The 215,106-nt window shown below is 47.1% G+C and overlaps 2 protein-coding genes across 12 annotated transcripts; one reads left to right on the top strand and one right to left on the bottom strand.

Annotated features, from left to right (window-relative positions):
• Window positions 1-7,186: 7,186 nt before the first annotated feature.
• Window positions 7,187-46,465, top strand: TTLL11 (tubulin tyrosine ligase like 11). 4 transcript variants are annotated; one of them, XM_041483983.1, is made up of 10 exons: window positions 7,226-7,585; window positions 12,832-12,928; window positions 14,296-14,429; window positions 19,407-19,982; window positions 20,537-20,632; window positions 21,151-21,269; window positions 35,835-36,062; window positions 38,077-38,192; window positions 39,963-40,281; window positions 40,384-43,075. In XM_041483983.1, exons 1-9 carry the CDS (start codon window positions 7,226-7,228, stop codon window positions 40,268-40,270), a joined length of 2,034 nt encoding a protein of 677 aa, XP_041339917.1. In that variant the 3' UTR covers window positions 40,271-40,281; window positions 40,384-43,075. The 4 variants fall into 4 exon arrangements, with proteins under 4 accessions (XP_041339920.1, XP_041339917.1, XP_041339918.1 ...); XM_041483986.1 differs by having other exon boundaries at window positions 7,187-7,585; window positions 39,963-43,075; XM_041483984.1 differs by lacking the exons at window positions 39,963-40,281; window positions 40,384-43,075 and adding an exon at window positions 46,416-46,465.
• A 3,558-nt stretch (window positions 46,466-50,023) lies between these two features.
• LOC121362488 (DAB2 interacting protein) lies at window positions 50,024-200,822 on the bottom strand. 8 transcript variants are annotated; one of them, XM_041484045.1, is made up of 16 exons: window positions 200,805-200,822; window positions 160,490-160,593; window positions 143,161-143,279; window positions 86,678-86,831; window positions 81,463-81,561; window positions 78,755-79,309; window positions 70,880-71,024; window positions 68,476-68,620; window positions 65,284-65,520; window positions 63,614-63,815; window positions 63,277-63,455; window positions 60,869-61,742; window positions 58,553-58,705; window positions 55,485-55,687; window positions 54,818-54,905; window positions 50,024-53,402 (listed from the first exon to the last, which is right to left on the bottom strand). In XM_041484045.1, exons 2-16 carry the CDS (start codon window positions 160,556-160,558, stop codon window positions 53,235-53,237), a joined length of 3,390 nt encoding a protein of 1,129 aa, XP_041339979.1. In that variant the 5' UTR covers window positions 160,559-160,593; window positions 200,805-200,822; the 3' UTR covers window positions 50,024-53,234. The 8 variants fall into 8 exon arrangements, with proteins under 8 accessions (XP_041339979.1, XP_041339977.1, XP_041339974.1 ...); XM_041484043.1 differs by lacking the exon at window positions 200,805-200,822 and adding an exon at window positions 175,690-176,102 and having other exon boundaries at window positions 60,869-61,676; XM_041484040.1 differs by lacking the exon at window positions 200,805-200,822 and adding an exon at window positions 175,690-176,101.
• Between the last annotated feature and the right edge of the window lie 14,284 nt (window positions 200,823-215,106).

The raw sequence follows: 215,106 nt of genomic DNA, 5'->3' as shown, positions 1-215,106 counted from the left end.
TGAGACGTGCACAGCTGTGATGGCAAGGCTCAAGGTTTGTCTTCTGACTCTTATTACAGCCACACTCCATTTACAGGGATGGTCAGAAATGTGAATTGTGTAGAATCCAAAGGGTGGAGGGTTACATGTGCACCAGTGGATCTCATCTGGGTTCCCCCAAATTAATTTTTGATTCTTAAAAGTAACTCCCAGCCATGTGTTTGAATGTTTTTGGACACCACCTTTTATGTGGCTTTTGCATTACCAAGAAAGAAAAGTTTGACCACGGACAGACAGTGCACAGTTCCCAGTATCCATCTCAGGAGCATGATCACCCTGAGCTTCTTGGCATTTCTGAGTACTTGTAAGTCAGTGGGAGATGGGCAAGAGCCAAGAATCCAGAAACTTATAATTAAGAGAGGGAGAAAAAGCCCAAGGAATTAATATTGGTTCACAGACTATGACCCTACATGCTCAAGTATTTTGAGGTATTAGCAGCTCTTTCTGGGGAGGGTTCTGTGGTCAGCCTTCTGTCTTTGTGAAGTTTTTCTGTTTCCAGACAGATATCTTTTCTTCCAATCTATAGCACTGCATTGCCTTCTCATTTAAATATTCACAAGTTTATGCTAATCCCACTTTTATACAGCATAACTCAATATGGGTTTTGTCAGTTGGTTTCTGTCCAAGATGCTCCTCTAGATACACATCTCGCCTGCAGATGCATCGGTTCCGTTCTTTGTTGGTGATTTTTTTTTGTGTGGTCTGTGCTAATGTTTAGTGTGTACTTAGAACATTTCATGGCACTTTTCTTGTACGTATCTTGACCAAAAAAATATCTGTTGACCGGAGTGAATAACCTTGGTTTTGTGTGCAAATGTCCTTGGACTGATTGAGCAACATTCAGGTCTTTGGTTCTCCTAAGCCCAAGGAGGAGGAGATGCCACCCAGTCAGGCTATGCTCATGCTTCCTTTGATGCTAACGCCAGCAAAGCTCAACTCATATGGGGAAAAACCTAACACAGCCACTGGTGAGTCTCTGCATTGATTCTGCAATACTGCATTTCAGCTGAGGCATGCAGGAACCTGCCATCGTGCTGAGCTGCTCAAAGCTTCTCCTCATTACCCTCCCATTGCCACAAGAGCATTCCTATGTACGTGGGAGCATATGGACTTCACTTGGGATAGTTAAATTTTTAAATCTGATAGAAAGAACAGGTTGAAATAACGAGAATGGTCTTTTTAATTCCATTCTGGTGCTTTCCAGTATCCCGCAGATTATAAAATCCTTTGGGTAGGAGGAAAGAAATATCTCATGGGAATCCTGAGAAAAAGAAAGCAACTGTTATTTAATAAAGCTTGCAGTGCCAGTTTCTGTTAGATCACAATTGAATGGAGGTGTTTAATACTCCCTGTTCATGAACTTCTGTGAACTTTTCATAGGGCTTAAATCTCCTGAGGTTAATGGTTTGGATCTGTGTTCGAGAATTGAGTTTGAAGGCTGCTAAACTTAAAAAGTCATTAATTTTCTAGTTTGTTTGTTGGGCAAAGAAAATTCTTTGACTCCACTGGAAGCAAGAAAGCTGTATGCCTTTTCTTCTGGACAATGAAACTGGGCAAATATGTGGAATGAAGCATTTACACAGGACATCGTCACGGATTTAGTATAAACAAACCCTGAGTAGCATTGAACAGTGGGCCAAACCTCATGGTGGGTGTCTGCATCACATGGAGGTACTGAGAGAGTTATTCCTTTGATGTGCAAAGCACTCACAGAAAGTCCTGATTCTCTGAACACAGTAGGAGTGAAGCCCCAAGACAGCTTCTTGGCTCGGAGCTGCAAGTGTTTTTGCAGGGACCAGGTTTGTATCAGCTCGCTTTCTCGGGCACAGGCTCCCAAGATTTCCTTCTCTTTTTTTCTCTCACATGGGTGCACATTCCTGCCTGCCCCAGACTCTGCATGGAAGTCCCTCTTCTTACATAGCTTCATCTTTTGAAGAGACCCTGAACGTGGTGTAAATGGGGGGTGGGTGTTACATGCAGGGTGTGCTTTAATCGGCTCCTTGGTTGGTTTGTAGGGAAGGGAGCTTTGCTCCTGTCTGATCCTGTCAGATTTTTCCAAACCCACCTTCATAGATAAAGGAGGAGACCTGGTCTTGACACCATGGAATTTTCCTCCTTTCTGCTAACCCTTATTTCTGCACAGCAGAGTTGCGGAGATTTTGAATGACAAATAAGATGTGACATAGGAAGAGCAACCAGACAGACATCCAGTAAAGGCAGACAAAACTTCTTTTACAGGAGAGCACTTCCATATCACACACAAGAGCTGTGAGGTCTGTGCCTGCTTGCTGTCTTAGGAGATCTGGGTTTGTCGTGCCACTTTATCAACATTATTAATATGTACTTCTGCTGGTGCAATTTTTAGAGCAAAGCCTCCAGTGCACTAACGCACCAGGAGACTTCCTAGAAATGCTGCTGTGGGATGAAATGTGGGGGCAAGAACAGATAAACCAGCTGCTGTTGACTAAGTTGTGTGATGTTACTCCCTGATGCATTGGGGATTTCAGGAATACCGAGAAAACTCCTAAACAAAATCTTTGAGTCTCCTGAGCTGCCCCATGGAGGGAAATCAGAGATGGCATGTGGAACTCATGGTTTCAGCCCCCTCAGCGAGTGTCCTACGTGTCCTCCGCGAGCGCAGGGGCTGCTTGGTGAGATGGTTGCACCAGATTTGTGTTGCTCACAAGAAACAGAAGCTCGATGTCTCGGCGGTTCAGCTCCGCAGTGCGGCCAGGCAATCTGCCCGTCAGGGCTGCAAGCCTCCTTCATGCATGGCCAGCTCCAAAGGCTGTGCAGCAGGACTTGGCAACAAAAAATGTCATCTACAATTATGCATATTTTCATCATCTTCTATCATGCAAATCCCCCCACCCCAAATATGCAGCAAATGTTTTGTTTGCGTATGTAGGTCAACCACAAATCTGCTGTGGTCAAACATAAACATGGGCAGCACGGAGTGATGTATATGGATTTAAATCCAGGCTGAAGCATAAGCCCACCACGGACGTTTTCCAAGTGGGGTCTGTTTGCTAGATTTGTTTTCTTCTGACTTTTCATTTTATAGAGCATTGCTTTCTCATGGATTTGTGAAAGAACAACTGACAGGAGATACCATCGTTGCAAGAGGAACTATTAACTTCAGACACAGATGGATAGTTCTTCATGAGTAACTTTTTTTTTTCTTTTAACAATAGCTTAAGGAATGTGTTCTTTTTCAAAAGGGTACACTGAAGTATTTCTGCAAATTTGCATTTGGCAGGAGGCCAGTTTTATATGATATTTTAAAAAGATGGTATGTTCTTTTTGCAAATTACATGCTACTTTGTTTTTCTTATCTTGGCTGTCTTTAAAAAAGAAAAGTATAGAAAAAAAGTTACTGCCCTTATGATCCTACATAAAAGCTAAAAATGTTGATCCCAACTTGGAAACAAAAATGCTTACTAGAAGAAGGGAAATATATTAGTAGAGAAAAATGTTACTAAGTAAAATGATAACCTCATAAGCTTGACATGTTCACATGCCCAACTCATGAATTCCACGTGCCACAGGTTGGCAGCACAGCCCCCGGTGTGAGCTGTGGGATCAGCATGGTGTCATGATGGAAAACTGTTCAGTTTGCTGCATCTGTAAAACTGCTTTATTCCTGGACTCCTCTTGGACCTGGCACTTACCTGTGCACACCCAGACATCAGGTAAGTGATGGTTTTGGGTAAATGAGAGTGAAGATGTTAGTCTGAGAGATGAGTAAAATGCTGTACAATCAAACAGGATCCTTCCCCACTCCCATTAAATTAGGCCAGTACCTCTGCTGTCTTTGATATCCTGAATTTAATTAATGAGAGCATAGGGACATTACAGTTCTCCTGGATGGAATCCACATTCTAGTTCACTTATTATCAGAAGATAGTAACAATCTGTTCTTATCAACAGCTCCCTCTGAGCATGGGTCTGAGGAAACAGCCTTGTGTTTAAGAGCACCTCGTAACCAAACTTCCCCTCTCCTCACAGGGGACAGATGATCTCAAGTTTCTCATTTCTCTCCTGCTGCTAGACCCAGCTTGCTGTATTCAGCAGGAGTCTCCTTCTGCATTGCCCTGTGCCTCAGTGCTGCCCAAGCCATGCTTTGCTGCCCACCTTGCTGAACCTGAATGCCACGTGCAGCCTGACCCCACTGCAGCCCAACTCTGTTTATCCCAACAGGAAACGAGGGTTTTATCCACACAGCACAGGCAAACCAGGTGTGGGATCTATTACAGCTTCTCTGTAGAGGAACAACTAGTCTGTTATTAGCCTGTAAGAAATGTGGATATATGATAATTAGATATAAAAATATCTCCCCTTTGCAATCATTTTGTTTGGTATTTCCCATGCTCCAATGTCTCTTAATGCTTTGGCCCATCTTAACTCTATCCCTGGCTTTCTTTCAGCACTGCTGACATTGGTGAGGATAAATTTCTGTGTTAAAAATATTCATCTGGGAGTCTGGCAGTAAAATAAGAGAGAGGCAGAGTCAGGTCACCACTTTAAATCACACTCCACCACCTCTGAATTGCTTTTCTTACAACTGAATTTTTATGCCAAAGTTGAACATAAACAAAATATTAATTTTTCTTTCCGATTTGTACCTGCCCAGGGAAGAGGTTTGGAATGAGATCATCTTGAAGGTCCCTCCCAGCCCAAACCTTTCTGTGATCTGGTGGTGAAGCCAAGGATGTGCCTTCAGTGATGGACATGGAAAAGACACCACCCAGACAGCTCATCCTGCCAACATTACCAACCCCTCTGAGCTCCTGCTGGAACATGGAAATGCTCCCAAGTTTTTAATTAAACACTGTCACAGCTATAAAAAAAGAATGTACATCTTTTAATAGCAACATGAGAGTACCCAAGAGCGAGCTACCTGACCTCAGCCCTCCTGGTCACTTCACATTGCAAGACATCACTCTATTTAATTAATTAATTAGTTTCTTCACTGCCTGCAAGGGTAAATGATGGAAGACTGGTGAGACACTGAAAAAACAATCTTGACACGACCTTGTTATTTTATCTCGCAGCTAACTGGCGGTGCCAACTTTTTCTGCATTTATTTAAATTTTCCTGTAGTTTAAACAAATTCTGCTGATATCCCGTTTCAGGCCTGCTCCAGATCACGGCTCTGGTGATCGCTCCCTCACACAGAACCCTGATTATTGCTGTTTTTTCCCCGAATCCCGGCGCTCGGATTTCCCGGGGCGCAGCGCCACCGCCTGCCCGCAGCCCGCGCTCCCCCGCTCCCACAGCCCGGGCTCTGCTCCAGCAGCGCTCCGCTGACACCTTCTCCATTCCATCGCCTCATTGCTGCATCCCGAGGGATTAATGTAGCGTTCTGCAATTAGTAATTAATCAGACAGTTCTGGAATGGTTTGGGTGGGAAGCGGCGTTAAAGATTACATAGTTCCAACCCCCTGCTCTAGGCAGGGAACCTTCCAGCTTGCTCAGGTTGATCACGGAGCTGCTGTTAAGGTTATTCATTCCATTACTGACAGTGCAAAAGCCGTTTTCGTATTTTCCTTCTGTGCCTAAGCGAGTTCAAACTCCGCAGATGGGCTCTCTCAGCACCGATGCAGCTGAACCCGAACGGTCCATGGGAACATCCTTTGTGAGAGGCAGCGCTTTGTAACGGCGGCCAGAGCCCCGTCTCACACGAGAACCTTTCGGGCGCACGGTGAGGAGCGGGCCGAGTGCCGGGGCCACCCGGGCGGTTCGGTGGCGAAGGGCACGGCGGGCACAGCGCCCGTCCCACAGCCCGGCCTGAGGCGGCGCCTCGCCCGCTTCCAACATGGCGGCCCCGCCCGCCCCGGAGGCCATTTCGGACTGCGCGGGGCGGGGCCTGTGCCCGGTCCCAAAATGGCGGGGGCGGCGTCAGCGCCTCACGGCGGCGGGGCGGAGCCAGCGGGTCACCGGCCGCGCCGCTGCTATGGCAACGGGCGGGGAGCGGGGGCGGGATGGAACCGGCGGGGATGGAGCCGGCCGGGCTGGGGACAGGGACAGAGGGGATAGAACCGGCGGGGACAGGGACGGGGACAGAGGGGATACAACCGGCGGGGATGGGGACGGAGACAATAGAGCCGGCCGGGCTGGGGACAGGGACAGAGGGGATAGAACCGGTGGGGGCAGAACTGACGGGGACAGAGGGGACACAACCGGCGGGGATGGGGACGGAGGGGCCGGAACGGGCGGGGATGGGGACGGAGGCAATAGAGCCGGCTGGGCTGGAACCGGCCGGGCTGGGGACGGCGGGGACGGGGACAGAGGGGATAGAACGGGCGGGGACGGGGACAGAAGGAATAGAGCCGGCCGGGCTGGAACCGGCCGGGTTTGGGATAGCGGAAATGGAGCCGGCCGGGCTGGAACCGGTGGAGATGGAGGCGGCCCGCGAGGCGGAGGAGCCCCCGGGGTCCCCGGCCCTGCCCGCTGAGGCCCCGCGGGGCTGCCCGCCCGTCTCGGGGGAAGGGGCGCTGCCCGGCCGGGAACGGGAACGGGAACGGGCGCAGGAGCGGGGCCGGCGCGGGGCCGGCGCGCAGGGCTCGGCCGGGCGGGCGGTGCGGGGCAGGGCCCGGCCCGGCCTGAGGCGGCGCCTCGCCCGCTTCCAACATGGCGGCCCCGCCCGCCCCGGAGGCCATTTCGGACTGCGCGGGGCGGGGCCTGTGCCCGGTCCCAAAATGGCGGGGGCGGCGTCAGCGCCTCACGGCGGCGGGGCGGAGCCAGCGGGTCACCGGCCGCGCCGCTGCTATGGCAACGGGCGGGGAGCGGGGGCGGGATGGAACCGGCGGGGATGGAGCCGGCCGGGCTGGGGACAGGGACAGAGGGGATAGAACCGGCGGGGACAGGGACGGGGACAGAGGGGATACAACCGGCGGGGATGGGGACGGAGACAATAGAGCCGGCCGGGCTGGGGACAGGGACAGAGGGGATAGAACCGGTGGGGGCAGAACTGACGGGGACAGAGGGGACACAACCGGCGGGGATGGGGACGGAGGGGCCGGAACGGGCGGGGATGGGGACGGAGGCAATAGAGCCGGCTGGGCTGGAACCGGCCGGGCTGGGGACGGCGGGGACGGGGACAGAGGGGATAGAACGGGCGGGGATGGGGACAGAAGGAATAGAGCCGGCCGGGCTGGAACCGGCCGGGTTTGGGATAGCGGAAATGGAGCCGGCCGGGCTGGAACCGGTGGAGATGGAGGCGGCCCGCGAGGCGGAGGAGCCCCCGGGGTCCCCGGCCCTGCCCGCTGAGGCCCCGCGGGGCTGCCCGCCCGTCTCGGGGGAAGGGGCGCTGCCCGGCCGGGAACGGGAACGGGAACGGGAACGGGCGCAGGAGCGGGGCCGGCGCGGGGCCGGCGCGCAGGGCTCGGCCGGGAGGGCGGTGCGGGGCAGGGCCCGGCGGACCCCGGGCCGCCGCAGCGGGGTCGAGAGCGCCCGGCGGCCCGGGGTCACGGTGGACAGCTCCAAGGCCAAGACCTCCCTGGAGGCCCTGAAAATCAGCCTGCGGCAGCTCCGCTGGAAGGAGGTGAGCGCTCGCCGGCGGGACCCTGCGGGGCCGCGTCCCCATCCCTGCCCCTGCTCCGGCCTAGCGCCGGTCCTGCCCACACTCCGCTCCCTTGTCTCGGCCTGCCCCCGGCAAAGCCTTCCTCCATTCTCCTCCTCCTCCTCCTCCCGTGCCTTCTGAGGGCCGCTGCAGCCGGGGGTCTCCCGGCTGTGCCCCCCGACCCTCGGGCTATTTCTAACCAGACGCCGGGTCCGGAGCTGGTTTGATTCATGGTCACCATTGCCACGGCCAGTTACGCAAGCCAGAACAGGGGTAATCGGGTATTGCTCTTCCGAGGTTAAACTGATCGGGGAAAGGGCAAGAAAGAAACCTGCTCCCACGGGGAGGCGTTTGACGTCTTGTGCAGATTTGCATTTCTTCCCTCCCACCTTCCCTCAGGGACCTGGGCCTGGCCGGGGCAACCCTCATGTCCCGGGCGTGTGGGAGAGCGCGATGTGTGAATGCAGCGGTATTAAACCAGCTCATAACACACACATAACGGGCTTTAGCCTGCTAATTTACTTTATGTAGAGCAGCTATAGCTATTTTTTTTTTTTTCTCCTGCTGCTCGTGTGTTTTCTCATTGCTTTGTGAGGATTTCTGTGACTGCCAGGATGTGCTGAACTGGAATCAGGACAGTAGGAGAGCTGGCACAGAACTGATGCTTTGCAAGTCCTTATTTAAATCCTGGAGAGATTATATCTTACTATAGATGGTAAATTGTTCTCCAACTGTAAAGATTTTCTTTACCTAATGGCTTTATAAATGGCTTTGTAGAAGTTGAGATGGCTTCTAGGAGCTTTGTGAGGAACTTGTGTAAGAAAAAGGGTATTTGTAATCCATTTGTGGGAGGGAAGTTGGAGGGAAAAGAAAAGGAGGAATAACACCTGAGGATGAGCTGTTTCTCACGTGCAGAGCTAGGACAGAGCTGTTTGATCTCTGACCTGCACCTACTCCACTTTACAAAGCTGCCTTTGGGATTCCCACTTACAAGATGATATTTTTGTGCACCTGATGCCTATTAAGCAAAATCTGTACAGACTTGGGGTAGGCAGTATATTCTGTGCTGTTCCTAACCTCAGAGTTAAATACTGCAAATTTATTTTCTGGAGGACTGAGTGGCAGTAAATGTTGTCTGTGTTTATTCATAATGTCCTGCATACCTAATCCTGCAAGGACATGTATCCTCCGTGTCAGGAAGAGTAGTGCTTTCTCCTTCTCTGACTTAATAAAATTCCGTTTCAGTATTTTTGTTATTTAAATCCAGTGGCAGGATTTCAAAACCGCTTTGCACCAGCGCCCCAGTTCTCAACTCCTGCTTGTACAGCAAAATAGTAACAACATACCAGAGCCCTGGAATTCTAACCTGCTACATTTACCTCTCTTAGCCCTCAGTGCACCTGTGGGGTGTCTGTCAGCGGCCTTGCTCCATGTTTTATGCAGTGACATGCACAGCAGGGGCACTTCACACTTCATTTCTTTGTTTTTAGGGTTAAGTTTTATGTTCTGAGGGCGGGGAGCCATTCCAGAGAGGGTTTCTGGATCACTAATATCAGTTAGCCTTGCAGATTGTGCTGGGAATGAGCCACACTTACTGGTAATTTTGTCTTTATAGTTTCCTGAGACTTCACTGTTTTGCATTTGTCTTACACTTGATAGCCTTTCCTACTAATTGACTTGTTTCACAAGCTCTTGTTCCTCTCATGAATCTCTGTGCTGCATTAATCAGCTTTTTCCTTCCTGCTTTGCATCTCCCAACAGCAATTGCTGCTGCCTTGACTTCATCTCTCTTTGTTCCCTGTCTCCCTCGATATCCTCTCTCCTCCATCTCTTTCTTGGGTCAATATTTTTCATTTAGTTTGTTGCTTCCTCCTCTGGCCACTTTGTCTCTTAATAAAGAAGGGGCCTAATACAGAATTTTGTGATGCTTGACTGCATCACAAAATCTGGGTGGCTGATAACTCGTTCCCTGTAAACAAGTCACTGTCAAGTATTGCTGTGTATCTTCAGCTTATAAATAGGTTAATAAAAGCTGGTCAAGATTTGAAGAGAAAAATTAACAAAATTGAGAAGATAAATCCAAGGAAAACTCTTTATTCAAGCCACATGTAATTCTGAAAGCTCTCCCTTTCAGACGTTTAGAGAAATAGCAGTAAAATCCTTTTTCAGGCCACTGTCAGGGATGGCCAGAGCCTTGGAGCTGCTTGCACTGTTACAGCAGGACCAGCAGAGGGAACACGGGTGTTGCTTCCAGCGTCCATGAAAATAATGCAAAGTCCTGCAAGTAGTACAGAAATGCATGTATTTTAAATACTGATGTGTCAGGGACTGCTGTTCTACTGTTATCCCTTGTGTAATACTTTTGATCCTTTTCCCTCTCTACTTCTTTTACGTTTTCCTATTCTTGCTCTTGTTTAATTTCTGCTGTTTGCTGCTGGATGTGTTGGCTGGAATATTTTGTTGGGAGGAGACAGTATAATGTGCTTTTTCAAGTAGGCACCTTTTGATCCATAACTTTTTCTTACACTGTCGCATATCCATTTTTAATTATTTTATTATTCATTAGTGAACTGACATACAGTAAATGTCATTATAAGATGCACAAAAAAGGGAAGAATAAACATTGGTAATATTGACATGTTCTGTGGCGCTGATATGTGGGGAAGAGGTGAAGGAGTGCAAGACAGCAAACTGACCATTGAGATTCTATTCTCAGAAGCAAAAGACAGAAAAAAAACCTAATTTTTTTTTTTCAGCTGTGGGAATTTTGAGTAAGTGAAACACTCAGGTTTGGTAGGGCAGTGTGGGTGGACCTTTCAGGAAACATTGCAGAGTTCCCCTGCGTGTGCCAGCTCTGTGCTAGGCTGAACCATCCGATGCAGCGTGTCAGATTCTTCAAATGAACATGATATGCCACATGAAATAATGGGCACAAATTGAGCTTGCATCTCGAGTTTATTCATCTCTTAATAAATTATTTCTTCAGCAAGCTTTCTATTACCAGGAAAATGGAAGAAGCAGATGTCCCAGGCATCAAATATCCCAGCGTCGAGCGTTTCATTTGTCTCGCTGTTCCGGAGCTGCGTAGGGAGAGTTTCAGGTTTTATGCTGGGAAAAGCTGAGTGGAAGACGAGTCATTTAACTTGTCATTAAACATGATGGAACAGACTGATGTGACCTGTGAGACAATTTAAATTATTGGCTTCTAATCCAAAGGTGGAAATGACCTGTCAGGCAGATTTGACTGTGATGGATTATTAATCATGTCAAAGCTGTGGAAACAACTCTATTCTCTTTATGGCTGCTTGTTTATTCTTTTCTGACAAATGTTGCCCAAATCTGACTAAAAAAGATTTAAAAGATTTTAAAAAAAGGATGGCTCCAGCCACCTTTCTGTTTCAGCCACTGTCCCACACCAGGAGTTGGCAGTGTGGTACAAAGGCCCCTCCCAGCACTGTAAGATTAATTAATATCTGCCTGGCACTGCCAGAGGCACCAAATAATCAAACTTGTTGGCTCCTCTCCAAACACCACTCTTACGTAAAGTGTAGTGCAGAGGTTACAGACTCCAGCCCAGCTCATTCAGGAGGTGAGTTTGATCCCATTGTTGGATAAATCCAGATAATCTTGATTTCTCAGGAGCAGGGCCCTTGCTGTGCTGTCCCAAATTTCCAACAAGGGGTGCAGTGCTTCCATCTTCCTGTCCAGAGCTGCTCACTCCTCATCTGTTGTGAAATTATTTCTGTGCAGTGTTTGTAGAGAGCTTTTATATCCTCTGTAGTTGAAAGGTGTTATATAAATGCAAATTTTGTTCCTTTCATTTCAATTTCTTTTAATAAATAAATAAATTGTTCAGGTTTTAGTGGGAAGGGCACTCTGAGACTGAATGCTGCATCTGTATTCTGGATATACCTGTGGAGAGAGGTTAAGGCCACTGATTGTCTTTCAGAGCCCAACAGAATTAATTTTCACTTGTACAAAACCAGATTTTGCAGGCTGAATAATAATGAAATAAGTGCAGAATCCACTGGCTCTTGTTAAATTGGGTTTCTCATCCCTGCAAGTAAGGAAACAGAAAGGATGCATTGCTCAATTAGCATTTTAAATTAATTTTTCAAGGCTATTTACTGAGGAAACTGAAATTTTAATTAAAGTAGCAAATAAAGTAATGCACTCAAAAGGTTTATGCAATTTTTTTTCTGTCATGCTCAAAGAAAAATGATCCATTGCATAAAGAAATGTTTTAAAAAAAGAAAAATTACATATCAAGTAAAGAACAAGAAGTTTCTGCAAAATACTGTGGTTCTTCAATAAGTAAATGGCACTGGGTGATGAGGGTGGTAGATATTTAATGCAAATGTGTCCTAAAATGCTAAATATAGCAGATTTATTTGAAAAAGATGTAGCCTAGTAATAGAAGCTATTCCTGTGACTGTGTTCCATATGGTAGTTAAATGGCATCTTCATGGAGCTGCAGATAAAATGGGGTTTTTTGGATTGATAAATGGGGCCGTGTCAAAGAGAATAAGCGTGAAAAAGAGCACCTTCCTTACACAAAACTAATTGGGTTTTTTATAAACCACTTCACTACTATTAGAAACTTGCTCTCAGTAATTGGCAGTGCTGCTTCTGAGCTCTTCAGACTGCTTAAAAAAGGTGATCTTTTGGATAATAGAAAACAAACTGCTGTTTTCCAATTTACAGTGAAGTCTTGCATGAATGGGTAGAGAACCTGGAACACTTAATATTGTTGAAATAATCACCTTAGTTCTTGACAGTGGGAATATATATGCTCAACAAATGATTAATTGAATTGCAAGCTTTTATTTTAATTACAGGCTATTAGTACCAGAAAGGAATTAATACTCTAGAAATTAATACTTATAACTGGATATATATCAATGAATAATACACTTATTGCACTTAAATATCCTGCTTTGAATGTCCACTTTATAACTTGACTGTGGTTGATCAGAAGCTCAGGGGTTCTCAGTACAGCCATGCCTCAGTCATTTGGGTTTTTAGAAACCTCTCTTGCTTTGTTCACTTTAAAGTCTTTGAGCTGATCCAAATATTCTCAGTTTTGCAACCAATATACAGAGCTTGCTTTCTTTTGACAGTCAGAAGACTGTTCTTGAGTGGTTGATGCTTAAGATGAGTGTTGAAACCAGACAGGAATGAGGAGGTATTCCCAGATTGCTCCAAGCTTTGTCCGCTCTCTTTGGCAGTTTCCGTTTGGCCGCCGCTTGCCGTGTGACATCTATTGGCACGGGGTGTCATTCCATGATAACAACATCTTCTCAGGGCAAGTCAACAAGTTTCCAGGTACTTCACTTCTCTTTCTAGTTTAAACAAACGCTTTAAAAACAGGGTTACTGCACCTAGTTCTGTGTTTTGGTGGCTTTTAATGTGAATTATCTGCCTAATCAGCTGATAGTATATTTGGCATATTACTGGGTTTGGTGAGGGGGTGAGGATATCACAGTGGGTGTCTTGAACAATTTCTGAACTGAAATTTGTTTTGGAGAGAAAGTGGTTTTGTTGAGAAGAATACTTCATACACGTGAAGTTAGGAAAAAGAAGAGTGTTAGGCTATAATTTAAGTGAAGTGTACAATTACTGACTGTTATCTGGCACTGATAACAGTTCTGTATCTTTGGATTTGGTTTTGATTCTAAGTGGAAAAAATCTGTTTTGTTTCATACTCTGGCTTATCTCAGAAGCTCAAAGCAGAATTCCTTAAATGGATTTTTTAATATTGAAGAGTTCATGTCAGTCCTCATCTTATGATGACTCTTCTATTTTTTTAAGCTCCTTTTTTTTCTCATTTAATCCCTGTTGAGATCTCTCTAAATAAGAGCTAAGAGCTTAGGTATTGACTTATCTAAGCCCTTTACTTCAGATTTATGGCTGCTGTTAGTGTGCTGTGAGCATAAGAACCTCAGCTATTGAACTCCAGCTTTATTTACCCTGACTTTCTCCTGCCTGAGGGAAGTTCCCACTCAGGTGTAGGATGGTGTTGTTTTCTGATGGTTTAAATCAGTGCTAGGTGAATGTTACCTGTCTTTATTTTGGCTTCTGTCTGGTGAACAAGTGGCTGCACAGGAATCAAACCAGAGCCCTTCAGAACTAGACCTGATTTCCAGGAATGTTGTGCTAATTTGATGTAGAGTTTTCCATAAAAATATCTTTTTAGCCATGTTCCCAATGGACGTAAGACTTCAGCAAATGTTTGTTTGGCTGTTCACAAAATAACCTGTTCTTTGTGATGCAAATACTTAAATAACTGCAAAGTAAACCAAAGTGGCTGATTACATTTAACTTACATTTGTACCTATTCCTGGAATGATAGGTTAGAAAAATAATTTTGGGTTATGGCAAAGGCACTAGTAAGTATTTGACTAAAGATGTCTTATATTCTGAGCTATATTTTTGAGAATTATTTTTTTTCTAACATTGTACAGAAACACATGCAATAGTAAATATGGCAGGGCAATGGCACAATTATTGTGTCAGGTTTTAAATCTCAAAAGATGTTAAGCTTTACTGACAGCAATGACCAGAGCACCTTCCCAGCAGAGTGAGTAATGATACTCTGAAATGATTCATTTACTGTTAGGAGGAGGCTTCATTGTGGGGTTTTTGTAACTTTGTTCTCTTCCCAGGTTTTTGTAACTTTGTTCTCTTGCCAGGCATGACGGAGACGGTTCGGAAGATCACCCTGAGTCGGGCCATGAGGACCATGCGAGATCTGTTTCCTCTGGAATACAACTTCTACCCTCGATCCTGGATTCTGCCAGAAGAACTGCCTCTCTTTGTGGCTGAGGTACATAACTTTGACTCTAGAATACTGTAACTTGTTGGATATCGTATCCATGTTATTCTGTAGTCTTCTATACCTGCCAGATTATTTAAAATCACACCTGGGGACCGTGCATGACATCTTTTCCAGTTTGCCTGGGTTCAGTCGTGGTCTGGATGTCTGGATGTTAGCTTTGTTTGTTATGTTCTGGAATAAACTTCAAATCTCTTGCTCTGCTGTGCCAGGAGAGGTGTCTGGAAATTGAACCTGGTAGAAGCATCAGCCCTTTCCCTGCATGTTCTGCTGGCTTAAGGAGGTTCCAGTACAGTGTGGGTTGTGTGGTGCTTCACCAGATTCATTGTCACTGAAATAATTTTAGTCCACTTGGCCTGTTGTAACCCAAACCCTTTGAAGAGCATTTTGCTTTGTTCATTGTTAAATACTCTCACATCATCTCATGTCAAATTGCTGTTTTGTTTAAATATTCAGAATGTAATAAAATGCCAGTATTTTTCAGGATTTTTTTTTTAAAGAGTGATGCTGTGTGGAGAAAAGAGCTTTAACAGCCTCTTGCACGTTGCACTGGGTGCAACTTTTTAGCTAACTACCATATCCATAATCCAATCAAATTAATTAACATATTTTAATAGCTACTCTTCAAGTGGGCTGGGTCACTGCCATGGCACTGCTGTAAGACCAGCCTGTAAAAGGAGCATAAACGACCCAAGAGTTTAGCAAGGCCAGGCAGATGAGTACACAGACCTGGAGGCAGAGCATGGGGAAGATGCAGTGAGGGCTGGGATGAGCCAGCAGGGGAGGTGTTGGACAGGGAGGGTGCAGTGGGGCTGGGATGAGCCAGCAGGGGAGGTGTTGGACAGGGAGGGTGCAGTGGGGCTGGGATGAGCCAGCGAGGGGAGGTGTTGGACAGGGAGGGTGCACTGGGGACAGGGATGAGCCAGCAGGGGAGGTGTTGGACAGGGAGGGTGCACTGGGGACAGGGATGAGCCTTTGGGAGCACGGGCCGGGCTGCAGGTGACACGCTCAGCTGTGAGCTGGCACCAGGTGGCACTGCGAGTTAACGCTGCTCTGCTCCGCTCCCTGCGCTGCAAACGCTGCCGCTCGTGTTCCAAGAGGAACAGATGTCCACTAACACACTCCTAGGAGTTTCCTTTGCATATGTTCTTCCATCTGTGTTGGAGAAAAGCATAGTTCTTGTTATCAAACATTATATTTTATGTTGTAAGAGTTTATGTTCTACTTAACACAAGTTTGGAGTGTAACCCCTCCAGAACGAGAAAAAATACAACCCAAAACATTCCAAACCCCCCTGTGAACCATAAAAGGTTCAGAGCACTTTTCACTTGCAGTTTGGTGAGCTCTCAGCAGGAGTTCTCCAGTCTTTTCTGTTGTTTATTTGCTCATATGTGGTTTTGTTTGCTTTGCAACCCTCATGCTGCCAAAACTGTCAGCTCTCTGAGCCTGCATTTCAGCTTGTTCACAACAGACAAGTGGGGAGAGCTTGGGTGGTTCCTGCATGTCAGTCGTGTCCCTGGAGGAGCTGGAACACTCTGGAACATGTTAATTATCAAAAGTCAAATTGTATCAGTGCAGGTGTAGGTTAGACACCAGAAGATGGTTTGGTGCTGTTTGTAGTGTAGGATTTTTGATTTCTCATCCAGCAAAGGGCTGGATGAGAAATGAACACCTGTGAGATTTTGCCTGTAACAGAAATGATTATTGAAAGAAGAAACTCCATGAGAATTTAAATCTTGCTGCCTCTCTGATGCACTACAACATTTCAAAACAATTTATCTCTCAAATATCCTTATTGTGCCTCACTTCTGTAGTCATGAGGGTGAACTTTTTCATACAGATCTATCAATAATGAAATCTAATGCTGTCAGCTCTCCCCTATACTTAGATTCAGGTAAAAAACACTGTGCTTTGAAAGCCAGTAATTGAGAAAACTGCACTGGAGTTGTGGTGGATGAGCTTCATACTGGAAATACCAACAAAAAGGTAGATCCCTTAGTGTCATTTGTATTGAATGAGATGGTGATAGGTGTTTTCATCAAGGGCTTAAAAGTTCATTTTACTAAATAAATATCTAGTTAGCTATTCTCAATACTCACCAATTTCTTATTTTCTAAAATGTTTTGTACTAACATGTGACTAGAACAAAAGATGGATTACAGATAAGCAGATCTCTCAGGTGCTGCAGTTATTGTTCCTTCACTAGCAGGGAAGAATCTGTTGGAATGGGTGTGCTAAGGACTTCCTTCTAACATGAAATCCCAATTTCTGAAGAGTAACTAGCTGGGGATTCAAACCAGGACTGTGATTGTTCTCATACTTCCTCCTTTGTGTTGTCTGTGAGGATGATGAATAGGCCAGTATGATTAATTTTTAATAAGAATCTAATTTGGATGGTCTAATTTCCAGCACAGCATATTTTTGGTGGTTTAATCAAGTTTTCAGCTTTTGGATACCTCTTAGGCATAGGCATGAATATTCCAGTCTTTGTGCTGTCAGATCTTATAGCACATTATATGCATTTTTTTCCAGAATACTATATTCATTCAGCCTGTGTTTCCTCATGAAAGCCAAACCTACAGATTTTCACCAACGCTTCTCTTGTTGTTAACTGTAAATGGTTAACATGTTTTTTAAAGATAATTTCCTTCTGTCAAGCAAAGGACACAGAAATATCTCATTTCATATAAACTCATTTTCCTACATGACTGAATTTTCTAAGTCTGGACAAGCCCCCTCATAATGAGAATTTGAAAGCATATAGTTGAGGGGATTGTGGAGAATTTGAAGACGACTGTTGGGAATTTCCTTGAAGATCAAGAAACCATCTGTTTCTTCAAGACAGTAAATCTGCTGAAAAACAGACTGAGACTGACTCTGGATTACTATTCCCCCTTTCCCCACCAGCCTAGCTTTATCTGCCATGTGTAGGTTTTGATGGACTAGAAAGCCTGAATAATATCCATGCCTTTTAGTCCATTTAAAAAATGGAATAGAATATGATGGAGAAAATAATTTGCTTTCTATTTTAAGAGAAGAGAGATCTCAGAAACCAGTGATTGTTAGAGTGCAATATTTTAAAAGGCAGGTTCTTTTTCATCTTCAGCAATAGTCCCTGGAAAGCATCATCTCTTTTGGAAAGCATCATCTCTTTTGGAAAGCATCATCTCTTTTGGAAAGGTGCTGCTGGAGCAGAGCAGATGCAGCCTGAGGGATGAGCAGCAGATGTGGGACTGGGGAGCAGATTCTTCCTCCTGGTGCCACAGAGGTTCTTCACTGTTTTCTGCTCTAGGAGGGCACAGCTGGCACTTGGTGTGTTCAGCAGGAGTCACAGAGGGTGTGTTTGGTCACGGAGGGTTCAGACTAACCAGGTGTCTCTGTGGTGCTGACTTTAACAACAGTGAACCAGAGAACCCCTCTGCTCTGCAGGGTAATGACAGGGTAATGTCACATCAGGGGAAGATTATTCTATAGTGGTAAAAAGACTAGGACATAAATCCTGCTTTCCTTCTTTGCTCATCTAGGCCTGCTGATCTACTTGGACCTATTTATCCACATGCCATTTATGTAAGCCTGACTTCCACTGAGGCGTTTTATCCCTCTGAGTGACCTATTTTGCAGAAGGATCTTTCACTGAGTCAGTGTGACACCTGTCCGTGAGAAAAATCCTGGTCTGGATAATGGATCTTGAATTTCTGCTGCAGCTGGTAGGAAGGCTTTTAGCAGTGTGAGTCTGAGTGAAATAAATAACTGGGTGGGGTGGAGCCAGAAGTCCTTGAGGCCTTGGGAATGTCACTGCTGACAGAGCTGGGCCTCTCCTGGGGGTCAGCAGCCTGATGTTACAGCAGAGGTTGCTGCTCTCACAATGATCTGACCATGCTCAGCCTTTTCCTGTGGGCAGATTTTTTTCTCTTTCGTTCTCCAGGGCTGATGGTGGCAACTGATTTGTTCTTTCTTTGTTAGCTTTTGTCCTCAGGCTTCTAAAAGTCAATCTCCAGTTGTTGCTGGTGAGCCCCAGGGTAAAACCAGATCTCTGTCTGGGCTCAGCATGTGCCTGGCTGCAGGGAGAGGGAGAGCAGCTTCAGGTGGGGCCCTGAAATGTGGGAGTGCAAGAAAGGAGTGGTCAGTGCTGGGACATCCCTCTGTTTTGAGAGGAAGAGGTTTTGAGTGGTTTATTATCCTGAATCCCATGGGTAGCTGATAAACCTGCTAGCCTGCATCCTGCATTTCTTCAGCTGCTTTCTTTGTTAGGGCTCCCCTTTCTTTCTCAATTTCATTTCTGAATGAGGCACCCCCATCTGCACAGTTCTGACTTTTGCTGTACAAGTAATAAATAAATCAGAATTTATTTAGGTAATGGGAAATATGCATGTAACATGAAAGCTCTGATGTTCAGCAGATGTGTTAGTGACATAGTTATACCTGTGCTTGGTTCAGCATTCCCCAGTTTTATTAACACTGACTATCTGATGGTGGAAAAAGGTATTGTTAGTGACAAATTTTTACTTCAGTTTTCCATCTTCTGGTAGTGTTTGCATTCATACCTCAATAAATAAGGCACCTTTCCTTAAGTTAGTGATTGTCAGTAGTTGTTCAAAATGCAGCATGAAAGTTTAACTTTGCAGTTTCATATACATTAGTGACTACTAAAATGGATCTCATGAGATATACCCCATTTCCTTCTGTAAATTGGAACAGAACATTAAAAAGAAATTCCTGAAATTATTTATACAGTGGCTTGTTAAATAAAATGACTTTTTATCTGTGTTAGTAATTCCCTACTCATGCTTTTTTGTTTCTCCTTGTGCTTGTCAGCACTGTTCATCTTCTGCCTTTTTTGCATGGTGTTTACTACTCTGGTGATGTATTAATGCTATTTTTATTTATTTTTGTTGACTGGCTTTCACAGGACCAGCCCTTCTTCCCTTCCCCAGTTAGTGCTTCTCACTGTCATGCTTTTCCTTCTAGGTTCGTATGATGAAAGACAGCAATCCATCCTGGAAGCCCACTTTTATTGTAAAGCCTGATGGAGGCTGCCAGGGGGATGGAATCTACCTCATCAAAGACCCAAGTGACATCAGGCTGACAGGGAGCATCCAGAGCCGGCCAGCTGTGGTGCAGGAGTACATCTGCAAACCTCTGCTCGTGGACAAACTGAAGTTTGATATTCGCCTCTATGTCCTGCTGAAATCCTTAGAGCCCTTAGAGATTTACATAGCCAAAGATGGACTTTCTAGATTTTGTACAGAGCCCTATCAAGAGCCCACTCTCAAAAATTTGCACCAGGTTTTTATGCACTTAACCAACTATTCACTAAATATCCATAGTGGGAATTTCATCCATTCTGACAGTGCAAACACTGGCAGCAAGAGGACTTTTTCAAGCATTCTGTGCAGACTGTCTTCCAGAGGAGCTGATGTCAAAAAGCTCTGGTCAGATATAATTTCATTGGTGATTAAAACAATTATTGCACTGACACCAGAACTGAAAGTTTACTATCAGTCTGACATACCAGCAGGAAAACCTGGGCCAACTTGCTTCCAGGTAAGTTGGAATCTCTGCCAGGAATGCAGTTATTTTTATGCATAGATTTGTTTTCTGGGTGTTTAATGCCTTTTCTGAAAGGTTTCTCTAGTTAGGGTGCTGCTCACTGGTGGGAGCTCAGAGCTCCCACCCAAGTCAAACCTCAGTCTCCTGACCTGGGTTCCTGCCAGCCCTAAGCAGATACAGAGAATTTTCAATGGGTGTAGTTTGTTAGTGACAGCTTTCACTCCAGATTCCATCTTCTACACGTTAGAAGTGAAGCTTTGCAGGTTCCTAACACCGTTTTGATCCTGGCAATTTCAAGACCCCCTTGTCACGGGTGCCACGATTCCGTGGCAGATGCAGTGTTCAGGGATGGGGGTGGTGTGAAAGGAGCCATTGGAATGGGAGACAAGTGGCTTCTGGAGTTCTTCAGCGCTGTGGAAAGTTTCTCAGTTACTTCTTTTCAGCCCCCCAAGTGTTTATTCCTCCTCAGTGTTGCCATATGGACACACACTGCATTCTGTAGAACACCCTGAGTAGAACTGAAGTAACATATTGCTTGTTATGCACAGATTTTAGGGTTTGACATTCTCCTGATGAAAGACTTGAAGCCCGTGTTACTGGAAGTAAATGCAAACCCCAGCATGAGAATAGAACATGAGCAAGAGGTAAGAGTTCTCAATGTGAGATTGGAATGAAATTGCTTAGGTTGGGTTTTCTGGGCTTTTTTCCTTGTTTGAAAGATGAAAGCTGTCTGCTAATATGAAACCTCCAAGGTTCTCTGTAATTTTCTGCTTTGAAATCATTGCTAATCTTATACATAGGAAATATGACTTATTGGAATTGTGAAAGCTCTCCATCATCTCTGTCATAAATTCATTTATTCATCATCTCCTGCAGTCGTTAATTGTGTTTAGGGGATTGTTAATAATCTTTTTCATGTTTGTATACATAATATAAATGATAACATCAGCAACGATCTTTTTTATAATATTTCAGTTTGCTAGAGGAATTTGTTGTAGCATCATACTGAAAATGTGCAAGTATTTGTGCATCCTTGAAGAAGTATTCTATAATCCATCATCATGTATTTAAAATATAGATGAAGTGCATGAAGTTTGAGCAAATGTGGAATAAATCACCCTTAGTTCTGTAGTGAATAATCATATCCCTCTGTGATGTAAAGCTTTCTCCTGGAGTATTTGAAAATGTCCCAAGCCCCGTTGATGAAAAAGTGAAAGTTGCTGTCATCAGAGACACTCTGCGGCTGATGGACCCTCAGAAAAAGAAGAGGAAAGATACTCAGTAAGTCTGCTGATTTTCCCTGATTTTCATCAGTACCTTGTAATAGAAAAATGAGATTTTTTTTTTTCCCTGAGAAGGTCCACAAGCTGATAGTAAATCAGGACATACCAGCTTCCCTGGAATATTTTACTCTTAACTGGTGCAAACAGTTTAGTAACTCAGATTTATTTATTTATGCTTCTCCTTGAGGTCTCTTTTTTTTATTCAAAACAGTAATGAGACATAAATTTGTGTATTAATTTGCTCGAAAGTCACAAATTACTCTGAATAAATTGCCCCATTGGAGCTGAAAAGTATGAATACTGTATTTAAAAATTGCTTCCTTAATCTGTGATAATAAACAGAGTTAAATCTGTGATCTAGAAATGAGAAGAACTGCCTGCAGCAGCTTGCACAGGAATGCCTGTGGTGGGATCAGGCTGAGAGAAATCACATCTTTTTTTTTGATGAAACACTTCATTCTGAGCAGTTCTTGAAGACATGAAAGGGTGGGGTTTTTTTCTCTTTTACTTTTTCCCTAGAAATTCTTGCTCATAGGTCTGCCTCCATGCTGAAGTACCCATTTTGCTCTTCTCTTGGCACTTAGTGGTAACCTGAAATGTTACTCACATTCTGTAATGATTCCAAGTGCAAATTTGCTGTCCTTTTGTAGACAGAGGCCCATGAACAAGACATGACTGATGATTCCAACAAGTTCTGTATTACTGCAATATTATTCTGAGATCAAACTCTTCCTTCAGAGGCAGAGCCACACAGAGAAGTTGCTGTGGTCAGAGTACAGAACGTTTTGCAAAGCAATTTATACTCTGTGTTGCCTGTACTTAACCTCTACCCTTAAAGATTACTTCAGTGCATGGAGCTGAAAAAGATCATTTTTTAACCTGTAATTATGTAACTAGTCGTGGTGGTTTTTCTGCTGAAGTTATGTCAGGCATTCATTAACTTCATATTAGATATGGAAAAAAGGCAAATGATAATTACAAATAAATTGCTAGAGGATGCCAGTGTGTGGGGAAGGCTCATTCAGCTGAGGATTCTTCTCTGATACATTTAGAGTGCTAAATAATTTCTAACAGGATTAGTTGGTGATGAGATAAACCACTGGCTCCTCACAGCAGGAATTCATCAGTGGTTCAGCTTTTCTTCCAGGGTAATCTGGTTAACAGAGCATCTTGGAGATGAATATTTGTGTGTGCACCATAAGTCAGCCTGCCCAGGGCAGTGCCCTGGGACCTGCTGGGGAGGATGTGCAGGAGCTCGTGTGGCAGCTGCCCATCCTTCCCCTGCCTCCAAGTGCTTTTTATTGAACTGGGGACAGTGTGTGGAACTTCTTGACCAAAACTTGGCCTATTGACAGAAAAAAAAATCTGAAAGAATTGCTGTTCTGACAGCTAACCAGCAGCAAGCCTCATAGACTCAAATTTGGATGCTAATTAAGTAAGGGGCATTAATCTCAGTAAGGTTTTAGCAATATATGTAACATAGAGTTTGAGCACACAGGGGAAATACTGAGAAGTCTGAGCTGCATCTCAGGTAAATATTCTGCTGTGGAGAATTTGATTTCCTTCTAATTATCTCCCAGATTAAAATAAATGAGGCATCTAAATGAAAGTGAGTTTTAGAAGTCATCCTGAAGTACTTCATTATCAGGAAGGATTAATAGCTCAGAATTTTTTTGAGTTTAATTTTCCCTCATCTTCCTGGTGTTTTGATATTATTTTCCTCCTTTCTATCATGTGATGTATAATATTGGAAAAAAAGTTAAGCTGAATAAGATCAGTTTATCATTCCATACATATCTCTTAATTTTTCACAACTCCAGTCTTTACATGCAGGGATTGCTAATAACTATCTTGGCACTGCAAGCAATTAGTGATTGAAAATCTGCATTGATACATGTTCAAATCAGAGTAATTAAATATACATAGTGGCTTTCCTTCCACAGCAGAAGTGGCCTTTTCCTAGTTTTAAGTCACTTACTGTGGAACTCAAGTTTTGCTCGTCATTAAGAAATGAAAACATTTAATAAAATCTCATGGCAGGTACTGATGTTTGCTCTGTCTGTGTGGCAGTGCTGTCCTCATGGATTTTGAGGCTTGAGCAGATGATGGCAAACATCCAGGCCATTGACATGCTGGAGCTAACCCAGTGATTTGTGTGACTGAAACTTGTCTGAAGCTTGTGTAGTAATTATTAAACTTGCTCTGGATTCACTCCTTACAACAGAGGTGCTGTTCACAGCCTGCTGAAGGTGGGAGAAGGCTTCAGCTAAAGGAAATTTGCACAATTAAGTGAATGGTCTAATGACACCGAACAACATGTAAAGTAAATCAACATTACTTATGTAAACAGCAGTTTAATTAAGATAATCACTGATGCAAATCATTGTGTATGTTGTGCCTCCAACAGAAAATCCATTTCTAAAGGCTTTGCAAACTTCTATTTTTCTGTGCCTAATTTGGAATCTTGATAGTAGTAAAACGGTTTTCGTTTCACTGTTTGTTTAATTATTAGCAATTTATTCTTCCTCAAATAGCATTAAATTGGAGGAGCAAAAAGGAGTCTCAGTCTCATGTAAATGCTGTGTGTTCTCCACTGGATGTCAGATGTTTGGAGGTATAAAGGCAAGCTGGCAGGATCATTGGAGCAGGAGTGCTCAGCATGTTGCAGGAAGAACATTTATATCATCCCAAAAGTGCTAATGACCTGCTTTCCTGTCCTGTCAAAAATATTTATGTCCTGGTTTATTAGTGCTAATTAATCCAGCAATAAGGACTCCTTTGTATTTCGGTTGCTGTTGTTTACTCTGTGTCCTAGTGTGATCTCTTGCATTTCCATGCCTAGTTTCTCACATATTTCAAGACAGAAAAGAGCCATTTTATTCTTTTGATAAAGGAATCATAGCACTATGGCACGCGTGTCATTAGAAATATGAGTTGCTCATGGAATAAAATCTGCTTTTTCCCTGCTAGAGATGATGAAGATGCAGCCCCCTAAGTAATATAATGACTTTTATTCAGCTCTGAAATAGCCATTGACAGAAGAAAGAATTGAAACACTTTGGAAATGAAATGTAATTTAATTTATGGCTGTTACAAAAACAATCCATTCCTTGTGCCCTCCAAACGGAATGCTTTTGGTTTATTACCTATCACACCCATTGCTAGTTTATCTTTTCTTGGGTGCTGTTCTCAGTACATGCCACTGCAGTGCTTTTTTCCATTTGAAACCAGCCTTGAAATTTATTTGTGATGTTCTGATTTTTTTTTTCCCTTTCTTTTTAAAAGATGTCAGGTACAATTCTCTTCTCTGGGTCCTGTGGCTCTAGCAAATGTCAAATATGATCAACTAATTTCCTGAGCAGGAAGAACCCCAATGTGGTTGCTCTCAAATTTTTGCAAGATCAGCATGCAAACATTGGCTAATGTCACTCTGTTCTGTGAGCACCCTGTAAATATTAATGTCTGTCAGACTGACTTTTTTATTTTATTCTTTTGGTGTTGGGAAGAAATTCAGTCAAAACAAGGTTTTGTAGAACTTGCTGCACAAAAGATCTTCCTCTTTTCTTGCACAAAACAGGGTGGTTCATTTTTTCCACTGTGTTGATTACACAACTTTAGCTCTTGAAATGGTTCCTTTCCATGATAGAGGAAAAAGTGAATAGTTTCTATGAGGAGAATGGGATCTGTATTTAATGAAAACATGAATTAATTTCTGGTCATTCTTTTGTATGTTCCAAAGATATTTTCCAAATCCTAATGCTGTTTTTAATTTCTTGATGTTGAGGAGAAATTTTGTACTTTCTTAAGGAAAGTCAGGAAATAACCTGTTCAGATGTATTCCATTTATTTTCCAGATATTTTTCTTCAGTTTCATAACCTCCCCTGATGTTAGAGTCATGTTTAATGGAAAAATGAAAATACACTTGCAGAGATGTCTCGAGAGTATGATTAGCCTAGATTTTGTTGGTGATAAAGTCATTCTTGCCATTTATTACTGTGTTTATCTCACTATCCGCATTGTAAGGTTATGATTGCGTGACAGGGGTGGTTGAAGAGGGTCAGAAACTCAGTGCACAGACATGTGGAGAGGCTGGATGGGGGATGCTGCTGCTGCAGCTATCACTGATCAGAAAATAATGACTGTTCTCCAGGCTGGCTGTAATGGATCTTCGTTTCCGCTGCTGTGAGCAACTGTATTATGTTCCTCAGGGATTCATTACTCAGGGTTGTCAGTGCCTTTTGCATTATATGGAGTGAGTTTAGTGCCTATCAAAATAAGCATGTAATAAACCCAGCTATGGAAATATCAGTGTTTGGGTTTCCATTTGCTAATTGACTTTATGGGCTGACTGCCAGAGCTTTTGGTTGATTCCTGCGTCCCTCTGCCTGCAAGTCTGCTCAGGTTTGCAGCTATTCAAATGCCTCTCAAGCACCACCTCTTCACTCCAAGCCTTCTTTCTGCCTGAGACTGTATAAACTCATATATGTGTGGCTTTCTTGAGATTGATCTTGCTCCTCTGGTTCATTTTGGAGGCTGACACAATTCTTTTCTCCATCAGTCAAAATGACCCAGCGTTCATATTCAGGCTCATTCTGCCCAAGCCCTTTGGAAGCACATTGAATTAGCCCCTTTCTCTTTCCTACAGGGCTTTCTGGTTCAGTCCTTCATCAGGCAATCTGCCAGCTCCACTATCAATTCCTGTCTGTTACATTAGCCTGGGCAGCTTTTGATGAGTTAGACATGTGAGGGAGACTTTTAAATGTGATGTTTGTCAATGTTCCTTCAGTTCAGATTACTGAAATGTTAACTTGGTTTTTCTGTAGTTGAGAGTATTTATTTCTGCTGCTATTTCTCATCCTGCTCCAGAGGAACTTGCCTCAATGACTCCCTTCAGTTTTGTGAAGCAGATGTTGTGGTATCTTGATCCTTGCTCTCTGTTCTTGCTTTTCCAATTATTTACCTGTTACATCGTTAAGAGCATTTAACCTTTCTCCTATTGATTAGGACAGGTCCTGTTGGAAATTCTATGAACTACAGTGTGAGATGTCCCTCCATAAAGGAAAGGATCTGGTAGTGCTTGACTGACAGAATAGTTCTGCACTGGTTTTAAGAGCCATTTATGTTGTGCTACAACAACAAAAAATACACTACTGGGTGCAGAACATTGGCAAATAATTTGAATGTGCTGTGGCAGGAGTCCCAGCACAGAAAAGATAATTAAATCTGATGATAGATCTTTTAATTTCTAAGTGGTTATAATCTGAAACATTATCTGAAATGTTTTAATTTACTAAAAAAGGGGTAATAAGGGGTAATAATATTTCTTTAAAAATAGCTAAAACCCCATCCCTTGCATAGATACAGATTAATTTATGATTATTCCTATTTTAGCCTTCACCACTGCAAAAAGTGCTGTTATTCCCAGTGCAGTTTTGCAAGCAGGTCTGTGTTTGCTCACACACTGTATTCCAAGCACTCACATCTTGGCTGGACAGGCTGTACTTTAACTTGCACATAAAGAGTGAATTCAGTCTTCTCCTGAATCTCTTGCAATGACCCCGTATTGAGGGACAGCTGGAAGTGCTTACAATGTACTCAGCAAGTGAGTGGATGACAGGCCCAGCTCATTTGGAAATTTTAATGGACAAGAACTGATATGGGCTGCAGGACTTGAAAAGGTTTCATTTTCAGCACTGTGGAATTAATTGGCCCAAGCCCGTGGTGTGCTTTAGCAGTAATTGGTGTGTGCAGTGCCCCTGGCTCTGGGGTGAGCCCAGCTCTGGGTCTGTGCTATCAAACTGGGACTGGAGACTACTTTGGCCAATTAGACTTGAATCACAGTGTTTTGAGATGCAGCTAATCTAATTAGTTTTTTATTGACATCTCTTTCCTTTCTTTTTTCTCTCTCATGAGCAGTAGAGGAAGGAATGGAGATAAACTAAAGAATGTGACCTGTCACAAGTGTCTCCATAAAACCTGAACTTTCCCAGCATTTGAATGTATCAAAACATGCTCTAGTAATTACATCTCTTAAATATTCACACCATATTACATTTTAAGTTGATCATTAAGAAGGTTTTTTTTTTTTTTTTTTTGCTTTTTCCTGTCTTACAATTGATTCCTTTTTTTTTTTGTTTTGTTTTTTTTTTTTTTTTTTTTTTTCTTTTTCCTGTCTTACAATGATTCTAACATAAAAAGAAAGCCTTTGTGATAAAATACAGAGAAAAGGAAAACTATGTCACTTTCCTGGAGTTTTTGTAGTGCAGCCACAGGAGCTGCTGTCATCTCCACAGTTTGCCCAAAAAGAAGGGAGGTCAGGAGTGAAGGGATGCTGCTTCATCTCCTTCCACATGGCATCAAAATGAACATGGAGGCAGCAGGTCTAAATACATCTTTGGATTCAGTAATTTGATTAGAGATTGTCAGTGAGTGCTGATGGTAGGAGAGCCTGGTTTCAGGCAGGTTGAGATGCAGTTTGTGTCCCTCAGCACTGTCCCAGCAGCTCTGGCTGGGGCTCAGCTCTGCTGTCAGAGCCTCCTTCCCAAAGTGCCACGTGGATCTTGGAGCTCCTCTGCTGTCTGCTCCTGCTTTGGCTGAATTCTAACAAAGTAAGCTGCTTTGTGTTGCTTTGCTTTGTTTTTTAAACCATGAAGTCAGCAGGACTTCAAAGCATCCCTGGGAGCTGTGTTGCATGCAGATGTTTGCTGTATCTGGGCAGCTTCAGCTGGAACCAGTGAAAATTCAGGTTAAATATGGCCAGAAATGTGCTCGAGTTACATTGGATAGGATATAAAACAATAGCAATTCTGACCTTATTCATCAACTACTGAAGTGTTTACTTAAGTGTTTGGTGGAGTCAGCCTTCTGCTGGAAGGGACCTTAGAGATCATCTTGTTCCACCCCTATAATTTCCTCTTTAGTTTTCAATACAAGAAAGCTGTTGTAGTTTGAAGTTAAAACCACTTTTTTCCCCTCTCTTAAAGCTAAAGGCAACATCTGTGTGTGCCTTCCCTGTCCAGGGTGGGAGTGGTTCACTGAATTTCTGTGTTCATACAGGGAAGGGCATTAATAGGTTTGTGTGCAAAGTGTTTTTTCCTGACACTTCAATATGTTAATCATTTGAGCTGAGTTTCTGCTATCAGCAAAATCATCTTCACCTCTAGGTAGCCTGTAGCTTGCTAACATAATCTAGTTTTTGGGTGGTATCTTACTGCAGGAGCAGTGATTCAGCTGCACTCTCGACTGTAGAGTTTTTTCCTGGCTTTTGTATATGCACAATTTCCATTACTAATCTTCAGTTAAATGCTTCTTGAATGAAATTTGATTTTCAGAATATTAGCTTAATTGCCTTGTCTAAAATGAAAGATATATGTGTATTTAATTTGACGTTTTTTTCCTTTTCACCTTCTTGAGTGTTTGTGCTGCACAGAAGCAACTCTGCCTTTAAATCAATTTTCCCAGTTGCTCTGTAATGTAAACTCCAATAACTTCTAATTTTCTGTAATCTCTCTTATACTGAATTGCTTCCCACCAGATAGTTTTCATAGCATAAGTGTACAGGTATATACCACAAACAGAAATTGTAGTTACACAGTGTGTATTTATGTCTGTATGTACAGCAGGGCTACATGTATATGGTATAAAAATATCTTATTTCTTACCTTCTCCTTGACATCTTTCCAATCTCTGTCTTATGTGTAACTAAAACTACAACCAGCTGTGAGAGTTTTGTATTGAATATCTGGGGGAGCCTTGGATGCTTTGTCCTGGTCTCCAGTTCCTCATGTGGCTCCTGAGTCGTGGCATGTACCTTGTGTTCTCTCAGGAACAGCACAACCCATGAACAAATTGATTTCAAAACATCAGATTTCATGCAGCCTGGAAGATGTTAGAACCAATTGATCAGCCAAGGGCAGGCTGAGGTGCATCAGGTCCTAGGAAAGGAACAAATCACTGCTTGGAGTGGGGCTCCTGGGCCCCATCACAGACTTGGAGCAGGTAACTGAATGGAATAATGAATGTGCACACACAGATTATATCCCTGAACACCACTGCAAAGTCCTTACATGCAGGTGCCTTGTAAGAATTAGAATTTAACATAACATGGATATAAATGACAGCTGAAATATCTATCTTTTTTCCTTTGACAGTACTGTGATTTCTTGGGATGAAGTTGAAAATTTTGTCTTTTTCTGGCAAGGTGTTTACATTTCAAGTATTTTTCTTCCTGTTATAATTATGTGATAAATGCAAGCATTTATTTTTGCTAACATTTGGTTTTAAATAGACATGGAATGAGAAATGAAGGAAAAATGGAGACTATTTCCCAGATTTTTTTTTTTTTTTGCAGGAGGTTTATTATTCTCATTAGCTTCAGGCTGTCAGAAAGTTACATGTCTCAGGCATGAATATTGGATCATAAACATATCTGAGAACTGTTTGCTTATTGCCCTGTTCATACTCAATGGTGAGGGAGTGCAAAGCAGGTTTTTAAGGCACAGCAATATTAAGTGCTTGGATTTTGGTTTGACTTAAGCAGAGGCATTGAGCAGAAAAATAACATTTTCCCTCTTACAGATATCCTTCAGGTGTCAGTTCTGCAGGATCCTACATCAATCACAAGCAGCTTAAGGCTTCCAAAACATAGTCACAGACAGATGTTGAGCCTGTCTGGGGATTAGAAATATCCTCTTCCATTAAGTATAAATTAACTTAATCACCAGGTATGAAAGATAAGCAGCATAAACATCATTCCCTGAAGCTTTCATTAAAATTAAAATTCTATTTAAAACTAGGCTTGTACTTTCTATGACTTGATCCCCCTTCAAAGAGATTATATCTGCTGTAAATTTTTACAGTGACAGAGTGACAGAAATTAATGTATTGGGGGCAGTGATGTTCTCTATAATTTAACTTCTGCTGCAAGTCATCTTTCAGCAAGAGAGATGATTGGCTTATTTTTAAGTAATAATTGGTCTCTAGTCTCTGAAACACTGAGAAAGCAATAAAACTGCCTAGCACCCAGTAGCCACAAAATGAAAGCATGAAATCACATGACTTAATAGCAGTGTAATCATCAGCAGTGTTATTTTGTGTATGAGAATTCACCTGCTTTAATAGGAGGATTAAGGCTGATATAATGCAATTGCAGTGCTGCTTTCTGCTCCCTTGGATGACAGGGTAAAGCTTCTTTTCTGTCCCAGCATAAGCACAACTGCTTTCTAAGAATAATTTCCACATGGGAAGAAATATCCTGGGTTTTTTTTTTTTTTCTGTTCTAATGTAAGACACTTGGTGGTCTAATTTCAGTGTATTCCCAGGCTTTACAGCTGGTTTGCCTTTGCACTATCCTGCATTATTATTTTTCAGGCACACTTTTTTAAAGAAACAAAAGAAACTCTGGAAAAATAATGAGGCACATAAGTACCTTGAAAGCAAATAGTGAACACAAATAAATCTACTAGGAATAATAACAGCTGCCTCCACAGAAAATAAAGTATTGGGGACTATATTTAATGATCTTTGTTCTGTAATAATTTTTGCTACAGTGGAACAAAGTCTTTGGATGCAGGATTTGCATTGCTTATCCATTATTTCATTACAGTAATGCCATATTTTCTGCTGCACTCATAGCTGACAGGTAATAACATAAGCATTCACTGCTTGTGTTACATTAAGAGTAATAAATCTGTAGTGAATATAGAATGATACAACCATTATTCTTAAGAGGAGAAAGTTGGAAGTAAAGAATCTCAATTAATAATTAGGAAATAACTGGGTTTTTCCCAGCACCTGAGACTCCTCAGATGCATTTCTCCTTTAATTATTTAAACTATGAATTAGGGAGGGCTACAGAGATCAAACCACAGCTCTAGACTTCTCTGCATATGAAATGAAAATGTCAGTAATGTTCTGATCCCTGGCTTTGTGTCCCTGGTGTGGAGCAGAGCAGGATCCCTGCCAACTTTCTACATCTTGGAAACGCTCATTAACACTGCGTGAAGGCAGCAAACTTTCCAGTCTTCTGTTTTCTGCCAAAAGCTATTTAATCTTTAATGAGAAGTGTTTATTTTTATAATAAATCCATCAGTCTGAAGAGGCAGTGAACCATCCTTCTCGGGAAGGGGGCTGATGGCTGTGGCAAACAAACAGCACTCCAGGGACAGAGCAGAGAGCGGGGAGCTCAGAGCTGCTGGGATGGCTGCTGCCAGGCTGCAGGGCCTTGGCCTTCCCTTTTCCAACACTCTCATCAATTATTTTGGTTTTCTTAAGCCAGTGGCAAAGCTATGGAGTACATTTTACCCATGGATTCACCTCAAATGTGTTTGCAAACTCTCTGCAACAAGCATCGTGCTCTGTGCCTTTAACCCTTCTAGGTGTCAGGCCTGGAAGCTGCAGGTGAAGTTTAAAATCTAAGAGAGGCAATTTACCCAATTTATTTATTTAACTGAGATACAGATTTGGTTTTTTTTTCTCTCAGAGAGAGATGGAAATTCTGCTTTCAGCATTTTCTGCTTCCCAGAGACAGGACAGCTGCTGTGTTTTCAAAATGTATTTGGTGTGATCAGAAGTTTGTTGTCTGCCAACACCGTGGTGATTATCAATCCTTATGTTTGATTGATTCTGCTCTTTGAAATATGGACTCTTTACTGGGGTTGCTCTGCCTGCCTCGAAGCATTCTCAAAGTGTTGAATAAACTCTATGTAAGAGCCATAATTTTTCCAATATAATGTCAAAAATCTCTTACTCTGTGGGTTTAACATTCTTTTAATTCTTCTATCTTCGTGCAACTATATTATTATCTTGAAAGGTGGAAATTCTTGTGCTATTGATGTTTCTGTACTTTGCCAGAGGGTGAAGAGGAGATGAATATTCATTTTCTTCAAATGACACTCAGAGTGGCCAGAACAAAACAAAAACTGATTGCTCACACATGCAGGCAAACCATGAAACTGCTTGCTATGACATCCTGGGAGTGCTGGAAGTGTGTTAATAAAATAATGGGATCAGTTCATAAGAGCAAATTCATGAATGGTTGATAATGCAGAGACAGTGCTCTGGCTTGGCCTTAGTTTCCAAAATGATTTATTTCTGTGAATGAGCACATGAATATATTTCCTTCCTACATGCTCCAGGTACAAACACTTACCTGTTCTTTGGGAGGTCCATATTCTGTGGTGATAAATGGGTGGATAGATAGATTTGTAATGCAAAATATTCTCTGCTTTTAACTATGTTAACATAGTCCTTGCTTGGAGAATAGAGGCTCAGCTGAGGGAATAATTATAGCTTCAGAATCCAGAACATAGTATTTTCTTTTATTAGGTAAGCAGTTGTAAGCTGATACTGAAATTGCTTAATTTATACTTCTAGCAATGCCCTAGATGTAAAATACATCAAGTAAGCATTCTTAGAAATATTAATATTGTGATTCTTACCCCATTTTACTCTGAAATTGACAGGTAAATTTTATATACAAGTGTACAAAATGCTGCAAATTTTGAAGCCTTTAATTAGTAGTTGCAAATTTGTTTGTCCCTTAGCAACTTGTATTTGCATAAAGATTAAGGCTGGTCAGAAAGAAAGGAATAAAACATAGATGGAGGAAATATTAATAAATTAGTAATCATGTATAAAAGATAAGTAGTCTTAGATATCATTTCCATAAGCTTTATTAAAATTTAATTTTTTTTTAAAGCTGCACCACAGTTGATCATTTCTAAAGTGTGATCTTTCATAAGCTGCAGAATTAGAGAAACTAATGTATTGAGGTCAGACATTAGTATGTAAATTGAAGCTTTGCTTTTTTTCTGTGTGGCAACAGAAGCATTACCTTATATTTGACCTTTCATTCATTTGCCTGACTCAGCTGTGTCAGTCAAAACAATTAATTCTAACGAGCAGCTTTAAAGCGTGGGGCTCAGCTCTCTTCTCCTCCCCTGGCCTGTTGGAAATCCCATGGGACAGGAGCAAATGGAGGGAACCTGGGCAGGGTTCTGGAGATGGGGAGCTCCTGGTCCCTTCCCCACTGCAGTGAGTCCATGAGGTTTGCTGTGCCTGCCCCTTCCCTGGAGAGTTCCAGGAGCAGCCTGGGACAGGGAGAGGTGTCCCTGCCCATGGATGGACCTGGATGGGCTTTAAGGCTCCTTCCAACTCAAACTATTCCATGACTCTGTGAGATTTCCAAAATGAGTGCTTCTGTGTTTTCCAGCTGACTGCTGAGCTAAAGGTAGACAGGGAGATGAAAATCCCCCTCACATTTTGTGCTGGACTCAGAGCTGTATCTCTGCTCTTTGTAGCTCCTTCCTCCTGCTCTCTTGACATCATCTCTCCTCTCTGATTGTGGTTTTTTTCCCTTCTTTCCTTCTGCTGTGCCCTGAGGAAGCTCTGACCCTGTTTTTGGCTGGGTGACCCCCAGGGAGTTGAGCCCCTCGCGGTGTGGCGCTGGCAGATGGCAGCCAAACGCCGGAGAGCACGAAATGGGGCACTGCAAGGGGTGCACTTTGTGTGAGTGCTGAGGAAAAACGGGCTGTGCACCCTTTTCCTTGGAAAATATGCAACCCCAGTAAAATTCTGTATTTATAGGCACTGCACTTGGCTGTATGGACCTACACAGGTAGTTTGTCTTAATTAGTCACGTTGAGACCACACCGGCGTGGGGGCACACAGGTGTGTGAATAATACAGAAAATAAACTTTTATTGAGGTAGTGTCTGTGGTAGCATGGAGAATTGTACCCTGAATATAGGCAGTGTAAATCAGGGAAGGTAAGTGTGCAGAATAAGCAGGTTTGTGGATCAATTCATAGTGCAGACACAGGCAAGCCCTTGTGCAGGTTTGCTTTGGAAAGTCTGAGTTTTATTAGAAGTGCAAAATATATCTTTCACTCTAATTCAAATTGTATGATCATATTAATTGGGCTCTAGTGTTTTAAAAAAGGAAAAGTAAGGAAATCTTGTGGGGGAAGCTAAAGAATGAAAACAAGTCATTAAACTTAATAAAAGTCCTAACCTGCAAAAGCAAACTAAGAAGTGTGTTCCCTTTTTTTTTTTTTCCTTTTTTACTGAATAGCAGTACAACATTTGGCAATAAAGACTAGATTAAGTTTTCTTGTCCCGATTTAAATATTTTACAGACTTTCCCAATGTATAAGTGGAAAGGAATGAGACGTGGTAGCATACAAAAAACCGCTTGTTTTAATTTTAAAATACTTTCCAATAAGAAATATGGATTTAAGAGCTCTCTCCAAACTTCAGTAAAAGTTTGAAATGGGATGCTGGTTCTGAGCTTTATGCATGACCTCAAAGACAGCTGTGGGCTTTTCTCTGTAGAAAGGAGGGGAAGCAGGAAATTCTAGGTGGTAGTTTAGAGCCTCTGCTTTATTGCAATCAAGAATATTTTTTCTTTGACCAAAATACAATTTTTTTAATGCCCTAAACCAAAGCAAAGATATTTTTGTAATTTGGCTGTGTCCATTCCCCCTCAGCCAGGGAGACAGAGTCTTCTGTGGCTCCCAGCAGTGTTTGGTGTGGGTGTTCTCTCTGTGCCATTTCTCATTGCTGTGGAGGATGGAGGTTGAAAAATGAAGAGCTGAAAAAAACCTCCTTTAAAGTACTTCATCAGAAATTCCAGGGCCTGCTGTTCAGCAGGGAAGAGGTGTGTTTGGGGAGGAGCTGCAGGTTTGCAGAGGAGGAGATGCTGTTCCCAAGCCCTGTTTCAGGGAGCTGGGTGGATGGACAAGGCTCCAGCCACGCTCTGAGAGTGCTGGGCAGAATTCAGGGCTCTGAAGCTGATCCCTTTGATAGTCTCTTTAGTTTTGCTATAAAAAATGAAATGTCCTCAACTCTGCTTCTGCCTTTTAAAGCAAAGCTTTATATTTTTTTAACTAAAAACATTAATGATGAATGAATAATATACAGTCCAAAACACTGTTGAATTTAGAATGACAAAGGGTTTGGGGCTTCCAGGCATCATTAAAATGAGAGTTGTGTTACAAACAGCACAACCTCCTCTCTGCTGAGTACAAGGTTTCACATTTGGTCAAGGTCTGGTTCAACTGGCTGAAGATTTGAATTTTTAGATTAATAACCAGACCTTTTAAGATTAAAAATAGAAACCTGTGTGCTTGTTGTTTGTTGGCTGTACGTACTCTTGCTCTTTTGGCAGGTGTTCAACAGCAGTGACACCCCCATCCCATCTTACATGAGAAAGAACAAAACTAATAACTAAACTTTACTTAACTAATGACAAAAATAACATTATTTTTCTACTTTGCTATCTGCAGCAAAGAGGAACATTATCAAAGCACTACCTAAGGTTGTTATTTATTTTTAAAGGCTTTTCAGGCTTTTATAAAAACAGCGATCACATTTATAGACATTCAACCTCTTGCAGCAACAGTCTTAGAAGGCCGGGTGCTTTGCAAACCGCAGTGCCACCCCATCAGCAGCGGCTTGGTGCCCACGAGCACCCCGCTCTGTGGGAGATGTCCCCGTGGCAGGGGCTGCGTGGGATGAGCTCTGAGCTCCCTCCGAGCTGACCCCTGTGTGGTTCTGTGCTGCAGGTGCCAGGGCGCGGAGCAGGCGCCGGGAGCGAGCGAGGAGCCGCCGGACGCTGCCCCCAGCCCCGAGGCTGCGCTGCCCTCGCTGTGCCTCAAGCAGGTGTTCCCCAAGTACGCCAGGCACTTCAGCTACCTGCGCCTCGTGGACAGGGTGGCCGCCCTGTTCATCCGCTTCCTGGGCGTCAAAGGGACAACCAAGCTGGGCCCCACGGGATTCCGCACCTTCATCAGGTCAGTGCGTAAAGGCTGGCCCTGTTAGAGGCACAGCCTCAGCTTGCAGGCTTTGTGATCCTTCCAACGTGGAGCCAGTGCCCGTTCTGTTCTAAAATAGATTTTCATCAATCCAGGCTCCTGAAATACCTGACCTACGAGTGTGTGTCTGGCAGGAAGTTGGGTCTTTATTTGACAGCAGATCAGTGATACTTTGGCAGATACAATTTGCCGTCTTCGTCAACATGTCACGTTCCCAGTAAATGGTAGAAATATCATTGTGAGGAAGTGACAACTCAAATTGGGTCACTTGATGTGATTCTGTCGGCTGTGGGGACACTGCTGGCTGCCCCAGGCTGCAGGAAGGATTCCCAAATGCCAGCTCCTGATGCACCGTGCAGGGAGGATTTGCATTGTGAAATTGCACCTTGCAATGTCAAGGAACTCAATTTATTTTTTCACATACTTTTTCTTTAGGAGGGTTTTTTCATTGTTTTTATGGCTATATCTGTTCTAGTCATGGTACAAATACCTCATTTTCTGTCTTTCATTGACTATGACAAAAGAAATGAGCAGCAGCAGCAGATGTACTCTTAAAACACAGATCCTGTTTCTATGCAGATGCATTTAGCATTCAGGAATGAATATAAAACAACTTGGTTTATACAAATGATGATATATAGAAAATGTCTGAAGGCATCTGCTCTATCCACAGACCAGCACAGGATTGCATCCAGTTCTGTATTTTTTGTAGTTTTATCCAGCCTTATTTTGGCACTTGTCAGAGGAATACAGAATACATGCCAACATTTTCTTTTAAGAATATTCAGATAAATTGCCATAGCTCAATGAAATAGCATTTGCAGTTTCTTAATGCATGTTAAATTAAACTTTTTAATACTGGCAGATATTTTTGTTTATTTTCTCCCAGAGCATCTATGCCAGCTATAAGGCCCTTTTTTGAAGAGCTGTCATTGCTGTTCATTTCAGAAGGAAGGTCAGGTTTCTGTGTGTTGTATCACTTTTCAGGAAAAAAATGGTACACGAGTGGGATTTTTTGTGTGTGGGCAGGTGCTTGCAAAGACTGTCCACCCAAATTCTGGCTCATCAAAATCTGTTCTCCTTTTATGTTTTATTCATTCTAAAAAAGTGGCTAGAAGGGAAACTGACTATCTCTAGTCCTTGCTTGGATGCTGCCTGGGAGGTTTTGGGCTATCTAGGCAAGGCCTTACTTTATTTTAAGGGAGCTCTGTTGAGGTTACACTAAAGAGTGAGATTTGCTTCAATTGTCTGAGTTTGGGGTAGGGTTTTCTTGGGTTTTTTTGTTTCTTTTCTGGCAAGAAATTTTGGCCAGCTCTTTGGCATGGGCAGTGGTGGCAGCCAGGCTGCCAGACATCTGGAAATCCTGGACACAGAGCTGTTCCCAGGGCTGGTGAGCACCACACTGCACACTCAGACACACACAGTCCCAGCTCCACACCCCGAGCTGCATCCAGAGCTGCATCCAGAGCTGCAACCAGAGCTGCTCTCCATGCAGGGCTCCATTCCACGAGGGGACATCCTGCTGGTGTTGAGGCATGGAGGAGCAAGGCTGTGCCTGAAAGCTTCCTCCAGCCCTTTCCAAACAGGATCAGTCAGACAAATAAAAGGGAATTTCTCTGTGCAAACCCTGCCTTGTGCAGATAGTCTGTGCAGATTTGTGGTGGGTTTTGCAGTGTTCCAATTAATTCCATCTCTTACAGCCTCAGAGTACTGGCAATGCCCTGGGAGAAAGCTCTGTGTTGTTACAGGTCCTATTTTTAATTGAAATATTCCTGGTTTGGGCCTGTTCCATTCAGATAGGAGCACTTAATGAATGCTGGTTTGTTTGCTCTCTGCTGTGTGTGTTTTATTAGACTGAGCACGTTACAATGAGTCTGTACACATGATGACATGGGTAAACTCTTCTCCTGCAAGTTGCCCTTGCAGAATTTCTCCTAACTTGGGAGTTTGGATGTAATGAGAATCTCATCTTTATTTTGTTTCTTTTTAACAGAAACTGCAAACTGAGTAACAGCAATTTTTCAATGGCTGCTGTAGATATCCTATATATTGATATCACAAGGAGGTGGAACAGCATGGGCATTGACCACAAGGAATCAGGTAACCCAGGTTTGTATTCAAAAACTATTAAATCGGACTTTTGGGGTTATTTTTTTTCAATTGTAGTTGCTCAGGTACACCTCAAACATTGATAGAAATGGGAAGAAGCCATGTACACCTGAGGCAGGCATATACACAACCAATTCTCCTGGTTAGTGCTGTGGCACTTACCCTTCAGGGCAGTATTACTTTAGGTATGTAAGGGTCACCTCAGTTTCACAGCTGTATAAAATCTGAGTATTTGCATTTAGCATTTCAGGGCGGGTATAAATCACTTACGTGGTTGGCTGGTAAGGCAAGCTGTCCACCTGCTTCTGTTGGCTTTATGTTTAGCCCACTCCCAGCTGTAACCAAGACAAGCATGATTCTGTTGTTCTAGAACAGCTTCTAACTTTTTTCCTAATATGCTGCACATGAGTGTCACTTCTGGGGAGAAAGTGTGTGTGTTACCAGAGGTGCTTTCCCTGCCTGCAGCTCACCGTGACTGATAAAATAATTTACTGAGCTGGCAGCTGCTGCTTTCAGATAACTCAACAATTCCTTTGCAAGCTGTTCTACAGCCAAGATCGTAAACGACCCCAGCTGCAGCCTTGGTTGAGAGAAATTATACCTCAGAATGTAATTGTCATATTTTGAAAAGGTGCCTTTCCTACAGCATCAATAAGCCAACACAGTTAAAAACCCCAAACCTTTCAATATCTCATCCTAAAATAATCTTCTTAAGTGTATGTTCAGACTGGGAGAGCTTGTGGCATTCTGCACAACCAATTGGGGTCTGGCTTCTTAATTAAGAATTTGAGTAGGTATTACATCAAGGTTTTAAATACAATAATTAGTGTTAATACTCATCTCCTCTTCCCCTTGGCTCTGGTAATGTGCTATTAGCGAGATGTGATCGAACAGCAGCTGAAGAGTCTCCCCTGCAGCATGGGGCTTCTGCAGGGGACTTCTGTGTGGGAAGGGGTAGAGCAGTTGCATTATAGCAGAGACATTTTTTGGCACTGCACTCTTCAGCTGTTTGTTTTTCATTCAGTTGAAACAACTATTGTGGAGTTGCTGGGTATGACTGAAAAAATGGCCTCTTCACCTTCAAAAGGGTTTGCACCTGGTACAGGCTGTGTATGAGGGAAGTAGTGCTTCAAACAAACTCATATCTTGCTAAGGTGATACTTGGTAATGGGGTTACCTTCATAGTGCTACAGGCTGAAATAACACACTGGTGTGAACTTTTGGGTCAGATCTGTCTCTAAAAGACTCCATTCAGCTGCCGACATAAGCTTGTTTTTCTCTCCAGCTGGATTGTTTTCCTTGATGCTCAGTATGTTACCGTTGTCTCATTTGGTTTCAACTTAATAATTTTGGCAGCAAAAATCAAGGCTAATACTACATCAATGTAATGGTGTCATATCCCAAAATGGGTTCTTGCTGTACCACTTTGCCTCTGGATTGCAGGCTGAGGTCTGCAAAGCCAGAAGCTGTCACAGTGATAGAGAACGTCACCCATCTGTAACCCAGCCTGGGCTTACCCTGCCCTGAAACACCCAATGAGTGTGACACAAATAAACCTTGGCTTTTGCTCTTTGAAGGACAATTTCTTTGCTTTCTGAGCATTCCAGATTGCTGCCATTTAAATGAAAATATGTGAACTAGCACAATTGTGCGTGTTCACACCCATCACACACACATTTGGCCCTGCTGCCACAACAAACAAGAGACAGCGTTATCCCTAAGGAATGCAGGCTGCTAGAAATGCCTCCTGTGAGCACCTTTTCCTTGCAGGAATGTGTCTGCAAGCCTTTGTGGAAGCTTTCTTCTGCCTGGCCCAGAAGAAGTACAAGGCGCTGCCGCTGCACAAGCAGGTGCTGTCGCTGATCGAGCTCTGCGAGTGCCGCCTGGCTGCCCTGCACGGGAAGCGCCTGGTGTGGGGCTGCGGGCTCGCCGAGCCCCGCGGGACCCTGCGGGCCACGGGGACCGCGCCCGGCCCCGGCTGCACCGGCCCTGCCCGGCCCCACGGCCACCAAGTGCTCAGACTGCAGAAACCATCGCAGCTGAGGGCGCTGATGTGCCGGGACAGAACGGGGAGTTAATCCCCGGCCAGGTACGTGTACTGCTGGAGGAGGGACCGGCGTTGGAATCCCTTCATTTCAGAGTGACAGCTATTTATTTCAGCTGGATTTTTTTATTTATGCTTTTCAAAAAGTCTACTGCAACTTCCCGTTTTCAAATAATGACTCTGGCAATGGCTATTTCTTCACCTCTTTGTGGGATTTACCGTGCACATCCCGTGACAAACTGCATTCATCCTGAGTGTGTGAAAAGAAGAACCAAACCACAGGGGATGATAACCAGCATCATGGCATTGACTGAGGCACACTCGTGTCAAAGGAATTACATTGCTTTGTGTGCACAGGACGTGTCACAGCAACCAAGGAAGGAACTGCAGCCACAAATACCAGACTGGAGAACTGAAATCTGAAATTACACTTGTGGTCAGACTTCAGGCCTTGACTCTCTTCTTTCCATGGCTTGGACTGTAGGTGTTGGAATCAATACAGATTTGGTCAATATCTGTGTACTTATTTTTTAAAGTCAGTCTTAAAGCACTGAAATAATATTTTGGCTTCTACTTCTTTATACATGTCTTTGCCATGACAAGTACTGTTAGTTTTTTAAAGAAGAACTAAAACTGTTTATCCTTTTGCTTCCACAGAACCAATAAGCTCACACTTATTCACAGAAAAAAGATTTACTTTCTTAAGTCGAATTTGGTGAATCAAGTGGTGGTTTTGTCTTCAGGGATTCAGCACTGCTTCTGCAGAAAGCTGTACAGTGTAAAGGCCTAAGAGGTCATCTAAATTCCAGTGGAACCAACCCTGTCACTGACTTTAGCCTAAACTAACCATATTCTAGGTTTGCTTATTTTTTGTCTTTTGCATGCTTGTTACCCTCTTGGGACCTGCAGTAACATCTAGAGCAGATCATCTTTGTGTCTTTGCTCATATTCTTCATTTTTCCCTTAAATTACAGTGTAACTCTGTACAAATTAGATCTAAGGATGTTGTGTCAGAACTGCTGGAGTTGTACAGAGTGGTTTTATTATCCAGGAAATGAACCATGACTTCCATGATCACACACTTCTTGTGGGGACTAGCAGGACATGAGACTGGCTGGAAGCACAGGACAGTTCAACTTGGAACTTCAGGGGTGTGGAGTGAAATTCTTTGTGGTCTCCCATTTATTACAATAATGAATGGCTACATCTGAGCTTGATTTTCCTCCTTTGTTCTACTCTTTAATGTTAATGACTTTGCTTATGTTTTAGTGTCCTCCATGCTATCAGAAGTGGCAAAGCTGTAAGATGGGCACTGAGCTTTGGGCTGGAGAACATTCCTTGAGCTCCATGTCAAAATGTTCCAGTGGCTGGTGCCCCTGAAACGTGCTGTGTCACTGAGGGGGAGTCCACCTGTTCCAAGTCAGGGACTAAATGCACACATGGTGCATCAAGTGAGTTTCCACTTCAGGGAATGTTTGTAGAGTTTTTTTTCCTGATTTCAGTTTTAAGCAGCATGTGTTTTTCCCAAGTGGCAATAGCAGCATGGCAATGCAATGCAGGAGTCAGGCTGAGCCCACACAAAACTAGTCCCCAGCATGTGTTAATCTCAGATGTGGGCATCCCTTCTCCTTATCTTTTTCTGTAACACAAATAAAATAGTACTAGATGATCTTTTTTAGTTCAACGGCCAGACTTTGAAATTTTATGTATTGTACATAAGAGGACAATTGTAGACTAACTAATGCCACTGCCCTCAGCCTTGTTCAAATGTCATAAAGATTATTGCAGTATGAAGATAAAATGCAGAACTCCAAAGTCTGGCACCTGTCAGAACAAATGAAGCTGAAAGGGTCATTTTTTTCACACTTTCATTGTAATATATTTGAAGACATTCACAGGTTGAAAAATGGTTACTTCTCCTTTTGTGACATCTGACATTTGTCTTGCGATTGGCAGTGTGTTACTGGAAAATAGCTTACAGTTCCTCTCATCTCATGATTGATGTCCTGTAAAGACAGAGTTACAGAGGAGTCAGATTTGAAATGCAACGACTGCGAATGCCTTTCCCTGCACCTTTGAAGTACTACGATGTGTGGCCTGAAATATCCCGGTTTTGCAATTGTATAACTTACCCTGATATCAGTGGAATAAATTAACTATTGTATATTGAACACTGATAAGATCTCTCTCTCTATGGGAGACCTTTATACTCTCTGGATCTAATAGAGGTTTTTATAGCTCATGCATCCACAGGCTGATGCTGCATGCTCTATTCATCTCCCACTTCAAATATGAAAGGTCCCTTGTAGAATAGTCAAAATATTCAATTATCTGCCTCTAGTAATCCACTGTTCATGTATTTATATAATTGGAAAATTGAATGCTATATTATTCTCGGGGAGGGGGGGGGGGGCGGGGGAATAAACCAGGAATGTACTTTAGAGATTTAATGGCAGTCACATTTCTCTTCCCTCCTGTCTAATTCAATTTCCTCTGAATATTATTTAGCATCCAATTGCATAGAGCCTTTAAGTTACCAGTCTGTGCCCATGCAAATGACCAGAGACACTTTATCCAGGATATGAATGCTAATGCACTGATAATCTGTTAATCCTGAGGTACCTCTCGAGCTAAAGAAACAATACAGGAAAGGCGTTGGATTTTTAACAGCACTTTTGTATATATTCTCTTCAGAGAATACCACAGCACTGCACTCATGGTTCTATTTATGACATAAATGATATGAATATTGTATACCAGTGAAATCTTTCTTGTTATCAGACACACCGGGTCTGGTGTTCCTTTCTGAGTAGAAATCAGAATAAAACAACATCTAACAAAAATCTGAGGCGAGTCCAGAATTTTAACCCTTTTCCCTGCAGGCTTGTGTGCAGCCTGAATGTGCCCAGACTTGCTCAGTGATTCCTTGTTGCATTTGTGTTTTTTCTCTGTATCGGGCTGTTGCAGGTAAGGCACCAAAAACCTGCCCCGGGCTCTGGGCACTGCTTGTCCTGCCCCACACGCGCCGTCCCTGCGGAAAGTTCTGGAGCGCTGGACAGGCCCCACAGCGATCCACCGCCTGCCGCACACCTTAAAGGGAAGGGCAGGGCAGGTGCTGGCTCATTACAGAGTTTATGACCAGCTGGGAGACTCCAGCCCACCTGCACCCGGCTGGTGCCCTCAGCGCGGGCAGGGTGTCCTGGTTACGGGCTGAGCCCTCAGCGCCCTCAGGAGGGCTCGGCCGCCGCCCCGGGAACGGTGACGGTGACGGCGTGTGGAGCCCCGGCCATGAGGAGGGACCTCTTCCCGCTCCGGACCGAGCCTGGCGGGGCAGGTACACCCTTCCTTGTCCTGGGTGTTCGGTCAGGCGGGGATTTGGGGTGACTGGGCCGTGGCTCCTGCACTACTTTACCTGGGAATCCCCCGAGGCGGTGCTGGGCTTGTTGGAAAATGAGAGCAGGCCCGCCCCGCCCCGCCGTTCTGCAGGGAGGGGATGGCGTCCGGTGCCTGGGATGCCCTTCGGTTTCAGGGAGCAGAACCGTGGGGCTACTCCTCGGTCAGATCCTCCCGATGGAGCTCCATGGGCATCCCGGAGAGCCCTGCCCAGGAAAATGTCCCCGAGAGGATCCCGGGCGCGGGCAGAGCCCGGCGTTTCCAGAACCTTCCTGGCGACAGAGCCGTGAGGGCGGGAAGGGGCCGTGAGGGAAGGGGCGGCCGGGGTCGCGGGGCCCCGCGGGTTTTTGGGGCACACCCGGGGTGAAGTGAGGCGTTTCCATAGCAATGTCCAGGGTTTCCCCTCATTGCGCCGGTCTGAGCCCTGTCAGTGGCCCGTGGTGATGAGTGTCAAGGAGCTGGTACATGCTGCGCTTTGTGCTTTGTTCCACCTCCCGTCTCTGTCGTCGTGGAGGTTGATTGGAATCTTCTGTGTGGGGCACTCTCATCACACTCTGTGCCACGGGTAAGGACACCTTCCTCTATCCCAGGTTTCTCCAAGCCCCGTCCAGCCTGGCCTTGGACATTTCCAGGGATTCAGGGGCAGCCACAGCTTCTGTGGGCACCCTATGGCAGGGCCTGCCCACCCTCCCAGGGAGGGATTTCCTCTGCTTTCTCAGAGGTTCTCCTGCCCCTGCAGACACCTGGCTGTGCCTCACAGAGGTCCTGCAGCTCCTTGTTGCCCACCTGAGCAAGAACAAACTGCTCCAAGCAGAAGCTGAGCACTTGATTTTCTTAGGTACTGACTCTGCTCATGGAGCTGCCCCTCCTTTGGCCACACTGACAGGCACTGCTGCCACACCTCAGCCTGAGAGCACGCTGGCTCTGTCCCTTTGCCCGCTGCAGATGTCCTGGCTGGATGAGAGATGGTGTTTGCTCCAAATTCCTGCTGAAATAGCAGTGAGGTGTCTACATCTGCCCAGCTATGCTCGACTTGTCTCGCTCTGCCCTCTGGTTGTTCCTCCATAAGGGGAAATTGATAAAGTATTTATTTTTCTCTGGCTGTTTCCATCTGTACTGCCTTGAGAGCATCCTCCGGCTCGCTTGGTTTGTTCAGCAGGATGAGGTCCCAAGCTCCCGCTATCCCTTCCCCAACCGCACGCAGCCCAGCTCGTGCTTTTCTCTCCGATTATTTCTGCCTTACTTACCTTCACTTCACCTTAAGCACACACACACACAAAATCATCAGCGCTACCCAGATAAATCCATCTGGTCTCTGTCTCAGCCTCATTTAACCTCCCATTGAAGAGATGGTATCACATGGTATTCAGCTGGAACCTATTACCTTGCATGCCCAAGCATATCACATTGAATTACCCTGGCCCACAGGCCTGCGGTGTTTGCTAATAGCTAATGGCTGCTTTTAACTTAGAGGTGATTTATTCGAGCGCGTTTCTGTTCGCAGTGCAGCGAGGGGGGTGTGCCAGTGTGTTAAGCAGCGCTCAGCGAGGGAGCTCCGCACCTCCGCCTGCTGCTGGCGCTTCCCGGTATTCCCGTTCCTCACCGCTGTCCCAGATGCAGCAAGTGTCAGGGGGCGGGAGTGAGTGCTCCTGGCTGCGCGGGACGGCACAGTGCCTGCCTGTTGTCACCAACCTGATGTGGCACATCCGTGTGCTCAGGAGTGGCCCGGGAAGGGGGCAGCGTCCCCACATCGTGTCCCCTGCCCTCTGCCTCAATTGCCTCTGTGGGAGAGGAATGGTTTTTTGCAGTTCTGATGGCAGAATTAAGTTCACTTGTGTCATTGCTGAATTTACTGCAGGTGTAGTGTGAAAGTGGTATGAAATTGCAGTAAAAGACAAAATTGAAAGCCTGTTGTGGTGATGTGATGCAATTTTCCCTCTTCCTTTGCCTCATCAGTGGAAATACAAAAGCCCTTCTGCAGGTCAGGTTCAGATACATTGGTGAACGAGCAGGAGGAAGGGAGAATGCGAGTGTTGGAGGCAAACCAGCTCCCTGATTTGTGGTTTGCTGAGTCTTCAGCCTCATGTTTGTCCTCCCATCAGCCCAGGTCCCCCAGCACCCAGCTCTCCTCACTCGGGGTGAGGAGGGACTGTGGCTTTCAGGGGGAAGAATAGTTAGTGACTGTAATAAATCAAAGTCAATCAACTTGGGAGCTGTGTTGTTCAGGCTTCACTGCTTGATGATGTAGCACAAAAATCAAATGGTTGAGGTTATTCAATTATGGCTCATACCACCAATGGGGAAATCTGATCATGTACGGGGCCTGCATCAATATAATTTATGTGTTGAGGGGCTGTGCTGGCTGTCAGGTTGGAAATGGCAGGAATCCTACACGCGTCCAAGTCCTTCTCTCTCTTCCTTTCACTTAATAACCAAGTAACATGATCCACTGTCTGTCTAAGATCAATAACAGCACAGGGCGCATTGTGACAAGCTGGGAAACATTTTTCCTGAGTGTCTCAGGACACTGCAGGTGCTGAGGTGATGGTGGGGAAGGTGGTGCTGCCTGGCACGGGACACAAACTCTCTCCATCCTGGCCTGGCTGTGGGCGGCACTGCCGGCCCTTTCTGCAGGATGTGGACGAGTGTGGGCAGTCAATAGACATGGATAAAATAAAGTTGTGAACAGCAGCAGGAGCTAAAATAGCAACATCAATAGCAGTTTCCAGATAATGATCTAATTAGCACAAACAACAAGTTTCCACTAATGACTCTTGTTCTTCCAGCTCCTTCCTTTCTGCTCTCCTGTTGTTATTGACTCTCCGGCAGGGAGCGGCTGTGCTCCTGTCTCTGGGGCCGAGGCTTTGGAGGTTTGTTTACTGCCTGGCTTTGAATTACTTCTCCAGAGGATGTTTGCTCAGGAGCCTGGGCTGCCTTGGCGTGGGATGGCTGCGTGAGAAGGTGGTGGGGGCAGAAGGAAAATCAGCTGTTTGGCTTTTGGGAGGCCCTGGGAAAGTTGTGCGCCTACTGCATGTCCCTGTTGTAAAAATAAGGATGCTGACATTCACCCACTGCAATGGAGTGGGAGCTGACTGCTTGTGAAGGGCTTGGGAAGCTGGGAGGGAAAGACGCTTGTCAGGAGCAGATTAGAGATTGTTATTGGAGGAGCCAACAAAGCTGTTCCTGTCCCTTCCCTCCCTAGGTATGAGCCTCATCTCTGCACCTCCCTGCCTTCCTCCCACTGAAAAAACCAACAGGCTCTTCTGTGCTCTTCCAGCCCCAGCTTGGCAAGTGTTGGCTTAATGCTGTCACTTCCTCAGTGGCCACTGTTCTGGCTGCTGCTTCGTCCTCAATGTGATGGGTAGGATTCTTGCATTTTGAAGATGCCCAGTTCTGACATCTGCCAGTTGCTGCTGGGCTTTGTTGGGACAGTGGAGTGGGATCACGGCTGCACCACCTCAGCCTTGCCTGAGGTGCTGACTGGGCTGTGCTGGAGAAGGTGCTGCCTGGCACCAGGAGCAGCTCACGGGCCAGTGACTCTCACTTACTGAACTCAGAACAAACCCTGTACTTGTAAGGGTGCAATTACTGGAACATCATTATTGCTGATGAGTCTTGTGCTAAAATGACTCTCCAGATTAAAAACCTCAAGCAAACACATCTGCGCTCCCCAGCCTCCCAGCCCCGTATTCCCGTGGCTGTTCTGGCTGCTGATCTGCAATTCCGAGTCTCGCTCCTCCCAGCCCTGCCCGTCTGCCAGGGCCCGCTGGGAGCGGCTGCAGCCGGGCTGCGGAGCCGCAGATGCTGAGAGCTGTCAAGAGCACAGAGACGTTCTGGGTGTTTTCGGCTCAGAATTCAGCTCTGCTCTAATGAAGCCCAACAGCCGCTAAGGAGGTTTTATTCAAGTCAAGGTGGTTTTGACTAATCCCTCCTTGCAGCGTTTTCAGAGGTGCTGTGTGTTTCCAGGGCTGCATTTTTCTCTCAGCCTTCAAAATCAACAGTGTTGAGGGGGATGGCAGAGCCCTGAGAGGATTTTGGCCTGGGTGGGTTTTGGCTTCCCTCCCTGGGCAGGGGTTGGTTCCTGACAGGAACAGGAGGAGCGTTGACCCGGCCCGGTGCCCAGCCCAGCTCCAGCACTGCTGAGCACAGGAATAGCCACAGGTGCTCTCCACATCCCGGCTCATTTCGATGCAGCCAGCGTGTCTTCCACCTCTCCCGGAGGAGCTAATTATGATTATGTTAATGAGGCAGAGGTGCTGATGCAGCCCAGGGTTTTAATGACTTTCCTCCAAGTTTTCTTTTACTGGAGGCAGAAAGGTGGTTTGTAAGGAGGACTGGTGTGGACAGGAGCAGGCCTGGCTGTCAGGTCCCCCAAGCAAGCAAAGGGAAAGTGATGGAGCCAGGTCAAAAATTCTACTGGGAGCAAATTTCAATGATCTCTCTGGGGAGGCAGATAAGACAGGTTTGTGTGTGCATGTGACATGTGCCAGGATGCTCTAAAAGCTGGAAATGACTGAGTAGAGGTGCTGGAGCACTTATGTAAAATATCTAAATAAATCTTTAATATTTCTAATTGCAAATGTACATAAATTGCACAGCCACATCATTTCTTTGAACACCAACAACTTTCTCTGTACATTATTACATAGTTTAAAAGGAGCTGAAGGAGATTCAGCAAACACTTCCACTTTGCATTTTTGTTTTTTAAACATACTTACAAAAAAAGATTTTTCTTTATAAGAGGATATAAAACATAGCAACTGCTTATCAGGAACAAGTATCAGCCTAAGCAGATATACAGAGAGAGGTATATCTTAAGACACAGTGATGTATGATAAAGGAATATGTGAACATGGAGGCTGCACTCTGGGGTACTGGTAGCTGATGCAGAGCCACATGGCATTTACAGCAATGTCACAGCTCAGGTGATCTGTGAAAGTCAATGCTTGAATGTGACACCCTTTTCAGAAGCATGGCTGTTTCTGGATGTTGTGCAACGCCCTCAGGATTGGATTTGGTTTGGAAAGCCCACGAGCTGCGTGCTCTCATGCTGCTGTTGTCCTCCTGCTCCCCCACGGGGCAGAAGGAAAAGGCAGCAGTGTGTCTGTGTGGGGTCAGAGCAGGGCGGGTGCCACTGTCTGAGCAGGGACTGTCCCTTCCTGTGGCCACTGCAGGGAGCTCCTGGTGGCCATGAGGCCGTGGCTCTGCCCCACACCAGGTCCCAGTCCTGGCCAGCCTGGAGGCCTGGATTGCTTTGAACGCAAACCTTTGGGAGGAAGTGACCCCAGCAGTCACTGCAGGTGGGAAGGACGGAGCGTCCAATTAGGAACGGTGTCACAGGTGTTCCCTTTGGACTTTTGCTTTGTACTGTCCAGGCAAAGCTGTGTGAAGGACAGGGCAGGGACCCTGGTGGAGCTGCTGGGCCCACTGGTCACAGGCTGCTCAGAAAGGCCTCGCCCCAGGGCTGCTCCCCCTGCCCTGGGATTGCTGGGGGCAATGAGCCCCTCGGAGATCAGACCCCTGGGCCACAGCCTGTGCCTGCCTTGGCTGAACACATCAATGCATCTGCCATCTGTGACTGGAAATCCTCTCCTTGTCCATCACAGAACAGACCTCAGCACATTTTCTATTGCATCTGGGTATGGACATTAGGAACAGGAAAAAGCTTATGAGCTATCTGAACTTAGGGAATGATTGATTCCTTGCTGATTGCTTTCCTAGGAGAGCCTGTGACACCTCACTGAGGTCCAGCAAGTCCCTTTGCCCTTTAGGAGTATTCATAGTAGCAGAACTTGTATCCTGCAAATTGCAGCAACCTCTGGGACTGGCTCCCAGACCAGAGGGTTCCACGTGTTCTCACAGTGCAATCAGTGCTTTACAGCTGCAAAAGCAGAAAACAAAACCAACCAGACTCAAATGACAATGCAAAGTGACACCAGACTCTTTGGATGGCGGCAGGATTTGCTTAAACTGGTGCAAAAGGGGCTGGTGACTACACTGTAGTATTAGTTGGCATGGGGAAGGACTGGGGTCCCTCCCATCTTTTGGCACTGAAGCCATAATCCCTGTCCAAAATGATGATACTTACAGTCTGCAGAGACCTTGGGATACTGGTCAGTCTCTCATCCCCCTTCACACAAAACTGCTCATTTTTTCAGGAGCGTTCACTACAGTTTAACAAAACCCCAAATCAAAACTCTAAAAACAGAATCTTTGAGGTGGGCCCACCACAAATCTGGATCCATGGCCTTGCTCCCTTCCCTCAGATCCCCAAGGGAGGAGGCTGGAATCAGAACATGGGTCTGGATGCGGATTTGGCAGCCCGAGCCCACCTCTCCAACACAGCAGTGAGATACAGCCAAATCCCGACCGAATAAGCAGCACCAGAAGTAAGTTACTATATACAACTGTTAGTGAGATAGATACGGTACAGTAAACACTGAGAACATTTACAAAAAAATATTAAGACTTGTATTAAGATAAAAATTGGAGTGTTTTTGCTTTGTTTACACTTTGACGAGTTTGCACTAGAACAGCCTCTTACTGTAGAAAGCGCAAGAACCAGGAAGGAAATGGAGCCGATCACAAAACCTTGGGGACAGTGGTGGTTTGCTCTGGTGCTGCAGCACCTCTCGGGATCCAGGTATTGCTATGCCAGCCACCAGCTCCGAGGCCATGGCAGGGAACACGCGGGGCTCCTGCACTCACACACACACACGCACACACACAGAGAAATGTACAGCTTATAAATAACAGAAACACAAACTGAAGGAACAGAACTGAGCCTGGGCCTGAACACCTGCCCCCAAACCTTTTTAGGGGAGAGTCATGGTTAGGTCCAGTTGTTGACAGTTGCAGGAAAAGGAAACAGGGAAAAACAGGGGGGAATCTCTATGTAACGAGACTTCATCCTGATTTAAATTTCTTTTAGTACTGGCTCGGGAAACTAAGCATCAACTCCAGAAGGTGTTGGCACTGGAACTTTTAAGATTTTAATAACTGGCTGTGGAAGAATTTAAGCATTCCTGCTATTTCAGCAGAACAATGTGTTCAGTATTGCAAGTTTGAGGGTAACCAGGAGTTTGTGACAGATCAGGGTGGGGAGGGAGCAGTGCCTTGGCTTGTGGTTGAGGAGAAGATTAAGATGTACTGTGCTTAGCTTCAGCACTAAACAATTGGCTTGTGGGTGTTTCTTTTTCCAGCTCTTACGGAGAGCACTGACTGCATCCCAAAATTACTTCCATGTATGAATGGAAACGTCGCTGCTGGGGCGCCCGCCCCATGCCCTGTTAGCGTTTCCATTCCTCTATGTCACTTCTGTCTTGAAAAACTCCAGTCTCTCGCAACATAAATACTTAGAATTCAAAACAATCAGCTCTAAACAGGCATCTTAGGGCAAAAGCATTTAAAATAGTCTTTTTTGCAGGGTTCTTATGTATTTGATTCTGAGACAGTGGCAGGTGTAAATCTACGTACCCAACGGTTCACAGTACCCTGTATTTTCCTAACCTGTCTGGGTCTTTCTCCAGTTGTAACCTTGTCAGATTTGTGAGGTTCTTCAAAGCCATCTGTGCTAGTCTCCAAAATTCAAAGGTGACTGTACTTGCCATAAGTACTGAGTTATGACATTGCTCTGAGGAGCTCCGTTTGGGGTCTGCTGTGTGCTGCACCCCTCGGCAGGTGGTGGTGGGGTGTGGAGACCTCAGTGCAACACGTTCGCTCCTCCTGGGCTTGGCCCAGGGCTTCCAGGGACCAGAAAAACGTGTAGGAAAGAGAGCATCTTAAATTTTGCAAATGATTGCATGAGGAAGAATGCTGTTAAGGAGCTTTATGGCTGTGGGGCAGCACGGCAATGCAGAGCTTACTGGCAAAGTGTCCTGCTCAGGCAGCCTGGGAAGTGTGAGGCTGGAGACGGTACCTAAGCAGAGCAGAGCTCAGGGAACGTCCTAGTCCCTTGGGCTGTACATTTACACATGGCAGGAGGAGCTAGGACAGGCGTTGAGCAGTGTGTTAACCTTTAGAGGGAGCATAGGCAGATGTCCTGTACACTGTACACTGTCCGTATCTCAGAGAAACCTCTGGCTCTCGGTACGAGGGACCTGCTCTGAGAGTGGGACTTGCGAAGGGCTAACTGCAAGAACCACACACCCACAAACACACCGTGGCGGCAGGTCAGCGGCACAGCCCCCGTGAAGGGGCGCCCCTCCGCCGAGCACAACGTGTCTGTGCCGAAGCTGCGCGTTTCGGCGCTGGGAAAGTCTAATCCTGGCTTATGCCTGCACAGTGCTCCTGACAAGGGGCCTTTCGGTGGTGGCTGCTGTTCTTGGTGGTTACTCCCTTATGACCATGTTTTACATTCTTCAAGCCGGTTAATTTCCATGCAGTGCTCATTCCCAATTTAAAGAGGACAGTATTCCAGAAAATGGGATCTTTTTTTTTCTAATGCATACTGTGAAAGAAAAGAAATACAATTACCGATCTTCATGGTTCTTCAGGGCTTTTTCTTGTTTCTTTGTCTGTTTTTCTCCCCAGAAATAGTAAAACTCTCAGCACAGAGCATTCCATCCCCACAATGAACCCTTGATCAAGCAGGAAGCTGCCACTCCACGTAGCCCCCTCGCTCCCCCTCTACCACAACACGCACCAGCAAATCCAGCCCCTGTCCCTCAATCACAGCTCAGGGACCAAGCTCAGGCAACATTCACTTTATTCTGTGGCAGGAAGTGTGCGTGGGACAGTGCCTGGGGCTATTGCTTACAAAACTCTTCCCCTTTATTTGTGAGAGAGCAGAAGCTGTCCAGAGGAATCGAGTTGCCATTCACCAGGTGCCAGCTCCTCCCTCCACTCCTGTGCCAGAGCCTTGGCCTTGCTCTGTGCCCCTGGGCTGCCCAGGGACCCCCAGCAGCACCACTCCTGCCCCCCTGCCACCGGGGCTCCCCACACAGCACCCCTTCGGCCACCACACCACCCTGACCTTCCATCTGCACTGTGCTCCCTGGATGGGCGGAGTTAATTAAACACTAATTAGCTGCATAAATGCCCTGTGGATGCTGTAAAAGTCAGCGGCCTCACAAAAGCCCCCAGGAAGGATGCTGGGCTCTGCTGGGGTTCACTTTGGGAGGGCTGTGCTCCGGGGGGAGTCACAGGAGGAGCGGGCCAGGCTTTGCTGCCGCCCCTCGGACGCTACATCCAGCAGCACACTTGAACTGGACTTACTGGGCCCCTGCCTGCTGCAGGCTCTGCCCAGCTCCCTTTATTTCGCTTACTGCAATGACAAGGACGTTACTCCTTGCTGGGAGGGGTGAGGCATATCCTTTGGGCAGTTTAGAAGGAAAAGGTTACTTTTGTTTAAACATTAAACACTGACTCAAATCCAACAGTGACAGCGATTCTCAAATATATGTTATTTCCTTATGCCACTCATCTCACACTCGACATTCCCGTCCCTCAAAGTGCTGGCAGGACATCTCCCAGCAGGGTCAGTCGGCGCCGTCCGCAGTAAGGAGCTGGTGCTCGGGGAGCAGCCGTTCTCTGAAGCCGCGGCTCACGCCTGCTGTGCACGGTCCCTCCGGCCAGGCCTCTCCTGCGGCAGCGCCCTCCGCGCGTTAACAATTACTGCTGTTTCTGAATTCTCCATTCTCTGTAATCTGCAATTTAGTTGGGTTTGTGGGGGAGATCCCATTACGTGTCTGCATGCTGTACCTCTCTTTCAGCTGAGTAAGGGCACTCATTAGCCGTGCGTTGGCAGCATCCAGGGAAGCAATGCGTTTCTCCTGCAAGCAAACGGGCAGAGGGCACGGTCAGTGGAAAGGCACGAGCCCTGTCCCTCTGGGATGTCAGCCCAAGAAGGGACCCAGAGGCCTTTTGCACCAGGACCTTTCTCTTTGGCATGCCTAGGTGAGGGGTTTTTAAGTACTACACAGCACTTTTTGAAACCTGCAGGGCTACAAATATCCCCTGTCTGTGCAATGTGAGCTACATTTATTTTAGGATCCTGATGAAAATGGAGGTAACACAGTTGCTCTAATTATTCAGTTATACACTATACTGTTTGTTCTAACTCAGCTGTTACAAAAGATGGTAGGGTTCAATTTCTAAACTGAAACTCTCCCAAGGTAGTTATTCCTGTCAGTATTTAATTAGTATAAATTAATAGTTTAAATGACTTGTAGCCTCCCAGGCTGTCTTTGATGGCAGCTCTCACCGATTACAGCATTGTAAGGATGGGAGCAAGAGCTTCCATGTTGCAGCCTGATTCTACCACTCCTGTTCTTTGTGACACTGAACAAGTGTCATCTTCCTGTGACTATCACGAGCAGAGGAACAGAACTAGCTCAGGGGCACAGCCTGAGGTGACCAAAAGAGAACAGCAGAGAGCATGCAGGGGCATGGTCAGAATCTCACATGTACCCCACGAGGTGCAAGGGACAGAAGAAGGTCCCAGAGCTCCTGGGAGGCTGCAGGTACCACCACTGACACTTTAGGGACACCCTGGGTCTGCTTGGCTCTGCTGGAGCGTGGAACAGAACAGGATGGATGATTTAGCAGCTTTGAACAAATTCCTCCCCAGAAAATCTGGGTTTTTTTTTACAAAGTTACTATTGTCTCCTTTTTAATTAGTTATACAGTTAATTAATGCTGAGTAGTGATCAATAGGGTTGTTAGGTGTAAGGCCAGAATATCCTACCACTTCTAAGCTACAAGTTGTAGGGAGGCCTGGTTGGTGAGGACATGGTGGTCTCTGTTAGACAAACTAAAAGATTATGGGCTGTATTTTCGTATTATCTTTTCCAGGCACAGTGTTTTGCATCCATCATGTGATGCTCCTCTTCCACTGTAACTGACTGCAGCAACTGAGCTTCCCAATCCTGCAAATCACAACCCAAAGACTGCAAAAACATGTTGTCTTGGCTGTGGGCAGGCTGTGTGTTCCTTGTGCCCAGGTCCTGTTCTGACGATCCAGGCATTACTGGGACATGAAGAAGCACCAAGCAATGCTCCAGGGGATGTGATCCTTTCACTAAGCTGTGGGCACAATCCCTCCCCAAACTGCCACCCCACACCCTCTGTGTCTCGCTCCAAGGCTGCACACAGATGTGACAGTCACTGTGTCCTGCTGCAGCTGGGGACTGTGTGTTGGGCAAACCCACCCTGAAAACTGCAGCAGCCTTTGGCATGGGGCACTCACCTGTGCATCAATAATCTTCTGCTTGGAATCCACAGCAGCCTGCATTTCAGCGTGGTCCTTCTTTAACTCCTCCTCAACTGACATCAGTCTGGGAGCCAAGCACACAAGAAAAATTTACATTGGCTGGGCTCTGCTAAACCCAGGTATTACCCTCACACTCTGCCTCCTCCTACCCACAAACCAAGATTTTTTTCTTGGCTCTTACTCTTCCCTGGAGCTCCTTCTAGCAGAGTGCCCCAAAGCTGAACTGACAGCACAGTGAAGGCTGACCCAGGGGTGAGGGCTGACTGAAAGCACTAAGTGGGCTTGGCTCATGTAGAGGTGAAACTGCTGCACTGAAACAGTCTTGGACAAATGTAAACCACTTTCCACTAGGTGGGAGAAAGGGATTTAGAGTTACAGGTAAGGGACGGTGATGAGATTCATAGCTATATGAACAGAACAAGCCTGCCAGACCCTCCAAGCTCTCCCCTCCTGAAGTTCTGCCCTTGTTAATCAGAAAAACATTAGGGTTTTCCTTGTCCCAGGTAACACTGAGGGGAAAACCCATATGTGAAACCTGCCTGCACCTCCAAGGAACCTTGATTCTCCTGGGTAGGGGTGAGCTCTAATGCCAGCCAGGCTGCCCTGCCTTACTGCCATCCCCAGCACTCCCATCTCCCTGTACCTGCTGATGATGCCCTTCATCTGGATCTCCTTATCCTCCTGCTGCCTCCGGAGCCGCTCCTCGCTCTCCTCCAGCCTGGCCTGGTACTCCAGCACCAGCTTCTGCGTGGTCTCCTCCTGGCATTTGAAGCGAGTCTCGTATTCCTCCAGCTTCTTGTTGGAGATGCGGAGCTTGTCCTGCAGCACCACCAGGTCCTGCTGGTACTGAGCACGCAGGGACAGACACAGGAGGAGAAAACACACGTGGCACGTTACCTCGTAGGGTTTGCCCTTGCCAGGGTTTCCCCCAAACCCCTCACGCCCCTCTCCTCGTATCAGACTATAGCTGCAAACCCGTATCAGACAACCCCGCTCGCCGACACCTCCTCTTCCGTCTTCTCCGCGGCGCCAGGGGCGATGCCGGGTCCGCGGGGCGGGCAGGTCGCTGGCAGGTGCAGAGAGTGGGCTGTTAGCAGAGTCTGGCATTTCACAGGGGAAATGCAGGTTAGAGCAGGCCCATGGCAAAGGCAGCGGGCAGCTTCTCACACTGACAGCGCGGGGCTCGCACAGGCAGGGAGGCTGCAGCCGTGGGATTTGGGTTCATGCAGGAGCTCTTCCGTCTGCAGCAGTAAAGGGGGGGCTTTGGGCAGGCTGGGTGCCAAGCACGAGGGGCAGTGACAAATGCAGGACACTGCTGTCTCAGCACCCTGCATCGAGCCGAGGGCACTGTGCTGGCTGAGCAGGGCACAGAGCTCTCCTGCCTTTTGGGGCTCAGCACTTAACTCAGATCTCAAACCAGGGCTCAGTCCAAGAAGAGCTGCTGCATGAAGCCAAGACCCCACAGCTGTACTGTTCATTTGGGTGAAGCTATAAATCAGCAGCAGAATTACATAAAGCAATTGTAAAAATTAAGAGCTTTTGAACTCGGTAAAACTGGGTTCAGCTATTGCGGTAGCACAGCATTCAGTAAACTTGCTTTGCTAAAGGAAAATCCAGTGAGTGTGTGCACAAGGAAACTGCTTTAATTTCAAAAAATTGTATTTGGACATAGTCTTTTAAAAAAGCATCTCAACTGGAGTAACTTTAGAATAATTAACATGCAGCTGATAATGTGGCAGCCTGCTTTTAAAGTCAGATACAGGAAAAAGGTTTCCATCTGAGTCATGAAGGCTGTTAAAGCTACAAGTGTTATTAATGAACTGAGAGAAGTGCACTCTGTTGTGTCTCGACTTGGCCTTTCCCCTTTGGCCATCATACCTGGGTAGGCACTGCAATGAAGGGCTGGGTCATGTCCCAGGTCTGAGTCCTCCTGGACTTGTGACTCCAGGCCAGCTCTAGGGAGAGGGGAGGGCAGCCAGGCTGCTGCTGGGGACTGGCCAGCACTCCACTCAAAAATAACTGCAAATATTTTTGCAGCACTCCGCTGCAAAAATAACTGCAGCTTCCAAGGATTGAAAACTTAGGAAGCTGATTGTTTCCTGAACTGCAAAAGTACTGGAGCGAGGCGGTTTTCCTTTAGCAAAGCTCTTACTGCAGCACAGGAATGACACGGTTTGCACATGGAACCTGAAGCAATGAGGGAACAAAGCTGCACAGTAGCACTAAAGTCAGACAGCAGGGAGTTGCTTGAACAGCAAAGATTAAATACCTACCCTAGCCTTAAAATAGGAGCAGCGTAAGTGAGCTCAGAGGAGAGCAGGAGAGGCCTCAGAGCCCGAAGGAGTCGCTCCTGTCTCTAGAACACTTGTCTCATTCTCAGTTACCATTCAGGTCTTACAGTGATGGGGAGAGAGGTTATGCTAATGGTGATCTTCAATGTCAGTGACTGATGGGACAGCAGAGTAAGGAAGATGCTGCATGGCAATGAGACAGCCTGGGCTGGGGCTCCCACTGGGCTTGGGGCAGGCACAGGGATGTTGCAGTGCCATCGGGGTTTGGAACCCCACCACTGCCTGCCCAGCACCCAGTCAGGATGGGCTGAACCCACAAAACTGCCCTGATCTTCCTGGGGCAGCTGGGAGCTGCTGCCTTGTACCTCCTGGCTCCTACAACACCTGCCCCTCAGCATTTTCCTTGGGTTTAAGAGGTGACAGTCCCCAAATGATACAGCAGAGCAGAATGAGCACAGGAAGGCTATTGGAACAAAGCCAGAGACACGTCTGTGCTGGGAAACAGGGTGGGGGCTTAGGGAAGGATGATGTCTGCAGTGCTGGTGTGATAGAAGAGAAGCACATTGAGGAAACATCCCAAATGCTATTGATGCTCAAGTGTCACAATCCTGGCAGAGCCAGGCTGCTGAGAAAGAACCTTGCAGAAGCAGCAATCAGCAAAGATGGGATTTTCCCAGATTCTGACTGTTGGATCCTCATTTTTATCCTTCTTTTTCATCCTGGCCAGGTCTACTTTGTCTCTTCTCAGCTTCTCCCACCCTAGACTTGCCCAGGAAGGAGGGGAAGGGAGCAGCCTCTGCTTCAGAGGGCCCAGGGGTGAGACTGAATACTCTGCACATGGCTTCCTGGCAGTTCCCTGACTGGCCAGGCCCTGATGTGTGCAACACTTCCATAAGCTTCTGGAAGTGCCACAAAGTCACCCCAGGCACCAGTGCAGTCTCTGAGACCACAATTTGGACTTAATTTTTAGGTCTGTGAACAGCTTTCTGACAGGGAGGCTGCTTCCTGCTCCATGTCCCTGTTCCAAGGCACGAGGCTGCCTGACTCCACCTCTGTTACAGCTCTTAATCCCCTTTTTAAGCTTTCTTCCCAGCAGCTGGGTGAGTTGGAAAGGGGAGAGTAAGAGGCACTGGCTGGCTGCAGAGTTTGTTTCAGGGCAGCATCAGCACTTGATTCCTGGCTCCTGTCTTTCTCACTTTCTTTCATCAGAAGGTGATTCCAGTCACTGAGTGTGTGAAAGCCTCCCAAACGTTCCCCACAAGTTCCCTGTGAGGCCAAGTAGGACAGGGAGAAACCTGGCCCTTCTCTCCTGGGCAGGGACCTGCACACAGCCCACCTTCTCCCCAGGGTGCTCAGGGAATGACATTCAAGGAAATCCTCTCTCTATTCAGAAACTTGTTTCAATCCAATCAGGTTTTACCTTTTCTGCTTGGCTGAGCTCGTCCTTATTCCTGAGCTTATCCCTGTGCTTGGAATCTGGGTCAATGCTTTCATCTTCTAAAAACTGCATGTTCATATTCAAAAGCCAAGCAGCAGTGCGGTCCAGGGCATTGGGGTTCACAGGAGAAGGGGCCTACAATGAAACAATGATACAACCATGACAAAAGAAAAACCTGTAACACAAATGGTCATGAAGCTGGAGAGAGAGAGTTTCCTTCCATCAGACCCTCTCCCATGCTGCTCAGACAGCAACGAGCCAGGCTGAACTACCAGAGCAGCTGGGGCTGGAGCAGGAACAATTCCTGTTCTGCAGTTGGACATTACTGCTCGAAGTCACGGCCCCGGTGTCTGAGCAGATCCTGTCACCTCACAAGGACACGACCTGTGAAGGTGCTGAGCTGCAGGCGAGCAGAGTGGCTGGATGTGTTTTTTTCACTCCATGAGCAGAGTTCTCTCAAGTCTTCATCTTGTTATGAGCCATCTTTGCTTCCATGGATTCCATAAAGCAAGATCTGAAAACTGAAACTCTCCTTATGACAGAGCAGGTGCCTTCTTGGAGAACAAAAGTTTCTTTTCAGTTGAGGCTACACTAAGGATGATGAAGAAATCTAAATGCTCAGTATCACTTGCAGTGATGTTCCATGGCCAGTGAGCTACAATCACATCTGATGCCTTTCAGTCCTGGCCTGGGCAGTGGCAGTGCCTAAATATTTTCCAACCACATTACAAGGAAGTCACTCTTCAGCTATTTCCCCTCCATCCTGCCTGTTATAAGCTGCAGTAAACAGTGAGATGAACACATGGGATCTGCATGACTTGGTCATTCAAGTTAATGACTTGGGAATTCAAGTTAACAAATTGGAAATGTCAGAAACTTTCTCCTTCATTCCAATCTCTCGATAGAGAAACCCAGTCAGAACAGGAGGCTCGAACAGAATGTCAGAAGGAATGGGGACTGGTTTCATTTCCTCACTGGGGTCGGGGGCTTTCCCATGCCATCTTCCAGTCTGGTCTTCTACCTCCAAAATTTTGAATCAGAAGCATCAGACGGTTCATGAGCATCACTGGCTACAAATCCTCATGCTGCCAACATGCAAATAAAACGTGCAGAGTGAGGGTGGGAGAGGCTTCTGAGACTTCAGGTCTGAAGAGAAACTTCGAGAGGACCACAGGTGTGGGTGGAGGAATCTTCTGCAAAGAGAACCTGGCCAGGGCTTTCCGATGGCCACCTGGAGAATCCTTGTCTTTCAGGAAGAAACCCTGCTGCATCCAGGCCTCTGCTCGTTGCACAGCTCTGTGCCCTCTGTCCCTAACGAGCATTGATTGTGTAACACAAAGGCTGCTGCACAGCGCTGCTAATCCAGCGCTTACGGATCGATACCGGAATCACGGAGCGGCCTCAGATGGGAGCATGAACAACCTCCTGTGAGCAGCACTGACCAGGCTCCACAGCTGCACTGAGGGCTGGAGAAGGGCCTGAGATAACTCAGGCTCTGGGTGCAGTGAGCTCTTGCTGCTTGTGCAGTTTCTGTGTTTGCTTTTCTTTACAATTCTCCTTTTAGACACAGAGGCCTTACGGTGATAATGTTCTGCAGGGCTGGTTTTGAAATGTAGAGTGAATAAATGAGGACTACAAAAACCGTTTTGTCCATGCCAGGACATCCAGAGGGCCTTAGGCCTGTGACCTACTGCCTTCCATTTTACCTCCACGGACAGTGGAATGGAATTCTGCGCAGCCCAGCATGTGGTCTGGGACTGGGATCACTGCAGAGCTCTGCACAGTGGGAATGTCACTCCGGGCTCCTTCCTCCCCACTCCTACGGGAGGGCCTCACAGAGCAAACAGGAATGTCCAGGAATGCCACGGCCCCACTGGGACTGGAGCAGCAGCAGGGAGGCTCTTAGTTACAGGAGATCAGGGTCTGTTCCAAGCCTGGGAGATGGCACGGGGTTGGCTATGGCATGGGATGAGAGCCTGGGCATGGAGAGGCAAAGCAGTGACAAGATGGTAGCGCAGGACAGCGGCATGGCTGCCATTGCCCTCGAGCCTCTGCCACCTACCACCAGTGTGCCACGTGACAGACACCGGGAGTGGACGCTGCTCTGTGTTCCTGTCCCTGAGGGCCCCTGTCTCAGGCCAGAGGTGCCAGAGCCAAGGTACATCCCCACAGGCGATGCCACTATGGGGTTGGCACTGACGTGGCAGCTCAGAGCCACATCCCCTCCCATGGCAGCAATCTCCACGGGTAACCCCACCTGGCCCCTTCAGCGCCAGGGTCTGGACAGCCCGAACTCACCTGTTTGTGCATCGTGCGCTGCTTCATCTCGGGGCTGTCACCCTTGGAGGAGGAGGACTGCTGCCGGAGTCGCGCCCCGCTGCCGGGCCAGTCGGGCGATGAGGACATCATGCTGCCGCTGGAGGGTCGCTGGTACTGCACCGTGTTCAGCAGGGAGGGCGGCGTGCGGCCGCGGGTGACGGGCGGCGGCGGCGGGGGCGGCTGGTCGATGCGCCGCTGCGGCCCCGCGCTGTTCTGCCGCGGCATCGTGGGCTGGCCGCCCTTCTCGGTCAGCGACAGCTGCCGCCGGGCCAGCTCCCCCGGCCGGCGCGAGAAGTCCTCGCCGGCGGCGGGGCCAGCAAAGCCGTGCTTGTTGGCCGTCAGCTCCTCGCTGTTGCTGTGGGAGCTGAGCGAGCTGTGGCACTCGGAGCCGGAGTCGCCCAGGCCGCGGGGGGACAGCGGCAGCCCGGCGGCCATCTGGTACACGGGGTTCTGGAAGGACAGCGGCGCCAGCAGCTGGGGCCGGCCGGGCGCGCTCTCGCCGCTCGGCGTGGTGGGGGTCTGGCCCACCCGGCGCACGGTGGCCATGCCCGTCACGCTGTTCTGCTGAGTCCGTGTGGTCCATACGCCCTGCAACTGCCCCAGCGACGACTGACTGTCATTGAGCGAGTCGGCTGCGCCGGGCGCGTTGGCCCCGCTGTCCAAGAGCCGATTGTCCTGCAAGTCCACCATGGACAAACTCTTGCTGCCATTAGACATCTGCACGTCGGGCTCATTGGCCTCTGAGTAACTGGAGCTTCGGGCAGGCGAGGGCTGGGCCCCAGCAGACCTTGTGACAAAAAACAAGTCCTTGTTTTCAGGGGTTGGAGATGGTAACCGTGTGAAATCTATCAGACTGCGGGGAAGTCAGTGCGTAAGAAGAGGAAAGGAAAACAAAACAAAAAAGAAGAGTTGTGAATGCTGCACCAGAGCAGGAAAACGAAATCACTCAGAAATCAGGGTGGCGCAGCTGTGTGGGACAGGGATGGGGACAGGGACCGGACCCAGCCCTGGCAGGAGCAGGGACAGGGCTGGCTCAGCCAGGGACAGTGTGAGGAGTGGGGAGGGTGCTGTGGAGCCCTGGGCTGGCCTGAGAACGGGCAGGTGAGGGCAGGTGAGTGAGGGCAGTGTGTGCACACAGGGCACTGCACTGTCACCAGGCTCAGGGACACACTCATGGTGGCCGCTCTGCTCTGGGTCAGTGCGTGTCACCCTTCCTGCTCCCAAAGGCTGTATCCATGCCAGTCCCGTGCCCCTGCTCTGTACCTGGGCAGCAAGCTCCTGTGGGCACACTGGCCAGGATTTGGACAGCACAGAACACCATAGGGCTGGGTCCACACCAGGCCTCCCAGGTCAGTGAGCACTCACACAGCAGAGCTTCCACCTGACAGCTGAAGGTTATCCCCCCACTCCTGCTGCAATGCACATTCATACAATATTGATTTCTTGGGGATAGGAAGAAAGAGCTTTGCAGTAGCTTCATGTGAATATTCTGCTGATCAAAGATGGTGCATTGTAAGCAAGTATTGGGAGGGAAGCATATTGTCACAGATCCTCCACAGCATTGGATTTAAATAACTGCACCTCATGCTGGGAGGCACTAGAGATGAAAGCTCTGATTAGAGCAAGTCCAGTGCCATTGCTGCCTTTCATTCCTAATTACACTGTTAAATATTATGCAGTTTCCACTTACAAACTATTTTACTAGCACAGTCTTTCTGTTTGTGGGGGCTCCATTTCATTTTCCACAAACAGAAACATTAGAGGTCTGCAACAGCCTCATCCTCCCCATGAATGAAGCTCCTTACTTAATCAGGCTAAAAAGCAGATAGGTGACTGTGCCTGTGAATCACTGCTCAGCAGTGAAAACTCCCAGTATTATAAAAACTGGACAGAGTAGACTGAAATTCCTTGTGAGGTTTCTACAGCTTGGATAGTTCCAGAACTATCCAGGTTTGGATGTCAGTGCATTCAGCACACACCCTACTTCGTATAAAGATGGGCGAGGCCAATCCTGAACATCTCTCATAGCCCTTAACACCACCACCCATCACCTCGAGGTCAGCACTAGCAGACCCTCAAGTCCTCAAAGGATGAACACTTTGCTTCTGCAGCCACATCTTAACACCTGAGCCCAGAACCACCAGGTTCCTCATTTCCCAGACCACATGCCCAGTTCTGGCTCTCAAAGGGCCCAGGATGGAACCATGGACTGGCACCACCACCCACTGCTCTCTCCAGAGTCAGAGCTGAACCACATCCAGCATCACTTCTGCAATGGGAGAGCCTGGTCAGTGCATCAGGCAACGCCACACTGCGCTGTCCTGCCTGTCCCTGCATGGCTGTTCCGTGTGTCCCTGGTGCGAGGCCAGGCCCCGCTGGTCTCTTACCCAGATAAGTCATTCTCTATGACCATTTTCTGCAGCCCTGCAGAGATGCTGTTGCCAGCACTGGGCGTGGAGGCGGCGTGGTCGGCCGTGACCGACACCTGCACACAGGCCGGGTTACTGAGAGCGGCGTTGACGTCCCGCAGGATCCGGGGCAGAGGCCCCAGTTTGGTGGCAGTGCCCTGGGCAGAAAAGAGAGAAGAATTACCACCACCATCCTGTGCTTTTATATAGAGAACTGTGGGCTTTGCCAATTGCTGCAGAGTCTCTTCAGAGAATCACATGAACAACATTTTCTCATCTCCTGCCCCCAGAGATGTCCCTGTCATCCCCTGGATACCTGCTCCAGCTGGGAAATGACTTCCCAGAGTAGTGAGTGCAATGTGGACAGTTCCCGGCCCAGGTCAATGTAGCCCTCAAAGCCAGCTGTGTTTGAGATGGTTTCGGGATTGGAAATCTCCAGGAGAAATCTCTGCATGTTAGTCCATTCATGTTCCAGGAACTGATTCATAAAGGACATGTATTCCTCTTTGCTGCCAAACCTGTTGAGAGAGCAACACAGGTTTCAGTTAAATCCAGGGAAAAAAACTGCAGTTCACAGAAAGGGCAGGTATAACACAGCTAAGAACCTTCTTCTGACATCTGAACCCTTCCAAGCCTTTGGGACCCCTGGGCTGTGAGCAGGCACCTGGGACACCTCACTGACCATGGAACCAAAATTAACCCCAGCCTGATCCAGCTAAGCCCTCATCAGTGTGGGATCTGCACATCAGGAACAAAGGCGAAAGCAGGAGAAACAAAGGAGTTCTTGGTAACCCAGTGTCTCACTGCTGGGTCAGGACACAGCCTCCAGAAACAGGACCTGTCACTGGAAATCAAGATTCTGTCACAGCAATCACTCTCAGCTGACTGGAGCTCAGTGACAGATGGGGGCAGGAATCCTGCACTCTCCAGCAATGCCAGCACAACTGCTCTGGGATCACCCTGGAGAGCCACCCCTGCAGCTGGGCCAGCCCCATTGTCCCCTCAGGCTGCCTGCCACCTCCTTCTGCCCTCCAAGCTCATCACCCTCAGTATTTTGTCTGATTTAGAGCACAACAGGGAGGGCCTCGTGGTTGGACCGTCCTGGCAGCAGCTGGTGCTGTGCCAGCGGTTCCATGGGACAGGCTCGGCCCAGTGCCATGCACAGGACAGCTTGGCTTGATCACTTCAGCTTGACTAATGTCAGCTTAGTTACAGAGCCTTTCCTGCAAAGTGCCGGAAATATGAAAACCCTTTAGTTAGGGATTGGTCAGGAATACAGAGAATTTCTGTCATCTAGTGTAACACACTTGTACATCTCCTGCCGGTGTCCGCGGGCGCGTCTGTGTGTTGCTGACTGTGAGTGTGAGCACTAAGCCAGTTTCCAGATCTAAGGAGCTTTAGATAGAAACTGTCCATTCATGTTTCAGAAAGCTCATCATTTTGTTATCAGAGCTCAGGATAAGTAGCTCAGAGCTACAGCCAGTGGAAAGATTTTCAGAAATCTCTCGCTTTGTTTCCATCAAACCAATGGGCTTAGTTAGAAATTGAAGGTGTCTCTGTTCTGAGGCCTTCCCAGTTCAGTCAGCTGCATTTTAATAGCAGGGAAGGTCCCAGAGCTCAAAGGAGGGGTGGAACAGTTCCTGAGCTCAGCACATCACTGCTGCTGATCAGGCTCTGGTCCTACATCTGCAGGACATCACAGGACAAAGTCCCCACTGCCACCCCGCTGCTTGTCCATGTGGTCAAAACAGCCTGTTTTCCTGCTCATAAAACACGTCCTGTTTTGGAAACTTCAATGATCTCCCTGACCTGACAGTGAGGGAACAAGTCCCAGAGAGATGTGGGGAAAAAGCCAACAGGAAGCAAACAGGCCCTTTCCAGCGAGGAAAGGAGTGGCCAGCGTGGGACTCTGTGCCGGCGCCGTGGCTCTGCCCACGCACCCCAAGGTTCTGTCCCCTCCCCTGCCCTGCCCACAGCCTGGCTTACTTGGCAAAGTTGGCGAGGTTCTGGGTGACCTTGGCGATGAGGGTCAAAGTGCGCGCGGTGCGGTCATCGGGGTACTCCTGGAGCAGGCTGAACAGGGACGGGGACATGATGGCCGGGCACAGGAACCGCAGGAACAGGGACGCGCTGATCAGGCGCTCGCTGATGTCGGGGCGGCCTCGGTTGCTGCACTCCTGTCTCCACGAGGCAAAAACTTCTTTGAGCTCTCTTGGGAAGACGCTGAAATGACAAGGACAGGCAGTGTCTGTCAGGGTTGGAGTGTCAGGAGTCTCAAACCACCTAGGGGGAAAAGCAAAGCTGCTCTGTAAAGCTGTGAGAGAAGCAGCTTCTATTGGACCTTATGCTGGATGCCAAGACCCCAGAAAACTGGGAAGACTGGGATATGAAACAAACTGCACAGAAGCTCTTCAGCACTCAGTGGCTGTGCCATGGGGTACTCTGAGCTAGAGGAAGCTTAGCCAGCAAGGAGAGCATCTCCTGAAGAATCACCAGCAGCACTGGAATCTCTGGCACAGCTGGAGCTTGCAGGGGGAGCTGTGCAAACTGTAATACTCCTGTTCAAGCACCTGGATCAAATCCCACTGTGCCTAGTACAAACACAGAGCCCCAGCGGAGTTACTCCAGCCTTGTAGCTGCACAGAGCTCAGCCTGCCTTTCCCGGATGCCAGAATCCCCTGGGGGCCAGCAGACGCTCACTGCAGCAGCCCTTATCGCTGGAGAACTGCTGCCTGTTCCTGCTCAGCCCTCCCCAGCTCCCTGCTCCCACCTTATCCTGTTCCCAGCATGTGTTATTTATTCAGCTGGAGACTCCCACCCGGAAGCAGGCTGGCACTGGGCTGGCCACTGGTCCTGGTGTCCCTGGCACACAGATCCCACTGCCCTGGCCAGGAACCACTCTGTCCTTGTGTCACACCTAGAGCTGTTCCCCGGGAGCAGGGGTAGCACAGCACCTGAGAGGGGTCAGGCTCCATTTCAGGCCATCTGACCTTCTGACACAGCGATGACACTCCATGGAAGTGCCTGGAAAATGCTGCCATCCCGTTCAGCTTCTGCTCTGTGCTGCCTTCACACTTTCACCCCTACGAGCTTTATTACTCTGAGCTCTACAGATAACATTAGCCAACGTCTTTGGCTGGATAAATTCTCCTCTGTCTTTGGCTTGATCCACACAATTGGACAAAACCCTTTCACTTCATGGTATTTGCCCAGAAACAGGAGAATCCTTTAAGCAATTTGAGGCTTGAATGATCAGGACAGGTTGTGCAGTGACTGGAGAGCAAACCCCTGAAATGCAGCACCCGCACGTTCCCGTCACAGGCTGGAGCCCGTGGAAGCTGAATTGTGTCACAGCGGATGGAATTTGGATCATTGGCTTTATGTGACAAATGGGCCCATAATTCATTACACAACTTCCCAGTAACGAGCTTCCACATGCTGAAATTCTGCTTACACTGAAACTTTCCAGATGTCCAAATTATGTCATAATTATAACAATTTTCGGTTATTGTGAGCCTCTTTCCTCTCCCTGACTCTCTGCACGGATGAGCACACACACTCCAGTGCTCTATTTAAAGCAGGATCGTTGGTTGTTGGGATACCTTGGCCAATCCCAACACTCATCAGCCCAATTAATTCCCAGGAACCGCTGAGCTCAAAGGACTCAGGGGGAACCACTCAGAGCAGCAGCTCAGCTGCTCCAGCCTTCCTTGGAAAGGCAGGATGACAGGAACAAACTTCCCGTGCATTCCTGACTTTCCCTGGGTCACTTTTCAAGTCTATTTTTAGAGTGACCTTTGAGTGCTACTTTGGGTATTTTTAGGAAGACATTAATTCAAACCATTATGATCCACTGCTGACTAGAAGTGGTGAATCCCTCCTGGGAGAGCAGGTAAACGCCACTCCTGAATCAGAGTTATTAATTGGCCAAGGATAAGGAATAAGACACCTGTAAAGAACCTGCCCTTTGTGTACCTGTGGTAGATAATGGCAGCCTGAGTAAGCCTCTTGCTCCTTGCTCTCCCCCTGAGCAGGATCAGTTCCCTTCCTGGCTTCCAGGAGGGCACACTCATTATCTTGGGAGATTATTTATAATAAGTTTTCTGACCTCAACACAGTGGCTAGGAGAGGAGAGAAAACAAGAAATCCTCATTATCAAAGACCTCCTTCCTCCAATACTATCCCTTGTTGATGCTTTGCAACAACAGTGTTGCTACAAATACATTAATTAAAAACTAAGCCCATATATTAAGCAGGAAGGCTGGAAATCCAGCAGTTAGACAAAAATGCTCCTTCTCTCATGATAAGGACCAAAGACTCTGGGTATGCTAGCAAAAACCAGAAAGAAAATATTTTTATTTCTCCAAGAGAGTCCCAAGACCATCTTTTTCCCCTTTGAGGTCACCTCTGCAGGCAGCAGCTGTCACAGACAGGGACTCTTGGCTCCTTGGCACAACAACCATCTCCTCAGCAGGATCCAGTGCCTCACACCAGCCCTTTTGGGATATTCGGGCCTGTCCCAACCAGTTGCAAGAACCTTTACCCTGAGAACAAACAACTCGGAAATGCCTCCAGCTGCATACCAGGCCTTGGGCCAAGGAGGCAAAGGGCTCCCATCACCCAGCAACCGCCCAGGGCTGCGAGAGAGAGGGGTTAATCCAGAGGAATGTGGGATGCTGAGCCAAGCAGGGAGAACAGCATCCTCCTCCCAGCTCCAGCGCTCTGCAACCAGAGAACATCTGCCCAAACAAAAGCTGCCTGTGCACCTCACAGGTGCCACAGCCTCTGCCTGCTGCAGGATTTCCGAGCTTTGCCGGATGCTCCTGGAGGTGCAGATCTGTCAGTCCCACCCAGACTGACTTGTTCCATGGGTGGAAGACCCAGGACATGCATGTCTGCCTTTTATTCCAGAATTTCATACACATTTGGCATCAAGTACCTCTGAATCAATCACACTTGGTGTTCCTTGCCTCCACTGCCCTGTCCCTGTGCCCCAGTGACCCCAGCACCTCTGAAAACAAGGGTGCCAGAGAATCTGGGAGGGTGCCACATGCCCAGAGCAGATACTCCAAACTCTGGCAGCTCCCCCTCCACGGCTCTGCCAGAGCCACAGACAGGTCCCAGCTCCTGCAGACTCGGCTCTCCAGGAGGAGGCAGTGCCACTCCCGGGACACCCACCAGTAGGAGTTGATGATCTTGCAGAAGGCCAGCTCACAGCACATCTTCAGGTTGCCCTGATGTTCGGGGAGGTCCGAAGATGAACATTTGCTGGGATCCACCTCACAATTTTCATCTGATTCATAAAGTGCCTTGATGAACTCCCCTGTAAAACAGAGTTGGAGATGGGTTTGGAGACAGGTTTGGAGACATGAGAAGTGCAGCCTTCAAGCAGCTCTATTCCTAAGCCCCAGTGCCCGAGCAGCTCCCTGGCACCCCATCCCCCTGGGGGAAGATGAGAGGGACACAAGAGCACGTGGTGGCCCCTGGGGCAGCTCCCAGGCTCTCCATGTCTCCAAGAGGACCCAGGAGAGCCCGGCAGTTCCTTGGGAGCTCATGACACACCCAGCACATTCCATCCTGCTCCCAGCTGCAGCGCTGTCCCTGTGGCTCTGGGATATTGCATCAGGGCTGCACTGCCCAGCACCTCCCTGGCCCCCCTGCACCAGCTCAGAGATGCTCCCTCGGGCTAATCCAGGAGGAAGGATGCTGGCAGGCCCTGTAATTATTGGCAGCATGGCCTGCTACTGCAGCCTGTGCCCTGGTGCTGACAAACCACTGTGATTCACAGGAGAAATAGGTAATTAAAGGAAAGAACAATTTACTTGGCTTATTTTGAGCTGAACACGATATAAATGAAGTTAAAATGCTTCCTTGAGTTTTCCTGTGCTCCTCTTTGCTGCCTGGCTGCTTATTCACAGGAGAAATAGGTAATTAAAGGAAAGAACAATTTACTTGGCTTTTTTTGAGCTGAACATGACATAAATTAAAATATTTCCTTGAGTTTTCCTGTGCTACTCTTTGCTGCCTGGCTGCTCCTCCTCACCCTTGCAGAGGCTCACACTGAGCTGCTCCACCAGCTTCTGCTTGTGCCACCTTTCACCCCAGGATAGCTGGGCACAGGGTTGGGGGGTCAGTCCTTCATCCCAGCAGTGACTGGGGAGATTGGGGACAGTGTGACAGGGATGAGGAGGCAGCATTTAGCTTGGGTGACATTCTGGGAGAACGGTTTGCTTTGGTTTTCTTCTAATTCCAGTTGGTTTGCTCCTAGTTCCCAACTGTCTTGGATTTTCCCATTCTGTTTTTTCCTCACTCCAATCTGCATTCCTTCCCTATTGCCAAAACAAATTTTAATTACATACTGGAGAGCCTCTCCAGTGTATTTTCAGCTCTGCCAGGGAGCTCTGGAGCTGCTCTGCTCGCCTGCAGGTGATGCCTGCTGTTCTTCCCTGGCCCCATCACCTGCTCCATGGTTCCAAGGACAGTGCCATGCTGCCCTGGGGCACCTTGTGACATGCAGGTGATTCATCTCCCTGGGAAAAGGTCACCCAGAATCAAACCAGCACCCCACAGTGAGCAGGAAGCCCAGGCTCCTCCTGCACGAGATGGAACAGGCCTGGCAGCACTGAGCCCCCAAAAGGGAATATTTCAAAATTCTCTGATATTATTAATCTACTGGCTTTTGAGAATTTTTATGAGTAATCTACTTACAGACTTGCCTTCAACCAGAAAGCATTACAAGGCAGAAATAAAGTAATATTTCTTTTGCTATTCTTGTGGGCTCTCTGCCTGAATTTGCTCAATTATTTCCCTTTCCTCAAGGTTTTCATTATTATTATTATTATTATTCTCTTAATAAAGTATTTATGCTTCTCTGCTCCTTGCTAAAATTATACAAATCCACTAGCAGGAACCCAGCATACTGAAAAATTAACACCTCAATAGAAACTCTGCTCATCCTGCCCTGGGATGTGGATCCAATGGAAGCTCACAGAGCTTCCACTGCAGCCTCTCCCCATCCTCGTGCTGTGTTCCCTGCATGCAGCAATTCCTTCCTGACCTGCCCAGAAGCAGAAGCTTCTAATTATTTTCATTTGCATCAAGAGAAGTATTTTTGGAGCCATAAACAGAGGCAGCACTTGGGAAAAAAAAAACCACCAGGAGGGTTCCCAGTGCTGGATGCTCCGGGAGGCAGCGCATCACTGCGACGTGGGAGATCTCATCTGACTCGGGAGCGCTGCAGGACCTGGGCAGCGACTCTGGGGGGGCTGCAAGGGGGAGACTCAATCAGCCCGTGACAGCCAGCACTGAGACAGGAGCCTGGCAGGCAGCAGAATGCCTTCAAACATCACTGGTTATCTCCTCTGAAAGCAGATGAAGGTGCCAGCTCTGTGGTCACCTTCACCTGGCAGCAGGGAGCTGCCCACTGTGGCCATGGCTGTGTCCAGGCTTGGACCTGCTGCCAGGGAAACCCTCCAGCAGGAAGATGCTGAGGGCTCTGATGGCCATCAGGGCTCAGGTGACATCCCCACCATGCAGCTTGGAGAACTTCTCTGGGGGAGAGCTGCCAACGCTCGGTACGTACCTAAGGCATCTTGTAAGTATTTCTGCCCCACCAGCTTCAGGTATTCTTCGATTGCTTTGGTGGCCAATGTGTTCTCCCTGAAAATGAGATGCTCATTCTCACCACAGCGATCAACTTCAGACATCATCAGGTCAGTCAAGAAATCCTGGAAAGCAAAGCCCATGGTGGGTCACCACGCACTGACACTGGTTCCACAGAGCTGCAGCTCCCCAGCCCAGAGAGGTCCCAAGGGACTGGAGGTGCTGCAGGTGATCCTGTGTGAACACACTGCCTCACCACCTGCCCAAACTGCCTCAGAGATGAGGAGAAACAAACCTCTGCAGAGCCTCCTCTTGCACCCCAACAAGGACTCACCCCAGACCCGCAGCTGCCTCTCCATCGGTGCCGCTCTGTGGCTGCTCTCGTGTCAGCCTCACATTCTGTGGGCAAAACCTTTTCTCCCCTGTTAAACACGGCTGTGTTTGGTGTCCAACTGCACTGGCTGCAAACCAGGGCCATGCTCCAATGTCATGAGTTGTGCCCAGTTAATGGCTGAGACACAAGCCTTAAATATGCACTGAGATACTCAAATTTCCCATTTCCTCCCTCTTCATGGAGACAAACAGCACTGACAGTGCCCATTTGGGCACATTCTTGGTCTGATGTGCACACAACCAAATCCATGGGATGTGGTAATCCCTTGTGCTGCAGAGCAATGGAAGGGATGAGCAGGAGCAGGCCCTGACAGCTGCCCCTGCATCAGTCTGGTCTCAACTGCAAATTGCAGAGGAAAACCAGAATTTTAGAGTGAGCTCCAGATCTGCTTCAGCCACAGCAGTCACTGAGCAGGGGTCAGGAGCTCCTGGGCACGCTGCTGATCCGAGTGTGCTGCAGCCAGGCCTGATCCAGGAGGAATGCCAGACACCTGCTAATGCTGATGCATGTTCTCTGGACTGCTAATGGGCAGAGCAGCTCTGCCTGGCTCCTCCTCGCTGCACCAGGTGCTGAGGTGTCACCACTCACCTGAGTGACAATGGAAAGAGGCCACTGGCACTGCACAAATCACCCACGTTAACCCTCTGACTGCCTCCCGTGTAGGAGACAGAGGAATGGTGACACACACATTCATTCACCTCCACAACCAAGGGCACCTTGAACGCCTTTCCATTAAAACAACATCATCTGTTTAGTAATAACCTTCCCTAAGAAATTCTTCATTTCCCCTGAGGGTCACAGCCCATTCCTGGCAGGGGCAGCAGGAGCACCCCAGGCTGCCACACAGGGTCCCAGGTCCTGTCCCTGATGTCCCCAAGCACAGCAGAGCTGCCATGGTCCAGCCTGTTCCAACCCACACTGAGGAGAGGGGACATCAGGTCCTACTCCCTGCCAGTGGCTGGATGGGAGCTTTGCACCAGATGCAACTTGCTGTGTTTCATTTTTCACATGGACATCTCTGCACTAAAAGTTTAATCAAGGTTCAACAAACAGCTTTCCCTGAACCCAGGAGGCCCAAATAATTTAATGCACAAACCCTCCATCACTGTGCCCCTGTCCCAGGCAAAGGCAAACCCTGGGGCAGGCAGGTACATCCCTGTGTAAGAGCACATGAGGAGGGGAGGTGACATCCCTGCAGTACCCAATGACCCACTGCTCCCACCTTTCCACAACACTCTGCGACCAACACACTGCCTTGACCTTCCCCCAAGGCCCTCCAAAAAAGCCAGAGGAGGAGCTCTGGGCTAAAAAAAAAAAAAGCCACTTCCATTATTTCTTTAGCCAGAAGATGCCCTTCCTCAAATCCTGCTACGTCTGCAGCGCTCCGGCAGCTGCAGAGGCAAAAATCCCTCCTGGAAGCAAAGCACGTGCCTCCCTCTGCTATTTTCTCTCATTTTGCCCTTTTTATCAGCCAAGCTGGAATGAAACTTTAAACCCTGCTCAAATCCCGTTAGCTGCTATCTGGGTAACTCTATCACCTTTATCTTCCCGGGGCTCTCCCAGGGTACGTTTCAATTCCAAGCCACCGCTCAGGCTGACACAAGGTGCTGATTCTTAATTAGCAGCCGCTGACCTTGGCTTTGCTTGATTCTCTTTCCTGTCACTTTCCCAACATACTAATTATCTCAGGAACACTGAGTTTTACAGCCTCTCTTAGCCAAGTGTTTGCTTTTCCCCCTCTTGTCAGCTGAGCACTGGCTGCTGAGTTCTGGAAACCCAGGGCCAAGTGGGAGCCAGAGTTAATGTGAATTTGGGTGACTTGGGCTGATCTACAGAATTCACTAGAATATAAAACGAGGCAAGATTCCATGGCAGGACTCAACACAAAGCCAGAGAAGATCCCCTGCAAAGCTCTGCTGCTGTTATTATTCCCTATGGAGCATCTGCAGCTCAGCAGCTGGGAAAAGGAGCCCTTGTCTCTGAAGTGGAAAGGAAAGCTGCTAAAGTCCCAGAGAATTCCATTATGGCACAGCACCCAAAGCTGAGGAGCAACACTGCAGAATCTGGCCTCACAACTGAGCAGGGAAGGAGAGGGGAGCCAGGACACCCAGCAGCATCCCAAGGGTCAGGATCCTCCCTGTCCCTGCAGGTCTGGGCTGCAGAGCCATCCAGCCAGGCTGCAGGACCCGGCCCTGGGATGTGCTGGGGGTCAAAATTCCCCCAGGCAGTGTCCTTGGGCGAGTTCCTCTGCAGGGACTGCTCTGGGCAGCTCCATGAGCCCAGGGAAGGGCGCCTCAGCTGCGGGTCACTTCCCATGACATCCTGCCATCCCTGTCCCTGCCACTGGCCAGACCTTCCCTTCCCTCCAGGGAAAAGCCACATCAGCTCTGGATCACACTTCTGCTATCTCTGCCCTAAGTACTCCAGCAGCCAGCACTCAGAAGACACAAATGGAATGCAAATACTTGTGGAATCCCTCCGGGGGCCTCACTCACCCACATACAAGGTCCTGAATAAAATGCAATAACTAAAGCCAATAAAACTCCCTGTTTCTGAGCAGCAGAGATCAGCAGGGGGTTGTTTTCAGTTAGGGCCCCTGGCAATGGCAGAAAATAAGACGCTTTATTTCATTACATCAGAGTCGAGAGGGGAAGGAAGAGGTCTACAGTCAAAATTAAGGGCTGTGGCAGTGTTCTTCAGGCTTGTTCCCATGTTTATTTTAAGGCTTTTTGCTTCAGACTGGACGGATCTGAACCTGTGCGACCCCAGTCGCTGCACATATGCTGATAAAGAAGAGCAATTCATAAATAAATAAATTCAGAGCATGACAGCACAAGGCTGCACTGGTCTCCACTTTGCACATAAAGCAGCCTGTGCTATTCCAAGGCAGCTCCTCCCAGTGTAGGCAGGAGCTGGCAGCCCCAGCCCCGAGGGGTTCCAAGTGCTGGTCCCTGTGCCTGGGGGTGGCAGCGCCTGGCCCTCCAGCTCCTGAGCCCCGGAGGCAGGAGGATGGAGCCAGCTGGGTGCCTGGCAGGGCTGTGGTGGGAGCAGGAACACTGCCAAGCTGTGGAGCTGACAAGAAACACAAGTCTTGTAGGACGTGTCCTGTCCAAATCCAGGAAGGATTCTGCACTTTGCCAGCCCAGGAAGGTCCTCCCAGCCCAGCCTCCCCGGGATGCGTCCAGAGCTGGAGCACGTGGAGTGCCAGGGAGCTGAGGACACCCATGGCCCTGCAGTCCCCGTGGTGGTCACACACCCTCTGGGCTGGAGCTGATCATTCCTGGTATTGTAACTGACTGATGGGCAGATTGACTCTGAAATAATAAGGTTCTCCAAATCACAAGCCTGATTAATAGGATTGACTTAACCTTAAGAGGATTGAATTGATAAAGGTAATAAGATTATTGCTTATTTCAAAGACTAGCTCAGAGTCCAGCTGGGCCCTTATGCAAAGGTGAAAAACACCAGTGGTGGGTAGGGCTGTAGGACTCAGGTGCAGGAGCACTGGGACACACCCATGGGGAGGGAACTGCGGCACAGGAGGCTGAGGAGTAGGGAAAGGAGAGCAGCAGAGGGGCAGCAGCTGGGTCCTGGACAGATGCTGTGAAACCAAGGACCCCAGCCCCAAGTTCTCGACTCTTCCATCACACAGTTCCTCTGAGGATCTGCTCCAGACACTTCTCTGCCAGGAAACAGAGCGATGTTCCCTCCTTCGAACCCTGGAACTCATCCCATGGCACTTTAGGCCTTTTCTAATTCTCCTTGGGAAAAGGTGGTGAATGGCAATGTGAGGGTTAACTCACAGCAATCCGTGTCCATCACCTTGCTCAGGGAAATATTCAAACCTGAGGGATACAACACTACCACACCGAGTGACCTCTCATGTCCCTGCCTGAGCCCAGCAGTCACTTTTCAGCCCTGTGTGGAGCCTGCAGGTCCCAGAGCCCTGACCCAGCCCTGGCTCTGCCCCTGAACCTGGGGTTCCAGCAGATCCACACGGGGGGAGCAGCTACATCTGCTCAGCAAGGCACATCCTCACAGCACAAACAAACAGGGACACATGTTTATTCCTCACTCCATTCCCAACACCATAAATATTTATTTCCAGTGAGCAGCTGGTTAGTTAGAGCTTTGTCTAATGCTGGGTTTGATCTATCAGTGTTCTGGACAAGAGAAGTTTTTTGTATATTTATGGTCATGAACTGAGCTCTGGGAGCTCTAAGCAGCCCTGAAACAAATCTAAGCATGGGAAATATTCGGAAGCATCAGAAGTCCTTTGGGAAGGATTCAGCCACCTACCCACAACCACATCACAGGGCCACACCAAGCCCTGTAAGGCAGAACTGAGCACTCCTGGTAACTCCAGCCCTGGCACCAGAGCTGCTTTATGACTTTGTGTCTTTTGTCTGTGGGTTGCAAAACATGTGAAAACCATTGGGCATCTCCACATCCTTACAGGGAACAAACATTTCATCAGTGCTCTCACTAGGGAAGTGAAAACAGGTAACAAGGGAAAGACTGAGCTGAGAGGCCACATCTCTGCTTCAACCACCAAAAATCCCTCTTCCAGCCTTTCTTGCCATAAGAGACAGGGGACATCTCCGTGTGCCAGGAGCTGATGGATGTCTGTCAGATTTTCCAGCAGGCTGGGACAGCTCCCCCCCTCCCTGAGTGCCTGCACTCAGAACCTTATCAAAACCCTCTTCCCCTCCCCTCCACCCACTGCCTTGGCAGCTGCTCAGGGCTTTCCAGGCGTGCCCCGTGCACACCAACCCAGCGCTGCAGGGATGAAGTTCTTCCCTTTCCCACACAGACATCAAGAGAAGCACAGACTCCAGAGGGGACTCTACTTTCATGCTCCACTTTTTAACCTACTGTGATACAGCTACAGCCCAGGAAGAAGCAGAGATTTAGGGAAAAAATTAACCTACAGCCCTTGTTCCCCTTCCACCTGCAGCCGCAGGCGCCCTGCCCCCCTGGCAGGAGGGACTGTGGGTTTAGCAGCTCCAGGTACCCACACCTGGCTGGCAGGGTAGGTGGGTACCGAGTGTCCCTTGGTACGGGTGGCTGTGGGTAGGGATGGCCCTGCCTCCCCAGGGACACTGGCACCCGGCCGTGTCTGGCACGTGGCACCTCTCCTGCCCACGACAGCCCCGGCCCCATCCCGGCCTCATCAAGGGATTACCCCGTATTTACAGCAAATCGCTGCAGGAAAACACGGCCCGGAACAGCCCAACAGCAATTAGCTGCTAACGAATCTTCCGAGATAATCTACTGGACACTTGTTTCACAGTCCGATCGTAATTGCTGCTTTAGCTCAGCTCCAGCGGCCAAGAGCCACAAAACGCCCTTCATCAGAGAAATCCATCCGTGGCTGCCGTGGCCACGGCCGCAGGGCAGGGGGGATTTTGAAGGTTCGCTGGGAAGGCTCCTGGTGATGCACAAGGATGAGGAAGTCACCGGTCACCAGGGGACAGAGGCCTGGAGAAGGGGGGGTCCCTGCCCTGCTGTCCCTGTACTCAGGGGTCAGGAGCTGGGGAAGCCACGGGGAGCTCTCCTGAGGGGTACTGGGGTGCACCCATATCCCCCAAGCAGGGCTGAGGGGGTGCTTGCTTCTCTCATTCATTATTTTTCTACCTTTCTGCTGCTTTTCCCTCTCCCTGCTTGTCCAGGCCAGGATGCAGCACCTGGTTCCCATGCTCCAATAACTCCTGTTGCTCTGACAGCTCCCCAAACCCTGCACTAATGCTGATGGCAGATGACAGGCAGCAAAAGCAGAAGCTCCATTTTAGGGGAAAAGTCATCAAGTCTGTTTACTGTTTGCTATGTCCCCTGTGTAAAGCCTCTGGGATCTCAAGCACTGATGCAGACACATGTCTGGAAACACACTTGCTCCCTCTGGAGCCTCTCCAGTACTGAGAGGCAGAGGAAAAAGGCTGGAGCAGTGACAACCACTCTCAGCCATGCCCACACATGATCCATGGTGATTAAGACTGGGATGACACTTGAAGCCTTTTGCACCAGAACCGTGTAAAATATGACAGGGTCTTCCATGGCAATGTTATTCCCACAAAGCTCTGGCATTAGAGCTGCAGGAGCCACAGCGAGGGGCAGCAGAGCTCCTGGTGCCAGCACGAGGCGGGGCTGTGCCCAGGAACCAGGGGCTGACAGCTCTGGAGCCCTGGAACAAGGAGTGAGCAGAGACACCAAGCACAGCTCTTGTGCAGCCACAGCGTTACTCCCCACGGGTCCTGCCCTGCACTCCCGGGATCAGGAGGCTTTAACAGGGCTATTTTCTCTGCTGCTGGAGCAGCAGGCCCCCAGCTCCCAATCCTCTCAGCGAGCTTTGCCTGCCTTGAACTAGATCAGGAAGCCAAGCCACTTCTCTGTCCGACAGATGGTAACTAAACCTAATCCACGAGCCCGGCACGGGCCCCGGCAGCTGCCAAGGAAGCAGAGCCTTGTGACTGCCCCTCAGGTGAGGAGCTCATGTTCCTCAGCACTGCAAAAGCTTTGGACATCTTGCCCTTCCCCAGCTCTCCCCTGCAGAGTGCAGGGAGATGGTCACAGAAAAACAGTGATGCTTTAACTCCTGCAGCCCTGACACGGGCACTGCCCGCTGTGGCTGTGCCAGGCCACCAGGGATGGAGGATGCTCTGCAGCAGGGGTCACTGCCTGCCCTGTGTGCTGGGAACCTCAGCAAGGAAGGGCAGTCCAGCTCTGCCCACCCTCCCTGCTCCCTCATGGATCACAACCAGGAGTAACTCCCCCTCTCTGCCTCCTCCTGGCCTGCAGACCTGGCAGGTCATTCCCATCCAGGAAGGAGGCTCAAGGTGGTCCACAAAGGCTGAACTTCCACCATGTGCAAGTCAGTGGCATCAATCTCCAAGGAGCACTGTCATGGGAGCACCCCTAAACCCCCTTCCAAAAGCAGCAGGACAGAGCCTGAAGACCAAGAGCTGATTCAGAGACATGCATGCCTGGAGGCACTTTGGTCTGGAATTCTGGAGAGGCTGCTCCCTCCTGTTCAGCTGCACTGTGCAGGGCGCTCAGCACAGAGGGAGCAGAGCATGGAACCCAGGAATACCCAGCACACACAGGCTGCACAGCTCAGGCCAGCACTGCTTACATTCCATCCTGGAAAACTGCCTTCTTGCTTACTTTCACAACTGTGCCTGTTTATACAGAAAGAGCCTGGCCCCTGAGCCTCCAGAAGGAGAGAAGTGAAGGAAAGTGGCTCAGTTGGTGTCTCGTGGTCCCACCAACCTCTCTGCTAATTAAGCAACTCGTGCTGTGTGTGCTACCAACTTATTTGCAATCAAAAGAAAAACAGAGCACATTAATGATGGCCCCAAGCCCAACTGACGAGTTTCCCCAACCCAACCCCAGAGTCTGCTCTGACGGTGTCTGGGGGGACACTACACATGGCAGAGGGACACTACAGATGGCAGGGGGTCCTACCTTGGCCTTGCCCGTGCTCTGCAGGATGTGCACCAGCGCCGACGCCATCTCCTCCTTGTTCTTCACGCTCAGCGAGGGCTCCAGCACCGAGCACAGCACCATGTAATTGTTGGTGATGTACTCAGCAAACTCCTTGTACATCTCCATGGGAAGGATGCTCATGCTCTGGTAGCGGGATTTGATGCGGATCATGGGCCCTGGGGACTTGCCCTTGCCAGGGTTGGGGCTCACCACTGGGTACCATTTCTCCACGAACTGCCGGCCCGTCACCGAGCTCACGGGGATGTTCACCTGCCCAATGAAGTTGGTCTTGTCCTTCTTCTTCTTCTTGTCAGTCTCTTTGTATAAGTGCACAGTAATGTTTTTGAGCGATGGGAGGTTATTAAATTCAAAGTGCTCCCCCCAAAAGACATTATCAGTTTTCAATTTACAGGTAGTTCGTGCATAAAGAACGTCATCTAGGCATAATTCACACAAGTACTTTTTCTTAGCTGGCAGGTCCTTGGCTTCAATAATCCATAACTTTAACATATTCTCTACCCTTCTGCTGTTGTCCTGAAAAAAAGATGCAAAGAAAGAAAGGTCAATAAAAAACCCCACAAAGCCAAGAACAACAAAACTGGAGATATGAATTAATTATTTCGGATGTGCTAAATGAGCGGAGGCTTAATTACACTTTATTTTAAGGAAATACTGGCTCTCAAGAATTTGCATAATAACACTACTTATGTTAATTTTCCAAAATATCATCGTGCTCTCCATGTCTGTTGGTGCCAATTAATATAAGGAACAAGGAAGATAAAACCCCTCCAAATCATAAATGTACCATTTCCCATTCCCTGCCAGGAGGGCCTCTGAAGAATCCAAAAGAACCTCACTGGTCCTGAATGGTTTGTGCAAAGCAGAAGCTGTTACAGGTATCTCACAGCCTTCTCTGTTTTCAGTAGAGCTGCTTTACAGCAGCACTGAGTTCATGATCTTTCCTGTAACACAGCAACACAAAGGGTCCTGAATGCAAACCCAGGGATCATCACCTCATCCACGTGGGAATGCCACCACCAATGGCAGGGCAAAATCTGTTTGTAAAACCTCACCATATTTTAGGGCAGAAGTCCAGAGCACCCAAGTTAAACACTGAGGGGAATCATGGGAGAAGGTGTCCCATGGGAGAGTCATGACAATTCAGAGACAGAAATCTGCCTTGGGTATCTTTTAAACAATAACAGAGCCAAGAATACTGTGGGTCTTTCAGAGCTCCCTCGTGATGCTGACCTCATCCTGGAAGAGCATCCAGGGGATTTGCTGCAGGAGTCACTCCAAAGATAAAGCACTGGCAGCTGCACCACTGCTGGGATTCTGCAAACCCTGTTTTGTTTGGAAAGCCCTCACTGAAACAGCAGCCACGGCTTACTCTGCTCAGCCCAGGAGTCTGGGCAGGAACACTTCTGCTGGAAGTCCACAATGGGGTACTGTAGGTTCAGGAAGTACACACAGGAACTGCACAAGAACACTGAATTCCTGACAGAAATATCAAGCTGGATACTGAGAGTTTATTGTCTATGAACTCAAACAAAGATGGAAAGTCAGCCATCAGTTACTGCAGGTTTTGAGATGATGGAAACATTTCCAAATGGATTTCCACTCAACACTGCACCTTGAAGCCATAGTGACACGTCCAGCCCCAGCTTGCACTCCCAGGAGTTCTCTCATGCTAAGTGTGACCACACAAACCTTACACAGCCCTGTCAGGTCAGGATCACCAGGAAAAGCCCTGGGAAAGTACTGGAGCAACCAAACTTCACTAAGGAACAGGCTGCCAGAGGCAGAAGGCCACCTCTCCCCTCCACTGCTCACACTCTGATACTACAGGAGATCTTTTATTCTGACATTTGGCACTGTGCTGGGAACAACAAAATCTGAGACTGAGGGCCCCTTCAGAACCCACCAGGCCTGGACTGAATTAGCGTGCACAGCCAGGAGCTCACAGGATCCCATCATTTGTGTCTTCTCTGACCAGCAGAAGAAAACTTGGTTGAGCTCATCAGCTGTGGAAACCTGCATTAGTCCTGACCAATCTTTGCAGCCAACTCCAGCACAGCAGGGAAGAAGCAGCTGTACATTTTATTTTAGGATGTACTTAGTCTTAGTGGGCCATAAAAATGGATATTGGGTGTCCCTGTGTTCTAGTGAAGAGAAGGATTTGTTCCTGTAAATCCCAGGAGATGACTTTGCACCTCAACTGGCTGGAGAAGGGAAAGCTACATTCCACTGTCACCTCTGAAAATGGAATCTGAGCTCCTCCACCACTAAAGCAGACTCTGTGTCAGGAGCTGACACGTGAACTCTTCAGACTGCTCAGCCTTGTGACTTTGCTGGCAGCTACCTGACATCTGTCCCAAGGCTTTGGGAGGTGACAGTCCTATGGAAGTGGCAAGTACCATCAGTAAAAGCAACACTGAAGATTCATCAGGTCTGATCAATTCTCAGCAAGAGCTGAAGCAGCATGTGCTGAAAAGAGAGGGGAAGGAATAACTGGCACTTTTCTGTAAATATAATTGTGGAAGAAAGCAATATGGAAAGAGGCTGACCCGGAGCTCCACTTACTCACTCCAATGACAACACATCCCCTGCTGCTCCCCTGCACTGGGCTATAAAATGTAATAACGAGGAGCTGAACCAGAGCAGAGGCAATTCCTCACGGGCACTACCTTGTTGGGGTGCACGGCACGCCGCAGGTTCTCCATCCATTTATCTCGCTCTGCTGCCGAACGACACGAGAAGCACTTACTTCCTGATGAAGTCGTCACCTACAGGAAAAGGAACAGGATTATGTCTTGACCAGCACACTGCAGAGTGTGGTTGGGAAGAGAGGGGGGCTTAGGGAAGGTGCCACTGGATTTTATTTTTTTTTTTAAGTAAACAGCTTTACCCAAGCATGAAGCAACAACCCCTAAGGCTGGTGGAAAAACAGGACAACTCTGTATGTCACAGAAATAATCAGAAGCAAACTCCAATTACTTCTCCTCTTCCACACCAGAAAACACTAGATAATGGGCCCCATGCATGTGATGCTTTAAACCACCAAGTTCCACAACCGAGAGAGTGCAAATCCTCAGATGAACTAAAGATAAATTGGAACTCTGAGTGGTTACTTGGCATTCCTCCAGGCTCAGCCCAAAGCCTGCGACAGTAACAACCCATTCCTTGTTTCCAGCAGAACACTGGGCTTAAAAAGCCTGCTTTCCCACCTTCCCCCTTGGTGTCCTGTGGCTGCTGGAGCCCTTGCAGTGAAGATGATGGGGACAGGTCTGCACAGCCCACTCCTGGCTGTGGTACAGCTCGTGCCAGCTCATGGCCCAGCCAGGGCACTCAGAGCCCACAGCACCCATCCCCAGCTGGGGAGAACCAGGGGAGCTTCCCAACCTGGACACAGCTGGAAGTGCTGCTGAGCCCTCCTCTCACCTCTCATGCTCCCAGGTCAAGGGATTTTCTGCAGTATTTTTGTGACTTTCTCTGGCCATTGGGAGAATAGCCAGGGTTTAAGAAACACACTCACAGCAGGGACATTTCCACTCATTGCCCCTTATTCCTCATCACATTCCTGCTATCCCAAGGAAACTCAATCCTGCTGAGCCCATGGAAGCACCACTGTCTGGCAGCCCAGAATGACAGGCACCAAATTTCCTTCCTGTGCCCCCACGTCAAGCTTCCTGGGCATCAAAGCCAACAGCTCCCTGCAGCTGCCCTCACACACAGATATTCCCCAAGCTGCCATCTCCTCCACTCCTCCTGACCACCAGGAACGTGGCTCCAGCTCTCTGCCCTTTGCATATCTTTTGCCCAGTAATATTCACCATGTACAGCTCTGCTGGGAGGCTGAATGGACCTGGCTGGTACTTTAAATAACTCCCCTCTGAGCTTCATTTCCGCCAGTCTCAACCTGCAGAGTTATTTGTGAGTGCTTTATCATCTCCCAGTGTTTGTGTTTACACACTGTGCACTGGGTTATCAGCTTCTGGGAGACACAATCTCCTTTAATTTCATGTATCTCCCAGAAGCCCAACCTGTTCTTACAGCAGAGCTGGCACTTGCTAAGATTTGTCATTAGCAAACCTCAATGATAAGTTGAACACATCCTTTCCTTTGAACACAGACCAGGGCAGAATGAGAAGAGGCCTGTTCTGTCTACACAAAAACGCAAAGAATCTTTCAACTCTTGATATTCCAGAGGCTTTCTCCTTCAGACATTCTCCCAGTCCTTGCACACTTTTATACTCTGCCTGTAAAATACATTCTGCTGAGCACAAGCTCTCCTGTAGCTCCAAGAACAGACTCCATACTAGCAGGCACAGCAGTGTGATCTTTCCAGCATCCTTTCATGCTCCAGAGTATTTCCAGCTTCTTCAAAATCTCCCATGACAAACCCCCCCTGCTTCATCTCCTCTCCACTGCTGCTGATGCTCCTGTTAACCTGCATCCCTGAGCCTTCCCACACGGATTTCTGCTGGCACACAGGATTGTCACTGTGTTTTCTTGCCACAATCAAGTAAACACATGCATTATCATGGCCAAATTCCTTATTCAATTTTAAACCAATTATAAGTTAATCTTTTAAAACCTAAAAAACCTGTAACTGTCATACTGAAGTAAGAGAAGAAGAAAGCATGTGTCAGGTATGAAGTATGTCTTGGTCTGATGGGAGCTGAAGATCACATCTACCACGTGTGACCAAAAATGTAATTTCCCCCAAATTTGCAATCAGATCCCAGCTGTGAGTTCTGACTTAAATATCATATGGCATTAATAAGCTTTATGAGATATTAATTAACTTTATAAAGAGAGTATTCTGATCTCATCAAGATCTTGGATATGCTGGAATACTGTTAATGTACAGGACAAACTCAATTAATAAAACTCATTAATTCCTGAAATGTTACTTTTCCTACTAATTATCCCCAGTCCTTGGATGGACAATCTGTCCAGATAAAATCTTGTCTTTTTAAGACAGTCCTAAGGTAGAGGCTGGCTTCACTTGCAGGCATATGCACGGAGGAACAGGGGATGATAACTGAGCACTGGGGGTGTCACTCCACGCCCAGAGGATTTTCCAAGGCTCACTCAGGGCTCAGCTGCACCCCCGGCCCCGCAGCCGCTCCAGGCGTCCCAAGGGCCACGCGAGCCACGGCCAACGTTTGCACAGCTGGATCAAATTCAGTGCTGCTAAATTTAGCTCCACTAAATTCTCCCTTGCTGAGGCAAGGCCAGGATGAGGCAACAGGCTCAGCTGTATTGGAGCAACCACAGTTTGTCTTTCTCTGAGCTGTGTCCAGGGACTGCTCAGGCACGACTGTGCAAGGGGACAAGGTTTGGCTGCCAAGACCTAAGAGAGCCCCTCAGCCCTAATGGCCCCCAAAAACCAGGGCCAGGAATGGGCTCTGGGAGCCTGGGCTCCGAGCCTCTGGTACTGGCTGAGGTGCCCACTGTATATTTAGCACACGCAGCACGTGCAGTGGCACGGGATGATTTGCTGACTGAGGAGTCTTGCAAGGAGAAAGAAGATGATGCTGAGTAATTAAAAAAAAAAAAAAAATCAATGAAGGAAACAAGTAAATACCGACTGCCAAGTACTCAGCAAGTGAGAAAAAAGCAAGTTTCACAAAACTAAGTAAGCAGAAAAAGCCAAAGGCAGCCTGTGGAAAAGCCCTGCCCTGGTGCTGACTGTGCTCCCTGGCAGAGCTGAGGGGAGCACGGCCGAGCACGTCCTAATGCAGGGTGGTGGGGACAGAAGGGAGGAACAATTCCCTGCACCTTCATCCACCAGCTGCCTCCCAAGGAGCCACTTGGTTGTTTTCCACTGCAGATGGCTTTGGCACCTCTCGCTTTTGTCTCTGTCTGGGTGTGCTGCCAGTTCCTCTCCCAAGCCGCTCTCCTCCATCTGCAGCCGTGTCAGATCCTCCCGGCCTGTTCCCCGAGGCTGCTGGGGGCAGGAGCTGTGTCAGGTGAGCACCGATGGCCCCCGGCCAGCTGGGGATGGGAACAGCTCCCAGGCACTGTCCCTGCCCCGCCACCCCAGTGTGGCAGAAGGTGAAGGATTGAGCAAGGCTGGCACTGCCCAGCAGGAGCTTCACTTCCCAGCTGGAGACACCAGCCCTGCCTGTTCCCAACTCATCTCCCGAGGGAACAGGTCCACAACAGCCTCAGGGGGCAGGGATGAGGCACCACCACCAACTGCAGCACCTTCCCCATCCACTGCACAGACAAGACCTCAGCTCCTGTGATCCTGGCAGGGCCTTCTCACCTGGTACTTCTTGAGAGCTGCTTTTCCAGGACATGCCCTGAGCTCCCTGGGTCCCTCAGTGGTACCTGAGTGCTGTGGGCTGCAGTCAGTGCCTGGCCCCAGCTGGGATCCCAGGAGATCTGTAACCTCATTCCAGTGCTGACCTCACTCCCAGCTTCTAGAGGCTCTCAGAAGACACGAGACCAAGGCACTGACACAAAGTGCCATTTAGCTCTCACCTCGGTCCCTCCTGCTGGAGCTTGTTGGTGAGCAGCCACCAGTGACAAATCAATGTTCCTGTTGTTTCCTGGCATTCTTCCTCTCCTCTGCAGGGTTTGCAGAACAGCAATTAACACGTTCTTTTTTTACAGTGTGACTTCTCTTTATCCAACTCACTTAACCCCAAAATTTTCTTCCTCCTTCCAAGTGCACGGCTTGTATAACTTCCCTCTCACTCAACTTTCTACAAGTTCTGTTCATATCCCTTCCTCTCCTCTTGTGGGCTGAACAGAATTGGTAAACAACTCTTATATTATGGATGTCACATCTATTTTCCATCTAGCTTCATTTTATCTTTCTTGAGTGGAATGTAATAGAGGACACATAATTTACAAAACTGTTCCCCTCCTGACCCATTGCACTTGCTCAATTCCACAAAGAATGAACAGCAAGGCAAAATTTATACTTCAGCCAACTACAGAGTTTGTTTTTGAGGCTAGATTTTTGTAAGACTGTTTTCATGCTACCCATTTATATTCTAAGAAATAGATCTTTTAACTCACTCATTTCAAAATGTGCTGATTTCAGTAAAGAAAAATATCTTTATCTTTCCAGTCTGACTCCTCTTGAACACTGACATGTGTTCTCATCCAGCACTGCCCATCCAAGGACAGCCTGCAGCCCCATCACCCCTACAGCACAATCCAAACACAGCTACACCATTTATCTGCTTCTCTGTGTCCAAGCACAAACAGGTGTTACCTGCTCTTGACAGAAACACAAATATCCACTGCCTTATTACTGTAAGAAAACCATTTCCCAGTTCTGTACCCAGCCACTGCCATAAGCAATAATACTTTGCCATCCACAATTCAGGACAAATGATTCCCAAGATATCCTGTACTGAATTACCCAGCTACAGCCTGGGTTGTACGTGCCCTACTCCCTCCTGCTAGCACAGACCTTACCACATGCCATAACAGATGTCAAAGTAATCTGAAATGCTCACAGATTTTTCTATTTACCCAAACAAGGGAAGCTTCAGTTTTCTAGACAAAGTCCTCCACACTCCCACTGACAGCAGCAGGCTGGCTCTGTGACCACATGTAATGTCTCTGGGAACACTGAGTAGGGATTAGCACTTCCCAATATCTGCATGAACATAAACTGTAGGGGCATAAACAAATTCATGCTCTGCTGATACACAGCCCTAAGCAGTGCAGCACCTGTGCCAGCAGCTCTGCTTTACAAGGAGCTCATTGCTCTGATTGTGTGGATATGATCCTCCTTGGAAAGATGGGAGCAATTTTCTGCCTATGAAATGGTCTCTGTGTAGCAATTCTGAGCAACAATGTTTGGGAACAGCCAGGCCCCAGATGCCAGCCCACACCTGGCTCCCCAGGAACAGCCCTGGGATGGCTCCTTACCTCAAAACAGTAGTCTTGTCCCAGGATGCTACTGTGGACTGGCTTGATGACCACTTCCTCCTCCATACTGAGATCCAGAGCCTCAACAGCACTACTGGGACTGAGCAGGGACTCGTGGGAGCGCGATTCTTTCAGCCTCGGCATTAGATGGGATCTGGAGGAAAAACAGCACGGTGTCAGAGGATGCTCTCCTTCCCAGAGAAACCTGTCAGCAACATCTGCTAGCAACAACTGCACAATATTCCTGGGAATGTTCTGGCATGAAATAACCAAGAGCCCTGAAGAGCAAGGCCTGCTACGCTGTCCCATTTGTAATTCTACTCTAAAGGTTCCGTAGCAGGCAGTATGAGCAGTAAAACAATTTTCCCAACTCCGATGCAGTGAGGAGTCAATTCTTTAGAGGTTTGCACACTGTGCGGTCTCTGAACTGAATCAAACTCTAAACAGCCACCACACCTGCTGAGGGAGACTTCCCAGGTGTGGGGTGCTCCTAAATGAGACTTCCCAGGTGTGGGGTGCTATTAAATGAGACTTCCCAGGTGTGGGGTGCTCCTAAACAAGGCTTCCCAGGTGTGGGGTGCTCCTAAACAAGGCTTCCCAGGTGTGGGGTGCAGCAGTGTGGGTGCATTGGAGGCCAGCTGGCCACAGCACCTGCTGCTGACTCAGCAGCACCACCAGGTCCACAGCACCTGGTGCTGAGCTCTGGTGCTGCCAGAAGCTCACCAGAGCACTCACATCTGGATGTGCACTCTGTCACCAACAACCCTTGGGCTCGTGAGCTCTCTCTGATTGTCACACACACATCCCTGGGATGGGGAGAGTTGGAAAATAAGGCTGTGATAGCCCTATTGATTGATCTAAATGCTCTGGAGTCCCACTGGCAGCATTTAGCAGCGGGGAGCCCACAGACAGTGAGCAGAGCACCATTTTTGAGACAGCCAATACAATCAATGGTGCTGTAACTCTTAAAGCAAAACCAGAGAGCTCAAGGGAAAAAAAAAAAAGAGATAGTTAAGTACTCCCAGGGAAAACACAGCAAACCCATGAAGTGGCAAGGGAAAAAATAACTTGAGTGCAAAGGGAGCAGCTGCCTTCTCTATAGCCTGCACCACGTCAGATGTTCCTAGGGCAGAGCTCCGATCCTGGTAACTCTGACCTTTAAAACCTCTGGCAAGCACTTTGGGGGCTCCCAAAGAGACCAAGAGTCCCTGTCTACAAAGGGGTGTGGCACCTTCTCCAAAGGCATGGAAGGACAGCAAGAAGGGGAGTTTGTGATATTCTCAGTGTGCTCTTTCATGAGTCAAACAACAATGCTCCCAGTATACTCCCAGCTTGCTCTGATGTGTGTGTTGGGTTTTGTTGTTCTCCAGAATGAAGCTGACCAAAACAGAGAGAAATGTCAACAGTGCATGCAAAATTCATCGCTTCCAGTGAATCACACACCAGGCTGGATCCAGAAAACAGCCCAAGGAGATTCTCAGATAAACGGCAGCAGCAGATGAACAGGTGCTTCTCTAGATTTGCCATTAAGATTCAGGCCATGCATGAAGCCCCAGGTGATAACAGAACTGCCTGTGGCTGCTTCCCTGCCTGAGCTGCTCCATGGACAGCTCTGAGCGCTGGGGCCACCTCCTCCCCAGGGCCACCCAGCCTGGGGACACGCTGCCAAGGGCTCCAGGACACCCGAGGTGCTCCCTGCACCTACCAGACACCAGCCAGGACCAGCTGTGGTGACACCAGTAAAACATCTGCACAACAGCCACCAGCACAGGGCTTTCTGAGGGGACACCGTGCAGCCCCCAGTGCTGAAAGCCCTGCTGGGGTTGGCACAGTTCTGTGCTGGATCAGAAGCCCTGAGCTCCCAGCAAGGCTCTCCATGCCATTAGCCATTCTCTCAGCTGCCCACTCACCCCACATCTCTGTGGCGAGTAAATTGATCTTTAGGAACCCAGCACTGCCATTTCCCAGTACTTTGTGGCAATTTTACACTATTTTCAGAGAAAAGGGTCCCTATCCTTTTCCTCTGAATGATACTGTAAATGAACTCTAATACAGGCACACAGATCAAGTTACTTCTGGATGCTGAGTGCAGAACTAATACCCAGCAGCTCAGGAACTGACAGTACAGACTTCTCACCCAGCCCAGATAAGCTCAGAATCAAGGCATTTCTGGTAAATCTTATTTCCATATTTTACAGATGAAATTAGAAAAGGTAAATAACCAAGCTGAGACTTGCATTCTTGTGTACAGAAATATAAATACTGATAAAATAAACCACGACTCAGTACATCACTGAGTTGCATCGCCTCATGCTGGCCTAAGAATTTTTTGTAAAAAATTAAAACAAAACAAGTCTACTTTTCATTTAAAATTACTGCAGCTGGATGGCCCCGGGTGGGAGTGCAGATGTGCTATTTGAAGGATTACCAAGGGGGAGTTTCTCAGGACATACTACGCTCTCACCAGATTCAGAAAATGTGTGTTTATATCCCTCCACACTCTGCCGAATGCCTCTGGGGATCCTAAAATGAAGGGGACTTTTTCAGGGAGGATATTTGTCAGGCCCTTGCCTCAGCAGGATCTGCTCCCACGATGTCTCTCCCTCCCTCCTGGCCGCTCGGATCCAGCCCAGGTCAGCAGCAGACACGTTTCTCACCAGATGCTGCTCTGTGCAGGAGGAGCGCTGCAGGTCTCAAACCAGCCCTAAAAACCCAGCATCTGTCTGTGTACCAAGGGCTAAGTGGGGAGATGTCATTAATTAGAGCTGTTGGAAATCTCAGCAGCAGGGATGAGGATCTCTCTGCCAGAGCATCCCTGGCAGGGCAGGATGAGCAGAGCCCCCCTCCCAGGGCTCTGTCCCATTGCCCTGCCTTCAAAGGGCACATGATCCTTTCACTTTAATCCTTGTCCCAGGGCAGAGAGCACTCGTGTCCCTCGGTGACATGGCACTGTGGCAGGAGCCCATTTGCTGGAAAACATTTGCCAGTCCCTGTTGCTGCTCCACAGACTTCCCCTCACACCAGCAGTACGAGAAAGGCCACAAGCTGCTCTCCTGAGCCTGAGAGCAGCACCCACAGCGACAGTGACACCTGAGTCCCTGCAGACCTGTGCTGGCCATCAGCCCCCCGAACAGGCAAACACACCTGGAACACCATCTGCTGACAGTGAGCACACACTTCCAAGATGACAGAGGTACTTTGCTCACATCCATCCCCTACCCTCCCTGTGAAGATGCTGCTTGTGGGGCTGTCTGATCTCTTGCTCCACTAACTCGCTGTGTACTCCAGGTCCTGTCCTGGTTTACGTCAGCTGATCCAATTCCAATCCTACACCTTTGTTTTAATATGCTGGGAACGGCCAGCTGCCCAGAGCCATCTCACAACAGGAACCCTCTTTCCAAACAGCACATTCAGTTCTTTTTGCCAAGGGCCTTTTTTAAAATCTCTTTTTACTTGCCTAAAGTTCAGTTGAAATGAAGGGGGGAGGAAAAAAATCTCATAAAAGACCACATTAGTTCTAAAGAGAAATAACATTACTGCTACCGGCACTGACCTGGCAAGTCCTGCGGAGCAGCAGCCAGTCTCTGGTTATTAAAGAAAGAGCTCTGCTGCCCGAGAGCAATCAGAGAGAATTGTTGTGCTAAATAATAAAAGTCATAAAACATTACCACGTGAAGGGATGTATCCCTTCTGCCTGTGCCCTCCACAGCCACTTGACTGTCACCAAATCCAACCAGGACCACGCAGACTGCAGGGAAGACTTGCAAAACCAAGGATGGAGAAGCAATCCATCCTCTCCTCACCCAACTCCAGGGCTGGGTTTTGAGCAATGGAGGCAGCAAACAGAGCTGCATGGAGGCAACTCTGTCAGTCCTCATTTCAGAGCCTCACCTGCCTGAAACCACCCGTGTGCTGCTCCTGTGGTTTTATGATGAAAACGTTCCTGATTATTTCTGAGAGAGAAACAAACAGAGAACCTGGTGGGTGGCTGCAAAGGGATGGAGCAGACACAAAACTTAACACTGAAACAAAGAGGGGGAAAATTGAAGAGTCTTTCTTAAATCTCCTACTGTTCTGCTCAGAGAACATGAGCAGATTGGGGAATTCTGAAGGAAGTCCAGGCCCTAAGCTGAAGAAGCCCCACTGGCACCAGCTGCAGAGCTGGCAGCGTGCATACTTCCCCAGTGTCAGAAGGATTTGATCTCCCAAATTACATTTGACTCTGTGACACTTCTCCTGGCCAGGAAAGATTCCCCGTGTGTAGCTTTTGAGGCTGACAGTTCTTTCCTGTGCCAGCTGGGGCAGGTTCTCTAGGGCAGCCCTGACCCCCTCCCCTGCCCTCGCCCGCTGCAGGGTCCTCCATGCCCAGGTGCAGCAGAACAGCCCAGCAGATCCACATGCAGCACAGACAGAATCTAAATCTGTCTCCAGCCCGAGGATTAGGGGTTTGTTATGACTGAGAACAAAGTGCACAACTCCAGTAAATTGATTTGCAGCATCAGATGGGAGAAGGATTGTCGCAGATGGGAGTAAATCACCCAGCACGCTCTGCCAGCTCCGGCCGGGAGCTCTGCCCGGTGCCACTGCCCCTCCTGAGCCTCACTGCTGCCAACTCACCCTGGGACTACACCCTGCAGGGCCCAGACTGCTCCGATTTGCTTCCCACTCTCCTCCACAGCAGCTCTCCCCAGGGCTCAGCAGTGCCTGTGTGACCCCCCCGCCGGGGCCAACTTCCCAGTGACCTCCCACCACTGCTGGGAGTTCTCATCCCTTCCTCCCCTGTGCCTCATCCTGCTTCAATGTAACAAATAAATACAAAAGCGATGTTATGGGAATAACCACCACCAACAGCACACAAGAGAACTCGCAGGCTTCCAGAAGATGAAGAATGTTGTTTTTTTCCCGTAGAAGAGGACGTGGGATGAAGTCTCAGCATGCAGCAGCACACCCTTCTCCATGTTCTGCTGCCCTGAACTTTCTCCTGCCGTTCCCCAAACCCCAACTGCTGATCTCTGCCTGGGAAACTCTGCTCAGCAGACTCAGGATGGGAACCTGGCGTTACAGGTTGCCCTCACTAATGCAACACCTTCCCTGAGCAACACAAAGGACGTGTAATTAAACTTATTAATGCCTGCCCTTGTTTTCAGACTGTTCTCAGTTTCAGCAGGATTAATTACATGCAAAAGGACTCTGTCAGCTCATACCAGATTCCAAACGTTGTTTTTGCCAGAGCAAACCTGAAGGATGATTTTAACCTGTGACATTCACCTGAGCATGGGTATTTGTTTAACAACGGGCCACTGCAAAGTTTGTCAGGGGCAGCCTGCAAGCCCAGCACAGGACATCCAGCAAGGACACCGATGGCATCTGTGACGTGCAAGAGAAGAGGGCATTAGGGGGTAAAGGGCATCAGGAGCAGGATGCAAAAGGTGATCAGAAATACACATTAATTTCAATAATCAAAAATGTTTACAAGGAGCCTCTTTCCCATAAGCATAATGGCATCAACATGACACTTTCAACAGAAATGAACACATCAAAAAAAAACCCTTTTATCACATCAGCCTGACCAGTGCCAGATCTGGGAGAGCCTCTTTCCCATAAGCATAATGGCATCAACATGACACTTTCAAGAGAAATGAACACATCAAAAAAATTCCTTTTATCACATCAGCCTGAACAGTGCCAGATCTGGGGACATCCGATGCAAACACCGCCCCGCCGCGGCCCCATTGGCTGCGCTGTAGCTGGGCAGAGCGCCCCGGGCCCGCCGCCCCCGGAGCGCGGGCTCGCCTTGGGGGGCAGCGGGTGCGTTTCGCTCTCCGCCGCGGCCCGGAGTACCCCCGAGCCGCCCAGCAGCGCCCCGTGCCCCGCGGTCCCCGAGCCGCTCACCCCTCGTCTCATGCCGCCTCTCCCGCCCGTCGCCCTCATTCTGTTGTGATAAACCGGGGTACACGCAGCTCTCCGGGAGCCCGAGTCGTGCGGCGGCTGCCCCGGGCACCGCTGGCCCCGCCGCGTCCCCCGGCCCGGCACCGGGAGGGGAGGGACAGCGCCGCCCGCCCGCCTGTCCCTGCCCTCGGCCGCGCACCGCATTCCTTTCCCGTTTCGGAGAGCCGAGTCACTGACCTTTGCAGCAGCGCGATCCACAGCAGGGAGTAGCGCCTGCAGCAGCAGCCGGCGGCCCCTGCGTGAGCCATGGTCCGCACCCCGCACGGAGCGCGCCCGCATCGGCGCGGACTTCACCGGGGGGCTCCGGGCCGGGCTCCCCGGCCGGGTCCGGGGGCGCGGGGCTCAGGCCCGGGCGACCTCACGGAACGCGGGGCCCGGGGCAGCAGGTGAGCGGCAAAGATGTGAGGCAGCGGAGAGGAGACGGAAAGGCTGCGCGGCATGGTCCCACTGTCCCGACTGCCACCATCCTCAGCCAGCCCACGCCGACACGTTCCCAGAGCCAGACTGCTGCTGTCATCCTGGCGTATTCAAATGCCTCCATTACTCATCAAGAACAAAGTAGGACTATCTAGTAAATGAAAAACCACCACATGGCACTGTCCCCTGCCTCTTACTGATGGCTGCTTCCTCTTCCACTTTTCAAAGGCTACTGTCCACGTCTGCAGCAAAGCACAAATCCAGCAGCTCATGCGAGGCAGCTCCGGATCAGCGGAGAAAGCCGACACCTGGGCTGCAAACGCTGGTCAGCTTTGGAGGGGCAAACGCCAACAGCGATAAACATCCCCCAGGTGACAGGAATACTCGAGGTTCCCCCAGAGCACAGGAGAAGGAAGCAGGTCTCAGAGTGGGAGGTCACAGGAGCAAATCCTGCCCGAGGCAGCAGGCGCAAGTCTCGCCTCCTTCAGGGACACACAAGCCGGATTCCCAGGCAGACCATTCCTCCAGCCAGAGCCACCGTGCACGGAACCGACAAACCAGTCAAAATTCGCAGGTTCTCTGCCTAGTTCCCACACTAACTCTGCACAGCCACCCCTACGCGTCTCCTCCTCAGCCAGAGAGGTGGCCATGACCCTCTCACTGCCAAAGCATCCAGAAAACGTGAAGCAGCATTATTACTGGGCTTGGCTAACAAGGAGCACGGTCACCTAAGGCCAGTGGGGTCCCTTCTTCCTTCCAGAGCAAACTGGTCCCCAGCGTGTGCTGGGGACAATGGCACCAGCTCATCAGCCACGCTGGCAGCAGAACACCCCAGTCTCTGCCTGTCCCACCTTCCCTCCTTAGTGGAGGACATGCAGACCCCCATTCCCTTGAAGTCTGCAAACAGCGCTCTGGATTTAGCACATTTTGCCTCATTTTTGCCTCCCCCATTCCCCCCACCAGCAGTTTGAAGTTTTCTCACCCTTTGCTGGCAGATGCCATGCAGAGAGACAAGCTCGCTGTCCTTGATCTGCTTTTCAGGGCTTCTATAAAGTAGGGCACCAGCATCAACCCAGCGTCAGGTTTTTGATACATTGCTGGAGTAGCCAAAAATAATAACAGGCAGCTTCAGTCAATCTTCTCCTTCTCAAACCTGCAGCAGCAGCAGCACGGGGTCCTTTGTGTGGCAGAGCAAAACGACAGTGCCTGCCAGGCTGCGATGCCAGTCAGCAATCCAGGGCCATTCCCGCCTGCCAGCCAGGCTGCCCCGAGTCCCGCTCGTGGCTCCTCACACGGAGCTCTTGCCTTGTGGGGTCCCCTTCCCCAGAGCCATCCGTGTTTTGCTCTCCGTATTTCCTTCAGCAGCTTATCTCTGCGGCTGCTACGAAATGCTAAGGTCAAGTTACAGTTTTACCAACCCTTTTATCTCCCTGGCAAGGCACGAAAACGCAGAACCTGAACTTTGGAACGAGCCTTCGCACCTGCACTGGGTGGAGAGCGGAGCAGACCCAAGGCAGTGGGAGAGGGAGAATTCAGGTTCTCCCTGCAGCCCAGCACTGGAACAGACTCTGTTGCACATTCAGACACTTTACTGGGACACTCTGGAAGGAAGTTCTGAACCCACCAAACCTGTGGCAGCTCCAGCTGACATAAGGACCCTGCACAGCTCTACCTCTGCTACAGCTTCCACATGACAGCAAAGACCAGCAGGACCCAGTGAAAGAGCTCTGTCTGCTGGGAACTGCCCAGTTGAATTCCCCCTGTCCCAAACCTGAAATTCCAGATGGTTGGTCTGTGCAGGACTGGGAAGTGAGCCAGGCATCAGGGGATGAGGTAACATTTGACCTTGTAGCCTGTGGGACTGTTGTGCTGCACATTGATTCTCCACACTCACCTCAGCAAATGACAGCTGTGTTTTCCCCAAGTGACATGGGGAGTGTCACTGTGCCCCTGTCCCACTGATCACTCTGGGGTTGGGCTGGTGTCTTAAACACACAAACCTGTTGGGACACAGATCTGGAATGCACAGGCCATTCCTTGCTCTCTCCCTCTCTGTGGTCTCTGGACTGAACACCTGTCTGGCTCAGGAGATACAGAAAGAAACTAAAACTCTGCAGACCAGGGCCTTGGGGTCTGCTCTGTCCCTGTCCCCAGGGAGTGCCAGGCAGTGAGGAGCCACATTCCACTGACTCAGTGTTCAAACACTGCTGCAGGGAGCATTTACTGCCACCAAGAAGAACTTGCGCATCGAAGTCTCAGCTCATTTTGTCCAAGCCAGGGTTTATCCAGCTTCCTTCCAGCGAGCTCGTAGCTCACTCCTCGTGTGCACAAGGTGTTGTTTCCCTGCAGCCAGCTGTTCCCTCTGTGCAGCAGGTGATACAGAGGTGCATGGCACAGCCAGAGCTGTGACTGCCCCTGCAGTGCTGGCACTGTCCCCAGGCACTGTGTGTGACCTCCACCCCACCCCTTCTCCACATTTACACCTCCTGTTCCTGACAGGATCCCAGCACCACCCACCCTGCTCACTGCTCAACAAATTGTGAAAGGAAAGCCACTGTGCCCAGTCAGGGCAGCTAAAGAGTATTTTTCCATGGGTTATTAGAGGAAGTTTTCCATTCCCAGTTATTATTTGTATTATTTTTAGTCCCCTTTTCTTGGGTCACATTTTCTCCTCTGGTCCCAGCCAGGCCTGGCTGACTCTGTTTCCTTGGCTGGGCAGAGGAGGATGGTCAGAGCTTTGCCTCCAGCCTTTCCACACTCCAGCCGTGTTTGCCTTTCAGAGCTATTAAACCCAGATATCTCTCACTTTTTATTGACTGTGAAGCCACTGCTTTGTGCTTTATGACCACGCTGTCTATCACTGGGAAACAAACAATTTCCTAAGAACCTCAAGGAGTTAGCAATGGAAGGGATTGTGATTACCCACATCTACTCCAAATTTACAGTTGAATTCAAATAGCCACTGATGTCATAAATGCACTTGTTTTCTGAAGTTTGAACAATCCCATATTCCAGCACAATTAACATGATGATACATGGGTTTGCATGGCTGTTACTGATTGCTTCTCCCCCTGCTGCACTGACCCCCAAAGCTGAGCTGCAGTCATGGGGCAGAGTTGACTCGAGCATCCCTGAAAAATGGGGCACTGTTTCAATAGTGTTTATACTGAAAGAATATTTCACTCTGCCTCCATCCCCCTTTCACAGCACCCAGGCATCTGACTGGCCAATTTCTCTTTCTGCTTATAATTAGCTTCACTTTTCTGCTCTCCTGGATAAGCATTAGGCTTTCCTCTAGGAATGTAATCCCAATCCACAGGAAACCTGTCTTTATTGAGATGCCACTCATCTTTTCTGCAGGTTTTATTTAAAACAGAACATTGTTATTAGCAGCAGATTTTTCTAAACCTTTTTGTGAGGTCCCATTCCTGCAAACATCCAATATCATTCCGTGTGATTAGTCTCGCTTCAGAGACACCACTTAACATTCAACCACAATTTGAGCCAAGGCATTTGCAGGAGTCAAGTTTTGAATTTCAAATCAAAACTACAGAGGGGTACCAGTGGCGAATGACTTTGAGACTGACAAACACAAATAGGTGTTTTAGCATCTAAACTACATTTTCCTGTGATTTGTCCTTCTGTCTAACCATACTGGCCTGTATAATGGCTTCAGTTTAATAGGGAAGAGCTGACTTTGGAGGCTGAATGATGTTCAACAAAATGATGTTCTTAAAAAGCAATATCCAAAGAATGCAAAATTTATAATCAGAATAAAGTTGGGAAAATATTTTTTTGCTGAACTTCCCTTAAAGAAAAAAAAGAAGAAAAGCTCAAAGCATTTTAAAGTTTGTTTGTGGTTTTTTAATCCATAGCTGGCACCAGGATATAAAGCTAATTTCTTCCAATTGCTATTTGCCTTTTAGCCAGATAGGTTTTAGTGTCTTCTAGGGATGGATATAAAGCATATCATTCTCATGGGAGCCTTCTTTTCAAATGGATGAGAGGTTCTTTTTCTATGGCCTTTTCTGGGAATGACCCCTTTGTTTCCCCCAGAGCAGAGTGAGGCACAGCTCTGCACCAAACCCAGGTCAGCCCCAGGGATCTCGCTGGACCATCCTGACTCTCCTGGACCATTCCAGACTCCACGAGCAGGGATTAAACTTGGCAGTACTGGGGTGCACTGCATCACTTCTCCAGCTCATTTTTTTAAGTGCAAGTATCATTATTGCATTCTCCATGCAATGCCAAGGGCTGCTACTTCCAGAGCTGATGTAAAAATTGTTATTAAAACTTACAAACTGTGAAAAACTCTTAAAGAAAGTCCAAATCCTGGCACTGCCCTAAATTAAATTACAGCCAGGAGCTGCCAGGGGTACCTGGATAAGCACAGAGCCAAGCGTGCATGCAGTCCTTATCCACAGCCCACACCTGCTGCTCCCTCCTGGAAGTTTCACTAATGAACACAGTGTACAGCCCAGAGGATTTCAGATAAGGGAAAGGTCAGGGTGAAGACTCAGGAATGAAGAACAGATTGAGCGGGGTTCATAAATGAAAACCCCATTTTAAATCTAAAATTAATTTTTTCAATAAATTAGGGCAAGAGAGCTTTCCTCCAGCTCAGACAATGCAGCTTTCCCTGGATATGGACCACTGGCAGCAGGAGGAAGCACGTGTGCTCAAGAATCAATGCTAATACCCTCAAAAATTAATCTCTGAAAATTGCTTCAATGGAATAGAAACGATTTCATATAAATCTCTGCATAGCAAGAGCTGACAGAACATCACAGTGATACCTGGAGTAGGTACAGACTGAAAAAAAACAGGTTTTGTCTTTTCTCACACAGGGTTGGTGTGGTTGCTCTGCCTTTGTGTGCCTCAGTTTCCCCACTGCAGACACAGGCAGGGGTATCAGGGAGTCTGTGAGAGCTGCTGGGGTCTGCTAAGAGCCAGCTGGGGTTGCCCAGGGTGGAGGTGGCTTCCCCAAGATGGAAACACTGCCCATCCCTCTGGAGATGAGAGTCCTGGCTTGGCTTTGAGCACACAGCCAGCACTGCTCTCCCCAGGGAAGGGAGGCCACGGGAGCTGCTGCACTCGGAATGTGTCTGGGAATGGCAATGTCTGTGCTACCTGCAGGACCAAGGCAGCCACGGTGGCAACAAGCTTTGTAGATGTAAATCAGCCCTCAAAAGAGCAGAGTCTCAGCCTGGCTGAATAATGCATTAATTAAAAGAAGACAATGAGCAGAGTGTCAGCTTTGCTGCTGACAATTCACCCGAGGAGCTGCAGCCCCCACTTGGCTCCAGCTGAGCTTCCAGGGGCTCCTGTTGCTCCTGCCCCGAGCACCCAGCCCACAGCTTGGCACAAATCCTGGGAAAGGGACCCAGAGCCTGGCTGCCAGCAAAAGGAGAAGGAGCTGCAGAGCCATTCCTGTAAATGCCAGGCAGTCAGACCCAGTAAATCATCCTGGCCTGAAACACTTTTTATGTTTTTCATGTGGATGTGGAGAATCCTGAATGAGTTCTCCCCATGAATATCTCCACCCTCATCTTCTAAACAAGGGAGCCAGAGGGGAGCTTGACCTAAAGCTTCCCCCTGTGGAAGGGGATGGAGGCAGAAGCAGGGGCAGGTGCGAGCCCCAGTGAAGGAGCTGTACAGTAGAAGCAACTTTCTTTTCTAGCCACGCTATTTTAAAACAATCTAGTTAGACAGATGCAAAGCACTGACACAGATGCACTGAAACTGGTTTGATCCTTGCCTGAACAGGATTAACTTGCCTCAGTTATTAACCAAATTAAACCAGCTCATCATCGTTGCAAAAATGACTTTATTTTACACTCACAGTTGTGCAGAATTTTTGTAGACAGAACCTGGAAGGATTTTCCTTTGTGACGGGTGTCCAAGGTCACCAGAGAGCTCCCCAGAACCCAGCCCAGTCTCAGTTAACTCCCTGAGATAACCTGTGCCTGTCTCACCTGCAATTTTTGTCCATTCTTAATGTCTAAACCTACATTTTAGGCCATTAGCCTGTACTGATCACAGGAAGAGTTGAAACTACTCAGACACACTAAGAGCCTGAGTTGATGTAAAGTAGATTGAGTTAAAATAAACAGAGTTGCACAGACACTTTCCTTTCTGTTGGGGCTCACTCCTGACTCCCAGTCCAGGCTCTGCCTTTTCCACTCACCACCACTGGCATTGCTTTGCAGTTCCCAACTCTGCAGGGTAAAATCTGCAGGGCAGACCCCAAAAATCCTTATTTTACTTTCTTCTGAGAAAATACAAAATGTTTGGATCTGGTTTAGATTTTGTTCTTGTATTTAATTTCTCAAAACACCAATTTCCACAAATATTTTCTCTTCCTCTGACGGAATATAAAACTATCATCCAAGTGGGAAGAGCCAACAATCCCCTCTGCCCTGCTGCCCATGCTCTGAACTGCTGCTATGCCCCTGCACTAAACCACTTTTTCTCATCCTGACAGATGCTAAGCTTAGGTCAAATCCCTGGGAATACGCGGGGCCAGCGTATGTTCTCATAAACAAAACTGCAATCTGCTCCTGAGCTGATGAGGCTGCCCTGGATTTACACCGTGCCTGGAACCATGCACAGCTCCATGGTGGAGCCTGCACAGAATTTCCAGGTGCTGTGGCCAGCAAGGAAGGCAGAGAGGGGAGCAGGGGGGGCTGGCCTGGGTGGGCACAGCCCGGGAATGTCCCATCCCAGAGGCAGGGAGGAGTGTGGCTCACCTCCCTGCAGTGACAGGGGCTGCTCCTCCTGTCCCTGCCTGGCTCCAGGAGAGGGCCTGGCTGCCTTTATCTTCCATTCCAAACTGAAAGCACCGGGTGAGTTTCCAAAAAGAGCAACTGTGCTCTAAACACAGCGAAAAAGCAAAGTCCATCCTGGTCTGAGCAGCCCCAGCTGCTTCCTGCTCCATCACAAACAGCAGCCCTGAGCCTCTGATGTCACCATCCTGCACCAGCAGCATTAAAGCCTAAAATGGCTCCATAAATCAACTGGAGCTGTTTGAAAAGGACGTTCTGCGTGGCCCTGGATTGTACAGTCCTCTCCAGGACAGGACCCCCAGGCACGCCCTGATGTCCCTGTCACAGGGTGGGAGGCAGAGCAGGATTCACCTGGCAGGACACAGGCACAGCTGAACGCCAGGGATTCAGCTGAAGCTCTGAAACAATTTAGGTGAAAGGGGAGCTCATTTCAGCAAGAGCTGTGCCACCTCCCCAGCCAGGAGCCCAGCCAGGAGCTGTCACTGCCCCACAGAGAGGTGTCCCTGCCCTGGGCTGTACCCCATGCAGAAGAGTGGGGTACCCACACTCTGCCCCAGCCAGAGGCCACGTGGGGCTGCCAGGGGGGAATGGCCCTGGGGACCTCACCCAGTGCCACTCCTGTGGTGCTCCCCAGAAGCAGCAGGTCTGCCCTCCCCTGCCCATTTGGTCTCAAGCCCTGAGGCACAAAGCTGCATTTCCTACTACCAGCCCGGTGTCCCTGCTCTGCCCTGCTGTGTTTGCAGCTCCCTGACTCCATCCCCCAGCCCAGGCCAAGGCTGCCAGCTCCAAACCCACACACACACACAGAGTCACAGCCACACAGGGACTGGCAGTGGGCTCCTGGAGCTGGGCACGTGTGCTGTGATTGATTCTGGAGCTGTGCCTGCCCTGCCAGGGCTGGCTGTCCCCAGGAAAGCATCAGCCTGTCAATTCCAGGGACAGAGCCAGCTCCTGGGAGTGACCCACACGGGCTGGGACCGAGCACTGCACAGCCTCCAGTCCTGTCTCACTCACAGGGCACAGTTCAGACTGCTGGGCTCACAGGTGGCACAGGGACAGGCCTGGCACAGGGCACGCTGCTGAGAGATTAAAACGACTGCCAAGTGAGAAAAATGTTCCATGATTTCTTCACTTCCTTGGACACTTGAAAAAAGCACAAGTGATGAGGATCTGGCTGGCTGATGCGAGGAAAAAGCAGGAATCTTCCCTGGGATGAGGGATGGGTTAAATGCTCTGTGCTCTCCAACCTACAGCTCTTGCAAAACCCAGATGCACCAGCAGCTGCCACACAGAATACAGAGAATTTGGGAAAAGCTGCCAAGTGCCTTGTCTGTTAAGTGCCTACAACACTCACATCCATGTTGCAAATGATGGGACAATAACTTAAGATTTTTTGCTTATGGATTTTTTTTTCCTTAGCATTGTTTTTTTTTTTTTTAAAGTGATTAGAGCTGAAGGAATGTGTTAGCCCAGTCCCTGGACAAAAATCAGTTTCAGTTCTGGGAGCTGCAAGGATGCAGCAAAGGAGTGAATATTATACCCAAATCTGAACATTGTGGCTTAGGAGAAGGCAATAAAAACCTCCCTGCATTAGGCTGATGTGCAATTCCTGAGTGCAGTCTTGGCCTGCCTTTGACATGTGGCTTCCCTTATTCCATCCCTTAAACACTTTATTACTTTATACACTTTAGGAAACAAAACAACTTTTAAATTCCTTTGCCTGTAGAAGTGTGAAAACTCCTTCCTAAATGCAGTGAGATCCCAAGTGGAGCCAGGAAGCCACTTGAGTTGTGCACCATAAACACTTCCACAATGTGAATTAATAAGTCTCTCTGAGGATCGGGAAGTGTGCCACATGCAGCATTTCTGAGTCCACAGCCCTTTTATCTAAGTTGTTTTTTCCTTTATCCTTGTCTCCCTCCATGACAGTTTGGAGATTTTTGGCATCCAAACTGCAGCCTGGCTTGTCAAGCTAAGCATCAACTGAGCCTTTATATGTACGTGAGAAATGAGAATAGAGACAAAAATAGTTATTAACTGTGCTTTTAGAATACTGAACAAGCAAAATGGCTGTGTGCCAGTAAAGGCAGGGTTTGGAGCAGTTCTGATCCACATCTGTTTGACAGCGGCCAGCACTGCCAGCTCCAGCAGAGCTGCTCCTGGGGCTGGATGGCAGATTGTCCTTCTGCACGGTTCTGTCACCTGAGGACGCCGTGTTGGGGCAGTGACCACATCAGCAGGTGGCAAGGGGCAAGCTTGACACTGCAGATTGGTGCTGCTGCACTGCCTGCACCGTGGCAGGAGGGGAGGCTGCTCCTGGAGCACATCAGCGCTCCAGGCGCTGAGATGCTCCGTGCTGCAGACCAGTCATGGTACATGGGGACAGTGGGGAGAGTCCCCTCCCAATCCACCTTGTGACACTGGCAGGGGTCCTCTCAGAGCCCTCAGCATTCCAAGGAAGAGCCAAGCCCATCCCTTGGCTCTCAGAGGGCCGGAGTGCCCTGCAGGGTCCCTGCTTCCAGCACAGTGACGTTCCTTCCCTCAATCACATCCACACAAACTGTTTCTCAGAGATGATCCCAGCTTGCTGCAAACACGAAAACAAGTTTGGAAACACTGGGAACACTGGACTCCATTAAAAAGAAGTGATCCATGCCAAGGCTGAGAGAACAGGAATGTGACCCAGCGGGACAGCCTTGGCTTGCAAATGGCTCGTGGACAAAGCTCGCTCTCTCCCTTGCTTTTCACCACTGCCAAGCAATGCCTCGCTCCCTTTATTCTGGCAAGTGCCTTCAGTAAAATGTACAAGAATTTCTCTCCATGGAGGGAATTTTAGAGGAGAAAATGGAAAACGGTGCTGGGTGACCAGCTGGAGTTCAGCAAGGTGCTGGAACAAAGTCCTGCAAGGCTGTTATGGATGGCAGAACACCCAGCCCAGGACTGCAGGATGCTGCAATACCTGTGCCACACTTGGAATGGAATTTTAATTATAAATAGAAACAATAGACATGGCCCAGATCCTCACTCACTGCCTGGTGTCCTCCCCACACTTTGAAAAAAAGCCACTAAAATCAGAGAAGCTCAGCTCCCCATTACAAGACTGCTAAAAACTCCAGTTCCTTTAGCAATTACTATAAAATACTTTCAGGCAGTTTTTAAAGGCATTAGTGAAATAAAATGAAGAAAATAAATACTGCTGTTAAAGCTATGTTAACCATTCCCCTTATCATCCAGCCACTTTATTTTAATGAGGTTTGCTTTACTTCTGCTATTTGCTTTGTCACACGGTGCAAGTCTCTGAGTATTTCTGGGTGAGATAAATGACTTTGGAGCAGGTGGGGCTGGCAGAGCTGTGGCCTGGTGGATGCCAGCCAGGCTGGGCACGCTGTTGTCACTCATGCCCTGTGTCACAATGGGCAGGCAGAGCCTCTGCTTCCATCCCAGCACAGCTCTGAGGGATGAAGATCAGAGGGCTCGGAGAGAGCCGATGCCACGAGTGGGAACACAGCTACAGGAGCTTTATTTATGGTGATATTAAATATGCAACAATCATTCCCCAACATCAGAGTAATAAACATCACTGCTCCATCTGATCTGGAATCAGCAAGCATGCTTCTCACATTCACAGGGAGAGACAAAATGCTGAATTATTTATGCTTTGACTATGAACAAATATAGAGAAAATAAGTGAGTTCGGTACAATGCAGCAGAGCAGATTCAGGGCAGATTATTGTACATCTTTCAATCAAAACAGACTCTCATTACTCTAAACAATTGTTTCTCCTCCAAAAAAAGTGAGTTAAGGAAGTCTAATTAAGGGATACAGCAATTCCATAGGAAGGCAGGGCTGACTGACTTCCCACCACATGGGAAGATCCATTTGGTAGGAGCAAATGTATTCCCAGCTATGTTCTATGAACTCCTTCTAAACCAAAAGAATTCGATGTGGTCATCAAGTACCAAAGCAGCAAACACAAAATTGGGCCACTCTGCCTCATATTTGCACTTCTCATCATGAGCCATACTGTGCCAGGCTTCTGTGGGAAGCAGAGGAGCTCTCTGGACGCGGAGTGTGTGGCTGTGCTGAGCCTCAGCCCTGCCACAGACGGATTTTAAGTGTCCCAGGAAGCTCTGTCATTAAATGAATGAAAGGAGGATACTCCAGAGCTGCACAGACACCTTCCTACTTTCCATATAAATGCAGGATCAGTGTTACACCTTCAACTGCCCTGAGACCTGCAGCCAGAATTAGCTGATGTTTGCCATGCCCCGCTGACATTTCAAGCTTGGCAGGAATAAAAATCCACAGCGAAAGTGGTGCAACTGCAGGAGGAATGACAAGAATTCTGGGACAGGAATGCCCTCAGAGCCTGATTTTCAGCAGCCACATCAAGCCCTTTGCTACCCACATGTGTGTGCATGTGATAGGGAAGGGGATGAGATGGGAAAGAGGGGATGAGAGCTGTCCTTCAATTTCTCAACAGTTTCTTAACTTAAATCCTTCATTCTGAGCATAAGTACTAAATCAGGCTCAAGGAAGGAAAAACTTAATTAATCAGAGGTTGCCAAGTTCAAAGTGCGCCTGGGGTCAGCTTTATTGCTCTCCTTCACTTTGGAGGTACAGGGTTTATGGATAATCCCTGTCTGCTGCAGAATGACAGCGATGTGGTGCTGAGTATTATTTCCTGGCAGTAACTAAATTTGAAGGTCTCCTTTCCTTCCACTCATCTTTTTAAAGTTTAATATTGTCACTGAGATACAACTGAGGGCCATATATAGCACAAGGGTTTAAAATGCCATGCCCAGCCTGCTGACACCTGGTTCCAGCTCCACTCCCCTCACCAAGGCTTTTGATCCCAGTCAAACTGGGAATTACTGGAGATGAAAAAGGGCTGTGTGGTGCCCTGAGGTAACAGGCCAAGCAAGCCCTCTGTCGTCTGCTTGCTGGGTACCTCCACATCCAGAGCTCTCTGCTCAGTCCAGGGAACTGTATCATCAGAAAAACCACTTGATTATCTCCATAACAAACACTTGATTTTCTCCATGCATGGAATCACTCCAGAATTTAACCAATACCAACAGCCATCCATTACCTGATTAAACACCAGCAGTGACAACACCACCAAAAGCAGAATCAGGTGTTTGTGGAGCACCCCCTTGGCAGAACCAGTCTGCAGAGCTGCCCACACACCCTGCACCACCCCGTGGACTCAGGGATCTGATCCTGCCCTGAACTGGGTGTTCCCTGCCCCCAAGTGCTGGGATGAGCTGCCAGACATTCCCCTTGGTCTGGAACAGCCCCAGTTCCTGTGTGTGGGGCAGGGAGCACAGGGTTCTGTGCCCAGCAGCCCATTCCCCAGCCAGGGAAGGAGGATTCTCCCACAACACACTCAGAACTGGCTTTTTCCTTATTCCCAACCAGCTGGCAGCAGGCTGGGGGAGTTATTTTGTCAGAGCTGGACATGTTTGGTCATGGATCATCATGTTCACTCTGGACAGAGAGCCCTGCTCCATCAGCCCCAGCAGGAGCAGAGGGATGGAGCTGGCTGGTGAGCCCTGGCCAGCCTGGGCAGGTGCAGGAGCTCCCCAAGGGCTCCCTCAGTGCCCTGAGGTGGGATCTGTGCCAGAGACCAGCAACTTCCAGGGAAGCATTTGTTGAGCCTGGGATGGGGAGTTCTACCCCATGCCTAAATAGTAAAGCCAGCATTTAGTTCCTTCATCTCCACACGAAGTATCTCATTTCAATTTAATTTCACAGTTGTAATGGATTTTTCAAAAATATTCAAGAACATATTTACTTTCCAACATCTTATTTCCTTTCACATTTGAAAAAACTTTCTATCTAATCCCTCAAGTCATCCTACAGTCTGAATAATTTCAGGTTTTTAATCAATAGCTGTCAGACTTGTCAAATTACTTTAGGGACCACAAAGCAATTTTTAAACATTCATAAACCCTCGTAGAACAGTTAAGTGCACTGAATTTTAAAAGAAAGAGGAACTGAATAACACTGATCAAATAGGATTATATTCTGGCAAATTATAAATTAGTTTTTTTATGAATCTTCTCACAGCTACTTATCTAGTGTCAGGCTTCTTCTACTGCAGGAAGAAGTGACTGTTCACCTCTAGAGAAAGAAACCTTTTCTCTCCTGTCTCCAAGCCTCCTTAGCAGGAACAGGGTGCAACACCTTTTTTGTTGTCTTTTTTAAAAGCAACATCATTACCCAGCCAGCTCCCCAGGGGTTCTCTCCACCATCCTGCTGCCTGGGCCAGAGATGGCCAAGCTGCTGCTCCGAAGCTCTGCAAATGCATCTTGGCTCCTGGCATCCTTCCCAACACAGTCTTTGCTTCCCAGTGTGCTTCTGGCATGTGCATCTGTCTGACACGTCAGTCTAGAAATGAGGGTCGCCAAAAGTTCTCCATTTATTGGACATCTGTACCAAAGCACAGCTTGAACTTTTTATGGGGCTGATTTTGCACATTGCATTAAGGCAAACTCTGAGGTGACTGTGGGAGCCTGTGCTGCTGTTGCCTGTGCTGTGTTTGCTCTGGGAGGAGAGATCAGGAACATCTGAAGAAGTCAAACATGTTTCTCCAGAAATGACTTTACACACCACAGTCCCACGTCACCACTGCAATGTCTTTCCTAAATTTGAGGGATGTGGCCTGAACAGGGAGGAAGAAAGGGAGCTTCATAGCTACATGAGACTGTTGGAAGTCCTCCAGGAAAAAGTGCAGCTCAGATCAAAGAGGAGCTGAAGGACGGTGAGAAGAAAGGAACGCCTGGCTGGCCACATGCAAACAAACAAGCCAGAACCCTCCATCCTCCTCCTTCCAGCTGAAGTGACTCCTCTGCAGCCTCAGAACCTCCCCAGACACAGCTGCCCTGCTCCTGTCCCCGTGGGAGGCTGTGTCCCCCCCTGGCAGCACCCCTGTTCAGTGGGAAGAGCTGGACACCAGGCTCAGAGCTGAGAGCCCTCTCTGTGGCACTGGATCCACCACGACAGCAGGGACATCCCTGTCCCTTGGCTGCTGAGCCCAGGATGGGCAGGACAGAGCTTTCCTGGGGAAGAGCTGATGCCAGGAGGGATCACTGCTCAGGCAGGGCTGAGGGAGCAGCACACAGGCAGGACATGGGGTGCTGAGTGCTGGGACTTGCACTCTCTGCTGCTGCTTCACGTCCAGTGTGGAGAGAGCCAAGAGCCAGGGCCCAGGCCCCTCTGGAATGCTCTACCTTTTCCTGTGCCTTGTTTCAGCACTGTTTGTCTCTCTGCCCTTTCCCAGTGCTCCTCACACAGATTTGTGGCTGGTCAGCTCTGTCAGCCCTGCTCCCACCCCCTGCATTAAACACACGCCCAGCTCCCTGCATCTGCTGGAGATGTCCTTTGCCAGAGATGTGCAATTTTGTCTGCAAAGCCCCTACATACCAAACAATGGCTCCTTTCAACCTCTACACTGGTTTCTGGTTTCCAGAAAGACTCTTGCTGTTGCCATCTCCATCAGCTCAGCACTGACAGCAGCAGGGGAGCCCCATCCTTCCGTGGTGCAGCTGCTGCCTCCTGCCCAGGCACAACTGCCCTGGAGCTGGAGATCAGCAAACACAGATTTTTGATATCCAGCTGACCTAGTTTTGACAGTGGTTCTGTGTCTAAAGCGTTGCTCTGGGAGCTGAACCTGTCCCAGCTTTGGGAAGCCTCGTTCCTGGAGCCCAGGTGGCCAACATCTGCTCCAGCTGTTTCCTCAGCCTGCAGCCAGGCCTGGGGCTCAGTAACACCCAGGGCCCCGAGGAGCTGGGAAAGGGCACTGCAGGAACTGCTGGGAAGTTCAATCCAGCCAGAAATGTGCCATGTCTGGCTGATTCACAGTTGCTCTTTTTTGTAGTTCAAGTTGAAGACACAAAAATTTTTTCTCAATGAGAAAATCTCGGCAAGTTCTGAGGTTTTTGAGGCTTGCTTTGCTTTTCTTAGCGAGGTGCTTAGTGGGTCTGTCAAGCTTGACATCACAGACATCAAAAATGTGATATTCTCATTCAGTTTTCTCTATATTTAACTTGTTTTCCTGTATTTAGCTGTTGCTGTTTGCCCAGTGAAGCAGAAACCCAAACCTCAGAGCACTGTGATCAACAATTTGATCTCAAGACCTAAAAAACCAGTAAATAATAATAAACCTAAATAAACAGGAGCAGGACATTGAGCAGATGAGTTCAGTAAATGATGGAGCAAACTTCTTCTTTTAACTGAAATGATTAATCCCCCTCAATTACACTTGATAAGGATTCAAGCATGTCATTACTTTGCATTAGTAATAATAATAATAATAATAAAATCCAAGTACCTTTTGTTGTGAGATACCCTGATCAGGGATTTGTTAAAGAACATTTAATTTCAGGGCTATTTCATTAAATGTAAAAATTAAACTGAAGACAAGAGGCTGTGATTTGTGGGGGGAAAATTAACTGGGGAAAAAGAGGCATTTACAGGATCTAAAAAGAGATAAACACCCTAAAAGAAGCACTGAAGAACAAATTGTCATGTTCAGAGAGAGAAACCTGCCTGGAACCCCCCAGGACAAAAAACTGAGACAAGCCAACTGAATAAAATACCACCAGACAAGGGGGGAAAGCTCCAGAATTGGAGTAAGAAAGTTGAAACAATTACTCCAAACATGAATTTTAAGTTGTGGTCAGTGTCCTCAACCTGGTTCCCCATCCTCTGGGTGCATTCCCTTCCCCAGAGGGCAATCCAGAGGCAGCAGGGAGGGGAGGCAGGAGCTGGCCTTGGCACCACACTGGTGTCCCTGTTCCCCCACCACTCCTGGGTCTGCCCTCCTGCAGCTCCTGCAGAATGTTTGTTTTCCAACAGCTCGTCCTGATCTGTGTTTGTGAGGCGTTTCACAAACTCCATCAGTGCCTCAGGGAGCTGTGCCTTGGTCTGCATGGACTGGGAGCTGGGAAAGGCTCAGGAACTGGCTGGAATGGTTCAGATCCTGCATGTGGAGGGGTGGGAGCTGATCCAAGGTGGGTGGGAAGAGAAAAACGATCAAACAGAAAAGCTTGGATCTCTCTGAATACATCGGGTTTCTCTTAAGCCAGGCTGTATCTTCTCTTCCCAGAACATCTCCCTCACACCTGCCAATGCGTTTTTTAACTTTTTAAACAGTTGGTGCCGCTTCCAAAATGTGTCTGCAACACTTCCAAAACTGATAGTTTCCCTAATAAGAAAAATAAATCCCTTCCTGACTGAATGCTGTCATGAATAACCCTTCAGTGTCCTGCTGGCCTCCTGTTATCCCCAAGAGCCACTCAGTGTGTACCTGCCGGCTCGCGGCGCCTCTCGGAGCCCAGCTGTGGGACTGGCACTAAAGGGATCCCACCCAGCTGGGCTGCTGTGGGCACTGGTGCTGATGGACAGAAACACCCCCTGCTTTCAGATCCCTGAGTGCTTTTCACAGCTGAGTAACTCAGGCACCAGCCAGGCCGCAGCTGCGTCGGGAGAGAAAAGGGAAAACGCCGCGCGCCCCCGAAAGTCTCGTGCCTGTCATGGTCTGTGACAGGATGCTCTGAACAGAGATCAACTGCCAACACACACAAATTAATACCTGTTTTTAAACTCCACTGAAATGCTCAGTGCTGCAGGAAGATTTCTAGGCAGAAAAGGGGAGGAAATGTCACATGAAGGGGTAAACCATGAGGACAGTCCTGCTGAGGAGAGCATTCCAGCACGGCCTGCGAGTGGGACTGGGACAGGGCTTGGAACTCCAACACCACGGGAGTTATCCTGTGTTACACCTCATTCCTCTCATCAAAACAACAAACCTGGTTTAGGAATACAATTCCATAGAAATACCAGCAGATCTGGCCTTAATACACAGGTTTCTAATTAACACCAACTTTAGTGTCTGTGTGAGCCAAGAGGTCTCTGGGGTCCTTGATCAGGGAATAATTCTGGCCTGGATTGATGCAGCTGTGCACAGGGGGCTCAGGGCTCCAAGAGTTTGGTTCCAAAGCACTTTTAGGGGATCTTCCCATGGCACAGAGGGCACTCACAGGGCTCCTAGTGATCCACGAGGCTGCCAGGACAGGGTAGGGACTAAAGCATCTTTTCCAACCAGCTCCTGACAAAGCAGAGGAAGAAACAGAGATGGAAAATACCCTGAGGTTGTAAGATTATTTTTTTTTTAAAGTTCCATTGAGAAATTATTCCTGGAATTTGATTTGTTGCCATTCCCATTGGCATCTCTGGGAAATTTTCTTTTTATAAATAAAATATATTTTAAAGTAAAATGTCTTGCTTCTAGGTTTTCTGGTGCAACCCAGTGAAGAAGACTGCCTAATATCTTTGTAGAAAATAAAGCTCAATTATCTAATAGGCCTTAGATCTGTGCTGCAATTGTAGCAACGGGATGGGCGCCCCAAGCAACAGGAACTGTGCAAATATAGAAAGTGAACAAAGCCACAGAGATTCACCATTTCAAACAAAAACTGCTGCAGTCATCCAGTCACTCAGCTCTGCAGCTGTGGGATGGAATATGGTCTGGAGCTGCTGCCTGCTAGAGAGCCCAAAATCAGACAATTCAGAGTGGTTTGGGTTGGAAGGGACATTAAAGCTCAATCAATTCCACCCCCTGCCATGGGCAGGGACACCTTCCACTATCCCAGGGTGCTCCAACCTGGCCTTGGACACTTCCAGAGATCCAGGGGCAGTCACAGCTGCTCTGGGCATCCTGTGCCAGGGCCTGCCCACCCTGCCAGGGAGAAATTTCTGCTGTGTTTCTGCTTTCACTTTGAGCCAATTACTCCTTATCCTGTGACTACACTTCCTGATAGAGAGCCACTCTTTGATGCTAGGAGGACTTATACAAGAGTAATTAGAAAATATTATCTATATGTGTTAGATGCTGCTGTTCCAAGAGCCTTTTCCTGTGTGCTGCTGGGAGGCCTGGCTGGCTTTGTGGCCTTTGGCAAGATTCTTCTCCATCCTTTCACTCCTGTTCCCAGCTCAGCATCCCAGAATAAGCTCCAACATGGGATCCTGCCTCAGCAGGAAGGCAATCTTGTTAACAGAGGGAGAACACAGTTCCTGACCCTTGAAGAGCCCTGAAACTTTGGATTTATTCTTCTTGCTGATGTTGGTTGCTTAGCTACAAATATTCTCAATGCTCATAAAGGCCTCTCTCCATTAGTCCTCACCGCAAGGTTTTAAGTCCAGCCACAGTTTATTTTTCTTGAAACCTAGGTGATGAAATTTCTCCATCTGAGCTGGAGAATGCCCTGCTCCCTGTGCAGAGCCTGACAACTGCTGTTAGCACGAGCAGGAGCAGAGGAGATGTCACCCTCCAGCACCTAAGATGGGCAACAGAGCCTGGCTCTGATGCAAGAGCACGCTTAAAAAAGGAAACAGAAAGGGAAGAAACAAGTAAGAGCCAAGACTGATGAACCAAACAGCCTGCAACTCAACCAGAGCTGCTGGCAGCTCATCCTGTGGAGCTCTTCTGAGGCAATGCCTTGAAATGTGATGGGTCTGCTCAGCATCTGCTCCCAGCAGCCCGAGGCTCCCGGGCTAAACCAGCCGTGGGCAAACCAGGCTGGATGGGATCAGCTGGTACAGGTCTGGCACAACATCCCCAACACATGATGCTGTCCCCACAGAGCTCCCTCTCCCCAGCCCCTGACGTGTGTCCCTCACTGCCTGAGGAGCATGTGGCTGTCACCAACAGCTCTCCCAGTGCTGGAAGGTGGGAGCATTCCTTAACCTGAGGAGCACCAGCTCCATCCCACCCTGCACTGCCTCTGTGTGAGGGACAGGAAAAGGCCATCAACAGGTGACATGAGTCACTGGGAAATGATGGTCTGGTCTCAGGCAGGGAGAAATAAAATTACTGTGGAAACAATCACCTCGCAGAGCTGCTCGGTGGAGAACAAAGGAAGTTGGTCTGGGTAGGAACCTGGGGACAATGGTGGCACCAGCTGTGGGGACAGGGCAGGCAACAGAACTCAAAAGTGGGCTTTTTCCTGCCTGCTGAAATTAGAGAACAATGAGAAAAACCTCTGTGGTAGGAAAGGGAAGCAGCTCAGCGGGAACACACAGCTCTGGCACCCAAGTGCTTCCAGCAGGCCAGCAGCACCCAGCTCCTCCCAGCCCAAACTGGAATTCTGTAATCCCAAAATTACTGGATAGGAAGGAACAGACAAGCACACAGAACTGTGAGTGCTGTCACATTCTGATGACTAAAAGCTGGAACACTTGAACAGTGAAAAGCACCTTTTGGGCTCACAGTGCCTCATGTTTGGTGAGCAGGTAACAGAGGAACACACTGGGAGTCAAGGGTCTCTTTATCAAACTAATTTTTTTTTAACAAACAACCTTGCAATGATGCCAAGAGAGAGCAGAAAGCTCCCAGTCAGCACTGCTCTGCAATCAGCGATTAATTTGTTGCCCGATGCTTTGCTTGCTGCCCATGACAGAGCTCATAAATCCTCATTTTTATTGATGTCCTGGCCGAGGGGGCAAGCTGGAAGGGGCTGGCTTGTGCTGCAGGTGTCCTGGGCAATCACCTTGCAGGATATGACAAACTGCTTAGAGGCTTTTGTGAAGCCTTTTAATCATTTTACCAGTCTAATTCTTGTTTTTATTGTCTTTGCTGTAAATCCATGGCAGCAGCTCAATTTGCATCCTGCTCTTTCCGGGAAATGGAGTGTGAGACCCTCCCACGGCAGCAGGGCAGAGGCTGTCACCTCTCAGTGCCACAGCCCCAGCACAACACAGAGCATCTCCAGTGCCACCAGCAAGGTCCCAGTCAGGCCCAGTGGAACTGGGGCCATTCTCCCCTCCCCACTCCTGGCTGCTGGTGTTACCACAGTGGAGGGGATGACATGAAGAAAAATGGTGCCTGTTTAAAAAAGGACAGAAATTTCCTATATGGTGAAGAGGTGGAAGAAGGAACCAGTGCTGGGGGAAGGGAGACTCTATTGGAAAAAAGTTTTCAGCCATCAATGTCTACTGGACAAGTCTGTAGAAGTATTGAAGTCTGGGTTTTAACAAGTCTTAAAATCTGGGTCTCCAGCACCTAAAATTGCGACTGAACAGAGCAGTGCCTTTACATGTTGGTATCCCAGGTGATACAACTCCAAGTTCTGTGAATGTCTCCTCTCAACACAAGTGACAATTGTATCTTATTAAATCTGTCATCAAATTGCAGGTCTCTGAAACGGTGCAAGTCAAAGAGAAGCAAAGCAGGGGGGTGTTTCTGTACAATACCCAGTGGAGCTGAGGGAGCCTTTTACATAAGAAAGGTGTTATTTCTGCCACTTTGAGCAGAAGGAAACTCAGGGAATTACCGAGTGCTTTCTCATCCCACTCACGATCTTCCCAGCTTCCCCAGTGCACTCCAGGACAGCCTGGTGTGGGCTGGGGCAGCACCAGGCACGGGGCTGCGGCTCAGGGAGGTGGAACTCCATGCACAGGGGTCACTGGAGGGAACAGAAGCTCTCCTGGGGAACTGGGGCTCCCCTTTGTCTCCCATCTCCCTGTGCCAATATTGGCACTCTAAGGCCACAGGAGGCGGCTCAGCCTCACCAGAGGCTCTGTTATCTTGCCAAGCCCCACAGCAGCTCTCTTCTCCTGAGCTCCAGTCCTGCCCAGGGACACTTCCCACTAATTGCTGTGCAGTGGGAAGGAGGGTGGTGCCAGGAGGTGCAAACAGCCTGCAAGGTCACACGTGCTGCTGGCTGGGCCTCTCCAAAGATCATCCAGACCCAGCCCTGCTCCATCAGTGCTCAGAAGACCTGAAGTCATGGCTGGGAATCAAGAGGAAGCAAGGAGAGTCCTATCAGCTTACCTCTGAGCATTAACACAACCATTAATTACCACTTGCTCGTCAAGCTACAGCTTAATGAGGACCAATAGAGATGGGGCCATGACCTTTTCTCCCTCCTGCACACTCCTTTCCTTACACCCATGCTCTGAGCCACGATCCCTGGTCCTGCCTGGGGTAGATGCTCAGTGTCACTGCTGGGACAACTCTTCAGCTGTGACCAGCTCACAAATCTGAATGAGGCTTAAAGCAAGCATTCCCTGCTGTCATTATATTTAGGTGTTCCTAGTGCAGGTATCACAGAATCCCAGAACAGTTTGGGTTTGAAGGGCCCTTAAAGTTCATGTTGTTCCAAACCCTTGTCAGAGGCAGGGAACCTTTCACTAGATCAGGCTGCTCATATTATTATAAATATGCTTTGTTTTTAAGCTTTGCTGGGATTATTATTTGCTGCATTTATTGGCCAATGCATGGCTGTGAGGGCTAAGAGGGATTCCACTGCTGTTTAAGGTACTGCAAGTGATACTGGCCACCCTGCAACTTTTGGGAAAAAGGAGATGGGAGGGAAGAAATGTGTCTGAAGCCTAATGAGGACACAAGCACTTGCCAGATTTTAATTTCAAATACTTTCTTTCTTTTCAACCATATCCTTTTCCGCTGGGCTCTGCAAAGAGCAGAGCTGGACAATCGTACAGGAAGCTGGGAGAGACTAACAATGGAGGAGGAGTGGAGAGGGGAGTGGAACCAGCCTGTCTCCTTGTACTCAAAATGAAACATGATAAAGAAACAAACTGCATAAAGGATGACTAACAAAGACAGCTTTAAAAATCGTTCCAGGGTTAGTCTTCTCAGGTTGACAGCAGGAAAGGACATTCGGTTTCACACATTACGTAAGTTTTAGTCCATCTCCCTTTCAAGTTCTCTGTCTGCTCTTACCACAAATCCAGCCACCCACACCCTCTGAGACCGCCTGCAGACCCCCAGGCACGGCCACTTCTTTCTTTACAATCACACAGATCTTTTACAACGGCTTTGGAAAATCTCTGCATTCTGCCTGGCGCCTCCGCTCCCCATGGATGGGAGGGAATTGCTTGCCCAGTGTCCGTGGGCAATCCACCGAATGAGCAAACCCTTCTCATCAAACCCTGTCACCAGCTGATTCCTGCATGCTCCTCTCTCCCGCGATGCCGGAGGGAGCGCCGGAGGTTCCTTGGCGGCTGATGGAATACAGAGGTTGGCTCCAGGCGCAGCTGCCCCGACCCCCACGGGCTGATTCCACAGGAAACAGCACAAACATCTGCACTGCCGAACTGCCTGACAGACCTCGCAGAGCTCTGCTCCAGCACTCCAGCCTTTGGAAATCCAGTGCTGTAGCCCCAGCAATCCCCACCAGCTGAAACAACGGGCTGGAAAGTCTGTTTGCTCCATATCCGCTCCCTGTCCCTTTCTGAAAATGCAGTATATCAATTCAAACGATTGTAAAGGTCCAGCTTTTCCAGTGTGGATCATCCACTTCTAGAGCAAGCTCCCAAAGGCGCAGGGAACACTGTCATTGCAGTGCCATTGCACTTGGGCAGATCCTGGTGAACCACCGAAGAGAAAGGTAAGCGGAAAACTACCAGGCACTTACCCAAGCCTCCACGGGACAGGGAAATAAGATCAGGACAGAAGAATAAGTTCAGGACAGAAAAGCAGTGCTGAGGTCCCCAGGAAAGTCAGCTGCTCCGGGAGCAGAGCGAGTCCATCCCCCGGCTCCCTCCCTCGGCCGGCTCTGCCCGGTTTGGATCCAGCTGCTCTGGAACCGCTCGCAGACTCCAGGACTGAGAGACTTCCTCTGCAGCTGATAGCGGGGTTATGAAAGTAAACTGACTATTGCCCTTTGTGAGAGGAGGAGGGGGCTGGGAAGCTCAGCCCCTTCCCTTCCTTTGTAATTCAAACCCTTCCTCGAGGCTCAGTGTTTTGGAGGAGAGGCATCTGCTCCAGCCCCGTCCCCGCTGCCGAGGAGCTCACACCGGCCCTGGAGGGGAGCCAGGCTCGCAGACTGCGCTCGGAGTTTACATGACAAAGCAGCTCATTCCTAATTAAACTTCATCCAGCACTTTTCTGTCTCATACATAATTAGCGCAGAACAACAAACACAGAGGTAAGAAGGGAGAGTTTGAGCGCGGGCTGCTCTGTCTGCACCTCTGATTAATTTTAAGATTTCCTCTTTATTTATGTAGTAACTATCTCCCATCACTTCCAAAACATTCTGTATCCACCATCCCTGTTGGGCGCACTTGGCCTGACACCACTGCTAAAGACTGGGCAGGGCTGGGAGGAGGGATGGGAGGATGGATTCGAGCAGGGATGGAGCAGGGATGGGAACAGGGGGGGAGGAGGGATGGAGCAGGGATGGGAGGAGGGATGCTGGCTGTGTCAGAGCAGTGCACATTCCTGAGCCCTCCCTGACACGGCGCTGCTCCCGAAGCCTGTCAGTGCTTCCATAGGCAACTGCACCAGGATGGGGCAGCTCTGATCTTTATTATCTTTATTACTCCCTGAAAGCAGTTAATCTTTAAAGCTCAGACTATAACTGCTGTCAGCTTAGCTCGCAGTCTCCTTCTATTGGTATTTACAAGTTACATTTTAAATTGTAATGAAGTCCAGGCACACGGGAGTTTGTCCACAAACCAGACAGACGGGAGTTAAAGCACATTCTCCTCAAATCTGCCTGAAATCTAAACTTTTATTATTAGCCATCCCCAGTGTGATAATAAACTCTAGTCCCTGACAGCAACATATGGATCTCATCTCCACTGTAGTCCAATATTACAATAATCCATAGTGACCTGCTAAACAGTCTCAATCCAACAGATTTTACTTCACCCTGTCAATGACAAAGTTCTGGTATATGACAGAAATAAAAGAAAAAAATCTGGAATATTTTGTTTCATTTCCCACAACCCCCTAGGACTCCCAAATATGTGTGTCTGTATTGTTCTAAGACACAAGGAGCTTGTTTTTCTTCTAATTACACTGGTTTGAAGTAATTATTCTCATGTATTCTCCATGTACATGAGCATATCAAAATAGGAATTGACCCAGTATCAAATATTCCCTGTTTTAGGAATTATTCCAGCTGCTTGTAACACTGAAGGTCCATGAGAGCCTGGGAGAATATATCCACATGCAGGCTTATCTCTTCATTTCAGACCATTCATCATCCCTTGCCTGGAAGCAACAGTTAATTTCCAACAACTCAGTGTCAAGATGGCAGTTTAAATCCTCTTGAGGATTGCCCCAGGAGAAGATTTTGTCCCAGTTCTTTTGCAGCCACTGTAGAGTCAGCCTCTTTTGATGTCACTCAGTTTTAGAGTGTGATTGAAATAAAGAAAGAGTGAAGATCTGCTGGTGACCATCCCAACCCAAGGAAGGATCAAATCTCCAGAGCCTTCTCTTGGGATTTCAATAGGGACAGAAATTAAGAGTCAGAATGGTTTGGGGTGGAAGGGACCTTAAAAATCACCCATCTCCCTCCCTCCTGCCATGCTCAGGGACACCTCCCACTACCCAGAAAGGAAAAATACAGCCTGCCAGAAAATGCTGCATGTCATGGAGAGGATTTCCTAGGGTTACCATTTTCTCTGGATATAGATTAGCACAACTCTTGCATGAAGTAGGAGATACTTCCAACTTAGAGTGGAGGAGAAGGACCTGAGCCAACACTAACAGACTGGACCTTTCTGAAAAGGCCACATCCCAAGCAGACCTGTCCCCCAGACCTCCCAAACAGCAACACTGATAAAATCCCCAGGAAGAACCTGCAGAGCAGAGTCTTGACATCCCCTTCTCCCCTTTTCTCTTACATTTATTTGGATTCAGCTTTATCTCTTTAAGGACTCTCTCAGCACGTTTTACAGGTGTCAGTGCCCCTTTTACCAAGGACAATCTGCATCGAACATTTTGGAAAGCAATGATTTAAGAAGCTGCAGGCAGCATGGCAGAGTGGCTGACGAGCCATCTCTGGAAATCAGAAGGTGTCTAAAGAGGGTGTTTACAAGCAGAACGCTGCTAAAAGTCTGCCTTGGTTGCAGATAACAAGGCTGAGACAATGACAGATTTCCTTCCCCTGGCAGCCAAGAGCAGCTCCCCGTGATTGCCTCGCCGTGTTTATCCAGGATGCTGGGAGAGAGCAGGCACCAAATATGCAATTAATTGGCAGTTTGCAAGAGCATATTGCCTAAAGATAAACAGAGTGGGTGATCGTGTCGTATGGAAAACGGCTGAGTGCTGCAGATGTAGTGTTGACCCAGTTAAAAAAAAAAAGAAGATTTTTTTGTTCTGTCAGAAAATAAATGTACTGAAATGAATACTTTCTTTCTTTTTGCGTGGTCCCTCCGGCTTTTGAATATTTTGTGTACGTAAGCCATTCCAGGTTCTTTCCTAATCTGGAAGTACATAGTAAATTATGAATTAGCTGAAAAGTTTTCCTGCTGACATCAGAGGAGCAGGAGGGACACTGTGACACTGAGTTAATGGCCTTCACTCTTCACAGAGGGGGTTTTGTGAGCAGGACAAGACACGACTGGATCTAAGTGGGAATCAGGTGATGTGGAAAGGAACAGGTCAGTGGATGTGGAGATCAGGTCCAGAGAGAGGAATGGTTTTTCCCAGAATCACGGAATCACAGAATGGTTTGGGGTGGAAGGGACACCTCCCACTGTCCCAAGCCCTGTCCAACCTGGCCATGGACACTTCCAAGGCCGGGGCAGCCACAGCTTCAGGGAGGATCTGGGCCAGGATCAGGGGCCTGGCAAATGGAGAGTTCTGTGAGTGGGAGCGACAGGCTCCGGTTTCCAAATACAGATATTGTCAGACAAAAAGGCACAAAGATGACATGAAACCCAGAGTCAGGGAAGGAAGAAGATACAGGAGAAGACTGAATGCTACTGAGGAGCTCAGGATAGGATACACACTGTGGAAAATACTCTGAGGCTGGAAAGGGAAGAGGAAAGGCAACCTGAACGTGATGCTGCTCAGGCTGGGAAGAGACAGAAGAAGGGATATCTGTGACACCATCAGGGCAGCAGAACAAAAGCTGTGGATCAAGTGCAAGGCACAAATGCTAAAGAGAGAAGCTCTCACTTTCAGGAGATGGAATTCATTGGGAGGAAAGTCCTGATGTAGAATTTCAGACTGAATGTTCTGCAGTCCCATGCAGCAGTAGCAGGCAATGAAAATCAGTGCCCTCACAGGACAAAAGGACACTCTCCCCTCTCCTTTTTTATATTCAGTGCTATAAAACTCAAGCCCAAAGCACATGACAGATCTCTCACTTCATTTTACTGCAACCACACTGACCTTACCAGCACTGGTCAGATCCAACAGGAAAACAAGTCACAACCTGGCAACTTCTTTGCAGGAATAAAGCACTGAGATTGTATCTGGCCTGACCAACGTGATGACACCAAAAATGCCTTTAGAGGAATTCCTGATCCCATGGGGAGATTGCTCCAGCAGGCTTGGACTTGTTGTGTTGCTGGATTCTCTCACTGTGCCCTGGGCCCAGGCTCTGAACAGAGTGGATGGGATGCACTGCACATTCCACAGGTGAGGACCTTCCTCCTTCCACACTGAGGTGATTCCAGGTGAATTCTTCATGCAGGACTCAGTCCAGATTTCCTTTGCATTCCCCCAAAGGCCAGGCCTCAAGAAGGAACTGGAACACCAACACAGGAGCTTGGTGTTTCAGAAGCATGGCAAAAATTCAGCAGCTTTTTAAAAAATCTTTTGCTTTTAGATCAAAGTTTCTGTATTTGGGTACCTAAAATTAGCTAGCAAAATAAGTGACATTTTATTCAGAGATGCAAAATTTCCATTGATTTTAATGGATTCAGCATCCCAGAAAACTAGGCCACTTATTTATGTACCTACATAAGCATTTGAATCCCTAACTTGAAGGAGCCAAGTTTGTAAATGATGACCTTATGTTTTAAAAATCATGAGACAACTCTGCATGCATCAGTCTGTTATTCCCTTTATTTCTGTCAGCAAGGCTCATTCAGAGGTAGATTTAAGCTGTAAAATGTGCCTTTAAAGTTTCCTGCAATAAGGTCTCCTCTATTTAGCAAAACACTTAGGCACAGCTTAATGTCTTCCTGAAGAGAAGCACTTGAGTGAATCAAGGCTAACAGCTTCCTCACAGTCCTCTTTGAGATGAGGAACGAATCTCTGTCTCCCCACAGAAAATTGCTGATCCTGATGGGAATGGCTCAGCAGCCTTGAAAACTCTTTCTGCCTCATCACTTCACCTAGGAACAGGCCAACATTGCACAGCACTTGGGTCTACACAGCACAGCAAGGTAACAACACTGAAAAAACACTCCACGGGTGCTCCAGGCCAGGCTGATGGGACTTGGAGCAACCTGGGACAGTGGAAGGCGACCCTGCCCAGGCAGGGACTGGGACTGGGTGAACTTTAAGGTTCCTTCCAACCCACAGCATTCTGTGGTTCCAGGATTCTGCAGGGGTGTGAGTTTTGGGGAGGGCCGGGGTGGAGGGAGGGCAAGGGCAGCAAGAAGCAGCCAAACCCCAAGCAGGAGGTGTCCCTGAGGAGGGCAGGTGTAAAGCAGTGAGGCACCATCCCTTTCCTGATGCAAAACCTCAGCCTGTTCCTTACCTTGTAACTCCTCTCTGGTAATCCTGTGCCCCTCAACAAACTGCCACGTGGCTGCTTAAGGAAAGAGTTGTATAATTTATCTCTGATTGTTTCAAACACTTGGCAGGAAACAATAGATAAAAACTGACAGGACCTTCACAGTTAACAATGCAACCTAATGAAGTGAAATACTGCTCAGAGAAATATTGTGACAGGTATCCATGGATTCAAATAAAGGAAAAGATGTGGTGGGGTAGATTGGGCTCTGCAGTCCTTCAGCCCTGACTGTGAAGAGGAGTCACCAGATCTTCCTTCCCTCTGCCTCATTGTGTCAGGCTGGTTTGGTTACACAGCACTGAATGCAAGTTTGTGAAAGCACAGAAGGTAAAGAATTTCCCAGAGAGGAGCTAAAACGAGTTGAGCTCCATTCTGCCACATTTTCACATTCCTGCAGCTGTTTCCAGCAGGAGTTCACCACTGGAATGACACGGTCCATGGGAGAGAAGCAACGGGGGAAAACCCTGAACTTGGGCAAACACAGGAGCAGGAGTGAGCTGCCAGCAGGAGCATTTTGTGCAGGTGCTCACGGGGACAGCGCTGCAGGAGCTGGGCACAGGGGCTCCAGCCCAGCTCACTCCTGAAGGCTCTGACAGGACGTGGAACCTCGGGAGGAAGAGTTACTGGCACTGCACACAGCCACAGGCTCTTTCTATTTTCCTTTATCTTACAAATTGCAGCTCAGAGTCTGAATTATTCAGAGCAGACTCCAGTGACAGTTCCTTGGAGCAGGGGGGACACAGGCACAGATGGTGGCTGCAGTTTTCCCCTGCGCAGGCGTGTCCCGACCCCCAGGGGCTTTGGCTGGACAATTAGCACAATTTGTTAAGCAGGCAGGAGGCAGCGAGGTGGAGCACACGGTGGGGGTGGAACCAGCCCCTCTCCTCGTGCTGTCCTCACAACAGAGGATGCTGAGATGAGCTGCACCCCTGCCCTGGCAGGGGACAGACCCCAGGATGGACTGGGCTGGTTATTTGTGGTGTCACCCACTGGCTGGGCTAAAATGACATTAGATACTCCAAGGTTTAATGACAAAAAGCACTGTCAGGGAGCTGTTCCCTGTTGTGATCTTCCTGTAGGCAAGGTACAATTGTCTCAGTGTGCTGTGAGGAGGCTCTGTGCACAGAGCAGGATCAATAACTTGATGATAAATCTATCTATATCTATATCTACACACTGCTGACTGTGACACAGCCCTGGTCACCCCTCACAACAATGTTTCTGGCTGCTTGGTCCCCTTCCATGCTGCCAGCCTCCTTCTGCCTTGGTCACAATGGAGAGAGACATTAGGCTGCAGCCTTCCCAAAAAATCACAGGCAAACAGAGCATCTGGACTTTGAGGCAAGTTAAACACTGGGAACTAATTTGGTTTCCATGGTGAAGGACTGTGAAGTTTCACTTACCCTAGGAAGAATGGGAGGTTTCCATTTGCTGGCCTCAGGTAAAAGTACAAAGAAAATTACATCTGGATGGGAGTGGAGACAACTGACCAGGAGAAAACTAAGGAGAAAATGAAGGGGGAAATGGTGCAGCTCCAGCAGCACTGCCTGTGTAACACCAGTGTCATGTACCCTGGCCAAATTTTTGTTATTACCTGTCCAACTCTTTTACACAACTCAATAAAGGACACCCTGACCTACGGTGGGAATGTGCTCCAGCAGCTCTGAGGAAACAAACAGGCAAATCCCTGGCAAGGCAGGAGAAGGGAATTGTGATGTGTGGAGGCACACGAGCCCACGCAGGGCTCAGAGCCCAGGGTGACCCCTCTGTCCCAGGGGCAGATCCTCTGCCCCCACGGCCACACTCCCTCTGCACACGGTGAGTTTATCTGCTCTGGACAAACCTAGAGAGGGAACATTTTAAAAAGCATCTGGTCTGCTCTCAGCAGTCCCTCCCAGCACCAGGATGCAGCATTCCCCAATAATTTAAGCTAAAGCTGTTCAAGGGAATGTGAGACGTGCCAGGCTCTGTATTTCTAATGGAAGCTGACACTGCCAGCACTGGAAATCAGATGGGAAGAAGTCCTCAGACAAGGAGACTGATTAAAAAACATAACTGACAATGGCAAATAGCTTAAAGGATTTAAAACCCCCAAAATTAAATCCATCCTCAACCCAAAAATAAAACACACAGAAAATCTTTACTTTTATGCAAGTCAAAGTTAATTTAAAGGCAAGGCAATACTCTAAAGGTCACATGGATCCTTCACGTATCCATACACCTGACAGTCAAGGCTCTGTTTTCGAACTGCACTTGAAATTAATTTAAAATTTACTGATGTTTCTGAACTCATTAAACTAGAACTTCACAGGAGAAGGCAAATAGGGGCAACTGGATCAGATCAAACATCATTTTCTGGGTGGCAAGAGGGAAGAATCTTCCTGCCTGGAGCACTGAAAAGATGCCAGGAAGTCTTTGGAGGAGCTGCCCCTCTGCCCTGCCCCGAGGGACCTGCACCCAGCACCAAAGGCTCTGCAGGTGTGTCTCCACTGCCAGCTCCAGCCCCCACTGCCTCACAATTCCCCACATGGCACAAATATTCCCACCAGGAATGGCACCAGTTTTGCCTTTCAGCGTGTTGCTCTCTCTGGGTTAAGCAGAACTTATGTTCCATTCACAGAAGAAAGTCACTCTCTGTGTGAGAAAACACACAGCAGGCTCGAGTGTGACACTGCTGTTACCACACCCCAGCAAAGATGAAAGAAACAATAATAATAGTAACCAAAAGTTTAAAAACATCTCTATGCATATTTCACTGTGACAGAGATTTGCATGTTCATCTCCAAAACTGGGTGAAAAGAGTCTTAAAATACTGTTTTTGCTATTTTAACTGTAAATACAGGAAGCTTTTTCTGTCTCTACCTACTCAATGACACCATTTCAAGACTTTTTTTTCTACATTTTTGCTACACAGAAAGGGGAAAAATAGAAGTAAGGAAATAAATAAAGTCCTGGCTTTCAACTAGTGAAAACTCAAAGTAGTCAAAGTTATATAATAATCCTATGAAAGTGGGGGAACTTATTAGCATGGAGTGAATCAGAGGAGGTGCTGGAAAAGCTGCACAGGGCAAGTGCCCCTGAGCTGTGGCTGGAGCCAAGGACAGCACTGAGGAGGGAATCTCTCTCAACCACCGTGTTTGAAGGCTGCAAACAACCTGGATGTTCAGTTTGGTGACTCACAGCTTGTGGCAGCCCATGAAGACCTTTGTGTGATTAATCTCTCAGATACAGCCCCAAATTCAAGTTTCAAAGGCCCCTGGCTGCAGCACTGCCGGGTCCCTGGGGAATGAACACCCCAAACGTGCCCCTCCTGCAGCTGCCTGGTGTCACCAGGGGAATGTCCCTCACCAGGAGCAGCAGGGGCTGTTTAAGGCAGGAGCTGGGCAGCTGGGAGGGATCAGGGCTCTGGAGCTCCTGCACTCATTCCCTCCCCTGTACCCAGCCTGAGCGCGGAGCTCGCTGCAGCCACCACGACACAATCCACCAGTGCCGCGTCCTCCGGATGTCATTAATAAATACTAAATGAAACCACTTGGAAAGAGGAAGAAAAAAAATCTATCTCCGATGTTTTGGAGCACACTGAGAAGCCAACAGCAGCTGCAGGCCTGAAAGGAAAATTCTGAGGGGCTCTGGGGAGCAGCAGCTTTGCAGTGTCACACACACAGGTTTGCTGGCACTCCTGCTTCACTAGCAGGCCTTGTTTCACTGGGATGAGGGTGGAACAAATCTGCTTCCCATCAGCTTTCCCATGTTTGGGCTGTGGGAAGTATTATTTCTTAGAGGATGAGGCAGTTTATTGGCCAGGAATATTTCCAGTGCATTTATTTTGTTGTTGTTGTGAATTTGGATTAGAGGCATCTCCTTCCTCCCCCCAATTGCTGGCAGCATGCTGTAAAGATATGATTAATTAAAGTGTGACTATGAATCCACTCAGAGGCTTAGAGTTTTCCTCCTCTTAAGACTAAACAGAGAAAGGGCCACTTTACAAAGTTCAGACCTTGAAGCAGATTTCAAAGTACACTCAGTTTAGCTCAGCAGTTTAGCTCAGCACAACGAGGAGGTTCAACCTTCAATATTTAAAAGCTATGAGCCCTTGGAGAGAAGAGACTTCTGCTTCTGGTCCAATCCCAAATACAGAAATAAATAAATAAGAGATAAATAACCAAGCCCTGCTCAGAAAGGACTCCAGCAGCACGGCAGAAATACCCTGCTCACCTGGGGGACTCCTCTTTAGCCTACGTGACATTTTTACCTTTGTAAGCAGCTCAGCCACGGAACACACACAGTCCTGAGGTTGCAGATTAAAACAACAGTTCTGGCTCTTGCTCTGCAAGAAGCCACTGGAAATCCTGGAAGACCTTCAAAACTGAGCAGTGTAGTACTTGAAAAGGAGACACAGCTTGACTAAATTGAAAAATCTGAATTTCCTAACATGGACTTAAAAGGTGCTACTGAATCTTTAATGACTGCAAGACAGAGCTGGCACAATCTGAGCAGGGCTCAAGGTCTTCTTTTGAAGAAGTCATACTTAAAAAAATATAAAATAAGAAAAACGTCTGCTACATTCTAAGGTCACAAAGGGTCCCATGAAACTCTGCATCTCTCCCAACTCTGACTTCCTAAATGACAGTCACTTGTGAATCCCGAGCACCCACTTCAACCCAGCATAATTAGCTGGGGAAGGAAAACACACCAGCCTGAAAGAGTCCTTCTCTAACAAGAGGTTGTGAGGGGCAGTGTGCTGCAGAAACAGATGGAAAATGGGGCTATTTATTTATTTCAAGAGCACAGAATTCCTATTCATTAAATGTTACTTTTAAGCTGTTTGGCACCCAGTTTTCTGACTGATGGATGGCCCAGAGGGACGGATTGAAAGTGGGAAGCACAGGTTTTGTTGCTCACTGGTATCCATAGGGTCATTTCCAGCCCACTTTTCCAAGCTCTCACACTAATTTCCCACCACCAGTATTATCTTCAACCCCCACAATCAGATTCTCTGCATCACTAATTCTGTTTTAGACAAGAACTCTGGCTCTTCTGTTTCAGACAAGACAAGGCTACAGTGAAGCACCTAAACAGATGAGCTGTTAGGCACAGCTGAAAATTTAGATGGTGCAAGACCAAAAATATAAATTTAAAATTAAATATTTAAAGTGTAGGTGAGGGCAAAAAATAGATAAACTTTTTGAAAGAATAGCCATTATTACAGATTATAAATCTGCATGCTAATTTATGTGGTTACTATTGACATTTTCTTTCTAATTCAGCTTTTAGCCCTTTTCTTGCATGCAGATAAATTCTAGTTAAGAGCATTGTGATGTGCAGAAGGCTTAATCCAACAGAAACCCCCTAATATGCAATTTAAGGATCTCAGGTTCATTAATAGTCCTAGGAGCAGCTTGTTTAACAGATTATTTCATGGGGCTGATTCCATCTGAGACACTGGGGACAGGAATTGCCTTCCCACAGCCACCCTTTGGAATGCCCAGGCTCCTGTGGGGATGGAGCTCCTTTCAAGGGCATTCTCCTCCCTCAGTCCATTTACTGGACAGGTAAAAACTGCAGAATCCTGGAGAGGTCTGTTTCCCAGAAATCCCAGCATGATCTGTCCTCTCTGCAGGCATTTTGGTAAGAAAATGAAATGAATACCCAAACACCCTGCTTCTCATCAACCATCGATTCACCTACTGGCACTTTCAGTAATAAATTAGATCAATGTAATTATTGTGTGAGCACACAGATGTCAAATCACAACCACTATGATCAGATCAGCTGGGTGTTTCCAAGAAAAACAGTATTTATCCATATTTGATAGAGGAGAGAAGGTTCATCTGCCCATCCAGAACTCGAAAGAGACAAGCTTCTCAATGAGGTTTTGACACTGTGTTTCACAAACTAAATCCTGAAAATAATTCACTCTGGGAAACAAATGCATTATTTTTCTACCCAACCACTTCCTCTTCAATACATCCAACTATTAGAAAGGCCAAAAATCCCCCAAACTCTGTAGCTGTCAATGTCCTGGAGCAGGTCAATATTTTGTGGGCACAATGCCCGCCTTTGGTGTTGACATGCAGCAGCTGAGCTGACACAGAGACCCCAAAGGAAAGCACCAAGACCCCCAGAGAACAAACCCAGTCCCCACAACAGGCCCCCAGACATCCTCCCCCTGCTCCCCCATGAACCTCCCTGCTCTCAGATCTGCACTGGGATCCTCTGGAGCCACTGGGAAGCAGAAGAGACCTGTTGGGTGCTTGGCTCCTCCAGCACATCCTCCAGGCAGGGCCAGGGCTGGGCAGCTTTCCCTGCTTCTCCAGGCAGCTCCAACTGACCCGTGGGGGCAGGCAGGTGAATTCCCAGCGCCTGGATGCTGCATCTCCCCACCTTGTCTCCTGTTTACCTGTCAATTATCCACCTGGAATTCTTTCACCTCCCCCTGCTGACACCTCGGATACACACGGTTATGAAATGCACGCTCTGTTATCTGTCAGCGACCCAGATAACAGCCCTGCCTGTGCTCCACGCTCCTGCAGCAGCTCAGGAGCTCATCCTTACCCAGCCAGAGCTGCTCCCCAAGCTCTGACTGCGATGCTGCCAGGGCTGTGCTCGGATCACACATCAGGGCCTCGTCAGACGCCGTCCCGAGGAGCAGCCACCAGGGCCCGAGCCTCCTTTGCTGCCTCCAATTTAGCTTGTTAACCATTCCCAAAAATGAGTATATTTTAATTACTGTTTTCTGAGAATTGGGATTATTTTCCTTCTAAATATATTCGTCTGATTATCTCCAGGATGAAATTCATTTGGTTAATTACCATCTTTTTAATTTGTTTAAGACTGTGTTTCAGTTTCCTGTGCTGTAACACCTCCCTGCCAGCTCTGCCTGCATTTATTCAGTGTCTGACAGATTCCTATCTCAGAGAAAAACAGAAGGTTTCCATAAAAAACATGCAGTGCCCCAAGCCTTGCAGCAGGCTGTGATCCCACCTGAAATCCAGGGGAAGGAGGAGCAGAATTCAAACGTGGGACCCTCTCAGCCTCCAGTTCCACTTCCAATCCACGCACTCAGTCCAAGCCCTCCTGGCAGACACCCCCTCATGTAACATCTCATTTATCAGCCAAACCACAGCAGTTTGTACCTGGATTATTCTACTGTCATCTTATTACTACTCCAAAACAGCAAAAGACAAATTCCAATTTCATTACCAAGATCTTGATTCCAGTCACTGATGCATTTACTGGAAGAACCCAAATGTAATTTTATTTCCAGTTTCCTAGACTGTCCCAATAATAAAAAATAAAATCTTCCATGGGTAATGCAAACGAGACCAATGGAGACATCAGGAGAAATTTCAGATATTCTTAAGCCAGTAGAAAGCCCACCCAAAGGGAAAGGTCATGGCACCTAGTTAAATTATATACATGGGCTTGAACAGCAGGAGCACCAGGAGAGCATCCAAAAGCTTGGGAAAAGATGTTTACATGGAGAACAGTGACTGTCCCAGCTGGGGGCACATGTACCTCCCTCTCCACATGACCTCAGCCATGAGGCTGATTCCCTCCTCAGTTTGCAGGGATTTTGCCCAGCAGCTCGGGAGGCTCTCCCAGGGCTGCCTGGAGTCCCTGCTGTGCCCCAGCACAGCCCCTGGGCTGCCCCAGCCTCAGCTGCACACACGTTTCTTTTCCATGCCAACATATTTCCATCTTACTCAGAAAGCTGTTTGTCCCTTAATAGGGCACATTTTCCAACCAGCTTTGTTGTTCTGCAAATTATGGGCTTTAAAGAATTAATGGTGGAATATAAATCAATTTCGTTCACTGAGAGTGTGTGTTTTATGTGGTAGAGGTTTTCAAAGAAAAGTAATTAGTTGATTTGGCATTTTAATCTTCAGAAAAATAAAGAAGCTATTTTTCTCCTAAGAGGATGTGCTTGAACACATAAACATATGCTGCATTTTCTGAAACTATATTAAGAAATATTATTTATTGGTTAGATGTGGCTGATAACTATTTCTATTGTCTCAGGAAGATTCTTTGTGATAAAGATTTCACTACAGGGACTACATTTCACTTTCCAAAATGCCTGACCAGATGCTTTAAAAAAAAAAAAAGCCAGAGAGGTCCAGTTTGCTTCTGTCCCAGGTATGTCCCTTCCCTAGGGATGTTCTCTCCAGGTGACCCCTCCTCTGTTTTGTGGAGATTCCACGGCCACAGGGCTGACCTCTCCCAGCAGCTCATCCCTCTCAGCTGTACCAGGCACTGTCCATCTGGCCACGTCCATAAGCAGCAGACAGGCACCAGGGAGGCTCAAATCCTGCTCTGGTGCCTCTGTGTGTGTGTGTGAGGAGCAGCTCAGGCAGAGCTGGGCTGATGGAGAGCAGCAGCCCCCTCCCGGGGACTATTGCATAAGAAGCCTCTGCTTTGCAGTTTGTTCTCTCCCTGGCTGCAGCTCGAGTGTCTGAAGCCAAAGGGCTGGTTTTGTTTTGTGCTTTGTGAGAGAATAAGCCTGTCCCACTGGTGAGTGTCATTTGCCCTCTCGATGTCTGTGCCACACAAAAAACGGACTCCACCTTCCTCCCTTAGCTGAATTTCCCACATTAACACCCTGGGTGTGTTCAGCAGATCCAAAGCAAAGCCAGCCAGCCACGCATCTGAGTTTGCTTTCCCCCTGCTCCCCCAGAACAACTCATTTAACAGCAGCACAGCAATTAGAAAATCGATATTCCATTCAGACATGACTGTTTTGGCTGCAGCATCGCTTAAGGAACTTCTCTGGCAGCCTCATCTTTGCCTGGACAAAGGATAAGGCAGGAAGGACATCCGGTGTTGGGAGATCTGATTGATTTAAGATGATTTCTCTTAAAGCCCACACGGTATTTGCAGACTGCTTCAGGTACAGGCAGTGTGGAGATGACATTCTCCTAATAAGCAGCCCCGTGCCAGGAGTGTGCGTATAAATACAGCTGCAGAGAAATGCAAGCTTGCTTTCTTGTTTAATATCACACCACCCACCTGAATAAAACAGAACCTGACACATGTCATAAGGAATTACTGGAAGAATGCAAGGCCCTTAGGCACCAGAGTCCCATTTGTATTCCAGTCGTATTAACCAAAAATAAAATAAATAAGTAACAATCACATCTTTGCCATGAAAGGATTTTCCAGCCATTCAAGCACTTACTATGATGCTGCTACACATTCCCGTGCTGGAAGTGCAAGGGCAGCAAAGGGGAGGGAAAGACACACAAAGCAAAGAGCAGAAATCACAATGGAGAAATTAGTGAGATTTGCTGCTTTGGAGTTCATGCTGGAAGGCTCAGCCTGGCCCAGCCCAGCCCAGCCCAGCCCAGCCCAGCCCAGCCTGCTCCAGCCCCGCTGTCTTCCCCGAATTCTATAATTAGTATCAGTGATTATTCCAGCAGGATTCAGAACCCTGCCCATCTGCAGAGTGCAGGGTGGGAGCAGCCTGCTTTGTTTTCATGTTATTTAAAATAAGAACCGTAATTGCCAATTGTTGTGGTGGAAAACCACTCCCTTATGGAGACAGGCACGATGGAAAGCACTGTGTGGGCTCCACCTTTCCGAGCGCTAGGGAGAGTGGGAAAGCAAAAATTCCCCAAACTCTGAGCAAACCCACCCACCTTCCCCAGAAAAGTGAAAATCAGATATATGGTTACTAAATTAAGGAGCAGGAACTCCTTCTGCAGGGAACACGAGTGCTGAAAGCCATCCAACACAGGCTCCATCCCACATAGCAGTGCCTGGTTTGTTTGCCTGTGTGTGCTGTTGTGTAAGCCATAATTATGCAATCTCACAGTTTAGCACTGAGGACATTCCCAGCTTATTCCAGCTCGGTAGCAGCAGCTCATGGCCATAAATGAAAAAGCCAGACTTTTCCCACAAATTTATTGACATGGAATAATGTGACCTCTTGTAGCATGGAAAAGGGCAAAGATGAGCTCTGGGAAAAGGGGGCACTGCTGGCCAAAATTACCAGCAGTGAACTTCCAGTTAATGCAAAATGAAGCCAGCCATGGCAGGGACACGTGGAACCTTTAAACTGGTTCTGATGAGGTTTCCATAAATTGGATGCCCTGACACAGCAAAGTGGGAGATCTGTGACCTCAGGAGCAGCACAACAGAGAGACACTGCACTGAGAGAAAGCATTTCCCAGTGCACTTTCTGATGGAAATGGTAGATAAAATCCCTGGACAAAACAGCCCATCCTCAGTCATCACCACAAACTGCTGCACTGGATGACTTTTTTTGGGTCATTAGTCACCCAAGTAATTTTTCAACAAAAAAATCAAGATTTCTCAGTTGACTTTTTCAGGCAAAATGAGTCTGATTTTGGAGATTCACAAATAGTTGTAAATAATGGTCAGATGCCAGGAACAGCTGTAATCAGTGTTTCAAACTATTTCATCTCCAGAGGTATCCAATGGGTTTTGAAGATCATTTTATGTTAACAAAATTTTAGAGCTGAACACAGTTAGGAGGAGTCACTTCCTCCAATGTATTGTACTGACACCCAAGTGTTGTTCTTTATGTCCCAAACACCAGGAGCAAAATTCAGATTGAATCCTGTGCTCTTTATGCACTGACATTTATGGAAAGAAAAAGGAAAGGAAAGAAAGAGGAAGGAAAGTGTCCACAGCAGCACTCAGGGCTGAGTGATGCCTTGTCAGCTCATCAGGGATGGGGCAGTGGTTTCACCACATCACAGGAAATCCAAGTGCCAAGATGCAGGTGACAGAGCACAGGAGCTCTGGAGCTCTGACACTGCTCCAGCCCAGGCTCACTGCAGCTCTGAGAATGCCCAAGTAGGGTAAAGGGCTGGGAGACATCAGGGGCTGTGGAATTATCACAGAATCCCAGACTGGGCTGGGTTGGGAGGGACCTGAAAGCCATGGCAGGGACACCTTCCTCTATCCCACGGTGCTCCAAACCCTGTCCAGCCTGGCCTTGGACACTTCCAGGGATCCAGGGGCACCCTGTGCTGGGGTGTCCCCTCCCTTACAGGGAAGGATTCCCTCCCAATATCCCATCTATCCCTGTGCTCTGTCAGCCATTCCCCCTTGTTCTGTCACTTGTAAAAATCCCTCTCTTAAATGTTTAAGGGAACTTGATATTTCCAAAACCTTCAGACTTACAATTGGACTGGTGGAATTATTTAGGTCAAGTCATGCTTTGCATGTTAATTTGAAAAAATAATCAAATCTAACGTGAGTTTCAGAACACCAATGCCAGGACAGCCAGCCCAGAAAATTATTGATGAGCTTTCAGAGAGGACTGAAGCAATTAAGAGTCACTTCTGGTTGTCTGAAAGCAGCTTGGTGACCTGAGTCCAGCTGTGGGGCAGAGAAAGGAAATCCCTGAGCTCTCCTTCAGGGCCACATTCACACACAGGATGTTTTTTTCCCATTTCTAGAAATTGTTATTGGAAAATGTCACTATTCATTGCAGGGGTTCCCAGGATGCAGCAGCTCTCATTACACCTAAGCCCTCTCAGCACAAAGTAGCCACAGATAACCTGGATGTCTTTGCTGCAGCTGCCGTTCCAGAGGCTGCACTCCCATTCCGTGGGGGGATTCCCATCATTATTGGCTCTGGTATTTTATATCTCATTCCTCTGTGCAATGCTGACTCCAGATCCCTTCATGTGAACAAAAGGATGTGTTCCTCTGACACAAGCAGGGATGGAGTCTCAGGGATGGAAAGGGAAAAGCAGGAGCTCATGACGTGCCTGGGCTGAGGGCATGGAGCCCTGGAGCCTCTGGCTCTGGGGGAGCCCTGGAGCCTGTGTCCCAAAGGAAGCTCTGGAGTCTGTGTCCCCATGGGAGCTCTGAGCTCATGACGTGCCTGGGCTGAGGGCATGGAGCCCTGGAGCCTCTGGCTCTGGGGGAGCCCTGGAGCCTGTGTCCCAAAGGAAGCTCTGGAGCCTGTATCCCAAAGGAAACCCTGGAGCCTGTGTCCCTGTGGGAGCCCTGGAGCCTGTGTCCCTGTGGGAGCTCTGGAGCTGTGTCCCAAAGGAAACCCTGGAGCCTGTATCCCCATGGGAGCCCTGGAGCCTCTGTCCCAAAGGAAACCCTGGAGCTGTGTCCCAAAGGAAACCCTGGAGCCTGTGTCCCCATGGGAGCTCTGGAGCTGTGTCCCCGTGGGAGCCCTGGAGCCTGTGTCCAAAAGGAAACCCTGGAGTGTGTCCCCCTGGGAGCTCTGGAGCCTGTGTCCCTATGGGAGCTCTGGAGTCTGTGTCCCCCTGGGAGCTCTGGAGCCTGTGTCCCAAAGGAAACCCTGGAGCCTGTGTCCCAAAGGAAACCCTGGAGCCTGTGTCCCCATGGGAGCCCTGGAGCTGTGTCCCTGCTGCTCACAGATGCCCAGAGCAGACTTGCCAGTGCTTTCAAGGTGTAGAAAAGATGTTTCTTCCAACAACATAATACTGTACATGAGCAAACACACTGAGCAGGGAATGACTGAAAGTGATAAAAACCATGGAGAACAATTCAAGTGGAGTGTCTTTAGCTGGAAAAGACAAGGAGACACAAATAACGCATGGTAGAATCAGGAATGAATTGCCTGTTTCTATTTACTGTCTTTTCTAAAATGGCCAATGAATAGATAAGAAAGATGAAAGATAACAGACTTTATTAGATTAAAAACTCTCAGTGCTATAAATTATGTATCAGACAGTGCCTGTCTGTGGCACTCATTGATAAGAGATGTAATTGAGACCAAAAACTTCACACCACTCAAACAGGATTATTGTTATTTTTTGAGACAATGGAACTTTTTCTGCCATTCAGAAGAGAGAACAAAGCTCCCAAGGCAGGGAATAACAGGGAGCTGGCCCTGGCTCATTGGCCACCCCTTGGACATGCTGGAGTCCCTGTGTTCCTCCCTCCCTGCTGTCAGTGTGTACCTGAGGGTGTGTGGAGGCTCTGCTTTGTGTGAGAGGTTGGGACTGCGATTAATAAAGTCAGGGAGAGCCTCAACATGAGTGACTTTATCTAACAAGGGTGAGACACCCTGAACAGAGAGAGAGCTTCAGATATAAAGGCATCAAGGCAAACTTCTCTCAAGTGTGTGTCAGAGCAAGTACAAGAGGGCCACGATAATGAAAAAAAAGACAAATAATTCTCTGCCCTTTTCTTGCAGGCTTCACTCAAGGACTGGAATTGCTCTATGAATACATATCACAGAGCTGCCAACAGACTTGGGAGGCAGCAGTGTTATACAAAGATCATAAGCCACGCTTAAGAGATGAGAGTTAAAAAAGAATCCAATGCTGCAGTCAGCTGATGATTTTTCCTATCTTATATCTTCTGTTAGAACATGTTTAAACAGAATCAAAATTATTACCTGCTCTGTAGGGCTCAAATGCCCGTGTAAATGAAGCTGGGAGTAACTAGTTAGAAGAAGAAGGATTGAGGAGATTAATGTGAGCTACACTCACTTCCCTAGATGGCTCAGAGAGCTTATAACAGAATTGGGATGCTGGAAAGCAATTAAAAGAACTAACTTAAATAAATCTCTAGTGCTGAAGGTTTGCCAGCATATACCTCTAAATTCTCCTCTGATGCAACCAGGCCCCTTCCTCCAGGGATGTTCTAACAAGCTCTCAGACATCAGGATAATTATTGCAAAGTGTGACCCAGACTGTGGTTACTGGTATAATCAAAAAACCCCTGGAGGTTTCTAAATTAGACACAGTCTCCCTGGTGGAGCAGAGCTCCCAACTCTTGGTAACTGCTGTAATGACTAATCTTCCAATGACACTGTCTGTGAGTGGGACAGCCCTGGTGGGCTGGGGGTGACCTGGGGGCTGCTCACCCTCATGGGTTTCCCTCCTCCCAGAGAGGGTTCCTGGCAAGGAGCACACGCCAGGAGTGGCAAGGGGAGACGAGAGATAAGGGCTCACAGAACCACAGAATGTCCTGAGCTGGAAGGGACCCACAAGGATCATCCAGTCCAAACCCTGGCCCTGCACAGGCACCCCAACAACCCCACCCTGTGTGTGAGAGCAGTGTCCAAACACTCCTGCAGCTCTGGCAGCCTTGGGGCTGTGCCCATCCCCTGGGGGATCCTGTTCAGTGCCCCACCACCCTCTGGGGGAAGAACTTTTCCTGAAATCCAGTCTAAATTTTCCCTGGCAGAGCTTGTGCCATTCCCTCAGGATCAAGAGACAACACCTACATGCAGTTATTGTGAGGGTAGGATATGGCTGGTGAAGTCCCTGCTCCAGCAGACCAGGCACTGCTGTTCCCTCACACCATTTTCCAAGCAAAACATGTTTCCCTGATATTTCAACTTCTCAAAGAGAGTATTTGATCCCTTGGGGAAGCTTAAGGACTGCAGTGGATTTGCTGGTTTCTGGTGCACAGGGAACTTCCACTGCTGGGATGTAAATCCTTGCTTGGTGCTAACACACAATCTCCAATTTAAGCAAACAGGGAGCAGGGGAAGAAATGAAACACTAATTGCAATCCAAATTGCTCCATCTTCCATCCACCCCCTGCCAACCCTGCTCCCTAATCCATAAGGTTTGAGTGATGATCAGTGAATAATTAATTCGGGGGAGCTGGAGAGGTTCCTGCAGAGCCTCTGTGGATGAATATCCTGTTCAGGGATGGCACCTCGGGGTGCCCAGTGCCCTGCAAGGCACCCCCTGCACGTGGCCCTGTGCCACTCACTGATTACAGCTCGCTGGACAAGCCCTGCCTCACCCACACAGCCACAAACAGCTCCTGGGGAAGGGCAGGAGATGCCACAATCCAGGGAAATCAGGGACACTGCCCTGTCATGAGAGAAACCATTCACATCCTGATGGCACTTGGCCTTGCTTGGTGCCCAAGGGGATTATGCCCAGGCAGAGGATAAACACCAGACTCCAAGATGAGCAACAACAGCCCTGGGCCTTTCATTCCAATCCTCAGAGCCAGGCACTGGTAAAAACTCTGCTCTCACCAAAAGAATGTAACATATAAATCCTTCCCTCTCTCTCTCTCTCTCTCCCCCCCTGGATTCCCATCATCTAAAGTGCTACTATATAGCAACAAACACATCCCTAATGGAACAAATCTCCCCACACAGCCAGGACAGCAAAATATTAATAATTCAAGGTACATAGAGCTGAGTTATGGAAATCATTTGGGATCTGCTGCAGGCCTGCTCTGCACAGGGATTCCTGCAGAGAGGCAGCACTGGGGGCTGGGATGGGCAGAAATCCCCCCTGGGCTGGGGGGGCAGCTTAATCCCAGAGACATCTGTAAACGTGAGCAAAGGGATGATGGAAAAGCTCTGGCTTTCTTATTCCTACTGCATTTCCATCCTTTGGAATGAGGGAATGCCACCCTCCTGCACATTATCAATCACACACAAGGCATGCCACAGCCCTTTCTCATATAATTACTTACATAACACACGTGGATTAAAGCTAAATTCATATTTCTGGCTTTAGTTCAAATCAATTCAGTATTTTTAAACAAATTACATTTTAATTCCAGCTAAAATGCATTGGTTTAATTCAATTAAAATCAGTTTTTGCTTTTTTTTTTTATCACACCAGACCTGAATTGTGTGGAAGAGAGCCTAAGTGAGACATTCTGTAGTTGTACTGAAGATTTGAATTGTAAACACTGCCAACCAGATAAGCATCATAACATCACTATCATAAAATACCCATAGGTGAACAAACTACTTGAAATCTCACTAATAACCATTTCAGAGGCACTACAGCCTAAGGTTTTATTAAAGAACATGGTAAGGAGGAAGCATATTTTTTCCTTAATCTGGTTTTTGCTCTGAGCTGATGGATGAACTTGACAGAGTTATTTGGTATTCACAAGTCCTGAGCATCATTACAGGCAGTGCTCTGTACAAGTCAGAGCCAGCAGTGAGCTCCAGCTCCAGCTGCTGCCTCCAGCTACAATCAGTGGATTTTAGGGCTTGAGCACTGCAATAAGAGCTGGGATAACAAGGAACACACGTCACACATCGGCTTCTCCAGCACTGAACAAAGGCTTGGAACCCTTCCCCACCTCACTTCCATGCTCACTTGCAACTCTTTATCCCTCACACAGATTTTCCAATCGAGGTCTTGCAAGGTTTCAATAAAGAACAGAGCGGAAGTTGGTTTGAAAAGTTTTTTTTTAAACATTCCTTCCTTGCTTCCAAGAGAGAAAACCATTTATTACTAAAACTAATTGCCACTAGAAATGACAGAGTAGAGGACAGCAAAGTGTGAGCCAACATGCAATGGATCTCTCCTAGGAGATGGGAAATTCCATGGAAGATGGAAACTGGAGGCAGATGCCAGTTGGACATCCTTCCCCCAGGCCCACACAGCACGAGGGGCAGAAACTGAGAGTACAGTTACATCCCATCAAACACGGCTGCACATGCCAGAAACAGGGAAAGTCCCTGCTCTGCCACCTTCCCACTTCTCTGCAGCTACTGGAGCTGGTTCAGTGCCCCACCCAAACAGAAAATCACCCCTTAAATAATAATTTCCCACTGAATCCACTTGCTGCCCTTCCCAAGATCATGAGATGGGAAGAGGAACATGTGGGGAGGGGAGAGCAGGACTGCTCCTCTCGGTGTACCAGTGATGGTTTCATCAGGAGCAGTTTTCACTGTGAAATCACAGAATCACAGAATGCCAGACTGGTTTGGGTTGGAAGGGACTCTAAAGCTCATCTCATTTCATGCCCTTCCACAGACCAGGTTGCTCAGGGCTGGGGGAGGTGTCCCTGCCCACAGCAGGGGGATGTTTCAGCCTGAGATAGAAGTATCTCAGTATCTGTTGTAAACAGATGATAATTAGAAAAGCAGAGAAGAGTCTAGAAGGAACAGAAAGCATCCTCTGGTAGAAAAGCTGCAGTGATGGCATTTTCTTTCTCTTTTTTTCCTTTGAGGTTATTGACATGAAGAGTAATGCTAATGTAATTGCACTGAAATTCATGCACATGAAAACCTCACCGGGGCAAAGTCAGAATAAATGGTCTGTTTGGAAACAAAAATGATGCAATGGAGTAGCAGTATCTGTCTTCCACCTGAAGAGTATCACGACACCACGGGCCACAGCTCAGCGGAGCTGTCGCCCAGGCTCAGCCTGTGCTCGAGGGACACGAGCAGAGCTCTGTGCTTGTACCCCTGAGGTGTGCACTGCTGCAGCAGCACATCCCAGCTGCCAGGCAGTGGCCACACGAGTCAATAATGTGTATTCAGGCTGGGAGAGCAGCAAAATGAAAGCAAGCATCCTTGTATCCATTAATCAACCTGATCCTCGGCCGCGCAGACAATGCCTGGCGATTGTCGGCATTTCCCAAACATCCCTCATGTGCTAACCATCTGCAGCTGGAATACAATGCTTTGATTACAAACGTCAAAAAGATAGAGCAGAAAATTAACTTCTCCTTATTTAGTAGGTTTGTAGAAATGTGGCTTCACGCTACACTAATTCAGTGCCCTCGGTATGAAAACTCCCCATTACGATGTCTCGTCAAATTAGAGCCGACGATCCAACGATGTCATCTCTCTCCTCACACAACGCTCTATTTTGTAATTAAGCAGGACAGGGAAACAATGGCCTTGCGTATAGAGAAAAGGTCAGGGATGCAAAACATATTTTTGCAAGCTAATTGTAAGATGCATGAAGCCAATTATCCCAGCAGTGCTGCATATGCCGGAGCAGGAAGGATTTTCTAATTTTGTTCCGTGACTCCGAGTCGAGTCAACGCGCCGGCTGCACCCCGTGGGGCACGGGGCTGTCAGGAAGCAGCGAGTGCAGAACGGGGAAAAAGGCTGTGAAAATTCTGCCATGATTCTATGAAAATCATTCCAGCCTCTTAGCCTTTCCCCTGATGTTTATTATGACTTGAGGAATTAGCAGGAGCTAATACAGCCTTTACTGAAAGCTTTAGTATGACCCCCCGTTCAATTAGGAAGTTGGTTTGGATGCGTAGGATAAAGGAAAGTGTTTCTGTATCCTTTGAGAATGGGGAATGCATCTACCTCAGGCAGCCTCTGATACATGTTCACAGGTATCTGCAAAAGTCAAATTAACAGGAGGAACAGTTGGGACCTTGCTGCTGCCTTGGGAGAAGCTGAAAGGCCTCACATTACTTTCAATCCATCTCTGTTCCTCTTGGAGTTACTATGATTCTTTCAATGCCTTCCAGAAAAGTCCTTTCAAAATGCCCTCTTTCCATTAACAACATTCTCCTTTTTAAAGTGTCTAAACTTCCCGATACCATGAGAAGAAGATGAGGAACATCACATCAGTTTATGGAGAGAAATGGTAATTTCTTCCTGCATCTCTCCTTCAAAGCAGCTCTCTCTGATTTTACTCCAGCCTCTTAACACAGCCACTAATTAGAGATCAGTAATTAACTTTCTGGTTCAAGAAATATTTTGCAAAGGAACCCCATTAAAAGGCTGATTTGCTTATTTCAGGACAAAGCAGCCTTGGTATAAATGCAGGTACTGCATGAGGCCAGGCTGAATTCTGAGACTCTCCTTGAATCTTGATTTCTCTGCTGAAATCTGTTCCCTGATGTGGGGGAAGGGGGGACAGGCACCACCCCTGGCATGAATGACATGGAGTGTCACACGAGGGACTGCTGCATGTGCCTGGCTGTGCAAGATGTTTTATTCTGCATTTCAGTCACTGCTGATGGGGCTGGATGGCTCCCCTACACACACTGCACAGTGTTTCCTCAAGATCTTCATTACAATCAAAACCAGAGCCTGGCTGTCTGTAGTGAGGTGTCAGTGCCACCCTCCTGGGGTTCCCTCTGGTGTAGGTTTCCCTACTCAGCCAGCTTCCCTGGATAATACCATTTAAGCAGGAGCCAGAAGAGGCAGCAGCTCTCCAGCACTTGCTCACACAGATCTGAAAGCCCTCCGTGGTTCTGGGGTCTGCCAGTGTCCTGCTTCTGCAGCATGAGTCATTCCTCTTTCCAATTCCAGAGGAAATAGAGCAACTTCATCCTTCACCATGCAGCACTCACCAGATTCTCAGCAAACTTAACCAATTTCACCATGCCTAAAAATATCTGGCATATCAGGTTTGTTGGGAATAAATAAATTAGATCTCCAAGAACTCCCAAACTAAGTTTGCTGCAGGAGCAGCATCATTTCCTGGTGCACCAAAACAAGCTCTGTGCACATGGAAAGCTCCTACAACAGACAGCATGGGCGCCAGAGTAGAAACTAAATGTGTTGCAGTACAACTTGTATAATTCCTCTTCCCTCTGGGGGTTAGAAGCCAAAATTTTGGATGGGCTAAAGACAAAAATGAATTTAAAGAGGAAGTCTCAGTAGTGCAAGTTGCTGTTGTTATTAATGCAGGGCTGTACCCCTTCCAAGGCTGAGGCTCATTTAACAATCAACCATATGCTCAGGCTTTTGTAGTGCCAATAAAAGCTTAAATAGAATGTTATCTCCTGGAATTATAAAAAACAAAAACCTTGCAAAATAATCACGAATGTTGGTACTCCAGAGTCCCGTAGCATTAAATGGATTCTAGGTGCAGTGAGGAAAGGTGTCTCCAGCAATGATCAGTTCAGGGATTCCATCAGAACACAGAGCTATCCAGAGTACCCATTTTTCACCAAATCAAGACAATCTGAAGGCACCTGTCCACACAGTGTTACTGTGGCCCTGCCCTCTCAGTGCTGGTGTAAAATCACCTTTGCCACTACCAGAAAATCATCAGCAATACATCCCAACCAATAATTACCAACTGCAGCAGAACAACCTTCTCTCCCTTCTCTGGCTCTACGCCCTGTGCTCCATGGCCAACCCAGAAATTTTCTCCATCACAAATTTTGTAGGAGAAATGTGGGTCCAATTAAGAAAAATCCATCTGCCAAATGCTTGATTTGTGGCTGATTCCAGAGGTCACTACAAAGCCAAGCATTCAGTGCTCTACGATAAAAACTTAGTGAACTGCTGTAATAAATCAGGAGGCAGGAGACATTGTTAGCAAAAAGCCACTTCTTGGAACCTGTTTTAGCTCTAACAAGCAATATAACCAGCCAGCAAATTGAAAGAACACTCATTCCACAATCCTCCTTTAGATCTCATATTTACATACTCTGATTGTACCATATTAATGCACCTCTCATACAGAAGGTGAGTTACACTTGCTGTGATTTTGCTTCTTTTACTATCAGTAATTGTATTACTGTTACTGTAACAGGAAAAAACCCAGTACACACAAGACTGGCAAAATTTGGCCAAATCCATCCCTGTGAACCCCACAGTAATTCAGTGAAATATATTTGTTTACATTCTCTGCCCCACACACAAACCACATCCGTGTCACTATCTGCCTGAACATGCATGTGCACAGTTCATGTATTTCAAAAATTCATCTGCAGGATAAACAGGACATGCAAGGAAGGGGGGGGGAAAGGAACTAAGAGGCAGCAAGAGTCCCAATTTAGATACAAAGAAGCCAAGTAACAGAAGCATTTACCATCTACTCTAGCTCAATATTTCAACCTGGAGTGTTTTGACTGAATTTACTGCACTATTCATTTTGCTGTGGCATTCCCACAAGAATTGGCCCACGCTCCAGGGCAGAGCACTGTTACAATGGTGACTTCCACGAGCAGAGGAGTGGCTCCTGAACAATCAGCTTTGATACAAGATGGAGTCAAGAATCAAATATTTAAGAGGCGAATATTCCAATACCAAATGCTTCTCTGGAACAGTTCTTGGATTACAAGCAAGAAAAGCACAGCAGCAAATGCATGAGAATGATCTGAGAGACCTGAGCTCTTTCATATACATTGTGCACATACAATGGGATGGGAATGTTCAGAAAGATAAAATTATCTTCTGTAACCAAAGCCTCGCTGCATGACTGAGAGGCCCAGCTGCTGCTTTGCTTTCACCTCTCTGAGAGCAACAGTCCCTAAGGCCAAGCTCTCCTGCAGAGGACTCCTGCTCACCTGACAGATGTGACACTGCCATGGCAGCAAGGGACGAAGAGCCTGCTGTCAAAAGCCTCTGAGTCCCCGTGTCCTGCAGCTCAGGGATGTCTGCATCACAGAGGAAATGCATTTTTGAGAGATGCCTGCCTAACAGAAGGTCTAGTCTCGGGTATCATGAAGGCATAATTCATTTTCAGTTTCTCATACTCATATAAGCAAATCCTTGGTTATTCGAGGCTGCCAAGTGCCACCTCTCCTCTAATCCACCCTTAAGCTCTACACTGCAAATGCACTACAGGATTCCCCGAGCCTCTTTAAGGAGAACTTGCAGTACCTCTGGGTGTGGGAAGCCCAGCCAGCTCCCGGGCTGCTGTGCTGGGAGGGCAGGGAAATTACAAGGCTTAATTTGGGAAAATGACTCTGGCTGCAGGGCTGGCCAGAACAGTTAATTCCCATGTCCTATCCTGCCAAGTCACAAACGAAACAAAAGTCATCCAGGTAGAAGGGAAACCTTGCCTAATCTGCCTGTTCTTGGAGCAATCAGCAGCACCGGTGGCACATTCCCGGCCAGCCGGCTCCGCTCGCTTCCCTCTGGAACACAGTGCCCTACTTCGAGCGTTTGGGAAAACTGCAGCACAGGAATCAAACCAACTCTGTCTGCCCAGCTAGTAATCCCTGAAATCTTACTCGGCACTAACCAGCACAATCATTTCACTTGCAGAATCCAGAAGAAAAAAACTTAGGAGGCTGCAGTAGGTCAGGTAAGGAAAAATCCAGATTGACAATTGTTGTTTGTGAGCTTCAAAAGCTCATGCCTCCTCCAGTGAATAAGTACAGCTAAAACAAAGTAAGTTGTCATTGCTTTTCAAAGTGAAGCATTTACTCAATGGGTTCTCAAGTACCATCCTGGTGTATTAAACTGCTCTGCTCCGAACTGGTTACATCAGGTCCAGCCTGGAGGAATTTTCAGACAGACTTTTCCTAGCACTTCAATATTTCTGTCACTCCCCAAAATTATTTGTGTAAGGTTGAAAGATCTACCTTTTGGAAGCAAACCACTGGTTTGTGGTTGGTAAAGGAATCTGTCTTCCCCAACCATGACCTTGATCTGCATGTGAATTTACACATGAATTTACCTTGAACGGTGCCTGTCTCACGCTCATGCTAACATAATCTACACAGACATAAATACACACAAATCCACTAAAGAGCTGTTCTACTTTCTAACCAGCGGAAGAATCTCAAAGATCACATTTCTCTTCTATTTTACTTGCAATTTGCTCCAATACTGGCCATCCCACGTGAAATGCTTTATCAGATCCATCTGCACATTCCCTGCAACACATCCCTCCTGGGCTGAGCTCCTGTCATGGCTCGGGCAGAAGCAGCAGCTCCGGCCACACGCCGGTTCCATCTCCGTGTAATGACGGCAGACAAGGCGGGATGGAGACGGACGTGTGTGAGGGGGAGACAGGGATTTGGGGAGATTATGGTTGTTATTGTTCCACGGCATTGTTCCTACCGTGTGTAACCCAGTTGTGATCGGTGCAGTCCAGTGCGGGAGCATCCCTCCCTCACCTGCATCAGTCGGCTCTGGCTGCTGCATCTCTCTGCAATTTATATGCCGGTGCCTCAATTTAGGATTTATTGGGGAAGAGAAAGAGCAGTCAGGCTTCTCTGCACCTGGAATTTAACCTGAAAAGGGAGGGCTTGCACCGTACCCTCAACAACAAATTAAAACTACCCCTCTTGCAATTAACCAAGTCTGCTTCTATCAGAGATGCAGCCCTTGCTCTGAGTGAGATAAGCAAGATCTTAATAAGAACGGGAAAAATCAATATCCTCCTCTCTCCCCACACCCTCCGCGAAACGTCCCCTTACCTTTCATGGTCCACACTCCTGAAGCCAGGTAAAATGTGCCGGAAGCTGCTGTTCCTATCGAGCTTCGGTTGGCTCTTTGTCCTTTTGATGGAGCCTTTAAGCCGACGGCTGAGGAACCCCTGTGGGGTGAGACAAGAATACTAAATTACAAGGCAGAGGGGAGCGGGCAGCGGCAGCGGAGCCGCCCGGGCACAGCGTCCTCGGCAGCTCCCGCATGAGCGGCGCTGGCAGCGCCCGGCGTCAGCCAACATCTGCTCCCGGCGCTCCCGGCCGGGGCTGCGGCGCGCCAGACTCCCCGAAGCCTCCGTTGCCCTGGCAACCATCAGCTCCCATAAAAATCCCGTCTGAAAGACGAGACTGGCACATGGCGGCTCTGACGGGAGCAGGGGATGGCCGCGGGTCCGGCCGCCCCAGCGCAGACGCCACCCACGCCGGGCACACGGGCACGGCAGCTCCGTTTTACCTGCTCGGAACTGCCCGGATCCCGCACAGCCGGGCTCAGCTGCTTCGGTTCCATGGATGGAGCTCCATAAAGCCCGTCCTGACACCGCCTGTGGGCTCGGGGTACAGGCACCACCTTCGGGAAGAGACCCCGGCTCGTTCCTTCCCCGCCGAGCCTCCTCCCTCGCGGAACATAAGTCACGGCTCCCGGAGAGCTCCACAGCAGAGCCAGCACCGAACGTTTTCATAGCAAAGCTTCTAATGTGTTATTTGCTTATTGTTAGGAGTTAATGTTCTACATAATCTGAACATTACATTTAATCTCTCCGCTAAATAAGGCAATAAAAGCATAATACTACTGTGCTGGCCAGCATCTGCAGTGTGTGAGAACGGGGCGAGAGGGTCAAGCACTTTGGCCAGGAAAAGTGGGGGGCATTTTAAAGAGAAACCAGGATTTTGGGGCAAAGCATGAAGGCGTGTTCCTTCTATGGACCATCACACTAAAGAAACAGATAGCTCCACATGAACAGCTCAGCAAATCCCCACAGAACTGAGCTTCTGCACATATTGCTTCCCTTCCCCAGCCCCAGGAAAGGGTGGAAAATATCCACGGATCAAGCCCAGATTCTGACACGTGTGAGAGTACCAGAGCAGCATCCCAGCCATGCCCACAGCACACCCTCTGCTCCAGGCAGGAGCCTCAGGAGTTTCTCCACTCAGCATATAGGAATGGATCCTTAGCAGCTCACTTTTACAAATTAATATCTTTAATACGTCTTGCAGGGCGATAATCACAGTCCAACTTCCATGGAGCCTGTCATTTGTTCATGCCATTTAAACACTCCTTCCCCACCTCGGATATTCACGCTCACATTATGTCTTTCTCAAGCTGCAAAATCTCCCTGGGCACTCTGTGTGGCTCTTATTATGGAAGTGACTTCCCTGTTCGTAAGTGCACCAAGAATTTCAAACATCTAGATAACCAAAGGTGTTTCACATTTATCAAGTGCCACTTTACTTACAAACAAGCTATGTAACATGCATCTGTGTGGACTGAATATTTTTCTGGGAGCTATTTGCATGACTCAAATAGCAGGAGGTATAACACACAGGCCATCACATTGTACACTCTGTCATACTGCACAAAGCCAACGTGGGAGATAACAAAGGCCTTTTCAAAAGGGTTCTGTCCCTGAGAAATACCTTTAGAGAATTTTATAGTACAGAGAAACATGGCTGTGAAAAGCAAATTTGAGGATTTGCATTATCTAAAGCATTGTTAAGATATTTCCCTCAGTCCTCAGACCTTAGCCAGCCTCCTACTCATGGTATCAGTGTGGTATCAGCCCCACACTCATGGTATCACTGTGGTATCAGCCCCACACTCATGGTATCAGTGTGGTATCAGCCCCACACTCACCTATCAACTCCCCATGCTCTTGTTCCTCTGACTGGACCAGGCCCTGGCTGCCTGCTGTGGACCCTGGCCAGTATTTGCTGTGAAGGGAAAATCCAAAGTACACGACTGGCCAAGCAGCTGATATTGCCCTAAACTCTTCTGGTGAGAAGGTTCTGGCCCAGGAATGAGAGATTGGAGTTCCTTAACCACTGCCAGCTCACCCACAAATATGTCCTCATTTTATCAAGACCCTTCTTCAATCCAGGAATAGCTTTGAGCTCTGGACAGGGCATTGATAAAGAAAAACCCAAATGTCTTCTACAACCAGCAGTGACATTTTTCTTCCTCAGTTGTGTATTCCACATCTCCACAACTGTTCCATGATTCATGCAGGATTTAGAAATTAGAATTTAGGGTTGTAGCAGGACATTACTTTTCTTCTGTTTGCCATTGTTTTTACATTTGTTGCCACCAGAAGATCACACAGAGCCATTTTCCATTTTCATTGCCAGCTTCCTTGGGAGAATGAGATGTCAGAGATTTTAATGCTGATAAATTATGCTGCTATAGTGATACTTTGCACCTCCACAGTGCACACCAGAGATCAGAAAAGCCTAATGTGTGAATTAATACCTTCTGTAATTTTTAGGTGGGGTAAGAAAAAAAGACAGAAGTTTGTCTGTGAAAATACAAGAAAGAGATTCTGACCTGGGGTGTGACCGTCGAGCTTTCCTAGTGAGATCATAAGGACATGATCCATTTCTTCTTCATTTATGACTTTAAACAACATTTGATTCTGATCTCCAGACAAACAAGGCTAATCCCACCCTCTGAGCATTGCCTGCTCCTCTAGCTGAGCTGCATTCTTGGCACTTCCAGCAATTAAAGTGCTGCCCTTTGCATGCATGTTCTTTATACACTTTAAAGTTTATACTGAGAGCTGTCTAGGGCAGAATTGTGTCTTCCTGTGTGTGGGCAGCATTCACCACCAGTAAAAATATCGTAGCAAAGATTAAACTAGTAACTGAGAAAGGTTTCATTCAGAAGTTAATAGTCTCTATGAAATGACAAAAAATAGAAATCTGCAGAGCCCAAGAATCCCTTCAGCTAGAATAAACCTTGAAATATCTATTACAATGGGAGCAGAGGTACCAGCTATATAAATTCATCCCTGCACAGCCTAAGGTCTGAGCAAGAGGAGATCTTTTAGGCTCTTTAGAGACAATCATTGTGGTCCAGAGTAGAGCCCCATGCAATCCCTGAAAGCCCACAGAGCAATGTGGCACAGAACTCATCAAGCCTGGCAAGAAAAAGGTGTGAACCATGGAATCACAGAGTGGTTTGGCTTGGGAGGACCTTCAACAGCATCCAGTGCCACCCCTGCCACGGCAGGGACACCTCCCACTACGCCAGGGTGCTCCAAGCCCCGTCCTGGGGGTGTCCCAAGCCAGGCCTGGGACACTCCCAGGGATCCAGGGCAGCCACAGCTTCTCTGGGAACACACAGAGCTCCCAGCGAGCACTGATTTCACTTTTCAAGGGCAAGGGCGTTGCTTTTCTTGCTTTGTTTCTGCTGTTTTGCCTCTGACATCTCCAAGCCCGGAGTACAATCGCTCTAATCACAAGAGCTGACTGAAGTCATAATAAGACACAAAAAAGGAAGGCAGAAGAAAACAAAACAAATCCTTTTGAGGAACGGCTTAATCACAACCACAGCAACTTCAGCTAAAACAGGATGGCACAATTCAAAACAGCACAATTAAATCTGCTGTGATTTGGGCTCTTTTCTTACATATTTCACAAACCCAAAATCCAATGCCATCATCTCACTGCAGACTGAGAAAGGTGGGACTCTCATTTACATTTTTCTTCCTTATAAAATTTGGCCTTTTCAATTACTCTAGAACCTGGAAATAATCCTATATTCTATTATAATGTTTGAATATTTTTGGTATTATAATACTTTTAAAGCATATGTGCAAACCCATCAGCACCATATGCCTTTAAGATGCAGGAACTGTAGAATTCCACACGCCCTGGGGCAACATGAAAAAAAAACTAGAAAGGAGAGAGAAAAAGGGAGGGGGACAAAACTGAGCAGAGTGTTAATGACAGCAAAATCTGGAGCTCCTGTTTTATTAAACATAAAGTAATGATGCAAGTCTTGTGTCTGGAGCTGACTCCCACACCAATAATGTTCACTCACAGAGAACCCATAGGATAAAGTTATAAAGGTAAAAATTCAGCACCATGGAAACACAATAGAGATGAAATTTTAAAAATGATACATCAATAAATCAGGCTGAATGCCTCATGAGCAGCTTTCTTTGGAAGAGTCCTGGCAGCTCCCCGTGTTCTCTAAGCCAGGAAAACAGGGAGAGGCTGGGGCAGAGTGAGGGTCTGGCATGGGGCTCTGGGGGGGCACTGGGAGGGCACTGGGTGGGCACTGGGGGGGCACTGGGATTCTCAGACAGGAGCACAGACACAGACCTGGCTTCTCTTACCCCAAACCCACAGAGAACAACCCCTACAAAGGCAGATCACAGGAAATACTGAACAGATGGGGTTATTTTTGTAGTTTTTCCACATCTTTTTGTTTTAGTTCAAGCAAATCTCAACTCTGGGGAACATGAGAGGACATCAGGATTTTTTTCACTACTCATCATAAGGAAACTGCTATAAATAAGTGTTTGCTGTGAGTACAAGTGTGCAGTGTAGCCTTTCACCCCAGGTCTCCATGTGTCCTGCTATGTCAGGGATAAGGTATAAAACTGGGAGTAAAACTTTACTACCAGACCCATCCTTATTCTGAGCTTTATAATATTTATTTTTTATATTAAATTTAATTTAGTTCTGGAATTAGTTTGGGTGTTTTTCTCTTCCTGCACAGCACATGGAAATACCCTCTTATTGAGGCTCCGCTGAATGGATAATTAATATTTGTATTTGTGAAACAAGTAGAGCTGTGCCAACACTAACCATCCTTTTATAGCCATAAATGTTCCAAACAAGTGAGTTTACCCATTTCTACAATTACCAATGTTAGTCCCAGCTTGCAAAATAAAAGAGAAACATTTTTTTGGGGAACATCTGATACCATTTGTTACAAGGCAAAGACATCTATGTGCACATTTTTACCCTTCTCTCTGTTAGAACAGGACTGCATTGAGCTACCCCAGGAATGCAGAGTCCAAAACAGCCCTGAGGGTGAGTTTAGGCACCATTTGTGTCTCTGGGAAGCCCAAGAATAGAAATAATCCCCTGAGTGGTCCCTAGCACTGAAGCAGGGCAGGAAGAGAATTTCTGTACAGCACTGACCTTTATGGATCAAATATTTTTCATTTGTTCAGTGTTAGAGGCACAGGGCTGGAAGTGTCTGTAGCCCCTCAGACACTTCATATATCATTTATTTCTGCCAGCTCTTTTTGATTTGAACTTTGGCATTGTAAGTTGCTTTGCCATCCTGCAGCTCTGCTCCTGCCAGGTGTGATGGAGGGCTCTGTGCAGGTGACTGAGCACACGGCCCCTGTGGAATTCCCTTCCCCAAAAAGTGCATTTCCAGGATTCACGAGGCCTGCATGGGGCTGGTTTGAACTTGGGCACATGGGAGGCAAGAGAGTGTCAACCTTGAGGCTGAAGACACTCCCAAACTTATGAGAAACCTGCAGAAACCTTAGGAAATTACACTTTAGCAAGTTTAGCAACCAACACCTCCACATCCTGTTTACATGGCAAACCCCAGCTTGCTCTGAAGATCTGCCCAATGCAATCCCAGGGAAAGGGAGAAGGAGAGCAACAGCCTCCCAAAGTCTGTGGAGCAGGAGAGATGTGAACTTCAAGGGAAAACCAAGAGAGTTTATCCTCTCTGGACCTAGAAGTGCACCCACACATTAAGGTGTGTTCTCCTTCTGAACCCATGACTCTTTACGTGGGTGCAGAGTTCCTCAATCTCTTTCTCCATTTAACTTGATGAATCTCAGGACTGTTCCCAGTCACCCTGTGAGCCCTAAGGGCAGAAGCAGATCAGAGAATCATGGAATTGTTAAGATTGGAAAATACCTTTAACATCATCAAGTCCAGCTATCAACCCAGCAGCACCACTCTGTTCACATCTGAACCACAGGTGCCACATCCACTTCCAGGGATGCTGACTGTATCACTCCCCTGGGCAGCTGTTCCAGCACTGGACAATCCTTTCCATGAAAAAAAAATTCCCAATATCTCATCTAAACCTCCCCTGATGTCTCACTAGGAACAAGGAACCACCACTTGCTCTGACTGATGTCACCCTAAAACCTTACTCTAAAGGGAGAAGGAAAGCCCCTCTGAGACAGAAGTGTCTTGGAATTAGGCTAAATCCCAAAGGAATGACAAAATAGCTGCAAACCCATTGCATGGCCAGAGGCAACTGGCAACAAAAACTCCAATCCTGCTGCTCCACACTCTGTGGTCAGACCCATGCTCTTGTTAGAGGATAGACATGGGGATCCAGCACTCAGGATCATCAGAGGGGCTGTCTGGGAGCCAGGCCATGGAGCAGCCCCAGAATGTGAGAAGCAGCTCATGTTGTAAACGCTGCTTAGCAACACTGCCCTGCCATGGCCAGAGATGAATCAGATCTGCAGTGTCATTGCAAACACCCAGCTCAGCCCAGCTGAAAAATCAGATGAAGATGCACTGATGTCCCCCAGGTCACCCAGGGGACAGTGTGGGTCTGGCCAGGTCAGGAAAGCTGGAATTACATCAAATGAGAGGCACTGGGGGTTAATTATGAATGTGGCAAATCTCACACATGTGAGTATCAGCAAATCACAGAGAAGCAGCAGTAATAGAACACATTAACACACAAAACCTCATCTCTTTCCCACCTCTGGCCAATAAAGGATTGCTGCTTGAACTCCATTTTCATAAAGATTTTACCAATCTTGCTGAAACTCTCTTGGTCACGGAGTCTTCTCCCACTGCCCTGGACAGAGAATTCCATGGACTGGCAGCTCTCAGTTCTGGACATTCTCTCTGATACTTTCAGCTAACTGCTTCTTTGCAGAATTTCACTCTCTTCCTCTTCTGTTCTGGGAAGATTTCCTTCCCAGCCTTTGGTAAAGTAAGAGAAACCTTGGGAAGTCTGGGTCTGGATTCTCCAGTTAGCACTGATGACTTCCATGGAACATGGACAGGGAACAGCTGGGACATTAATAAAGGATGAAGGAATTCAAGTGTCAGGAAGAACCCAGATGACAACCACACTTCAACAGTTGTTGTTATTCAGGGATCACTTGGTTCTTCAATTTGGATTCTTTTGTTCTCCTATTAAAACAAACCCCCACTACTCTGGATTATTTGTTCCCAGCTCCGTAATTATCATACTGTCAACATTTCACATCCCAACAAGACAGATAAATATTCCTTGGGAAGGTAGGAGAAGGGTAATTGAGCAATCAGGGATGAAAGATGCAGAAACAGAGACACAGGGAGAATGCAAGTAACCTTGAGGAGCAAACCCAGTGATCCACCCAAAGACAGCAGAACTGGGGACAGCCTGACCCAGGGACACCAGGCCAGGATGGCACCTGCAGGAGGATTTCAAGGGAAGGAACAGTTTCCTTGTTTAACAGGCACAACGGAGTCCCCAGCCCAGAGGAAGGTCTGCTGTATCCAAAACTCAGAAACACCCTGCTCCAGGTCCCTTGGGGTTCTGCCAAGGGCTAAGGAGCCCAGGAGCTTTCAAGAGCTGCACTTTGGAGCAGTTTCTGTGGGGCAGCACTTCAGCTCCAGCGGCTCACCGGGCTCACTGCAATTACACCAAGCACAAAACCTGGCTAGGAATAGTTGGCATCAACCATTGTGCTCTTCTACTTCAGGAAAAATGTACTTTTTTGTATAAAGGAGATTAATTTAATTCTTTCCAATCTCAGAAATGAGAATATGCCTTTTAAAAGCCAGTCCCCAGGCAGATCCATGCTTCAACAAGCTTACTGTCCAAGGAGGGGGGGACGAGGGCAGGCTGGTGGAGGTGGGAGAGCAGGTAGGAGATGCTGTCAGAATGCAGGGTTTGGCAGGCACAGAGGGAGGGTGTGAAGGCACAGCTGTCCAAGTGATTTGCTATACTGACTATGCCCAGATAAGCTGCAAAGCCAGGATTACTGCTCAAGGGCTCATTCCTACACCAGCCCTCCAATCCTGGTAAAACAGGTATCAGAGCTCACCAGGATGAGCAACAAACACACAGAGGAGAGCAGGAAACCATTTCCATAAATCTCTTTACATTACTGCTCCCTTTTAAAGTCCACTTTTGGGTATGATACAGAGTAAATTGGTTCATGAGTGGGTTTTATCCCTGTTTTCCCTGCTCTGATGTATGGTCTTGGAGCAGCACACGCATGTCCTGCTGTGTCAGGCATCTCCCTGCTCACTTCCCCCTGAAACCTCGGGCCAGAGCAAATCCTGGAAGGGAGAACCCCATTTTCCACAGTATTGATGGCCAGCTCTGAGTCTGCAGGAAGGTACCAACACCAAGCTGCCTCACTTTCACTGACAAACCTTGTGTGCTTTTAGTAACACATTTTCTACAAAACCAGCTGCCAAGCCAATAAATTTTAAAAAGCAGTTGGTAGATGATGTGTTTAGAGTAAAAAAAAAATATTATTATCTTTTGAATGTAGGGATTCATTGTGTAATTTTGCAGTAAAAGTTACTCATTCAAATATGAAGCTCATGTTCCAGGCAGATGCTCTTGGCTTCAAAGACTTTCCCCACATTTCTGCAGCTTAAATTGGAACATTTGTATTCAGCAATAATTACAGCTGCAATCAAACAAAAATGCTCACTTTTGTGAAGGTGTGGGGAATACCAACTGGAATTCAGATGATACATCAGCCCTGCATTTCCCCTATCTACCTCCCCAGACAACTCACTTCCCAGACATTGTGCAAATACTGAAGATGAAGTTCATTTATCCTCATCTCAGAATTTATGAAAATGACTATTTCAGTTTGATTCACCTCCTACTTATAGCTTTGGAAAAAGGGAGAAAAATTACAATGGAAGGATAAATATAACAGACATATGATATTTCCAGGAGTACCAGCCTGGCTTTCATGCTTTCTCCATCCTTCAGAACACACAGATCAGAGAGCTTTTTGATTAAGAAAGCTCAGAGAGAAGTGAAAACCAAGGCAAGACTACTCCCTGCTCTTTTTCTCCACCTTTACTCCTTTCCTTTCCCTCCTCAGCTCGTACTTTGTGTCTGATTTTGGGCTGAGGTGCTGAGGAAGGTGATGTGAAGCAGCACAATTGACAATTCTCTTAAAACACTCACATTGAAAGATACAAACCAAAAAGAATATCCTTCAGGAACTGGAGGCAAAAATTAAGTTCACTGCTGGTTTATCCCTCAAAATAATAAGACAGACATTGCAAGTGACAGATCCTATTTTTGGGTCTTAGCAGTCACTATTTCTTGCCTAATTATTAGCAGTGGATTTACTATCTTTAAAACAGAATTTTGCCACTCCGCAGGAGATTTCAATTCTATCAGGCAGATTTAAGTGTCATTCACTTCTTCCTTAACTATTTTTGACTTGGTTGCTAATTATCAAGGAAGGCTTTGTTCCTGGAGGCCCCGAGGGCAGGGCCAGCCGTGTCCCTCAGTCACAGCCAGTGCCACACCAGCTGGGACACTCCCTTGTTTCTCAGGAAGGGATATGAAGGTCTCCTCCTCCACCCCCTAAGAACAGCAAAAAAAAAAATTTTCTTTTTTGTCTCTGAATGTTCTCTGGCCAGGAGCAACCTGTACCCATCACTCCTCCCCTCCATGGGACTCCTTGGGAAATGTAAAGTAAATTTCTGTACTCAGTCCAGGCTGTGCCATCATGGGAATGCCATGGAGATGACCTTGTGAGAGGCAGGAATGAAGGGAGGGACAAGGGCAGGGACAGGGACAGGTTACAGTGCTCAGGTGAATCCCATTCTGCAGAGCCCTGTAGGGAACTGCACGGAGCCATCCAGGAAATAAAGACATGATTAGTTCTGGAGCTAATTTCCTTGGTGCTTTGAAAAATGTTGCAGGGAAGATACGATCCACTGTAATTATGGAGGAAGATAAAGACAAGAAAGTTTCTGGCAGAGTGCCAGGCCTGGGAACACCTGAACACCTCAGGAGAAGCAGCAGAGCTTCCCCACTCTCTCTCAAATTATCCTTGATGCCTGAGCCATGAATATCACTGGGAAAAAGAGAGTGGGGAGGACAAACACAGCCTATTGCTTATCAGAGTGCAGTGCTGAGGAAAAGTGACAGCACGGAGGAGAAAGGGAATCTTGTTTCCATGGCAACTAAAGTTTGAAAAAAGTATCTAGAAATCAATGTCATCTTCCCATGTGCGCTCCACCCAGAGCCAGGAATGGAAGTTCTGCAGGTGCAGTGTCCTGGGTCCCTGCAGTCACCAGGAGAGCACAGAAGCAGACCTGCTGTGCTGAGCAGCTGCACTGGCTTTGGAACAACAGTGTCACCACCTGGAGAAACTGCCTCACACGGGGCTGAGGTTTGGAGGGGAAGAAGAAACCTCCAAAACAACTTCCAAACAATGCAGTCAAAGGCCATGAGCTCCTCTGTGTCTGTTAAAGCTCAGCCACCTCCACGGGGTGACAACACAGACAAGATCACTGCCAGCAGGGATGGGGCATCTCTCCCATGATTTCATTATTACCAAAGTCCACAGGTGCCATGTGAACCATCTGCAGTGAAAGAACAAGGAATTATGGCTCAAAATATGTTCTGGCAATTAAGGAGAAGTGTCTAGTCTAAACTAGGGAAAAAAATCTGTCTCAGAAACAAAACTTGGTAGAAATGAAATTGAAAACTGTTCAGGGTGATTGTGGCAATGACACAGATTTCTATGAACTCCAGTGCAATGAATTCAGCATTTAAGCAAATACTGAATATCTCTGAGCTAAAGCAGTACAAATTCCCAAGAGAAGAAGTTCAGAGATGAAGGTCCTGATGCAATGGGCACTCGTTCCAGTCTCCAGGAGATTCAGATAATGCCTTCCACTCTTTGACTTGTTTTCTGAAAGCACAATGTCAGTGCTATTGAAAGAGGGAGAATGGAATGTGTTTATTATCCTACCTTTCATATCTGCAGGACAATTCTTTATCTGTGACCCAGAAACAAATTAAAGGGACACTGTCATGTTGGATATTCTAATGGCCCTCTTTTCTCTGTGCTACCAGCAATGTGAGAGCTTTCAGTGCCCAGAGGTTTAAACAAATTGAAGCTTTTGTTTGTTTACCTTCTGCCTCTCATTCACTCCACAGAAATGAAACCAGTCAGGTCCATTTGCCTCCCTACAGCCTATCAATTAGTCCAGGCTGTTTGCACTTGGGCTTCCTGGGAAGAGACTAAAACAATATCAAATGTTTTCCTGTAGTAGCTTTGAAACGAACATTTCTGTTCAAATCATCCTTTGGAGATGGAAGTCTCTACAGAATGGATATGGATCCAAGTATGTTGCTGAAAAATCCAGGGAGAATCTGAGATTGTTTCTCTGTCTTTGTGGGAGGAATTCAAACAAAAATACATCAGAGCACACGAGTGCATATTGAATTGTTAAATTACCACAAAAAAATGCCAAACAAACATGTTTTGGAGACTAAAGGTCAGTCACCTGGCTGGTTTAAACCACTTTCCCCATTTATAGTGATGCCTTGAGTTGGTTTTGTTTCTTATGAGATGACCAGCAGCAGTACTACACAGCCCTGTTTCATACAGATTTTGAATGATGGGGAAAGTGGTATCATCCTCCCAGGCCTTAGTTTCCCATTTATTTTGAGGCATTATGGTAAATTGCAACCCCCCAGTGCCTGCAAGCCTGAATTCATTCAGATTGGCAGAACACTTTAACAGCTCCAGATGAAAGGTGCTACAGAAGTGCCAAGTACTATCACTGTAATTATCATTCAATATACACTGATCAAAAGAATGAAATGTGAATTAGCATTTCCTATTAGCCCTACTTACTGCCTAAATGTTAAATATTCCTCCCATGGGCTCTCTCCATGAAAACACAGAGGAGCTGTTGGTATTTCTCATCTGGCTACACCACTGCTTCCCCAGGAGTGGAGGAATGGAGGGATCTGAGGAGAGTCATGAAATCAGGAGAACAACACAAAAAAACTTGCTCAGGCTTTCTGGGGAGAGGGAATTTGGAGCTGCTTTGTCACCCTCACTCCTTCCCTTGCTCCTGGCAAAAGGAATCTGTCCCACTCCAAGGATTTTCTGCTGTTCACCCTGGGACCCTGAGCCCTGCCTGGAGTCATGAGTTTCACACAGCCCAGAGGGATCAGTCCAGTGTCCTCAGAGGCTGAGAAAGTGTAAACATCTGGAGCAGCTGAACAAAATCAATGGAATTGTGCCAATCTGGACCCTCTGCAGAGCCAGGCAGCTTCCTGAAACATTTGTTTTCCCCTTTCCCACTCAGTATTTGACTTTTATCTTCCCCAGAAGCACAAATTTCCTTGTTTATCCACTGCCCAAGCTTCACACAGGGAGCAACAACGTGAGCTCCTGCCCCAGCCCACAACACATCTCAGTGGTGCTGGGGCACAGAAATCGGGTGATTTGTGGCATTTCCCTCTCAGTGGAAGCTGCAGGTTTCCCCAGGGCACTGTGAGGATCCTCACAAGCCTCCTCAGGATGCAGCAGCACCAGGTCATGCCCCATCCCCTGCTCACTGCCCCACAGCAGAGCCAGCCCTGCCCCAGGAACCCTCTGCTGTCCAACCACCCTGGTGTGACAGAATCAAAAGCAGGCCAGAACCCCACAGAACCTACAACAGGATCACTCATATTTCTGTAGAGAAACGGCCTCAGTGTGTGAATTAAGCTGTTGATGAGCCCCTATGCTCTTCTTTTCTCTAAAACTGTCCTTTAGACAGCTGCAGGCTCTGACAAAGAGACCTCCCTGCAACATACTCAGTTCAAAAAGGGAAAAAATCCATACCCTGCCTTGCTGAGCCCCTTTCAGTGAAGCAGGTCATAGCACCATGTCTTTTATCCTGTCATTCTTGTCTCCTGCTTGATGCACATCATAAATCCTCAGTGGTTTGGACTGCAGCTCTGTGCTGAAATCTGACAGTCCCTCCTATCTCTAACCATGCTGCCTTCCAGTGCTCCCCAACTGGAAATTCCAGGTTTACTTAAAAAAAAAAAATAAATTCAAGATACAAGGTCAGACTCAAAGAATTAAAAATATCTTTACAGTCAGGTTCACTTTCCAATCCCTGTGCTATGGAGCATTGAATAGGGAAAAAGATTGCCTTTTTCAAAATGAAATTTATTCTTCATACCTGAACTAGAATTTATCTCATAAAGGACAAGCAAAAATTAAAGATCAAAAATACAGATTCATGCTAATAAGATGACTTAGAAAAATAAGGCAGAGGGCTCTAATTCAAATAACAAGCAATTAGGAATTTGACAACATGAGGTGCTGGCAGAGACAGTAAGAAAGTCAAGGCATTTCTGCCCTAGGAACAAGGACTTGGGAGTTCAGGAACCCACTTACTCATTTTCACATTACAGCATCAATTTGGAGAATATTTAATTCTCTTGAAACTGAGGAGGATTTCAGAGAGGTAATTAGGAATAGCTTAGCTAGTGGTTAACACCAGGATTGGGAATTAGAAATTAAGAAATTCAGCTCAGGATGTATTTTTGGGCTTTGGAGAATGATCAAATTTAAGTCAGCTACCCTCCCTCACTTTTCCCAGCTGGAAAATGAGGGTGGTAGGAGCGAAGCACCTCTGTGGAAAGCCTGGAAATCCATCCACAAAGGATACTCAGGGTGTGAGGTGTGGGTGCTGGGGTACCTGACAAACCCCTCTGAGGGCCAGTGAGCCCTCCTGATTTCTGCCAAGCAGAACCAGGGAGACTGGAAACAACTGCAAAGGCTGAGAATGACCTCATTTTTCTTCCAATCCCTAAAATGCTCACAACCCCAAAGCTTCCAAGCATGTCCTGTTGCAGAAGTGGTGTCTGAACTGACAGATACATTCTCCAAGTAATTTCCATATTTCTTGCTGCCACTAGCACTGGTTACCCAAAGTCAGTTGCAGCTGACAGTTTAATGATAATGGCTTTATGTTTATATATCATCTGTGATAATGTTCCTTTTCTCCTTAAATTCAATTCCTGCAAAAGGGGCACTTTAATGTATGCAGCCACAGACCAAAATGACAGTAATTTTCCTTTGAGCTGCAATGGTTTAGTAAACAATTACATTTCAATTAAAGAGGGGTGATCATGATGAGGGAAGTGCCATTCCACTCCCCACATAATACAGGAGCATAAATTCTCCAAAGAATCTTTGAAATCATTATAATATATATTACATGACTGCTTTTCAAAAAAAAAAAATTATGCACAGGCAAAAACATGGGGAAAAAAACCCTTCAATATCTTGTCTACATCAGCTTGAACTGGGATCCCATTATTTAGGATTATGTTCAGTGAGGAGGAATGGCAGAAGGGCTCTTCACTTTCATCTCTCCAGGAGTTTCCATTTACTGCCATTAGTATTTAATACTTCATTTATCAAGGATTAAAACCAGGATAGATGGAGGAATGCTGTAAGAGTAGCTTATGATGGATCACTGCAAATTCAGCTGTGTACCAAGCCCAGCCAGGCAGGAAAACTGCAGGAAAACAAGTTCATGTTACAAGGAGAAGAAAAACTGTGTTTTGGCGTGGTTTTGGGGGATTTTTGAGGCCAATGTGGCTTCAACCAGAAGAAGCACTGAAGTGTTTTTGGTGCTCCTGGAAAGCAAATTATTAATGCTAGAATTGAGGATTAAAGGGCTGGAGGAAGAAATCCTAATTCTGTCCAGTAAAAGACAGAATACAGATGCTTCCTCAAGTTTTTTGGCAATTTGGACTTTGCTTGGCCTGGGATATTTTCCCAGAAAATGAAGTAAATCGGGCTCTAACAGAAGGAGTCAATAGATGGCAGTGCTTGATGGGATGGGAGTGAGTCCTGCCCAGGGAGCCTCAGCAAATCCTCCCCTGCAGCACTTCCCTGCAAGGTGGGCACAGTGAGGGGTTTCACTGGCACTCAGCAGACTTGCCCAGCTTCTGGCCCCTGAGTTTGACAAAATACCCCACAAACTTCAGGTTTAACCCATCTCACACCTCAAGTTATTGGGATTCAGTGCTGAGAGGCAAAATGCTTCCCTGCATTCTCCTAAAAGCAAGGTGTAACCACGGCCATGGAGAAGGGACAGTAGGTGTCCCCAGCCCTGCAGCATCACCAGCTGCTGCCCACTGCAAGTGGAGACTGAAATCTGAACACCCGGCTCTGAGAGCAGGCTCAGGACAAGGGACCTCAGCTCAGGTCCAGCCTCACTGGGGTTGGAGCCTCGAGTTTCTCATTCTGCATCAGCTCATACAGAGCTCTGAGAGCACGGAAGTGAAGGGAGGGATTTACATGGAAAATAATTCTTGTACAGCATGAGATAACCAGGACTAGAGGAGATTTTTCCAAGTTTAAGAAGCTTCACAAAAAATTTCTTTCAGGAGAAGGGGTAAGAACAGGACTTGATTTTCAAGGTTTATATTCTATAATTCAAAAACTACCAGGAGCTCTTGTTTTCAAAAACCACAATGCCCAATTATCTGTAACCTGCCTGGCAGACTTCTGTATGGGAAGGGAAGTTCTCAAATTTCCACCCTAGTTTGCTCTAGTTTTGAAAAGAAAGAAAGCATCTGGGAATGCAACACTGCCAAAATAGCTGAATCCAATGGCTCCTGAGCTTCCCAGGCCCTTGGAGACTCAACAGCAGAAGGATGGAGATGTCAGGGAAGAACAATCAGCTGTAAAATATGAAAAGCTTACAATTTCCAAACCTACAACAGCAGGCTCAAAAGTAATAATGCCATTACCACTAAACTAAGGCACTAATTACTATTCCCAGTGGCTGGAGTGGACTGACTGCTAATGTTCCTCTGGTTAATGAAGGAAGGTGAGGGAGAATATATTGCTAAAGTCAGACATCTGCTGAAGGCTGGGCAGCAGCACCAACTGTACCTAATGAAGCCATTCATATTAATGCAGTGACACTCGGAGGGGGCGCAGGGGAGAAATGAGATGAGGCTGGGTTTGAACTCAGAGAAGACAAATGTCATGTATTACCCATGTGATGGCTGCCCTTATTTAATCCACACTGAGTAACAGAGCTGCTTAAAGCAAGGAACTGCATCCCACATCAGCTGTTCCACCACCAGCTGCTCAAAGTTGGAATAGCTTCTCTAAAAACCCAAAAAGCAGGATATATGCCATTGGAAAGGAATAAACAGCTTTTTCTTTTCTTTGACTACAAGGACATTAAGAAAAATATTCCCAAATCCTCTGTCCTGTGAAGAACCCAGATCTTCCCATCATGTTTTGCTGTTTTCACTAACCAGCAGTAGTGTTTAGGGTTCAAGGATATTCATTCACTGAGATCAATAAGTTCTAATGGCTGGAAGAGCAATTTCTAGAACTAAAATAAACTACTTGTCCAAACTGCTAATCGTGACTCATTCACCAATGCAAATGTTCTCAGGTGAACTGGGTGTGCTCATATTATTTTTTTTCAGATTGCACCATTGTCTTTGCTTTGAAATTCTGGTTCTGCCTCCCTGACTTTAGTAAGCAGCAGCTGAGTCTGTAAAGAAGGTGTGGCCTGCAGAGAAAACCTGCATGGAGCAAACCTGCTGCAAGACCATTTGTGTCTTCTCTGAATAAAAATAGCTGTGTGTGCTGAGAGCCAGCCCAGACACCTGATGTGAGCAGGAGTGGGGAGGAGACTCTGTGCTCACGCTCCTCACACTGTGCTGACACCGGGCAGTGCCAGCCAGCGCTCAGCACTGACAGATCCCATTCCTGGGGTCCCTCCTCCTGCCTGTCAGTGAACACAGCAGTGCCCTTCCCATGGAGCACCAAGACCACTGTTAGTCATGGTACAGAACAACCAGCGACACCTCAAAGCACAGGGATTGAAGCCATGGAAAAAGTGGATGGCTCCTCCAGGCTCCTGCTGGGGCAGGATCCCAGGCTCTGGGCAATCCCAGCTTGGCAGGTGTCCTGTGAGTTAATGACAGGTTCCACCAGAGGAGATTTGCTCTCTGTAGGAGTGTGAGCACACACTGTACAGCTGCAGACAGGTAAATGCACCCAGGAATACACTGCACCAGGACTCACCAAGGAAACCTCTCCAGGAAAGTCTCCCAAGTGAAGCTCCAGACTCCACTCAAACCCTACTGCTCCACCAGGACACATCTGCCAGCCGCTTGCTGCTGACGGTGTCTAACAGCACCCCATTTCCCTACAAACAAGTGAGCAGCCAGTTTCACACGCAGCACTCCTTCTCCCAGGGTGAGCAGGTTCCTTTCCCCTCTGGCAGCCCCCCAGGCCACTCCTTAGGATCCCACAGCACTGCTGAGAGGGGAGACACTGACCGTGACCCGGAAGGGCGCGGTGGCCGCGGGCTCCATGGCGGGGTTCTTCTCCGAGATGCCGCTGGGCATGCTGCGCCTCTGCCCGCAGCGCTCCGGGGGGGACTCTGGGGGACAGAACACAAGGGACAGTTACAAACCCAGCAGCACAGGGACAGCCCAGCAGGGCCAGCAGGCCGTGCAGAATGTGCTGTCTCCCTCTGAGATGTTCTCGTCAATGAGGCAGCGTGACAACCCCACGGATTCCACTCGCATTTCCCGGAGCTGCCTGGAAGAACGTTCCATCAGCAAGACTTTCACCTTCAACAATTAGCATTTTTATACAACTGTAAGCTTCAGATAATGCCTGGCAGGTTGGCATTATCATTATTTCCAGTCGGCAGATGAGTAAACAGAAACTGCATTGAGATGAGTGAGAATTATATGCAAAGTACAGACCCGTGCACTCATGGATTTGATCCTCCTTGGGGAAACGGCTAATGGGGTCAGAGGCACAGGATGCTTAAGTTACCTCTCTAATTCCTCTATCCTGCTTTTCCAAATATTTACAGAAGGCTGCAGTGTTTTGGGTCTCCCCATGTTCAGAATAAGATCTTCAAGTGGCAGTTCCGTGTCACCTCTCAATGGCACAGAGGGCCCAGAGCTCATCCACGTTATACAACACAGGAGAGAGAGAAATAAACAACAGGGCCTCCTGCTTTTCCAAATATTTACAGAAGGCTGCAGTGTTTTGAAAAAATCATTAAATCTTGATTTTGATAAAGTATAAAATGAGGGTAGGAATACTTACCTCCATCCCCATTGGCAAGGAAGGGAGGGGGCTGAAAAGGCAAAATTAACAACTATGCTCAGCACTGAGGAGATTTAGAAAGATGTTAGGACAGGTCAGCTACAGCATCATAAGGTGATGTTTCCTCAGTTCACAAACCCTCTTTAAAAGCACCATGGAACTCAGAGAAACAGATTTAGTTCCAAGCTGCCATTCAGTGATGCTTGGACCTTGTAACAAGCTCCCCTTCCCAAAATCATTCCAGAGTCCTCCTTAGCCAAGCGTTTCCATGGACATTGTCTCCTCAGCGAGGTTCTGCCGTGCCAAAGCCTGACTGTAAGAAACAACTAACACCAGCAATTCCACCCAACAATTCCTGATATGTGTCTCAAACCATTCCAAAAGAACAGATTGAGATTCCAGCCATGGACAGGGCGAGGTGCTGGCTCAGTGACATCTTCCTTGGTTGTCATGTAACCTGTGTGAAACTCAGCCAGCCCAAAGCAGCAGTTCACTGCTTCCCCAACTTCCAGCCGAGCCTTCAAATGTCTGGGGCAATTTCTCTGCAGAAAACTGCACTTTGAATCTCAAGCAGTAAAATCCTCTCAGAAGATTCAGGCTCCCACCCCATTCCTTTAAACCTTCTTTTGGTTTTGGACTGTCATAAAGAAACTACTCAATTTCAGCATTTTGAAAGTGAGCTCGAGATGACAACTGAAGAAGCTGCTTTGCATTTTCTTAATGACCGGAAAAATGAACCTTGTTTAAAGCATTTCTCACAGACCTGGCTGGAAAACAGGAACGGTGGCATTATGTAAAAGGCAGCTACAAGACATTACTTTTCCCATGTTCTCCCCAGCCCCACGCACTGCTCAGCACTGAGGGAAAGCACCTCTATAGGGGTAACAGCCCCCCACCTTAGCTTCTTACTTCATCATTAAAATATACTCCAAGAAGAACCAGCAAGCACACCACTGTGACCCGAGACCAAACACAGAGCTGGCTTAGCACCTAAACCCTCCTATAATTATGAAACTTACAGTTCATGAAATATTTGGAGTCAAATTTCCATTTTAGCTTTGTTTAAGCACTGTGGGTTTCACTGCAGGAGAGACATGTTACAAAACCCTCTGTAAGAAACCAGAAATAACCAGGAGGAGGGGTGGGTGTGGGTGTTGGAGGGGATGTGGGGGGAGCTGTTTGTTTTAAAGGTTAATAAAAATAGCTTACAGGTAAATTAGTAACTCCAGGAATGTACAGCATTTACTTGGTGAGCAGTATGAATATATAAAGGTTTAAGTGCCCTTTTTACTTCTTCAGGACTGGAGGCACCATCTCAGGCCGGGTCACTCTGCCCAGGGCCTGGCATCAGCCACACTGCCATGGCAAGCCCAGGGCCATGGAAAAGGGCACTGTGAACCAATAATAAAAACTACACAGTCACTAGAGGCTGAGAAAGAAATGTCTTCATTTGCAGCAGAAGACATTTGGGTTAGGCACTGGAAATAGTCCCACCTTGCCATGGACAGTTACACTGGGACTGCTGGTGCAGAGAGGGAGAGCTCTCCCTGCCCAGCGAGGTCCAGGGACACTGGGCTGCCTTTCCTCCCCTCTCCTGGGGCAGACAGATAGCACACACCTCCTGAAACTCATTCCAGCCTCATTTGCTGGGATTTCTGTCAAATTTGCCCACTTGTGCATAAAATAAGCAAGTTTCAAGGGATCAGATTCAGTGTTTGATTTTGGTGTTTTCCTCCCAACCTCTCCTGAATTTCCATCTCTGTCTGGACAGGCATAGTGGCAGTTCCGTGTCACCTCTCAATGGCACAGAGGGCCCAGAGCTCATCCACGTTATACAACACAGGAGAGAGAGAAATAAACAACAGGGCCTCCTGCTTTTCCAAATATTTACAGAAGGTTGCAGTGTTTTGGGTCTCCCCATGTGCACAATAAGATCTTCCAAGAGAAACTTCCTTGAAATTATCAAGCCCCTGAAAGCTCTCCCAGGTTATCCCCACACAGCTGGGCCAACACGTTGTTGGCTGTGGAAGGCACCAGGAGGTTTTTAAGTTGAACATATCCCACTGCCAAGAGGACACACAGCACTGCAAACACTGCACATTAATTTAGGACCTCGGGCTTATGAGTATTTCTGAAACTCTTTCTGTACAGTAATAAACACATTTGGTTTGTTAACTTATTCGAGGCACTGGAACTGACAGAATAATTAATCCTCACTCCACTCTTCCATGCCTGTTTTTCATGCTGTAGAATCGTTATGGAGCAGCACAGCAATCTCCCCAGGGCTCCAGGGCAGCAGCAGAACAGGCTGAGAGCAGCTCCTGGCACCCAAACTCTTGTTTAACCCAGCCAACATCACTGCCTCCTTTGACTCCACTTCTCAGACACTGCTCCAAGCAGGTTGTTATGTGTAACAAACACACAAACAAGTGTTACTACTGTTTACTTTTCACTTAGCAAGTGAGGTGTTCTTCCATTTGCATCACCTGCTCCTGTGAATCCCAACTAGTCCAAGAGATCATCAGGATTACACTCTCATTATGGAGAATAAAATACATGAACTCCTGTTTGTTCATCTCTCTTCACACTCCCCCCCCTCACACAATTCCAGGGATCAGCCAGTGGAAGAGACAGCGTGAACAAAAGCAAAGCAAGGCTGCTGGATGGAATAAAAACAAGCAGGCACTTCCCAGCAAGTTGATTTCCTGATAAGAACCTGCTCCAGCTCCAGACAAGAAAGGGAGGTCCAACCTGAGGCTGGGAGAGAAGTCAGCGAGGAGAGATGGTCTCCCTGAACTCACCAGAAGGAAGCCGTGCTGGTGAGCAGCGCACATGCCATGGCACTCGGAAGGAGCCGGGAAGGAGGGAAGGAGAGGTGATGACTTCATCAGAGGCAGCGAGAAAGGGAAGAATGCCCGGAATGCCAGAGCAGGCAGCAGCACCGGGACACGGGGCAGGAGGAGCGCAGGTTCCTGCTCCCGCCGCGGGATGTGCCGATGGAAAGGAGACTTTGGAGCACAACAGAACTTCACCAGAAGGAAACTACGAGCTCTCCAGAGCCAAGAGGCGGTGGGAAAGGTGCGGCAGGCAGCCCTGGGGATGTCAGGCTGCTCCGCCCGCTCCTGCCCCACCGGGCACTGCCCGGCACCGCCGCTGCCCCAGCGCCTGCCAGGGTGGAGTTTCTGTGAAACCGGAGCGAACAGGAATTACCGGTCTCCTGCTCGTACAATTACAGGCCGCGAATTAATTTTATTGCTTAATGAATTTAGGTGTTATTCCTCTAATTTCTGCATTATCTAATAAGTCCTTGTTACAAGGCCGAGAGAGGAGAGGAGGAGGCACGGTGACAGTGATTTGACGTGGCTCATGGTAGCATTTATGAATTAAGAACAATCCCTGGAGAACAGGTATCTGTAGTGTCAGCGTGATTCCACATACTCAGGAGAGGCTGCAGAAAAATCTACATTTCAGACAGCTTTGGGTGGCCACAGGAGCCCAGGAGAAAAGATAGATCTTTAGTCTGAATCCAAATGGGGATTTAGAAGGGAGTAGAGGCACTTTTAAAAAGCGGAATAGACAGCGACAGAAAATAATAAACACTGAGCTGAGCCAACTTTCCTCTTCACAAGGCATGAAGAACTTTGAGTGGGAAGCAGAGGTGCCAAAATGTCTGATTTCCAGTGCCAGAGAGGCTGTGAGAGGTTATGAAAGCCCTTCCTGCTCCCATCAGAATGCAGCTGCAGGGCCACCTTTGTGGTTCAGCTACCTGCAGATGTATTTATTGGAATGTATCACCCAGAGCCCTGCTGACCCACAGTGAATTCCAGCTGATCCCTTACAGCAATGTCAGAACCATACAAAATTAATTAAAAGCCAAACCTTTATTAGGCAACAAAATAGACTTTTAAATGAAAATGGTCACGAGGCAGAAGTTGAGGGCAGGTGCTGGTGCCCTCTGAACAAGCAGACTCCTCTGAAAGCAAAGCTAATGAACACAGAGAGGGCGTTCTCCAGGCTAAGGGAAGCTGTGGCACCCTGCTTCTTATCTTAGAATAAAATTATTTCTTTTTGCATCTTAGAATCTCTGGCTTAAACATTCATAAACTTCCATAAAGCCCAGCAATCCCCCTGGCTGTACCCACAACTCTTCTACATCAGAATCACTGATTTACTCCCCAGTCATTTCATGCTCCAAGCAGAAATAGTTTCACATTTTCTCATGCTCTCATGACCTTTCCAGACAATTAAGGACACTGTCTAGAGAACTACAGCTTGTAAAAACCCCTCTCCCTTATCTAACTGTTTACATACAGAACAAAAAAATAAATTGGGATCATTACTTGCCTTCTGGGCTACACTCTGGCACCAAATACTTTGAATTAAACAACTGAGTCTATACCTACAGTTAATTCTCCCCACGGCAATGACACCAAACTGATCCAGCTTCTTACCAGTGCCTTTGTTTCCCCCACAGGTGACTTCAGTGGTACAAAAGCACCACATTCAGTGTGTCTCTGATGACTGTGCCCCTGCCTAAAAGCAGCAAAATGCACCTGAAGCACCACTTAGAGCCACACAATTCTCTGCAGCTCCAAGAATGGTGGCTGGGACGGTTGTGTGAACTGAAGAGCCTTGGTAGAAGTGGCTGGAATACAGAAAACAAATCCGAGAAAACATCAGAACACACTGATGGTTTCACATCAGTGAAAACTGCTCCCCTCAGCTAAAATCTGTTACCATCTTCTCTCAAAGTGGGACTAAGAACTCTTGAAAGAAGAGCTTTTTCTTTGTTAAATAATGATTTGGAGTGACACTGACCTTTGCCACGGCACGCTGTGCACTTTAATGGATCTCCCCTCATCTCTGTGTCAGGTTCCTGGATATCATGGATTTAATATTCCTCATCCTGCTCCTGAGCCAGTGCTATTAATGGCTCTTGTATCTAGTACTGAAAAAAGCCCTGCTATTTTTCTGAGTACTTGATATGTATCTATTCCTCTATTTTCTCTATTACCCAGTAAGAGAACTCTTCTCCCAGCAGCTGCCACGGTGCTTTTTGATGAAAAAAAGACTCCTCTTGACTTTCTGCGGGCTCTGGCTGCCTGCTGCCTCATCCCCTTCTCTGCTGGAGAGCTCGGGTGGGATTTCCATGCCCCAGGGCCGGGATGAGCCCCTGCAGCAGCGGGATGTGTGTGACAGGTGCCTCACTAGATGGAGCTGGTGGCCCTTGGCTGCCCAAGCGCTCCAGCCCCGGCCCAGCTGTAGCTGGGAATTCTCCAGCTGTGCTTCGGCTGCTGGGTCACCTGATGGTCAGTGCAGTTAAGAGAGCTTTCCCTGCGCTTTCCCTGAGCTTTCCCAGCACTTTCCCTGCTCTGGAGCCACCCCAGCACAGCCGGGCACTCTGACAGGCACCCAGGGCAAGTCCTGCCCCCCAGAAATCCAGGTGGAACACATCCTTTACCTGAGGAGACAGATTAAACCTATTTGTCAAGGGAAAATCCCTCTGCGAGGGCAAAAGGGAAAGAAGAGAACGACACTAATGGGAAAGGAAAGCTGAGGTAATTCTCACTGTGAGAGAGCTGAAAATACAGCAGCTTCTGAGTGCTACAAGCCTGGAGACCAGATCAGATCAGTCTGCACGAGGCAAGCTGCAGGTCCCCAGACCTGGTGCCAGGGACAGAATATTCTAAATATTATAATATAACATTATAATATAATATTATATTATAATATTATAATAACTTTCTAAAGATAAACAGTAAATCATGCTGATTGAGCAGCCTGCAGTACAAACTCCATTTTACTGTCTGGTATCTTTTAACTAGATATGTGTATATATATCTGGTATTTTTATTCTTTCATTATTAGTCTCTAAAATAAAATATGTATGATATTTATCTTCCTCTGCTATGATATCCACAGAACAAATTCCTCCTCTGCTAACGGCATATCATTAGGAGCCTTCTCTCCAGGGTGAAATTGAAATCAAGCTCAGACTTAAAAAATACATCAGAAAAAGCTGAAATTCTATCCTGGTTGGGGGCCAGATTGTGGTGACTGCCAATACCCTGGTTAAAGTGGAAAGGATGATAAAGTGAAGTGGAACACCAGCATCCTCCCATGTGATGATAAAGACAAGCAACACGGAGTGTGGAGAACAAGGAGTCAGCTCTGGGGAGATTTAAATTAGGCTCATCCATCATGCTGAACCTTCCTGCAAAGATTCTGCTCTGTCACCACGAGCTTTCTTGCAGCACTTTATCCACAGAGGCAATCTGAGGGCAAGGAGAAACTTCCATACTCTGCAATTCCTGTCCCTGTCTCTGCAGGTGTCACCTGGGCACACCAGGACAGGGCTGGCTCTGTCCCCTGCCTCTGAGGGTTGGTTGGGGACTTCCCCCAGGAGTGACCTGGACAGCTGAGCTGAGCAGGCCAGAACAGCTCCCTTCACATGAAGCACCCTCAGGAGAAATGGAAACTTCACACAGTTAATTCCCAGGCCATTTTTCCAGCCGTGCACGGTGGCTGCTGGAACAGGTCTGTACTGGTGAAATGCAAATTAAATAAATAAATACTTAATTTATAAGCATGATTCATCAGAGGTTTCATCTTCTACAGCAAAGAAACAGATGTTCTATTGATGGCACTTCATTAGAGAGATAAATGGGGTCACACACGTATCTCTGTTCCCATCCATCTGCATAATAGACCAAACATTAAGATTTGAATTTCACGTGGTGCATGTGGCTCTCAGAGCAGCCTCAGAGTCTCAATGTCCAGAGCCTGCTCACCCACCTCAGCTTGTCTCAACAGCCAAGGAACTTTAACTCTGCTCAGAAAAGCAGGAGGTTGGGATTTAACACTGGCTATTTAGGAGACAGTTTCACTGCAAACGCAAAAGAAAACTGGATTTTAAGTAACGGATGGCAGTGATTTTTGTACCCCCCAAAATACAGTATCTGTCATGAGGAAGCAACTGAAAGCAGCAGTGACAGCAAAGTCTGGAACCACTGCTCTTCCTCCAGTTCAAGGCAGGGAGGGTTAGGATCAGGGACAGGGATAGGGATAGCTGAGAGGGATTTTCTGGTTTTCCAAACATTAATGCAGCAAACAGAAACAAGTCTCCTGCACTTCAACAGGCATTAACAGAAGACAGTGCCTATAAAATGAGTGGTATTCTTTCCACAGATGTGCCTTTGCTGTGTGTGGATGTGAGTGTGTGCACAGCTGTGTCAGGCACAGCAGCTCTGCACACCTGGGCAATGCCCCCCGTGCCCAAAGCACTGCTGAGAACCCATCCCTGCTCACTGCTGTTCCCCATCCATCTCTGCTCTGCCTGCTCAGACTCTCTTAGCAATTGTTTCACTATTAGAAATTGTGGAATGTAAATCCTAATTTATTGTGACTGATCCTTTTATTTCCTCTGGGGGTGGGTGGGTATTTCTGCTCCTCTCCCACAAACCTGCTCTGCAAACACTCGCAGGTGGCAGCTGCACACTCACTCTGCAGTTTTCAAGCAAACAACACCAGTGCCAAGGAGAGACAAGAAACATTAAAAACCAGTCGTGTTTTCACTTCCCAACCTATTTTTGAAACAGGAGGGAGCAGGAGAATGTTCTTACCTACACCAACACTGACATTTGCATTTTCCATCCTAAAAAATATGCCAGATCTGTGTTGGAATTTCTCCCTCCAGAACTGCCCTGCAGTCACTCTGAGGAGCAAATGGGCACTTGAACAGCAACACTGCAACCCTGCAGAACAATCCAGCAATTTAGTGACCAACATCCACCCTCCTGGGGAGGTTAATGCACCCCACCCCACTCTCTGAAATTTTATTTTGCTGTTCACCCGACTTTTAGCTGATCCTAGAAGCAGAGTTATGTAAATGAACACCAAATGTTCTCACTTCAAACACACCAGCCCCATCAAAATGTGTTCCTGTCTAAGGGTATAAAGGTAATAATTGGTAACCTTTGACTGCTAAAAATGTAAAGGGAAAATATCTTTCATTTAAAACTTGCTCGTTTGGTTACCATGGACACTGCTTAATCATGAAGGATGACTATTACTTGTTCCTATAGAAACCAAGAAGCTTAAGAAGCATCCTGTAATTTAACTCCAGATGCCAAATTTTACACCAGTCCCCCTATTAGCACATTTGGGTACTTCAGAACAAGCCCAGGCTTGATCTCTGACTCTAAAAGAAAATCAGTGATGCAGAAATGCTGTAAGAAACCAAAAATATGAACATGTAAGGTACAAAAGAAACTTGCACTTCACATAAATCGGTTCCTTCAAAAGGAAACATGAAGTGCTCAGCATCTGAGGATTCCTCTTTCAGTGCAAATGTTAACGAAGCAAAGCTTTGGTTGTCTTTATTCCTGTCAGTGTTCTCCAAGACAATTGCAGGGCATGTTTTTCCTCCAATTGAATGCTTCAATGCTCAACTTAAGATGAACTTCTGGAGCAGTGTGAGAGCCTGGGATTCCTAATGAGCCTCTGGGAGCTGCTCGTGGTCCCAGCCTGGCTCTCCAAGCCAGACCTATAATAAAAACATGCCCCTCATGCAAGGAAAAATCCAATGGGCAGCACAAACCTGAAAAATTCAGGCCATGTGTTGCTCTAACAAGTCTTTTTAGAGTTTATGCTTATTAGTAAAACCACAACACTTGTCTGGCATTGCTCATCACCTCAAAGCTTTACCTTCAGCACCAAAGAAACATTAGTCAGAATCTTTCTTTTGTGTAGGTCTGGGGGCAAAAAGCTTCCAGAAATTACCTGTGGCTGACACTGCTCCTTGACCCTCACCAGCTCTAGATGGGGAATGGTTCACAGTTCTCAAAAAGCCATCCATTTTTCCATCCTCTGATTCCAAAGGGACCTGAGGGAACTCAGTGTAAAAGCCTGACCCTGAGGCTGCACAAAGCAGTGACAGGAGTCGGGAGTTCTGTGCACCTTCTTTCACAAGCACATACACAAACACACAAACAATTAGTGACTGACTCTCAAATATTCTCTGGAGTGCTGCAAAGGGAAGCAAACTACCCTCAGTAGTGTCTAAGCTGAAAAAAGCAAAACTGATAAAGCCCAAATGAGAACGTTCCCTGACCCTGCTCGTTCCCATCTTTACTGAGAGCAGAGTGAATTAAAGGATTAGAGAGTGCCTTCAGTGCAATAACTTAGGGGATTAGTGGCACACTAGAAGACCTTCAAGGGAAATACAGGTTTAAAAGCTTTAAAAGGCAGCTCTGTGTCTAAATTGTTTGGACTGCCACAGCTGTAAGGAGACAAACTTACTCTAATACATGAGTGATCATGAAAAGTCTGCTGAAACCCCTCGAAGCGTGTTTTTGGAAGCAATTCTAGTTTGGACTCAGACCAGGGTTTTTAACCTCTTTCTCATTTAGTACCCACAGCTTGTAGATAAAAACTCATTCTGCATTACTCGAGAGCAAATCTGCTACTTAATTCCTTTCAGAGCAGTCAGCCCCTCTCAGGAACACAGCCAGGGGAAAAGGATGGGACTACCAGGAGGAGGGGGCTGGAAACAGAGATAAAGGAAGAGATGAGCAAAAAGTGACAGTGCTCCTCAGAGATTCCCACTGCGGTTTCCCAGAGGAACTTTTACAACTTGATTCATTTTTGATCTCGCAGGAATTCCTCACAGGGAACACTCACTGAGTGTGGATGTTCCTGCATTTCTGGAGGAGGTGGGGCAGGTCAGGGTTTGCTGCAGGAGCAAAGGGAGTCGAGGCACTGCTGCCTCCCTTCCTGCTGAAGGGCCAGTCCAATAAATTTGCCTGCAATAAATTCACTCTAAATTTTTGCTTATTAAAGGGATTCTGAGATTTAAGCATTGTTTAATATCAAAACAATTCCAGAATTCCTCCATCACACACCACTTCCCAAGTCATTAAATTTAGTCTCGATTTTTACTAGACAATGAAGCATTGAACAAACACAGCAAAGTCTCAGCTGGAGCACTGGTGCTAAAAATAGCACAGCTGCCAGTGAATATTTCCTATAAACAGCACAGCTTTAAACATTTTGCATATCTTTTCTATGGGCATCTGTCAGCCATGCTGTTAAAATTTCAATGAAAGACTGCAAGACTTCTGTGGTGAAACAGAAAATGCCACAAAAGAGACTTGAAAAACAAAGCAATGATCATTAAAAAGTGCAAAGCAGGAAGGTCTCCTTTTCCTGGCATTTAAAAGACACCACCCTTGGAAAAAAAAAAAAAAATGAGCCTATTGCTAATATTTATTACTGGGCTCCTCACTTGCCTGCTCCCAGCCCTTAAATGAAAAACAAAGCCCTGCAGAGGTGGAAAGGGAGAAATTCCACCTGGCATTCCTTGTCCAATACCACTTTTTGTTAACGTGCTGCAGAACAGATTTTCAGCTAGGAAAGATTAGTGAGAGGTGAGTGCAATTTCAGTTGGCTTTAAATATAATAAAACCTCCTTAGTTGTTATGTCACTCTGGGACATGCTGGGACAATTTTCCAGTCACTGCTTCCCTTGTCCCAAGCGAGTGCCCCAACCTCCAAGGTATTGATTATTTGGGTATAAGCTGATCTCCCATTTATCACTTAAAAGGTTTTGATTTCATCAAACAGAGAGACAAAGACTAAATTCCAGCTGTTTTCAACAGATGTGCATCTGAATAGCCTGTGCTGAGAAAAAAACCCAGCCTGACCCTGGCCTCCCAGCTCAGTGTTCAGTGCACTGAAATTCTGGGTTTTGCTGAAGATCAGTCAGTTTTCTCTTCACAGCAGCCATCAAAGGAAACGAAGAAGAAAGTCTGTTTAATAAAAATCCTTTTCATAAAACACCTTGAAAAGCATCTGTGATAAACAGAACACAGAGCAAGGCATTTATGTCTGAGGCTGACAGAGGCAGAAGGATCAGGAACACTAAACCTTCAAGATCAGGAACTCCAGTGTTCTCAGATTCTCAGGGCTTTGATGCCAGCTGATTGCCTGCTGAGTTTTACACAAGAAAGCCCTGAAGCCAAAGCTGCATTTGGCTCAGAGACGGGACTGGGAATGGAGCACCGTGAGCGGTTTCTGTCAGCAAAGGGAATTTTCAGAACACTTCCCACTGACCCCCATTCCTTCATTGTGTCCATGAGTAAGGAGAAGCAGGGAGGGATCCTGAAGAAAGCCACGGACCCAAGTGCAGCCACAAGCAGGTGCTGCTGTCACTGAAAATTCTCCTTCTCCCCTCTCCGCCTCCCAAGTACCTTCCACTACATCAGATGGGTCATCTGGGAGTAATTATAATTACTGCCATGATTCCTCCCACAGTCCCACACATCTCTGAGCTGAACAGATGGTCCAGGGGTTCTGCAGGTAGATTTTTTTATCTACCTAATGTTTACCTGCAGCATGTGCTGACTCTCTGTGGAGAGCAGAGCTGGGGGTCTCAGGCACTGTCCTCCTTCCAGCAGAGATTTCCAGTGCAGTGAAGCCTGTCTGCTTTACCCACTCCCAAACAGGCACGGTTTCAATGCGCTGGAGGCAGGATCTCATCAGCCTCCTCAGAGCAGCCTTCCCCTCCTGCTTGGCTTTGCCCTCCCCACCAGTGCCACTGGTCAGACATTCCAGCCTGGGCCTCCCAAAGGGGCACAGTGACAAACACACTGACATGTGATGGATGTGTTGAAGGCACCAGGGCTGACCAGAGAGCTCCAGAACAGAGGGTGCCATCACATGAACCATTGAACAAGCTGCTGTCACTGCCAACAGCTCCAAGTCCTGGACATTTTTCTGCACACTGAAGCAGGCTGGCTCCATCTGGAGTCCCAACACAAAGCTCTCCCCTCCCTCCCTCAGATCCTTGCACAGAAAATGCAAACTCTGCTCACTTTGCCCATCTGGAAGCACCACAGCAGCTCTTTCCTGAGGGAGTGGCTCTCTCTGTGCCTCAGGAAGCAAAACCCATTTCCCAAACTGGGTCTCAGCCCTCCCAGAGCTGTGCAACCCCAGCCTGACTTTTCCTGCTGTTCCTGGGGCAGGATGGGCTCTGTCCCTCCATCCCCACCAAGGGCTGGCAGCATTAGCAGTGTCAGGTGTGGGTGGTGGCATTGCCACTGGGGGGAGAGTGGGCTGTGGCAGTAGATAAATACATGTTTTCAAACACGACTTTTGTGTGCCCAGAGCCTGATGGATAGAAAGCAGGGGGGGCTGGAAGAGGGCTCTGACTCACAGCAAAGGCAGCACCTCAGATTCCTGGTGCTCCAGCCTCAGCTCCAGCCCAGGCATTCATCATCTGGGATGGATGGAGCCCAGGGAATGGTCCCACACAGGGACAGGGATCCTGTGCCAGCAGAGATCTCCTCCTCCCCAGTAAATGTGTAAGGATTGCCTGATCCCCAGCAGGTTCCCTGTCCAAAAGCTTCTGCTGAAGTGACATCCCCTGGAAAAGATCAACTTCCAGGTATCACAGCCCCTCCAGCAGAGCCACAGGCTCACCTGAGCCCTGGGGGGATCTTGACAAAGGGTCCAGAGACTGCAGAGTGCAAAAACTGCCAAGAGGATGTATGGGACACACACGTGGCAAAGCAGACATTGCTAATTCCTGTGAAGTAACTTCAATCTGCCTGAATTTATGGCAACCTCCCCCCAAGGATCCCTGATCTCTGAGAATCCCAGAGACAGAAACTCCACTGTGGATCAGCCTTTGGGGAGGGGGCCTCAGCTCCCTCCTTCCTCCAGACTTGCAGGGTTTGAATTCAACATTACATCAACCCCAAAATCCAGAACCTCCTTCTGATTTCTGCCTTTTCCACAGCCCCCAGACCCCTACAGTTCATCAAAACTGTTAAGGAAAGTATTCCTGCTGCATTATTCCAGCACTTCCATCACCCTGCCCAGCCTGGACAAGCCCCCTCTGACCTGCTGTGTGGCCAGGCTGTGTGACACCACCAGTGTACAACAAAAACAGATCAAAAATAAAGAGAAAATGCTCATCCAGCTTTGTAAATCCCTTTCAGATGTACCGATAAGAGGAGATCAGCCACTGCTGAGAGGCAAGGATCCCACAGACAACACAAAATACTCCAGGAGAGATCAACAGCAACAAGATTTCAGCTGGTTCAAATCCAATTTCTTACAAACTTTCGGGCTGATTCCCATTTCCATCAAATCTGCCTGGATATTCCTTGTGTTCCTGAAAAATGATGCCATTGAGTTCACTTTGGGTTACCTAAACGAAACTGAACACATTTAGTTTGTCACAGTAACTGAAATGACAGTAAAATATTTTGGTTTTGCACAGCACACAAATAAAGAGGGAAAGGGAACTGGGACATGTTTGGGAGTTTACAAACACTCCTCCCTGACAGGCAAAACAACAAAAAAAAATCATGCAAAGAAAACCACTGTCTGAAGGAAAAACTGAAGCTCAGGGACTGATTTAGCTTCCTATTGTTTTCTCAGCAATGATTCAAAATCCTTAAAATCGTCCTGAGTGCCAGGAAAAGAGGAAAGAGGACATTGCACTGAGCTAAATCTTGCACTGCTAGAGTAAAGTTTAAAATCTGCTTCATAAATCAGAATTAACTGCATTGAGACAAGTCCAAGCCTGGATTTGCACAGACACCTGATGTAAAGTTGCAGTTGTGCTTTTTATTCACACAATAACAAGAAAAAGGGAAATCTTTTCAGTTAATGGCTCTGATTAGGCTCACAGCATGATAAATACACGAGGGCTGCCAGACTGCAGGGCAAACACAACCCTCTCCCCTCCTTTCTGAAAAAATTCAATAGGAAAACACTCACATACTCCCACTTTTTGGCTGCTTTAACGACAGGGAAAAGAACCAATAAACAGTTATTTCACAGTAGAAGAAAGAGAAAGGCAGAACAGCTTGTTTTAAAAATGCAACTGGGTCAGTTGCTGCCTCCAGTAGAAGGAATGGGCTGCCTGTGCCCTACAGAAACATCCCTCAGTGGACCTCCCTCCTGCTGATGAGGACAAATAACAAATCCTTTTAGAAGAGGATTTTTAAAAGTGCAAAGTGATTTGGGGCTTCATGTCCCACAGGTTTCTGCAATGCCTCAGGAGCACAATCTTCAGGCTCTTTGGAAAATCCTACCCCTAAACTGCTCTCAGCTTTGTCATCTCAACCCCCTGGTGACACTCGGCTCGAGAAGAACAAGAAGTTCCAGCCATACACCTCTGCAGAGACATCACCTCCAAAGCACGGCTCTCCAAAGCTCTGCAAGCATCACTGAGGCCTCCAAACACCTGGGGGAAGCAGCATCTCATTCCCTCCATGGCACAAACCGCAGAGTTAGCTGCAAAGCCGGGCTTAGCGGCACCACACGGGGGTCAGAGCAGCCAGGCTGGCCCCAGTCCCTCGCACACTGACCTGGTGCAGAGCCCCTCCTCATCCTCACCTACCTAGGGCAGCGGGCTGAGCGCGGCAAGGAAAGAGCTCGCAATTACCCCTGCTAAGCCTGTTCCGGCTGCGGGATCTGCTTCGCTGTCTCTGCAGTCGCGACCTCCGGAGCAGTCGGTAGTAGTAGGACGGTCTCCCAGAACTTTTCCTGCTGTTCATGGACATTTTTTGGGTCTATTTTACACACGCGCGCGCATGCAGGCACAGGTTCGCTCTCCCCTCTGGTGCAGGAGCAAAAGAGTTCCCAGCGTTTTAATGAACTGGAGGGTGGTTCTTTGGAGGGGAAAGGGAGAGGGGGGAAGAGGAACTCTTCACTTGACACATTTAAAAAGAAAAACAACAAGAAGAAAACATAAAAGAGAGAGAGAGGGGGGAAAAAAGGCAGGCGGCACCGGAGTGCATGTCTCAGCCGAGGGAGGACTCCAAGCGAGCAAGATAAACTGTGCTAACAACTCCTGCCCCCAAAAAGATAAGGCTGCTGGAGTAGGAATAGGAAGCCAGAGTTGGCCTGGGCTCCTGAAACGTGAAGCATAGGCTGGAAGAAATCCTGGACTGGATCCTGTCCGCAGACAGCAGCATCTGATCAAAGTGTCCTGGAAGGATTCGCAGCTGCCCCGGCCGCTCCGCCCTGCCCCGAGCAGCGGCCCCGAGCGCTCATCTGCTGCAGGAGGGATCGGGAAAGCTGCGCCGGGAAAGGGGATAATGATTTCCTAGCCATGGGACACATGTTAATAATCATCATGGAGCAAAAGCCCCGGAAAATAAAGTGAAATTTGAGAGGGGAAAACTTTAATTAGAAGTTGAATGAACAGAGCTCCAGACTCCCCTGGAGGCCCATTTCCTTTCAACATTCAAACTGAGTTATAGCACATCCCACAAATTAGAGAAAGGCCCTATTTACCATTTGGGTCCTGATGGCAGCGAAGATTCTGCCTCCGGCTCATATTGCTCCATAAAATTACATTTCAATGGGCAGAATTAACACTTTAAGCCATGGAAGAAAATACAACTATACAACTTACATATACATATATATATATATGTATATATAACACATAGAAGATTTCACTCCACCTTTACTGTTTCAAAAGGTCAGAAGTGAATTGTCCAGAATCCTGCACCTAAGCTCCTTCCCTTGATGGCACAAAAATGACTCTGAAGGAAGTGACAGAAAACATTTCAGAGACCCAGAATGGTGGCCAAGAACTGAATGCATGGCTGCTGCTTCTCCCAGGCTGGCAGGTAACAGAGAAACCTCATCCGAGTGGGATGAGCTGCAAAACAACATCTGCACAATAACTCTGTGTTGTGTCCTCAGTTGTCATTTTTCCCAGACTTCTGTGCAAATTTATCTTTGTGGTGTCTTATGACCAGACACAGGCTTGGCTGTGGATGAGCCCCGTTCCCCCGGAGCAGGAGCTTCAGCAGGAGCTGGAAAGCTTCCCTGGATTATCCTGTCTTGTACCTCCAGTAACAAGAGGCAGAAACTGTTCCAATTCAGCAGCTGCACCGGGACAGGATCCCTTCCCCAGCACCAACCATCCTCCCCGATTTTAGGGTTTCACACATTTCCACAGCCATGGAAAACACCAGAATTCTACACAAGCACGGCTTGTGTAGAATAGAATTCTACACAATTCTATTCCCATCGAGAAGTAAACCCACGCTGTGTGCCAGCCGAGAAAGGCCCTTCCAGGAGGAAACCCAAGGCTCGCTCTTCCCTGAAGTCCAGGCCTGGTTTTGAGGCCACACGTGAGGAATTCGGCGCCAGCTTTCAGGCAGTGCAGGAATGAGCACTCGGGAGGGCAGCGACAAGTTCAGGTCAAGGAGGCAGATCCCAGCTGGACAGCGGGGGCTCCCTGGCCCGGGAGGGGGACATCGCTCCAGCGGCACCGCACCCCACAGCACCACGGAAAAGCCTTCAGTGCTCTTCTGCCCTCCTCCTCTCAGCCAGAATCAGCTTCTTTTTCATATTTGGGTACATGAAAAAATAAAAATACAGGGACTAACTGTTTTCCAGATGAGCAGAGACTCGTGCTGTGCAGCTGATTCAATTCTCAAAAGGAGCTGAGAACATCCAGAACACAGTGATGGGAAAGGCTGAAAATACTGAGGTTTGGTTAAAGATTTGCTGTAGACTAGAACCCAAATATTCATGTGTCTCTCTGCAATTCTGTGTCATAATAACTGGGATGAAAGCTCTGAAGAGAGTCTTTCACAATTATGCTTTTATCACTAGAAATATCTTTAAAACGGCCTATCCAATTTACTTTTGTCATTCCCAATGGGAAAAAAAAAAGGCACTGATGGAAATGAAAGTTTAAAGAAAACTGTTTTAAAAGCTCACCCAAATTTAGATGATCTGAAAGGGGAAGGTTTGATTTTGGAGCCAGGTGACTCACGCTCAGAGCTCTGGGGATGCGGCAGAGGCGGCTGCTGGGGATCTCCTCAAGCTCTGAGGGAATGTGAGGTGGGAACACTCGGGGATTTTTATTTTTAATCAGACAGGTACCTTCAGAAACACTCCCACAGGTGACCATGAAGCAGGAGAGGTTAATGAGGGACTATAAACTATATATATGACAAGAGAAAGCAGCCCTATATAAAAGCATAAATAAATGGTTGGGAGTTGTGTTCCAGTTTCGCCAGCTTGGCTCTGTCTCTCTCACTTAACATTTTTAAAGGATTTAACTTCAGATGCTACAGAGCAGCAGGCAAGAAAATGAACAACCCACCTGGGGGGGGATGTGACTGGGCTGGACCTTTCCAATTAATCCAACACTGCTTTGTTTTCTTCTTTCTCTACTACATTTTTCTCTTTTTGAAAGCCACACCCTGCCACAAATGTTCTGTGTACAGCAGAATCTGCCACTCACAAATGGGGGATTATGAACTGCTCAGGAGGAAAGCTGACAGCATTAAATCTCTGTCTCTAAAATAACACATCCCAGGCTGGCTGCTCCCTCCAAAAGGCAGCTGGATGAGCTCAGTCACGGAGTTCTGCTGGATCTTTCAGGAAAGAGCAATTGCAGAGAAATGTAGCAGTGATTTTTGGGGTGTTAACTCCTCCTGCCGAGCACTGAACACAAACCTAACCCATGGAATTAAATATAATTAAATACTTGCCAAACTGTGGTAAAATACCCAGTCTGAGGCACTGCTGGGCTTAGGCAGAGAACTCAGCACCCAGGGCTGATCTGGGTGTCACCCACTGCTGTCACCATGCCCTTAAAACTTCCTAAACCCAGAGCCCTCAGAATTTATAGCAAGGAACTTGAATTCCTTACTTTGAAGGTGGAAGTTTCTGTGCTCTGTCAGTGGGGTCCAGTCATCCCCAAAACCCTGATCTGGACAGGTCCGAGGATGCCCTGACTTGTTCACACACAGAATTCATGGCTCTGAGTCCAGGCTGCCTCTGAGACAGCAACAGCAGCCTCAGGGATTTCATTTCAGTTTCCCAGACTTCTTTCATAAAGAAGTGAACTGCAGTTTTCAAAATTTAAACTTAACAAACAACAAAAAAACCCCCAAAACTTTAACTAACCAAACAACGAAGAAGTTTTGGCTTGGCTGGCAGAGAGGAGTAGTGGGTATCAGCTTAATTTCTAATTTGCATTAGGCCAATGAACTGCAACCCCAATTTCCCTGTCACATGCAACCCCTAGGTCCCTGAAGAACAGTCGTATTCCTCCTGAAGTCCGAGGGAAAAGGAGGAAGGGAAAATCTGTACAAAATATCTCCTATACAACCCAAGAGAAACAGTGTTTCTGTCATCTGTCAGTGCCCCCAGACATTCTCGGTGTCTGAGTTTGCTCAGAGCCCATAGCAGACTCCAGCCCAGAGCACTCTGGAAGATCTCCAGGGATACATCAGCTCATAAGCAGAGCAGGGAGGAAGGTAATTTCCTTTGTGTGAGGATAACTTAACTTCCAATTCAGCTGTACCCACAAAAAAAAAAAAAAAAAAAAAATTAAAAAAAAAAAAAAAAAACTTCAGTGACTTATTTGTTTGAAGACTTATGAAAGAAAGTTTCATACACACAATTAAAGTAAACTAGTTTTGTTTAGCATTTTAATGGCACATGATTATTTTAAGAGCACACATAGGCAAAGTAGTTCACTTACCACCTGAAGTAGAATGCAGCAGCTTCTTGAGAGCCTTGCAACAACAAAATGGTTTATAGACTGGGGATCAAAATAAGAATGAGCATTTACTTTAAATTTAGGCAGAGAATTCACTGCTCTTCATTTACTGAATGTGTCATAGCTATCACAACACTGTGGATTACTCTTGCTGAGTGTATGGGCATGAAATCCAAATGTAAATGAAAAGCAGTCACTACACACATTATAGATATTTAATGATATTAATGAGCAGAAAAAGCAGTGCCATATGAAAAAGCAAGAGGAAGAATGCACATGTGAATAATGAAATATTAAATAGGTGTTCAGGTGGTCTCCTGGAAGTTAAACCAGGACACGAATTCTTTCAGCATCACTGTTCCCTCCATGCAGACTGTGCCTGTTGTTTACTCTCATTATGGTCATTATACACTACGGCAGGGCCAGAGATGCAAAGGAGGATCAATGTCCCATTGTTTGGGGAGCTGCATCACCACCAATTAAGAGCTGACTCCTCTGCATGGCACTCCTGAGCTAAGGAAGAGCAGAGTATTGCACACCCTGCAATAATGAAGGTCTCAAGCCCATTCCATGAGTGGAGAAGTGAAGCCCTGAGTGCTTTACTCAGCATCACGTGCTGGAGCAGAGTCAGACAGAACCCTGCACCCCTTATCCTTGCCCAAAGAGTAAATGGAGCTTCCCCACTCCTGAGACAACTCCCTCAGGATGAAGAAGTATTAAACATAATGATCTTTTCTTCCTACAGCATCTTTTATCCACCAGAGCACAGACACTTCTGCATATTTGCTTCTGCAAATACTTGCTCAGTTGAATGTACTTAAAACACATAAACTCAGGTAAAAAGAAAAAATCCAAGGAATGTGACCAATATTAAGTGGGGAAGTCAGTTATTTGCTTCTAACAAATAATGTCCTGACTCTCTTTAAGAAAGAGCCATAATGTATTTTTTAAATGTGAATAAAAGAATTTCTCAGATATCACTATCCGAAACGGAAGGGAAACGACACCTCCAACTCCCAACGAGCTGAGTTTTGGATCGCATTTAAATTTCTGCAGCTCCTTGGTGGTGGGAATTCACAAGAGGCTGGCTCCAAAGAGGCCAACTTGTTATCCCAGGGCTGTGTGTGACACGGGGGGAGCAGAGGGAAGGGTCTGTGGGCCAGGCAGGGCACGGAGGGCCAGGAGAGCCGGCGTGTCTGAGAACCCCGGAGACATTTCCTGCACCCACCGTGAACTCCGGGAACGGGGGAGAAACACCGAGCCTGACTCAGAGCACGGCACATTTCCTGCCCACTTCCCAGCAGAACAATGGAGCTAAAGAACATCAGCTTCTCCCATCAGCTGGGGGAGACCACAACAAAATCACTTCGCTTGCTCTGCTGACACACAGCACCCCACTCAGGTACATTGGTTTATGACCTGACTGCTAATGATGCTAATAAAATTCACAAAGTCAAAATCCATCTAAGGACTTGTGCTAAATTTCCAGACTTAACGAAGCAATTAAACACATGGAGTCCAATGCAATGGGAGAAGAAACTTCTACCAGAAGCAACATCCTGTGCCTCAGAGCAGCCTGCTCCTTTCAACAGGAGGAAAAACCCAGGAGTGTGAAGTCTCCACTGTACAGCAAAAAGTCCCAAGTAAAAAGAAAAATCTTGTACAAATCCCTAAATCAAACAAAGCCCCTCAGACGTAACTGGGAGCTGCACAACACTTCCCAGCACTGTGTCTTCCACGCTGAGCTGCTGGCAGGAAATATTTGTTTAAGCAGGACTAGTCTTCCCAAATATCCCTCATTATTAAAATAAAATGTTAGCAGTGATTCATCGAGTGATTAACAGAGTAACTTCAACTCTGGGTTTCCCAGGATCCCCCCTTTCCTTCTCCAAGACAAAACTGGGGCAGTTCTGTGCTGTGATCCTGGAGGGGCTCGAAAGCAACCTCAAAATCTCACCTGGTCCAGCCTTCAGTGGGAAGGGAGCCCAGACGATGATCTTTACTTTCCTATCTGCACAGTTAAATAAACAAAACCCACATCACCTCTAGGTTAGGAATCTAACTATGAGATGTAATAACAAATTACTGTAATAAACTACAAAATCCGCATTGACCTTGATCAAAATATTCATATAACAAAACAAATTAACTCCTAAAAAGTATTTTTACTTTGTATTTCAGCAGTAAACTTGCTATTGCGTTGCTGCAGGGAAGGAGTTGATAAAAGTCTGGCATCACTGCCTTTCTGTGCCAGATTTATGGGTTATTATTAGCAGAAGGCTCAGCTATCTATCCTGAGTTCTGTTACAGTGGCTTTCCAATGTGGCGTGCTAAAAGGTCAGGGAAGAAACCATGAACCTTTCAGAAAGCTCCTGCAGGGCATCACTCTCCTTGCCTGCGTGGAAGCTGAGGCTGTTCTAACCCAGGTGGGGAGAAGAGAAGCTTTTCCAGGTGCTGCAGAGCCCAGGAACTCCTGTGCACACAGAGAACTCCTCCAGTGTCAGGAGTGCCGTGGGCTGCAGGGAAGAGCCCCTTCCCTTCCCTTCCCTTCCCTTCCCTCCCCTTCCCTCCCCTCCTGATGCCATCTGGACACCTGAGGCTCCCCCTCAGCAAGAATCAGCTCTTGGGGTGTTTAATCTCATGGCAACATCCACTGACAGCAGCATCTCTGCTGGCAAGTGAAATGAAAGATTAACTTGATTACACATGGTATGTAAAACTTATTTCCTGATTAATTAATAGATTAGGCACTTCCAATTCATGTTTAAATGCCTGATAATGATCTCATGCTCATATAACAAATCACTGATTTATATACACACAATCTAAACTTCATTTTTCATGTGACAGATTATTTTCTTCCTTTCCTTGCCACATAATTTGCAAACTCCACTGCAAATATAGTTGCTTGTTTCACTTGCTTTTTGGCATCAGATGACTCATCCAAGGAATATTTTGGCAAGAATGATCTTTAGCCATCTTCCTTATCAGGCTGACATGACAGAGTAGCACAGAAAACACCCTCTGTTTTAAAAGAATTCCCTGTTAACAAGTTAAAAAATGAAAATGTAGCTATTGTTTTTAAAGAGGGCTTTACAAAAGTGACTGGAAATCCTGCAATCAGTTTTTAAATACCATTGTGAGGGTGGTTTATTTAAATTTACGTTTTTCCTTCTGGCATAACAACACAGGGCTGCCCTGAGAGATGTTATTGTCCAAGAGCAGCTGATTGCAAAATGTGGAGAGCCTCCTTCAAACAACAGAAATATGAAAAACACTCCAAGAGCAAAGCATGGGCTGGGATGTTTTGAAGTGTGGAAGCTCAGGGCACCAACACCTCCAGTGCCTGAGCTCTCGTGAGCCAGGATCCAGCACTGGGAATTCTCACCCTGTTGGGTCCTCACCAGCCCTGAGCAGGGAACTGGCTGATGAGCTCATAAAGGACACTCCAAATAAAAATAACAGAAAATATCTAGCAAGGCACATAGTGACCAATAATGCTCCTCTATTGCAGCATCAGCTCAAACTGGTTTTTTTTGCTTCTCTTCCTACTTTTTTTGTACTGATTTTCCACTCACAAGTGTATGGAGTCTGTATGTTCCCATTCCACTAACACCCCTGTTACATTTTTAGAGAGAAAAAGCTACTAAAAACCACTCTTCCTACTGAATTTAGATCCTTTATTCTTCTAATATACTAATTTTTCCTGGATTAACAAGTCTAACATGACATCCACATGGCAGCAGCCTTGGACGAGCTGGCTTGGGGGGTTTGTACAATTCATTGGTCAAAACTCCACACTGATGCAAAGAAGCAAAGTTTGTCTGTTTGGTGTTTTATCTAAGACAGCTGGGTGGCCTCAAAGTGATTTTGGGAGGAGACACAAAGAGCAGCTTCTTATTACTACAGCTCATGCTTGGTGATGAATGGCATTGCAGGAATCATCCTCCCATGTCCTTTTTCTCCACCCTAAAACAGAACTTGGTTGCTGATCCTCCCAACAGGGACATCTGAGGTGAACTCTGTGAAAAGAGAACACCCCCCAGGCAGGGCAGAGCACTCCCAGCGCTGGGGATGGGGCATCACATGCACCATGCAGACATTCCTTGGGTTTTCACCAGGGAAGAAAATGCAAACACCTGCTGGAACTCCGAATGCAGGATTTCAAAACAAATGCTATAAAGAACGAGGAGTTCAGTGGCACTTTGATACAGAACACCAGTGAGTGTGCAGCCCCTAAACAATGCACAGGTATCCATACATTGATCTGGATCTATTTCTAGAGCTATTTATCTCAGGGCAGCAACGGCTCCTCCGCACTGCACAGCTCCCACCAGGATGCAGCCTCACAGCTCAAACTACACAGTCAGTCTTTGCTAATCTTGGCCTAACTCAAAACTCTACTTATCTTTTCCTTTCTAAATCATCCCCAGGACAAGACTAGAATCTCTTTTGAAATGTAAAGGTTCTGTAATAAAATTTAGAAGGCACATATGGTACAAATATCAAGCGTGAACATCTCTTCCCATCTTGTACGTTTCAAAGCCTGTGCAAACAGCACTTTTCCCTGGTTTTGATCATGCAGCCAAAATGAGTCATCTGTGAACAATTATGGCTCTGGCAGGGGCCTGACTGTTGGAGAATGAAAGGAAACACTTTATTATTGAAATGATCAGTATGCCAAGCTGAGAGGCGACTGCAGAGAATGTTAAGAGTCCTTTATGCTCCTTCAGCCAGCAAAATTGAAAGCAGAGGATGCAGCACTCCCCTCTCGGACACCTGAGAACACCTGAGTTGAGAATGGGCAATGCAAAGCACGAGGAAGTGAGAGCTGTGGAGATGAGCAAGGGAATATATGGCAGGAAAAGAAACACAACCTTAAAGCAGGAGGCCTGGCTTAACAAAGTGTTGGTTATTCCTGGCTTAGTTCTCCCAGGGGAGTTGTGAACGTATTAAAGGAACACACAGTCAGAGGCCTCTGTGCTGAAATCTGAAACTATTAAAGGACATTTGTTGAGAGTTTGGGACTGGCTGAGTTTAGCAGGCTCTTCTGAAAGGGGATGAATGGAATTCCCCTCGAGGAGAAAAAATAGCAACGAAACAATTTAGTAGGAACACGGATCTCCCTATGTGCAGCCCATTTCAGCAGTGATGCTGCTGTGTCTGGGTTTGCTGCCAGCAGGGACTAGGCAGGATCCCCTGGAATTCCAAGGGGAACTGGGGAACTAAGCTGCTTGCTGAACGCTGGGCAGGGCCAGGGAGCTGGGCAGGATATTGGTTTGATGGACTTGGCAAATGAGACAAGCAGGAGATGATTTTAAAACTGGACTGTGAACAAGCAGTGTATGAGCGAGTAATTCCTGTCCTCTTTTCCAGGAGCAGCTTGCAGAGGGAGGGGGAACAATGTGGTGATCACCACCCAGAGCCTACAGACTATTTAAAGACCATGAGGGTTGACAGGATGACAAGGGAGACTCATGTACACAGAGCTGCTAATGGAAGGTGTAGGGGGGAGATCAGGGAACAATCTGGGAAAAACACATTTTGCACTCTGAAATTCAGGTCCAACTCCCAACAGAAGAGATGCTGGAGGAATTTGAGATCAATATTCTGACAGCAGGACCTCTCAGTCTGAACACTAGCTGACAAATACTTCTTGCTGTTTCTGAAACCCTGAGGTTTGACAGCCTTTGGAACAGATTATCCCTCCATCACCACAGTTTGGGCAGTGCGGATCCAAAATGAAGTGCCCTGGCAGGCCTGGAGCCCAGGCTGGGCTCACAGGCTTTACAGCACGTGAGGGTGCAGGCTCACCAGTACCAGGGGATTTGTGCTGGCCAGGGCTAAAAGGGAACCTCCCTGTGATCCTGAGCAGGGCAGGGAATGTTTACAGGTGTGGTATTTGTCTTTGCAGGAATCAGCCTTGGAAAAGGTCAGATTCTGACTTCTTCAGTCTCACAGGGACCAGGAGCCCCACACTTACTGTGTCAGGGCAAACACAAGAGACTGCAGATTCCTGTTACTGAGGGGGTTTTGGAGGGTCCTGTTTAGCTCTTTGTACAAAGGCACTTTTGCTCCTAACAAAGCTCATCAAGGCAGGGCTGCAAACTTCCTCCAGATCTCCTCCAAACAAGACAGCCTGGCAAGCAGGGACACACCTGAGGTGGTAAAACACTTAGCAGCAACGCTGAAAACAGACACCAGGAATTGGAATTTCCCAAAATGCTCATTCTTTGCAATTCCAGGAAGTAGCCCATGGTTACCTTCACACAGTAAGTGGCAATCCTACATGGAAGGCTTCTTGTTTCAGTCAGGAGCAGGCTGGAATGTCATCTTGGCATGACTGGAGTGCTCTTTTTGTTTGGGTCATGTCACTCATAAACTTCCTTCCATAACACACTAAGCTGGGTATAAATCCACATAATACAGGGTATTGTGGAGCCTTTCCCAGCTGTGGCCAGGCTGTGCTTTGCACACATGCATTGTACACCTCTCTGCAATTTGGTTTGACTTTTCTGAGCGTTCCTAGGTCACAAACAACCCCTCAGTGTCCATCACTGCGTTGACTATTGCAACAGAAATGAGATAATTTCAATTTAAACCATATAAAACAGAGACAGTGTCAGTGGTCTCAGAAAAACATTTGTTAAACACACTGAGCATGGAGGAACCCGGGAGAAGGGAGGGAGCTTTTCCAGCTGAAAACGCCAGAAACGCCAGTGCTGTGTCAGCACGTTAAAGCCTGAGGAAAACTGCTCTGTTCTGTTCTGTAAATCCAGCTGCTCACAGGGAATTCCTTCTCAAGGCAGCACCCGGGAAGTGCCCAAGGTGCCAACTCTGCTGTGGCCAGCTCTGGTTCTGAGGCTCCCTCATTTCAGCACCGGCCTGGGCTGTTCCACGGCACAGCTGTACCCAGACAGGGCTGTACCCCAGCAGGGCTGTCCCCAGGCAGGGCTGTACCCCGGCAGGGCTGTCCCCCAGCACGGCTGTACCCAGCAGGGCTGTACCCCGGCAGGGCTGTACCCCGGCAGGGCTGTCCCCAGGCAGGGCTGTCACCAGCAGGGCTGTACCCAGCAGGGCTGTACCCCGGCAGGGCTGTCACCAGCAGGGCTGTCACCAGCAGGGCTGTACCCAGCAGGGCTGTACCCCGGCAGGGCTGTCACCAGCAGGGCTGTCCCGGCTGGGCTGTACCCCGGCAGGGCTGTCACCAGGCAGGGCTGTACCCCGGCTGGGCTGTCACCAGCAGGGCTGTACCCCGGCAGGGCTGTCCCCGGCTGGGCTGTCCCCAGCAGGGCTGTCACCAGCAGGGCTGTCCCCGGCAGGGCTGTCCCGGCTGGGCTGTCCCTGTCCCGGAGCAGGGCATCGCAGCTCCGCTTGCACGGCTCTGCTGCCGCCCGCCGGCCGGAGGACGCCGGCTCCGCCTGGGATCGCTGCCACATCCCCGGGACGGGGTTAGCGCTCCCTCCCAAGAGCGGGCTTCCTCTTAGAAATCCCTTTCTACGGGGATTAGGAAACATGTTCCCTGTTTTTTTCCCTGCCCAAATGCTAAAGAACATGAAAAAGAATAACATCCCTTTTAGTGAAGTTTGTCACTCTAAGCTTCATTACTTCCAGCCTAAAAAACCCCAACAGACTGCACATCCTTCTGTTTTGAAATAATAATTAAATAAAGAATAGTCCAGGTGAGACCATGACAAGTCAGCTGAGGAGTAAAGTCAGTGGCAATGCAGCAGAGTTAAACACGTGTAGGTTTTATTTCTAGTGACACACTGAGGAACAGTTCCTAACTCATGGTGCTGTATCCCAGGTAAGTTCACCCAGATTTCACATACAAAGAGGTCAAGTGGGTTTTTTTGGACTTGCACTGCATTTTCTATTTTGTTCATGAAAAAGGAATCAAGTATATAAGAAGCTGACCAGTCTGAGAGCAAATCAGCAAAACTCTTACACCTTAATTCCAAGAATATGACTGAAGGAAATCTGAACTGCCCAGGTTTCATTGCTTCCATCTGTAGCAGCACACAGGCCTGGGTACGCTCCCAAGCTTTCACCCAAATCACTTCCTGGCCATCACAAAGGTTTTACAGCCCTGCCTGGGAGCCTGCCCAGCTTTCCCAACCTGCTTTTTTCCATGTCATACTAAAAAGCATATGTGGATTTAATAATTACTAATCCAATGACTGCATTACTTTACTGCGTACAACTGAGCTAAACGTGCCAGCATCAAATGATCCCAGAGCCCTGGACAAAAGTGCACGTCTGGAATAGGCCTCTGCTTTCAGAAACACGTGGGATGCAGCCAACAACCACCACGGAACACAGCCTGTGCCCAGGGCAGAACTCTGACCAGGAATGTGACTCCCAGGTGGGAGCTGAGGATCAGAGAGCTGAGGTACGGTGTCCAGCCAGTCTGAGGCACAGCAGCACTTGGAACAGACTTTTTTTTCCTTATGAAAAGGGGTCAGAGAAGCATTGAAGAACGGGAGTTATCGCTGCAGTGCACTCCCACCCCTTGGCTTGGACACAAGAAGAATCAAGGACCTGCTGGTGATTTGTGACCATCAGAAGAAGCAGTTTCCCTCCCTCTCGAGCCCACTGTGACATGACAGCCATTCCCAGTGAATTTCCCCCTCTCCCATGAAGAGGCCCCAAGATGAAGCACACAGAGGATTTTGGTACAGCTGCCTCATCCCAAGCAATGCTGTCACTGCTGCTCCCTGTGCAGTGCTCTGACCCACGGGCCCAGCTTTGCTCTCCAAATGCCCAGAGCATCTCCAGCCCGTGGGAGGATGACGAAGAACATCCCACCAGGAGCACAGGAGAGGAGGTGGAGGAAGCTCCTGGCTATCTGCCAAGCCTCACCACTCTGCTTTTTCATTTTTAGTTTCTGCTCTTTGCTGCAAAGTTTCTACTTATGCTCCCATTTCCATGGCAACTGCATTTCTTGCCTTTCTTCTCTAGCATTAAATTTTTTATTTGATTTCCCTTCTTCCCAAGACATGACTCTCTTTTCCTTTTGTAAAAAGGAATTAAGTGTTGTCTTCTCTTTGGTTGTTGATATTTTTAAAGGAGGTAGGAGACACTTTCACTCAGCCACAGAATCTGTCTAGAACAGCAGCAGAGATTTAATCTCCCAAGGAAGAATGTCAGGGGATTCCCTTGCAGAAAAGCCATCTACTGTAATTATCTTAACAAGGTTATGACATGTAAGAGTTCCAGGTACTGTGGAACCCAACATTTTTAAAAATTGCATGCTCATTTGAGACCAGACCGGGCCATCTTTTCTCTACAACTAAACATTTTAATTTCTTTTTAAAGCATTACTTGTGATTCTTGAGCAGTCTCGGCAGAACAGTTTAATATTGGAAGTGCACTAGAAATGTGGTCTTCAGTTCCAGACTGTAGGAGAATTCAAACTTTTCACTGACAATTTTCTCACCTGGCTGGGAGAGAGATGTTGGAGTGAAGCTGAAGGACCCCTCTTTCCCCTGCCATGGTCAATCACCCACAGCAGTGCCCTGCACACCCTCACACAAAGCACACAGAGACAAAACCCTCACAACTCACGGAGCTTAAGCTAATTAATTTGTCTTGCACTTGTCATGTTGGGACTGAATCAATCTGACAACCTGAATTCATTTGAGAAGGAAAAAATTTGTCAGAATAGCAAAACTGGATTAGATCTACCAGTTTGGTTTTTCCAAGTTTTAGCTTTACCATAAACACAATTTGCATGCTGCAAAGCCCTGAAATAATACAGGTTTTCGTGTCAGTTCACTATGAAAGAGTCTCTCCACATCTAAATTCTCCAGCACATTCAGGCCATAAACTGACCCTCCTGTACAGCTGTAGATTACCAGGTTTCCAGTCTTTATCTCTGCCTGGTGGGATTTCACAGTAAATTCTTTCAGGACTGAATAAACAAAAGCAGCAAAACCACAGCATTTGGCTCATAAGGCAATACAAACAAATCTGTCCATGGGTGCTATCTTATTTGCAGCACATGTGCACAGATTTACATGTAGGATTGAGGCTTAGTGCTCTGTTTATATTTTCATTATTATGTACCCCAAGCATAAGGTAAATTGTATAAAGACCAAACTTGGAACAACTTTAAGAGTGAGCTGATCTTCTCAAATAATTTTATGAACCCAATTTTGCAGTTTTTTAAGATTCTTACTACTCAGAAGAAATAAGGGAAATGGGTCAGAAGTGAGGAGCCCAGTCTACCATACTTGGTTCATGTCTCTCTCCTGCTCTTGAATTCCCTCCTCCAAGGAATATCTAGGTCAGGAATTCACAGGATCTTATAGAAATCTGGCAACGTTCAGTGTGCTTGCCAGCCAAGCTATTTGAATTGTCAGATATTAAATATGTGTGCTAGGATCTGTACTGTAAAATCCCATTACAACTTACACTGTACATGAACTCCCCATGGATTGCCTTCACTGCAGGCCAGGTCCCCCACTTCGAGTCAGGGTCAGGAGGAAAGTTTTAGACATCTGAGCACGGCCTCCCTGCTTTCTTCCCTCGGAGCTCCCAGGATTAGGGATTCAAAGAGCTGCTTTAGGCGTAGTCCCCTAAATCGCAGCCATAATGCGGCTTTTATGTGGCCACGGACAGGCTGCATGTCTGCACTGTTTCAATTCCCAGAGTGGGGATTGATTCAGGCAGACAGCAGCTTACTCAGCTCTCTCAGCTGCTGTGCTGAGGCGAGAACATCCAGCAGCCCCTTGCTCATCCTCGCTTGATTTAATGATTTGCTGGCCAGACTACAGAGAGCGGCTCAGGAACTCCTACCCAGCGTGCCGTGATTTGTGGGTTGCTCTTGCTCATCTGTAATTGCAACGAGAAATGCTCATCAATCATTGCAGCTCTCCAGCAGAACGTTGGGAGATACAGCAGTGGAGAGCTTTCAACCTGGCCTATCTTTTCGAAAACATTCTAATCCTGTAAATAAAGATCTGGAAGCTGTCTCGGTGCCAGGACGAGAGCAGCTCCTTCCTGATCCCAAGGGGCACAACCATCCCTCAGTGAGAAGAAGCAATATTCCTTCCCTGAGAGCAGGGACAAGAGGAGGCTGGGAATACAATCTGCTAATCTTCATTGCTGCAGTCACCAACACCAAACTCCCAAGTCACAGAATCAAAACCTTTTTTTCCCAGCTCTCTTGGAGCCCCTTAAGGCACTGGAAGGGGCTTTAAGATCTTCCTGGTGCCTTTTGTCCAGGCTGAAGAGCCCCAACCCTGTCAACCTGCCTCCAGAGCAGAGGTTCATCCTTCAGCATTGTCCAGAATGTGAGTGCCCCTCTCACATTCCCTGTGCCTGAGCTACCTGAGCACCATTGCAAATGTTTCCTCTCCTCTGTGAAGCACAAGTTGAAAATCATCATCACTTAGTCTCCAGTGAGACAAGAGAATCCCTGTAGGTAAACCCAAGACTGAGTGGGGATTCCTGGGAGGCTGCACTCCAGATCTCTACAATCCTCATCACCCTCGTTATTGCTCAGTCAGATTTGAAAACTTTTTTCCAGCAGCCCTGTGAGCAACACACCTTCCCAAAAATGTCCAGATTTGAACTGCTCACATTCATTTCCTGCAGTCGAACAGAACACAATCTTAACACGATTTATTGAAACAATTAAAATTCAGAAAACAAGCTTCTCCGTGCTCCATAAAGCACAGCAAATTTATTTGCTGCAGTCAGTAAAAGTCTGCTGCCTAAAGCTGTGCAGTAACTCAGCAGGGCCTGGCCAGGGACTGCAGGACCCTCAAAGCTGGGTTGGGGTAATCAATTAGAGCTGGGTCTGCACCAGGGCTGCTGCAGGGAGCCCACAGCTCCCAGGCCCTTCCACACCTGGAGAAGCAGAAAAAAGGTTCAGGAAAGAAAAGCCTTGGAGGGTCTGTGTTCAGCTGCCATGCCTACCAGTCCTACCAGTAACTGTGACAAGTTTTGAAGCTGTACATTTATACTATCCAGTATTCCAAGTTCCCTTAACCAAAGACAAAATAGAATGGATTTTTCATCCACCAAATTAAAAAAAACCTCCCTAATTTGGAATTATTGGAATCATTACAAATGTGTAAGAAGGCTGCAAGCATTTGGATACACCACACTCAAGCCCCAGTACATACATTTATGCAATGAAATCACCTAATTTGAAACAGATCACCAAAAAGCCAGCTTGCATTTAGCCTGCCTCAAAGAAGAGATGTCACGCTAGAGATTTTCCCAGTTACTTATAAAATAATCAGTTCTTTAAAGTTATCTGGTTTGAGAGGCAATTATTAAATGAATTTAGAATATAATTGCTCTGAACAATGATGAACTTGTATTATACCCTGAGTAAGCACTACAGGCAGGTGATAAATTGCAAAAGTAATGCTACATCAGTTTAACTTCCTGCCGAGTCACCCTGAACTGCTCCAGCCTTGCACAAAATAGCCCCTGCTTTCATTACTAATAAAACACAGAATTAATTACTCAAAATAAAAGAGGTCTTGAAAGTGTGCCCAGACACTGAACCATGCTGGCTTTTGCATTCTTTTTCCCTTTCTTTTTTCTCCTATAAATGAACCTCAAACTCATTCCTAGTTATTTCTTCAAAGCCAGCTGCACCACACGAGGTTTTGTTCCTGCTCTCTTCCATTCCCAAGTGGATGCTCAGGACCTGCACACACATCAGACACTCCAGTCACCATACTCCTCTCAAAACACTTCAACTGATGGCTGACTGCATCACAAATTTCATTTTTCTGACTGGATTGTGATAAAAAATAGCTCAGTTTGGAAATCCGCTCAAGCAGTGGAAATATTTTAGACCGGGATCCAAATCTTTCAAATGTCTAGTGCTGGACTGGAATTCTCCAGGGACTTCCAGGCAATTCTGCTCCAGTTTGAACAAGAAGAATTCCTGGCTTGTTATTATTAACAGCTGGAAATCTTTATTTCCCTACTCTCCTGTAAGAAGGATTCCAGCTTCTCCCAGAATCTCACCATTATAGAACATGAAGGTTTAGAGCTGTGCCTGTTTTCATCTCAGCAGTTCTCCAGGAATTTGCTTAAAGATGAAACATCACCCAAAGTTTCCAGAAGATTGTAGCTCCTGTCCCCTTTGTGTCACACCCCCCAATGCTGACACGGGGTTCTGGCAGTGGGTGACCTGCATCCTCCTCCTCCCTCAAAGCAACCTTGTCACGAGCACCAGGAAAAAGCCATAAAACTTCTTTAGAGAAACACAAACACAAGGTTCCCACCAATTCCTAACCAGAGCATTTAAAAGCTCTTGGGCACCCATCCAGCCCTTCTGGCAGCTCTGTGTTCATGGACGAAGAGAACGTGGGAGAAAGAATCCAACCAGCAAAAGGAGCCTGAGCAGCCAAACAGCTGCACAGGGACCCCAGTATGGCTCTGCAGGCTCATTCTGTAGCCCAGCAGTCTCTGCATGTTCATTCTGTAGCCCAGCATGGTTCTGCAGGCTCAGGCTCATTCTGTAGCCCAGCACAGGCTCTGCAGGCTCAGGCTCATTCTCTAGCCCAGCAGTCTCTGCATGTTCATTCTGCAGCCCAGCACAGGCTCTGCAGGCTCAGGCTCATTCTGCAGCCCAGCACAGGCTGGGGTCTCACTGTCTGTGGCAATGTCCCTGCTCAGCCTTGGGCACCTCCTCTCACCTGGCTGACCCTGAGCTCCAGTTTTGCCTGAAGAGACAAAACTCTTCCTTCCCAGAGAGCCCAGCTGGGGCTGGACCCTCCAAAGGAGAGGCCTTGGAGGTTTTCTGAGTGTCAGAGACAGAGTGGAAGGTACTTCATGGGCTCCAGGGCTCCCCTGCAACACCTCCTGGTGTAAGAACATCCTTTCAAAGTCAGTTTTCCAGTTCTCTGAGGCAAAAAGTGACACATAACGAAGGCAGGATTTAGAGCGTGGGCTGAATCTTATGTGAGAAGATTCTGACTGCAGAGGTAAAGTATTGGCTAAATTTTATAATGATGGAGTTAATTTTGTTGCTAAGAAAAGCAAAGGCACGATGAGGACTGGCTCCAGAGATTACACAGTGTGTGGTCTCTGCACTTGAAGAGCTCTGCACAGCACTGATTCATGTTACATCAATTACTTTAACAAAGTTAGATTCAGAATAATATTTATAAAGCTGAGATCCACAGACCTTTTTGCAATCACCTGGGTACAATCACCTTATTCACAAAACTGACTATAAATTATGCTAATCAGTGAAACACTCAGAAGATGAAGAGAGGTTTCTTGTGTAATTTTAAATGGATTCCTATGAAAAAATTTGGAATATATAAAATTACAGAGTTTCAGTGTGCATTTCTATTTGAATCTCAGATGTCAGCAATATAAAGGTTAAAGCACTATGATCAGGACATTTAAAATATATCATTTTTATTTTTATTGTGGGACCCCTTCTATGTCTCCACAATGATTGAATATAATACTGGAAGGCTTTGGTGGACACAGATGTCATCTTAAACACCAATCCTGACCACTCCGGTGAAGCCTAAATGAAATGGTAATTTTGCTCTCAAGACAGTCCTACCTCTGACTCAGTCCCTCTGTTGTATTTTATCATTATCTTAATAATAAACCCTTTCATTTGTGGTTTTGAGAACATAAAATTAAGCAACACAGTGAGATACAGGTTTCTCTTCATGTCCTTTGGGGGGGATAATTTAAAAAAATATTTAACTTTAGCCTACCTCTAATGTATATTTCAACTAATGGCAAATTCCTGAGCATTATTCAGGTGAGACTGCACCTGCTGAGCAGTTGGTACTCCTTGAAGGTCATCAGCAGTAGAATGACCTTCATAAAGTGTGTGGTTCTTCTGTAAGCCCTGGGATGTCACAGCAGAGGGGCTGACACTCCCAAGGGAGGGTTCTGCCAGGACCAGGAGTGTTCCCTGGTCATGGAGAGCTGCCAGGTGCCTCCTGCAGAGCTGCATCTCCACCTGTCCAACAACACAGGACCTTCTGTGGCTCCTGAGCAGCCAAGGAAGTCGGGAAAGCACAGCCTGGGAGGTCACTGCCTGTGAAGTGATTCCCATCTTTCAGCTCAGGCACAAGAAAGGTAACACTGCACATGGTTTTAAACAAATCCCAGGATTTGAGGTGAAGCACAGGAAATCCTGTATTAGGTGTGACATCTGGCAGCCCTTCCTTAGGGCTGGATGCTGGGAAGTGAGGAGGATAAATGGCTCCCTAAAGCCAGGACTGGGCTGTGGGCACGGGCTGCCCCGTTAGCTGGGCCACTGCTCTTCTCCAGGATCAAAGGGAAGTATCCCAGGCCTGTATCCATGCTGCCTGCCTGGTTCACAGAGCACAGCTTCTCCACACTTTTTGCCCAGGTTTCTCTTTGCTCAAGTCAGATTTTTCCCCTTCCCCTACTCTGCTCTCTTGTTACTGCTCACAGCTCATCACCAGGCTCAGACACAGGTGACTCTTCACCTGACTTTGTCTGATGGTGTCTCAAGTTCAGATTCCATGGAATTAAAATCACCAAACAGAGGTTACAACTTACAGAAGTTATAACTCAAACAAATTGATCCTTTTGTAGGACTCACACCCTTTGCAGCCCACTCCTGATCCCTGCAACACAGCCCTAAGGGCTGAAACCATTAAGGAATGTCCTTGTGTGTGGATTCTTCCTCCTTTCCATGAGGTTATTTGCAGACACATTAAACAGTGCTGCTACTTGGGACACAAAATCCATTAAGAGGAGTGATGTGCTAAAATTAACTACGTATTTGTTTTCTCCTCAGTTTCTATAGAACACGAGGAGAGATGCAGATGGTTAACAGCACTGAGATTATAGTGATAGCTGTAAAATTTGATGACTGTTATCAAAAGCATCGTATGGCTTATGAGAGCAAGTAGCAATTAAAAAAAAAAAATAAATAAAAAAAACCTTCCAAGCTTACCCTGGACAGGGAACAGGAATAGCAAAGGGGGTTTAAAGCCAGTTTCATACTAAAGGATTTATTAAAAATAAGAAGATTACTACTTCAAACCTTGACAGACACAGGTTATCTTGAGCAGTTTGGATGTGAATGAAATAGAGGTGCTGTGTAAGAGCCTAAATCACTGACAAAGGGAGATTTAAATCTGGGGTGGGAATTTTACAGCTCAGGAAAGCAAGGCAGGGATCAGCTGCACAGATCTGAGACAAAAGTCAAGCAACTGTCCCAGGATCTCCAACTGGCACTCCAGACACAGCACTCTTTCTCCATGGCTAGAAAAATGCTGTACTGCACCTTGTCACAGGCAGGGAGATGGCTGACAAAATAAGCTGGATCACTCAGTTCCTCCACTTTCAAGCAGAACAAGACTTTGTTCCACCTCTCTGGATGAAATATTAATCCAGCCTGTAAGAGAACGATACCCACAGCCTTCCATCAGAGACCTCTCTGTTCAGACTCCTCTGTGGAGAATTACCTTTGCTCTTTCCCCAGCTGCAAAAGCTCTTGTATTCCTGTTTCCCCCTCCCTCTTCTGAGCTGCCATGACTGGAACTCCAGACTTTCCAAAGTTACAATGATTTATTGAAACCAGTTCTACTCAGTGAGAGCTCTGGCAAGCAGAAGCTGTGCTAATGCACCCAGCAATCCACAGAGCAAGACAAAATCTCCCAAGAACACTTTCAAGTGGTAAAAGAAGAAACAACAAGGGAAGGGTTGGAAGTTTTCAATGTTCCCTGAAACATGGAAGACCATGAACAGAGAAATGACTAAATTTTCTTTTAAGGTGTATATCTGCCCATTCACTGGAGGAAAATCAGGGATTGACTGGTTAGAAATCAGGACAGACAAAAGGACAGGACACACTGTTCCTTGGCTTGGCCTCCAGAGAACACATCCAAAGCATCTGTAAGAGCCATCTCTTAACCCCTGAACATTACAGTGCTCTCAAAATATCCATGTTACATCTACTGGGACAAAAGTTTTTTACAGTAGGAGAAAGTTTTTTACAATCCATTGGGGAGTATGTTTCTCTGTGTTGGTTTTTAATTTATATTTAATCTCTATCCAACACCAAAATATGTACATATATAATTAGCTTAAAATATTCAAGAACATTTCTTGATGAGGCTTCCATTTGCAAGGAAAATGATGGCAAGAACCAGAACCGAGCTGATTTACTGACAAAGCACCAATATTTTCAAAACAGAGCTTAAAAAAAATCCACCAAGCTGCTCTTAAATGGCTCAAATGCCTGAGATCAAGAAGTCAGGCAGCACTTTCCAAAGGCACATAAAACAACAGCAATCTCAAAAGGTCTTTTGGACCTTTATGGCCAAAAATACTGAAATAAGACACCAATTCTCAAACCTTGACTTTACTTCCAGTCCTTTACTTCTACACTGTCCTTAAGCCATTTAATTTCACCTCTGTTACACAGGGCTGCAGAAGGAGCCCTCATCCCAACTGACATTATTCTTTGCCTTCAGTTCTCTGCTCCTAAATTGAAAACTACAATATCGGAAACAAGGTAGTAGGAAATCAGAGTTTGAGCATTCAAAAGCCCCTTACAAAATTGCCATAAAGCTCTGGCTACACTTTTCCAAGACTAAATTCCCAAGATTTATTGGAGTATCTGCTCCAGTCCTTCTGTACCATTCCCAGAATGACATTCTGAGTCAGGGATCTAAGGACAGGCCACCCCAGGGCAGGCTGTTGGCAGTTTCCCGTGACAAAAGAGAAGATGTGGGCTGAAATTCCTTGAGGGAAAGAAGGACTTTCAAAATTTCCATGAGGAAATTCTAAAACAACCCTCCTTTTGCTGATTTTCACTTCCACAGCTGCTCTGCAAAATGGTTTCACATAGCCTGAACCAGAAACCAGGAACTCTCTGGTCTCCTGTGCTCGCCACTGGATTGTCCCAGTTTTTCTGAAGTCCTTCTCTCCCCACCAATGATCCTCTTCAGTTAAAAAGCTGGGTTCTGTGCTTCATCTGACCTACATGGAGGAAAAATACCAATTTTTTATCTTGATTTTGTTATCTTGATTTTTAAATTGTTGATAGTCTACTGGCAAGCACCAGGAGCGATGACATCATAACAGAAGGCGGCATCTATTCCAAGGAGCTCAGAGCCAGCAAAAATACTCCCAAGATCACAAAAATAGTTCCTATTACATTTTACTCCTTGGCAAAGGACTGTTAGATTATATAAAAGGCAAGGCTAGCACACATACAGGCAGAGAACTTCATGGTAATGGTAGAGCCTCATCGCTCTGGGTCTGCAAACTGGAAACCTCAATTCTAGGTAGGTCAGACTTATCTTAAGCTGAAGTTCACTAGAAATGTCCTGATTTAGACTCCAGGCACTGAGTATGGCAGAAGGAGCCGCATTCTTTGTGCATTAAGTGAGACTGAACTCCCAGAGAAAGTCTGGCAACCAAGTCAGACAAGAGAGTTGTGGTGGAGGAGAAGAGGAAAGGAATCTGTGTGGATTTCTGAAATTAGGCTGTAAATATACAATGATGTTGCATTGCCAGAGTTGCCACTTTAGCAAAATAAAGTGCTTTCTAGTAGTGAAAATGAGAATTCTTCATATTCAAGGAAACAAAAATCCTGGTCTGCTGAAAAACCTGTGCTGAGGTTTTCCAGACTCCAAAAGACATGCCAGGTGGATTGTGCTCTCCACAGCAAAATGACAAATGTCCTCCAGCAATTTATAATTGGGAAGAAGAGCAAAGAAAGGGAAATGGGCAAGGAGGAAGACTGTGGAGCAAGAAGAATGGCAAAGGACTAATGGGAAACACAGGAGATGCTGTGCCAGTACAATACCATGAGAAAAACTCCCTGTGTGTGACCCTGGACAAGGCTCTTCTAACTCAGCTCCCCTTCAGAAGAAGAGGATAAAAGCAGCACATTTAAGCTGGCATGAAGTTATCTGGATTAGAGAGGGAAAAACACTGGAGCATTGCAGTGCTGATGATGAGAGCAGCACATCAGCCACAGGAAGGCAAACAAAAAGTGCTTTGCAGCTACACCATTAAAAGGACACCATTAAAAGGAAATATTGACCAGTGCTTAGTTGTGGAAGGGTTTGGGAGGGATCCAGCAGGAACCCTCTGCAGAAGGGTTATAACCAGGAAACTCTACCCTTGCAAAAATATTTATCACAGTCAGGCCAGTGAACCAAGGAACTGCTGTTGGATGAAGTATGAAAAGCAAAACACTTTTCCAACCAGCTGGTGTTTGATCTGAGAATGCATATGGACATCCCACGGAACTACAGAGCTCTGATTCCACATCCCATATTCTACTGGTCACCCCTGCCAGTGGCTGAGAGACCTTCTGGAGCCAGGTCTGGAATGGAAGAGATCCCCTGGAGCTCAGAAGTCAGGATTTCATTCCTCATTACAATCATCACCCAATGGCCCAATGACAGGCTGGGAAATCTGTGACTGACAACATAATTCCAGCAAAATAGATCTAAGTGAGCATTTATTGCTGTTGTTGTTGTTATTATTATCAATGAGTGAGAAACAGCTTTTCTGTCCCCAAAATGAGATATTACTGGAAAACCCCACTTGGACTGGTGCACACAAGAGCTTTCAAAGGTTTCTGAGCATCCATAAAATGAGTGGCACACGTGGCACTGTGAGACCTTAACCCACACATCCCATGTCCCCAGCAAGCACTGTGCCCTCCAGCTGATGGACTGTCCTGGTGCTGCAGCTTGGTGTGATCCAGGCATTCATTCACAGACTCATGGAATACCCTGAGCTGGAAGGGACCCACAAGGATCATCAAAGCCCAACTCCAAATTCCTTCTGTGACTTGCCACAATTTTCCTAATTACAGCAAAGTAAGTTTTTTCTTCATTAAAGGAGCTGCTTTTGATGATCTGGCAGTGGGCCAGGAAAATGACTAAGTGAAAAGATGCCTCACTGTCAGTGCAACAGCTCCTTGCTGTACTCTGGAATATTTGCTCCACAGCCTGGGTGTAAGGAAGCACAGTAGGAGCAAAACCTTCTCCTGTTTATCTGAACTAGACTGGATATGAAAAGTTTAGGTCAGATCAAGCATCACTTACATAAATCTACTGTTCCCTTAATTACAGGTACTGAACATTTGCCTTGCAGTACATATCAGTATACAACTCACACACTTGCTGCACAGTTACCATTAACACACCAACACAAAAAAAGCTAAAAATCAGGTATTTGTCAAAAATAAATTACAATGAGTCTTCAGCAAAGTCTTAGAACTATTTTTGGCAGACTTCCCCCTTGAACAGACCACAGTAAAATGAATAATGTGGCTCACTGGAAGGAGAGACAGGATTTTACAAACCATTAACATTTCTTGCCCTCCCTTTGCTAACTTTGCTTTGTGTTGTTAGAAGAGTCTGACTGGAAGACGACCTGCAGAAAAAGAATTCATATCCATATTTTAGAGGTCACATGCAAGAGTTCAGGATGTGCTAACAGGGAGAGAGCGGCAGCCCCAGGCTGTGGTGTCAGCTCTGCTGTCCCGAGGTGAAGGAACGGCCCCAGTTCTCTCAGCAGGTCATTAGTGGGCAGGCTTTAACAGGCTCACAAACTACATCTTGTCCTCTGCAAGAGGAAACACAGACTGCTGAAAACTAACTGTGCTTGGTCTGAGATAACAGAAAAAGAGACTCCATAAACAGGAAAATGAGACCTGAGAGTTCTCTGCATAAAGACACAAACCCAAAAAAGAGCTGCTGCTCTGAATTACAATTACACTCACAATGAAGAAAGTTTGGGTTAAGACTTATTGTAAAACAATTGCTACACAAAAGAGAAAGAGACAATCATTGTTGCAACTCTGCTCATTAAAGAAATTCAGAGACAAACCCCAGTCTTTGATCCCAGGCACTGCTAGAAGGCAACTGTACACTGCAAATGATTCACATTCATTCCCAAAAAAACAACCCCGCCCCTGCAAGCAGAAAGTCAGTCCCGAAATTCCAAAGTCTTTCCCTGCTTACCTTTTTACAAGCAGGTCAAATTTTTGGAAGTAGTTTCTCAAAGCAACTCAGACATTCCACGTTAACTCTCGTGCTGCAATGAACAGCTGCAGAACTCCCTGATTTACTTCCCGGCTTGGTGTGCATGCTGAACCTCAGAAGAAATCCCACACAGAGCAAAAAAATAAAGGAAAAACACCTCCAAAACCCACAGGAGAAGCAACTCAGCCCTCGGGCAAAGCACAAAAAAAGTTCCACAGGGAAGCAGAAAGGAAATCCAGTGACAAGTAAAAGTTTGGATAAGAAAGAGGGAAAGCAGGCGTGCTCCCCTTGCCTGGAGTCCTGGCTGAAGGTGCCTCTCCAGCAGAATCCACGGAGGCTCCGGCTCCTCGGAGCAGATGGTATTCACACATTATTCCCGAACAGCAGCATTCCCCAGTCCAATCAGGAGGCAGCACTCAAAAGCCAAGTGCTTCCCAGACTCTGTTACAGTTTTCAATAGCTATAGCACAAGATGAATGACTCAGAAAATGAATAAGCAGGGAAAATAAAACCTGCCTCTCTCCTCGGCAGAGGCACGGGCAGGCGGGTCAGCAGCCCTCAGTGTGCTCAGCACTGGGCTCAACTTCAATGCACCTGCTTTTTTCCCTAAATCCTAAATGCTGATTACTTTTTCTGTGCCTTGAATCTGTGTGATCAGCTTCATCTCGGGTTAAAAGTCACAATAGTTAAACCTTCTTTTTTTTTTTTTTCAGTTTTAAAAACAACAATCACTTGTAAGAGTCAAAACAAAGGATGAACTGTGCGTGCGCTCTTCCAGACAACTCAGACAAACCCCTCCTGCCATCTCCTGATGAACACATCAACATATATTTCTAAGATTAAGGCCTGACTGTACAGACCCTGTTGCAAATGGCATGAAATAGATTAATACATCCTCTGGTTTTGCCTGAAGTTTACCAGGAAACTTTAAATGACAATAAAACTAATACCTGTAAGAATATATAAAATAAAAATGACTACCAACTTTCAGGGAAAGTAAAACCATTTTCCAAAAACTGGCCAAACTGAACTGGAAACTACTTCCAACTGCTCTGTGCAGCTTCCAAGCCATCCCATCCAGAGGGCACTTCTAAATACAACTCCTCAGCTCAGTGCCTGTTTTTTCTGACAGCTGCAACCCAATAATAAAGGATGATCTGCTGAACAAAGCCAGTTACTCATGGAAACAGGCACAGCACCCAGGCTCTCCCTGGAATACCATGGTGCACTCCTGAGCTTTCCACAACACGCTGGAATTCTCTCTCTGTAGCAGAAGTCATTGTGAGGAGGTTGTGCCGTGCTTGGTGCTCCTGGCCCAGCTCTGCTGCAGCACAGACTCTGCTTTTATTGCTGCTGCTCAGGGCTGAACCCGGCAAAGCTGGACACAGGCTGCAGTCGGGCAAGTGGGATCACTTACACCACTGAAACTATTTGGGGTGAGAAACATTCCCCCAGGTCCCCTCGGACATTTTTAGATCTTTGTCTCTGGTTGTAAATTGATCCTTTGCATTCCTGTCTGACACATGGACTGTGAAAAACTCTTCAGGGATATTCTCCCTGCCAGAAGAAAGGCTCTAACAGCACTTCTGCAAACACAAGGCCAGTCAGAGAGACAATAAAATTTTGTGAACTCTGGACTAACTTTTACTATTATTATTTTGCCTTTTTTTTGGATTTTTCTTCATTCTGGACCAAATAAGAGAATGCTATTTGCATTTTACTTTCCTATTTTCAAAACACCAAGTATGAGGGTTCCTCCCTAGGACTCAGAGCAGGACCCACATCCAGAGGCATCGTTTTGCTCCATCAGCCAGGCCCTGCCCACCCAACGCTAAGCAAACAAACCCACACAAGCAGCTCCAGCACAAAGAACAAGGGCTCGTGTTATAACATCTGCCACAGCTGCCCACCAACCTCCAGCTGCAGCTAGAGAAGTGTTTAAAGGTGTAAAACAAAACTAGAGGCATATCTAGATCTGCTAGGAAAACAAACATTTTCTGAAGCCTCATTTTGGCAGGTATTTTCTGATCCCTGCACTAAGCTCCATAGCAGCCAAAATCATTTTGACAACTGACTCACTGAGCAAGGCATATGCTGGGCCTCTGAGCCTCTACCAGCAGGAGGAATGCTCTGCAATTACAGCTTTTCCATGTGCTGGCTCCTTGGAGATGCTCGGAGAGGAAGCACATCTAAATCCAAACACGATCCCCATAATGCTCCAAGTGCTGGGATAACCCTGTGTATGCCCTGAGGAACCTCCTGGGCAAACAACCCATTTGGATGTCATAAAGAACACTGGCTCAGGGTAAGCAGCTCTTTATTCTGTATATCCATCCCTGGGTGGATTTGTTAGCCAGGGATGGGAGGCATCAGCACCCTTCCATCTCTCTGGGAAGAAGAGAAGGCTCCTGGCCAACAGCTGAGTTTCATCCATGGCATCCCAACAATCCTTGGCTGAAGGGCTCAGAAACCCCACTGGGTCAAAATGTGGGGCTCTGATCTCATTAAGAAGGGACACTTCCTTCTGGGCTCCTCCAGCTCTTTTCAGCTGCTACCAGAGTCTCATTAATTGGAAAGCTTCTCGCCTATAAACACCTCGATGCATCAAATGTATGCTTGGAACTCCTCCTCATCTCTGCTCCCAGGAAATCCCTTGCCTGTGCACTCTTCCATCCCATCCAGTTATGCAGAATTCACCTTCCAGCTATGGCTGATGTAGAAAGTTCTGAGGCAGACTGGCAGTGCTGTGTGGAAGAGATGGATCTGGGAAGATCCCTCACAACACTCTGGAGTTCCTCTCTTTTAGCAGGAATATAAAGAGACCTTGAATTTTCTTGACCATGAAAAGATGTTTTTCTTTAATTCCAAAGAAGCAAGAGATGACTGTGACTGTTTCCAGCACCTCCGAGTGTGGATGGTTACATTCCATTCGTTGCATGTCCCTTCAGGATTCCATCTGGATGGCTCTCCCTGGTTGAATGCCCATCATCCAGTGGGATGCTCATTTATTCACTGCTCTGCCCCCTTTGACTTATTTCAGCAGGGATTGAGAGGAAGCCACTGCATGCAATGGCTGTTCCCAACTCAATTTCCAGCCTGGAAATTGCAGAATGCATCTACAAATCATTATGCAGTAATCTGCTGAATCCTTGATCTCCCATTCCTCTGGAGCCTTCCCACTCAACTCTGCCACCACACATAACCTACAAAAAATTCTGTGTTCCCAGCCCTTGCTTCTGCTTTCCTTGCTACCAGGTGTGATTTTTAATGCATGCCAAGGTGTCATTGAGGCCAGGATGTCATTACTGCCCTCGAACAGTGCCTGAAGAATCTCAATTACCAACAGCAGACAAAGTTCAAGCCTGGCTGCCATCCAAGTAATTCACCTGGTTCAATGTGTACGTCAGAGACTGAAAAAAATATGCTGTAATTATTGTGTTATTAAAGCACAATGGTTTAATTTTATTTCTTTGTGGCACAAAATCTGCATCTGTGATTCACACCTACTGTGTAGGGAATATAATTCCACTAAAACCAGCAGTTGGGACCTGGTCTGCAAGGTTGTTCAAAAAATCTAATAAAAATCTTGTGCTCTTTAAGGATTAACAACTGAATCGCAAAGACATATTGTCAGGACACAGAAAAGAATAAACTCAGAGGTGGTTCCAGTGCTGACAAGAGCTGTACAAACTGAGATCTGAGCAATTAGAAGACACAAAGAATACATAATTCATAGATATTTTGTACTCAAGAGTTTGCACACAAATAAAACATCTTATAAATCTTCAGCAGCTTGCAGAAAGCTGCTGAGCTGTCTTTTATTCGTGGAGCAGCAAGTGGCTATAGTACAAAAGAGAAATCCATAGCTCTGATATGTCATCCCTCCAAAATGGGTAATTTAGGGTTATGGTTTCGGAATCAGCACATTCTTCAGCAAGTTTCTTCCAAGATTTTTTTTTTTTTTTTTTTTGTGAAAAGAAGTAAATCCATGCCACTACATTAAAAAGAACACTTCAAAAAGTCAGAGCTGTGAGCCACCATAAAATGACAATAATCCTTCTCTACACGCCTGCATTCCAGAGAATGGAAAGAAAATAATGGGTGGGGGAGAAGGAGAAAATAACATGGGGGTTGCTTTAATGATTTTTAAAATCCATATGAGAACCTGTAAGTTTCTGTGAGCCTTTATCCCATGTAGAGGAGAAAAGTTACAGAGCTCCCTGCACAAATCTCCAAATGAAGAACAGCCTGTCAGGCTGTGTTCAAGGCAGTCAAGCACTGCAGCTCCCTGGAGAATCACAGAGAAAAATCCAGTAACCACTGCACCCACAGGTGATGCAAAACCCACAGGTTTTATTCCAGGGGCTGTTACGTCAAGGCAACCAACACAGCTTAAATCTCATTTCAGGCCCCCACATAAATGAGTGGTGATTCCCTGCTCCAGCTACAAGCAATAATAAATCTGTGAGGCATCTCCATGAAAAGTTGGCAACTGAATTCGATTAGGAAAAAAACCCCTGTGCTAAGAAATGAGACACAGCTTCCCAGTCTTGAATATTCCACCACCGTCCTGTGAGCTGAATTCACGCACGTCAGTAAGCAAATGGAAGGACTGCAGGAGGCAAAAAAAGCAACTCTCAAGTACATTATTGCCACAAATTCTTCAGAACAGCTTTTTCTGTCATTAATCATCTCTTGATTGTGCTGGCAATAAGCAACACAGAAGGAACCGAGGCTGAATTTTAAGGTAGATGGTTCACCCACAGGTAGAGAAAAAATTAAAGAATGGACTTCATTTGGCTGGCAGAAAAGGGGATTTGATTTGGCATTCTTGGAGGTAAAAAGGCACTTTTACAGCAAGCACAGGAGTTTTAAGTCATGGTCACTCCCCAGGGCATTAAGACTTGTCACATGAGCAGCCCACTTGGATAAACACAGCAGTTCCCAGCATGTCCAGAGCTGCTGGATATCCAAGGGACCGAGGAGCTGCTTCCAGAACGAGGGAACGTTCTCAAGGGGCAAATCTTCCTGAACAGCACTCTGCTGGCTGATTTCTGAGAACTTTCTGTTCACTCAATTCATGCAAAATAATGCCTGGGATCTCAGAGCAGCAGCTGAGTCCCTCAGTCCTGCAGCTCCAGCAGCAGCACGGGGAAGGAATTGACCTTCTGATCAATAAATGGCTCAACCCATTTGTTTACAATGAGATAGTTTAAATCAAAGTAATTTAAACAAACTGAAAGGAAGATGGGGATTTACATAGTTAGGAAGGGGAAGTAATGAAGTTTTTTCCCAGATCCTTGGTACCAGCAGTGCTTCCTTATCTCTCATTTCCCAGCTTATGAACCTTCCCAGTGTTTGCCGACTTATTCAAATATTTTGTAAGAAAACGAAGTTTCTACACAATGTGACAGAATATACTTTAGATGTGTGTAAGAAAATAATGAGAACTCATGTATCTTAAATTATGTATTCTAAATTCAGTGAGGAATTTAACATATTAGAGAAAATAAAGTTAAACTTGTATTTCCCTCAGAACCCAGGCACTCTCTGTGACTCCTAAAGGCCAGATTCTAATGCTGGGATGGGCAAGAACACCTGCTTACATGTTTGTTAATATCAGCTCAACTATGCATGCACATCTCTGAAAACCCTAGAACTTCCTGCTGTACAGAAAATGAGTTTTAATTCTGTGTCTCAGTGGTCTAAGAGGAGGTATGAGACATGAGAGGTAGATGCTGTTTCTTCTAGAGAGGAATTAATATATCTACGTATGAAATAGAATAGCAAATAGAAATAAGAAGTGTGAGACTCCTCTCTTAATATTTTCATGCAAATATCATCATTTGAAACACCACTGAAATCTGTCCTTGATTATTTTAAATTCTATTTCAGCAGGGCACAGAGCCCCAAGTAAAGCAGTGCTGCCCACTTATATGTGCCCAGTCAACTGTTCACATAGTTTAAATGTTACTTCATTCCCTTAACCACATTCTTTCCACACAGTTTTAGGTCTCTGTGATATTAACACTGCAGTTGTGTCAGACTTGAAGCTCTGTTTATCAGCAGAGAATATGCTGTGGGAAATCCATAACTACTTCCTGAACAATATTTATGTAGGAAGTGGAATATTTAGTGGATTTCAAGCTGTATTCAGAATATACCAAATGCATATTAAACAGCTGAGAATCAATTTATTCCAAAAATCACCATCTGAAATTGTTTTCATAAACATGAATACTTTGTTGTCCTCAATGCAGCCAATTCTCTCCACTAACAGAGAAATGAGACTTGCAAACAACTTTTCCCCTCAATTTATGCTTTTTTGTGTGCTTTCCAATAGACTGGATAGCAGAACATCAGCATGTGGAATGCTATAAATCCATGGAATAGCTGCATTTTTAACCATGGACTTTAATTCCAGGGTGAATTTATGTGGTCCTTGGCTAAATATATCCTCCTAAGTAAATTACTCATGCATCTGCCTGTAGGAAAGCTTTCTGCAGATAAAGAATCTGTTCCCCAATGCTACATCTGACAGCACATACGGCACAAAGTTCCATTCTTTTCTCAGTGGCAAAAAGCCCCCCAAGCTGAATAAGGTGGAATGCACAGGTCCCTGTTCCCTCTGCACAGACTGCTCAGAAGACAGGTTAATTCTGCTTGCTTCCTGCTCCTTCCAGTAGAATAAATATCTCAATGTATCAGTCTACTACATGTTTGTCTCCAGACCCTGTAAACAGAGGGATTTCTAAGCTCTTGTGAAGCACATTCCCACATTCATTTCCACTTATCCATGCAGAAGACAGTACAAACACATGCCTACCCCTGTGCCTTTAGCAGGATGGGTAACTCAGACACTCTCATTATCCTTTTTTTTCTCCCTCTCTTCTATGTTTCCTACTTCTTACCATTGGAGTTGTCCTGGTCCAAAGGATTATCTGGTTCCATTACTTCAAATAAAAGCATCCAACATGCAGTTCTCCATGCAGCAGAGGCATAAAAACACAGCAGTTGCCTAAGCTGATTCACCTGATTTATGAATTAGTGCAGCATCCATAAGAGGCTGTGTTTCTTCTTTTGTATTACATCTGGCTCCTTTTCCAACTCGATGGCTGGGTATTACAGCATGCAGGCCTTTTTCCAGCATCCTCTTAATGCATTATATTTAAAGTAGCAGCAACCTTTTTCTCCCATCCCCCAGACTAAGTTACAGCAGTAACTAGGCTGAGCTGGCAGCAAGCGCAGCTCATTCAGAACAGGACCTGCAAGCGTTCTCCGAGTCGTGGTGCTGCATTAAGAGGATGATTGATACAATAAAAAGTAAGTGGGCTTTGACACAGCACGGGATGCACTGCACAAAATCCCACCAAAAGCAGGCAGAGGTCCTGAGGGTTTGGGGAATGCCTGGCTGAAACCAAAAGTCTGCACCCCCTCACGCACAAACACAAATTATGTCCTGTTCCCTCCTCCTCCCCCTCCCCGCTCCAATCTTTTATAACCCTGGATCTCCTCCAGCAATAGTCTGTTCCTCCACTCAGTTTATAATAAACTCTGCCATTCCCCCGTGTCCCTCGGGCTGGCATGGAGAGGAAGGAGGCTGTTTGCAGAATGAATAGCCCAGCCCGTGCCTGACTGGGAGGCAGCTCTGGGACTCTGTGCCGGGCACTCGGAACTTGCTGCAGCAGCAGCCTTTGGCTGGGGACCTTGTCCTGCATTTCCCTGCTCTGCCAAGCCAGGGCTGCTGCTAGGCTGGCGTTGGAAAAGCTCCTGCAAAGGAGCTGAAGGACGAGCCCCAGCTTGGCTGGGCTCGGATGGTAAATGACACCAGTCCCTCCACAGAGCCCGTATCAGCTGACAGCCAGATCGCAGCACTGCAAGTCAGGTCACCTTCACTCTGCTCCTTGGTCTGCCACTACCTCCTCGAGACCTCTCGTAATTCACAACTGCTCCCTGTGCCTCAATCTTCTGTGATAGTGACATTGAAATATATCTCAGCTCACAGGAAAGGAGCTGAAACCTCCCAGCTTTACATGCTTTGAACTCCTTGGATAAATGATACAGTACAAGGGATGAGGAAGAAGACTCCACCATCTGGCTGAGAAATAAAAATTTCATTTTCTCTGAAGACAAGTCCACAAAATAACAGAAAAATCTATCAAAGTGCAACTCTAAACCGAGCTGTGCCTCCGATAGCTAAATTCATATTGCTGTTACAACAATCCCGAAATAATCCTTCAAATCTAGCTTTCAGGATAAATTTTACCTTGAACTCACAATTCAAACTCTTTCCTCTACACTCCAGCTAAGGCATTAAGACATACCTCGTTTCAAAAGAATATTTTTCACAGAACCCAAGGCAAGAATGGCTCTAAGCACCTAGAGCAGCCTGAGCGCATTTTGGGGCTGCCGTGGCTGGTGCCAGAGCACTGAGGCAGGCAGGGGCTGCTGTTTCGGGCCCGGGGTATCGCTCCTGCCCAGCAGCTCCCCCTTCCCAGAGCCGGGGAAGCGGCTCTGGAGCTCCCCGCTGCCGCCGGGGGCTCCGGGCTGTGGGCGGACAAATGAATGGCTGGCTGAAGGCAGCAAAACACGGAGCTCTGCCTGGAGGAATGAACAGCAGCCTGACAGGATTCTGCGGTAATTGTGCCTTGCAAACCATTTTAGCACTGTTCCTGAGGGCTAGGCCGTATTAATAGAAGAAAGACTCATTTCCATCTATTTGTTTTAAGTATTGCACAGTCTATAGCCTGTTAAATACTGTTCTGAGATCTCTGCCCTGGGGGAAATTACAGTGCTGCAAACCCTCTATTCTCCCCCCTCGCACCCTACGCTCCCGATGTTCTTTACAACTTCAATACTTCTCCCACTCGCTGACAAAACAAAAAAACCTCCCTCTTTCCACCTTCCCCACAAAAACACCTACTCGGGACTGCAGGCACACGGCACAGCCTGTCAGCAGTGCTCCACCTGCTCTGGGTCATGTCCACGGGCCAGGAGCCGTGCCTGATGGAAAAAGGTGTCCTAACTTCTGACTGACACGTTGCATCCCTCCGGGCTGTCAAAAATGGGTATGGAAGGGATTTGGAGACCTTTTGGGGGTGAGGAGGCCTGAGCAGGTATCATCTGCCTGTTCTGTACCCCAGGATGTGGGGATGTACAAACACAGGCTGTGACTCACTGACTCCTCGATCACAAGGGACTAAAAATGCCTGGAGAATCAGGACTGTCAACATAAAGGAGCCCATAGCTCTGCAAGGTACCTCTGAGTCAAGACAAATTATATACAGAGAAACAATTTGTATTCTGCCATGAAACAGATGCTGCATATACATAATAGAGACAATTTAGAGCCAGAAAAGAATAAACACCTGTGAAGTCTTTCCTTGTGGAGAGTCAGAAATAATCCAGGAATACCACAGAACAGCTAAAATCATGAAATCAAGACAGGAAAGTGAAAAGCAATAGTTGTTTAGACCTCAATGATTTTTTGTGACAACCAATTTGATTTTAATGACATCCAAATGATTTGCTAATCTCTAGCTAGAGACCTAGTAAAAATTAATTCTTAATGTGTAAGTCAGAATGATGTCAATATTTTGGCTAAGACTCTTCACAATTCCTAACAATTGAGCAATTGTCATACCTTCTTTGTCTGAGCTCAGCTCATGCAGCGAGGCAAAGGAGCTCATGCCATGATTGTGAAAAACAAGGGACAGTTGGAAGACCAGGGCTTTGATCACTCGGGATTTTAATTGCTCAGGCACTGAAAGGAAAACTGCAGAAGTGAAGAGGGAAATGATTTTCAGACAAATGGCTGGATGGTCAGAGGCTGTGCTAGACCAAATCCTAGGAAATGAGCCAAGCACACTGAACTAATGAGCATGGCAAGGGAAGTCCAGCAAGCATGTTCTCTGCAATACCCATGAGGTTAAGTGGAACACAAAATGGAGAGTTTTGGAAAGCTGACTCTTCAAGGAAGGAATTTAGAAATTGTTGGATGGAAATGGAAATTAAACGTCTTCTGTTACTGTCTAATCAGAGCATCTCTGCATTCCCCTCAGTAGCTGCTTTGGGGACAAAAAGAACTTCTATCTAATTGCCTAATGGCTGCACGATGTTTGCTTCAGCATCTTTTATGTCCCAGGCTCCAGTCGTGCTCAATATGTCAGACTACGCTGGAGGAACTGGGAGCTGCTACTTCCTAACTCCTATGTCTTTTCCTAACAGATGGAATCATCACTCACATTGGCATTTATTTTACACCATAACATGGAATTGTAAACAAGAAAGATGACCCCTGCTTCTGGTTTGCTGTAAAGCTTGGGGCAAATCACCTCATATCTCTTTTATCAGCCACACAGATCAGCACTGAATCTTTATCATGAAGTAATTGTTTATTTCCAGATTAAGCAATAGTCTAAGTTTGCAGTGTAATGTGGTGATATAACTGGTCTTGAATTTGTTTCAGGGGAAAGGGTTTCCTTTGTAGGTCTGTTTGGACCAGGTTTTCCCACTTCATGTATAGTGGCAATAGAACACAGCCAGCAGAGTCTATAAAAAGCCTGTTTTCTTTTCTACCAGGTGCCTAAAGATCTCCAGAAAAAGTAGGTAGAAATATTGTATAAACAAGTGCAGCCAAGAGACATTGTGAGAACAACACTCCATTCTTCAAAATAATATTCCATTAATCCAGAAGAAAACTCATCATCCTCAGCAGTGTCCCACTATGGGAGAAACCCAAGCTGGACTTGTTGATCTTAAAGGCACCCTCAAGGACTCCAGGATTCTGTGACTCTCCGAGGAGCCATGAGAACCCCTGAGGCTGGCTCTGCAGGAAGGAGCGAGGGCAGTTCCAGCTGCTTTTCCCTGGAGCAGAGCGGGCTCCGTTCCCTGGCGGCGGCTCTTGGGAGCGGAGCGAAGGCCCAGCGTGGTGCCCCAGCTGCTGCCACCACCCAGCCCCTCCCGGAACACAAATTCCCATGTAGGAGGGAGCAATCAATGCCTGAGGGTTGAAAAGCCAGCGAGGCACAGACCTGCTTAACAAAACCCTTTGCCAAGGTTACCGGGGGTGTTGTCAAAGCCTCCTCTTTTGTGAGGGCTGAATAACAATTCATACCCAGTAACCAGCTTCAGTTTCTTTGGCTTTACCTGGCACATTTTCAAAGTCACTGCTCATGGCTGGGGCTGTTTCCCATTGAGATGCAGCTTATCTTGCCCTGGACAGCAAGTGCAGGGATCATCCGACTCCAGAAGCTCATGCCAAAGCCCTTTTGTGCTGCTTTGCTGCTTGAGCTGAACTACAGCTCTTAGAAATGTGCTTGAATATGTCACAGGCACAAATGGAAATGATGCAGCCTTGGTTACTTCATACTGGGGGAGAAGAATTTCATTTAGAGAAGTTAAATATTACTGGGATCTTCAGGAGGCCCCAGTTGCAGAGCAGCCCCAGCTAAGAAGATTCTATCTGTGCAAATGCTCCTGCTATTAAGTCAGCAGGCTTTTATCTTAATTTTCAGAAGAAGGTGATGCACTAATCACACATCTGAGGTGGTAACTTTTCATCCAGAACTCAGCAAAGCTCCACCACAGAGAAAAACCATGTGCAAAAAAAAAGGTGTAATGATTAAATGGAGTGTGAAAAGCTGCAAGATCGGTGTTGGAGAAAGAGGCAATGTGAAAGACATTCCCCAGGAAATCAGTCCAAGGACTGGCTCCTGTCACACCTTCCCTCAGTGCTCTCTGTGCTGTGAACCATTAGGAGTTTGGTGTATCAGCATGGTCTCTGCTGGAAGAGCAGTTCTGTGTCTGGTACATGCCCAAAACACGGCCCTTCCTGAACCCCCTTTGCCTTCAGAAGCCATTTGCTGAACAGACTGAGCCTTTTATCTCTATTTAAATCTCTGCCACGAACTACTAAATCTTGTAATCATTAACAAACAAAATTCTAGAGAAAAGAAAACAACAAAATGCTTCAGAGTTACAGACTCCATAGTAATTATAGAAAATACAAGTACTGCTATGAAAGGAGCACACATTAAATATTCTACTGTGAAAAATGCCAACAATCAAATCCAGTCAATATTTTAAAGACCCCAAAAATTGATAATAACATCAGGACATTATTTCAGGGTCACTAGAACATAACATCACCTCCTGCTACTGTAAACTGTAGACTGAGGAAAGTGTCTTTGGGCTTCTTTAGTAAAACCCTACTGGCAGTTTAATGGTGGAAAATAAAACTAAACTGACTCCTGGGCAGAAATAACAAAAGGTCTGCAACACCCAGAGTTCTGTGCCCAATTTACCGAGCTGTCTGCTGAGATTCCATCTGAGCTGACTCTACAGATTCCTCACTATGTTCCTGCAGTTGTCTCCTAGAAACAGGAACAAGAAGCATTTGCTGTTTTCTCAGCTCTTTTGAAAAACTCTGCAAAGCTTTGCTCACGTTCCGGATGCCCTGGGATCAGTGTTTGGATACTTAACCAGGATCCTGAGGATATCCAAACATTGGGTCAGTAGCTTACAAATGTAGACTATATTGAAATTTACTCATCCTTCCTTCTTGCACCAAGCTAAATTCATAATGACTGGAGCTCTGAAGGGATCTTACTGCACAGCAACATGGGGGAAATCTCATGCAGACTCTTGAAACATGGGCAGAAATTCCACTTGATGTTTCTGTGAAGGTTCAGGCTAAAAGAAATAAAATCCAAGTAAACTACTAAATCCTCAATAATGCCTGCACGAAAAGTAGCCCTGGTGTAGCATTTATAAATCTTTTTGCATATTGAATATCATCTTTTCTTCCCTCTTCCAGGTATGGCCAGTGTCATACTCCGTGTAAATGAGGGAAAAAACTGGCACCCAGATCCTCTGAAATTTTGATGTCCACAGAGCAGTAAATTATTCCCATAGATCTATAGTTACGGTATAGAAATGCTGGACTCCTTTCCATTTCCAAGTTCTCTCCAGAAATACATGGAACTTAGAAAGAAGAAAAAATTTCAGATAGTGTTCAGGCACGTGAACAAAGCTGCTGCATTAAAACGTAGTGTGAGCCCTCAAAGGCTGTCAGTCTCTGCTCTGAGCCTGCTCCTTCTCTGCCTTCATTTATTGTTTCCTGTCTTTCCCTCCTTCTTTCCCTTTCAGTTTAGAGATTCAGCCAATTGTTGTCCTTCCAGATCAAGCAGCCCCTTCATTTCACTGGCTTTTTGAGGCTAAATTACTCCATATGGGTTCCTGTGTTATGTGAAGCTCCCATAGCAAAATGCAAAGGTTTTGAGCTAACTTTTGTTTGTTGCTGTCACTTAGAAAATGAAACCCAAGATAAATGATGGCTTATTCTTTCTTAGGGTTTCTAATCTGTTTCTGGTTCAAAAAAAAAGCTTATAATGTCTCTTTTTGGGATATTACTGTCAGTCTTCCTTTTTGTTGTCCAGTAACTTCTGGTTTCACATTCACTTTTCAATATTCTGCCTTGCTTTAGGCAGAATAAAAGTATGAGAACACAGTCTCTGTTCTTACTCAATTAGCTCTGCCTGAGCCAAGCCCTCAGAAACAGATCGAAATACCTGACAGAGAAACCAGTTTTAATCCAGTTTCCATAGAATTGTTGAGATATTGGTGTGGGTGTAAAGTACTTCCAGCAAATCTCATTTCAGACTTGGGTAGAAAATGCAAAACTTCACTGAAATCAACAGGAAGAGGAAACATAAGGTGAAAAGACAGAAAATAAATGCTCATCTTGGCATCCTTGGGAGGTTCAGACTTCCTATTCATTATGCTGATGAACAAAAAATCCTGACTAATCTATCATCGACCCTGCACTTCCTTTTCTGACTCCTATGATACTTCTCCAGTTAGTCCACGTGAGGCTTATCCTTTGTCATTCCTACAGAGTATTTTGGGAATCTAAAACAGTTGTTCAGGAATCCCAGCCTCTTGATTCATCCTTCCACCACAGATCAGCCCTCAGGTGAGGGATGCTTCACCCTTTTACCTTGAAATACTTCTTAGCTCAGCACAGGTGAAGGTCAAACCGAATTAATATTTACTTACAGCATTTTAGGCAATACAGCTACAAAGACAAGAAACTAAAGAAAACCCTTTTAGCCTACTTAAGCCGAAATTAAATCTACAAGTTCCTCTTTCTGTGTATGTGGGTGATTGATACAGTTGGATTTCCACATTGAGGCATTCTGTCTCTGCTTACTTTACCCACTCATTCTAGCCCCCCCTTCCTGGTGGAACATGCTGGGTTTTGTAACTGATCTTCCTGTAT

The sequence above is a fragment of the Pyrgilauda ruficollis genome, unplaced genomic scaffold (genome assembly GCF_017590135.1).
Source record: "Pyrgilauda ruficollis isolate IOZ18807 unplaced genomic scaffold, ASM1759013v1 scaffold62, whole genome shotgun sequence".
Classification (NCBI taxonomy): domain Eukaryota; kingdom Metazoa; phylum Chordata; class Aves; order Passeriformes; family Passeridae; genus Pyrgilauda; species Pyrgilauda ruficollis.
This window is presented reverse-complemented; position numbering and strand designations above follow the sequence as displayed.

What these genes read in the sequence shown, in the direction of transcription:
- TTLL11 (XM_041483986.1), top strand. Translation starts at nt 7,226, where the DNA reads ATGGAGCCGGCCGGGCTGGAACCGGTGGAGATGGAGGCGGCCCGCGAG. An exon ending in GCAAGTCAACAAGTTTCCAG is followed by an intron (nt 12,929 to 14,295) that starts GTACTTCACTTC and finishes TTCTCTTGCCAG; the next exon opens with GCATGACGGAGACGGTTCGG. An exon ending in GAATAGAACATGAGCAAGAG is followed by an intron (nt 20,633 to 21,150) that starts GTAAGAGTTCTC and finishes TGTGATGTAAAG; the next exon opens with CTTTCTCCTGGAGTATTTGA.
- LOC121362488 (XM_041484040.1), bottom strand. Translation starts at nt 175,852, where the DNA reads ATGTCCATGAACAGCAGGAAAAGTTCTGGGAGACCGTCCTACTACTAC. An exon ending in CGCTCAGCCCGCTGCCCTAG is followed by an intron (nt 160,594 to 175,689) that starts GTAGGTGAGGAT and finishes TCTGTCCCCCAG; the next exon opens with AGTCCCCCCCGGAGCGCTGC. An exon ending in AGCGCACGATGCACAAACAG is followed by an intron (nt 58,706 to 60,868) that starts GTGAGTTCGGGC and finishes GTTTCATTGTAG; the next exon opens with GCCCCTTCTCCTGTGAACCC.